Source organism: Tachypleus tridentatus, chromosome 12, assembly GCF_004210375.1.
Source record: "Tachypleus tridentatus isolate NWPU-2018 chromosome 12, ASM421037v1, whole genome shotgun sequence".
Lineage (NCBI taxonomy): Eukaryota > Metazoa > Arthropoda > Merostomata > Xiphosura > Limulidae > Tachypleus > Tachypleus tridentatus.
The window spans coordinates 35,311,978-35,555,839 of record NC_134836.1 but is presented as its reverse complement, the minus strand read 5'-3'; the positions used below and the strand labels follow the sequence as shown (position 1 = coordinate 35,555,839).

General features: G+C 32.9%; 6 protein-coding genes across 27 annotated transcripts; 4 read left to right on the top strand and 2 right to left on the bottom strand.

The window, feature by feature from the left end:
• Positions 1-29,379: 29,379 nt before the first annotated feature.
• On the bottom strand, positions 29,380-37,340 carry LOC143235827 (MICOS complex subunit Mic10-like). The gene is made up of 4 exons (XM_076474045.1): positions 37,177-37,340; positions 31,366-31,413; positions 30,557-30,666; positions 29,380-29,595 (listed from the first exon to the last, which is right to left on the bottom strand). The coding sequence occupies exons 1-4, from the start codon at positions 37,256-37,258 to the stop codon at positions 29,548-29,550; spliced, it is 288 nt and encodes a 95-aa protein (XP_076330160.1). The 5' UTR covers positions 37,259-37,340; the 3' UTR covers positions 29,380-29,547.
• Positions 37,341-39,769: 2,429 nt separating this feature from the next.
• Positions 39,770-59,982, top strand: LOC143235826 (dnaJ homolog subfamily C member 28). Of its 2 annotated transcripts, none has more exons than XM_076474044.1 (6): positions 39,770-40,303; positions 51,221-51,445; positions 55,988-56,193; positions 57,816-57,960; positions 58,726-58,884; positions 59,223-59,982. In XM_076474044.1, exons 1-6 carry the CDS (start codon positions 40,133-40,135, stop codon positions 59,388-59,390), a joined length of 1,074 nt encoding a protein of 357 aa, XP_076330159.1. In that variant the 5' UTR covers positions 39,770-40,132; the 3' UTR covers positions 59,391-59,982. The 2 variants fall into 2 exon arrangements, with proteins under 2 accessions (XP_076330159.1, XP_076330158.1); XM_076474043.1 differs by having other exon boundaries at positions 39,806-40,303; positions 58,642-58,884.
• Positions 59,983-104,550: 44,568 nt separating this feature from the next.
• Positions 104,551-113,747, top strand: LOC143235825 (uncharacterized). 7 transcript variants are annotated; one of them, XR_013019379.1, is made up of 5 exons: positions 104,551-104,592; positions 105,467-106,215; positions 108,820-108,968; positions 109,656-109,821; positions 112,422-113,747. XR_013019379.1 is itself a non-coding variant. In XM_076474039.1 (4 exons), the coding sequence occupies exons 2-4, from the start codon at positions 105,476-105,478 to the stop codon at positions 112,565-112,567; spliced, it is 1,035 nt and encodes a 344-aa protein (XP_076330154.1). In that variant the 5' UTR covers positions 104,551-104,592; positions 105,467-105,475; the 3' UTR covers positions 112,568-113,747. The 7 variants fall into 7 exon arrangements, 5 of the variants coding, with proteins under 5 accessions (XP_076330154.1, XP_076330153.1, XP_076330155.1 ...); XR_013019378.1 differs by lacking the exon at positions 104,551-104,592 and adding an exon at positions 104,630-104,733; XM_076474039.1 differs by lacking the exon at positions 109,656-109,821.
• A 6,166-nt stretch (positions 113,748-119,913) lies between these two features.
• Positions 119,914-202,654, top strand: LOC143235823 (cellular tumor antigen p53-like). Of its 10 annotated transcripts, none has more exons than XM_076474032.1 (19): positions 119,914-120,220; positions 124,708-124,804; positions 154,394-154,525; positions 155,875-155,995; positions 166,652-166,708; positions 168,026-168,132; positions 168,810-168,888; positions 174,089-174,278; positions 176,373-176,483; positions 177,448-177,556; positions 178,233-178,366; positions 182,206-182,303; positions 184,785-184,888; positions 194,399-194,512; positions 194,941-195,036; positions 196,254-196,358; positions 196,736-196,829; positions 198,164-198,268; positions 201,212-202,654. In XM_076474032.1, the coding sequence occupies exons 3-19, from the start codon at positions 154,407-154,409 to the stop codon at positions 201,371-201,373; spliced, it is 1,905 nt and encodes a 634-aa protein (XP_076330147.1). In that variant the 5' UTR covers positions 119,914-120,220; positions 124,708-124,804; positions 154,394-154,406; the 3' UTR covers positions 201,374-202,654. The 10 variants fall into 10 exon arrangements, with proteins under 10 accessions (XP_076330147.1, XP_076330143.1, XP_076330148.1 ...); XM_076474028.1 differs by having other exon boundaries at positions 194,938-195,036; XM_076474033.1 differs by lacking the exon at positions 124,708-124,804 and having other exon boundaries at positions 120,087-120,220.
• A 10,296-nt stretch (positions 202,655-212,950) lies between these two features.
• LOC143235820 (uncharacterized) lies at positions 212,951-243,659 on the top strand. Of its 6 annotated transcripts, none has more exons than XM_076474018.1 (3): positions 212,951-213,064; positions 226,243-227,611; positions 242,403-243,659. In XM_076474018.1, exons 2-3 carry the CDS (start codon positions 226,315-226,317, stop codon positions 242,450-242,452), a joined length of 1,347 nt encoding a protein of 448 aa, XP_076330133.1. In that variant the 5' UTR covers positions 212,951-213,064; positions 226,243-226,314; the 3' UTR covers positions 242,453-243,659. The 6 variants fall into 6 exon arrangements, with proteins under 6 accessions (XP_076330133.1, XP_076330138.1, XP_076330135.1 ...); XM_076474023.1 differs by lacking the exon at positions 242,403-243,659 and adding an exon at positions 229,952-234,875; XM_076474020.1 differs by lacking the exon at positions 212,951-213,064 and adding an exon at positions 213,126-213,683.
• On the bottom strand, positions 235,254-236,385 carry LOC143235822 (THAP domain-containing protein 2-like). Its single transcript, XM_076474024.1, has 2 exons — positions 236,086-236,385; positions 235,254-235,639 (listed from the first exon to the last, which is right to left on the bottom strand). Exons 1-2 carry the CDS (start codon positions 236,261-236,263, stop codon positions 235,473-235,475), a joined length of 345 nt encoding a protein of 114 aa, XP_076330139.1. The 5' UTR covers positions 236,264-236,385; the 3' UTR covers positions 235,254-235,472.
• Positions 243,660-243,862: the final 203 nt, after the last annotated feature.

Below are 243,862 nucleotides of genomic sequence, written 5' to 3'. Positions count from 1 at the left end.
GTATCAACCCATATTGATTGACCTTCGACATTTCATACGAGCGTGTTGGCTTATTTTGTACATCTTCTATAACTAATGGATTTGATGGCTTTTCGAATTCACACAAATACTTTGGAAAAAAATATTGGCATTGCCTTTATGTGTCTACATGTGTGGTTGTTTCATTACTTTTCTGCTAAATAAAGTAATTTATCTATAAATTTTAAACATGATTTATCAGTTATCCTTATATGTTGTATTGAGTTCTGTTCAGATGTTTTTCGGTAAATGAGTTGTTACTATATTCTTTATAGACGTTGAGTGTCATCTGTTTTTTGTAGTTCAGGCTATTAGGTCACTTACTATATAGCATTGCAATGACCAGTATCTTACTGAAACATTTAAAGATAATTACCAATTAGTTACTATTCGATTACTAATTATTTTGTCTAAATCTATTGTTGTAACAGTTAATCTACTGTGATCCAAAGGTATTTATCTGAACTTTTGGGTTTCCTCGATCATAGATTCACCCTCTTCAACAACGGGAAATGAGAGCCTCATAAAAAATGCTATGAAAAATGAAGAAACACTCATCAGTACGACACATTTTGACAATGAACAACCTTATTTCGATGAAACACATTTCTGATACTCTCATTGGCAACTCATGCCCTGAATTTGAAGAAAGTTACAGAAAAACAGCTACATCTCATAAATCGGAGGTTTCTCTGGACAAATATTCAGAGGATACGTAAACAAAATAAAGTCAGAACAGTAGTGAGAAGCCGTAACATGATATGGTCAGAGTTAGTAAGCACGAAACCACTTAAAGATTGAACAGAACTAAAAAAGAAAAAAAAAATACAAAATTCACGACATACCTTGTGAAAGCGGACATTAATACACTAGAGAAATAAAAGTCAGACTTCAGAATTATAAGAAAACGTAAATGCTAAGTACATACGAGAAAAACTAAAATAAAAGAAAGGTTTTACATCTAACCATCGGCCAACTAGAAAAAAACGTCAGTTAAAACTAGTTGTCCGTCTTGAAACTATTAAAGTAGTTAGTCGATTGAAGTCCCAGCAAAATAATAGACCGGGAGTGTGGATGATATCATATTACGTTTTTTAAGAAAAAGTTCCAAGATCGATTTATTTGTTTGTTTTATAACAAGAGTCACATTAAGCTTCTGTTGTTTCCACCACTGACCACCAGGGGAACTTCAGAATCAAATCCGATCTCTCGCCACCAAAAGTTACTCTTCATAACTTCTCTGAATACGGCAGCAGATCATGAGCCGAAACATATATAATATAAAACTAGTTATTATATAATAATAAGAATAAAAAATAGTAAATAACTAGTTATTAAGCTCAGCTGATCATACAAACTACTGGTACTTTATTATAGTACATTATTTTATTTTACGTTTGCAATAGTCACATGGCTTTTTTCGATGTATTTACATAATTTTATCAGTTTGCAGCAGCTGAATTAAAACGCTATTATCTCCCCCAAGAACCCAGACGAAACACTATCTTTTCTGTACGTGGGTGTTTTTTTTTTTTTTTTTGTAGAATCAGTGGTATGTATATATGTATTTTCATCTAGTTGTTCATTAGTCCCGCAGCTTAAAACTTCTTTGGGTAGTTCAATAATCTCACCATTCTGAGCTCCCACACTCTAGCCTCATCCAAAAGCAGCTCCATAGTCTTGTCACCATCAGTTCCGTAACTATAAATTCTTCTTTGAGCAGCTTCATAACCTCGTTGTTGTAAGTTCTGTAATTATAGTCTCTTGCTTGAATAGCCTCATAACTTTACTGTCATAACTTCCGCAGTTGTAACCTCTTACTGGGGCATCTCCGTATACTCGGCACTGTGAATTTCGCACCTGTTACCTATTCTATGAGCATCACACTAACTTCGCCATCCTTAAACTCTTCACAGACAGAGATAATAAGTTCGCCATGATGAATTATGTAGCTGTTACCTTTTCTCAGAAAGATTCCATAAACTCGTCATTGTGAGTTCTGTTACTGCTGACTCTTCCTTGAGTCGATCCATAATCTCGCATTGGGGTACATTCACAGCAACCTCTTCCTTGGATAACTCCATAACTTTGCTCTTGTGAGTTCTGTAGCCGTAACCTTGTCGTAGAACAGTTTTATAGCCTTGCTATTTATTGTGAGTTCCGTAACTCTATACTCTGGATTGTGTGACTTCTTTTCCGAGCAATTCCACAACCTCGTCATTATGTATTCTGTAACTGTAACCTCTTCCCTGTAACTTGTTCCTCTCTAGAGAGTAAACTATTGGATTTTGTTGGATTTTCTGTGTGTTATGTAGTTTCTTACCTGGGAAACTCCATGTTTTATAACCTGGCCTAGTTAATTTCATAACTTGTAAATTTTCCATCACGTAGCGCTATAACTTGTTTGTTTTTGAATTTCGCGCAAAGCTACACGAGAGCTACCTTTGCTAGCCGTTCCTAATTTAGCTAGTCATCACCACCTGTTTGTTTCTTTTTTAATTTCGCGCAAAACTATTCAAGGGCTATCTGCGCTAGCCGTTCCTAATTTAGCAGTGTAAGACTAGAGGGAAGACAGCTAGTCATCACCACCCACCGCCAACTCTTGGGTTATTCTTTTATCAATGAATAGTGGGATTGACCGTCACATTATAACGCCCCCACGGCTGAAAGGCAGAGTATGTTTGGTGTGACGGGGATTCGAACCCTCGGATTACGAGTCGAGTGCCTTAATCATCTTACTATGCAGGACCCACTATAACTTCTAACGTTCTTTTCTTGTAGTTATCACTAATCTCTTGGCTGGGTGATTCCATATATCAATACTTGTGCTTATTCTATAATCGCTTAACTTTCTGCTGGTTAATACAATAATTTGTATCCTCTATTCTGAGCTGATCCAATAGTTATGTCTAATTTCTCAAGTATTAATGAACAAGTTTTAACATCTATGGATTTATTATCATTTTTATGATATTTCATGTTAAGAATTTCTTACAAAACGACATTATTATCGATTTTTTTGTGTTTGGATTAGAATATATATTATAATTAAGATTTAGCCCACTCTTAGACAGTTAGGTTTAACAGAAGTGGAATGAAGTAATTTTCAATCAACTTATTGCCTAAACTTTGTTTGTTTGTTTCAGAATTTCACGTAAAGCTTCACATGGCCAGTATGCACATAACTGTTTCTAATTTTGAAACTGATAGACAAGAAAAACCACAGTTAGTCAAACACCCACCACTAACTCTTGGGCTGTTCATATTCGATCAAATAGTGTGAAATGACCGCAACTCTTATAATGCATCCATGGCCCCAGAAATGCTCAAGGTTTGGACAAAAGTTTTTGAAAAAATGCCTATCATATTTAACATTATACTTCCACAAAATAACGTTTGTCTATCCAAAGTCTGTTTCGTTTTGCATTATTAACAATAACATAAAGTTCTCTAGCTTCAGATACTAAGAAACAAATTGTTAACTGAAAATGAAAGGTGGGATAATTATTATATAAGAATGTGGGTTAGAATTATTTGTTTGGTTACAATTAAAAATAAACCTACACATTGAGTTATTTATGTTCTTCACACTATCGGTATCGAAACCCGGTTTCTATTTCTAGCAATGTAAGTCCACAGACATACTGTTGTGCCACTATGGTGGGGAAGCATGACTATTGCATAAAAAATGTTATTTTTTTAACATACATCAGCACAAAGAACTAAATTTTATATAGATGTTTATATACACATAAGGTCCCCCAATGGCTTAGCGGTGAGCTTGATGGTTTGTAACGTTAAGATTCTAGATTTGATCTATAAGAGAGCCCCGCAACAGTCACACCTATGATCAGTTTTCTCCAAACAACAAGCAACTAAAATGATATATATATATATATATATATGAAGCCTAAACCAACATAATGATTGAATGTTTCATCTATTTTTGCTACTTACATCAATAATGTAAAGTTCTGATTGGTGTTCCTAGGTTTATCTGAAATTTCTCTTTCGATCAAAACATGATTCAGTTCATGGGCTTAGAAAATGGAAGATGTGATTTAAGTGTCATCTATTTATTTACTTAAAAGATTCCCTTGAAATATATTATCAGAGTATAATGAATCGTCCAAATGTTGTTTAGAGTAGTTAAGAAAACAAACAAATTTTACCAATTATCCTTTGGAGAAAATTATTATTACGAAGCTACCATTATTTTATGGGGTGGGGGTAAAACTATTAGAAACTTTTCTTGTTAATCATCAAAAGCTGTACAGAAAATTCATTAAGATAACACTATACATTACTGGTCCCGAGGTGAGAATAGAGGTTGATTACACAAACACTAATTCGTTTTTTTTTTCCTTTGAGCTTGTTTCTCTCCAGAGAGTAAACCATTGGATTTTATTGGATTTTTTTTGTTTCGTCAGTCCAATCTTTTCTGACGAAATCTTCGAAGAACCAGTAAGGATTTGTTTGTCTTTCACTTGAAAGTTCGGTTGTGATACCTAACTGCTTTAATCCAGGATTTTCAGTGAAAACTGAAAACAACAAGTATCGATCTTATCCACTCTAATGCTGGTGTTTGTAGAGATGTCACTAGTGAGATTAAAATGTGGTATACATAGTTCCCAATTATATATTTAAAAAAAAATCTCACTTTTACTGTGGGATTTTGGCCTCCAAAACTTGCGAGTTTATAACATGTGTCTCAGCAGAATCAACTTTATGTTCTTTACTTCCTCATAAGCCACGTCTGATGTCATGTTTCGTTTCATTTCTTTGTCTTATTTAATAGCTATTACAAAGTCTTAACCAGAATGTTTCCATATTTTGTAACAATTAAGATAATTATTATTAAGTTGAAATGCAAATACGCTTAGTGCTGTCACTCTAAGAAATATATGTTAAATTAAATATCTACATATATAATTTGAACATCTGTGGACAGCGTGAACCATTTACTAGAACAGTAAATAGTTTTACCATACGCATGCACAATGATGTGATCCAGCACTTGACCTTTCAAAACTGAACCTTACCCAAAGACATATGTAATGACAAAATGTTACAGCAAATTATTATAAACAACGTCTGTAACTTTATACAAGTTCATATTAAACATTCGGTACTTGATTGATCCTCCATGTACTCTAATAACCTCCGTAAGACATCGTAGCATGCTATCGATAACGTTATTAATGTAATGCATCGTGATTTCATCCCAATTTGTTATAGAAGGTGCTGCAACTCAGCTACGGTAACTGATTTATGGTCTTGGGTTGCAATTTTCCTGCTCAGTTCTGCCCAACAGTTCTCAATGGGATTATAATATGGATACTTTGCTGACCATAGCAATCTTAATTATATCCTCCTGGTCGAGATAATCCTCTATAATGTGCACATTGTGGGCAGGAGCATTGTCATTCTGGAACACAATGTTATTGTTAAATGGCAATATATCGTGTCCATGTGATGCTTGTTCCTGATGTCATTAATACTTCTCTCGAATATATGAAGAGCAGTTTTTACACAATGTTGAATAGCTGCTAAAACGTGTAATGCACCGTCTCCTATGTGTTACCTGTTGTCTAGGCAAACAACGAATATAAACCCTACCTAATCAGAAAAGATGACATGTGGCCAACGTTCTAATTGTAAGCTGTAAGTTAACATGATGTCTTGCCCAAGTCACACGACGATAATGGCGAATTCTGGTTAATATCGGTCTGCAGATAATCCTTATTGAAAAATAACTTTATTTAGTCAGTCTTCTATTCACTATTATTCTAGATATCCTGGAATGAATGTGTTCACATCTTTTCTGTCGTAAGTTGTTGCAAGACTTCTTTCGACCTTTGACATGTAAACTTGATTAAAACAGAGTAATCTCGGACAGTAGTTTGTTGGCACCTAATAGTAGCCTTTCTTGGAACAAAGTTTCCGGGCCCGGCATGACCAAGCGTGTTAAGGCGTGCGACTCGTAATCTGAGGGTTGCGGGTTCGCATCCCCGTCGCGCCAAGCATGCCCGCCCTTTCAGCCGTGGGGGCGTTATAATGTGACGGTCAATCCCACTATTCGTTGGTAGAAGAGTAGCCCAAGAGTTGGCGGTGGGTGGTGATGACTAGCTGCCTTCCCTCTAGTCTTACACTACTAAATTATGGACGGCTAGCACAGATAGCCCTCGAATAGCTTTGTGCGAAATTCCAAAAACAAACAAACAAGCAAAGTTTCTTTTAGTCTGATAACGGTTCAGTATTCAGGAACAGTACAATGGGGGTACTTCACTCTTCTGACGATATTCATTTGCTTAGTACAGTTCCTGGACAGCTTAATAATTTGACACCGTATCATTTCTACCACGTGATCAAGCATAAATTCACACCAAATACAGCGAAACTATATGAACAAAACATTGATCCGTTTCGTAAAAAGATTATACCAAAAGCACACCCTTTTAGACAGAACAATGTAGTGTGTTTTAAAAACAGATGTTAAAAACAACTTATGACATAGCAGAATAACAACTCGTGCATGTTTGTCTGATCAAACGCTACCTTCTCTGTTGCTATTCGGGTGTTTACTCAATAACTACGCGGTGCGTGTAGACAATAAAATCAATGTAGAACAGTAGACAAATATTTTGTCCAAGGCTGTACTTAAATATGACTGATATTTTCATTCTAACTTTGTGATTTTGCTGTGTTTAGATAGACTATAGATTTTTGTTGGGGTTTTTCCGCCATCCCAGTAGATTAGTGGTAAACCTCAGGACTTATAACACTGAAAATAAGGCTCGATACTTACGGTAGAGTTAGCACTGCTAACCCTTTGCTTAGTTTTGTGCTTAATAACAATTAAATTTTTGTTGCACATCAGAAAATTAATAAAGGAATGAAGATATTATTCTTTGAGACAACAAAATATTGATTTCTTCAGTTTCATATATTATATATATGTATGTGTGTAAGTAATCTATTTTTCAAAGTATTTAAAATAACGTATTTCGCTCTTTTAATCATGAGTACCTTTTTTCTCTCTTTTTCTTTTTTTGGAAATGATGAAACATTAATTTCAAGTTCATTGTCTGATAATAGCATGTGAGAGTTCAGGAATAGCTTATGTCTGTATCAGTTGAAGTAGTTCAGTTTGGCTTGTTTTGAATTTCGCGCAATGCTACACGAGGGCTATCTGCGCTACCCGTCCCTACTTTTGCAGTATAAGAAAAGGCAACTAGTCATCATCACCCACCGCCAACTATTAGGCTACTCTTTTACCAACGAACAATTGGATTGACCATCACATTATGACGCCCTCACGACTGAAAGGGCAAGCATGTTTGATGTGACGAGGATTCGAACCCGCGAACTTCGGAATACGAGTCGAGTGCCTAAACCACCTGGCCATGCCAGGGCCCAGTTGAAGTAGAGAAAGTTTTACTGAAAGCTAAAAAGAAAATTGAAAGTGGAACGAATATTTAAGAAATAAGATATGTGAGAAATGGCCGTATCGTGTTTTTATTCTTCTGGAAATAAAATATTTGATTAGGAATATTTTTCGACAGTTTTAATGTCTATTCAATAAATTTCCTTATTCTGAGTTTTAGTACATTCAACAAACAAAACATCAATTGTGTTGCTTGAAGATGGTACGTGCACCTTCCCAAGTGTTGCTGGCAGTATTTTTGGAATACCTCCTTTATTGTAATAAAAATTTAACCCGGACAACGCTACATAATAATCACAACACAGTACTCGCAAGGTCTACGTAATAGCCACGACGCCATAATAACAACCGCTACATAACAGTTACGACACAAAATCATGTTCACTATTAGGAGAAAATTGTGTTAATTACTTCACTAATTTCTGTAATAGGCAATTAAACTGTGGTGAAATATACTTAACTTGTCCTTATTCTATTTGATGCAGAGAGTTTATTTTATCAATTCTGTCAGAAGTAACCATTAACTATAGGTTAATTACGTTACAATGAAAGATTTAGTAGTTTTTGTTATTGGAAACGTTCAACAAATAAATCTATAGAAAGTAAATTTCAATTGCCCATGGAACACGATAAAAATATAAAACAGCACACTGTCTACTGGCCACCACTAGTACTTTGGTTTTATTTATTTGACAAAAAAAAGTGCTAAACTTATTATTACTTCGCACAAAAGAATGATTTCTAAACGACGTGGCGGTTAGTGTATCAGACTGGGTTCGAAACCTGATGCTACCAAAAACACTTTATTATTTCAGGAATCGAGCACTTCTGATTGGTTGCCACCACTGCTTTTCGTTTAAGAGTTTGGAAAGACTACACTTGAATTATAGAGGTCTCTGATGTAGCTGTTTAGGACTTAGGTTGCTTTAAGAGTCATTCAGGTGAACAGAGAAACCAGTTCGCAAGTTAACGTAAAATGCTTGAACAATTGTTTTGTTGCGGGTTATTAAGCACAAAGATTGTGTAATGGGTAGTCTCTACTTTGCCCACCACGGGTATCGAAACCTGGATTCTAGCGTTGTAAGTCCCCAGACATACCGCTGTTCCACTGAGGGGCTGCATAACTACTGAAAAACCTCTTACTTTCCAAATTACACTTGTACACGTCTTCGAGGTTGAAAATAAAAAACTGAAATTCAGAAACGTGAACAATTTAACAATGAAGAACAGATCTTGTTTGTCACTGTGCTTAATGGCCAGTAAAACAAACTTGTCTGTTCGTAGACTTTACATAACTACATCACTCTATTATTCTAAAAACAAGTACCATGAATATTAAAGTGACAATTTTCAATATGGTGATATACTTCTAGGTTTAGAGATCTCACCACAACCACACAGTGCTCCTTGATGTCTTTAGAGTTGCAAAAACAAACAATAAATAAATTTATCACTAAACAAAACACGCACGAGACTTGCTTGAAGACATGCACAAGAGTAATTCAAAAAGTGAAAGGTTTTTCAGCAGAAGGAGAAGTAAGACACGTTTTATAAGAAAGAGCTATGTTCATTTTATGTTTATAAATATGGAAATCCTTATCGTAATTTTTTTACGAACTAATTTAATGTAACAATGCATTTACTAGATACGCTTTTTATATATATCGAATTTCAAAAACATCATTTCACAAAGAAAAATAAATGTTTTTAAATTGAAAATGTTTTCAAAATGATATACGTCATGTAGAAAACAGTAGTCTTCTTGTTTCATAAAGGTATTGTTTGTAGATGAAACTATTGTTGTTGTTGTTGTTTGAATTAAGCACAAAGCTACTCAATGGGCTATCTGTGCTCTGCCCACCACGGGTATCGAAACCCGGTTTTAGCGTTATAAGTCCGCAGACATACCGCTGAGCCACTGGGGGGCAGATGAAACTAAACAAATCTCATGAATATATTTTATTCATAGAACAGTCACTTTGTCTTGGTTTGGTTCCTTTGGTTTGTTTTGAATTTCGCACAGAGCTACATGAGGGCTATCTGCGCTGTCCGTCCCTGATTTAGCAGTGTAAGACTAGAGGGAAAACAGATAGTCACCACCACCCACCGCCAAATCTTGAGCAAGTCCTTTACCAACGAATAGTGGGATTTAACGTCACATTATAACGCCTCCACGGCTGAAAGGGCAAGCATATTTGGTGTGACCGGGATTTGAACCCGCGACCCTCGTTTTACGAGTCAAATGCCTTAACCCACCTGGCTATGCCGGGCCTACTTTGTTTTGTCTTGTACATTAGGGACGACTAGCACAGATAGCCCTTGAGTAGCTTTGCGCGAAATTCAAAACAAAGAACAAAACATTTTTATGCCTCCTGAAATAGATGACGGAATCCTATTATATCGCCCCTGATACATATTACGTCAGTACCTTCTGCACATGTCGAATATTTGTTTACTTACGCATTTGAAATGTGGTTTACACTACTGCTTCTCAATCGTTTGCACCACGATCAGGATGGTTGTGAGACATGTTTGGGCTTGTTACTGCATCCACCAGAATGAGAATTTAGCAAAAAAAGTTGTGTGGTGTTACAAATGTAACATTTACATGGTGTAGAAAAAGTACATTTCCAGTTTATTTAACAATGAAAAATATATTTATGCAAATTATAAATTACAATATTAAAACAGTTCTTTTACACCCTATTCAATATTGAGTAATACAGTTAACCGATTATAAATCGGAAGTATAACATAATGTTCAGAAACGGTAACTTTACACCAAGGACCAATAATAGTTGCTTGTTTGTTTTTTAATTTTGCGCAAAGCTACACGAGGGCTTTTCTCTGCGATGTCTGTCCCTAATTTTTCAGTGTTAGACTAGAGGGAAGTCAGGTAATCATCACCACCCATCGCTAACTCTTGGGCTACTCTTTTGCCAACGAATAGTGGGTGGGATTGACCGTTACATTATAAAGCCCCCAAAGCTGAAAAGGTGAGCATGTTAGGTGCGACTTGGATTCAAACCCGCAACTCACGGATTACGAGACGAGCGTCTTAACAACCAGGCTCGACCAATAATGAGTGCTACCAACCAACTGCCTTCCCTGTAAGTTGTAGTTCAAAAGTACAGACAGTAAGGAATAATCTTAGAAGTTTGCCTATCTTAAAAACAAGGAAAAAATATACTTACTGCCTCTATGTCTGAATATGAGAAAGTTTTGTGGCAACTGGAACCGAATTTGAAGCCCTGAAATCATGAGGTCACTCCCCTCTCTTTAATATAGGTCATGTTGGTTCAAAGCTGAACAAACTTTATTAAAATATAATACTAATGAGAAGTCTTAATGGTAATATTTCGATGTTTTTGATTATTGTTTTGTGTTTTTCTTTATTTGTAAGCACAGTGCTTTACAAATGGCTATCTGTATTGTGCCGACCGCCAGTATCGAGGCCGTGTTTTAACGTTATAAACCTTTGTCTTAACCTTTTTCAGTGTTTGCACCCCTTTCAAATCAGTAATCATTTTTCGAACCACCTGGAAACTTAAATATAAAAATATAAAGCATACTCTTATGTAAAAATATAGATTTGGTTTAATTATTCATGGGCATCCTCGCACCCCCTAGGGGTGCGGGCACCCCTGGTTAAGAACCCCTGCTTTAGACCTATAGTGTGTGTGTTTTTCTTAGAACATAGCCACATCGGGCTATCTGCTGAGTCCACCCAGGGGAATCGAACTCCTAATTTTAGCGTTGTAAATCCGTAGACTTACCGCTGCAACAGCGGGGAACTAGACCCATGGCAGGGACAATTAGGGGGAGGCTGGATAATCGAAAATGATGAACCTTGAAAAACCTAATTTCGAATTTTTGGACAATTTAGTCAATAATAGTAATAGCTACTTCAAATGTGAAACGTACCACGAAAAGTATTGTTTCATCGTACTTATAAAATGTTTATCACAAATGAAGTGTTGCATAAAGAATTCGACAGCAAAGATATTTGATATAAGAATTACTTTCTACGTTTGCCATGATATAATGGTTCGTAATTATTTAAACAAACGAAGTGTTAGTACACCAGATATATTTGTAGTATTTATGCGTCCTATTATTAGTTTACCATATATTATTTAATTGTTAAAATGGACTAAAGAATGTTATTAAAAATATATATCAACGAATACATTGAAATGTGTATTTAAACCTAGTTGTTTAAAAGATTTCCTTGCTGTCAGCTAAGCTAAATCGCTTCTACTAAAATGAAATAAATAGCGCAAGAATAAGAAAACGCTAACATGAGATCCCTTACGAAGTCTAATAAAGTTCAACAAGTCATAAGATATATGACGTCGTTGTCCAATCCAATTTGTTTAATTTGCAAGTTAAAGCCTGAGATTAGCAATAAGGAACGGCTTCTATTTTCTGTTTTCCTACCAACATTTCGAATCGTTAGATTTGTGTCTTCAAGCTTCCTAGCTATACAGCGGTATATCTACGGACTTACAACGCCAGAATCCAGGCTTCGATACCCATGGTGGGCAAAGCACAGATACTCCTTTATGTAGCTTTGTGCTTAACTTCAAACAAACAAACTGTGTCATCAAAGCCGAGCCCTTCAGACAAATACGAAAGGCATATTATTTCTTGATCACGAGAAACCCACTTGAAATGAAAATGTATCTCAGAATGGCTGGTATGGGTAACACTTTTATTGATAAGGAGAGAACAACATTTTGACCTTCCTAGATCACCTTCAGATTAAGAAAGAGAAAGTTTGCAAGTGACTATTGCCGGACACACGTTTTAGGGACGAGAGTATAAACCTGAAGATGATCTAGGAAGGTCGAAACGTTGTTCTCTACTTTTGAATGAAAGTGTTAAAACCCATACCAGCCGTTCTGAGATAGAAAGACATATTATTATATTGACTAATTGTTGACATAAAGTGAGCCTATACTGGAACGCGTGTTTCTAAATCAATTGAAGTAAATGTTACAAGATTTAAAATTTCGTGTAATCCCTAAAAGAACAGAAAAAAAAGAGAGTTCGAAGAAAATCTGCGTGTTCTAACACAAACTGTATGAAATTTAAATGAAAAATTTTATTTGTTACGTTTGTCTTATATACACAAAACACAGGTTCAATTTTAGACATTTGTAATAGAAATGGAGATTTCTGATATATCCTAACTTTTTCCAGGCTTTATACGTAATTATATACGTGCGTTTTCAAAATTCGAAACCTATAAACATATTCAAAGCAAAATTAGGTTTAAATTATTACATTTCTTGGTTGGTAGCTCTTTCGCAGCCTTAACACCACTCTTCAGACAACAGTTTTTCTTTAATTCGTAATGACCCACTTGATGTTAAAATGTATCACAGGACGGCTGGTATGGGTATTAACATTTTAACAAAAAAAAGAAACAACATTTCGACCTTTTTAACCTGAAGATGACCAAAGAAGGTCGAATGGTTGTTTGGTTTGGGGTTTTTTGGCGCAAAGCAACAAGGCAATCTGTGCCAAACACCCAGTAAAAAGTTAAAATTAAAGTTATTAAAATTCATAAAAGGAAATTAAGGTAAAACAAAACGTTTAATTTTTGAATTAAAAATAAATAGCATTAAATTCAATTTTTACATGTAGTATACAGCGATGAGAGAAAAAATCTATAGCAATACAAGTTGTAAAGGACTTTCTGTAGCATAACTGTAATTATCATAACTAACCAAGATGACTAACGTGTAAGTTCAACAACCAGCGTTGGTCACCTGAAGTTGGCCTTTCCAGTCATGGTTTCGAGTTATTTGACGTTATGGCCGTTTATAGAAAGTAAAGTAATACAAGTTTTAAAAGACTTGTAGCAAAATTTTAATTATTGTAATTCGCCAGGATGACTAACGGGTAGTTCAAACAGTAGCGTTAGACACCTGAAGTTGGCTTTTCTGGTCCAGGTTTCGAGTTATTTGACGTCATAGCCATTACCTTATTTCAAACCGAACTTTATGTACTTTGATTTTTAAAATGGAATCATATTAAAAAAGGTCTAATGTATAAATTAAAAAAACTTAAATAGCATTAAAAAAATTAATGGCCTTTAAAAAATTAAAAACATTTCTAAGGTGGAGTGTCACTATCGCCAAATGCACCATCTAACCTTACGGATAAATACTGGGACAAAACATGTTTAAAATGGTGCCGTTGTTGAGAGTCGTAACGACGGCAAGACAGTAAAATGTGGCTTATTGTGACCTGGGTGTGACACAGACAACACATTGGTGCATCAGTCCCAGATAGAAATAGGTGTTAATGAGAAATGAGCCAGTCGGTTTCGAATATCGGCGAGAACACTGTGAAAACTAACATGAAGCGTGAACTAAGCGAGTACAATTTGAATACTGCTTAGTTTCTATGTGATTCAGGGCAAGAGAAATTGTGTACAGTTCAGCAGTGAACAACTGTAATTATCATAACTAACCAAGATGACTAACGTGTAAGCTCAACAACCAGCGTTGGTCACCTGAAGTTGGCCTTTCCAGTCATGGTTTCGAGTTATTTGACGTTATGGCCGTTTATAGAAAGTAAAGTAATACAAGTTTTAAAAGACTTGTAGCAAAATGTTAATTATTGTAATTCGCCAGGATGACTAACGGGTAGTTCAAACAGTAGCGTTAGACACCTGAAGTTGGCTTTTCTGGTCCAGGTTTCGAGTTATTTGACGTCATAGCCATTACCTTATTTCAAACCGAACTTTATGTACTTTGATTTTTAAAATGGAATCATATTAAAAAAGGTCTAATGTATAAATTAAAAAAACTTAAATAGCATTAAAAAAATTAATGGCCTTTAAAAAATTAAAAACATTTCTAAGGTGGACAGTGTCACCATCGCCAAATGCACCATCTAACCTTACGGATAAATACTGGGACAAAACATGTTTAAAATTGTGCCGTTGTTGAGAGTCGTAACGACGGCAAGACAGTAAAATGTGGCTTATTGTGACCTGGGTGTGACACAGACAACACATTGGTGCATCAGTCCCAGATAGAAATAGGTGTTAATGAGAAATGAGCCAGTCGGTTTCGAATATCGGCGAGAACACTGTGAAAACTAACATGAAGCGTGAACTAAGCGAGTACAATTTGAATACTGCTTAGTTTCTATGTGATTCAGGGCAAGAGAAATTGTGTACAGTTCAGCAGTGAACAACTGTAATTATCATAACTAACCAAGATGACTAACGTGTAAGCTCAACAACCAGCGTTGGTCACCTGAAGTTGGCCTTTCCAGTCATGGTTTCGAGTTATTTGACGTTATGGCCGTTTATAGAAAGTAAAGTAATACAAGTTTTAAAAGACTTGTAGCAAAATGTTAATTATTGTAATTCGCCAGGATGACTAACGGGTAGTTCAAACAGTAGCGTTAGACACCTGAAGTTGGCTTTTCTGGTCCAGGTTTCGAGTTATTTGACGTCATAGCCATTACCTTATTTCAAACCGAACTTTATGTACTTTGATTTTTAAAATGGAATCATATTAAAAAAGGTCTAATGTATAAATTAAAAAAACTTAAATAGCATTAAAAAAATTAATGGCCTTTAAAAAATTAAAAACATTTCTAAGGTGGACAGTGTCACCATCGCCAAATGCACCATCTAACCTTACGGATAAATACTGGGACAAAACATGTTTAAAATTGTGCCGTTGTTGAGAGTCGTAACGACGGCAAGACAGTAAAATGTGGCTTATTGTGACCTGGGTGTGACACAGACAACACATTGGTGCATCAGTCCCAGATAGAAATAGGTGTTAATGAGAAATGAGCCAGTCGGTTTCGAATATCGGCGAGAACACTGTGAAAACTAACATGAAGCGTGAACTAAGCGAGTACAATTTGAATACTGCTTAGTTTCTATGTGATTCAGGGCAAGAGAAATTGTGTACAGTTCAGCAGTGAACACAAAAGCTGTAGAGGAGATTCTGCGTGCAACCACCAAACTGCAACAAACCATGGCAGAGCCAACAGAGTCACTTGATTTCAAACCATCCATGTCAATAGGAATGGATGATTCGAAAGATGTTCAGCAAATAACAGAGTGTATTTCCAATCGGAAGTGTCTGCTTTTCTCAGATGGCTATAAGATAGATCACATTTGAGGACTGTAAGAAGACATGGTGGGATGGACTGACCAGTGGATATAGCAATGTTATCCAAGGACAGACACAATGGCAGATCGTCTGTTCTGAAAAAATATAGCCCTCCGAGGGAGGAAAATACAATCCCAGGTGGAATGCTTTGGTAAGGAACAAAGTTTCGAAGCATACAGTAAAGACAGTTACAAATGGAAGAGGTGCAGAGAAGGTTTATGAGACTCTGTGTATAAACTCTGAATTGGGGAAATGCAGAAAGCTCTGGTACAGAGCCGAAGTCTTTGATGATGAACAAGGCCCAACATTTCCAAGGCCGAGGACTTGGCAGAGCCATAGACCAGTGATTCATAGTCTAGTTTTGATCAAATAAGAGCACGATATATCTTTAGGATAGAAAATCGATCTGCATCTCAAGTGATGGAAGAGAGGACGTGGAGGATGTTCAGTGCTCTTGTACATTTGACCCGTAGCTGCTTGATGTGTCGTATAAAGGTGAGCTTAAGGTCAAAGATAAGCCCCAAGAACTTTGTCTCAGGAACCACAGGCAGCACAACTTCACTGATATGAAGTCCAGGACCAAGGTGAATACCACGTTGGCGGTAAAAGTGCATGCAAATGGTTTTAGAGACAAAGAATCTAAAACCATTTCCTGTGGTCCACTTCAATAAACGATTGAGGGCAGTCTGTAGCTGCCACTCAGTATACCTCATGTTTGACAACTGACATGATACACTGCTGGCCAAAATCTTAAGGCCAATGAACATAAGAAAAATATGCATTTTGCATTGTTAGACTCAATTATTTGAGTAGAGCTTCGAAAGATGAAAATAAGAAAAGGGAAAATAAAACTTTTTTAGCATCTAATAGGGAAAATGTGAAGACTATGAAATTAGCCTAAATACTAGCTGGTCAAAAGTTTAAGACCATACTGACACGAAGTATTAATTGGTAAACACGTAACGAAATTTCGTCATTCGTGTGCAAGCATTAGCATTGTCAACATCTCCCATGTTACATTGGGTAAAAACATGGCAAAGGCTAAAAAGTTGACAGAGTTTGAACGTGGCAGAATTATCGAGCTGCAAAAGCAAGGTCTCTCTCAACGTGCCATCGCTGGTGAGATTGGGCATACTAAAACTGTTGTTGCAAATTTCTTAAAAGACCCTGAAGGATACAGAACGAGAATTTCAAGTGGTCGGTTCAAATAAATTTTGCCAGCGTTGAGCAGGAAGATTCAACAGATTGTCTGGCAAGACACCAGCTGATCGTCAAACCAAATTAAGACCCTTATGGATGCAGAATGCAACTCAAGAACAATAAGACGGCATCTTCGAGAGAAGTTTTAAAAACTGTAAATGTCTTCAAAGGCCACGCCTCCTTCCACACCACTAAACAGCTCAGTTAAACTTTGCTGAGAAGCACCAAACATGGGACGTAGAAAAGTGGAAAGTTTTGTACTCTGATGAGAAACAATTTAACCTGGATGGTCCAGACGGCTTCCAACGTTACTGGATCGATAAGGATATTCCACCGGAGACATTTTCTACACGACACAGTGGAGTAGGTTCCATTATGATCAGGGGTGCTTTCTCCTTCCATGGAACAATGGAACTTTATGTTATAGAGGGGTGTCAAACAGCAGCTTGCTACATTGGCATGTTGGAGAGAGCATCCTTATTGACTGAAGGACCTCGCTTGTGTGGAAATGACTGGATCATTCAGCAGAACAATGCTGCAATCCACAATGCCCACAGGAGAAAGGGCTTTTTCATGGCAAATAACGTGATTCTTTTGGACCATTCAGCGTGTTCGCCCGAACCAAACCCCATTGAAAATGTTTGGGGTTGGATGGCAAGGGAAGTCTATAGAAATGGACGTAAATTCCAAACAGTGCATGATTTTCGTGAAGCCATTTTCACCACTTGGAATAATATTCCAGCCAGCCTTCTGCAAACGGTTATATGGAACATGCCAAAGTGAATGTTTGAAGTTATTCGCAATGACGGCCATGCAACTCACTACTGAGACCTTTTGTTGGGCATTTACTACCCTGTCCAGGACTTCTTTTTGGTTTGGTTTTAAACTTTTGACCAGTAAGTATTTAGGTTAATTTAATAGTGTTTACATTTTCCCTATTAAATGCTAAAAAAGTGTTTTTTTCTCTTTTCTTATTTTCATCTTTCGAAGCTCCACTCAAATAAGTGGTTAAGTCTAACTACGCAAAATGCATATTTTTTCTTTATGCTCATTGGCCTTAAGATTTTGGCCAGCAGTGTATGTGAAAATCATCACAATAGAGCCTGTTTGCAACAATAAGAAGAAGTTGTTCAGTGATGGCATTAGTCTTTATACTAAAAAGTGCGACACTCAAAAACAGCCTTGAGAGACACCAAGTTCCTGTAGAAAAGAACGGGAAAATGTCGAACCCACACGAACTTGGAATTGCCTGTCCATTAAAAAAAAATTTAATAAAGATGGGCAAAGGGCCACATAACCCATATAACTGGAGGTCTCACAAAATGCCATACCTCCATGTTGTATCATAAGACTTCTCAATATCAAAGAAAATTTATACAAGATGTCATTTGGGAAAGGCTTCTCTGATTGACGTTTCAAGTCAAATCAGGTGGTCATGGTGGAGTGCTGTCGTCGGAACCCACACTGGCGGTTAAAGGAGGTTGGTTGATTTGAGGAACCAAACAAGTCAAGCATTAACCATCCTCTCTACGATCGTACAAAAACAGTTTGTCAAATCAACTGGACAGTAGTTTGAAAGAATCTTAGGATTCTTCCCAGGCTTAGAAAAATGAAGAACAATAGTCTGGTGCCAGGCATCAGAAAAACATTTTCTGCAAGATCCAGTTAAAAACAATAAGAATAACAAGAGAAGGAGGAGATAGATTTCACAGCATTTCTTAGTATACATCATCAGGTTCGACTGATGTACTGCCAGACTGATGAAGAACCATCTTGAGTTTCACCAGGGAAGATTATAGCCATAGAGACAATTAGCTCGAATGGAAAGAGGTGATCGCTCTGCCCAAGTCTTGATGGCTACGTAGATGGAGGATGTAGCAGAAGTGCCAGATACCCGGCAAAAGCTTTTACCTAGAGTATAGGCAATGCTACAGGTGTCAGCTACTTCCTGGCCATCACAGAGAAAGATCAAGATGGGGCAAAATTATATTGCCCACTGACCTTTAGAATCTTGTCCCATATGACTTTGGAACTGGCGATAGAAGATATGCTAGTTGCAAACGTAATCCAATAGTCCTTCTGGCTTTGACATCTTACCAACCGAGCATATGCACGGGCCTGCAGGAAAGTGATGCAGTTCGAGAGTGTGGGACATCTAAGAAAAGTATTCCAGGCCCGTTTTTGAGCCTTCTTTGCCATGTGGCAGGCAGGATTCCACCACGGACGAGGATATCGTGGAAAACGTGTTTAGGTTTTAGGAATATATCAAGCAGCTGCCTGTATAATTTTCAGTTATTGCTGCCACACAGTCATCTACTGATGGCTTACAGACGATGGAAGGATCAAGTTATGCGAGAACAGTGAAAGAGGACCAGTTTGCTTGATCCAGCTTCCATCGGGACACGTGGGTCAGGTGGCATCGACCACTGCTGGTCTCTCTCAAGATGAAAAAAAAATGATCACTGCCTTTGGGGTTATTGTAAACCTTCCATGAAAAGTGGAGAATAGTGAAGGGAGCAAACTGAGAGATTGATAGCAGTAAAGGACTGACTAGATGCATAAAATTAAGTATAAGAACCACTATTGAAAAGAAAAAAGTTTGTGATCAAAGAGCATACACTCTACAGAACGACCCTTCCCATCAATATCAGCACTTCCCCAGAGGGGATGATGTTCATTAAAGTCCCCCAGGATTAAAATGGAGATGGCAACTGTTCAATGAGAGCGTCAAGGGCTGATTGATGACAGGTCTCCCCAGGTGACAGGTAGAGAAGAAACAGTGATGGTACAACCCAAAGAAACACAGATGGCTACAGCCTCCAAGGGTGTTTCGAGTGGCAAAGACATGGTTGGCACATGCTGATTAACCAACAGTGCCACCCCTCCATGTACTCGTCCATCGCACAGCATGACGTTTTTCTACAATGAAAATTGCCGAAAGGTGACTTATCGGCAGGTTTCAGAGATGTTTCCTGTAAGGAAAGACATTCTGGACAGTAGAAAGCAATCACTATTTTGGTGTCATCCAGATTAGAACTAAACCTCGACAGTTCCGTTGTGTCAAAATCATCATTTTTATTTATGCGTAGGCGAACTGGGTGGAGAGCCCTTCTGTTTATGACCACATCTTTCTTCTTTATTGTCTTTATTTGAGGTAGGTCTGTTGATCTCCATAGATCCTGCTCTGGGTCGATTGAGCAGGTCTTTGTTGCTGGAAAAGGACTCTAGCGACTGAGAATGTTAACGAATGATCGTTTTGCATCTTGGGGTGGAAGAAGATATACCCGAGGAAATGCCCGTACCCGGAATCAAAGGAAGTGGATCTTGGGATTTGCTGGAATGTATGTTCGGAACAGAGATGGACATTGAAGTTGATTCTTCAACTTTTAAACCATGTAAGTCAAAATACTTTACATTTGGATTGAGAACGATCCTTTTGGAGACGATACAGAGAGATTTGACTGCACTCCCATTGTTGTAGTGGAATGAAGTGCAGTGGCATCTGTCCGAGATGAAGTGTTCAACAGCAACTTTTGAGCCTCAGGGTAAATACTGTTTTGAATCGTTTTCAAATGCTGCACCTCTTTTTCTTCCAACCATTTAGGGCAAGAACGAAAGTAGGACAGTTGACAGCCATTGCAACTGATGCAATGAGGGTCCATTTTACACTTATAGGCATTGTGGTCCTTGCCACGCAAGGAGCACACGTCAAAGAACCAGATATGATGCCTTTTAGTGATCAAACTGCTGACATTGGAAATATGAGAGAGAGTTTAGAATGTATGACCACACCTTGCAATTTACATAACCTGCCTTGATGGTGGCAGGTGGACATGGTGATGTAAACGTCAGAATTAAGACACTGGCCGGCACCATAATTCCATCTTTATGAGTGGAGATATGCCTCACTGCAGAAACTCTTTTGCTGGAGACGCCAGCAAGAATCTCCAACTTGGGGATGTTCTTCAAATCCCTCTCAACAATAACTCCTCGTAACAAATTCAAAGTAGCATGAGGCGTAACCTCAATAGGTATATCCCCAATCACCTTTGAATGCAAGAGAAGTTCACTGTGGTGAGATGTGGATGTTTCCACCAGTATGTCACCAGGGTGAAGATTTTTGACTGACTTTAGAGAGCCAGCAAGTCCTTTCTGAATGAAAAAGGAAGACATATACCTTAAAGGTTTGTCTGAAAGAGAATGTAGTATAAAAAATGAAGTGAAATTGTTACAGATATTGAAGATTGCTACTCAGAGTCTTCAACACGTAATCATTTTCCTATGGACCATTTTTTTTCAATATTTTCAAGTTTTTATTTGGAGGATACATCATAAAAAATAATTTTTCGGTGCCCATTGACCCCACCCACCATGGAACCCTACGAGTGGATGCACTACAATGCTAAACAAAAACATTTCAGTAATGCCAGGGTTTCGTGAGCACTTACCCGAACACCAGTATTGGACATAATGCTCACAAACACCCGTTGAGAACATCCAACTGGGACTTGGTTGACATTAGCACAAGTGTACCAGCCAATTAATCCTAGGATGGCCACCCCAAGGCCGCCCGTCTTCAGAATTTAAGGCCAAAGTGGTATGTTAGGGCTGGACCCCTCAACCACCAGGATCCTCTCCTCCCCTTCACGGGTCACCATGCATGGCAAACACGTGGGTGGATGTTTAGATCCCAGAGGAGGTAAATTGAAAGAACAGAACCTTCCCTGGGAGGTCCCCTCACCACGTACAGGAGTCCCCAATGAGGGGAAGATGGCCAAAACGTTATTTTCTGCTTCATTAGTAAATGTGTTAGTACCCATACCAACCGTCCTAAGATACAGTTTGTCGTTCAGTATTAAATGTACAGAAGATACTCCAAGCCTTGGATTTTTTACATTAACCTGTAAGCTTGGGGTATGTCTAGTAATAACTGGTAACACTTCTTATTCATTTGAATATGCAATGATAACAAAGGAACAAATTGCCAAGCGTGAATCGCAATAAGAAACCTATCACACAGCCATCTATCGAAAATTCGAAAATAGTGTATACGTGTGTGTTTTCTTATAGCAAAGCCACGTCAAGTTATCTGCTGAGACCACCGAGGGGAATCAAACCCCTGATTTTAGCATTGTAAATCCGTAGACATACCGCTGTACTAGCGGGTGGCGAAAATAGTGACATTTTGAAGAGAATTGCAACATGGATTTGAGATGTGTTTTCGACAATCCTTCAGCTAAAATGATTGGGCGTTGCATGTGTAATATTGGTTGAATTAGAGGAAAAATAAATTCAATGCCATCTTTTATCTGTTGACGATATTCTCGTTATTTTCGACAAAATATCGTATCTCATCCTTTCTCGATTATCGTAATTCCCATAAAACTCACATGCGAGATTGAAGTTAACACACTACACCTTTTCTAGATGTTCTTAGGTATTCTTGACTCTTAACAACTTTTGTACTTATGTAACATAAAACAGAAGTTGTGGATGTCTCGTCGGTTGTTATGACAAAACATGGCCCGGCATGGTCAGGGTGCTAGACTTATAATCTGAGGGTTGCGGGTTCAAATCCACGTCACACCAAACACGCTCGCCCTTTCAGCCGTGTGGTCGTTATAATGTTTCGCTCATTCCCACTACTTGTTGGTAAAAGAGTAGCCCAAGAGTTGGTGGTAGGTGGTGATGACTAGCCGCCTTCCCTCTAATCTTGCACTGCTAAATTAGAGACAGCTAGCGCAGATAACCCTTCTATAGCTAGTTTTGCGCGAAATTCAAAAACAGTGATGAAACATAAAAATAGTAGAAGTTGTGTGTGTGTTCTTTTATAGCAAAGCCACATCGGGCTATCTGCTGAGTCCACTGAGGGGAATCGAACCCCTGATTTTAGCGTTGTAATTCCGTGTACGTACCGCTGTACCAGCGGGGAACAGGATTTATATCCTAACAAAATCAGAGAATAACCCATATATGAACATATCTCTGATCTACGGTTGTTCAGGCAATCGTAAGTAAAACTATACTTCGTACATTAAAGTTCATGACATTTATGTACAGATTGAGCATTTTATGCAGACGGCGGCGATACTAGACAGTCCTACAGGGCTACGCGTATCTACAGTTTAAATGTTAACACAAAAATATCAGCACAAATGTAATTAAACTGGCACATGAGTAAATCATGAAATATGCTCTAAATTTAGTCTAACTGTGACAAAATAGTAAGTATTAAAACACTTTGTTATTTAAATGAAATAATAGTTGACCATATTGCCTGAAATTCGAACAATCGCGAGATGTACCAGTGTAAATATAGTCATATACGTAAACCTTAAAATCAGTCTCTTGTGCATTATAATTAGTGATATATATGTACAGTTTGAACAAGGCATTTCAGTAAAATATTAGCCAGTAATTTTATGTATAGAATATATAGTTTTTAAGCTGTTTGCGACCATGAAAAACAGTTATCTTTATCATTTACAGAAGACACTGCCTTTTCAGCTCACCTGTGATAAACTTGAAAAACAGTTGTCTTTATCATCTGATAAACTTTACATGCTAATTGAAACTTGGACCACTAAAACATTAAGTATAGTCGTTTATGTCCCTTGTTACCAAAATATGTATCTCCCAACAAACCCCTGAAAATTAAAACACAGTATACATATATATATTATTAAATGATAACAAATCCTATAACCACTAGTTATATATCCCAGAAAAGAGAAATCAAAATATTTGTCTATTTGCATAACAACATGACCTTACGTGAAAAAAAGGTGCTACAGATTTAAAGCAATTATAACAACAAAAACATTTTAAAATCTTTTTCACTCTAGGATGTAACACAATATTTCTAGTAGGGGGTCAAAAGTAATAAAATCAATTTTCTACAATTTTTAGAAACGTAGGTGACAACACATATTTACCATAACGTTCGTAGCTAAGAACAGATCGCCTTTAGTCTTTCCAAGTTTAACACCCTGAACGTCACATAATATAGTTCACCTGTATTATTCTCAGGTGCACTGGTTTCCTCTAAGATTAATGAGGTACATTCTGCAGGATAACAGAAGTCGAACAGAAAATTCAACACAGAGGAAGTCTGAATTGTTTGAGTTTAAAAAGATGAAACATAGTGGATACAATAAAAAAAAATAATTTTTATTCACAATATAAAAATGAGTAAAAGTGTGCATTCATGAAAAGATGTGCCTTAACTGGAGAAATCTGTCTGTATATCTAGATCTACACATCTCTGAAACTGTATAATCCCGACTGAGAAAACATTGCATTAAACACAAGAAAACATAATGCTACCTTCTCGAAAGGACTGCGTTATCCAGGTGACTGTTGGCCATTTTAATCTAAAAATAAGTGAGGTAATATCCTCGAGGGATCACCTGACTTCCAATAGGAAACAGATCACTGGCTACTTTTACATAATACGTAAAAATGTATAGAAAGAAAGCACATGTAACACCTTAGTGAATAACTCAGAACAATAAGTAACTAGGGTAAAACAAAGTTACATCTCTGACCAAAGTTTTTATGAAACTCCATTTCCAACAATGAGGGCCACAAATACATATCACACCCTTCTAACTTTATAAAACATCATCTAGTACCAGTGAAATGTTTTGTAACAGGCTTATACATATCACACAAAGACCAGGAAGTGACCTATACATTCAAAAAAGAAATGGTTTAAAATGAGATACACTGGAAAACCTTCTGACAAAATATTTAAAAACTGAACAATTAAACCTACAAACCAGGCTTCTACTGAGAAAGAACCTGGTAAAATGTTGTGCAACAAGAGTTTTTACTAATATGTCAAGAGTGCAATGCCTTATAGGTAGGTCAAACAGGACGTTGCATGGAAACGAGAATTAAACAACATTCTAAAAATTGAAAATTGAGGAAAATGGATTCAATCTTTACATCCCACCTTATTGAAACTGATTCAGAAAAAAACTGCAAAATTTTATACAACTGTGAAACAGGTAAAAAAAACTAGATAGTCTGGAAATTTTAGAAATAAACAAAGTTTAAAAACAAAACTAGAAAGAGTTCTAAATGACTAAACCAGCTTAAGCACCTTCCTACTTTTCTGTAAGTGGCACCAGGATTCCTTCCTGGTTTTTGTTTAAACATGTATGTATATATTTTAACCCTGCCACTAAACATTTCAGCCTGTACCTGATGATGCGTTTACTGATGAAACTATGGTTGTGAAAAAATAATATATTTGTGAAACTACAGTTGTCTTTTCTTCCATTTTGTAATTATGGAGTTTCACTAAGTACCCACTGTTTCAAGTATCAATTATAGAAAATGTATTGTCTCAACATCTTGAATGATTTTAAAATAAATTATTATTTTCCTAGATAAGCAGTTTTTAAATTTTAGTAACCCCAAGGAACCCATCTAATTTAAACATTTTTCTGCACCTCCAAACTTATGATTTTTGCTTTGATAAAAAATAGTCTAATGAAAATTAGTATTCCAAAATTAAATATTGTAATTCACATAAATTTAATTTTTAAAACTTTTTATTTTATAAATCATATTCTTAAAAATATTTTTATGAAATTTTGTACATGACTTGCAAAACCTCTGGAGTTTCCTCAAGAATGCCTGGGGTTCTGTGGACCTCAGTTTGAGAAATACTTTTCTCAACCAATATTCACATTAATACATCACATACTGAGAGCAGTTTGTCAGCGATTAAATATTCTGGTATTATCATGTGAACACATCATATTATTAGTATTTCTTTGGCTATTTTGGAACAGTAACTCCCATTCAACTTCTTATTATAAATCATAAGATATAACTTATTCTACTGTTACAGGGCAAAATAGTTTTTCTTCCACTGTTGACAAAACAAGATATTTCTACTAGTAGCTGTCAAATAACTTGTAATTATTGTATTCCAAGTGAAACATATATAACAGCTTTTTCTTTACATTTTTCTGCCAAAAATGTTACTTGGAAATAAATATATATGGAAATAGCAATTATAATAAATATTGAAGTTAGTGAAATATTTTAATCTAATTCACATGAAAATAATTCAAACTTAAGTATCTCTCATACTTAATTATTTATCTCAAATATAACCTACAAAGAGAATGTTTTTAAACAAGCTTGTGTTTAGATTCTTTAAATTTCTATATTAAAAATGTTTATAAAAAGTAATATTCTTAATATTATTTGCTATCCTGCAGTGTAGGTGGACATTTTAAAACTAAATAATATTAGTTGTTTTCTACATATTATTTGATACAGACGTGTATTAAGTATGTATTATCTTTTCAACAACTTAGTTCAGAATATTTTGTAGAATTCTGTGTACTATAGCTGGTACCAACCTCCACTGTAGTTTATTTTTTTGGAAGATATTCTAAATATTATAAATTAATATTAACAATATTATATACATGTTCTAAAAACACGTAGGTCTAAGAAGTCTTAATAAAAAGTGAAATAAAACCCTATAACCCCAGCACTTTTGAAAAGGTGAACCTTTCTTCTTCAGGGGCAAACTGGGGTTCACAAAAAAGAAATCTGACAGATTCAGGAAGACAACTACTCATATCTATGGCATCATTGATTTTAGCTCTAGTGATGGATTTTAAGAGGATGTTGTGTCCAATAATAAAGGTTAAGTGTTCGTGTATGTACTTAAGCATTGAATCATTTATTATGCCTATGTTAGGAAATAAAAGAATATGCTTACCTGAATTGGTAAGCACAGTTTGCCCCTAAAGAAGAAAGGCCCACCTTTCAAAAGTGCTCAGGTTATAGGGTTTCTATTTAATTTTTAACAATATTATATATACAGGGTGTTCGAAAAGTCACTGTGCAGTTTTGTAATCATATACATATACAAGTGCACAGTGACTTTCCAAACACCCTGTATATATATATTAATTATTACTATCAATTTCTGTACCAACAACTCCATATTACCATACAAAATGCATGGAAACTGACACAACAGTTATTAACTTATTTTAAAATAACACTGGAGAACATTAATTTTGATTTCTGGTAAAATCCCAGAAGGGATTACATGTGTGACAGTACTAAAATTGCAAACTCAATATACAGACACACAAAGTGTGGTCTGTGGTTACAGCTGGCATTTGCTTACAATAAACTAATGGGTAAACAAACATCAGGGAATGTTCCTGGGCATATGGCAAAATCCTGTGTTTATAATAAAAATGAAGGTGGGATAATGAACTTACCAATGTTTACAACTACCTTTGAACATGTTGCATGCAACCATATAGCACACTTTGTATTATTCCCAGATGAAATGGAAGGTAAAAAAAGAGTGAAAATGACAACAGAGCAAAATTGAAAGACTATTGCCAAGTGTAAAGAAACTGGCATGACAAGAGATATATCTGCTGAAAAGTTGCAAGTAAGGCAACAGTTTCACAAGTGTGGCACAATCGTGAAGAAATGGAAACTTCTTTTCAAGACAGACAGACAAAAGGAATATGCAAGAGGGAGATCTGAAAGATTAACAGCTCTTTTGACTCAAATAAAAATGTGCTGAAGGTGTTCTTCCTAGCAGCGTGTTAATCAGACAAAGCAACTGAGCTGGCCGAGAAAATGAGCATCAACACATTCACCCTTAATGATGGCTTCACGGGGGGAAATGTAGGTTCCACTTATTAAAGTAAAACAAGGAGAGGCAAAGTCTGCAAATGTTAAGTGTCTGAAAAATGGATAAAACATAACTGCATACGACCCTTGCATTATATGTTTCTTCAATACTTATGAAACAAGTCTCATTTTACAAGTTACTGGATTAATAGAATGAAATCTACAAAGAAAAAAGGCTGTTAGCAACAAACATTAAAAGAGAGAATTCCTATACTACCATGCATTAACATAACTAGCACCAAAAAGTATCCCCTTCTTGTTGTCAGAGAATCAGAAAAGTCACGATGCTTCCCAAAAGATCTATCCAAGCTGTCTGTCGAAGAAAACAGTTTAATCAATGCATAGGACAACAAGTTCAGTTTTTGAATAATGGATTCACACATGGGACATGTAGTCTGAATGAAGAAAACCATAAATTTGTTCAGCCCATCAGTTTTAACTGTGTCTGAGAAACATCAAACTGGAATTTTTCCCTCCAAACACATCACTGATGCAGCCCTTTGATATGGACATTGTTTAAAATTTGAAAGCACACTACCACTCCATTTTACTCTGTCATATCATCAATACACTAGATGCAGACAATTCAGTTTCTATTGAAACCATAAAGAAAAAATATATATATACTTGATGCTTAGCAATTATTATTGAGGCTTGGAAGATGTTGAAAGAACTGAAGATCTAGAACTGTTCTTGCAAGGGTGGCTTCATTATGAAATTCAAGTGAAAGTTAAGGATGTTTAAGTTTGAATCCATTTAAAAATGTTGTCATTCCAAAAGAGATTACCATGAAGGTATTCCACAACCTCATAGTTATCAACTTGAAAGTAAATACATGTGTAAAGCACACTGACAATGAACTTATTGCTGAAACAATGTCTGTCAGGTTTCAATGAATGGAGCAGGAGAATGATAGCAACAACAATTTTGAAATGCTCACCCATAAAGAAGTACTGCAAGGTATCAATTCATTGGTTTTTAGCAGTCAAAGGCTTAGAAAATCATCACATACAGAAAGTACAATCATTCAATGACCAAAAAGTTACTGTCAATCACAAGCAAATATAAGTTAAACACTTCTTTTCTAAAGGTAAATAATTACTGTTTTTGTTTTTTATAGCAAGACCACATCATGCTATCTGCTGAACCCACTGAGGGGAATTGAACCCGATTTTACGTTGTAAATCCGGAGAATTACCGCTGTACTAGTTGGAGTGAATAATTATTGATAACTTCCAGCTGTAATGTATTGTCAATGTATCAGATAGTTATTGTACTGTTTTCTTATCAATAAATGTCTCTTGCTTTGAGATATTCATTAGGCTTTTGCAGTAGGAACATTGCATTGCTGAGCCAACTCAAGATATAGTAAACTTCTGATGGGAAATTGATCACTTTACTATAATTGTGATCAACTGTTTGTGTGTGTATTCTATAATTAGATTCAAGAAGCTGTACAAAACACACAAGTTCAGTATGTTCACACAATCTTAATCAACCCACAGCATTTCTTTTGTGCTATTTTCTACCACTGGTCCAGTCAAACATATTCTAACACTGAATAACAGTTTTTTTATAGGGTTATATTTAAACAAAAAAATTTAGCCCTGAAATGCTGTTTTATTAGATATTTATAACCTGAAATGAACAGCAGGCCAATTACAAATAATGTAACTGAAATATTTACAGTCATACATTATTTTATCAGATGTAACAGTAAATGTTCTGTATAATGGAAAAAATATATATTACAATAGTGTGAAACATCAAAAGTAATGTTAAAAGATACAATATATATTTTGTTCCATGTTCGTACTTTAACTGAAAGGTAAAAAAGAAGAGAAAAAATGCAATTTTGATTCATAATCACTGAAGAAAAATACAGCCAAAGCATATCTTAACTTTATTCATTTCATCTAAGCCAAAAAACTAGGTACTACTTAAAGAAATAGACAAATGTACCCACAAGTATATATTATGTATCTATTTAAAAAAGTAGGCAGTGGACTCATACTAATGAAACTACAATGATGTACTTCATACTCTCTGTTCTTCGGATGTAGGAGACAACTCTTTTTGTTTAACCTGAAAGTCAAATAGAGTTACAATGAAAAGATGATGTCATAAGTAAAAACATTTATAAATATTATAACCTTTACATAGTATAACATGAAATAAAATTATACTTAGGACTCAAAACTCAAATTAAGCTAGCATATTGCTTTTAAACATAACTTCAAAATTTAAAAAAACAAACTACTACTGGGGCTTAATGCCAATGTCAGATGTGATGTTAAAAACAAAGTTTTGGTCTTCACTGAAAATAGGATAAAATCATTATTAGACAGATATTACATTAAGAACAAATTTTTAGTCTTCACATGAAATTGGAATAAAGCTACTATTACACTGAAGTTAAAGTTTAAAGTACATCTCACATCAAAACTATCAGTTTTTATTACTTCTAATATTAGCAGCATACTAGTTTAACTTGCTAGAAAATAACTTACCAATAAGTACTAGAGGACTAGCCCTTTAGTTAGTAAAGCACTCACATGATATGTGAGAGGTCAAGTTATGAGGCCATCTTTTGACCCTGAAGTTAGACCCATGGACAACTCATGTTTGTAAGAAGGGGAAGATTGTAGTAGTTTGAGTTGTTAAAAGTGCTTTACCAGCAGGCTTGCCCTTTAGCTAAGTTATTAGAACACATACTTCATACACCAGAGGTCTCAAGTTCAAATTTGAGGTGAGAAAATGTACATTGTAATATAAAGTCATATTAGTCTGTTACTATTTTAATTAATATGTTATTGTTAAGTAACATTAAATCCATGTACTTTGAAGGCAAAAACCTCAGCTACTTCAATTATATTTAAATATAAAATAAAAGATAAAAGTTTAATACTTTTCCATTTTTCATTTAAATTAGATGTTTGAATATCGGTATATATTCAATCCCTAAACATACATATATATATATATATATATACACACACACACACAGGATATTGATACAATAATCAAACATAACTTTATCACCTACCTTTAGTTTTTGGACTCTAGCAAAGAAAGGTTCATTAAGAGAGTGTTGACAATTGGACATCCCAATACCTACACCAGTTCCAACTCCAAATACTAAAGGCCATGTTTTCCCTGTCAATATTGAACAGTGGAAAATATAAATCTAACATGTAACAACTGTTCAAGTTGTAAGAAAAAGAAGAAAAAAATATATGTATTCACACACACTTATGTATATACATATATCTTACACATGTTCTTTATATAATCAGTAAACTGAAAACAAAATTCTGAATGGTTTTCTACATTCTTTCTGAAAAAGTACAAAAGAAGCAATTACATCAGTCACAATTCAAAAGATAACATTAGTCATAAAAACAAGCATGAATCCAGAAAACATAAAAGTAAACCTACTGCAAGAGGGCTGAAATAAAAACATTTTGACAAGGTCATCTCTTTGTCTGATTGAATGTACATACATACATATTTCATAATGTTGTTATAGGATATTAAATATCTGAAGATGGTTTGATTTTAATAGTCTTTTTGAAAGGTAATCCTCTTTTTTTCAGGAAGTAGAAAATTCTGTAGCTATTTCTAAATATCTGAATGAATCTTAGTGGCAAATCTTCACAATGTTATACTTAGTTCATTAATTCAAACTAGTAAAAACAAAAGTACAGATAACTGGAACGGGTAAAACCCAATGAGTTGTCTAATAATGACAAAATTAAGATGACAATTTATATTTTCAAAAAATAAAATTATGCAAATACATTTTCTACAACAGAAATGATAAACATTAAATACTGAATAATAGTTGGCACTTACTCTTGAACATGAATACTGAAAATATGATCCCTATACCAAGACCAGCACCTAAAAAAAATATCACATTCAATTACACATTAGTTAAAATAATAGTTTGTTTAAAATCTAAAAATGGAAGGCATAGATTACAGAAGAAATTTGGTGGAAACAAACAAGGAAATTCTAATTCTCTTTCTCAGAAAGCCAAGTTGAAATTATTCAAGTTCCTGATCAACATTTTGTTTAGATTTCTACTATGAAATTAAACATCAATAGTACAGATAACTGGAACTGGTAAAACCCAATGAGTTGTCTAATAATAATAAAATTATGATGACAATGCATACATAATACATTTTTGTATTAATACATAAATATCAATTTGATTAATACATAATAACTGCCACTTGTGTGTTCATTCACAGAAAAATACTTATGGCTACTTCTCTCATCATAATCAAATCCACAGATATTTCAAATTATATATGCAATACACGACCCATGTAACAATAAGAGGTTAGAAGTTACTGAAGATATAGCTTTCACTGAATAATACAAGATGGAATTTTTAAATATTCCATTTGGCTTTCACAAAAGAACATTTTAGTATGGAGCAAGCAGGACAGTTGCCCTATGTATAAAGCCAAGAGGGGCAGAAAAGTTATTAAAATGGTTTACCATGGCATTCAAAACAGAGCACAAATATGATGGATTGCCCTTGGTAACAAACTGTTTCACTACATCTTTGTTTAAGTACTTGATTAATATTCTTGTTTGTGATCATGTATGTTAATTACAAGAAAATTAAGGTGATCTAATTAATAACATTGATAAATAATAATATTAGAATTAAAGTATTAAATCAAATGTTAGATTAGCCTTAACACGAGTAACAAAACTAGGAACAATTTAACTTACTGGCAAGTTTTAACACAGGCTAAATATATCGTATTACTACAAAAAAATTATCTAAAGGCTGACATCAGTACTTCTTAATTTGAAAATAGACATATTTACTAAAGTGAGAAGATAACATAGTGCAGTATATTTAACTCTATCACTATACTTAACAGTGTTGTCAGCAGGCTACTTGGATGAAGTGTTAAGTATTTTCAGGCTATAATAGCTAAGAAATGATAGTTGGTAAGCACTCACAGTTTATAAGCTGCAATACATGTAATGAGTGAGTTTTATTTGAGAATATGTGACAGGCATTCACTTTTAAGGATGCTAAGAATACATGCAATTTGTATGTAGAGTTTTCAGGGTAGAAAAAATATTTGGGGCTATCTTAATTAAATTACAAGCAATAAAGAGAAATTCAACTCAGAGCAATAGCAGCAGGACTTCACAAAAAACTTAAGTTTTTGTATACAGTGGCTAGTAGTAACTTTCAGGAAGTTGGAAATAGTACTAGTACGACTAGAAATAGTGGAGTTATATTGTAATAATCAGGTTCTGTTAAGAAACAGATCTTAGCTTTTAGCTCCTGCAAATAATGAATTAGGGGAGGGAAGAAAAAATAAATAAGACAAATAGGGATACAATAACCCGTGATGACGAGAAAACCCACTTGTAGTGAAAATTATATATGTAAATATGGATACAATGATCCGTGATGATGAGAAAACCCACTTGTAGAGAAAATTATATATGTAAATAGGGACACAATGATCCGTGATAACGAGAAAACCCATTTGTAGAAAAAATTATATATGTAAATATGGATACAATGATCCGTGATGATGAGAAAACCCATTTGTAAAGAAAATTACATATGTAAATATGGATACAATGATCCGTGATGATGAGAAAACCCATTTGTAAAGAAAATTACATATGTAAATAGGGATACAATGATCCGTGATGATGAGAAAACCCACTTATAGAGAAAATTATATATGTATATAGGGATACAATAAGTGATATATTGGGTGCTAACAGCGATACAGTTTTTCTAGTGCATATAGGAGCTAATGTTGTGGAGAAAGATAGGTCAAAGGAGCTAACTGACATGTCAAATAATATAGGCACTGCATCAAAAAAGGCCATAATAACTTAATTCTTTCAGAGCTACTGCCAAGATGTAACTGTGTAAAAAATCCTAGGTTTTAGGGCAAGTATTATGGGTGGCTGGGGGTTTTGGATCACTTAAATGAGAAATGAAAGTTTTTTGGAATAGATGGTTTACATTTAAATAGTATAAAGGGGTAGTTTCTTCTTATAAAGGCAATTTTAACATAGGGCTATAAAGGGATAAGAGTCAGAATAATGAAACAAAAAAAAAAAGAAATAGAGAAAATTAGCATTGCAACAATGCAAAGAAATAGTTTTCTGATAGGTTAAACTGATATTATTGCAATGCTAGATGTATAAAAAAAATGAAGAGTAGACATTGACTGAAATAGAAGGTTTTGATGTAATTGAACTAATTGAAACTGGGTTAAACGTAGACAAATTTAATGATGTGAATTCCTTTGAAAAAAGGGTTATATATTGTTTAATTGTGACAAAGTACCCAAAACAAGTGAGGAGTAAGTTTACATAAAATAATGAACAACTTATTCAAGTTTAGGGTATCAAAACTAATAGCAATGACATTAAGTCTATTTGGGTTTCTGTTGGAGTTTAATAAGAAACTATAGCATGATGAAGAATGCAGTTGTTAATAGGGTTAAAACTATGAGGATTTTAAGTTCAGGAATATCTATTAAAAAAATGAAGATGACAGGTTTTTTTCATCAATTGGTCAGGGAACCTAATATGAACAATGTTAATTGAAATTTATCAACTTGCAATACCAAAATTGTTGATAGGATGGAGATTGGAAACATCTGAGTGCAAGTTATCACTTCTCACCCATACTTGATGTTTTGCTGGATATTAAGATAAAGAATGATATTTTGATTCCAAATTTAAAAAAAAAAGGAAGATGTAAGATAAGAACTATGTGCTTTTAACTGGGTAACTGAATTAATTGTAGATACTGTTCAAACATGGAAAAATATTTTAAATAAATTCTTACATATTCAAGATAGGCATGTTCTTCACAAAAAAATATTAGGTGGCTACAAGTAAAAAACAAGGTTGGCATAAAAATTAACTAAAGGATAAAATTAAAGAAAAGCATTATAAATGTAAGAAGTTTAAATTTATTATGATGATGGGAGATTTGGAAAATTATATAAAGATCTTGTCAAAAATGAAATTAGAAAATATAAACTGCAAGGAAAAAAGGTTGAATGAAATTGTAAAAACACTAACTACAACAGTAAGAATTTATTTAATCATATTAAAAGTAACTATGATAATAAGAATAAGGCCTCTGAAGGATGATAAAGATGATTATGGGATGAACTGGTTGTGAAATTCTACTTTTCCTTCAATATTTACTTATGAATATTTAAACAACATCTTCTCCTGAACAACTGCTAAATGGAAACAAGATTGAAAAATATTATCACATTAACTTTGAGTTTTTTTAAAGAAAATACTGAGATGTCTAAAGAATGGGGCATATAATATCTACCCAAGGGTAGTGAAGAGTGTTAACTCTTTCCCTGTTTTAGGTGGTTTAATATTTTTTATGGAAATGCTTATCTGACTACTTATCCAACCAAGTTGGTGTAAAAGAAGCATATCCTTCCAGTATTATTAAAAGAGTGTAGCAGAGAGTTTTAGCTGCTGCAAATCCTAGATTTACATTTATTTGTAAGTGAAAGTTATTTTGCCTATCACAATTCACGTTTTGAGCACCATATGTGATGTTCATACGAAACTCTCTTCTAATCTCATATTAAACCAAAATAACCAGTTCTTATAGCCACTTTCATGAGCACCAGCTGCATGTTAGACTTGAGTCTTTGAAAGTCTAATAAAAGACTCATTGCAAAGTAATTTAACAAAGTTTAAAATTTTGTTAGTATTACTGATGAAAAATTCTGCCTTTCATGTGAATACCCCCACAAGTTGGCATGCTCTTAAAATGGGCAATAAAAAAAAAGTAAATCAAATAATCACTTATCATAATATGTGATTTACTATTAGGTAGTAAAACTAGGTTGCTGCAAAAGTAATCTGCCTATGTAAATAAAGGTATTGGTATAAACTTGGTGCATCCAGATTTTTAGGAAACATCTGACATGGTGCACGTAAAAGCCTATAAACAATGTGTGAATAGGAATCAATGAAAGGTTGACTCATGGATAGAAAACTGCTTGAATGAAAAAGAACATGCAATGGTTATACATGAAACTGAACCAAACTGAATTGTTGTCACAGGTGGAGTACTTCAGGGCTTAGTTTTAAAATCTTTGCTCTTCTTAATTTATATCAATGATACAAATAAAGAAATGGTCAATAAATTATTTAAATTTACCAATGATGTTAAAGTTTCTAGCACCACTGACTGCAAGATCATTTTGCTGTTTCACAAAAGAATTTGAATTATTTGAAGAGGTTGCTGAATAAATACTCCATGGAATTTAATCTTAATAAATGCAAAATAATGTATGCAGGAGATCACAGTTAAGAGTTAGAGGGTATAATCTTGATGGGAATAACCTTCACAATTTTATGGAAAAAACAAATTCCATACTAAGACTGAATCACCCACTCAACACTGCCCAAAAGCAGTCACTATCAGTTTAATTTTTATCAAGCATTTCCTCAAATGTAAAACATCTGAAGGCAACCCATTACAAAGGCCAACCTCCTTGTTGAGGAAATAACTGTTTTAATTCAAAATGTCTTCCAAACTGCCAAAACATATATTTCTATCCCTTTGTTCTAACATTTTCACAACCAAGTACCAAAACCAAAGAAAAATCAATGTTAGTAAATAATTCCAATAAGAATCTTAAATGCCTCAGTCACATCCCATGAAATACTTCATTTTTCAAGAGAAAACAGTATAAAAGATCTTAATCTGTCTCGGTATGACAGCCTGACTTCCTTTTTCATCTCACTACTCACAACTTTCCTGAATTATTAAAAATTTCCTTTCACTTCAATAGTGAGGCTTACTAAAAGCTCTAAACATGCGAGTGACTCAATAATCACATTAACAATCTTCTCAACCTGCTATTAGTCTAATTTAGCTACTCAGTATCTCGCACACTACAGAGTGACCTGTAAGTCCCTACCCATCCATGTTATTATAATACCAATGAGTTGAAGGCAGCTGTCACTGCAGCATTTGGAACAATAGCCCCTACTATGTTGAGGAAAATATTATGCAGCAAGAATGAGGGACAGCACACAGATACACTGGATACATAAGATATATGGTTGGGTGGAAGCTTACGGGCCACCCTGTACATCAAAATTTACTATCATTCAATTAATGACTAAATCTTAATATTTTGAGTGGGACAAAAAGATTCCTACTGTTTTTCATGAAGATTTAAAATCGAAATAACTGTCTAAAATTATACTGTATGGTATGAAAGCTTTTTCATACAAGGTAACAGCCTTTTAGCCCTAATTTAAACCATTTCCAATATCTTAATGTCTCTCTTAAGTTAAGGAGCCCAAACCGAACATGATACTCCAATCGAATCTGAATGTGGTTAAACTACTGAGCTACACAATAAAATTATAACTCATTCAACATTTCTGTAGATACAACCGAAAATACTTGGCTTATTTTTCCCGCCATTTCTTATCTATCCTGAAAACAAAAATAAAATATCCGCAACCGGGCTTAATAGTAACAGAGCGCATATTCTCCCTTCACCCACAAACTATTGGTATTACATACCTCAGTGACTTAAACAAATTACTGCCTGTAACGTGCTTTACCGTACCAAGGAAACAGTTCATGATATTTACCCGTTTTGATTAATGTATCAGCAAAACAATTTTCCCACTTTTCCCCATATTCATCTTCCGATTTTCGACTCACTGTAGCCATATTTATTTTATCGGGTAAGGACCAAACTCTACTTAACAAAGAGACACCTTGTGCTATTATTTAATCGTATGCCACTAATTGTATTTGACTAAAGTTCACTTTGGATTTAGCTATTTTCATTTCAATTAATAAAGTTAGTGCCATATTACTAAGCCTTTCATTAAAAAATATGGGACAGAAACATAGGATAAAAAAATTCAGAGTGGCAGGTATTCTTGAAGTAAATCAAAGCAAATAGAACTATCACATGAGTTGGGGAATAAAGTTGTGTTTCAGAGGAAAATGTAACTGTTTCTTGGACACCATATAGGCCCGGCATGGCCAAGCGCGTTAAGGCGTGCGACTCGTAATGTGAGGGTCGCGGGTTCGCATCCGCGTCGCGCCAAACATGCTCGCCCTCCCATCCGTGGGGGCGTTATAAAGGTACGGTCAATCCCACTATTCGTTGGTAAAAGAGTAGTCCAAGAGTTGGCGGTGGGTGGTGATGACTAGCTGCCTTCCCTCTAGTTTTACACTGCTAAATTAGGGACGGCTAGCACAGATAGCCCTCGAGTAGCTTTGTGCGAAATTCCAAAACAAACAAGTGGACACCATAACAAATTTTAATTTTCAAATAATGTTTCAAAACATTATTCGTTTTGAACTTTGTATTCAAACAATTAAGAAGTTTTTACGTATTTTATACTTTTGACAATATTTGCATACTAATTAGTATATTGTAAAATATATTTAGAATGTAAAAAATATATAATTGTGTACTATTTAATGCAAAACATTTGCATATAAAATATAATAAATTTATTCAATAGTTAATATAAATATATATTTATATTTTATGCACATAAATAAGTTTTATATACCACAAAAAATACAACCCGGCATGGCCAGGTGGGTTAAGGCGCTCGATGTGTAATCTGAGGGTCGCGGGTTCGAATCTCCATCGCACCAAACATGCTCGCCCTTTCAGCCGTGGGGGCGTTATAAGTTACGGTCATTCTCACTATTCGTTGGTGAAAAAGTAGCCCAAGAGTTGGCGGTGGGTGGTGATGCCTAGCTGCCTTCCCTCTAGTCTTACACTGCTAAATTAGAGACGGCTAGCGCAGATAGCCCTCGTGTAGCTTTGGGCGAAATTCAAAAACAAACAAAGCAAATACTGTAGAAGTTGATGTCCAGGTGTATATTGAAGACATTACAAATGGTTAGGTTAATTTCGTCACTGGACAAAGTTGTGGGAAGGTCTTGCCAAGATGATTGATCTGGTGGTTTTTGTGAGGGCGAGCACACATGTCATACCAAATTATCTTAAAAATACATTGCAAAAGAGAATTCATATTTATTCTCCTCTCATTACCTCATAAAGTCACCCTAGGAACTGAATTTTAACTTGATCCCCTTCTAAGTATTAACTTGTGAAACTGGTTTGTGTTATTTCGAGTTTCATTTTTACGTGCGACTGTAAGACTGAGCCATGACGTATCCCACTTGTGACATCAATCTAGTTTGACTTAGCTCCATTTGTAACACACCTTTGCTATCTTCCATCTAGCTACTCTTCTATCCAATTTGCTAACTTATCCCCAACATCTAGAGACAATTATTTTACAAACCTTTACGTTGGAATTTGTCAAATGATTTTTGAAAATCCAGATATATGAAATCTATAATTTTACCCTCATATACATAAATAGTAATCTTTTGAATGTGCCTCCCGCTAGTACAGCGGTATGTCTCCGGATTTACAACGCTAAAATCAGGGGTTTGATTCCCCTCGGTGGGCTGAGCAGATAGCCCTTTGTGGCTTTGCTATATGAAAAACACCCACAAACACCCATCTTTTGAATGAATGTCAAAAGCTTTGTAATGCAAGATTTTCTTTCAGTGAAACTATACTAACTATCCAATAAAATTTGAAACTTTGTTAAACCACTACCAAGCATCTTTTATCAGATTTTAAAAAAAATTCCATAACTGATGTAAGACTAACAGGTCTATAATTTCTGAGACAGATTTGTTGCAGTCCCTTAAAAAAAAAGAAAAAAAAAACAACATTATGTAACATCCAATTTTCTGGCACTTGACTACTACTCCAGGACTGACGAGAAAAAAATCGTAAGTGGCAAACATATCCAATCTTCAATCTCCTTTAAAATCCTTGGAGAAATACTAGGAGCCTTATCGTTTCTTAAACATTCCAATTTTATTTGACTAGATCAGGATAATACATTCATAATATTTGACCTCGTTTCTATTTATCACATATTTAAGATGTGGAATACTGCTCATATCTTCATCAGTAAAAACCGAATGAAAAAGCAAGATTTAATAACCCAACCATCTCATAATCATCAGCTAATACTGCCCTCCTTTCATCATTCCTCAAGGGTTCTATCCTCATTTTGTTAGTTTGTTTACCTTTAATGGATTTAAAGAAAACCTTACTGTTAGTTTTACACTTTTAGCTAACCTTTTGTCCTACATTCTTTTTGATATTCTAATTTCCTGTTCACAAGATTTCTTAATATTCTAAGTCTCCCGACATACCAGTCAATTTAAATTTCTTAAATTTATTATGGCTTTCTTAAATTTTATTTCTTTTTGAGTGGCGTTTATTTAAGTCGCCATCTTTTTGCCGTTTGTTGTAGTGTCCGTATTATCATTTATTTATTATTATTATACTGTATGATGTTAGTTGTTTAGAAAGTTGAGTTGGTGACTTTTCCAATTAAGGAATAACTTAAATATTTTGACTGTTGGAACAAATACCCATAAAATTGTAATTCAAAGAGTATCAAATTCATAACCGTAGTCTGAGTGAAAGCGACCAGCTAATTTTTTTGCATTAACCCGAGTTTGAATTCAAGGCTTATTTTACTTATGTCCAAAATCTCTTCCCCAGCAGCTTTACTAGCCCTAAGATACAACTTTAGGTTATGTACATATAAAATATATATCCAAGTTTCTAATGAAACATATCGAGAAAGTAGAAAAAAATTTTACACCAGAAGCTATCACGGAAATAAGACCAAAGACATTAGAGAAATAAAGGTAGGCACAAGGTCAAAATAATAATAATTTTATTTGTGAGTAATATTGATTACCTTATTATAATTATAAATGTATGTGAGTTTAGTAAGGTAACATTGCAAGTGAAGAAAAGGATACTGATGATGTGGGACGCAAGTTACTTCAGCCATTGAAACATTAATGCTGCTGGCAAAGCCCATAGATTTTTAAGCTGTAGACGGATCATTTTATTTTTATCTTTAGGCATCTGAAGCCCTTTATATGCATCACATTAGTGAGATACTTAACAGGAAATTAAGATTTCAGCTGTTAGTAAGGTCATAATTATAAAAAAATGTAGATATCAGTCGTTTTGATTGGGAAATATTAATAGTAAAACTATAAGGAAAACAGATTTTTATAAACCAGTATGGTTTTCTTCTCCAATTGATCAAAGAACCTAGTATGAATAATATCATTTTAATATTATTAATTTCCAATGGCAAAATTGTTGAGAAAACAGAGTTTGGAAAACAGTGTAAATTATCATTCCTTATTTAGATTTGTTACTTGGCTACATATGGAAAACAGGAATAATGAAATTTTGATTACAGATTTAAAAAATCAATTCTGAAATGATGCAACAGAAATTATTTATTGGGAATTGATCAGTTTTGTTAATTGGCTATATTAATCAAGTGTTAACAGATTTTGAGAATAAAATTCTAAACATTTAAGATATACAGAAAAAAGAAAGGTTGGCTAAATGAGGAATACCTGGTTGGCTCGCAAAAAATATCAGGGGATAAAATTACAGGAAAATGTTATAAATTTAGGATTTTTAACATGAGATTTGGAGGATTATAGATTATGAAAATGTTATCATAAAAAACTAAGATCTGTGGAATTGTTTTCCCTTGCAAAAAGTCGAATTAAGAGGAATTTGATTGATGTTTTAAGATTGTTAAGAGAAGAGATAATATTGATACATCATATGTTTTCTACGATAGTGATATCTGTAACTTGTTTAGGTATTCTAAAATGTAATTATTTTTATTTCTACTTGCTTATGGAACTTACTTCATTGCAAATACTTTTTATTTATATCTGCTAGCTCACGTGTTTTGTTATTCATTTTGCATTAAGAATTCTACACTACCACTTTGAAAGCTATATGTTCTGTCAGCACATTTACATGGATATGAGATAGCAGTACTTTGTGGGTAAATTTTTGACTTTAGTTCATCAGGAGATTGATTTAGTGAGCTGACCTTTGATGGGCTTTGACTCGAGTTTAGGGGCCTGCACATTTTGACATAGAGTCCATTGACTTTGGAAATATAAGAAGTTATACTTTTGAAATTTTGTTAATAACTTTATTTTTAGTGTTATTATTATTTATAGTCATTTGGCTTCCATAACATGAGTTTTGTTAGATTGGTCAACATTCATATTCAAGTTCAGGTTAGCAATTAGTCTCAGTTTTATCTTTACTCTTTTACTGTTTGCTTAGGTTTAGTGTGGTCTTTGTTAGTTTAGGATTACCTATAATTCATTGTACTTGTATATCAGTCATGTTGGTTTTTTTCTGTACATCACTTTTTGTATGTTATTGTTACTACATACTTATTTAATTTTATGCAGTTGCATCTATTTCAATTTTGTTATTATTTGACCTTTATCCTTCTTCCTATTGACCTTGCTTGTGTCAAACCCTTTAGCCATTGTCTGCACAAACTTCTCCCATTATTGTATGTACGTATTGTTAGGTTAAGTCTTTTATTTTAATACTTAGTGATATCATTTGTTATGTACTGTTCAGTTAGGCTTAATAAGTGTTTGTTATCTTCAGTTTTGCTGTAGTTTTGCTTTCAGGTTAATTAATATTTAGATTATGTATTTTGTTCAACTACGCTTAACAAGTATGTTATTTTCAGTACATGAGTGGTTCTGTTTATGGTTTAAATACTCATTAGGTTAAATATCTTTTGTTCAACACATACCACATGTTGATTTCCCTACACAATTTTTTTTAACGTTTCCATTATATTGAGTATTTTACTTTTGTCTACTTTTATAGTTTATACTTAATTTTTTTAATTTTGTTTATATTTCTTACCACTAATTTTGTTTGGGAGGGGCACCAAGAGGTTAGGGTCCACCCTACTTTCTCCTATAATGGTTGAACACATTTTCAGACAGCATAGATTTTGTCAGTTTTCCTGCATCTTATCATGGATTGTCTTTCATACATTTACTGCAGAATCTGCTAGGTCTATTTCAGTTTGTTTTTTTAGACATGTTTCACAGTATATTCCCCTGCTCATAATATTGAGTCATGATTATCTGTTTGTTTGTCTTTTGAGAGTGGATACTTGTACACTTTGTCCTATACAGGCTTTAGTTATTTTTTACATTAGCGTATCTGATTTTGTGTAATTTACGTCTTTCTTAATAATCTCCATTTTATTACCTATCTAGTTTTTTAGCTTCTTTTTTCATTTCCTTTCTTCAGTGTTCTATTTATATTTAGGAATTTTTGTGGAATATCTCTGCCTCCTTCCATCCATATTGGTGTGTTTGCCCTCTTCAGTTCTTTTTCTCCACTGGTACATTTTTTAAAACTAGTTCTGTACATTTTGTTTAGCATCACATGGGGCACCTGCAATGCTGTATTCAATTTATTTATTTTTTAATTTTATCCTTTGATATTATTATCTTGATTCATTTTATGTGTTTGGCTACTTCTGGTCCTTCATCTGTCTTACTTACAGGTTTTGTTTGTCATGTATATGCTCAGTGCTGATTGGAGTTCTGAATCAGTTGGTCTCATTCAATCTGTTCTTAGATCATTCCAATATTAATTTGTTGTCTGATCACATATGGGTGAGCTGTTTCTGCATAAATATGAATGACCATGGTAAATGACCTTCAGTCTTTTCACCATAAGATTTGATGCTAGTTTCATACCTTTACCTTTTGACTTGTTTTGGTTCCATGTGTTTTATGGGGTAGTCTACAATTTACACAACTTTCACATTTTCCTGGATGTTACCTGCAACATTTGTCAAATGTTTAGCTTTGGTTAGCTCCTTCCAAACAAAGGTTGTCTTAACAGACTTATTTACCCCTTCCACAGTCAGCTCAGGTAGTTAGATTTTCCAGTTGGAATTTTTTTTCCTGTTACACATCTCATGTTCTAGTCTTTTTGGGGTGTGTATTTTTTAACACGCCTCCATCAGAACTATTCATTTTTCTCCTCCTTGAAAACAACTGAAGGAGTTTTTGTTATCTGTGTCTTTACTTTTGTTTTTCCTTTTTTTCATCCTTCCCTATTTGTCAATGTGCATTAATAATTGAACATATTTCTCATGATGTCAGATTAATGCTTCCTCCTCCTCTTCTGAATTATTTCTTTTTCTTGATGCTTATTTTTAAATATGGGGTTGTGATTTGATCAGAAGGAAACTTCAAGACAGTGGTCTACAGACTGGAAATATTTTCTGCTTCACACCTGAGCACTTTCACCAGTAAAAGGTGTTTTAGTTTACTCTCTTCTTCTTGTTTAAATTAGACTAATGCTATTTCATTTTAACTTTTTGATGGTAATGGCTTATATCACTTGCCAAGGGGACACTCATTCTTGTTCTCTTTACTACAAACAGTAGATTTTCTTTTTTGAACCCACACACTTGACATGTGTCTGCTGGAGGGTTGTGTTCCAGGTCCTTTATTTTCATTATTAATTGACTTTCCAGACATAATTTCTCCCTAGGAGTGACCTCTCAATCCTTCTAATTTTTGGTGGCTTTGCCTCCTTTTGGATGCTCCTCCACTTGTGCAAAATTCAGAACAAACCAAAATCAGTCTTCCACATTTCTTCTTGGTGAGATCCAGATGACTTTCTATTTTCAGTACTTGCTGTGAGTTGTTTCATTGTTTACACAGATTCCTTTTATTGAATCCATTTCTCACAGGTTCATTCTCTTACTCCACTTCTTTGTCTGTTTTTTTCCCCATTTCTCCTTTACCCATTGGGTTTAGATTGTGATTTGATTAGCTTTTTATTCCATGTCATCACTGGAGTCATGCATCTTCCCTTTTCTCTGCATGCCTACCCTGTTGTTCATTGAAGGTATTTCGAAAATCTGTTGAGCACTAGGAATAGATCTTCCATTTTCTGTTTTGGGTAGCTGTTTCTTCCATTTCAGGTTATATCATCCACCTGTTGCCATTCTTCACTCTTTAGTGAGATTGTGACTGTGTAAGTTACATTTTAGTGTAAATATCTCTTATTTTTAATGGGTGTGCTTTTTTCTTTTTTTAAAACAAACACTGCTGAGATGTGATGTTCCACAAGATTTCTTATAGGTTTATACTTGTGATATGTCTGCTTCATTAATTTGCCCATTCTGGACTGTACTCACCTATGGACCATATGGTAAAGCAAAAAGGGATTGCTGCCCATCTGTGCCATTACTTGTATTGAATAAAACAGTATGGTCTGCTTTTTAAAACAGGATTCCATGGTTACCCATTGTACTGTCTCGAGAATTGTCATTCCTCTGCACTCTCCATTGCACATTTTTTATCCTTTTCTTCTAGTGAAATATGAGAGTCCTTACCACTTTCCAGTTCCAAGGCTCTGGAGTGATGGACCATGGAGGCATCCTTCTGAATTTTTTTAGTGAAATAAAAATAATGTGTTTATATTATATGTATATATAAACACACACACACACACACGCAAACTGGTGAAGTTGGTATGATCCTCTTTCCTAACCACACCAGATGGCTGAGTTCTAGATTGCAGTTGAATTGCCTCTGGTATGATTCTCCTTTTCTGCCTCCACACAGATTTCAGGTTTAGGTGGCCTGGATTTTAGTTTGTAGTCATCTTATGATGGTATTATCCTCATCCTACTCCCACATGGATGTTGATAGATTTTGAATTTAGTGGCTTTCCAGTTATGGTCAGACATGCCCTAGCCACTCTAGACCTAGGGAAATGTCATTTTCATCTTATTCACTTTTATGTTTGCATCTAGGATTGAGTTTAATAAATATTGTATGGTACTTATCCCTATCCTGCCATAGTTCTCTCCCACTTGGATGTACTCCTCCATCTTTCTCCCCATATATGCAACATCTTTCCACAATGGGCAGAGATTATGCCTGGTACAGAAGTGATGCAGTCTGTCATATATAATGTTTGACTATAAGGATCTACTCTTTGTGGTTGCCCTTCAGATATTTTCAAAGGTTGCACCTTACTTTCCTTCACATAGGTTCCTCCATCTCTTTAATTTGGGATTCAAGTTACTTGTGTGAGTGAAGGTAATATGCTGTACTGGAAGCTACAATTTTTTGATATTTGAAATATATTTCTGATCCCTAATTATTTCTTTTCACACTCCACACCCATCCTTTCCATTGGAAACCATTGCACTTCCCATATTTCTTCTCTACTGAAAACCAGTACTTCCATTTTCTGCCAAAATGCAAAGTGATAGATCTGTAGAGTTGAAGAGAGAAAGTTGTGCATCAAGAGTGTGTGTTACAGTCTTATTAGTAGAGGATTATCACATGTGAGATGGATCTGAATCAACCAATTCAAAAATGGGTGAGAGATTCAAGGTTTATAGCATATGAAAAATTGAACAACTGAATGAGCATAAATGGCTATTTATATAAGTGGAAGTAAGTAACTACTGGAAATAAATTTTCACCATATAAAAATTATAATATTCATTGTTAATGTATTTAATTTAATCCACCAAGAGTATTTCAGATTTTTTAAATAATGAGAATGCATCACAAACACTGTAGAGGTAATAATTGTCCAATATTCAGTCACAGGTCTGCCATTATCAGTTTTAGTGTGAAATTTTAAAATGGTTAACAGCTGAGTACAAAGGTCATGGTGAAAAGAGGTAATTATTTGCTTTACTTCTTGGTTTATTATTCTATATTTTAAGAAAAATAAGTTTAATAATTTACTTCTAAATAGTAATAATATGTGTACATATTAAGGCAAATATCATAGTGTTTACATTTTCCCTGTTAAATGCTAAAATAGTTTTTTATTTTTATATTCCCTTTTCTTATTTTCATCTTTTAAAGCTCTACTCAAATAAGTGGTTGAGTCTAACAATGCAAAATGCATATTTTTTCTTTATGTTCATTGGCCTTAAGATTTTGGCCAGCCTTGTATATGTATATAATGTATAATAATTGAAATGTGACTGTATATTACAAAATTATACTCCACTAAAATGTATCCAAGAGAAGGAAGACTAAATATCAGTTTTGTATTACTGGATATGTAACATGGGTACACATGTACCACGTCAATACAAGTTATATAATGGAAGCTGGACATGACTGGAAGGTCAATGTAATAAAAAAATAATGAATATATATGTAAATATATAGTATGATGAGACTTAAGCTACTTAAACTAAACATTTGTATTTTAATGTTATAATATGTAGTAATTTATGTTTATTTCCTAATTTGTTGTAATTATAGTTGTAAGGTTGGTCATGTGACAGACTCCATATAGTTAGAGTATAGAATATAACATAAAATGTAATGTCCTACTGAAAACAAATGACTGAAATGTATTTAGGAGGTTCTAGAGATTATGCAAATAATATTGAATTTGGAGGTGGAGAATAGATTTTGTTTAATCATAACATGAAATCACTTTGCACTTGTAATGAAAAATACTGTTTTCACAAACAAATCTTCAGTGAAAAAACTTCATTAAAAATCTGATTTTTTATATAAAAATATTGTAATATTTACTAAAGTCTACCAAATTTTGTAAAGATACACATGCTGTATCAAAAGTTATATTATAAATGCATAATGTGCAAATGTGTAGATGAACTTGTGTATATTATACCAAGCCTGTAGTAAATAGGTTAATTTTAGGTAATTGTAGGTTCATTAGTTTTACATCAGTTGTAGGAAAAGTTGTGGAAAGTGTGTTAAAAGTTGATTTGTAGTTATTTAACAGGTTTAGAATTTGATTATCAACATAGTTTCATAAAGGGAAAACCTTGCCTTGTAGAATTTTTTGACATCATTTCAAAATGTTACTGCTATGATGATGAGGGTTAGGGTGTGGATTTGATTTATCTGGATTTTCAAAAAGCATTTAACAAAGGTACCACTACATGGTTTGTAAAAAAAAAAAATAAATTCTGTAGGCATGGGGGATAAGTTAGTAAATTTGACAGAAGAGTGGCTTGATACGAGATAGCAGAGTGTTGTTACTAAGGTAGTATAGTCAAAGTGGATTATGTTATGAGTGGGATATCTCAGGGCTCAGTCTTATGACCTTTACTCCTTTTGATTTACAGCAGTGGCAGATGAAGGAATGGTTAATAAATTACTTATATTTATAGATGATATTAAGGTATTGTGTGTTGATAGCTGTGAAGAGGATGCTGCTGATTCACAAAAGGATTTAGATTATTTATTGAGTTGGATAAATAAATGGCACATGCAGTTTATTTATAATTAATACATGTGTGTTATCATGATTTGAATTATAAATATAATTTGGATGGGAATAACCTTAACATTGTCATAAAAGAAAAGGATATTGGTGTAATGGTTAATCAGCTTTTTAATCCATCCAAGCAGTGTTGTTGTTAGTGGTAAGGCAAATAGTATTTTAGGTTGTATCTTTAGAAATGTTGAATATAAATCTAAAGAAGTTATAATTTCATCATATAGGTTGATGTTTAGGCCACATTTGGAGTATATGTTCAGTCTTGTACTTCTTACAATAGGAAGGATGTTGAATCGTTGGAAAGGGTTCAGAGAGTGGTTATTAGAATGGTGCCTAGGATAGAGGGGGTTGTTATATGAGCAAAGGATAATATCTTTTATATTGTTTTTCTTGCAAAAAGAAGAGTTAGAGAGGATATGATTAAGGTGTTTAAGATTGTAAAGGGAATTGACAGTGCTAATTACTTGTATTTTTTGGTACTTAATAGTCAGAATAAGAGGACAAAGAAAGACAAATATAAATTTTGGAAGTAGAAGTAGTTCTATTACCAGGCAGCTGGCTTCTGAAATGGATTGCCATCAGATGTTGTACAAGCAGTAAATTTAAATGAGCTAAAGAGAAAGCTTGATAAGTATATGAATGATAAGGGCTAATTTTAAGAATTTTTTTTTATAATAGGTTTAGTTTAGGTCAGAGGATGGAACAGCCAAAATGGACCAATAGGTAACATCCCCAAACATTATGTTATTATCTGGTGAAAATAATACATTTTTTTGTGCATGTAACAATAACAAATTAGTTTATTTCTTCCTTAAGGTTTACTGCAGCTGCTTTTACTTATATTTCTAGGCCTGTGTGTGTATGAACAATGCTTCAACAGAAATTCCAAGACCATATTAAGTACTAACTCACAAATAAATTTACTAACAAAATGTCCTTACTAAATAAGGATAAATCAAACTTTTAATATTTAACTGTGAAAAACATTTCTGGGAATGAACTCGTAAAGTCAGTGAATACTCACAAATTTCTCATTCATTACTCACTACTCATCACGAACTGGATGTCCAGGATTGTAAAAAAAATACCATTGTCTTTAGATACTGCCTCAAATTACTAGATTCTTGATATCATTTTAATGACAAGCTCCTACTAGCATGCAACTAAATTATAACATCCACACAAGATTCAATGTCTTTATGTGTCATGTAAGTTTCTAAACAGCTGGACTTGCCAATTTCAAAATGGTGCCAAGTGAAACATTTTGGCCCCCAAGGTTTTCACAAATGTAAAACTTCTCACTCAGAACTTATGGAATCTGAAAACTTTTATGAAGATTCCCCAAAAGTAGACCAAATTTTGCATTGATTTGCATTACAGCATATAATTAAATAGGCCTATTAATTATTGTTTGTAACTTAAAGAAATTAAATTTGCATTATAGTGACCCTGTAAGTGTAGACCTTAGACCCACAGGTTTGCTAGTTAAAAGTATAACTTACAACAGTGGCAGATTTAAGTTGTAGGGTTAGTTTTTCCTTTTGCTGATCTCACTTTGGTCTGGCTCCCTCTTTCCAAAGATGATGTACTCCATTTCAAGGTTATACCTCTTATATGCTCTCTTTTTTTCTTTCTTTCGTATGAAAAAAAATGGTTTATCAAAATGTCACATGCACATTCCAGTAACTTGAGTTGCATTTATACTTGATATTTATGACAAAATATTGGCTATCCAGGCAGTCTACCAATGCATATCAATTAAATTACTCAAGCAATATCACATTATAAAACCTGTAAATGAAAGTATTTGTTTTTTTCTTGGGTACCCTCTATGTGTAGCAATTGTGAGGTTTTGAGTGATGACCTCAGGATAATGTTACATGGTATCAATGGCAGTGGTCATTATGGAATAGGAAGATTAAGAATTGAAAAATTAAATTGTAGTCAAGCAGACTTAACTTTCAAAGAGAGTAAAAAGATCTATAGTTGAACCTTTCATGTAAATACATTTACATATGGACAAAGCCAATTAAATTACTCTCCTGTGAATGACACTATACTAGCTTTCAGGTCTAATGTGTAGTGTTTTGTTTTGTTTTTTTTACAGAGTTACAGTGGCTCTTGCAATACCAACTGCCCTTCCATTCCACCTCCTTCATATTTATTCTGGATCCACAAATGACAACAGTATTAAACTTTATTCAAAACATTAAGCCAGTTGGAAAGTGCTTTAGTGTGATAAAAATTTTTCATGCAAAAATTTTTAATATTTGTGGAAACATTTTACTTCAAGAGGTTTTCAAACTTTTACAACTCATAATCTATCCACCTGAGTAGTCAAGCAATTTTCTGGAACATGGGGAGGGAATCACTGTTTTAATATATGTGAGTAAAGTTTGGTAGTATTCTTACAAATTTTAAAATATGCTTGTGTTTTATTGCCTTGTCCTGTGACCCACCTAAATACCTTGTAATGCTTTATAGTAATTTTTTTAAATGTCTGCATCTATAAAAAGTGAATTTTTAAATACTTGTGTAGAGCTCTACTAGGTAACATTTTTACCAGTGATCCTGTTGTACTGATCAAAGCTGAAATCTGTGAAACTTGTACCTATTTGTTTATGACATAGGTTCCATGCAGTAGAAAAGAAAGAATTTGGGATTTGTTTTCTTAAATTTTAGAGAATAGAAGAAGTAATGGTGAATGATTCAAATATTTAAAGATTTCTGAAATTAAATATTTTTGTTAAGAGTGATCTGTTTGAGTAGTGAAATTTAGAGGTTGAAAATACAAACTACACAACCAATGGGTAATAAGTTTAATTTTTGGAAGTTTAGATCCAAAGCTACTCTTTGGCAAAACTATTACTGTGTTGATTGTCTAACAGTGTGGTTGGCCTTTGGTATAGGTTACCTTCAGATTTGGTAGGTATGCTAAATTCAAGAAAGTTTAAGGATTAATTAATATTTGAATGATAAGCTAACTGTGTTGTTTTTTAGAGTATTTTAGTCCAGTTAATGAATTAGCCTCAGTGGACTAGTTGATCCCTTGTGCTTAAATTTTTATACGGTTATAGTGTTGTGTATGCTGTTATTTCAAACAATTTTTTACTTATTGAATATGATTTGGATAAAAAGGGCTATGTCTAATCCTAGATTTGATAAATATTTTTAGTGAGTTAAAGAATGACCATATCATGCAAAATTATTTCTTTGTTATATTGTCTTTTTCCATATACTCTTATTTTAATTTTCACATTATGATCAGTATAATCAGAAGATTATAAAAAGTAAGTGCTAAGACTATCAAACACTTTTTAAAAGGCAAGTGTTTATGAAATGCATCAGACAATGTCTGTGTGATGTGCATATTGTTTAGGTTTAAGTTATTTTAATATTCTTCTTGTGTTAGAATATATAATTCTTTTTAACAGGAATGTCAGAAGCTTCTTGGAGTAACAGACAATTGTAATGAAGAACAGTTAAAAAATGCTTTTCTCAGCCTTGCCAAACAGTACCATCCAGACTCCAGAAACCAAACAGCAGATTCACAAAAGTTTGCTCTTATTCAATCAGCATATAGGAAGCTGCAAGAATACATGGGCAGCTTATCTGAAGATAACACAAATGAAGTCTTTGAAAATAATTTTGGAATAAAGGTAAGTAATTTGATAATTATATAAGTGAAGCACATTATTTAAAATAATGATCCTTGTTAATTATCAAACTGGAACCTAAAGGAAGTGTTGCATTATTAATATTCTTTTCTTATGATGTTACTTGTTATCCAAATAATTGAAAGGGTGCATATTTCAATGTACTTATTGATGAGATGCCACAGAAAAGATTAGCTAAAAAAAAAAAATCACTCCAATATAGTTTAGGGAAAGGTCAGTTACGTGGATAGAAGAAAACAACATATATTGATAAGATCCAATCAAGTTATACTCTTATTACTAAAATAGTACTCAGGGTTCTGTGCTTAGACCTTTCAACTTTGATTTACATTAGATATTGATATGGGTACAATTGGTAAATTAGAAACATTTGCCAATGACTAAACTATATTGAGGATGTAAAGTTGAAACAGTTGATAAGTTTGCAAATGATTTTTAAATATAATTATTGTTCAATGAAAAGTAATGTATTTGAGTTATCATTTGGTTTCCCAGCTGAATATATGTTGGCATCAGCTCATAGTATGACTGAAGAAAAGTGTCTTTGCTCAGTAGTGGATAAGTTATGCAAGTTGCAAAAGCACTGCTTCATTGTTGGTATTAAAGATAACAGAATTTTAGAGTTTATTTATAGACATATTGATTGCAAGTCAAAAGAGGTAATTATATATACAAATAACTTGTTAGACTTCAATTGAAATGCAAAGCTTTTGTGTAAACTTTCTGCTCTACTGACAATTATATAAGGTTTTTGGGCCATGACAATAAAACTTAAAATATAGTGTTATTAAATCTATTTCTTTTAACATATACCAGTACGATATACTAGCTTTTTTCTATATTCTTAAGACAATGCATGGGGTACCATGACAGTTATTTCAGACTAAATTTGAACAGTGTGCTTATTCAGACAGAACCCTTATTGCATGCACTTGGGAATTCAAAAACCTTGTTATCTACTAACATTGTAGCTGCATATTTTTTAGTATCAAAGATTTCTACTCTTTGCCCATCTGAGCAGTGACAACACTTCAAGTCTTTTATATCTGACTGAAATGTTTTTGGCAAATTTTAATTTGCAAATTTCTCCCTCATCTTCAATGTGCCTTTGTCTAGGTACTGTGTTTAAGCAACTCCTAATAATGTAATCACTTTTTCTCAAAAAAGCATTCAGAGTGTTATGATTGTTTACTGTTTACATTGTGCATTTGAAAGTGAGCAGCATTTCTACAGTTATCTTTTCATTTATAATTATACATTATTTAACAACATAACAAAACATACTGACGAGTTTAAATTCCTGAGTTAATGTTTCTGCTATAGAGTCAACCAAATCTTTCCTCTTTCACTTCTGCTACCTAGTATTTGTCAACAGCAGATGAAAGAAATACGTGCAAGTAGGTGACTGTTTAATAGCTTGTGAAGTGTCTACTTGTAAACTGGACATGAAAAAGCTACCTGGAATATTGCATTTATATGAAGAAAACTTATAAATCCTCATGTTTTTAAGTCTAAGAGAAGTTCTCCAATGCTGATTCAAGAACCAACTGGATTTAATAAGGTGTTTAAAATTGTTAAGGGAATTGATAGTGTTGTTAATTTATTTTTTTCCTTTATTTAATGTCAAGAATGGAAGAACTAGGAGACACAAATACATATTTTGATAAGATAAAAATCATTTCCACAAAGGTAAGAATAAAAGCACAGAGCACAACTCTCATGAAAATAAAAAATTTAGCCATTGCAGAACACACCATATCAACTTGACACAAACTGGGATAAAACTAGAATCATCAACTCAGACAAATTGTGGAAGATGATTAAAATTAAAGAACCTTACTGCATCAATGTAATATAAACTTCACTAAACAGATATTCAAGATTAAATGTGAAGAACCTATGGTTACCATTGGTTGAAGCTACATGCAGCTATTCCACTAATCAAAACCAGGGGTAAACAGTCAATCACAACACATCCTCTACAATTCACCAGGGTTCTATAAAAGACTTGCAACAGCTTACATGCAATGACCAAAGCTGTGTTCCACCCATTCATATTCGTTGTAGGTGTCATGCATTGTCAGCAATAAGTTCTACATTGTATAATGTATTTGTAAATGATATACCCTTTTGCCCATTAGCTCACACGTTAACCTTCCAATATTCAGACAATATAGCCACTTGGAGTACATCCTAGAATGCTCAGAGGGCAATTTCCAGCATTCAAGCCTCTCTGAACACAGTATCAAAATGTGTAAGAAACTGTAAGTTGTACTTAATCCTATCAAGACACAAGCAATCATTTTTTATAATAAAAATTAACAAGTCCATGAGAAAGATGAACAATTTGAAATTAAAGCTTACCAATACAACCATAAAATTCATGAACCATATTAAATTTCTGAATTTAATCTTCACTTTGAATGTAAATTTGCTTTAAACACCCTAATAAGATTATCAATAAAATAAGTACCAGAATCAACTACCTAAGGTATATTAGCAGAAGTAACAAAACATGCTCCCCAAAAACAATTATCACATTCTACAAGGCTTTCATAAGGTATGAAAATGCAGTAGTATGCAATGTAACAGACAAAGAATACAGCACGTTAAAAGTTCTTCAGACAACCCCCCACCTGAATACATCCAATCACAAACTGAACTCCCCTTCTTAAGAGAACACATTAATAACCTCACATTTTGATATTGCAAAGGCTTGACATAAAGGAATGCACAAACAAAAAAATTTCACCCAACTTGCACATACTCCCATCACATGGCCAAGATACATATCACCACTGAACATGATTAATATCTCAATTTAAGCCTAATCAATGTGTTAATGTATGTAATAACTAAATATGTATTTTCAGCTATGTTCACTAGACAGAATATTTGGCTCCTGTCCAGTGAAAGTGTTTTTTTCTTCAGTACTCCAGTTTCCTCCACACCAAAATTTTTGGTTATTGGATCTTTTAGATTCCAGGCATGGTGAAGGCCCATGTCACATGTTTCTCTTCCCTAATTTTTAATTTTTAGCTCTCTGATTGTCCCTTTAAATGTTAACTTCAAATAATTTAGTTGCCAAATGGACATACATACTGCATGATGCATCCTCTTGTTCTCACAGCCGACTTGGACAGCCCACGGTGTATAATACCACCACACGTGCAAACAAATGCACATGCAAGTCACATGCTCCACTGCATAATGCCTAACCATTAACTTGTCAAGTAGAAACTTCATGTAATCCCCTTCTCCTCTCCTCTTTCATTTCTTCAGCAGAGTCTTTCAACAGCTTTTCTTGTATGCTAGTCAAGCTATTCAGGTAGCTAATAATTATAAACATGTATAACCTCCAAACCTTAGCAAATTTAATTGTCAAGAGCAACAGCTCATCAGTCTAAGTATCAGTAAGTACTATATCCCACTGTTTTAGCTAAAGCTGTAATGTTGTGAGGAAGGGCTGAAAAAAAACAATAGTTTCCAAGTGCTCTTGGTTGTTTCTTAAGCCCCTTTGAAAACCAGAATTATTGTCTAGTTCACACACTAACCTGAGACAAAAGATGGAAGACTTTTGAAATGTGTTTTTTCTACAATGGGCAGATGCCACCCATTTTAATGTACTTGTCATTAAGACATTATTTTTATTACAGGATAGTTGGCTGTTAGAATAGATTGGCTTCAGATATGGTTATTGCAGTAAATTTATGGTAGTTTTAAGGGAAAATTTATTGTTCCTCTTTACATTTTATGTTATGGTATGATGAACCAAAAAGACCTATGATGTCCTAAGTTTTATGCTATGCAAATTTAAGATTTGTGAAAGACAAATTAGACTCCACTTAAGACAGTTCTGCTTTTTTAACAGGGTGATTGGCTTATGAAATTAGTTGCTGCTTGCAGTAACAGAGGTTGGAATTATCTAAGAATTTAGAGGAGATTTGATGGTTACATGAAAATAAATTGTGTATTTAAATTTTTACTTTTTTTATTGATGGATGTGCAAGAACTACCATGAAGGATCAACTGGTCCCTTGTTAGTATCTTAGTTTAGTTGTCAGGGAAAAAGACATTGTCTGAAATAAAGCCTAGCAAGTCTTCTCAATTTATTTCTGATATTCTTTATAAGGTTTAGTTTAGAAATATATGTTTACACAGCATATGATTTGCTATTTGAAAGTAACATCCTGTAATGCACACTTTTAGACAGCTGTTTTTTTATTATCGTTTTTAGAAGTTAGATATCATATAGCAGGACTTTGATTTAAAACAGAAGTTTCTTGTGTGTGCCTGTCTTTTTGTATGGTAATCAATAACAAAATATCTTAATAGTAAACTTCATGTGTTTTAAATTATTAACAGCACAAGAAATGTTTGATGAAGATGGTTTATTGATGTACACCATTTCTGTGTTTTATAAAAATAAGTTCCATTAACAAAAATGTTATGTCTGTTATCAACACTGTTTTTGTATGCAAACACAGCAAAGATGTTGGATATAAAAATATTATTATGTTGCAGCACACTGTCCCACAGCACAGACAGTTTTTAAATTATGAAGGAGTAGGATGTGGCACTCTAAGCCAAAGGGAACAGCAATACCAAAAGCACAAGATGACTCGAGCTGTAGAAAAGGTACACGATTATCAGTATCAGAAGTTAACAAGCAAACATGGAACCTCATTAGTATTAAAAGATGCATCTTTAGCAAGACAATTCAAAACAAGGTAATAGCTAATGCACAGAAATTATTTTTTTAATATTGTTAGCTTTCAGTAGTGAAGTTTAAATGTTAGAACTTTATTGTCAGTTATGATATTTATCCCTGTCAGTAAAAACTTGGTCAGTTTGACTCAGCTTGGAATTACATTATAACCATGAAACTATAAATTCTATAACTTTAATGTACTAAGTATATCTTCATGGAATTTGGCAAATGTTGGAAGTCTGCTGTACACTAAAAAATAAAATTTTGTAATGAATTATTTTGCTTTTGTTGATTTCAACATAGCTGAATATCTTAATATATTGCATTAAAAGTGCTGTTTGTGTTTTGAATTTCAGTCTGTGAGTTAATTCTTTATTCTAACTGTAAACTTCATCAAGTTAGTGACTTGTGTACTCAATTTGTGACTTTAAACCTGGATTTTAAATAAATCTATTAACTGTGTTAAGTCAAACACTGAACAACTATTCCACATGGCAGTTTTGTCTTTAAGCTCTGTGCCTTCTTGATGCTATTTATATATGTATACCCTTGTTTCCTACTTTTTTATTATTTCACTTCACTTTTCCATTATCCTGGCCAGTCTTTCTTTCCTTCTTATTTATTTGGTAGGGATGGTAATCATTCCTCCCATATATTGGACATCTAACAGCTTTTATGCAAGTTCTTAGTTGGTCAAGTACCTATTCTGCCCATCCTTGCAGCATCTTTCAGGCTTCTCACCTCTTCCTGGCCTTCACTTTGGTGAAGAGTATACTTTGGATGACATGAGATGCAGTCTCCTATGTGTGGGCTTCATAGAAGAGTGTTATGCCCAATGGGCTTCCTTTTGGAGTTCTTGAAAGGTAGCTTATTCAAGTATTGTCTGTACCAGTCCTCCACCATCTGTATAGAATTCCAGCTAATCTGTGTACAGTGGTAGGTGAATGATCATACTGGAAGTTATTTTTCTATTTGAAAATGTATTTTCAGTAGATACTCACCCATGTTCATGCTCCCATTCTTTTTTCCCATTTGTGCACTTTTATCGATTGCATCATCTAAGAATGAGGATTTGTTTGTAAGTATGGAGAGAGCGTATTTGCAAGGAGGTGTATCTCATTCCTTTTGATTGATAGTTTTGCTGCATATCTAATCACACAGTCGTGAAATTTCATGTGAATTTTAGTTAGGAGTTTCCCAGTACTAATGGCATAGAAATCTATCAGACAGAAATGTGTGACTTCATATGGAAAATAGTTAATGCATATGGAGGTGCCTATTGAAAATAAATTTTCAAGTGAGGCAAATATTAACTTTATTGTCTTTTAAGATTCAAGTGTAACATTTGGTATTGTTGCATGAAGGTTATTATATATCTTAATACCATCAATAATTATGTAAACATTGGTTCTCCTTTTATTGACAACATTTATTAATAGCTGTTTTTTTCTTCCTGCTCACATACCTCAGTTATCTCAATGCTGTGAAATTGATTTCCATAATACTGAATGAATTATAGAAATTGAGAACATTGTTATATAATTTTTGTTTGAGTACCTGATATCAAGTTTATTATATTCACTAACAATATTATTTTATATGAAAGTATTTTATTGAAAATCATCTATCATGTTTTAACAGTCAAGCAATGGAGAGAATAGTTGAAGATCTCATACAGGAAGCAATGTCAAAAGGTCAATTTAAAAATCTTCCTGGAAGTGGTAAACCTTTGAAATATGTCCCTGAAAATCCATATGTAGATAGAATGACTCATAAACTCAATCAGGTTAGTGTATTTTTTACAAGTTCTAAGTGCCCTTCATAGTTTATTTCAATGGTCTGATAGGTTTAGAATGCTAATTGTGTGTGTTTTATTGGTATGTGCATCTAGTGTATATTTATTTTTCTTCAATTTAAAAACTTAAATTCTATGAAATTTTAGATTTGAAAATTTTAAATGGTGAATAGTGTGTTGAACTTATAATTAAATTTACATGATAATAAGACGTGAAAATAGAAATAGTTTTTTAATCTTAAATTTTCATATGTCGTAAATGAAATGTAAGAATGCATTTCATTTTTAAACAAATAGATGGCCTTGCCAGGAGGTCTCAACTGCTAATCCATAGCTCCTTAATTTGCAAGACAGCTGTAAAATGTGTATTTTAAAATAGGGCTATCAAAGTGTGATGTTTTACAAAGTAAATTAAAGTTACTTCAAAAAGTTAAAGTTGCACAAAGTGATCCAGAAAATTTTGGAATTAGAATTAATTGGTTCTCAATTTCAGTAGCAAAGGGCTGGAAAGCACTGGCTTATCCAATAAAATAATATATTAACTTTAGCATAAGAACAATAGGTATATTATTATTAGAGAGAATATTTTTACATGGTACATGAGGTATCAGTTATTGTTCTGTAGTGTTTTACTTTTGTTTCTGTAATAGATTCAACTTTTTTTTAATGCAGATCCTTATTAATAATGGATTTACTCCAGAATGGATAATTTTAGAAAAAGAAATTAGAGAAGATAAAGAAAAACTTTTCCAACAGATGGCAGTAGAGAGGGCAAACCTTGGACCTTTACCTTTGGGCAAAAAAGAAGAGTATCACTGGCAAACAATTTTGGATAAACTAAAACAAAAAGAGAAAGACCTTAATATCAAAATTGATAAATTTAATATAATAGTTCCAGCCCTCAAAAAACAACAGGTATATTGTTCATTTAAAGTAATTATTTGTATTTTATATAGTGTTGAACTATAAACCATATTATCTATTTAATAAATGAATAAGTTGCAATACATACAGTGTTTACACTTTTTTATTTCATTTTCCAAGTGTATTACCATTACTTAGTTATTAACTTTTCAAAATGTGTTATATGGAAAACAATTTAATTATCATGTACTTTTTAAGTTGAGCACACAAAAAACTTGAACGTTTTGTGAAATTTATTTTGAGTTATTAGATAATTTCTGTATAACTTAAATATGTTCCCATTCTCCTCAATAAATGTTATCAACAATGATATTTTTACTCTGTTACAGTTGAGAATTAAGCTAACTAAAATGGCACAAGAGGTTTTAGAGAATGGAAAAACGAAACTAGATAAGCAGACAAAAACGCAGGTTTCAACAGTGAAAAGTGGTGATGGTTTTCCTGGCAATGATGGGGGACTCATTGGGTTAATTTGGAATATATTTCAAGCAAAATAGCATAGATGTTAACGTCTACTTTTAAAACTAGTTAACTATTAAAGAGAAAAGTGTTTTTAAAATATAACTTTATTTTGTTCATAAACAGAGTTGTATATAGTGTAATATACATATAAGTTGTAGTTGTAAAAGAGTAAGAAGTGCAATTATTTCAGTATAGCTGACTGATTTTCTAGAAGTTTTTTGTATGTTAAAACCACTAAACAGTTTGAAACATTTTCATTATTGTAAAGATACATTTTTTATATTAACAATTATAAAGTATTTTATGATGATATTTTAATGGATAAAAATATTTAAAGTAATACTTTATTCCAAAATAAAATATACAGCATGCAGAATGTAGGTGTAAAATTATAAATATGTGATGAATATTTTCTTATTTATGTTTGGTAAACTATTATAAAAGTTTCAAATCTGTAACACTGAAAGTTGAAACAATTCTTCAAACAAAAATGTAAGCACAAGTTGTTGTGACAATAAATGCACAGTTAAAGATATTTTTAACTAAGAAATTCTTTTGTTTGAAGGCTTTTGTTGGAATTATTGTACTTGGTGAATGATAATAATAAACAAAGAATACAAGCCTCAATTATTTTTTCTTGTTAATTGATCTAAAAGAAGTTTTCTGTTGTATTTGTTTCCTTTTTTCAGTGGGAGAGGGTCTACCATAGACCAATGACTAGTGTGCCAAGATGTGCAACTGAAGTTTTGTGATTCATATCCCATCAGTGCAAAAATAAAAATTATGCCTTGCACTTTTAGATTTTGCTGCATTATAAGAGTGAAGATTAAATCCAACTGTTTGGTCTGACAGCAGTTGGCAGTGTTATCTAATTGCTCTACATCTTATCTCTAAGCTCAAAGAAGGGTATCACAGATAGCCATGATTTGGTTTTTATGGAAAATAAAATAGTTATTTTTATTTTCATGTACACTCTTGAATATTTAAAAGAAAAACATCTTATTTTTTAATATTTTAGTTGCAGAAAATAATTGTAATAAGCTTTGAAATAACTAATGAAAAATTACAAAGAAAATGTGCATGCTCGTGTGTTCTAGTACAAATACTGCATATCTCAATTGTTCTTTTCAATTTGAGTTATATTGTGAGAAATTAAATATTCTCCCTATTTAATGTGTCAAGTAAGGTGTCAATGATTTTGTTCTAATTTTTGGATTTTCACCAAGAGTTTGTCTAGTGTGCAGAACTTTTCTGTTCAAGAGAAAAATATAGTTTTCATTGGTGATGTGTGTGTGTGTGTTTTCTTATAGCAAAGCCACATTGGGCTATCTGCTGAGCCCACCAAGGGGAATCGAACCCCTGATTTTAGCGATGTCAATCTGTAGACATACTGCTGTACTGGCAGGGAGCACCATTGGTGATCCTCTTAGTTATAATATCTTTTAAATGTATTAAAAATATACAGCTGTTTTTTCACCTGCTTTCATGTACATTTGACTTTAACTGGTAGACATTGCACATAGTTTATTACCAGTAATAGTAGTGATTAATGCCTAGAGTAAAAATAAATATTTGGTCCTTGTTTCTGTATTTTAATTTCTGGAAGATAACAGTTTAAATACTACGAGGTATAAATGCAGTAGACCATGTCAGTGAAATATCAATTCACAATACAAACAAAAGATTCTTAAAATTAATTTCAATGTTTCCACATTTAAACTGGAGAAAAAAAAAAGTTTCCATGTCTGGAAGATATTAGTAATAGTCAATAATATATACATTAAATAAAATGTAATAAACTAGAAGTTTTGTTGATTCTGAAATCTAGAATATTTACTTACTGTTTTCTCATGATAGGTCTATGGTAAGTTTGTGAACTTGTAATGCTAAAATTTGTTGTTTGATTCTCTGTGGTAGACTAAGTTAAAGATAGACTATTGTGTGACTTTGCACTAAAATCATTTACTGCTTTAAAATGCAAATAGTACTGAATTGGTATTGTGTATAATAACTAAACTATTGAAGTGTGACTTATCTGAAGCTAATAGATATGTTATTACATACCAGGGATGCCCCTTACTGGAAACCTGTATTGGACAACACCTTATGCAGATATGGGCTAAACAATCAGGTCCCATACACTAAAAGGTTCGAGGCATAGTTGGACATAATTTAGAGGGAGGGTAGTCAGTGAACTTACAGGGCAGTACTTTATTTTTATAATGCACTTACAGGTGAAAATGTTCAGTGTATTCAGCGTTATATATGTCGGGCTCAAACCTTGAACCTCCCCAAATTGAATTTTACCATGCAAACCGCAACACGACACCCAACCTATCTGTATATTGTCAAAAACGTGTTTGTGGCAAGATAAAATTTCAAAGAACTAAAGACAACACAAGTTTAAAATTAATGCATTGTACGTATGTATAATTATATCTTATTGCTAAATATAAATATATAGTATTAACACTTGAACTGTCATGTGTCCAACCAGTGAATCACAAACGACTGTTTCAAAACTAAATTTATTTTTTGGCATACGAGTTTTGAACACTGTGACTGCTCTTTGGCACCTCTTGAATGTTTCAATTTATGTATAGGAATTGATTATATTTCAAGAGTTAGAAAACGAACATAAATTGACTAAATGGTCCAAAGATAACTTTAAATTACTCAATAAAATAATTCTGTTTCCCAAAATTTTTAACATGTAAGCTCATACTGTTCCAGGAATAAGTACTGCTCATCTTCAGGTCGAAACGTTGTTCTCTGTTAATACTATTCGATCTGATGTACATTTTTGTTTTAAGTGGGTTTTTCGTCATCAAGGATGTATTCCTAAACTTTAGGGCGGAAGTGCAATTGTAACTAGTTCAATTAAGACTATTCAGGTTTTCAAAGAAAGACAATTTAAAATGCATTTCTCATAAAGAGGTGGTAACAAGTTTTCCAAAATTAAATAATAGTTGAACAATCGCTTAGTCATTTATATTTTTATATTTAAAAAAAGGATAACGTTTTGAGCTAGCGCTCTTCGTCAGATCGTACAGTTTACAGCAACGGCGCATGCGCAGAATTAAAAATTTGCATGCATAATATTTTTAATGCTAAGTGTGAAAATTCTAAGCAAATTTACATCTATTACATAAAAATTACAAATCACGAAAAGATAAAACAGATAGAAATTAGAATTTAAACAAAAAAATGAAAAATAGAAATATACAGGTAAGAAAAGCGTTAAGTTAAATCGATTGTAGGGTCCCAAATTTATCAGTGTAAGATTAGAGGGAAGGCAGCTAGTCATCACCATACACCGCCAACTCTTGGGCTACTATTTACCAACGAATAGTAGGCTTGACCGTCACATTATAAAGCCCCCACGGCTTGAAAGGGCGAGCATGTTTGGGGTGACCGGGATTCGAACACGTGACCCTCGGATTACGAGTCGAACGCCTTAACACTCTTGGCCATGTTTAAATGAACGAAAATGTGTGGCACAACTATATATTTTTGTATATCTGTTTAGTTTTTCAAAAGGTAACAGAGATATGCCCAAAAGGCACTACGTCATATCTCACAGAAGAGAAACTTTTTAAACCAAAATCTCGCAACCAAGAAATTGTATTAAAAATCTTAGATGATACCTCTTCAAACACTTGCATATTTGATAACACTTTGAAAGCTTAAAGAAGCCTAACATTAGTCTTCATTTTATTATTACATTACATTGGGGAGGAAGGTGTAGGATTTAAGTTGTGAGGACTGTCGAAAGTCTAATAAAGAGATATCTGTGTGTTTAGCATCAGAGCATCATTTATGAGGGTAGAGATAGATCTTGATAACGGCCTCGAGCATTTAAAAAATGCCACTCGTATAACCCTTGGTGACCATGGTGTATTAAAAAATCTTCTGAATAATTAGTGCACCATGTATTAATATAATAAAGATGTCGACTACCTGTAATAAATTTGTCAAATGTGAAATTAGGTACTCAGGTTAACTCGGGTGGAATTAAGAACTTTTGTGTTTCTCCAAAAGACCAATCAAACAAGGACATGGAGTAAAATAATTCATGGAGTTGTGTTTTTTATGAATAAAGAGTAATGAGTGATATAGATAGGAGAGATTTCGATACCCATTTTCTTTGCTCTTTTACAGTTAAAGAATCCAAGTATGAAAACTCCAGAACACTGATATGGTTGGTTGCATGTTGAAACTAATTTTGTACCTACAGCATTTCTATGGGTCCGGCATGACAAGGTGGGTTAAGGCGTTCGACTCGTAATCTGAGGGTCGTGGATTGGAATCCCGGTCTCACCAAATATACTCGCCTTTTTAGCCGTGGGGGCGTTATAATGTGACGGTCAATCCCACTATTCGTTGGTAAAAGAGTAGTCCAAGAGTTGGCGGTGGGTGGTGTTGACTAGCTGCCTTCCCTCTAGTCTTACACTACTAAATTAGGGACGGCTAGCGCAGATAGCCCTTGAGTAGCTTTGTGGCAAATTAGAAAACAAACAAACAAAGCATTTCTATGTTGGAAACTTCATGGTTTGATACACATGAAGTGTATCTTTTATCACAGCTCTCGTGAATTTGGAGCAACATGAAAGATATTTGCTTTCAGAAGCTATAAGATTATATTAATTCCAGCCAATTAAAGATTGAAATAAAGATGAGTAGTCGCCATTATTTGCTCAATCATTCTGAATGTAATTACAGAGATGACCGTTTGAAATGCAGTTGGTATCTTTTCACTCCCCATAGTTAGATCTTATAAAGTTTTTGCGTTACGAAGCCTCTGGATTTTTCCTTGGTGTATTTTACACAGCAATTTCTGTTCCACGCCATTGAAATATTCGCTGAACCAGTGACCTTTATATTTGATTAGTTGTTTTTGATGTTGACTCCATTGTCTTTATTCAGCAGTTTCACGTTTTTTTTGTGTTTTTTTTTTTTGCTTGATTCTTGACATATACAGACCGTGAGAAACTGGTGTAAATCTTTTCACATTACAAGCTCTGTGGTTTACTTACAATTGTAACAGATGTGGTGCTTTATACCGCTGCCTCGTGTAACTACTCTTACTATATGCCTTTTAGCGGACTATAATTTTGTAATATGCAGTCACATTTCAATTATTATACATTATATACATATATACTGCTGGCCAAAATCTTAAAGCCAATGAATATAAAGTAAAAAAAAAAAATGCATTTTACGTTGTTAGACTCAACTAATTTGTGTAGAGCTTCGAAAGATGAAAATAAGAAAAGGAAAAAATAAATTACAATTTAATAGGGAATATGTGAACACTATGAAATTAGCCTAAATACTAGCTGGCCAAAAGTTTGAGACCATACTGAAATGAAGCGTTAATCAGTAAGCATGTAACGAAATTTAGTCATTTGTGTTCAAGCATTAGCGTTGTCAACATCTTCCACTGACATCTCCTGTGTTACATTGGGTAAAAACATGGCAAAGGCTAAAAGGTTGACAGAGTTTGAACGTGGCAGAATTGTCGAGCTGCAAAAGCAAGGTCTCTTTCAATGTGCCATTGCTGGTGAGATTGGGCATTGTAAAACTGCTGTTGAAAATTTCTTAAAAGACCCTGAGGGATACGGAACGAGAATTTCAAGTAGTCGGCCCAAGAGAATTTCGCCAGCGTTGAGCAGGAGGATTCGACGGGTTGTCCGGTAAGACACTAGCCGATCGTCGAACCAGATTATGGCCCTTACTGACCCAAAATGCAGCTCAAGAGCAATAAGATAGCATCTACGAGAGAAAGGCTTTAAAAATCGTAAACCTCTTCAAAGGCCAGCCTCCTTCCACACCACGAAACAGCTCGGTTAAACTTTGCTGAGAAGTACCAAACATGGGACGTAAAAAAGTGGACGAAGGTTTTGTTCTCTGATGAGAAAAAATTTAACCTGGATGGTCCAGATGGCTTCCAACGTTACTGGCACAATAAGGAAATCCCACCGGAGACATTTCCTACACGACATAGTGGAGGAGTTCCATCATGATCTGGGGTGCTTTCTCCTTCCATGGAACAATGAAGCTTCAGGTTATACAGGGGCGTCAAATAGCAGCCCGCTACATTGGCATATTGGAGAGAGCATCCTTATTGACTGAAGGCCCTCGCTTATGTGGAACCGATTGTATCTTTCAGCAGGACAACGCTGCAATCCACAATGCCTGCAGGACAAAGAACTTTTTTATGGCGAATAACGTGATTATTTTGGACCATCCAGCGTGTTCGCCCGAACTAAACCCCATTGAAAAGTTTTGGGGGTGGATGACAAAGGAAGTCTATAGAAATGGACGTCAATTACAAACAGTGCATGATCTTCGTGAAGCCATCTTCACCACTTGTAATAACATTCCAGCCAGTTTTCTGCAAACGCTTATATCGACCATGCCAAAGCGAATGTTTGAAGTTATTTGCAATGACAGCTGTGCAACTCACTACTGAGACCTCTTGTTGGGCATTTCCTACCCTGTGTAGGACTTCTTTTTGGTATGGTCTTAAAGTTTTGACCAGCTAGTATTTAGGCTAATTTCATAGTGTTCACATTTTCTTTATTAAATCCTAAAAAAGGGTTTTATTTTTATTTTCCCCCTTTCTTATTTTCATCTTTCGAAGCTCTACTCAAATAAGTGGTTGAGTCTAGCAACGCAAAATGCATATTGTTTCTTTATGTTCATTGGCCTTAAGATTTTGGTCAGCAGTGTAGTTAGGAAAAAATCACAGTACATTCCTATGTTAACGGGCCCGGCATGGCCAGGTGGATAAGGCACTCGACTCGTAATCTGAGGGTCACGGGTTCTGATCCCCGTCACACCAAACATGTTTGCCCTTTCAGCCGTGGGGGCGTTATTATGTGTCCATCAGTCCCACTATTCGTTGGTAAAAGAGTAGCCCAAGAGTTGGCGGTGGGTGGTGATGACTAGCTGCCCTCCATTTTGTCTTTCCCTGCTAAATTATGGACGGTTAGAGCAGATAGCCCTCGAGTAGCTTTGTGCGAACTTCGAAATAAACTAAAACAAACGACTCTGAGCGACGTTGTTTGGCGCAGGTAGCCTCGTTACTTTGCACCATAAACCACCAATTGTGCGAAATTTAAAACAAACCAAAGCAAAAACCTATGTTAATTTTACACTAACTATAACCGTAAAAAAAGTTGATAGGTCACTTACTGCTATTAATTTCTTGTTACCCAAAACATTTACTTTCTTTTCACCAGTTGTTGTTATCAATGCCAGATCAAGACGTCTATCAGCTGTACAACTTAAACCAAAAGTTAGATAAATTAGAGATATATAAATTATAAATTCTGGTTTCAAATTTCGTTGGCACTGACTGCGCCTGTTGCGTTTACTAAATAATACGGCTCTTGTTGTTATGAAAGGTATTTTCTATAAAACTGATGAGCTCCCCGCTAGTACAGCGGTATGTCTCCGTATTTACAACGCTAAAATCAGGAGTTCGATTCACCTCGTTGGGCTGAGTAGATAGCCCTTTGTGGCTTTGCTATACGAAAAACACACACACATAAAACTGATGAATTGATAGATATTCTGATGCAGTAATTTCTAAATAATTTACAATATGAGGTAATAATTAGAATAAATAAAAACATTAATTACATATCGAAATAAATGTTTAAATAAATAAATACCTCTTATTCTTTGTATTTATTGATTCATTTAGTTCGCATAGGTGTATAAATTTATTGTTTATAAAGAAAGTACGTTTTTAATTTATTATTTCAAATTTTGTTTTTAATATATATTCATTTATGTGCCAGTTATTTGTTATAATATTGAAAGTTTGAGTTGAGTTACAAAATATTAGGCCCGGCATAGCCAAGCGTGTTAAGGCGTTCGACGCGTAATCTGAAGGTCGCGGGTTGGAATCTCTGTCGCACCAAACATGCTCACCCTCCCAGCCGTGGGAGCGTTATAATGTTACGATCAATCCCACTATTCGTTGGTAAAAGTGTAGCCCAAGAGTTGGCGGTGGGTGGTGTTGACTAGCGCCTTTCCTCTGGTCTTACAGATCGCCCTCGAATAGCTTGGTGCGAAATTCAAAACAAACACTCATTTAAACATTTTAAGACATTCTATTTACTTAGCTTATTCAAAACAGGGATACAAAACATTGGAAAAAAAGTTATTTTGATCTTATTGTAAAAGCATTAATAAGCAATTAACAGCTTCATAACAGCCACATTTAGACTCAGCACATCCACATTGTTATGGTAAAATTAACAAAATATTAACATTTTGTAAATAACAGTTGTTGCCAGTTGTTAATAAAAAAAATGTTATCGGAATAGGTAATATGTATTAGTAAATGCTGACGTCATTTTTATTTGCAATGTTGCGGGTAAAAGAGCTAAAATTTACTTTAGTAATGAGCAAATTTTACTAAGCAGGTCCAAATTATGTTTAAAGCAGTTGTTATTGGCTTTTAACTGTCTACAGTAAATTAGGCCTAACACTGTAGGAATGATACCCAAAGTGTTTGTGTGTGTGTGTTTTGTTTTTGTGTAAAGTTATACAGTAGACTATTTGCTCTTTATCCAAATCAACGAAGACCGTAAACTTGCCTCTAGGGCCGAGTAAATATTAGTAGAGTGTTGTTTCTTGACAATAATGTAAAACTTTGCTCTCATTCTATTTTATGCAATATATGTAAATAATTTCAAAAGTGGTAGATATCATTATGAATTGGGTGGAATCCCTTGAAGCGATTTTAAGCTTTTTGGAAATGTTTTTCAAAAAACTGAAAGTGAATATCAGAGCATCGGTGGTGTGTCTACCTGGGAGAACACGACTATATTTTGGTGTGGGGGCTGTTTAAGAAGCGTTAGGAAGACGTTTCGTCTTTCTTAGTTGTGAAGCTAAATATTTTGTTGCCATTATTGGCTAAAATATATTTATTGCGGTACATATGAGTTGTGAGTTGTTGTTGTTGTTTTTTTTTTTTAGAGGGATCAGAGAAGAAAAGATGTGGCGCGATCTGAAACGTTTCCGAAACACTATATTAGACCAGTGAAATCATTAAATCAAAATATGATTTAATAGTGCCATAAGAATGTGGAATGACATTACTAAGAAATGTACGGATAGCCAAAATGTTCATTTTATTATGTTATATAAATTAAAATCGTTATGATATGTACAGCTTTTACAAGTAGACAAAGAATGATTTCAATTACATTTGTCGTAAAACATTAATATTAGCCCTAATATGTTTTAAACTATATTCCTAGTCTAGTACCTTAGGAATTTTCACTAATAAGAAGAGTTAATAATAATATTGATATTCCAACCGCACAACAACTAATGTCGTTACTACCGTCTTATGACAGGTTAAAATTACTGCATCGTCTAATTGTAAAATCAATCTATCCCAGCATACATTGCAAATTAAAAAATAAAGAATGGTCAGATGAATGATGATAGGTATTGAGTAAAATTTTGACTAACTTAAATTGATATCGTAAGTCCGTCCATATTCAAAAATTGCTTACGTTAATATGTTCAGTTTTCATAAATAAATATAATGTCAAAATGAAATTATTTTGCCTCAAAAGAAGTTGTCTTGCATAATAAAGACAGTGATTTATGGGTATCATTTCTTGGAAAAATTTATAATTTAACACCGTTATTAAAAGAGAAAAAAGGTGAGGACTAGGACTACTAGTAGTTGTAATTGTAAAGAAGTACAATCGATTTATTTATAAACGTATTAAAACTGTGAATAAAAGAAACGACAGAGATTTCTTCAAATGTTTTTATTTGCTTCACGTTTCGCCTTGACGTCTACATCAGGAGCGTGAAAATTTTGTAATAACTTTATTAGTCAATTTATGATCGTTTTAATTTGAGTGGTGTAATAGTTTGATATTAATAAAAACAAAGCCGAGAAAAAAGAGAAAAATAATAAAACTGTTTCAAGGTCTAACGCGCTAGCTGTAAGCCTAACTTTTGAATAATACCATCTTTATTGTATTTATAGCGTACATGTCCGGTTATGGCGCACGGCTCGTAATATGGAGGCGATATAAGTACAATCAATCTCAATACAGGTTAATTAAGAGTTGCCAGTTTAACCAGGTGCCTTCCCTCTAGTCTATTACTTGTACTTCTTTTTTCGTAATTAATTGTTAGACCTTCTGTTAGCATAGGTAGAAAGTTAACAATTCAACACGCGTAATTTTTTAAGTGGTCAGTGATACTGTAAATTTCGGCCAAAAGAAATGTGAGTTCTAACTGTCAATTTGTTCTCTACTTATGAATGAATTGGATCATTTCCTGCAAGTTGAAACTTTCATCACAAGGGGTAATCGACAAAATGTATTAAATCTTTTATTTCTCGTTTGAATCTATACCTTCAGTGATGAGAGAATGAATTATCTTAAGCATCATATTCACTGATCAATTTAAAAGTAGTAAATCAATATTATTATTAGTAAGTATTTCTTGAGTATCTGTATAACCATAGCTTTGCAGTGGTGAGTAAAGAACAACTTAAGACACCATATAAGTACAGCTCATTATTATTATAAAATGACCTGTATAGTACTATTTTAAGTACGCTGATTTCTTACTGCTAAGAACACAGTAATCGAAAGAATTAAAGGTTTGCAACAAATGTATTACAAAGTTAAACTGTATTCAGACCTGTCTGAAATTAAGAAAGAGGCTAGACACTTGTTTCCCAGTAAAATGAAAACACCATATATATTAGAATGAAAAGATATTCATAACTCAGTCAAGAATATTCACAGAGATGAAACAACCACACTTCTCTCAAGATGCTGAAAAGTTTATACTTTAGGCGTGAATCTGATCCGGAAGAAAATCTAATGAAACTAAGAAACTCATCCACTATTTATTTACTCGAATAATTTTAGTCTCCCAGAGTACATTTGCAACCTGGCTATCCCATTATTAAAAATAGAAAAAAAGTAGAACCTTAAGGTATTTCTGTACCTCTAAATGATTGGTGCTCCAAGAAAATAATCTGTTCACGTTTAAGAAATTCTTTAGTGACCTCTTCCTTTGGCAAGGTCACAAATATCAAAAAGGAAGTGATCTATAACAGTGTATGTGATTATTAAAAGAAAAACTACATTGCATTGCAAAATCAGTTATATGTATATTATATAAATTCAACTCGTGTGCTAATAAACGCAAGTACGAAATATTTTGAGCATTTGGTGAGAAAGGTTTACTTTTATAGTCAAACGGGAAACTAAATATACATCAGAAACCAATCAAATGTTAAAAAACAAAGAAAATATGAATCTGCTGTTCATGTATGATATTTTACCCTTTCACTGAATAAATATGCTTCAACAGCACAAAGCTGGCATGTAGGCAATCAAATATATTTTAACGAAAATTGATGCCAGCACGAAAATGAACTTTAATTTTGGTTCATATGAAAATAATATTGTACAATACAATAGAACATTTTAGTAGTTTTGCTTATATGAAAATTATGTACATGTTTAAAAGCAGGTTATTTAGGACACTTGTATGTTTTATTGAAAAGAAAAACTGACCTTTTGGTCATGTATTTATATCGTATCGTATAACACAATTCTCTTTACGGCCAAATCCTCATTGCCTAGCTTCTTTTGACTTAATATGGTAAGGCCTTCTATACATCTCACTGTGTAGGTTTGGTAGCAATTTCTAAGCTGCTTCGCTGTTGGTACTGTTATCAAATATGTAGGGTGTTGTTGAGGTGGTAATGGTTATAACAAAATGGAACTATCAGCTTTGGTAACACATGGAACTGACAGAATTGTCTTTAGATGTTATTAATAGTTTTTGTGATATGTTGAGACCTTTCCTCCTGTCTCTCTCTGATCTATTCTACATGGACCACACTAGTCGTAGCAGCACAGGCTGCTCAATAAATAGATTAGACTTGCAGGCTCATCTGATGGCTCTAGGCATTATTAAAAGTCCACTGCTGATCGTTAGCTGTTGTTTTCCAGTACTAAGCTGTCTGCAGTGTCCTAAGAACTGAGTGCCATATGTTTGTTGTTGAGTGCAAAGCTACATAATGAGCTATATATATAATCTTCTCAGTTTTAGTCTTATAAGTTTTTTCAAGTTTATTCAGCTTTGGTAATGTGGGGGTAGGTTGTCTTTACGGAAAAACTTCTAAGGCTATCTGCCACTGTCGCTAATTTTGAACTGCCAATCAGAGGGAAAGCAACTGGTAGCACCCGCCACCAGCTTTTGTTGCTTTTATTATCATGGTTCAAAAAACTATTGATCAAATTGTCAAATGTAATCAGTTAATGCAACTCTCAACTTATGAATTAAGAAATACCACTAATCACCCAATTCTACTTGAAGAAGTTTCCAAAAAATATTCAATCGCACATTTGGTCAATTAGATGAAAAATTAAGCAGTCCAAATAGTCAAGCATTTGATTTTGCATGGCATGTATCAGGTTCAAAAAATATTTACTCAACACAACTTTTATGTAACAAAATGACTGTTAGAATAAAGATTTAAAAAAAAGTAAAATAATGACTTAAGCTTCAGAAAGTGTTATTTTATCAATGTTAAAACTTGTATGGTTTTTTACGTAGAATATTTTATAGCAACACAACTGCTGTTAACAAGTCTTAGTTATATATTTTCATCAGAGCAGAGGTAAGATTTGTGAGTTAGGTGTTTTTTAGCTAAAACTTGATATTATCAGCTGTTTTGATGTGAAAGAAACCCTCTTTCAGAAAAAGGCATAAAACAAAATGGTCATAAAACCTATTTTGGAGCTAGAGTGTTTTTATTTGTAGAAACAACTTGATTTTAGATAGGTAAAAATTTCAGTTAGTAGTGCAAGGCTGAGAGCTGTAATTAAACAATTAATTCAAATTCTATGATGTAAGACGATTTTAGATATTGAGTGTTAAAAATAGCATTTGAGGTCAGATGCCATTTTCTGAAGGCATTCAAGCATACACATATACCGAGAAAATGTCTCCCAAGTACCTATGAATGTTCAGGTTCTATAGGTCTCAATTGGGACATACTCTTTATCAGAATCCTGCCAAGCTCTATATTGGGAATTTGTCTTGTGACAACCTCAAAATTCAGAATGATTACTACTCACAGGCAAATGGGTCTTCCATTATTGCCTGGGCCCGGCGTGGTCAGGTGGGTTAAGGCGTTTGACTCGTAATCTAAGGGTTGCAGGTTCGAATTCCCGTGGCACCAAACATACTCGCCCTTTCAGCCGTGGGGGCGTTATATGCTACGGTCAATACCACTATTAGGTGGTAGCCCAAGAGTTGGCGGTGGGTGGTGATGACTAGTTGCCTTCCCTCTAGTCTTACATTGCTAAATTATGGACGGCTAGTACAGATAGCCCTCGTGTAGCTTTGTGCGAAATTCAAAACAAACCAAACCAGACAATTATTGCATGGTTTATAAACGTAACATGGGTCCAGTGGAAGAGAAAAGCACGTAAAACTGCTTGTGTATTGTCTTGCAAAAGTAGCTGAAACCTGGCTATCCACTTAATATCCAATGTCACCATCTCTTTTACAAATGTGAAGTATGCCATGTTTTCTTTTGATGTAGCATGCTCTAGTAATCACAGTTATACTTCATATGCCAAATCGTAACATTTTAGTCAAAATCTCTTACTAATATCTGACGATTGTACTCTGTGTGTACTTTTTCTTGCTTGTTATAAAATATATATGAATAAATTCACATATGGTGTCGTAGTACCACACACATAACCATAAATGTGTGTCAACATTATTATTGTATACATCTATATTCCCTAAATGACTGCTAAATAGCCTAAATATTATAAACATATCAACCTACGTTAGCCCTACGTTTATTGTGCCTGACAAATATTCTACAATGGGCTAAATGATTCAGTGGTTAGTATGCCAAATTAAAGCACAATATTACAAAAAGTTATTCATCAATAAGGAGTTGTGGATGCATGGTAGAATGACAGCCGAATTTCAATATTCAGTTTGGCAAGTCTTGATGGTGTCGACTAGCTGTCTTATCTCTAAACTAACAATTCAAAGTTACGACTGTCTAACAAAGATAATGCTCATGATGTTTTGTGCAAAACCTAACAATGTGCTATCCATTACTGTACCACTATCTAGGAAACAATAAATTTGAACTTTGTTATCCAAAAATATTTCGTCACAAACCTTATCTAGTTACTAATGTACAATTAAAACAAACCTGAGCCATTCTATATATTCATGTGGACAATGTAGCACATATGCATTAGGAGGTTGGCCATGCGTCTTATCCATAAGAGTTATGTTTGTAGATCAAACATGAACAAGTTTGACAAGTAACCACTTTACTTTGCATTGTTACCAGTACTAGCTGAAGTACCCGCTGTGTAAATTCGTGATGAATGAAAGGTTATCTTAGGACACGAAAAGTTATTTCTCTTATATGTAATTGTAAAAAAACGCCCGTAAAAACAGCAAAACATAAAATGTGAGAACGCAACTTTACGTGTATATCTGCATGGACTAAACAAAAGTTCCTGCTAGATTTGGTGAAGATGTATATGCCCCCTCATGAATGTAATGAACCTTTATACCAACTTTAGTGAATATTTATTCACATCATGCGTACGTACAACAGACAGCACTGTTATATTTATTATCTCCACGCAAATGAACTAGATTCACATGTGACGTTTCAAGACGTCATATCTGTACTTTGAGAATGAAGAAAAATAAAATTCTTCGTGACGGGAAACGGAGGCGAAACAGGAAAATCGTGACCCCTATTGAAATCTACATACACACAGGAAAAAAAAAATTCGCAAAGTTGGATGTTGCACATCGCGTATAATAAAAACGTTTTACCAATACCATATAAGCAAGAGTTCCATTATAGTATGACGCTACCATGAATACAGCAGGCATTCATTCCAAGAAGATGATTGGAATTAGTTTAGCATTTTACCAGGAAAAAATACTTTAAAACTTTCGTATGGCTAACAGAAACAACAATGCGAACTCTAGTCTGTGGTCTAGATGTAGTAGATCCCAGTTTTAAAATCTTTTTTGTTATGAATTGATCTCTAGTATTTCATATTTACAGTTTCTACATCACAATATAGCATGCAGGCATATCTGGCTTTTTATATTTCTTGTTTTAATATAGAAATTTTCAAAAGTTTTATGTAGTATGAGTATGCAGTCTTTATACAAAACGTAGCTCAGATAAACATTAAGTTAACTTTGTTAATCTGTTGTTCTTTAAAGGTAGTACCTGGTATACTCACGAAAATATTACTGTGATGTTGCATTGTTGTTCAAGTAGGTCAATGGCAACAATGTCCATCTAAAGGTTACAACTTCTCATATTATGGATGCAAATGATCAGTCGATGTGTTTATCTGTAGTCACTGAATTTGACCAGGTGGAATGGTACTCCACGAATTAGAGACCCTATGTAGGGTCCATACAGGTGACCCAATTTATTGCCAACCAGAGTAACGCAGCCTCAGCTCTTTTGAATTTCTTGCAGAGCTACCCGCTTTAGTCATCCCTAATTTAGTAGTAGTATACTAAAAGGAAGGTTGTTAGTCAAAATCATTCACCTCTAACTATTGAACTACTCTTCCAACAGTGGGTAGGGGGATTGACCATATCATTTTAACACCCCCATGACTGAAAGAGTGAGCATATTTGGTGAGAGGGATTATAATCTGCGACTCTCAGATTGCAAGTCAAGTGCCCTAACAACCAGGCTGAGAGGTAGTAGGTAATATAGTAAGTTCAATTTCTGCAATATATTGTATAATTACCGTTAAACACTAGAACTAGGCCAGACACTGATTGTGAGATCATTCACTAAACGGAAGAAGTGATCCTTGCTTTTTAAGCTATGTAAGAAATGCACTAACAATAACGACCAATTATTGCTTGATTATTAGACAATTTGGATAATTTGTTGATCGATTTTGAAATTAAGCGGTTAAAAGGGCTTAGTTTTTGTCTTCCAAATTATAAATCTGAGTTTTACTAAAGTATAGATCTACTACACATGGGATAATAACTTCTTTATTTATTTCACAAGCTAGAACAATCATGTAACTAAAAAAAGCCATTGATTGAAAGTTACTGAATGGATGTTTTCTTGTAATATTTTGATAATTTTTCTTAAAATTCACTCTCTTATTACAGGCGAATGGCAACAGTGTTATGGGGTATGTCAAGTGGTATTTGATAGATTTTTCCCCCTTTATACTTGTAACAAATGCTACTTCTACATGTAGTGAGGGTGTTTTATTTCCTTTGGATAGAAGTTGATATACAGTAGTGACAGCAAAATAATTAAGTGTGACTGAATTTTAGTTAAAAAGTCTTAGTTTGTTTGAGTTCTTTCAGTGGTTATTTGAGATATCGCTTAGTAGGAAAATAATAAGTTTACAGATTTATAATGCCAAAATCTGGGATTTAATTCCGTACTGTAGATACAGCAGATAGTCCAATATGGCTTTACTGTAAAACAATCTGATGTCTGAAATGAAAAATGACTTTGACAGCTCTTAGGTGGCAGGAAGTTAGAGGTTTAGTGGTATTGAACAGCAGCTTTGGAAAGTGCTATAGAGTTCCAAGTAATCGTACATGTACGATTATTTATTTTCCGGTGCTTTTGTACCGTATAAGATATTTATTCGGGACTGTGTGATTATTCAGACAGGAAAATCTTCTGGTATTACTTACTCGAAAGAAATATTATCCACCTTGCTTCTCCAGCGAAATCGCAAGCCAGTATGACTCACGTTGGTCATTGCAAGTGATGCAAGTGTGGGCTAGGCCATCTTATTTTAGCATTCTGTGACCTGTCGAGAGCTATGTTGCAAAGCATTATATAAGCTTTGACCTACTCATAACTCAAAGGAAAAGAATTTCCATTGAATGTAGGGGAAATTAGCAGGTTACCAGTCCGTAACTAGCCAGTTTGCTTAGATGGTTGATAAAATTAACATTACAGTATGTTTATTTTATTATCAGCACAGATTTAATTTAAACTGTGCACACGTTTCTTACTCCCTTGCCTTTCGATAGCCAATGCTCGGAAGATCATGTGATACGAAGTATGGTGGGGGGGCTACATTTTCCACCCTGAGTAGGCTACTGAAATAATTCACTCAGAGTTAGAAGGAGTCTGTTATAAGTTATTGAAGTGTGTGACAATGTGTAAAGGTGGTATAGGTAGGTGAATAAATATATATTTGTGTTTTTGTACACACGAGTGAAATAATTACTCAAAAAACATGACAATTGGGAACATATGCACGAAGACAAAAATCTGATTGTGATGTTAAGACTATGATATCACATTAACTGACAATTTTATTGATACTACTAAGCCGGTGTTTCAAATTTGATATTAAAACATTTGACAGGAAGCGAATCTTCACAGAAGAAAAGGGGTAATAAGAAACTCACACTATGTTCGAGTTAAAACAGTTTCACCTCATAAAGATTAGTGCAAAATTTCATGTGTATTAAATTGGAGTATTTACCAATGGGTGAAATTACCAAAAGTAAATTAAATCCACAGACAGTAGTATAGATATATGAATAAAAATGGACTTTCTATACCTCGCTTTTTTGGTTGTGATAGAATATTTTAAAAAGTGAATCGAAATATTGCGGTAATAATACAGTTTTTCTGAATATTTTATTGAGTTGTGATGGAATAGCTGATGTGTGTCTAGAGAGAAGAATCAGACCAACCTAGTGAGCATTGGAGAGGGCAGCACTAGTAAAGGTATTGCTGTTTTGTAGATTAAGTGAAGCCTGGAGATTGGGAAGATCTCGCGCACTAACTATACATCTTTTATTGGTGATGCATGACGTGGCTACATCTGAAATGTGTTTGGCCAACATATATAATAGAGACAAAATGAGTAAAACAATTATAACCTAACAACTGCTGAAAGTATTTTAGAACTAATTGTGGTTGTAAGCAGATTGTTATGACATTTTTAACCTATGCATGTAGCAGAAATTTTTACTAACTTGAATTCACCTGATACTGTATTTCGGTCCAGCTGTACCATAAATATGGTGGTATTGAAGACTAGTTTCAGGAGTGAGACAGGAAGCTCCAATGAACACCACCTTATGATATTATGCATTTTGTTAGGATCGTGTAACTTGACTAGATACTTGTACCTGTAGTTGGTTGCTGAAACAAAGTTTACAACAGAGAAATTTAGCGTATATACATTTTTCATTTAATTTGAACATTTATCAAGTTATAAAAGCAGTTGAAGAAGGAATGGATGAGATAATAGCCACACACACTTTCAGGTTGCACGGTTTCAAAATGCACCAAAGTTTTGTAATTTTATCCTACCCATTCCTACCTTGTTTCCTTATTTTTTGTTTTTATCACTCCTACCTCCTAATATTTTTATTTAAAATATTTAAGCAATTGTGCTATTTACGATTAAGCTTTTAACTACACTCACCTCGTTTATTTTCAACTAGCAAGAGACACTTCTGCCTCGTTGCTGTTTTGTTATGGGAAGAAAACTGACTGGCTACATGACGGATAACCTTTTCAGTGATGACTAGTATGACCTGGACTTCTTCTACAGTGAAAAATATTATCAAGCTTAGGATTCTGACAGCCAGCTTGACTTGCCGAGCCAAGCCCAGGGATATGAATATGTTGCTGGCCAGCACACGAGACATGAGAGGGCTTATCTATATCTGTAATTGGGATGCCCCTTAGGTTTCCAGGAGCTAAACACCCCTCACCAGCACTAGTTGGTGATATGGAAATCAAGTCCTCTTTGAAAATACTGGTTACAGAGGGAATGGTATAAAGTGAATAAGCAGCTATCTACACTACCTCTGTTGACATCACTTAAGGAAGAGTTGAAACTGATCGAGAATAAGCAAGTTTTACACTAACGTCTAAAGTTCAAGTAATCGTAAACCAATCCTTAGTAAGGTGGGGGTACAACCCTCGCTACTACTGATATTAAAACCACCTTGTATATTCTTCTGTCATGGATACCATCACCATTTCAGTGGCAATGTAAATGATCCAGTTAGCTTGTATGTCCTCACTCCTGACATTATTATGCTGAGAGTGTCATTAATGGAGAGCATAAATATTCAGAAACATAGCAAGAGTTATACTATTATTTTAACTTAATATAAACATGTAATAATTAAAAAGAAAAAAAAAATATTAGTTTATCGTAACCATCGAGAAAATATGTTTAATAATCAGTGATTTTCATATATTTCTATCAAAATATTCATTAATTTAACATGTTGTTAAATTAATGTATCTACTTCAAGACCCCTTCTGGAACTTTTTAATGAGCATGTTAGTTTAAGAAAAATAAGGATATTTTAACGTTTAATTTTATTATATATTCCATAAGAAAGTAATAACGAAAACTTTAATAATTACATGATAGAATTAATTATGCGCTTGTACAATTTTGTAGTTTTAAAAAGAGACAAAAAGTATCAAATTTATTTCTGTAATAAAAAATTTCCTCACTAAAATAAATATAAATATTTTGTTACCTTTATTTTGGAATTAATATCTCATATATAATTATTATTTCCGCCAGTGGTATAGCGGTTATATCTGTCGAATAACATCGCTAGAAACCGAGTTTCGGTACCTGTTGTAGGCAAAGCACAGATAGCCCATTGTGTAACTTTATGATTAACTTCAAGCAAATATGTTTTTATAATAAAAGTTCTTGTATTCTGAATAATAAAAATAATTATACAATTAGTACTTATATTGGAACTAGAATATTGAATGAAATATGGTTAACAACTGAGCTGTAATTTTGAAAAACAAGTATACGCAAAAAATGAAAGAGCAATAATATATATGTGTGTATTCGACTTATGCATTCCAAACATACTTTTATTTCGAATTGAAGAATTAAATAGCTGTGTTGTTATACCAACTAATCACAATGGTCAGTCATTGAGTATCAGCAAATATCTAGGAATTTCGTCATGATACAATATCATTTTACCTTGCAATCCACATTTTTCAGTTATATGTTTTATGCATCTACTAAACAACTTTATAAATTGACCGAATTCAATGTTTTTACTTGACATTTAAAAATGGGCAAACATATTATCACAAAATTCCTTTTATCTTTTTTTCGTTCCACGTGAGGCATCACTAAGTATGTGGATGCCTCGCATGATTAATTGCAGCAATAAACAGAGAAAGATGCGGTACAAGTAAACATTTTTCAAAGTAATGATGTTTAGAAAATAACAACATTTGAAGGAAACACGTCTAGAAGCGTGTTGCCCTGAGAGTAATCTGATAGTGCGGTAAAGCGAACATATGTTTTTTTAAAGCAATATTGTTTATGGACAGAACAACGATATCTGAAGCAAACTCTGAGAAACATATCACAGTACAATTAACCTGTAACGAATAGCTGACGCTATCAAAGATCAAATAAATACAGAGACATCATAAAGAGCATTACTTCAGAGTAACACACCGAGGGACTTCAGTTATGTGTTTAGATTGAATAAATAGACGCTCTTGGAGTTATAGAAGATTACCGAAGTTATGAATTAAAATCGAGAAAATGTCTCGTGAATGTTGAACTAAATAAGCAGACGTCAGCGAGCTTGTAAGGAGATATATAAACTTAGATGTTGAACCTGAAGACGTCAATTAATAAGACGACGCTGTAATCGGACCATTGTTCTCGGATGGTGAAGCAAATGCTTTACATGTGTATAGAAGAGGACATATGATTAGTTAAATCAATCAAGCTCGTGCTAAAAAGAGGATTAGTAATTAACTTGAGAACGTAGGAGTTCGTAAACAAGACTTGACAGTTTAATTGTGTCGGTAAGTTTGTTTTTTTTATTCACGAACCAAACTCAGTGCTATAGTGAACAGGAAACTAGCTGTTTCTTTGAACAGGCCGATTATCACCCTTCTACTAATATAAAATGGCTTGGAAAATAAACCTAGGGAGTTAGTATGAAGATGTTTTCATACCCAAGCTCTTTGTAAGTATTATTAATGCCATTATTCCTTAACATCAGTCACCATGGTAATAGAAGTAACTAATTGTCTATAATAAACCTCAGCAAGTTAGACTGTATATATGTATGTAGTGTTAAATGTTTGAAAGTAGAAATAAAGTGTTTTATTGCACGTCTCGGGTTCGAGTCTCTTTTGTTTGAATTGTAAAGCCTTCGGTTAGTGCCTATAAGCTCTATTCGCCACGCTATCCACACTTTAAAAAATAAATTTTGCTCGTGACAGGGGGTAGTATTAGTGAAGTTCCAACGGCTAAAACGATTCAACCCAATCAGTCTGCACGATATTTCTCCTAGAATATTTAAAAATAGTTTTATAATAGTGTTGTCATGGTACACTTCATTCCAGTTCTGTTGGTGCTGTCATAAAAAGGACGTAATTATGCCAGCTTCCATGGAAACCTGGTGTTTTATCTAACACTAGAAAATAACTGAAATTAATAAAAATTACTAGAATGTATAGACCATTGATAAAAGATTGGATGGTTCGAACAAACAACAGCATTTTGGTAAGAAATAATTCAGTGTTAAGCTAAATATCTAAATTAAAGTGATAATGATAGACTGTCTTCCCGTTGTCAGTGTTGGATAAGGCAAGGTATTAGCATATGTCATCCTTGTGTTACTATGGGATACGGTCATCATGCAGACTAAATATCATCTTGGTTCTGCTATTGGGCTAGATCATCGTTGCATCGAGGTCATTTGCGTGTTACTTTGAACTAAATCACAACTCAATATTCTTTTTGGTGGCATCAACTTCTTCAAGGACCACGTATTTATTCTGAACTTGCACAGAAAGAGACTAAATGAAAAATGTAAGAAATACCTATATTTTGGTGGAAACATGATATTACCTCATATCACTATGTCACAGTTAGTGAGGCGGACAATAAATAAACAAATCTTAGCTTTGAAACAAAAGCAAAAAATAAACAAATAAAATGAGTTAAGTTGAAATATATGGTTTCTGAAACAGCGACTAGTGGAAGTTGTCATAGTGGACACCAAATTATTGTATACAATGTTTACCACACTCAGGAATAAGCCACCGTTACTTATAATTTATTTCAGATGAGTCTTCGATTTATCATGTTACTTATTTTAACGTACTGCTATTTCAAGTAACCGGAAATGGGTATTCGAATTTTGAAGTTAATTAAATGTTAACGTGTATCAAATTTATGGTATTTCCAAACAACGTTGATTAACGCTGTTTTCTTTTTTAACAGAACTATATTTTAATATGCAAACAAAAAATACAATTCATGATAATGATTACTACTTATGATGGTTTATATACAAGAGCTTTATAAACTTACAAACAATACCGATTCTTACATACGATCTAGAAATGAATATTTTATCGAAGATTCAAGTCCACGACGAGCGTATAAATTCTGAATTAATATTGTCAAACCTCGTTTAAGTTAGGTAACTTGACTGGTCTCACACCGCTTATAAGTTTACTTCTTACCGAAGAAGGTATTTACTATCCTCGTGGAAATAATAACGTCTGAAGTAATTCACAGAAATTGAAGGGTTTGTGGTGCTCGAAATCTATAAACGTTCCTGGTCAAATTCTATAGTTTTCCGATTAATAGGCGTTAATCACAGTTATAGCTTCTTCGGCTTATAGCACACTGACTATAGCTGACCAATAATATTCTTCTTCCACCGTATTTGGACTAGCCTCTTTTATACGAATTACGTAAATTTCTCAATGTTTCAAACAAATATTGTTGATTCTTCCTCTTAAGAATCTTTTACAAATTTCGAGAGCAGGCGCGAAATTTGTGCAACACATGTTCAACAAATGTATGTCACATGCATAGAAGAAAACTACAGTCAAACAAGTGTAGGTATTAAAATAAACGTATAAAGATAATCCCTTTACACTGCAACCATAGATTTTTTAATAGTTTCTTCTGACGATTTTTTGTTTGATTATCTTGATGTTATATCTAATTGAAACCTGTAGGAATATTCTTCTATTAGAAGTGATCAGATAAGGATGTTCGGGGTTAGTGAGTACAGTAAGCTTGGAGTTCTGCAATGGCAAACTTTTCAGATGATGTAAAAGATTTCTATTTGTGTGTATTATTATATTATATTATATTATATTATATTATATTATATTATATTATATTATATTATATTATATTATATTATATTATATTATATTATATTATATTATATAAGCCTAAGATATGAGTACAAGTTATGTTTCTACGAGTTAATGCTTTTAGAGTTCATCAATGATTTCTGGAATTTTTGTGGCTACAAAACTGCTTCAAGGGATAAAGATAAATAACAAATATAAATAATTTATCAATATAGAACAAATTATAATTCTGCCCAAACTTGTATTAGATGTGTGACATCATCATTAGACTACTTTTTACGATCATTATTTGTAAACTGAATACGCATATCATACTGAGTGAAAACATATAACGCAACCTTTATTAAATTAAGCATTAAAGGATAAAAACCGAAAAACAAGTAGATGCCATATATAAAAATTCCTAATATTAATTTCCTTTATTTATAATTGCGCTTTGACTCTTAAAATGCTTTCACATATTTTGTTATATCAACACGAATGACTTGAACAAAAGCTGATTTCAGTGTATATGAAGTAAATGCTAAGCCTTTTATAACGTGCATTTTAAACACACCGTATAACAGTAAAATGAACTTTATTGGTTGTTTTAATAACACATTCTTGTATGTTAATAACCTGCCCTATAAAAAATATCACCACTTTAACGTGTTTGTTAGGTTTTATGTATAGGCCAAATTCTTTACAGTAGGTGTCTGTGATTTGTCGATAAAATTCAATAATAAACGGACAGTAAACAATCGACTTGTTTTGAAATAATATATTAAAATAAGACAATTGTATATACAAATTTTCGATACGCTTTTGGTATCAGAGTTATGTCCTGTTTTAAATAATTGCCTCTTTTTTTTTTTCTCAAAGTCCTCACAAGTTGGTTCAATTATTTTAGAATACAATTAACAAGATAATTGAAAGTGGTGTTGATTTTATTTAAAGATACTGATTTGTTTTAAGAACAGCTCAGTATAGATGTATGAAAATACACTGGCCTTCAAATTTTGATTGTGTATGTATTGAAAATTAAGATTGTTTCACTGAGTGATAAACAATGCCCAGATTTTGCTGAAAATCCTCTAGTTATTTTGGAGCCCATATCTAATTACACACAAAGAAACAGAAGAACTTGAGAATACGACAATGTAATAATTTTATATACACTTCTGAATAGATAGTTTACCTACAAATAATTGTCTGGACCGTATTACACTACCCTAACAGTGTCTTCACGAGGTCTACAAAACATGAAATATTGCCGAAAATATGTAAAGAAAATGAAAACCAACGAAACGAAATTAGCTTCTAGGAGAATTTTGTTTGTTTCTTTTGAATTTCGCGCAAAACGACTCGAGGGCTATCTGCGCTAGCCGTCCCTAATTTAGCAGTGTAAGATGAAAAGGAAGGCAGCTAGTCATCACCACCTACCGCCAACTCTTAGGCTACTCTTTTACCAACGAATAGTGGGATTGACCGTACATTATAACGCCCCCACGGCTGAAAAGGGCGACCATGTTTAGTATGATGGGGATTCGAACTTGCAACCCTCAGATAACGAGTCGCATGCCTTAATCTACTTAGCCATGCCGGGCCTTTCTGGGAGAAAAGTCTTATTGGTAGGAACATAAAACCTTATGGAGGAATTCCTCATTTATAAGCAGCATGTTTTTTGAGTCTTTCGTGTATGAATGAATTAAAAAAATTCGTTATCTACAGACGTTGAATGGATGAAAATTGTTTTTTTTTAATTAGAAAATGTTACTAACTTTCTTATAAATTATTACCATATATCTTTCTGTTGTTTTTTCAATCGCAGCAAAGTTGCTAGTTATGCGACGTTAATCCTTGCTTATTACATCTTTACATCGAATGAATTTGTTTATAGTTGAAAATTGGAAGGGAAGGATGGTTACTTGAGAGGCATTTAAACTTTATCATGTATAAATATGTAAATATCTTGGCCACCTTACGGGATAGTCTTGAAACATAATACAATGTGATCAATACTTGTAAGAGCCAAGCGTGGCTTAGTAGTATATTGTATGCCCATAGTGTGAATTCGGGGTTTGTAGCTCGCGTTCCCTTGACGCAATAATGCGTTTTGTATTTTCAAGTAATAGTTGTGCTATACGAGTAACGGTCAAATCCGACTAGTATATCAGTTCGAAATTATGCACGATTATATGCAAATAAATGTGGTGTATCTTTTGACGAAAATTCTGAAAAAAACAACAACAATGTCTGATGGAAATTTTCATTAAAGTATTCAATATTTGCATGACATTTGGTACTGAAAGTTCCATTGACACAGCACTGAGCGTAATATACGTAATTTATGTGGTCAGGACACGTAGTAGGTTTTAAAAACCTATCTCTCACTTCTGTGCTAAGACTGGAAAACAAGGTGATACAAAACAACCTAAACACTCATAGAAGGATGTCAAACTTTTTGGCAGCGCTCATACTCTCAAGCATCTCTAGCGAAGTCAGATTAACAATTTATGCAAAAATAAAACCCGATGCTGGTAGAATGGTAATACTTATAAAACATGCAAGGGAAGGCATAGTTCGTGCGGTTAAGACATAACACAGAGCCTGTGTTCTCGACAAGCGATCGTAAAATGGAATGAATTATGCAGTAAGACAAATTTTACTTTTTTTTTTTATATATATAGTGAAGCATAGACCTACATAAAGGGCTCTCTGTTTACTGTCAAACACTGGGGAGTCTTTTACAAACATTTTCAGGACCACTGAGAGTTATTCCGGACCCGGGGGTAATCATGTACATATGGGACCCATGATATAAGTTAGGTATAAAATGCAACGTTTCGAGCCTTCTTCTTCATGTAAAGTTTTTAATGCACTCTGAAAGGTCAATTTGGCGAGCATTTGTGCTGGCTCCTTAAAGAACCGGGTCTGGGAGGTAATCTACCCGTGTCCATCCTAATCGGTGGTCATTAACATTATATTCTGGGATTTCCATGACCTTAATGTTTGTACAGAAACTAAAAATATAGCAAGATCAGTTATTTACAAGGATGACAACGCCTCACTCTATATAAAGTTATAGACTAAGGGAAAGCTTTTATGTTCAAATACATAACTAAAGTAACCATAGCGACAGGCTTAAGCTATGACAACCCTTATTTGAGTTATTTGTGGATATGGAAACCATCTTTATCTGGCATAAGATGTGTTGAAGAACCATAAATACAACTAAAGATGGAATTCCAGTCTCAAATCGTATAAAAATCTCCACGTTTTGTGTTGGAGAATTAAAGCTGCTGAGCAACAGGCAGTCTCCCTTGTTAAGTATTGTAATATAGTTTTCAACAATTAAATGTCAGTTTTATAGATCATAACTTCGACTAATCTCACTTTCAATTTGTTTACCAATTTATTACTAGATTATTTTTCTTAAGTTATTTTTTACAATGCTTTAAATGTAACTTTTATCTGTTTTTCTAAGTTTTAATACTGTATTATTACCACATCCATCTTTTAGGACTACAGATAATCTTCTGTGTAGGAAAATTTAGTTCGAAGATAAAACTGAAAATGCAGTAAATTGAACACTAAATTCAAAGAACAAACTAGTTATTACTTTTTTTCAGTTATAATATCATAAATTTTCAGTTTATGCACGAAAATCATTATTTTTGCTCAAAGCTAACAAGAAAACAATGGATAATTTATACTTTGTTCATCGAATCGAATACAAACCTGGATTTTACTGTTTTAAATTCGTAAACTTACTGCTGACCCACTGGACACCGTATAAAAAAAGACCACACTAACCTTTAAACTTAAACCAGAACTTAATGATCAGGGTTCAGCTACAAATACTTCAATAAGAATATAAATGATAATAGTGTTGTTGTTATATATCAGTACATTTACAAAAAATAAATAAAATAAAAACACGGTTCATCATTCAGTAAACTGAAACAACACACAAAGATTTTTTATTCCACAATACAGTTCTCCGTGTAAAAAAATAAAATGTTCACATATTACATCGAAAACCTTACTGAACGAAAAAAATAAGTTTATTATTCGTCCGAAATGTATTTTAAATATTTTAAAGAACTTTAAGTAACAGTGTAACAAATATAAAAAAAGTTAAGTACAGTGCTGTACAAAATGTTAGGACAACGTCAAAATTTGGATTTCAGGTTGCTTTTAAAGAACAGTGGAAGGTAAATTGCAGGTGAAACGTCAAAATATTTTAATCTTCACGTACTACAACCACCTGATCCTGTACGGCACTATATAGAGTCCATGTGCAAAGTGGTTTTCTTGTTAAAATTAAAAATACTCTTAAAATCTCAAATTTCATTTGTATAATCTGTAAAAACTCCTAAATACATTTCGAATATTTATTTTCAGTAAAATTTTATACAAGGGTGGTCGCTTTGTCCGATCTTGTTACCACCAAAAAACAACAACAAATAAATCAAAATATATCTAAGTTACATTTTTTCTTTCTAAAATGACTTCAAGTTGTAACGTGAAACTACATTCGTTTGTCATAAGTAGCTTTAAATTCATAACTGTATATATCTATTTGTGATTAAATTTTATTTTCCTTCTGATCGCCCTTGGAACCGTGTCTAACTACTATTTACGTCATTTATAATAATAAATAAATAATAAATATGAAAAACAAAAATTACGTTACTTTCTCAAGTATTCTCTTTTTTTTTTTTTTTTTGCTCTCGACTGTCAACGACACTTAACCCTAATTTGTATGTTAATGGCAGTAATGTACTAAAGAATTTTTATTTAATTAAATAATGCTAAAAAAAAACGTAAAATAATATGGACTCAGAAGATAGCTTGATGTGGCTTTGCTATAAGAAAACACGCATACATATAAATTAATAACCTACAAAAACAGACAATTTCCTCCAAGTATTACAATTTTTGTGTTTCTAATTATGCGACAAGAGCTATTACAAATTATTCCAAACTATTCATTACTTCACTCGTGGAAACGAAGCTCGTGCTAACAGAGAAATTGATAATTCTACATTCATAAAATAATGTAATATAGCACATCATTTGATAGAAAAATCTTGACTTCCTATTAGTTATAGATAATATAGAAGTAAACTTAAAACAGAAGTATTAACAAATCATGAACGAGAGGATGTGACAGGTAGGTGTAGTAAGACGGCTTTGATTTTATATTTGATGGCCATGTAACCAAACCAAATTGAAAGCTATAAAATTATGGTTTGTCTGAGCAATGACGATCTTATACTGTGAGTAATTTATGTTGAATTTCGTACTTATTGGAGAGGCAATTGGTGTGCTCACAAAACATTTGTCACACTAAGGGAAATTCAAGATTTTAAATAATATTTCCTTACAAAATCAAGAACTTAAAACTTGCATACTAATAAAATATGGATTGGATTATTAGCAATGATAATATGCTATAATAATTGGTATAAAGTAAACAAAAAGTAATTTAATGAGATTTTGAATATAAACCACAAAAATCTCATAATGGTTGTTTGATCGGTGGTTTATGACGCAAAACAATGAGGCTACCTGCGCCAAACAACTTTGCTCAGAGTCGTTTGTTTGTTTGTTTTGGAATTTCGCACAAAGCTACTCGAGGGCTATCTGTGCTAGCCGTCCCTAATTTAGCAGTGTAAGACTAGAGGGAAGGCAGCTAGTCATCACCACCCACCGCCAGTTCTTGGGCTACTCTTTTACCAAAGAATAGTGGGATTGACCATAACATTATAACGTCCCCACGGCTGAAAGGACGAGCATGTTTGATGTGACGGGGATTCGAACCAGCGACCCTCAGATTACGAGTCGGGTGCCTTAACCACCTGGCCATGCCGAGCCGCTCAGAGTCGTAATGACAGCACGACATTAAAATATAAGCTGTTGTGACTCGGTGTTACAAAGGCAACACATTGGTGGATTAGTCCCAAATAAAAGAAAACTGTAACCAATGGATAGGCTAGCCAGAACAACTTCTAATCGTCAGAAAAACAAAACAGTCAAATAGCAACAAAAGGTTACGTCTGAAAAACTTGTCATGACGTTGCTCACTCCATGTCAACTGCCAACTGGCACGAAGCCAAACACTTAATACAGGGCCATATTCCATATATGGAATAGGCACGACTGTTATGCCACCTGAGTAGACGGACTTAGTCATGGAGTCAGCGAGTTTGTTCTCACGAAAATCGACGTGGACAAGTATTCAGAAACACTGGATACAAATAGATGCATATTAAAAAGAAGAGGGTGAAAACGAATGTTAAACATTTCCAGGGCCAGAAGACAGCTAAGAGAGTCAATGTGAATAGTAAAATTGATGAATTGTATAGCTTCTGTGTGATCCAGGGCAAGAGGGATGGCATACAACTTGACAGTGAATACAGAGTCTGTAAAGGGCATCTTGTGAGCAACCATCAAGCCACAACAAACCATGGTTTCGAACCATTCATATAAATAGGAATACAAGAATGGTTCGAAAGATGTTTATCAAATATAATCTGATACTTCCATATGAGAATGTCAGTCTTTCTCAGACGACTCAAAGAAATGCCACTGGTTGAGATAGTAATAAGCCATGTTAGAATGGGCTGATCAGTGGAGACAACAACATCATTCAAGAATAGATTCGATTCAGTGAGCTGCACCTGAATATAAAGGCCAAAAGAAAGAATAACAAACCACCTATTCCAAAATTTGATATCACACTGAGGAAGGGAGACACAGCCCCAGGTGGAATGCTGTAGTAAGTATAAAAGTTAAAAGGCGTGCTGCAAAGGAAGTTGCAAATGGCGGAGGTTAAGAAGAGGCTCTTGGAACTCATTGTACAAACTCTGGAGTGAAGAAGTTGCAGAAAGCCTCTGTGCATAGCCAAAGCCTCAGATGATGAATGAGGTCCAGCATTTTATAAGCCGAAGCCCTGGCAGAACCATAGACCAGAGATCCGTAGTCCAGTTTAGAGTAAATGAGGGTACAATAGTTCTTGAGCATAGAACATTGATCTGCTCCCAAGAGGTGGAAGAGAAGGCACAGAGGATGTTGAGTGTCCTCGTCCACTTAAACCTCAGCTATTTTATGTGAGGAATGAAAGTAATTTTGTGGTCAAATAAAATCCCCAATAATTTTGCCTTAGAGACCACAGGAAGAACAACATCACAAAAGACAGAGCTCAAGGTCAGGGTGCATACCACGTTAGAGACAAAAGTACATGCAAACAGTTTTGGAGAAATAAATGTTAAAACTGTTTGGTTTGGTACACTTCAACAAGCGATTGAGAACAGTCTGATGCTGCTGCTCAATAAACCTCATGTTTGACAACCAATACGGCATGTGGAAGCTGTCAACATAGAGCTCATTTGCAACAGTAGGAAGAAGTTATGTAGTGATAGCATTTATCTTCATACTGAAAAGTATTATACTCAAGACACAGCTCTGTGGAAAATAACAGAAAAGTGTTGAACCCATACAGACTTGGAATTACCTGTCCAGTATAACATTCTGAACAAAAATGAGCAAATGGACATGCAACATATAGGAGTAGAGGTCCCGCAAAATTCCATTCATCCATATAGTGTCGTCAACCATCTCAAAGTCAAAGAACACGGAAACAAAATGTTTCCCTTTGAGAAAGACTTGATTGAAGTTTCAAGTCGAATTAAGTGTTCCATGGTAGAGTGCTGTTGATGGAACACACGCTGGGTTAGCTAGAGGTGGTTGTGTTATTCAAGGAACCAAACAAGACTAGCATTAACTATCTTCTATAAGACCTTACAGAGACAGCTAGTCAAAGGAATTTGATGATAGTTAGAAGGAATCTTGGGATTATTTCTTGGCTTAGAGAAAAAGAGGACAATAGCCCAGTACCAAACATCAGGAAAACATTCTCCTGCCAGATCCGGTTAAAAACAACCACAAGAATAACAAGAGGTGGAAGAGAGATGGCACAGCATTCATAGTGAACATATATTAGTCTTACTAATGTAGTGCCAAACCAATGAAGAGCAAGTTTGAGTTCCACCAATGTAAAGGGACCATTATAATCGTAGAGGAAAGAAGCGATTGCTGCACCCGAGACGTGATTGCCAAGAAGGCAGGGGAATACGTAAGAAAAGATCTCAGTGAGAGTTTTGTTAATGTTCTATACATCAGCAACTTCCTGGCCATTGGAAAGCAATATGAAAAGGAGATAGGCATAGCTCCCATTGACTTTTAAATCTCGTCCCAGATGATTTGGGAACAAATGGTAAAAGAGATGCTAGTTGAGACCTTAATCCAATATTCCTTTGGTTTTTATGCATGATCTGCTGAGAATGGGCACGGACCCACTGATAATAGATGTGTTTAGAAAAAAGGGGTACTGCTGGAAGGTATCACAGGCCCGTTTTTGAGCCTTCCCTACCTCATGGCAGGCAGGACTCCACCACAGACAAAGATACCATTGAAAACTTTCGAGTATTAGGAATAGATTCACTAACTGCCTGGATGATGTAGTCAGTCACTTCTCCCACACAGTAGTTTACCAATGGCACAAAGAATTCAGTAGGATCAAGTAACGAGAGAGCAGTGAAAAAGAGCTAGTTGGCCTCGTCCAATTTTTATTGATGCACAAGGGTCAGGTGGTATTGATCACAGTCAATCTCCCTCAAAATGACAGGAAAATTATCACTGCTCTTTGAGTTACTGTTAACTCTCCAAGAAACGTGAGTGAAAAGTGGAGAGAAGCAGAAAGAGCAGTAAAAGACTTATTAGATGCATGAAAATAAGTAAAAAATCCAGTATTAAAGCGAGAGAGGGGTTGTGATGTGAGAGCGTACGTTATTTGGTACAACTCCCTTCAATCAATATCAGCACTGCTCTAAAGGGGACTGTGTCCATTAAAGTACCCTAGGATTATTAGAGGAGATGCAGATGTTTAATGAGAGTATCAAGGTCTGATTTATCATAATTTTCACCAGGAGAGAACACATAGTGGTAGTATAACCCAAAGAAACATTCTGGCTGTGTATCTTTTCGACCAGCAGTTCGACCCTTCCATGCATTCGTTCATCATACAACATTTTTGAAACCTGCCAATGCAGTTCCCTTTCGGTAGTTTTCTTTATGCCAGAATGATAGGAACCATTTGAGGCCTTATTGTCATCCAGTTTAGAATGAAGACCTTGACCGTTACATTTTATCAAAGTGGCCATGTTTACTTAGGTAGAGGAGAAGAGAGCAGATAGCTCTTTGGTTTATGACCATGCCATTTTTCTTTAGTACAAGAAGGTCTGTCAATTTCCATGGGTCCTGTCCTTGATCAAGTGAGCAGGTCTCTGTCAGCAGATGCAGATTCCAGCGACTGATGACGCGAACAAATACAAATTCTACATCTCGAGGCCAAAAGGGTGGGCCTGAGCACGTGCCAGAATTTGGGGACAAAGGAAGTTGACCAGGGTAGTCACTGGAAGGATTGGTGGTCACAGAGACAGAAGTAGACTTTGACTTGTCAAATTGCTGATCTATAGAATGCAAAATAGTCTAAAAAATCTTTGATAATGACTCTGTTGGAGGCACAGAAAGATCTGTTTGCATTCCCACTGTAGAAGTGAAAAGAAGTGCAGCAGCATACATCCAAGATGGAGTTGGAGACAATAACTTCTGAACTTTGAGATAAGAAATGTTAACAGTTTGCAAACACTGTACCTCTTTCTTCTCCACCCACTTAAGGCAAGAGCAAAAGTAAAAGAAAAAGAGGGGTGTGAACCATTACAATTGACGCAGTGATAATACAATTCGCGTTGGTATCCGTCGTGGTCTTAGCCACCATAACAAGCACATGTTACAGAACAACGACAAGACGTCTTTAAATGACTGAATCACTGACACTGGAAATACTCGAGAAGGTTGGAAATATATGGCCATACCTTACAGTTCATATAACCCACCTTCACACTAGCGGGTGGACAAGGTGACGTAAACATTAAAATTAGAATATTAGTAGGTAGCATAATTCCATCTTTACGTGTGAAGATATGTCTTACTGCAGAAACTCCTTGGTTAAAAAAAGCTAGCGAGGATCTCCGATTCAGATCTCTCTCAATAATAACTACTTGTTAAGAATTCAAGGTAACATGAAAAGTAACCTTAATGGATATATACCCAATGGTGTTTGAATTCAAGAGGAATTCACTGTGTTTGGGGGTAGATGTATACAATAAGATGTCTCCAGAATGTAACATCTTGACTGACGTGGGAGAGCAGCAAACCTCTCTATTCCTTCCTGAATAAAAAGATAGACCATTTCCCCTATGACTTGCCAGGTGAAGAATGAAAGAATTAAATATCGAGGTACAAAATCTTGCAGTGGTGATTTTGTAACAGTGTCGTCTGTGTGTGGTCGTTTATCTGTAACCTGTTTTTTTTTCTGTTTTACTTTTTGAATGATTGAAAAATCCGTAATGAACAAAAAATGATTAAGTGCCCACATATCACACCCACATGGAAGTCCTAAGAGGGGATACACTACAATGCCAAACAAGAACACTGCAGCAATGTTAGGGTTTTGTGAGCACTATACCCAAACAACAGTATCAGACAAAATGTCCACAACACCTATTGAGAACGTATAACACTGCTACTCAGTTAACCCTAGCCCAACAGGCTCAGCCTACTGACTTTGGGAGATCACCACAAGGTCACCTATTTACAGAAAGTCAAGCCAAAACTGGTGTATTGAGGTTGGATCCTTCGACTACTAGGATCCTCTTCTCTCCTTCATAGGTTGCCATACATGGTGAACAGGTGGGTGGATGTTCAGCTCCCGAAGGAGGTAAGTTGAGAATACAGAACCTTCCCTAGGAAGTCCCCTCACTGCGTACAGATATCCATCTCGAGAGAAACCTCATGACACGCACAGTAAATGATGCCTCGGCAGATAGCGTTAAGAATTTGTAGTATCTATGGAGCTTCACTTAAATCAAGAATGTGTGTGTGTTTCTTATAGGAAAGCCACATCAGACTATCTGCTGAGTCCACCGAGGAGAATCGAACCCCTAATTTTGGTATCGTAAATCCGTAGACTTGCCGCTGTACCAGCGGAGAACTATCAAGGATGGATCTTATGTGAAAATGTGTAAAATTCTTCAAATAAAAGTCATAACAACAACTTTTCATCCGTTTTCAAATTGCATGGTGGAGAGATACAACTATACATTTTGTAATCAATTAACCATTTACGTGGCTGAACATCAGAAACACTGCATCCAAATCTTTACTACTACTAAATAGTAATGCACAAATCTATTCACAACACACCATCATCACTCATATTTGAGAAAGCATTTAAAGTGTTATTGGATCTTCTGTACTTGCATTCAGAGAATATATGTTCAACAGAGTACAGCATATACAGAGAGATTAAGGAACAACTTTGATATAATACATGATTTTACACATGAAAGATTTAATTTAGCTACTGATAAAGTAAAAAGTTGCTATGATGTTAAGACGTCAAGGTATCAATCCTTGATGCAAGAAAAGATAAGTTTCAAACCATATTTTGGAAATGATCATATGTTGTGCTGAAATGAATCAATGATAGGATATATAAAATCAAGAAGACCGTGTGTTTTAAATTAAAATTCATCTATTATGATTGTCTTTGTATGTATTTCAGCCAGATAATGATGAATTGGGTAATTTCAGAGAATAATTTGCTAGTGAAAAGTTAAACTCCCCAAAAAACCCTGACTCCCATCACCATTTTTATAAGACCATCATAAACAGAGCTATCTGTGGATTTGTTCAATTATTAGTCTAGAAAGAACTCCCCTACTGACATGACAGCAAGTACTGATAAGGGATGAGAGGTGATCTTACTTCCTACCCATAGAAGAAAGTAACTAAAATCATTGGATTAATCAGCAGTTTTGTGCTACTGTATTTGCTTAGGATTATTCAAAAGACTTTACAATTTAGGAAGGAGGCAGAGTTGTTGACTATATTTCTTAATATTTTAACTCAGTTATTTGTTTGTAAAGTGATGCACTACACATTATCTGAAAGTTTCAAGGAAATTAAAAATATAAACGCTTTGTGCACTACAGGGTCTAGTTCTGCTGAAGCATGCCAGCACACTGCTCTAACACTCAAAGTTAAAGTTCAGTTCTGACAATAAAATGTTTCAAAAACATATGTATAAAGTTTTTTAGTTTACATTCAAAATTAAATGTTTTCCATAACTAAACTTATTCACGGGTTGCCACACGCGGCAAACACGTGGGTGGACGTTCAGATCCCAGAGAATGTAAACTGAAAATATAGAACCTTCCCTGGGAGGTCCTCTCACCACATACAGGAATCCAACAAGACATCTTTAGAACGTAGCTTCTTGACTGACCTGGGAGAGCCAGCAAGCTCCTTTAATTCCTTCTGAATATAAAAAGGAGACGTATTCCCCAAGGATATATTATATAAAGAACGAAGATTTAAAAATTTGACAGTGATGGTGATTGCAAAACAGAGTCGTCTGTTTTCAGGTTCTTGTTTCTAAAACTGGAGTGAAGGGGCTAAAGGCACTATACATATGGTACATAGTTGTTTTCTTTGTTATTATTTTTTCCTTGCTGCTTAATTTAAAGGAAGTTCTGTGTTTAGTTTTGTAATATATGTGTATTCATCAAAATTTGTTAATGTAAGCAATCTCAAATAATTAGTGTTGTCAGTGTTTTTTTTTATATTTTAAATGGACTTGCAAAAATGAAAATTAGGTTTTGAATATTATATCTTTACTTTCATGATGATGTCACATATCTGACAAATTTTGGTATGGTTCTGGCATTATAAAATTTGCATTACACCACTTTCTTTTACGCAGAGATAAGAGTATCATGTAAACATCAGAACCAGTGAAACTCTCAGTTAATACGTTATTGTTTTTGTTACCTAGCACAAAGCTACACAATAAACTATCTGACCTCTATTTACTGCAGGGAATCAAGCAACGTATTCTAACATGTTAAGTCCATACACTTACTGTGTACTCACTTGGGGCAATGATTATTCAGTGATTTTATTAATTTGACGGCTTTCAGTGACTTAGAAAGTGAGAATTATTGCATCTATTTGTCTGCAGTTTAGTTCGCAGTGATTTAGTCAGTGTGTTAAACCAAGAAATTATGTAAAAAAGTTAGGCTTAAAAGTGAGTATATCCTGTGATATATATTTAGCAGTGATAGACTAGAGAGGAAACAGCTAGCCAGTACTTCCAAATATCAACTCTTAGGCTACTCTTTTACAAATGAATAGTGGGATTGATATCATCATATTATAATGCTTCCATGGTTTAAAGAGCGAGCATATTAGGTTATGGGAATTCGAACCAATGACCTCCAGACTGCAAGTTGCACAACTAACCACTAGGCCATGCCAGTCTGAAATGGTACTGAAACAATAAGTTAATTTGATGATTATGTGGACTAAACGTAGCATTATTTTCTCCAAATAATCCAAAAGAACCTCCCCAACAATGGAACTAGGAGTAGATTAAAGTAGCGGCTATTAGGCTGTAGTTCCAGACTCAGTCTTAATAAAGAATTGTTATAGAACAGACCCATTTTAATTGTTTAGGAAAATCCTTGATGAAAATATTTCAACTCAGTCAACTTTTTTAACAGAGAGAGGAGTAGCAAGAGTTTGTGTATGATGGGGTAGGCCTACTAAGCATTGTAAAGTTCAAAGGTTTGATTGTTACCTCTGAATAGTGTGATTAGGTGTAGCTCCGCTCCGACTTAGTGCATTTGTATACAATTTGCAATTCAAATGTGCTAGATTTAAGCATTAGAACCTAGTCACGCTTATAGAACGATATGCCTAGGCCAAACAAAATCTCTTCATTCAACACTTTTATGATGCTGTCATGGTTGCATCAAGCAGTAGGCCTAGACCAGGGATGGGAAACTTATTTTTAATAGTGGCTACAACTGTGGCTAATAAGAACAACGTTGGCCACACTATTAAAAAAAAAGTGAAAGATTTTAGTTTGATCAAAATAATTGCGTATTAACTAACCTTCAATGTGAAAATTGATGGGAGTTTTCATCAACAAGTTTCATGAAATTTGGTTTAATATCTATGCTCAATGAGCATCTTAGCGCTATATCTAAATTTGTCTGTAAGCCGAGATCTTATCTAGACTTGAGAAAATTTAGCGTAGAAAATGTTGACTCACACACCCACGTGGATCCAAACATGGAAAATAATTTTGAAATTTCTATATCTAAATTTGGAAGTCTCTCAATTATCAGAATAGTGAGCCACATCTCTCTGATAGAACATTTTTCTTTACATTTTTATGTGTTCTACACTTTGCAGTGTAAGTCTTTCGTCTTCAAATCCACATTTATCCAAAAACAAAAAAGATGTACTTTCCCTACTTAAATTTCCTAAATCAATTTAAAATGGATCATGCAAAAATTCAAATATCAATTTCAAATTCGAAGAAATGTGATTCAAATTTTGAAATAGATTTTTGATTCAGTTTACATAGAGATCATCTTTAAGATCAGAGAAATCATAGTCATTATTTTCTAGAAAACTATCCAACTTTGCAAAATCTATCAAATAATTCTTTTGTAATTGTTCCGCAAGGATGTTTAGCTTTAATTGAAATTTATGAATAGACTGCGATTGCTCGCTTATTATTTTACCTCTTCCCTGAAACTTCGTATTCAAATACTTTAAGTGAGCCATCATGTCGCATAAAAAGTGCAAATCACACTACCGTGACAAAGTTTCAATTTCAGGGAAATTTTCAATCTTATCTTTTTCACCAAGATACTCTTTTATTTGAGGAAATAAGGAAGTAAATCGTTCCAAGACTTATCCTCTACTTAACCATCTTACATTTGCAAAATCAGTAAGATCATCAAAAGTACAGTCACTGCTTTTCTTCAAAGACTCAACAAACTCTCGATGGATGAGAAAGCTTCCACTTCTAATATAATTCATAATTTTTACAACAAGGTCATCAAATTTTTAATTAATCAATGGAAAGATGGCAGGGTAGACTTCACATTATTTTCAATTAAATGCTGCTTCAAAAGAAAAACAAATTCTAATTTCGCCCCAGTCATGGTAAGAGCACCGTCTGTTGCGACAGAAACTAGTTTTTTTTAAATCCAGAGTGAATTTTTTTTTGACATTTCAAGAAATTTTTCAATGATTTCTTTTCCACATGTTCGATCTCGTAATCCACAAAGACCAAGCATTTCTTCCCTCACTTATGCCCCCCGCTAATACAGCGGTATGTCTACGGATTTACAACGCTAAAATCAGGTGTTCGATTCCCCTTGGTGGGCTAAGCAGATAACCCAATGTGGCTTTGCTGGAAGAAAAACACACAAACCCTCACTTAAAGATCTATGTCTTAAATTTTCTATGTCTTTTAGCTAACTCAAGCATTTTGCGGATAATTGTTCTTCGATTTAATTGCAAATTATTTACCTTTTGAAGTATATCATCTTTTATTTTTGAATTATAATTCTCCAACAGAGTTTCAATGACCACAATCAATATTTCTTTTACTAGTTCAGCATCAGAAAATTATTTCTTTTTTCAGCTAGAATCCAAGCTACTTTATAGCTAGCTAACGTAACTAGTTCTATCCATGATAAAAATCTTTTTAGGCGTCACTTTTGTTTATGTAGTTGTGCTTCCAGACGGCTTATTTCATTCTCATGATTTTTTACTATCCACTGGAAATTTTACATCAAATTCTTTTGTTACACAAAAGAAAATTATTTGTTAAACAAATTTCAACTCCCAACTTTCATTAAATTCTCGTTTCACGCTAGTCTTTCTCTTTTGGCAAGCCAGTTGTATACTATCCACTGTTTACATCAAATATTTGTGAAAATTGTTAAAGTGCTGCTTAAGGTTGTATACTTTATTATTCCTTTGTTACACAAAAGACACACTGGCTTATTATTTGTTTCATTCACTACAAATTTCAACTCCCAACTTTCATTAAATTCTCGTTTCACGTTTTTCTAGTCATGCGCCATTCTCTTTTTGGCAGTAATGCCAGAATTAATTAAATTGTCTTTATTTTCTTAGTGTTCACCAGCATCTGGATTATTTCGAATTATCCACTTATTTACATTATGGGATTAAAAACAAAATATATTTAAACACTTGAAAGTTCACAATAAAAATGTTAGCAAACGCATGTAAAACAACGCACACTCGATAACAAACATCTAAACCAGACTGACGTTTACAAAATGGGAGGTGTCTGTGGCAGTGATGAAGCGTGCAACATTAGCGATGACGTGAGTCAGTGCAGTTGCTAATTACCAAATTTGCGATAACAAAGTAAATGATAGAAAAAGATGATTCCTCCTGGATTCGAGCTGGCCACAATTGTGCTATCCACTAGCCACATGTAGCCAGTGGCCATGGAGTTGCCCACCCCTGGCCTAGACCATAAGTGAACTCAACTTGAAAGGCTAGATTGGACATATCTATATATTTCAATTCTTAATTCTCAAATGCTTTGAATTTTTTAAGCAAAGAGTTTATTCGTCACTAACAAGGTAAGTAACATTATTATAGCTTTTAGCATATGCTGTATTAATTGTTTGTGTTTTTTTAATAGAATCTACATTTGTTTTCTTGTAAGTAATCTACAATTACTTGTAGGTCTAAATTGTTCCACTTATCAACTATAAATAACTCGTAAACAATTTGGCAAGCATCATTACTTAGAGGAAACAGAACAGAAGTCATACAAGTATAATTTTTATTACTGAATTAAATAGAGAAAATTATGTGATCATTTGTTAGAAAACTATGTAAAAGCTTGTTCTGATCTCTCTCTCTCTCTCAAACACACACCAAAGTATTCTTACATGTGCACACACATATCATTCATTAAATTTTCATCTTATCTATTATATAGATATACGAACATGAGAAAAGTTGGGAAAACTAAATAAAAAGAAAAAATAGAGAAAGTAGAAACTAAAACTAGGAAGTTAAACGATTTATGAGATTCGTCCTTCAGAGATGAAACCCTCGTCAGCCAAGACAAATGAAACAACAGTGTGGACACTAAGTCTCTGGATGCTGATGACTGCTACCCTCATCACATCAAATCAAGCCCTTGCCCTTAATCTGAAAATGCCAAAACCGTAACTGCCAATCAAGACCGTGAAAATAATAATACAGAAACTATAACTCCCGATATTAATGTCCATCAACCTCATTAACTGAATCTAGCTCAAATCAACAGAAAAAATAGATTATTGTAATAGTGATGAAGATACTAACCCATCCTTTACATTCATCATTGGAAGATGAGAACAATTTTCTTTTGAGGTGAGATATTTTGTTTCTGCATCAGAGATTATTTCTTGACAGAGATGGATGTAGATTTCAGTGCATTTACAAAACCGATTCTGGGCAGCAAGTATAAATGCCAATGTTCAAAAACTGTTTCTTTTTAGCATGAGCATCGTTGAAGGGAAACGTCTTCTGCATTATATGCTAATTGTGTTAAACAGCAATGCAAACTTCTTTGCTAGCAACAACTGATTATTCTGAATAGAAATATGCTACAAGAGTTATTTGTTTTGTTCTTTTTTAATTTTGTACAAAGCTACACATGGACTATCTGTGCTAGCCATTCTAGCTTAACAATGATAGATTAGATGGAATGCACTAGTCAAAATCACCCCCAGCCAACTACTGGGGTACTATTTTACGAATTTACAGTAGAATTAGTTATACCATTATAACACCCTCATGGTTGAAAGGACGAGTATGTTCAACATGATGGACATTTGAACACGCGATCCGTGAGTTGCGTGTTGAGAACCCTAACCACTAGGCCATGTGCTACAATGTACTTGAGTTGGCACAAAAGAAGCTTGTTGCATCATCAAATTTATTACTCATAAAACCAAAGATTCAATAAGACTTCAAGAGACCAGTTGGTATATGAAACATACCAACATAAGAAACAAAGAAGTAGTTGTTTCAATGCATAATGGCAATTACATTGGAATATTGAAGCTATTGTATGAGCATGATACAGTTTGTGATAAATTCTATACAAAGAAATTTTGACTAGCATTATCCAGGAACACAAAACAACCGTTACTCAGTGTCTGTTTATTATACTCCAGATATATCCCACAGAAATCTACTGGTAATAATCTTCAGGCACACTCTAGATGATGGCCTTGTTGAGAGATCTGCCACATTCTCATTGGTAAGCAACCACACAAAAGCAGACATCCCTTTAATAGTCCTTGAAAAGAATGGCATAAGAATTCAAGATTCCCGTGGTCAGTCTTGCAGATATGTATCCAACATGATTGTCAAATATGTTAGACGTTGGCATGCAAGCTTGACCAAAGACAAGAGCCCTCTGGCAAATTATGCTTCCTCTGTTGTGCTCATTCGCTCAGTTTCGTTAAACAATGCTCTGTGGAGTATTGTGTTGAAACTATCTTGTTGTTTGCTTTTGCACAGACGCTCTGAGTATTTTTCTCAGTTTTAATCCACTTATAGAAGTGTATACATGATGTACTTGAAAACCTGAGTTTCTGATGACTCAAAAGTTAACAGACATAAGATTGGGCACCCATTCAAATGCAATATGAGTCTTAAAAGTGGGTTACAAAGCCGTAATACAAGTACTCTTTTCCATTACAGACAATACTTTGAAAAGCTTCAAGTGAGTTTGGAGTCAAGAAGCTTTATGCTTCAACTGGAACAATTAGAAACATTTATAATAACAAAGTTATGGAGCATTGTTCTGGAGAAGTTTCAAAAAGAAGTTGTTCATTGCAAAACTCCTAAGACGATGTCAGTTTAGCTTCTCCTGTCCTAAAATCACTCATGACATTCGTGCAGGAATTGCAAGATTAATTTCCCAAATATGCAGAAAAGGGTAAACAAATGTCTAAATGCGAGATATATAAAATCGAAAGCGACGAAAGGTCAAGAAAGAAGAAGAGACATGTGTGATGGGACGAAGATGATGCTATGGACAATGATTTTTTTGTTTGCCTTCTATTCAATATAAAGCTCAGACTTTCTTAGCAATAATGGAAAAACTGTCATTTGCACTAGACAAAGAAATAAAACGTTAAAAACGTATAAAACGTTAGTTACAAGTGTGGATTTCTACAAAATTAGAGCCTATGTCTAAGGACCTCCAAAATGCTAATTACTACGTATTTTGCAGAATTGAAGAGCTGCAAAGAGGAAACCATTGTTGAATTTGCTGTCTTCTGCAAGGCAGGATTCATTAAAATACCATTAGAATTAAAGGAACAAAGTATGCTTTGAATAATATGCGACCAATATCTGAAATCAACTTTACCAAGCATCCTGATAATATTAAGGATATACTTGTGCCTCATGTCAAGCAATTGCATAGAAGAAAGATCATTCCTGACACTAAAATATAATAATCTCCTAACAACAATGCGTCAAAAGAGGCTAAATACACACACATTTTTGCTTTTGCTGCAAAAAAGAGAAAGGAAGACATTATTTTCAAAAAGTGCAGATGACAAGATTTTCTGATACTAATATTATGTGAGTACTGGTGTGATCTAAACATGTATGTGTGTTAATACATTAGCTGTTGACTTTACGTGTATATTGTTTCTTTCTGTCTATATGTTTTGTTGTTCAAATACAAATTTTATCTGCAGTTTAGGTGTTAAGTTTGAGTACTGGTGTGATCTAAGCGAGCATATGTTTATGCATGAATACATGAATTGTTGAGTTTATGAGTATGTGATTTCTTTCTTTTTATATGCTTCATTTTTCGAATGCAAATTTTGTCTGTGTTAGAGCATCACTTTACTTATTCAAGAAAGGTCCGGCATGGCCAGGTGGTTAAAACACACGATTCGCAATCTGAGGGTCGGGGTTCGAATCCCTGTCTTATTAAGCATGATCGCCCTTTCAGCCGTGGGGGCATCAAAATGTGACGGTCAATCCCACTATTCGTTGGTAAGAGAGTAGCCCAAGAGTTGACGGTAGGTGGTGATGACTAGCTCCTTTCCCTCTAGTCTTACATGTTCTGCAGATAACTGGTAGCTTTTATTTTTGTATGTATAAGAGAATCAGTGTTGGACGAACCCGCGTTGTAGCAGGATTTATTCTATTTGAGTATTATTTCCACTAGCCACAATAAGCGAGAGATTTGAATTACTTTTCATGCCTTTCACTTTCAGTTTTTTATCCAATTATTTTCATGTATGGTATTGCAGGCAGTATGTGTTAGATTGATAAATCCTGGTCCCTATTAACAACTTTTACATAGTGAGAGAAACGAATTCACATAAACATAACTTTATTTAATAAAACTACATATATGTACATAGCTTTATTTGATAAAACTGCATGTAAACGAAACTATAAAGTATACTAATGGTCCTTATAATAATGCACAGAGTATGAAACGGTTGCAAAATTTAGTGTATGGAATATTTTTACGAGTTGAAACAAAGAAACTCACAAAAACGAAGAAAATACCCGTGCTAAAAAAAAAAAGTAGCTAAAAGGTGTTTATAGATGTCTATGAAATCAATTCCAGCTAAATTATTGGAAAGTAAAGTAAATGTGAAGTAGTAATGAGGATAAATTAGCTGAATATACAGAATCGTCTGAATATGTGTACACAAAGTAATAAGGAACTTCGCATACGTATGCTAGACGCAAATAAGTAAAGAAAACCAATTGCAATTGTATTTGGCGCAATGTTAGTTTTTTTACGAAACTACACGTGGATAGGTGTTGTTTGTGTGAAATAATTTGCAAATAAAAAGCCAAAGCTGAAATCGAAGCCAGTCGTCAGGTGGTGAAAACGCCATTGTGCCATCGTGTAGCATAGTCGTTGCATTAAAAAGTTTAGCAAAGCAAAAACTAAGCAAGGTGAGTCTAAATTGAAAAGCCAACCAGCAGTACAAAATCCTTTGACAAAGGCTCTTCTTACAATATAAGAGTTTTAGCGTTAGATCGAGAAATTTGCGAGAAAACTTCCTGACAGATAAAAGTAAGCGTATGATTTATATGGGTTGTCGCCAAAAGTAAAAACATATATTGAGGTTAAATTGTTGTTGTTTTTCCGTAGTCTTTAGTCTTTATATATATATATGTCTAGTCACAATCATAATAAACCTCTGGCTTGTCTGACCCTTAAAATTTGACCCAGTATGTAACAGATTAAAACAAAACGTTTTTTTAATGAAAGTAAATTAATAATCAACAATTAAACCATTGTTTAAAATAATCAGCTGGAGAATGAAGAATTGCTGTTGTTAAAGTAAGCAATCTGTGCTTCAAAGAATGGTAGTTATTAAAAAAAAAAAAGAAGGAATTGGTTTAACTGTATGACAATAAAATGTTACTTTTAAGAAGCCACCCAGTGGCTCAGCGATATGTCTGTAGACTTACAGCGCTAAAATCCTGGTTTCGATACTCAGGGTGGGCAGAGCACAGCTCACTCATTGTTTAGTTTTGTGCTTATTTCAAAACAACAACTTTTATGATTCGACTGTACGCATAACAAGCAATTTGTATTTATAATAACCAACTATATAATAATTATTACCTGTTATTTTAAAACAATGAAGCTACATAGCAATAATAAAAAAGAACGTATTAATCAAACAATGAGAAACAATGAAATCTACGTGCAGATGAACCTAAAGTATATTATGTTGATTAAAATGAAGATTGAGATATATCTTAAGCCATAAACTATATAGTAAGCGGTTTTACTTTTAAGTTAAATTACCTTGTTCATTGTATATCACGACTTTTCATATATTTTTATAACGAGCACTGGGTTTAGTTATTATTTTTTTTATAAGATCAACTGGCTGTTGTTTTGGTTTCGGTTTCGATTGTCACTCCGTTCGGGGAACTGAGCGCTTCGTTACTGAGTTATATCACTTGTGGTGGTACGTACAACCTTTCGTTAGAATATTCCAGAACTTAGAGTAATCGTATCGTCCGTGAAGTCAATTAAGATGTTAAGTTTACGTTAACATCGTAAATTGTATGCACCGAACAGATAGGCAACTTCAATTGTTATGGTTACTGTAACATATTTTATATTTATCTCTAATATAATGTTTTGATTGGACATTTATTACTGTTACTTCAGTTGATTGTATTTTAATTTTATATGTATGTGTGTTAAATTCATTTATTAACTTTGCAGTTTTCACATTTAAGAATATTATTTTTAGACTACGTTTATTCTACTTTTGTTGCTTTGTGTACATTATATATAAATATACGTATCGTATAAGGTGAGTAATTACGTTTGTCAAGAATTTAAATTTATTATATTGCAAAAATAAATAAGGTTAGGGTTAGAATTTGATAGAATGCCTTGGTTTACTGAAACATAAACATATATATAATAAAGTGATATTCTAAAATTTCATCAGCTTTGGGTGTATAAAAGATATATGTGGTGATTTGTTAGGATTCAGTAGTTTATCATGGCTTGCTATATACGAAGTGATATGTTAAAATGTTAGAGTTTATTATGGTTTACTCAAATATATATGAAGTGATTTGTAAAAAAAAAAAAAAAATCCAATCTCGTTTGATTAGTGTATTTATCACAAATAGCCACTGTACACCATAGTTTTTTCATATATTTCCATGTAAAACGTTTAATATAAAGATACTATGTAGGTGATTAGTACAGTAATAAGTCGTCTCACACACATCAGTCTTTCTACTTCTAGTTAGATACAGTTGTTTATTTAGGGAAGCATATTTGTAAATTTCGTGTTTAATATGTATAACAATTTTTTGCAGATTGGAAAGATGATAATCTTGTTTCTGCTTATGGCTTTTTTTGTTCATCATGGAAGATTTGGTTCTCCTTGCCCTAAAGAAGACATCTCTCCGTGGTTCTGTGTCAACACACCAACTTCTCTTCAAGAAATTTACACTACTTTTATCTGCAATAGACACAAGTGTAAAGGTCGTCTTGAGAAAGTAGCTGGGCATTACGTTATCGACAGGATTATGATTTCTGATGTGAAGAAAGGTAAAAGAAGTAAAGACCACGGTGTGGTCAGCCTTCCACCAAACTGGCTGTGGACATCCCGAGTTCGTGAATTGGACATTCGTAGTACTCCATTGTCAGGTTGTTTTTTATGCGATAGTCCATTGGGTGGACAGGAATATTACCTCAACAAAATTACTGTTTCTAACTGTTTTCTCAGTGGAAAGGTTTGTACTGATTGTAAGAAAAGTCAAGTTTTTGATCATGATCACACCACTGCAGTGGATATAACAGGTCTTACACACTTACGAAGTTTACGAGTGCTCGATTTTTCCTTCAATAAACTGAAAGAACTCTCCAATACATCTTTTCCTTCTGGTTTGGCCAGTTTGAAAACATTGGTGCTATCTCACAACATCATATTCGATATTTCAAGCAGAACTTTTACCCAACTTCCTTCCCTGGCTGAACTGGATCTTTCACACAACCAGATAAAGAATCTCAGCAGAGACATGTTTTCTAGTCCTAACTTTAATTTGAAAGTACTAAACGTAAGGTGAGTTTACCTATGCTTAGTTGAATTATACTTTTAGTTGCTTATCAAGTTGGACAGTTTTATATTGTGAAAATAGCATGTAATGACAGAAAGCACCTCAGTTCACTTCCGTTAGTTGGTTGTTATATCACGTGTTGATGAAAAGTCACTTCGAATGCTTGCGAGATCACTCTCAAAAATTAACGAAAAGCACAATATATGTCAATGTTATATGTATTTGAAAACATTTGAAATGACGTGTATTTCTCAATTGAATCTATTTTCAAAATAATGCATCACGATCACAAAAATAATACAAAGGAATTATTTCACAGATAACGAAGTAGTTAGGAAATAAGCTAATAAATCTAGCAACTATTTTAAAAATGATTAAATAAATTGATTATGAACTTGTAAAAAGTTTAATATAAGAGAAACAATAATTTAATGTATTTATTTCCCGCATTATGAAGACTAATTCTTTGTCTAGAAAATATGAAAAGTCCATTGAATTACATAATTTCGAAAGAGTGATAAAAGCATGTACAAATGCGATCCTTAGATAATGATATAAAATACCAAGCACGTTTTCAGATCTACGGAAGGCATTTGATACAGTATCACATCAAATAAAACAGAAGTCCTAGGAATACAAGTCATTGCATTGAAATGGCTTAGATCATATTCATATAAAGGTGTTTTGAATTGAGCACAAAGCTACAGAATGGGCTATCTGTGCTCTGCCCACCACAGGTATCGAAACCCGGTTTTTAGTGTTGTAAATCCACAGACATACCGCTGAGCCACTGGGGGGCACCTAATGGAAAACATACTGTAAAAATAAAAAATAGCTTTAGTGATGTGAATATATGTATGTTTATGTGCATAATTTATTGAGACAGGAACTTTTCTAAAGCTCAAAGAAAAGGTGTAGTAGTTCCAATATACATTACGTAAATTATAGATGTATTTCATTATTATCTGTATTTTGTAAAATATTAGCAAAAATTATGAAAAGCAAGTTGACTCGATTTGTAAATTAAAACATTTCTCTAAAAATGAGTATAAAATTAGGAAAAGTTTAAACACAGTAGAAAGATTCTTAAATATTTGTATTTGTGATTTTACAAGTTATTAAACTGATACAAACTATCGGTAGTATTTCTAGATCTAGAAAAAGCGTTTGATGAAGTTCATAGAGTGGAATCGATACTTGGATTTTAACGTTGTTAGTCTGTAATCTTACTGCTGCAACACCTGGAATAAAGAAACATTGTAGTAAAATAGTTTATATTATATAAACAAATACAATTATTAAAAATAAACCTAGTGATGTGAATACAACAAAACAAAACATGACTACCGACAAGATTCTGAATTTGACCTTCTTTTATGATATACATAAACGATTTAGTAATGTAAATTTAAATCGTAAAATCATTACGTTTCCATATGAAACATTAAAATATAAAGATTTTTTTTGTTTGCCGCTTTTCACGAAAAGTACACAACAGTTCCTCCGCTGGTACTGCGGTAAGTCTACGGATTTACGACGCTACAATCAGGGGCTCGATTCCCCTCGGTGGACTTAGCAGATAGCCCGATGTAGCTCTGCTATAATAAAACACGTACACATACACACACTACTTAACCTGCGATATATGTATCTAATTTTGAAATACCATATTGCACTTAATTAACACCCTATGGAGTCGTCGCAAACTGTAAAGAGGTGGGCTAATTATACTATTTGTGCAGTTCCGGATTCAGTTTTTCACATGTGATTTGTTGTTACTAAATATGTGTGTATGTATTTGTTTTCCATATCAAAATAACCGTAATAAAAATGGATTATGCGTTCGATTACTACTGCTGTCACACAAGGTAAGCCTTATAAAAATCAGTGACATTATAGATAATAGATTATATAAAGGTGTGATTTGTTGATTTCAGTGTTACTAAATGTGTGTGTGTGTATTTGTGTTTCAAATCAAAATAACGATAATAAAAATGGATTATGACACACAAGGTGAGCTTTACAAAAATCAGGGACATTTTAATAATAGACTATATAAAAGACAACTAATCAACATCACTCACTGTCTACTCTTGAGATACTCTTTACCAACAATTAGTGGAATTGAAAGTCGCATTGTCAAGGGTGAGCATGTTTGGAATGTTGTTTTGTTTTGTTTTTAATTTTGCGCAAAGCAATACGAGGTGTATCTGCGTTCTCTGTCCTTAATTTACCAGTATAAAACTGAAGAAGAGGCAGTTAATCTGAGGGTTGAGGGTTTTAATTCCCGTCACACCAAACATGCTTGCCCTTTCAGCCATGGGAGGGTTATAATGTTTCGATCAATCCCACTATTTGTTGGTAAAAGAGTAGCCTCATAGTTGGCAGTGGGTGGTGGTGATGATTAGCTGCCTTCCCTCTAGTCTTACACTGCTAAATTAGGGATGGTTAGCGCAGATAGCCCTCCTGTAGCTTTGCGCAAAATTCAAAACAAACCAACGTTTGGCCTTCCTGTAAGGTTGTCTATTAAGATACCTTTAAAGAGACTTAAATAACAGTTTTATGCACCAGTCTAATTCATTTTTAGTTATCTAAAATTTTTTTTTTAGTTGGAACAAACTGTCTTTATTACCGGAAAACATATTCTCGCTCATGTTTAGTCTACATGAAGTAGTTCTCAACAACAATTTACTTCAGTTTCTACCATCAACAACCTGGAACCATGCTCCGACTGGTATCCACAAGATTGATGTGACTGGTAAGTATCTTTTTCTGATTGTCAAAGGGCAATTTGTGAGGTCATTGTTCACTGGGGATCTCTTTCCGGACAAGGTTTTTGAATTGATTTATTATAATTTGTAATTTACAGTATTACTGAATCCTATAATTATGGTAACTGTGTAGAAGAAATAGGAGTTACCAACACTGATAAATTGTGGCTTTGAGTCTCGCTTAACCTTTCGTGAACAGAAAAGACGAATGGGTGCAGGTAATGAAGAGAAAGGGCTAAAATGAACGAATGTAGCATTCCCCTCTAGAGTGGTCTGCTAACTGGAAGTTCCCTTTAGAGTGGTCTACTTACTGGAGGCTCACGGATATTGAGTTAGAGAATGTGTTTCGAAACGTTAAAATAAAAACAGGAAATAATTGTATAAACTATAAAAACGTTTATTTCGTCCGCAAACACAATATAGTACAACAAACGTAATAAAACAATTAAGTGTTTCACGTGGATGTGTGTCGAACTGGTGAGTGATGTGTGAGCAACCGTCATTTGTTTCTTTATCAGTTCAAATGGAATCGTATACTTGTAAATGAAACTACGAACAAATAAATCTACAAAATCTAAGTACAAATATCACAGACAAATAAACTAAATGAACAAAACAAGGTCCGAGATAAATTTGGATTTCACTAAAGCTTGCTCAAATGTTTAACTTTCTAGCTAAGCCAAACGAATATTGAGGACTTTGAAAATCAGAGTCTGTGATGGCCCAGTATTGTGTTAAGATTCCACGAGAACCGTGAAAGTTCTCGAGACCTTCAAGTAAAAGTCAAAAATAAGATGCTAACCAAGAACGTGAAGTCTACTAACATCTGGAACTTTTGGGGTAAGCCTAACCTTATGTATAAAACAACACAAAATAAAGCGAAAGTTAACTCTGATCCATCTTTAATGAGTGGTCAGTGTGTTTATAGCGTGCATAGGGCATGACTCTCCGAACTGTTATCAGATTCTTTTGAAACTGTCCCAAATTTCGTTATAAGTTACTTTTTTCTTGAAATAACTCGATAACAGTTAATTAGGAACACATGTGAAAGTCTCTTGCGAAAGAGAAAACTGGGTAACTGATTAAAGTGTATTACTACATCCAAACTAAGGATAAGTTTTTCGGTATTAACTAAAAAAGTAGAGAACACACAGTACAGTCTCGTACTACAATTTTATACGTTGTACATGCTATCTGTAGAACGCACTACGATTGCCAGTTATTCTGATTTTTGCAAGTTAATTACATACAATGCTTCTGGAAGATTGTAGTGTAATCAATAAAATATCTTCCAGTATCTTATAAAGACTATGCCACCATGAATGTAAGCTATGGTTATGACGAAAGGTAGTTTTACTAGTAACTCGAAGTTAGAAGAGATTCTAATAATGTGGCCAGTCAACGCGCATCATCTTGTTAGATAGTACTGTATATACCGAACTGGATTACAAATATATATATATATATATATATATGATTCGATTTGATTGTTTAAACTATACTAAAGTAATTTTTCCCACTGTTTCGCTGCCTTGTGTTATACAAATATCATAAGCTAACCAACTCTATAACACAGTGTAAAAGGTATTTTTACTGATGTCCCGCAGTGAGTCAGCAATATATTTATGGACTTACAATACCAAAATATGGGATTCGATTATCCATGATGAACAGAGAACAGATAGCCTATTATGTATATTTTCGTTCAAACAACAGATTCAAATAAAATAAAAAAGATTTTATAACAATTGGCGGGCGACATAACATAACCAGATGGTTAAGGCACTTGACTCGTAATCCGAAGATCGCGAGTTTGAATCCCCCCTGCACCAAACATGCTCGCTCTTTTAACCGTAAAGTCGTTTTAATGTGACTGTCAATCCCACTTTTCTTTGGTAAAAGAGTAGCCCAAGAGTTGGTGGTGGGTGGTGATGACTAGCTGCCTTCCCTCTAGCCTTACACTGCTAAATCAGGGACGGCTAGTGCAGATAGCCCTTGTGTAGCTTTGCGCGAAATTCGAACCAAACTGATACAATTGGCACGTTTAGAGAAACATAAAAGGTTGACATATAAAAACGTCGAACCTAACTCGCACTAATCGTGTCTGTATTTCACAACTAGGCCCGGCATGGCCAAGCGTGGTAAGGCGTTCGGACTCGTAACCCGAGGGTTGCGGGTTCGAATCCTGGCCGCACCAAACATGATCGCCCTTTCAGTCGTGGGGGTGTTATAATGTGACGGTCAATCCCATTATTCGTTGGTAAAAGAGTAGCCCAATAGTTGGCGGTAAGTGGTGATGACTAGTTGCCTTCCCTCTAGTCTTACACTGTTAAATCAGGGACGGGTAGCACAGATAACCCTTGAGTAGCTTTGCGCGAAATTCAAAACAAACAAACAATTTCACAACATACCTGTTGGTTCAAGCTTGCACTTAGGATACAACCTTTACACATTGAAAGCACATTTTTCTATTTTAATTATAAATTTTAACCTGAACATGTCTATACTGAAATAAATGGAGGCAGGAAAACTATTTATTTAAAAAAATGTGTTCTCTAAATATATAAATATTAGAAGACAGACCCCTACAGTTACCGAAAACCTATGCAAAGTTTTAGGCTGTTCGAATGTGTTTACTGTATCATCTGTATGTTTATGTATTCTATGAAATATACGTTACCTGCAAGGAACCAAGTTTTAATACGATTAAGCGCCGCGGCATGTTTTTGTATAATTTACACATTATCTCATAATCATTTGTTTACTTTTTAATCATTGCATTAAAAAAATGCTTCAGTATAACCAGATTCGTACTTCTTGACTTTTTTTTTTTTTTGATTAATTGGCAAGTCGTATCAGCTGAGCCCATCAGCCTGAAAGCTTATGCCGTATTTTATAAAATAAATTGTTAAATTGATTTTGTCGGTGTAAGTGTATAAATTGTGTCGTATATCTACTTAAATCTTATTAAGTTATATTTTGCTTGAGGAAAGGGTTTATTTGTTTGCTTTTGAATTTCGCACAAAGCTGCACGAGGGCTGTCTGCACCAGCCGTCCCTAATTTAGCAGTGTAAGACTAGAGGGAAGGCAGCTAGTCATCACCACTCACCGCCAACTCTTGAGCTAGTCTTTTACCATGCAGGGACTTTTTTTTTTAGGAATGGATTACATAATTTTAATCGTTGTCGCATCACAATGTATACTTTTTAGTTTTCAGCGTAATTTTGCCTCTACAGTTCAGCAGTGAGCTTGAGGAGTTATAACGGTTAAAATCAGGTTTCGATGAGTATAGTTTTACGCTTGACAACAAACACACAAAGATGATTCTCAACAATCCTCGGATGCACAGTTTTAAATTTTGACAGCTAAATGTTAGGCACTGTTTCTGTGGCATTGTTCCTTGTCGTTGTGTTAATACCAGAATAACGTTTGTGTTTCAGGCAACTTCCTTATTTGCGACTGTCACATAAAGTGGATAAAAACAAATCTGACTTCGAGAACAAGGCTACATGGGTTATGCAGCGCCCCCTGGAATATGATAGACAAATACTTGAGACATGCAGCTGGAATCATGGTCTGTGAATGACAAAGAAGAGATAATTCTCTTTTAATTACAATATCCATAGTTTCGTTTTTATCAATAGCAGAAATTTTTAGTGGTTAGTGTTGTCGGAATATTTATATAAACGTTAGGAAATAGTTTTTTGTAGATACAAAGTTGTATTTATAGTGAGGTTTTCAATTCACGAAAGTGTTATATATGTTATATCTTCATTCTTTAATATTTTTTCCTTTAACCCAAAATTATACAACTGAAGAAAGTTTTAAAATCTTATTTCGTCACTGTTACGAACAAATACAACAAAAGAAAAATAACTATAACATGCTAAAACAAAAATGCAACCAAATGTTTCAACAGATGCAACAAAAGCTGAAACCTTACCAGAAGCAAAGTAACCAAATTTTTGCAAAAGAGAAGGTAAACGTTTAAAACTAATAAGCAGGAATATACAAAAAATTAATAAATAATGCAAGTAGCGTTTCAGAATAAGGTTATAGATGTGGCAAACTGAAAATACAATGCAAACTATATTTTGTAACAATTTGTAAACTGAAAAATAAAACAAAATATTTTTTGCAAACAAAGTTAAACCACCAGATCTTACAATATTCAAAACCGAACAACACGAAACTTTTAGAACAGATTATCCAACCTACAGAAAACGACTCTTTTTGTAATTTCTTTAACGTAGAAAACTGTAATCTGAAATCATAGATAATAAATTTGTGTATATAAAAATCAAGTAACTTGTGGCAAATACAAACATAAATATGAAATAATATTTTTTTACACACCTCTGATTTGAAGTATGTTGCGAGTAAGTTAAAAAGAATATGTGATCTCCTATCACGAATATTGATCCTGCTGAAGTCAGTTGTTCCAGTCACAACAAAATGATACACCGTTTTACACACATAACTATAAACGGGTATACGCAGTATTGAAATCCTAATGATTTTAATCAAAGCTAGCCAAAATAAATATTGTTTTGTAACTTTTTACTACTTAAAATGTTGCTATTTGCCTTACCCATATGTTAGTATTTTCACTTATTAAGTAACTTAAAATCTCATATTGCAACAATATTTCTTATATCACTTGTTTATTTTTATATATTTTGAGTAGTTGTTACGTTTATAGTTTGTTACTATTTGTTTTTCTTATGTAACCTAACTTACAACACTGAATAAAGAAGTTTCTAAAATAAGATTGTCTAGTCTGCATTTAGTTCGGTTAACATACCACTTGGAAATTTCTTTGTTTTCCTTGTTTAAATCGGAGTATGTTCGAAGCAACAGAACTCTTGTGATTGAGGTAAACGCAAAACAACTTAAGTACTTGTGCTAACGATAAAGCGTTAGAAATTTACGATTAATTAGAAGTTTATATGAGGTGCAAGAAAAATTAAATGTTGTTTAGTAGCTGGCAAAATCAGGAGGCGACAATTAGAGATAGGAAGTTAATTCGGGGCAGTATGGTAATATACTATAAGGAAGACAGCTAGTCAATATCACCTGCTATTTCCTCTTTAGATACTCTTTACCAACGATTAGTTGAATTGACAGTCACATTATAAAGAGCATCTTCGGGACTGGAATTGAATTAAAAATTACTTGTGAATAATAGGATATTAGTTTTTGAAGACAAATTACCCATAAATTTAACTGAAAGATATATATATTTAATTGTTTGGAATTGTGTGATCATGATAATGGGTACATAATTAATAATTGTGTTTTAACTTCAAAGGGTAAATATTGAAAAGGAACAGGTGAGATATAACTAAACGTTGATGTGAAGTGGATAACTTTATATTCCATAATTGCTTGAAAAAGTGCAAAACCGACCAGTTTAGTGATTGACTTCTTTTGATTAATTGACCAAAACAGTGAAATTAATTAACTAATAATATTTTTCAACTCATTAACGTAACATTTGGAGTAATTAACTTAATTTTTGTTACCAACTGCCCCAAAACTTGTTCGATTAATTTGTATACTTTGATTAATTAATCCAAAATTTGGAAGAATTAGCCCACTTTCTGTAAGTAATTTAGCCTATAGTTTTGGAAAACACTTATAGTGTTTAACTAATTCTATTTACATGGTACTAATTCATCTAACAGTTTCAAATAATTAACCAGGCATTTGCTGTTAAATAAACTAGTGTGTGAAACGTTTTAATATGGGAAATAAGTTACTTTTTTTTTTGTACAGATAATCGTTTTATGTGAAGAAAATGTGCTTTCAGTTGGCATTAAATGTGTTTGTAGTAGCACTGTAATAAGTAATATAAAATGTTATATTATGTTATAAAATGTGATATAAAATGTTAAGATATTAGTTTGTCTTCGACTATTTCGGATAAAATAACATGTGACACTTGTTTCAATCGTACGGTGGACATACGCCTAGTAGTTTGGTTCTTAATTGATGAGAACGTTCGGATAAACTTTGTTAGCATTCATACCTTCCCACCATTGAAAACGATTGCTGCTACAACACTTTCTTTAAGTTCAGAAGTAGCACGTGGAATTATTTCTTGGAAAGTAATTAAAGATGAATGTATGGTTGAGAGAAAGAAAAAAACATATACCGAGAAATAGACAAAGTTTCTGGTAATTATTCAAAATACAGTATTTACTTTACAGCGGAAAATAAATAATTCTCTTTGATAAAAGCTCCAGAGGTCTTAGGAGGACTTGTACAAATAACACTGGATTTAATTTACGTTTTCTTTTCTAATGTTCTTTATTCCTACAACTTTCATATGGTGTAATAATTATTGTCTACCCTATGAGTAAATCCTATTCATGTCAAAAAGAGAGAAACAGTGCATATATGTTTTCTCATTATGCAAATATGTAATATTTTTGTCACTTTAGGGGATAAAACTAAATACTAATAAATATCATGAAATATTTGAGTTATTGTGACAATCTTTTTTTTTTTCACGATAAATGTAAGCAATGGATATAAAATTTTGTTTACCTTTAATAAATTTAGTAAGGTTTGTTTTTCAATTTCGCGCAAAGCTATTCGAGGGTTATCTATGCTAGCCGTCCGTAATTTAGCAGTGTAAGGCTAGAGGGAAGGCAGCTAGTCATCACCACCCACCGCCAACTCTTGGGTTACTCTTTTACCAACGAATAGTGGGATTGACCGTAACATTCTAACGCCCCCACGGCTAAAAGGGCAAGCATGTTTGGTGCGACTGGGATTCGAACTCGCAACCGTCGAATTACGAGTCGAACGCCTTAACACATTTGGCCATGCCGGGCCGCAATTGAGTAAGGATTGCAGTCTGTTGTAGCACTGACTTTTCTCTTGTTTATCTCAGTATTATTTTAACTGAAATGTGGGCTTATGGGTAATAATATGGAAAACAGTCTCGTCACGTAGAGCAAAATGTTCTAGTTTTATCCACTGCTCGGCATCAAGTGATATCGTTGTGACTAGCTTCAACCAGCGAAAATAGAAGTTATTAATTTTTTACTCTTATTTTCATATTTAAATAGCACTTTCTAGTTCAGGCCTAAGTATGGCCAGGTGATTAGGGCTCTTGACTCGCAATTTTAGGGTTGCGGGTTCGAATCGCGTCTAACCAAACATGCTCGGCCCACTACAGCCGTTGATAAAAGAGTAGTCAAAGACTTGGCAGTGGATGATGATGATTAGTTGCTTTTTCTTGCCCTCGTGCAGCTTTTCGCCGAATTCAAACCAACTCCGTTGAGGCCAGGTTATTATGTCGACCGCAGCACCACCTGCAGTAACTATTTAACATCGTTTTTAAATACTGTTCTGTGCAAGAAAGTACTAGAAATGAAAAGAAATTATGAAAGACATACATTTCCAGGTATCAAAGAAGGGAGCAAAAAAAAGTTGTATATGAAATTACCTCTCTACCTTTTGTACTGAAATAAAATGTTTTACCATTTTCAAGCAAAATAACACTGTAAACTCGATAAACTTCAATATAACTAAAATATATTCTCAAGTAGATTTTCTTTGTTATCAATAACAAAACAAATTACGTGATAATAACATACATGTGCTATAAATACCGCATCTTCGTGTGTGCAAGCTGCGGGTAATACAAAGTCAGACAGTCATCATACAGCTAACAAAAATAAATAAACTACGAATATATGTTATGAATACAGCGAGTAAACTGTTTAACTTACAATAAGAAACGTTTCATTTCTGGTTCGTGGAACACGTTTAAAATAAATAAGCTTATTTTTTTCAGCTTCTTTGTGAAATCTAGATTATAACTTTCGTTTAAATCCTTCTCTATTAGAAAACACAAAAATCAAAAAAATCATTAAACCATTCGGAAATGTACACTTAGTTCATTCAGCACCTTTTAATGGTTTCTGCGAAAAACATCCGCTCCATTCAAGGAGACCTGGTCTTGATTGTTAGGACTTGCACTGTGTTAAAAAAACTGTAATTGGATAAAAAAATAATCATTTTGAAGATAATCAAAGGCAATGCTGCCATCGTTCTTGATAGAATAACTCACCATTAGAAAGTAATTGTAATACTGTCTGACTCCGTCGCACCAAACATGCTCGCCCTTTCAGCCATGGGGGAGTTATAATGTGACGGTCAAACCCACTATTCGTTGGTAAAAGAGTAGCCCAAGAGTTGGCGGTGGGTGGTGATGACTAGCTGCCTTCCCTCTAGTCTTACACTGCTAAATTAGGGACGGCTAGCACAGATAGCCCTCGAATAGCTTTGTGCGAAATTACAAAGAACAAGAGAATCAACTAAAATCTTACATTATGAAAGTAATACTGTTTTTATAAAAACCAAGGCTTTCATTGATAATATTTATAAATTCAAAAATCAACAAACGCCCAATCACACCACTGTATCAGTTTAAAGGTGGGTTTAACACAAATACACAATTACTCAAAGTATTCATATCGGTTTACTAAATGTTTGTGATGTTGACAAAAATCTATATCTAGGTCTTTCCATTTAATATTTATGGTATAACAAGAATACGAGTTAAAAATAGATAAGCCTGTAGCGATTACGGTATCTTTGATTGAGTTATTTTATATTAAAGCTAAAAATCTTGGAACTGAAGCCTCCCCCTTAGAGACCCTACATGGCCAGAGGGTTAAGGCACTCGACTCGTAATCCGAGGGTCGCAGATTCGAATCCCCGTCACACCAGACATGTTTAACATTTCAGCTATGGGGGCATTATAACGTTAGGTCAATCCCATTATTCGTTAGTAACAGAGTAGCGCAACATTTGAAGGTGGGTGGTGACGATTAGCTGCCTTTTCCATAGTCTTACACTGCTAAATTAGGAACGCCTAACGCAGATAACCCTCGTATAGCTTTGCGCGAAATTCAAAAAACAAACAAACCCCCTTTATATATACCTTTGCTTCATAATGCTGGAATGTCAGTAATATTACTGTTAGTTTAAATTGAAACATATGTTTGTTTTCTTTCAAATCATTGTATGATAGTCACCTGAGTTAAGTGCCGCGGTGAGCTAGCAGAAAGTTCACTGGATTGCAACGCTAAAATCTGGAGTTTGATTCAAGACCAACTTAGTGAAACGTACTTCTTAGTTAAAATAAACTATAAATTTATGCCATGTAAATTGTTAATTTGATTTTTAATATTTGATTGCCAGAATTACCTCAATAAATATAATATTAGAGAAAATATTAACAGGTCTGAATTTTCAACTATCACAAAAAGAGACAATCCGTTCTATTTTTACGGTTATCAAAAAATGCATAATTTTTGTTTTTTTTTATGCATAGCTATCACAGGTATGAAAGTTAAGCCTAAAATAAATATGGATATAAAACGCGTGCATGGCGTGGTTACATTTCACCCCTGTCTGTGTATTTGTCAGCAAGATTTCTCTAAAACGACGGAATGGATTTGGACAAAAATCGAGGATCGATTTTTTCATACTCTTTTTCCTTTATAGCGTAGTGAAAATGATTGTATTTTAACGCAACTTGGTGAACATATGTTGAATATTATTCCTTATTGTTCTGTCAAAAATTATTTGTGTCCATTTAAACGACAGACATACGGACACATTTTTTTCTATTTTAAAAGCTGGATATGATCAACGGTGCGTGGCAGAAGTATTCATTCTACTAAGTGCCCCTATAGTCCTTACTGTATTTAAAATTGTTTAAAAGGGGAGTGTGCTTGTTTATTTGTTTTTTTTCGAATTGAACACAAAGCTGCACAATGGGCTATCTGTGCTCTGCCCACCACGGTTGTCGAAACCCAGTTTCTATCGTTGTGGACACGGCATTGCCAGGTGCTTAATGCACCCGACTCGACACTGTGACTTTGTTGTAAAAATAAGCATTCATATCTCGATCAGTATGTGTTTTAAATGTTTTCTGTAGTTGGTGTTTGAATGATCACCACTAGATTTAGTTTGTTTTTAAATTTCGCGCAAAGCTACACGAGGGCTATCTGCGCTAGCCATACCTAATTTAGCAGTGTGAGATTAGAGGGAAAGCAGCTAGTCTTCACCACCAACTCTTGGACTACTCTTTTACCAACGAATAGTGGGATTGACCGTCACATTATAACGCCCCACGGCTGAAAGGGCGATCACGTTTGGTGCAACGGGTTTTCGAACCCGTGACCCTCAGATTACGAGTCGAAAGTCTTAACCCACCTGGCCATGTAGGGCCAGTTAGCCCTATGCTCTTCATCATGTATATAAACAATATGCCACTGAAAGATCCTAATCATGGATTCTCCTCACAGTTTGCTGATGATGTGGCAGTCTGGAAAAGTGCTCCAACACTAGCAATAGCAGCCATAAACATACAACCACAATTAAATATAATAACTGAATACTGTCAAAAATACAGAATAAAAATGAATACAGCAAAAACACAACTGGTCGTATTTACCAAGCTGACAAAGCACAAAAAAGTACAACCGAAAGCATATGACTAGAACTGGCAAGAACAGTGGAGCATCAATAGACAATATACTCAAAATTTACAAAATACGGATTGGACCAGTAATTGACCATGCAGCTCCAGCTTGGATTATTATAAGTGACGAAATAATCAAAACCAAGCTGCAAGCGTTCAATGTAGCTTGCTTCAAGAAACAAATAAATAAGGTAATACGTGATCGCTTTATTACTGTTAGATTTATATACCAAAAGCATGTGTAATTTTAAACTGGTTTTTGTAATTAACCAAACTGGAATTAATATATTTTAAATCTCCTTATTTTTGTTAATAATATTGCCAATTAACGTTGTGGTTACGTTTTGTCACGTGACTATTTCGCGCCGAATATGTTGGTTATTGGTTAGTCGGCAAATACATCCGCTTTATAAAGTAGGTGTATATTAAACATTAATAAAATCACAAAGTTTTCTTGTTTTGTACAACACAAATATGTTTTTGACATTTTAAACTCGTAAGGAAAAATACATCTTCATAAAATATCTTTTTATGGAATGAATTGGAAGACTTGATATAATGTTGAACCTATAACTCGGGTTTGGATTTGGTGTTGGGGAAAAAATAGTAAACGATAGTTGTTTATTGTTGGTGGACCTGGTGGTGTTTAGCGGAGTGGAATCTGTAGCCGGTGCGATTATAACTATTAATTGTCGAAAAGTGAATTTCCACAGGATTATAAAGAAGCAGGTAGGCTGTTCCTAAATATAACAGTTGTAAACGAGTTATTTTTATCTAAAATGGACTTAGGTTAATTTAACCATAACCTCAGTTTGCACACAGTATTGTCATTTCACTACTGCCATTGTCAATAATGAATACTCAGTAAGTCAATAGGCACTATTTCGAATGGGTAATACCTATGATGTATATGTAATTTAATTTTTAATATAGAATTAAATTGGCATAACAGCATACGACATATTTCCATTTCTCTGTTTCACTCGAATAGCGTACAGTTTTCATTTGAATATTTAGTACAAATTGTAATAAATTATTCTTAAGTTGGCAAACTTTACTATTTGTAGCAGTTAACTGGTAACAGTAGTCGGTTCTCGCCAGGATGTTATCAGTAATTAATAGCATTAATGATAATATTGTTAATAATATTTCATGAAAACGCCATATGGATTTACTGATACAATTCGAACTTTTTCTTATTTAGTTTCTGAAAATTACAAAGATAATCTCTTAGAGACTATCATGAACCATGAATCTCAAGTTTCCTGGTATGATTTAAAACTTTTTTTGAAATAAAGTAGAGAACAATGTTTTGACCTTCCTACCAGCTGCTTTGAGATACATTTTTACTACAAGTGGGTTTCTCATCATCACGAAGTATCAAGAACCATGATAGTGCTTCATAATAATAGAGATTATGTTTACGTATTTGTTCTTGTTTATTGTAATTTAATATTTTTTGCCTTCCTGGAGCAGAAATGGCTGTATGTTACTAAAACCCTGAGAAATATTACTCAATGCACCATTGTGCATTGATTTTAAATTTTAGCTGGGTTATAGTCCATCAGAAATTATGGTGCAGGTACTACACCCTCATCCCATAGGATACCCTAATCTCACATTTTATAGATAACTGAAATAAATTTTGCAAAATCAATCTTTCCAACAAACAGTCAGGAAAGCGTAACAAAAGCTTTCAAATGTTGCTGAGTTTCTATGTGAGCCAATCAAAACTGCAATAATTGATTAAATGAATTATTGGCATATTCATAAAACAGTGATTGTTAAAATTCAGATTAACAATTTCTAATATATAGAAATCATTTTGATTAGCAACAAAAGTGCAACTTAATATTGTTTTTAGTTTGTGTACTAGAAGTATAAATTTGATTATACACACAACTAAAGTAAAAAAAAAGTGTTAGAGGTTTGTGTTTTATTGAAAATATTGCTGATAAACAGATTTAATTTAGAAATGATTTAAGTTTAAAATTGAATTAGCATTTTTTACTTTCATGATAAATTTTATTCACTTAGCTCTAGGCTAGGTAATCCCACACCCATTTCACTAAAATTATAATGCACAGACAGTAATAAAGTTATTCCATCTACATAAATGGATTTTGGCATTTATGACTTTTATTTCAAGATATCATGCATGATGTAACATCCAATAGCATTTAAATAGGTTAGATTTGACAGCGTAATAAATAACAATGGTTGTATAACTGTTGATATCCAGTCATTTAAATCTAGTCTGTGGTTTATGTGGATCCTCATAATTTGCTATAAATGTGTAAAAAGCTGCATGAGGCTGCAGATGTAATTTAATATTTATATGACAGATATGGAACATGTGTCATATGAATTATTAACTTGTAACTGTATTGATGTTGTGAATCATTTATATACGTATATATAGGGTTCCTTTTGAACATGATATTGTTGGCAGTTGTACAGTTTGTTTTAACAAGTCATGATCAATTTTGAAAATATATAAACATTTAAATTATCTTTCACAACAGAAATCTTTGAGTCACAGTTTAAAAATAACACCAAGCTCAGTTTGAAGCACTGGATCAATAATCAGTGATGGCTGATGGTAGGTGCTGGATTACATTCAACAGTGTGATTGTGAATTTTGTAGATGCTGCAGATAGGAAACAGTAGCCATCCTTGAAGCTGACTATAATATAAAAGGAGTGGAAATAATTGTGCAAACAGGGAATGGCAACTGTAGGCAGAGTGGAGGTCATATATTCTGCTTGGAAAATATTTAGTTGCAGATAAAGTATGCAGCAATAAGGTTGTCATGGTGGAAGAGGGTCAAGGGTTGTAAAGTGCCACGATCCAAACTTTATTAGAAATAGAGGAAGGAAAGGTATATTAATATATCACTATGTAACACAAATTTTGTTCCTGGATATTATGTGGTATTTATTAATTGCTTATGTTGTAAAAGTACAGACAATGGCCATTATTCCCTTCGAACTTTGCTTTTGTGACATGGATAATGAAATTTCTATAGAAATTAACATATTTTCTATGTAAAAACGGGCAAATTTGCACATTTTCATTGCATAAGATTTGAATAAAACGTGAATCAAGATTTACATGTATTTATACTAAAGTTACACAAAAATGTTTGGGAGAAGTTTTTCTAGATTTGCGACTGTAATGTAAATCACTTTCACGTATCAACCCCTAAATATAGTCTTTTATTAGTCTCCCTTGGTAGTGGTGTTCAAAATCCAATATATCTTGGTGGAAGTGCTCACTTTACTCCTCTGAGTATGCTCCCGTGTTCTTGAATTTATCAAGATGAGCATGTTAGAATATGGACTTTCAGGGGCATCCTGCAGCCCTTTTTGATGTAGTTCTTCACCAGAACCTCAACCAGTTCCACATAATTTTTGGCCTCGTGATTGCCCAAGAAGCCCTGAACCACTGTGACAAAGCTGCCCCAAGCTTTTTTTCTTGTCTACTGAGCTTCTTAGGGAATTATGTGCACTCCAGGATCTTCTTTATTTGTGGTTTAACAAAGACACCAGCTTTGACCTTTGCCTCAGACAGTTTATGGAAGAAGTCTCAAAGGTATTTGAAGGCTGCAGACTCCTTATCAAGAGCTGTGACAAATTGTTTCATAAGGCCCAGTTTTATGTGTAATGGTGGGAACAACACCTTCAGATAGATCTATGTGTTCACTTAGGCAGCTAGAACAAAACTGAAGTGGTGAGCCCCTGTATGTATCAGAACTATGTAAAGTTCTAGAAAATTCTTGCAGGTTCAAAAAAATTCTCTATCAGCTACTCAGCACTGAATCTACCTAGAATGTTGTGGAGGATGGGTAAATTTGAAAATATCATTACCCAGGTCACAAAAGCAAAGTTTGAAGAGAAAAATAGGTCTTTTCTGTTCACTTCAGGCATAAGCAATTGGGAAATAACACTTTCTGTCCAGGAACAAGAAAAAGTAAAAATTTTGTTACATCATGTAATCAATTCATTATTGTTAACTTACATACTTTGAACCTCATAAAGTGAACAGAATGTCACTCTTAAGAGGGAATCTGGCTTGCTGCAGTAAAACTGTGACCAGCAGAGGATGAAGAAGGGGGCAAATATAATGGCTGTAAGAAATATTAAAAATACTTATTTGTATACATATGCTGTTATATTACAACTCATTGTTTTATATTTGCACATATATATGCATGTATCAATACAACTTAAATTCATATGGCTGTATGTATACAGTTTTACAACAAAAAAAACAATAAAACCTGCATGTGTGTGTGTGTGTGTGTAATACCAGCCAGCATGTGTTGCATGTGCAGGCCTGTAAAAATAAATCATGCAGTTATAAAATCTAGTCCATGAGTTAGTAGTCCTGCCATTTCTAACCTTTACAGACTCCCCATATGACTAAGTGCTATACCATGTACTATAGTAATCATACGTGCAGTACCATTATCAAGGATTACATTGTGGTAGTGATATTAGCAGTAGCCATCCACTCTGCATAAAGCCAGTCTATTGAAGTAACTTAAGGTGAAAATACAATTGCGAAAACCAAAGAAAGTGAATTTAAGAGACATTGTGTTGACATTATTGCCTCAAGCTTCAAATCCTTATATTGACTCCATGTCTTAAAGCTATAATACTTAGGAGAGTCAAACTAGGAATTTGTAACTTGAAAATAATGTCAGCAAAATGTTTTACACCTTTAGCTTCCCTCCTCTTCCCCTTTAAGTTCCATATTTGTCCCTTTTGAACATTTACCCTGATTCTGTTGTCTCCAGAATTCAGTAGATCCAAAGAAGAGGACTGCATTCTATCAGTCCCTTCATATAATTTTATAAATTTAATAAGATTGCCTCTTAATCTTCTACTTTTAAAGAGAAAATAAGTTCGTTTTTAACCTATGCCCGTGGGATAATATTTCAGGCTATAGAACCATCAAAGTAATGCTCCTGTGAATTTTTTTTTTCCTGGTAAGTTTATTTCATATTTTAGAAGATAAGGAGGCCAAAGATTATACACAAATTCCAAATGAGTTTTATTTAGTAATTTGTATAGAAAGGTAATTAATTTTTTAATATATTAGCTATACAAATAAGAACAAAAGTACCTCCTTTAACTTTGTAAGATATAAAAGGCTGTTTAGTGTAGTGTTATTAATTAATTTATTTTGTTTGCAATCTATTGATGTGGTAGCTGTGGAGATTTCTTGAAGGCCTAAGTAATAGACGTATAAATAGCTGAATCCAGATGAGCAGAGGGAGAGTAAAAGTTAAAGGCATGAGAAGAAAAGGTAAAGCTAACCTTTGAAGGAGTAAATAGCCTAACATTTGATTAAGAGTGAAACATTGAGAATAATTTGACTTGTCAAGTGGTGTTTAATTTAACCAATCTGTGTGGACTGTGACAAAAGACAGATGATTATTGGAAAAATTCAGGTTATAACTGTAAGTCATGACAGTGTAAGTGAATTATGCATGGATACTATTGTGATAGAAATAGATATTGTGGCTTGTCAGCTGAAGTAATTGAATGGACTTAAGTGAACTTTTGGCAACAAGAAAAAAACTTTAATAGTGTTTAAGATACAACTATCATCTCAATAGTGTGAAGAATTTTTGTGTATACATTTAACTTGTTTTGAATATATATAATTTTGAAAACAAGTGGAGTACGTGATGTTCATTTGTTGTTGAAGTTATTGCCGACAAATCACAGGCACGTATTGTAGAAGAATTCTTGGCCCAACACACCCTCATTTACGTTACTAACCTACTATATGCAGTGTTAAAAAGTAAGTTTCTGACATTTAGTGAACCAGCCAGTGGTTGACAGCTGTAGAATATGTTAATGACAGCAGAAATCAGTAGGCCTATACATACAACTATAGTAGCAATGCAAATAGTATGGAGATTATAGTCCCACCATGTAAGTGTCAAATTCTGATAACTGGATAGAAAGTGGAGAGTCTCTTGGGTTACAAGATGGTGAACTAAGAGTTTAACAAGAAGAGATGAGAGGAAAGACAGAAGAAAGGAATGAGACCTAAAAGAAGAAAATGAGATAAAGAAAAGACTAAAAATAGAGAGAATGAGAACACAAAGATTGCAAAACTCACTCAACCAAAGGAAGAAGGACCCAAGAATAACAATGGAATCAGAACTACCTCACCTAAGCTGCACAAATTTTATGAACATAAAGGTGACTAACAGTCTGTCTCAGCCCTCTTCTCACAGGAAAAGGCTTACAAGTATATGCAGCCATGATGTCAGAAAATGCCATTGTCTATGTCAAATTAAAATGATATGAACTTATTAAAGAGGTTTTCCTCAGAAGTTCAGAGAAGTTGAACCCAACACCGGAGAAACAGTATTTCAGTTTGTGGCACATTTGTAGTGACACTTTACCATGTAGACTGATGTGTTCAAGTGTGAAAACGTTTAGAGGGACTGTTAAGATATATTAATATGAAAACAATTCATCACCATATGCTCAAATGATGTCTCAGTTCTTTATGGAGAATGCACCAAAAGATGCACACATTAGGTATTTGCACTATAAAGTTTGATGCAGCATGTGTATATTCACAAAATATGGTAGACTTTTAGTAAAGATTACAAGTATTTTGTATACAAAAAATCAATTTTTTAATAAATATTTTTATTAAAGATTTGTTTGCAAAAATAAATTGTTCCGTTATTAGTCTGAGTGCAAAGTGATTTCATGTTATGAATAAAATACTATTCTTCATCTTGAAAATTTGAAATATTATTTGCATGATCTCTTTAAACCTCCTAAATACATTTTAAGTGTTTGAGTAAAACTTTATATTTTAGGTTGTTTTCTATATTTAACTATGTGGGGTCTGTCAATCAACCTTGTAACCATTGTAAAAGAGGGGGATAAATATAGATTTTCCTTTTTTTTTGTGCTAGAATGACTATACGTGAAAATGGAAATGTTTGATCTAAGTAGCTTAAGTCTCATAAAGCTATACATTTACATATATATTTATTTTTATTAAACTGGCCTTCCAGTCATGCTGAACTAACATTGTGTAACTTGCATTGACATGATGCATGTGCACTCAGTAAATATTCTGTAATGTGAAACTGACCTTCAGTCTTCCCTATTTTGCTGTGTTTTAGTGGACTAGTATTTTGTAATATACACTTAGATTTCAAGTATTATACATGCTTCTTGTATATGGATTATTACTATTTAGAAATAAGTTATGAACCTTATTTTACTAAAATATTGAATAATAAATAAAGCAAGCAGTTATCTCTTCTAGCTATGATCTTTGTACTTGGTTGCTAAGTCTTTCAAAATTTTACACATGGAGTATATCAAACAATTTTTTTAAGGATTTATATATACAGCTGAATAACAAAAAAAAATCATAACTATACTGATACTATAGAATTATGTCCTGCATGGCCAGATAGTTAGGGCATTCAACTAGTAATTTAAGGGTTGTGAGTTTGAATCCCTGTCACACCAGACATGCTCACCCTTACAGCTGTGGAGGCATTATAAAGTAACAATCAGCCCTAGTATTGGTAAAATAGTAGCCTATGAACCAATGGTGGGTGGTAATGGCTGTATGCTAAATTAGGGATGGTTAGCACAGATAGCCTTGTGTGAAATTCAAAACAAAAGGAAAAAAAAAATCCCATAGAATTCTACAATACTTTATTATGTTTAGTCGCTAAAATGTATTTAGATTCTAAAAAAAAATATGAAATTTTGAGCACTCTAAAGGCACAACCTACCTTCTTGACATCTTGGTTTGAAAGAATGTGGTGGCCTTTTCACAGATTAAAATAACTGAAAAAAAATCACTAGGAGGACATTCTAAGCTGTCAATTGGTTATTTCTATGTCATATATTGAAGTAAGTGTATTATAAGGGACCATTTCCAAAAATAGAATGAAGTGAACAAATTTTAGTATTTTACATTAGTTGTTTTCTTAATTTAAATGCGTATGTTAAGTGCTTTAACTTTTATTTTTTTTGTGTCATATGGTATGTTGAATGCAGCAATAGTTCAAATTCGATGATTTTATGTCAAAATATAAAATCTATAATTTTGTACAAACTAGAAACTCAAATTCTTGATATTGACAAGTTAGAATATAAAATAATATACTTTATTTTATTTGCTGAGATGCTGCTCATACTGAACCAGACATATTGGCCCCATTCACCTCTTTTCATTTGTGGAAATGGTCCCTTACATTTCTAAATATGATATGTGGATAACCAGCTGAAAGCTCAATGTCCTGTCACTAGTTTTCTCAGCCATTTTAAAGTGTCACTTTGTGATCTTCTTTTGAAACAATATTTCAAGAAGGTAGGTTGAGGCATTAGTGAGCTGAATTTCATGCATTTTTTAGACTGAAATACAGGTTCATTACTAAACAGAAATCACAGTAAAATTCTATGGTATGGATATAGTTATTTCAAATGTACATGTGAAACAACTTTTTTTAAGGTTTATATCTTTCATGGAAAATTTGAAAAGAGTTGGGAACCTATGGTAAGCAAGAAACATGAACAAAGATTGTCAAACTAGAATAGTAGAAAATATAATGATTTTTTAATATTCTACTTTTTAAGAAAAACAAGTTTAAGAATTAGTTTGTAAATAGTAATGATTGTATGTGTGTGTGTGTATACACTGACTGTATTTCATAAAATACTGTTACTAGTTCGCTAAAACACAGCGAAGACAGGTCAGTTTTGTATCCTTGGTTATGGTTACATCAGTGCACATGCACTGTGTCAGTGTATCTTCTTTAATGTTAGCAGTGGCTGAATAGTCTTTATCATAAAAGTAATAACTTTTATAAATATATAATGTTAGAGATTTAAGCTATTTAGTCTGAACCTTTTTGTTTTCGTGTTTTAAGCTGTGGTCATTATATAACAAAAAAAAAAGTATAATTTATATTAATTTCTTAATTCTTTTTATGGTGGTTATGAGATGAGTCAAAGATTTCATGTATGGCATTTGAAAACTTTCCGATGTATTTTTAATCTTAAAATGCAAAATTACTCTGCATGTTGAATTATCAACATTCTGAAAGAAAAAATTTATAAGGAAATATTTAAATAAAAAAATTATAATACGTAATTCAAATACCTAACATATATACAAAAGCCTTGTAATCTATATCAATAACCTGTTTAATTTTGTAAACATTCATAAATTATCCAAAATCATAATACAGCTACTGTCGTGGTTACTAGCTGGGTAGATTTTACCAAACTCATAATGGAAGAGTTAAGAGGAGCGAAAGTGATGATCTGAAAAGTAAAGGGTGGGTTTAAGTTTTTACTTTTCTCAAGTGTGAATGTACAGGTTTTGCATTGAAAAGTGATCTCTTCTTAACCATAGGTTATGTTACTCTTACTTTGATCTTAATTTTGTGCAGTAGTACTTCCAACCAGCTTCATTAGCCAGTTACAGTTAACAATATCCAAGCTGATCAGTATTAGGTAAAAATCTCAGCACATTTGTATCTGTAAATAAAAATTTTGTTTACTTGTTCTTTTCTTTTATCTGTGTTCATTTTATTGTCTGCATAATATTTCCAGAATTTGATGTTTTGGGGATTCTTAAAACCTTGTCAGGTGTCAGTGTATCTTGATTATTATATGAATAAATACAACAAATGACATATTATGCAACACAGTCTACATGGCCTGGCCAGAAACCTCAGGATTTAGGTGTAGCCATCTTTAATTTAGAAGTTTTTTATATTTATTCAGTTAAATTCTATAATGATGATATCCAACATAAAGTATCCCATGTTTAAGATATGTTTAAAATAATTCTTACAAGTTTTAACTGATTTATAGTTTAGGGATCATGTCTATGATAAACAATACATTCCACTACAACTATTATGAACAACATAATATTTAAGGCAAACAAGGACTCTGTTAGTCAATCAAGATGCCCCATCCATTTAACTAAACTAAAATTTAAAAATAATAAATATAATAATATAAATACTTCAAACAAGCCCTTATCAAGTAAATATTTATCAAACATCCTACCACATCTTAAAGCAATTCTCAGAAAAAATCAGACCCAAGCATTCACTTCTGAGGCACTCCACATGTAATGAGTTCACTTTCATTGTTCTTTTTTATCCAAGTACCCTACAAATCCAACTTCCTAATTGTTTTTATTAATCATAACAGATTTGATTTTCTTAGACAATGCTTTATTTGATTTCTTATTTAAAAAAAAAAAAAACTTTTTCAAAGTACACCAAATCCACACTCTCCCTCATTTAAGTCAAGTAACATCCATGAAAAGAAACAATAGATGAGTACAAAAAATTTCTCCTCTAATGAATTTATCATTACTTTCATTTATGAACTATATTTAAAGAGTTTTGTGAAACTTCTCTCTGACTTGAGAATTTTCCCCATTACATAGACAAAAACTCATCATCCCTTTCTTCCTTTTAGAAATAAGAACAACTTAAATAGCTCTTCAATTCCCATGCACATGCTAACTCTGTTGTACATCTAAAAATGAAGGAGCAAGACTTGCTTGTCTGACCTTTGACCTCTTGTAAAACTCTAGACAAAACCCATTATATGGCTGAAGTGCTTGATCTGCTTGTAATCCCTTAGTTTCAGTTTTTCTTATTACCACCAAGAGATTAATATGTGCTTGATTTGATTTCATTCCAGTATTTTTCATAAAATGCACAGTATCAAGAATATTTCTAATATGTTCTCTTGGGAAAATATAACATTTAAAACTTAAGCTGTCTCATAGACTTCAACAAAAACCTTGTTATCAAAATCTTTTTTTTAAAGGCTGAATCACAATTCTAACTTTTGTTTTTTTTACAGTTAATATGTGAAACAAAATCATAATATTTAACCTTGTCATCTTAGATTTTATAATATATATTCAGCCGTATTTTTAGTATTTTTAAAATTCTGTAAATTGTCCAGTCTAAGTCATTGATATGAATTTTGTAATGTATCCCTGATATTTCCTTTGTCTCTAGTAAATTTAAGTTTAATCATCTATGCTTTCATATTCTTCTTTTTAGTAACATATCTTTGATTTTCAGGTAATTTAAAAAAAAAAATTAAGTTCTATGTTTCATCACTTTTTAATTTACTGTCCCAGTTCACTAATGGTAAACCTTGCCTTAGGGCCTAAAAGCTAGCTTTCTGAAAACTAAGAACTAAATCTACATTTTTCATTACAGTATGTAGAAAAAAAATCAAATTTAATTATGCAAAGATCAGTCTTTTTCATGTATTCTTCCACTTTATCACTTATAACTGTATCCTCTTTAGTAGTTAAAAGTAAATCTAAAATGGCATTCGTCCTAAATAGCTCTTTGAACATGTAATGTAGAGAACCAAACTGAATCACAGAAATAACCTTTTCCTTTGCTATTTCACTCCACACAATACCAATTAATGTGTTTAAGATTTATGTCTTTATTTTTATATTAGTATTCTTGTTAACTGTAACCTTGATCTCATTATACAAGTTTTCTATCCAATCATCTGTTCTGTAACAATTTTCAATTAAAAATGTTCTACTCTTGAAAATCCTGATTGTAAACTGTATAGATTTAACCTCATAGGTATCATTTTTAATTACTTCACTCATAAAGAGACACTCCCATTCTATCTTTTAAAGACTATCAACATTAAATAACGTGGAATTTTAAAATAATTACGATTATTAGTATTTCCCAAATTTAAATACAATTCAGTAGTTTCCTCTTTATTTTTCTTTTCTTTTTTAACTAGCTGTTTATTGTCCTGATCATTTTGTTCAAACCCAGTTTCCAAAACTACTTACCACTGTGTAAGTATAGTTTAAACTATTGTCAAAGAATATCTTTGGAAGTTCTCCAAACTTTATACTACCTATCTTGTGTAAGTAAAGCCCATCTCAAGCATATAATTCACCATTAGCTGAAAAATTATCTTACAGATCCAATCTACCCACCTGTTTTTCTAAACACATCCTTGATAACCCTTCATTTTAAGCCAAGAACCTTCTTATGTAATGTATTCCCACAGAATGCCCAAGAGAGCATATCCAAAGAGACCAAATGTACATTTCCATCCCTAAACCTCTGATAAGAGTTGATTAATGAGCATAACAAACTCCTATGATTTGTTATAGCTTTATTTACTCTTTGTTATCAGAATTTAAACTAGTAAACTATAAGGTACTGCACCCTAGTACCTGGAGAGCAAACTGTAGTCATATTTGTATGATTTCTTTTTCTAACAATAAATACTAGCTGAACCTCTCTCTCTCTTTCTCTCTTTTGCTTTAAAGTTTTTACTACTTTTCTTGTATATCTAGTAATCTTAACATGATTCTCCCACAAAGTAACATGTACCCTAATTCTATCCAGTTCTTATTTTGCTTCCTTACTTTATGCTACAAACTTGTCATAGTGCAGTGTGGTAAATATACCACAAATTATTTCCATTTGAAAATTGTGGGCATTCTGTGTATTTCTAAGCCTCCTAAAACTCACAACAGAGCCCACAATTTTCAAATGCAACATTTCTAACACCTGTCACACCCTATAAATTCCACACCTCTTACCCTTGATTTTACTTCTAACTCTATTGAAGTTACATGTTTACTCTTCTTATTCCGTGCATTTAATAATTGTATATTTTAATTTCCCTAGCTTCTTCATTACTGTGTAAGTCCAGTTTAGTCCATCTTTAAAGAATGTACAGTTTCCTGAAATATCCTAGTCATAGTGTATCCCACAATTCTTAGATTGTATATCACCAGTCACTTCTATTACAAATTTCAAGGAAGATAAATATGTACTGACTTGTAAAAGTTTGTACCATTCCTCAAAATGTGTATGACCTCATTTCAAGAGAGTATGATCCAGAAATTCTTCAATTATATAATAACGTCTTGAAGAAAAGTTGCTAAAATTCTTGAATTACAATTTAAAATAAATTAATATTGAGTAACAAGCTACAAAAAGCTGCTGTGATTACTATACCTTAGGTGACTAGCTTAACTTTGCTGCTGGCAATGTTTGTCCTTAATTTGACCAGTCTGTACCACATCTGTCACATTTGGCCTAAACTTCATAGTGGTCAACCTGTAAAACCCATAAATCAGTTAAAAAAAACAAACATGTAGCAAAGTCTTGGGGTCCAGCAAATACCCCACACACACACAAATTTAGCTTTTCAGCAAAAAAAAAGAAGTGAAAGTAGGTTTGTTTACACACCTACAAGACTTGTATTTTTTACATTAAACAATTATAATTATTTTAACAAAATGTTGAAAGTGATAACTCTTTTCATTGGTTATTAGGTGAACAAAAAATCAGTCATTCGATGTGATACACACAAGGCAGTTATACTGGTCATATCTTAGCTACCCATAGAGAAACATTTCAAGTAAAGGACTAAACCATTCTGACAACATTACAAAGAAAATTGTGTTTAATATGACGTGATGAAAATGAAAAATTAAATGCCAATAATCATGAGATTTTAGCAGTCGCATTGAGAGAGCATGTTAAAAATACATGAGAGTTGACAGGTATGATAATTATTAGCACATAGGAAATTTAATGTGCATTAAATCTAGTTAATACTGTAAATAATTTGCTAACAGTGATTGCTAACAGATGAAATGGTGGGCTCATTAATTGATAAGTATTGCTAGCTTTACAGAGGTTGTTAACCATTTCATTACTCTAACAGTTTATTAATTTCTCTTTTCATTCACAATTTGTTTTATAAAGATAATTTGGGCATTTCCTGCTTGGGGAATGAATTGCTTATGTTACCTAAATGGCACCACACAGTTTCCACTGTTGGTTTTAAAAGCAATTAGTTATTCTACACTGATCTTCTGTAATCATAATATTTTTCAGTTGTCTACCATACTTCTTGAACAGTGAACATAATAGATTTGATTACGGTTTTATGTATTGAACAATAATAAAATATGTTTACAAACATTACATTTCAATAAATACCTCAGTACATCTTTTGAAAAGTGTAAAATGACATAGTTTTAAACAACTAAATATCAATAAGATTTCTAATTTTGAGCAGTATGCAGTTAAACTTCTAATGAAATTTCTATTGTTACTCATTTAACCTGTTTTTAAATTGTATCAGCTTGCTTTATCCTGTTATCTTATTGTTGTGTCATTGAAAAAAAATCTCTAGGTCCCAAAAATATATAATTTAACACACATGCTTTCACACCTCCCTAAATGACAGAACTGAAAGGATATTTACTATTACATCATGGTGTAATTCTTTCTCTGTCTAATTAAATTTATAGTTTATTTATAGCTTTTTCAAAGCTATGTTTTGTTAGTAAATAAACCACTGATGTGCACTGTAAAAAGGTTTCAACTGAAGGCTTTAAGAAAACTTAAAGGAAATGTTTGAAAAATCAAGAAATGGATTGTATATTCTTAAGGGATTGTAGCATCTTAGCAGAAATAACTTTATGCATTGGGATAGGAAGAAATTTTTTTTTAAATTGACAAATTAGTTGCTTTGTTTACGGGTAAAGATTATTTTCAGCTGAACAGAAATGAAAATATGAACTTTTCCCTTTGCGAATTACACTAAATAAGTCTTGGAAAATGACAAAATATTGATTCTGAGATTTTTTTGAGCTAAAGTTTTAATATATAGTTAGAATCAGATGATACAGTTGACTTCAAATTTTTTCTCAAAAATTGTTATAAAGTATAAAAAGATATATGAAAAGCCAGAGGAATCACTGTTTTCAGATTTGAAGTATAATAATAATAACATAATAATTAGGGACAACAATGAACTTGTTAGTCTATTTAAGCTGTATCATTCACCAGAGTAAAATGATTAAAACAACTCAGTCAACCCTGATAATTCATATATTTAGTAAGTCTTCCTGTAATCTCTTAAATTTTTTGTATCTGCTACATTAAAAAACAACCCACTTGTTAAAACAAATTAAACTTAGCTGAAAATTACTTCCACCCTACCAAAATTTATACTTTTGCCCTACCATTCCTCATTATTAAGTATGAAAAGAGATGATACATCAACACTCAATTCCATTAACAATCTAAAACATCTGTCAGATCCTCTCTAACTTGTTTTTTTGAGACTAAACAGTTTTGGAGGTCTTAACCTCTCCTTGTATTGTAACCTTTCATTCCACTTAGAATTAAGTTACTTTTTAACTGTAAACTTGGTACATAAAAGTGTATTGTACCCAGAATGCGATTGTTTTGTATAACATTAAGAAATAATAAAATATTCATGGGTCAGTTACTTGCTGTAACATTACTGTTTTCACTTTTCTAGAAAATTTTAGTGTTCATAACAATGTTGGACCCATAAGCATTTTATCTATATCTTCACAATTAATCAAATGCTTTGCAACTAATCAAAAGAAGGTATAATCATAATTAATTTTATATTTTAAAGAAACCTGAATGTAAAGTCAAGTAACACAGAAATTAGAATGATATATTTTTTTAAATAAAAGCTCAGATATTTTTTATACAAGTTGTGTTTTTTTAACTGTTGTAATTTATTTGTTGCCCAGAGAGAGCTGTGAGTCATAATGATGAATTAAGTATATTTTTAGTGCAGTTAAAGGTAGCTTGTAAATAAAAGATAGTTATAAAGTGTAAAAGGTAATTTCAAGGTAGAGTTGAATCACTCATTGCAAGTTATTTTCACCAGATAATTTAAAAGAACTTGCCAATAAAAGACTGTTTGAACAGTTATATCAGGATTGGGATATTATTTAGTTAAAAGTAAAATGGAACTTTGACTAAAGTATAACTGTTATTCAAGATTACCATAACAGCACAGACTAAGCTAAACCTTCTGGGCATGATAAAACAATCAAAAGAAGAACAGAAGGTGAGAGAGTATTTCAAGAAGAAAGGAGAGAAAAACTAACAAACAGTCCAAGAGGAAATAAAAAAGTTAAATGTGGTAGAAATTTAAGAGGAGTTAAAAGTGAGAAGTAATGTTTAAGAAGAATTAAAATACAAAATTAAGGTGATAAAGTTGTTAAAATGTACAAAGGATTTACAAGTTTGAAGAAATGCAGAAGGATATTGATAAAGTCAAAAGTGAAATCAGGAAAGTCATCAATGAGGGAAAAAAAAAACATGATATAATAGGACATCTGGGAAATTATTAAATGTGAAGATTATATCAGCCACACATTTTTTTGCATCAGCTCAAGAGTTTCAACTGAAGTCACCATCTACTACCAGATAAAAGTAGATTTTATTTTGTCTATACCTCCTACCACTACTGTTGTGCTACCTGTTGCTGAAGGGTCTTCATGGACTGCTCTGGCCAAAATACTGCCAAGTACAGATCTAGAATTTAGCTGGTCAAGTTGAGAAACTAGTAGACTATGATGGGAAGGTATCATGGAAATCAAACCAAACTTGTTTTGAAATTATTTCTTATATGAACAGGTAAAATAGTCCACAACAAATTATTCATCTTACTACATGTATAAAAAGACCAGCTTCAAACAACTTAAAGTAACCCTCCAACTTAGAGTAGTAACAGCTATTGGGCACTGACAACTACTTTATCTAACAGGTTTGGGGTGTCGTACCAGAAAGAAGTGTCTAGAGCAACGTTCTGGAACAAGTTTCAGATGGAAAAAGAGAGACCTTATTCAAACTCGCAAAAGATTTGGATGTGACCAATTTATAGATACTGGCAATACAGATTAAGGTATGGGCTTACTGGGTTGAAGCCCAGGGCCTTAGACTATGATTATAAATGTATTGCATGCAGAGATTCCGTCTCTGCAAGTTAAAAAAAGTCGAGGGCCAATAAAACCTTAATCCGGTCTTGGATACTATATTAGATATGAAAAAAAACACACACACACACTACAGCAGAGCAGATGTACATGTTTAAAGGAGGCTCTGTCGTTGGTGATGTAACTGGAATCTATAAATATTGCATATAAACAACTAAAGATGCTATCTTGAAGCTATGGGATTATCAGATTTTGTAATATTGAAACATCAGCTTAATGTTGATTCCATAAAAGAACTGGAAGTATTAAATGGCTTATTAAACAGAACAAAGGAAATCAATTATAAGACAATAGATGTTTTGAGTGTAACATGAAGAAACATTTATTGAATCTGCAAACAAAAGTTGGTATGGAATAAGAGCTCATATGAAAGGATGACAGAAATAGATAATTGTTACAGATATGAAGAACTGAGCCATTATAACAGACTGAGGAATTAATAGTTGTTATTGAGTCACAGAAATGAGGCCCAACCTGATCAAAGATACAACACAACTAACAAACATCAATAATACAGAAATTAGTCAGGTTTTTGAGGCAAAATTCATTTGGGAATACGAATAAAAGAAGTTCTTTATTGAAAGTAAATCATTCACAAGTTCCTGGGCTTAGTGATGGAAATTTGCTAAGTTTGCTGATTGATAGTGGCTTTGCAACTACAATAGTTTGTCCTGGTATGTTATTGAAAGAAAGGAGGTTGCTTCCAAAGATGAAGAAAGAAAAAGGATTGTTACAAACATTAGGTGTACACAAGTTTAAGCAAAAATGAAGTTGGAAATCATTCTTACTGTAAGAAACTTTCTGTGTCTTGTGATGTTGATTTGACATCATAAAAATAGTATATTTTAGGAACTGATTACATGCTAAGATACAGGTACCATTCAAGCTAGTCTCAAAAATAGATTTATCAGGAAGGTCCTATGAATCACATGACTATTTAAACTACAGGTTGAACTTTTCAGTGGAAACAAGAATAGTGGCCATGGCACCAACAAGAAGTAAAATACTAGACCAGGGTTATTAACAATAGTTCTTTATATAGCTATGGGCATAGTGGAGCCAAATATTTGGGTTTGTTTTGTAGAATTGATGGTTACAAGTGGCCTTGTTGATGTGAAGAATAAATATTTTTTATATGACATTACACAGGGAAGACTTAAGTCAGCTTGAGATAAAACTGGATTTCATCAAAGTGATATTGTATAGCTGAACATCTTATCACATTAGAGGACAAACATCAAAGTTAATTAGGTTTAGGGAAGGTAGGTAATCCAAACTGAAGGTTATCAGCTGTGATCACCTTTCATGGTATATTAATGAGAGAACAGTCTATGAAGTAACTCTAGAAAATAACATATCACCAGAACAGCATTGCAGAGGAGATGGGAATTCCTGATCAGTCTACTCCCAAAGGACCATCAAGGATGGAGCTGCTAGTGAATTCACTTGACTACCTACCCAGGAAGAATTCAGGACAGCATGGGGAAAGAGACTTTACAATCCAGGAAAGGAATATTGTTATAGACTATATATTTTATGTTCTATTTTGTTAACTTCAAGTAGACCAAGATGGCTCTAAGATTTGACATAGTTTTTTGTTTGTTTTATAGTACATTTAAATTTATATTATAAGCAAGCAATACCTGTGAAATTTGTAGAGTTTTTCCAAATAGATGTATCAGTCATTCTGTTTTGGTGTATATTTGCTTAGTGTTTACTAATGTACTTATTGAATTTGTTCGTACAAGTTAACTTGCATTAGTCCTTGTATTGTTAGAGAGTTTGGAATATTATTTTTATTAGAAACCTACAACACATTTGGACACATGCTAAAGAAGGAAATAAAGTAACTTGTTCTTGTTATCATTTTTCTAAACTGAAAATATATCACCAATAATACTTACCTTTGTCGACACTCTCCTACCTTTCCTCTCCACTAAAAGCTGGTGTTATTGACTGGGATAATATCAGTCTCAGAAAAGTGATAAAATTATTTGAATGAGGAGTTTATATTCAGTATCAGGATGGAGGGCACATTGACATAGATAAAGAGTATCACTAGACATATTCCCAAGAGAAGTTGAGCACAATATAAAAGACTAGCAAGCAAGAAACAAATCAGACCAATGCTTAACTGGGCAAAGTTGAAACCCTAGCAGTCAAATTATAGCTGTAAGTGAAAGCAGAGTTAAGTATTATTTGAAACACATTTCAGTTTAGGAAAATCTGAAGTTTTGGTTATTTGATTATTTTTGTGAAGGTGATTGTTTAATTAGTATATGGAATATTAATTAATGTAATTACTACTCATATGTAATCAGTTATTTTGATTAAATCATCCATCTCTATAGCTAACTGAAAGTACATGTTGAATTATTTAAATTTAATGTTGCATATCTAGTTTACAATGATGTCAGTAACTGAAAGTAGAACACTTGCACAAACATTGCCTCATCTCATGGTCTTTCTAGACTTGAACTTAAAACTGAACATAATACAAAGTTTTTGGTTAACAAACAAGGTTATACATAACTTTCTGTACTCACTCTTTTAAACATACAATGCTATTTTAAATTTTTTTAATGTAGGCATGAAAAGTATGGCCATAATGGACCAAAGGATAACTGTTAAAAGAATACATTCTTATATTTTTATGATAAAACTTTCATTTTATTTTGAGATAACTAAATGTTGTATGATCAGATTTAAGGTATTTCTATCCCACTGTTTTCATGTTTCATCCTCTTTTTGAAAAATAAATATTTGCTACTTTAAAATATTAACTTTCAGTTTCTGCTGTACATTTTATCAAAATGTCCCTTTGTATCTGTTAAAAATGGTATTTAAGATCATCCTGAATTGAAAACTAAAATCTTTTCATAACGACTATAGCAATAGAATTATGGCTTTTCAAGACTTCTTTGATGGTAATTTTCTTCATTGTTTTGATACAAACTCCATGTATAATAAAGTGGCTGGTCTTGAAAAAAACTGTATCAGTGTTAAACAGTATGTTAACTTCACCGTGAAGAGTGTTTAACCCCATATTATACTTGTCTAGCTACTATATCCACTACTTTGTCTTTTGCAAGTTAAATCCCTCACTGTAAGGTTTTATTTATTGCCAGAAAGTTTAAAAGTTGGATGAATTTTCCTTTTATTCTGTACTGAAAGTTTTTCAATGACAAATAGAAAGAATATCAGAAGAAGAAAATTTATGTTCCTTGTGAACTAACGCATTGAAAAACCAATGCCTAAATATTGCAGAACTGAGGGGCATGAGATCAATATTGTTAACGTATCAGTGAAACCTTGAAGTGAAGGCAACTTTCATTTTTAATCTTGTTTTTCTGTGTTCCAGCTTTTTACCTATCTGACAAAACTAAGTTAATTAAAAATATGAATAGAAATTAGCACAAAATAACGTTTGAGGCAAACTAAACATATCGCTATATTAAATGAAATCAAGATAAAAAAATGTATATAAAACTAAAATAAAGTCACAAGGAAATATTTAATATCAAAATTGTTGTATCATAAAATAAAAATTATAAGTAAAATAAAATTCCACACTAAAACAAAGTAGGTAACTAAAATTGCCAGTCAACTGCAAAACAGAATTAAAATACTTTGCAAAAGTTTAATATATCTGTATATAAAACATAATACAAATTGGAATAAAATTGAGAAATCAAATTATAAAAACTAGTAATCTTAAAGGAATGTTGCTTAAACTCAAGTAAATTAAATAAAGTACAAAACTAAAATTGCAAAATAAACACAATGTATTATTAAGATAACTGTATTTCTTTCTTTCTCAGTTACATATATCTAATCAATATTAATTTACAAACTATGTCATAGGAGATACCTCTAGATGGGCTTAAGAGCTTTTATTGACATTTTCCACTGTCTAAAGATTCTTGAAGAGCTTCTTTAGCATGTGCATTTTCCTTTCTGAGCTGTCAAATTTTGCTCTCATTTTGCTAGTTTTCTTTTCATTGCTAGAAGGCCCATACCTCTATCTAGCTGGCTTTTTGAGCCTAACGCCCCCCACTAGTACAGCAGTTAGTTTATGAATTTACAATGCTAAAATTAGGGGTTCAATTCCCTTTGGTGAGCTCAACAGGTAGCCTGATATAGCTTTACTGTAATAAAACACACATACTCTAAACCTGACATGAAGGTAGCAATGGTTCAGTGATTAAACTTTGACTGAAAATATTTTGAGTTTGTGTTTAGCAGTTCATTCATTTTAGAAATAGTGGTTGTACCTTCTGTTCATTCTTGTAGTTGGTGTGGCACTGTTGTGATCCTTTAGCTTTAGGTACTTCTTAATTGTCTTAAAGTGCTGAAACAGTCTAGTTCAAAATGAGAAGAATCTACCATTCTTCTAGATTTTTCTTATTTTGGACTTGTACTATTTGTGATTGTTTTTTCATAATGGGCTAGAGCTCAACTCATGCTCTAACATTTTGAGAAGAATGATATGGGTCTACCATATAATCAGGCTAAATTTTGCATGGTGCAACACAAAATCAATTTGACTGATAAGCAAGATTGCTGTAGTACATGATATTTTCAAAATTTTCTGTCATCATTGAAGTTCAAAACCAACTTTCAGTTTCCTTTAAATCCTATGACAATTTCATCTATCTTAGCTGCTTATCAATTGCATAGTTTACCCTATAGAAGTGCTATAGAACTTGTATAGATTAGGTGATTATTAGGAGAGTATGGGCCAATGTCTTGTTACAAAATATTGCATTATAATTTGGAAAGTCAGATTCACAACTGTTTTTTTCATCTTTACAATAATTTTATTTCATTCAGTTTATTATAACTGCTGGTATGCAGTCATTTTCAGCTAAAATGGGTAAGTCATTGATAATGGCATCTTGTCCAATCACAAGAGCAAAGAGGATATTCCTTCACTAGCATATTTTCATCTAACTCCAGATTGATATGTATTACCAGCAAATTATTTTTCATTAGTGGAGCCTAGATTGCATAACACTGCTTTCTTCAGAGACATCTTGTTCTTCTACCTCTGATCTTTGGATGACCAGGTTATTAGAGAATCATTGGTGATGCAGTTTTAAGATTTTCAAATAGTTTACTTTAGTGAATTGTCAAGAGAAAAGGTGAAAACCAGTACATCTAAAACAAAATTACTTGTACAGTTATGTACAATAGCCAATCCTAGTCACCAGGTCTGTTTTTTCTTCTGTTTTATCATAGCATTTCTCTTAATGTATGGCTACTTGAACATTTGCTGATGGGTAAATTCATCAGTACCTCCTCTTTAAAAACTTACTCCATTTATTTCTGTGGATACAGCAGTATGTCCAAACTGTGAGAAGGACAGGGTATAATGGCATATGGAAGTGCTCATTCTGTCAGCTTAGCATTTCCAGATGTGGAAAGTATACAGTTAACAAGTACATGTTTTCATTTACTAAATTATAACATAAAAAAACAAGTGGTTATTGAAGTTGGATCTGTGGCTATTATAGATTGTTCTTGGAGTAACAAAACATGATGCACTGTTCAGCTAGCACATCTATCATTCAAGAGAAGTTTTGACTCATTTGGTGAAGTAATTGGGATTGAATAATACATTTGAAGTATCTCACTTAATTTTGGTTTAAGGTTTGTCTATATTTAGAGTGATTATGTTAACCCTCTACCAGTACAGTATTAATAGGTTTTCCTTCTGGACAACAAATTTATTACAATGTTTACGTCATTGCTCAGTACATTTATGTAAATTTAGTCCTAAAAACCCCTGCTATCCTTCAGTCCTTCTACTATGCAAAGTCCTAAATATCTTATCTTAGAGATCAGGGGATTATTATTTGTAACACAGGTTGAGTACCATATCATGGTGGTTCATAACAGTGGAAGAAAAAAAACCCCTTCTACTTGCAATTGTGATTTTTGACTGACCCAGTAAGCCATCTGGGGCCATAAACATGTCAGAAGCATCCTTAATCTCAGATTGTTAGTCCAGTTTTCAACTGTATATTTCAATTGCTCTGAAGTCTAGTTACTTCTTTGTCTATGTCACAACTGCCTCTGTTACTGTGCAAAGGATCCTTCTAATTTGGAGCATAATAAAAAAAATATTCATGGTGTTCTAGCAGATGCACATTAATCAATACAAACAAACAGTTTTGTGCATCAGTTTTGTTACTGCAGTAAATGGTGACAGTGCACTTGACTGTGCCAATAATATGTCACTACAATATTACTACCTCATTCTTGAAATCTAAGCACTTAGTACACTCTTTTTGAAACTAGTTAACTCTTTTTGTTTTGCACCAAGAACTAATTATCTTTCACTTACTACATAATAAAACTGGCTAATACTTTATAGACTGGTGGTTATTTCAAGCCATTGGTTTGAGTACTTATCACTGAACATGCTCATCCTTTCAGCCTTGGGGACATTATGATGTGATGTTCAATCCCACTATTAGTTGGTAAGAGTATAGTTCAAGAGTTGGTTGTAAGTGATGTTGACTAGCTGCCTTCTCTCTATCTTATCACTGGAAAATCAGGGACAGAAAGTCCTCTTGTAGATTTCCATGAAATTCCAAACAAATTGGTAGTTTATATTGTAGGACAATCTTTAATATACCAATGTCATATCTCATGCCAGAGAAAGAGAGCACTACTTTTCTTCAGGAGGTCATCTGGGCAAGAAAATTTGGAAATGCATCTCAGTGCTAATATGTAGTTTTTCACCATTTTGCTAAATTAAAGATTTAGCTAACTGGTAAGTGACGACTACTGTCTCTATACGTGATATATTTGAATAAGATTATGGCAACATCAGTAACCATTAGATACTGTTGGATATACAAGACAGTGTAGTGTAGGTATTATTATTTAATTTCTTTTGTAATTTCATATTTAATGGTTGTTTAGTTTTATAACAAGAGTTAAAAGTAATAATTTTAAAGATAATATTTATGGCAAGTTCAGGTGCATGAGTTGGTAAAAGATATGTAGTATGTATGTGTATGTGGTTTAACTGTTGATGCCAAGTTTATCAGATCTTTGGTGTTTTATTTGTTACCTTAAAATGAGATATATTGGTGCATCATTTGGGGAGTGTATCAATATAGGTGACAAGCAGGAGTAACTCAAGTGTGAATTACAGTTCAGTCAGAGAAATAGTTAAAGAAAAGTTAGCAGTGTGTGCTTGATTAGTCTTAACACGTGATATTTTAAATTGAGTTTCACCATCTAACAAAAATAAAGAGAATAATTTGCCTTGTCAAAGGATGTTCTAAAGTAATTGAACCCATTTGTGTGGATTTTGATGAAAAGAAAGCAATTATTTACAGTTTGAGATACAGCTGTGGTAACCCACAGGGTAGCATAAGTGAATCTATCACAGATTGTACAGTAAAAAAAACAAAGTAGAGAAAATTGTTCATCTTGTCAGTTGTATTCTAAAGTAATTAAACCTGTGTGGATTTTGACAAATGGACGTAATTTAAATTTGAGATACATTTGTGATCACTTTAAAAGGTGGTGTATGTGAATTTATTGTCGATTGTATAGTAAAAAACTGAATAGAGAAAAATAATGTTCTATCAATTGGATTCTAAAGTAATTGAAGCAGTCTATGCGAACTTTTGACAAAAAAAAAGAGAATTATTAAGAGTTTTAAATACAACTGATATTCCATAGTGTAAAGAACTTTTGTAAATACGTTTGACTTGTATTGAATATATTTTTCTAAAACACAGTGGTTGTGAGCCATTCATTTATTGTTCAAGTTTATTGCTAACAAGTCACTGACACCTACTGTAGAAGAATTCTTACTTCACATGTATGTAAAATGCTGACAAATACCCTGCTGCATATATGTATTATTATTGGCATATACCATGTGAAGATATCAGTCAGAAGAGTGCTTGTTCCAAGTAATAGTTCTGTCTTGCAATAAGATATGCTCTTGACATCTTCAGAAACTAGTTTCTGTTGCAATGTTGTTACAACTGTTACATTTGCCTAAAAAATCGTGTTTTCTTCTATGTAATGATGTTTGTTGTAAATGCTCCAGTGAAGTATAAGGACTGTTATGGATCTCACATGTTGCTTCAGAACAAAGTGTAAAGCTGCATTTACTACTGCTGTGGGTTTTTTCTTTGTCTACTCCATTGTATTATTTGATTGTTTTGAATTGTACTCATTAGCAGAAATGGTTTCTGTCAGAGGTAAGTTATCCATGAGACCTATATGGGTTCATTTGAAAGTGCAGAAAATGTAATCTGATATATCTTCCTTTAGAACCTCTTTAGAATTTCTGCTGCATAAATACATTTTCATAAGAACTGCTATAGAATTGAATTAATATTGTAACTTTTTGGCTATAGTGTCTCAACTGCCAAGTTGATTTTTATTTCAAGGTTCTAGGAGTTTTTAGTGCAGATTCATGTAGACTCAGCATCAGACTTTTGCACTTCTAGCAGCAACATATTCAAGGAAACAGTCTAAATCTAACTTTGCTAATACTTTTAACAGGATTGGGTTCATTTGTTTCACTTATCACAATAATTAAGTGATGTGCATATAAGTACCTGTTACTAACTTTTCTATTACTATGTAGTTGAGATACTCTCAAGTTTTCAAGGGTGGCCCTCGTAGATTTGATCAGAAGTGGTCAGTGGTTTTTACTGTAAAAATTTGCTCTAACCACCTATTGACTTCTTGGAGATGAGGCTGAATTAAGAACATGAATATGACTCTTACCATGGCTGACAAAATCTCTTTCCAAGATATTGTCTCTTTTGGATCTTTGCTAGATTCTCAGACTGCTTCTACCTCAACTGCAACTTTCTCTTTTCTATTGCAAATCCTCTGGTTTTAAAAAGTACCCTCACATGATCTCCATTTATTTATTTTACAGTACCATATAGTTAAAATGTTTAATAAAACTCCACTCTAAATAATCTTCTGGTCACAGCAACAGATGTAATAAATAAACCTAGTATTCCAAAAATTGTTTAATTTTGAAGTATGAGTTCAAGGGAGGTCCATTCAGTCTGCATTTTTATCAGCATGTTTTATTGAGTAATTCCACTGTTCATCAGTAACCCTGAACACAAGTTAACTAAAGAGAGATAAGCTAGACCTGTATTATAATGTGAACATGCTTTGTATTAACTGTGAGGAAAACCTGTAACTTAACTTTGTCTGTGGTCTTCATGTACATTGATTATAAATAGAAAGTTGTCACAATAGGTTTCAGAAAGGTTGTGCAAACAAGAATGAAATGGCTAAAAACAGCAGAAACAGACAGTAAGGAAAGGCAAATATCAGTGAGAAACTGAATGCAGTTTTATTCTCAGATAAGTACTAGCTTGCTTCAATATTTTGTGCTAACTGCAGCCAACTATTGGAGCAAGACAATAAGAAATAACGAAATATAAAGACAGTATATCACATATAGATTAAAAAATCTTTGCAGTATTTCACAATGATGAAGTTACCTATATAAATGTTGCTAACATAAATGAATATGAAGTCATCCTAGGAAGGCATAATACAGAAACTGCCAAACCAAGTGCAAGTTCTATTAAAGTATGGTTGTGGTATACAACCTTTGCCAAAGCCAGTGGATAAGTGCAAATTAATAACTTTAGTACATCCGGTCTACAAGGATATCATTAACTACATGCAGAACAATGCCTGCTCAGTGCTTCTTTCTGTACTGCTAAAGCGAGTTAGTGACTCAGCTGACCTTCAGGGAATTAAAGTAATAAATTATTTTCATTAATTTGTAATTGCCATTTAAGCTGTTGTGTGATGAAAGGGGGATGTTTTAAACTTCACAAAGATGTTTGAGTTCATCAAAGATTTAAAAAGTTCAAGTCCAAGGATTCTCGACAGTTTTTTTTGTAATTTATGTTTTTATCTTAAATGTGTCAGCTGGTTCGACAACGTTGGTTTTAAACGCCTTGTCTGTTGTGATTCGTTGCTGTATCATTCTACGTTTTTGTTCTTGAATTTAATAAAATGAATTAAGAAAGATTTGATGTACAAGTACGAGACTTTTCAGTTCCCTATTGAAACAGAATAAAAGCAACAACAAATATATTTTAAGTATTATATTAGATTATGCTGTAAGTGGATGTTAACTATAAGAGATGATAGCACAAGTGGGAAGTAAACCAGAAATCTAGTATTGAACAGTTAAAACTAAGTTTTATTATTATTGTTTTCCAGGATATGATTGGAGGCCTTACGATAATCGTGATAAAAAAATTTGTTGATAAACTTACACTATACGTTCTTCACCAGCTTGAACATTTTTATCATTTTATATATACTTTAAAAGCCATTAGCAAATGTTACATTATAAAAAATATAAGAAAAAATATTTTGTTGAATCTCGCTGTTCATCCTTGGCTTGTAGTTTTATCATATACATGTTGTAGAATATTATTTATTATAACATTATTCACAGGTTTAATTAATTTCAAATCAATATTGCTATGTATTTAGAAAAATTGCAATTACATTTATTTTATTCATAATCTACATAATGCAAATAATGTTTGACAAGCCCCGATTGATCATGAAAGTATCCATAATTAACAACACGTTCTTTTTTCGTAATTTTTCTGGATTTTCTTCTACTTCAGTCTTGTCTTTGGTAACTCAACAGTAAACGTGTTGGTGTATAACGCTAAAAACTGGATTACGATACCTGCTATGGGTACAGCACAGATATCTCATCGTGCATCCTATTATCCAATTACCCCACGGTCTTTCAAAATAAGCTCACATGAAGCACTTGCTTATTTAAGCCACATTTTGGAACTCGTGAATGTTGCGAAATACGACGATCTTATTTGTATCATTTTACAACTTCTATTGTATTTTACGGATATTTCTCTCGCTCTCTCTCTCTTGTGTAAATGTTGATTTCCAGTTGAAGCATAAATGAAGCTATACAAACACTGGTGTGTGTGTGTATTTTCGAAACTGTCGAGTTTCAAGAGTTAGTAAAACTGAGAGTAACAAATATTTTAATTTCTTGCTTTTGAGTTACATTTGTCATGTGGTGATGTAGCCTACAAAGTGCATCATTCTTCTCGTGATTCATATGGCATATGCAGTTATCGTTGACGCCTCAATATTGCAAATTGTAGAAGCATCTCTGATGTAATGTCATTTTAGTATCTACCAACAGACAACACACTACTATGTTTTGGTGCAAGTGATATAAATTGCAGCTTCAAGTATAGGATTTTAATTGAGTTGGGATTTGTGATTATGTAAAATGTAAACGTCTTATAATTGGAAAATAAAAAAAAAAGTAACAGAGTTGAATTCTTTCCAGATCATTTATGTCTCCTGTGGTCATCACTCGCTTTGGAAAATGCTGGCTTATATTGCCTTTGGTAAAAACTATGTTTCTGAAATTATACGGTCATTGTTTCTCAGTATATTTTTCTTTATGTGAACAGCTGAGGTTGTTTGAAGTATCAGCAAATACATTACTAAAAGAAAAATTTGTCTTTACTCAAGACCAATGTAAGAAGTTGATCCCCGGTGTAACAGCCGTCTATGGACCACATTATTATCAATACTGTAAGAATTTTACTCCCAGTGTAACAATCATAGACCACATCATTCTTGATAATATCAGAACTTGATTCCAAATATAACAAAGTCAAGTATAGATTACATCATTATCAAGAATGCAAGAATTCGACTCTCAGTATGGCTGAATCAAGTATAGACAACGCCATTATAAAAAAAAAACACATTTTGCAGTTTTTCAGGTAACATTTTATGCCCTCTTGTTGAGTCGCATATATATATATATATATATTTTTTTTATTTTCCCCATTGTTACCATCAATTTGTGAAGTTATAATTTTATTTTTTATTATTCTTATTTACAATGACATTGAGTTTATTTTAACAACTGGCAGTTTTCAGAAAAAGTGAGGCAAGATATGTTTAAATCTAAAAGCAAGTTTTCTTTAAGTCGAAATGAGACTCATGGATGTATCAACTTTGAGCACTTTAGCTTTTGTAGTACTAATAATGTCCAACATTTAAAATTAAAAGTTGTCAGAATCAAACGATTTTATTCAAGTTCTTCATTGGAACTCTTGTTGCCTGAGGGTTTTATAGTTCCTGGATATTAGTTTATCATAAGGGTACTAACTGCCTGGATGTTTTATAGTTCCTGGATATTAGTTTATCATAAGGGTACTAACTGCCTGGATGTTTTATAGTTCCTGGAAATTAGTTCACCGTAAGAGTACTGACTGCTTGGATTTTTTATTGTTCCTGGATATTAGTTAGTCATAAAGATGTCTGTTAGGAATGGCTTATAGTATTGAAAATTAATATTAATTTTTCTGCCTGAAAGGTTTTGTAGTTCCTGTATATTACAGTTCTCCACAGGATATGTACTGCCTAGAAGATCTTATAGTTTATGGATATATATCAGTTCTCGAAAAGGATATTTACTGCCTGGAGGATTTTATAATTCTTTGCTCTTGCAGTTCTCCTTGCATACACTTATTACTTGAAGGGTCTTATAGTTCCTTGTGATCAAAGAAAACAAGACCAAGAGGTGTCTGTTAGGAATGGCTTATAGTATTCGAAAATTAATATTAATTTTTTCTTATTTTTACGTTTTTGGCTATCGAGGCAATTAGATATAAATATATGATACTCCTTTGTTCTTTGTATTTTGGTAATCACGTAAATTTTTTAGAAAACATTTAAAAAGTTTAATCTATTTGTGATCCTGAGGCGATGCATTTAATAATTAACCATAGACGTAGTTAGGTTCTTTTAGTTTAAGGACATTTTCAATCAGATACTAAAAATAAATTAAAAAAATGGTAAATTTTTTCATGTTTGAATTTTTTTATATTTTTTGCTCGTAATATAGTTTACCGTCTGAAAATATTTTTAAGTAAGTATCAGGTAAAAGAAATGTGTGTTTGAGGTCGGAGAGAAAATATTACAAATATACCAGCTGTAGGTTTCCAGTTGTAACCTACTAGTTTAGCAGTTGTGTGTGCAGTGGTAGTACAGAAGTTTTAATAACGGTTGTTTACAAAGTTTGAGACTTGCCTGTAATTTATTATCTATATTACTAACATTGTTTTATTTAAATAAAGTACTTCACACTTCTTTTTCAACTTCTCAGGTTTGGTCAACAAAATGGCAATTGGCAAAAGAAATGAAGTTAATATTTGTATATGTATTTTGTTATTTACAACTGTACTGAATACACGTGGCCTTTTATTGTTATTATTATTTTAGCAGACATTCTTGTACCAACTGGCCTTATTTAAACAAAAACAACTAAAAGGACGATATAATTATGTAGCATTTATTACTTTCTTTAATAAATGTCAAATGCGTTGTATTTAACTTATATAGATACAATAAAAAATTTTAAACGACATCAATGAGGTTTGTTTCATAAAGATGATTTTTTAATAATAATCTTTGATACAAGTTTCATGTACGGGTGTTTTATACAAAGAAATAAAAATGAAAAAAAGAGGCACTGATAAGAAAGACTAAGCATAAATATGGTACTTCTGAAACAAAATATCAGCAAAAAGTCTAGAAAACAAGTTTGACACTTCAGTTCTACAGTCTTCATGATTTTTGTTTATAACCTGTTGACTGCCAAGTATTTCAGGTGCTACAATACAACTCTAATGCTTCTTTATTTTGTAACTTTTTTTCGTGACGCCATTTGGGATCTAAAGTGAAACAATTTGTAAGTAGGTCAAATGCATGTATGGTGCTAACATCTCGCGTTGAAGTTAGGTATTATTGGGAAAGAATTAACTCGCCTGTAGCACCGTTACCGATCGGCTTGGACGAATTATTTCGTCTACGGCACTGAACAGGTTAAAGTGTACTTTATGCTAATATGATATCATTGTTGATTATGTATGAACTTGGGTAAATGTCACATTCTAATAAAAGCGTAATAACATATCACAGTGAGATAGGTTTATGGCCCCTTAAATTTAAATCGAGCATTTACATCACAGTTCTTATTTGGGGTTTGGGTTTGTTTTGAATTCTTCGCAAAGCTACACGAGGGCTATCTACGATAGCCGTCCCTAATTTTGAAGTGTAAGATTAGATAGAAGGCAGTTAGTCATCACCATCCACCACCAGGTCTTGGGATACTCTTTTACCAACGAATAGTGGGATTGACCGTCACATTATAACGCCCCCACAGCTGAAAGAGCGAGCGTGTTTGATATAACGGGAATTCGAACCAGCAACCCTTAGAATACGAGTCGAGTGTCTTAACCACCTGACCATGCCGAGCCTATTTGGGAATAGTAGAAAACCTGTACGGAATTTACGTCTAAAATATTTTAGTATTAGAAAAACAACGTTTCGAACTTTATTTAAACACCTCCTGGACACGTATCTACCTTTGTTGTACTCTACCAATTAATTTGGGAAGTATGACAGACTTTTTATGTACTTCAAGTTGTTTGGAAGCTTTTTTTTTTCCCCCAAAAGGTTGTTTAACACTTACGCAATAATGACACATTATTAGTGACAAAAGAAACATTGGTATTTGCTGCTTTTTTTTTTTTTTCGTTCTCGTCTACAGTTCACTACATCTATTTATGACTATGGTAAATCACTGTTATACTGTGTATATTAACCTTTATTCCAAATATACAATACATAAAATTTACAACTTAATCATAAAATGAAATTATTGTGTGAGTGATATTAAAGGCTTTCGATTACAAACCTAAGAGACCACAAAATATAATTTGTATTCACCGTAAGAAAGAAACAAAACAATCGGCCATTCATTGTTAACTTAGATTTTGGATCGTTTTTTAACTATAAAATTGACTGATGTGTGAGTTTCCTTATAGCAAAGTCACATTAGGCTATCTGCTGAGTCCACCGGTGGGAATCGAACCCCTCATCTTAGCGTTGTAAATCCAAAGACTTGCCGCTGTACTAGAGATTGAGAGAGACTTATCATACAAGCTATTGATCAGGTAACAACATCAATTGATGATGGCCGCCGTTCCTGTTCATTATTTCCAAAGACAAGTTTTTTTTTCGTTGTTGCCTCCACTGAACAGGGCACAAAAAGCCCATTGTGTGGTCAGTGATGTCGAGAAAACCCACTAGTAGAGAAATATATTTTACATAGAAGAGCGAACAACGTTTCGACCTTCTTCGGTCATCGTCAGGTTCACAAAGAAAGAAAGATATAACTGACCGGAAGCTGACCACGTGTTTGGAAGGGGTTGTGTAACTGAGTGTCGGAATGTAGAGGGCGGTGTTAGATGTTTGAATATATAATTTTATTTATTTTATTATATTAATATAGGTATAAAGGCGTTCCTTTATATTGGTTTATTTTGGGTTTAAGTTGTTGTATAAGTAAGGCTTCTTTAATTTTGCGTTTGTTTATGTTTGTTTTTTATTTAGTATTTGAGTGTTTTCTATGGGTATGTTGTGTTTATTTGACTTGCAGTGTTCAAAAACGTGTGATTTTTTATGTTCTTTGAATCTGGTTTCCATTTTTCTACTTGTTTCTCCAATATAGAAGTCGTGGCAGTTATCGCATTGTATTTTATAAATAATGTTGGTGTGGTGGTTGTCAGTGTAGTTTTTACATAATATAGACCTCAGATTTGTGCCTGGTTTTTGAATAAATTTGGTATTAACTGGAATGTCATATTTTGTTACTAGTTTTTGCCAAATGTTAGTTATTTTTCTACTGATGTTGGGAATATATGGTATGCAGCAGTATATGGTTTCGTGATTTTTTTTTATTCGTGAGATATATTAACTTTTGTTGGTTGATTTTGCTTTCTGTCTAGGTGTGTGCGTATAATGTTTTCTACGGTTTGTGGAGGAAACTTATTGATGTTGATGAAGTATTGTTTTATTTTGTGTAATTCATCGTTAATTTTATCTGATGAGCAACAACTTAAACCCAAAATAAATCAATATAAAGGAACGCCTTTATACCTATATTAATATAATAAAATAAATAAAATTATATATTCAAACATCTAACACCGCCCTCTACATTCCGACACTCAGTTTCACAACCCCTTCCAAACATGTGGTCAGCTTCCGGTCAGTTACATCTTTCTTTCTTTGTGAACCTGACGATGACCGAAGAAGGTCAAAACGTTGTTCGTTCTTCTTTGTAAAATATTTTCTCAACCCAAACGAGCCGTTCTTGCATATATATAGCCCATTGTGTAGCTTTGTGCTTGATTCCAAAATCAATCAATCAATCAATTTTAAAATGTTCATGCTCACCTTTTCAGCTGTGGGGATATTATTATGTTAGTCAATCCCACTATTTCTTGGTGAAAGATTAGCCTAAGAGGTCACAGTGGGTGGTGATGACTAGATGGTTTCTCTCTGATATTTTACTGCTAAGTTAGGTACGGTTAGCGCAGATAGCCCTCGCGTAGCTTTACGCGAAATTCAAAACAAATCATTTAAAGAGCGCCAGTGCATTCCAAGAGCTCATCCTGTGTTGTTAACAAACAAGTGTTACGCTGAACTGTTATTACCCATGTGGTGTGACAGGTCCTATCATTGAGCTGTGCATGCGCAGAAATCACGTGGAAAGATTAGTAAAGCAGCATGGCTTGAAGTCGGAAGACGCCATTTGGTGTATCAATAATTTGAACGAATAATATATCGTTCAAAGTCGAGGTTTAACCTCACTTAGGTAGAGTTGTGTTGGAATTATTATAAGTAGTTTTTTGTTTTTTTTTGTATAAAAACATTTAGTAATTCGACGAATATAACTACTCATGACTAATAGAGGGTGAGTCATTTTTGTTTGTAAACTGTAAGATCTCGTAAACTTCTAGTTTACGGCTTCTTTGTTAAAAAACCAGTCTTGAGAAAAGTTTCCCAATGACAGTTTAAAGAAAAAATACTTTCATTAAACTTACCATCTATTGGGAAGTTTGGAATGATTCTAGTTTTTCAAGTAAATTTCACTTACTATGGAATACAGTTTTTCTTTTAAAACGTGTTACTTTAAATAATTCGTTTAATATAAATTGAAATGTGTAATTTACTTTTTGAGCAAACAGCAAGTATTTTTACTAATATTACAATATATTATTTTTACTTTCATGTTGAAAGCCAGAACGTAAACACGATACATTAATTCAGTATAGAATGTTACTGATTACTACACTTTTTTACATACTAGCCCAAGCTGTTATGTAAATAATATTAAATTTCATATCAGGTTTCAACATTTACTTAAAAATGCGTCTTGCAACAGCTGATATGGGTATTAACACTTTTACTGATGAGCAGAGAACAACTTTTCGACCTTCCTAGGTCATCTTCAAGTTAACAAGCCATTCTGAGATACATTTTTATTTCAAGTGGGTTTCTTGTCATCAAAAATTTACTTGAAAAGTTTTTAAGTGCATTTTATATCTCATTCTCAGGTCTCTAAATATAGTCTTAATTTTTCCTTCAGAACCTATTTTTGTAGCATAGTAGCTATAAATATCCCTATTTAATCAATTTTAATGTGAAAGTCAATAATAATAATAGTAACACAAGTTTTTGTAGCACTGTATGTAGTCTCAGAAAAACACTGTCAAATCAACAATTTTAACACTAGTTTGATATCAGTTAAGGGCATTAGGGCTGATTTAAATCTTACTAACAGTAAAACTAGTAATAGAACTTTTAGTTACAACTTACATATGCAAAATTCTAATATTGACTCTAACAGAAGTGGCTGAAGAATTTTTGGCAACACCATGAGTAAGGTTCTATTAAGATTGTTTTCCATTATCAGAAAAACTTGTTAGAAAACATAGAATAACACTAATTGCACAGCTGTGTAAAATTTACCAGAGATATAATATAGAAAAAGTAGTCTAATTTAAAATTTGAAAATATGTATATCTGTGGGCCACAGTACTGTTAATACTATGAATTTATATATTTTAGAACATCACATGAAATGGAGGAAGAACAAGATCCTGCTACAATGACTGCAAGCTTTTCAGACTTAGACCTTCAGTTATCCCAAGAAACAATGAAACAAATGTGGGAAGAATTGGAGAAACTGTCTCCAAATGGGCAAGTGTTGTTTCCTAGATAATAATTTTACAGTTGTGTTGTTTTTACTTAGTGAAAATTAAGATTGAATTTCAGAAATTGTATTCCTTTTTTATGTGAATTAACTTGTTCTTATGCAGAAACAGTAATTGTTATAGTTTTAAGTATTTCATTAATTTAAGAGTTAATGTAAAAAGATATTTATACATGAGATTTTGGTTTAGTTAAAATTTTTGAATTTGGTAAACTTATTAATCTGAATCAGCTCCTATCAGTTGTTGTATGAGAAGAATATAACAGAAAATATATTTAAAAAAATCTACATAAAATTTTAAAAATGCTTGTTTCAAACTATGTTTCTATTTCTTTTCTGTTTAAATATTTTTCAGTGCAACATTTATACTCTTTGAAGAAAATGCAAGTTGGTGCATTTAATTATAAGACTAATTTTGGAATATATTAAGTTATTGTTCATTAGGTTGTACTTCTAAAATTTCTACAACTGAACCACTTAAAATTGGCACTTGTGCCAATAATTGAATTCTAAAGTAAATAAGCCAGTTGGCATAGTTCAGGTGTTCTCCCAACCTCTCTCTATCTTTCTGAAGAATTAAAAACTGGAAATAAATTTGGCTCAAGTATTTACCCATTTAGTAGAATTGCATGATAGAAACTTGCATAGTCTGTTTTCTGTTGTTTATATAACTGCTTTTAGTTTACACTGCATCAGTGTAAACTTACATTGGTTTGTAGTTAATTATGATTAAACTTCCATGCATTTATAAACAGGGTAAGATATTTACTCCTGTGCTATTTATGTATTAGTGCCTTTTGTCAATTCACATAATTTGTTAGGTTTTGAATACTAAGAATACAATATTGAAAATGTTCTTTTAGTTACAAGTAACTTGTGTTTAAAAAATAGATAATACTACTGTCAGCTAGTTGTGTGATGCTGTTCTTGGTTTTATCATATGTCTCAGTAACATTGGTATTAAATTGTATTTAAAATAAAACTTTTTACTTAAACTGGATAAGATTGAGTAGTTATACAAAGGAAATTTGAGGGTTTTTTCAAGTATTATAAAAACTTCTGTTTAGTTATTTGTCTTGTTAATATCTTATAATAAGAAACTCCTTACATCATGAAACCAATTATTGCAAACATTGTTGAAACTTCAAAAATTTTGCAAGGTATGAGAACATATCAGTAGTCTCATAATATTTCACACTTTTTGTATGTTGAAGATGTGCAAAATATTAGAAACATTCCCAAAATATGTATAATACATATAATATGTGATTCTGGGCAGTAAATTGTTTTATTCCTCATTATCCATTATGAATGAGAAATGTTTTGTATGTTTTAGGTCCTTCACAGTGGTTGACCAAACTACCATAGGAAGTGGAGATCCTGAGAATGAGGCACTTGTTGAATGTGATAAGTTTGTTATAGATCAGCACATTTATGCTCACCAAGTAAACAGTATGGTAAGTTTTGGTTTTGAAATGTGGTTATTGCCCTCATGGTCTCCTTAATCAACACACTTCTGTTTTTTTAAATATATGAAGAAACACAAGGCATTCACAGTGTAGAAAAATATTCTTAATTTGCCCCTCACTTTTATTTGTTTTGTTAACCCCATATTGAAAAGCTTTCTTTGTGATTTGATTTATCTGAGAGTAAATTTGAAGATCATAAATAATTCAAGGATGTTGATTATGTTTAAATTGGGTTTTTACTATTTTCTGACTGAAGTGAATACACAAATATACTGTTCTGTTAAATATCTTAGATTTGTGAAACTTTGTGTTTGATTACTTGTTAATATAATCTTTGTTTGTGCCTCTATTATATTGTTATAATGGGGACATTTTATTATTAGTTTTCTAAGTAACTTGGGGTGCTGTGTGATACTGTTATACTATGCATGTGACCCATGATACACAGCCTGTCACATTTGACAGGCACTATAACACTAACACTTGTAAGCACTTGTAAAGTGGGTTTTGCAATAGTTTATTAGTCCCCATCAAGTCTTTCATAACACTTACTGTTCAGGCAATCAGCTGTTTTTTACACAGGCTTTTATGACTTTGGTATTTTAATTTTAATTGGTGTAGACTAGACTAGTACACATGCACACACACTAATATACTTTCTAATTATATTGTTGGGTTATATAGACATTCAGTATATGTAATTAATAAATTAATTCAATATGTTAAAAAGTAGGAAGGAGATCTTTAACAAATTTGATTGTAATCTAAATTACATTTTAATTGCATTGATTTTTCTGCATGATACAAGGCTGCAGGAGTTGATCAGAAATTGTTCTTAGTTGTGGTTTCACTTTCAGTTATAAACATGGCTCACTTTAGTCTGCAAAACTGTTTCATTGTGAAAAGTTAGTACAACCAATTTCAACTTTTTATAATAACAATAGGGCAAAAGAATTTATTAATGCTGTTGCATGGACCTATATGTAACAATGTTTTATGTTTATCAGTAACTTAGTGATGGAAAGTGAGGCAGGAAGGACTGGCTCTGAAAAAGAACAAATTTTCATTAGGGCAGTCAAGCAAGTTTTGACTATTTAACTATTGTCATAGGTTCTTTCAGCTGTAATTAAAACTTGTTTACAATAGTTTGCTAACAAAATGAAAATTTTCAATTGGCTTTTAAGTATTAAATGCATTTTCCTTTGAGTTGAAATGGCATTGAAAGATAATATATGTGAATAACTTGCCCATATAAAAGACTGTGTGCATGTGTGATAAATGAAAAAGTGTGACAAATATATATATCTTATTCACTGATATGAAAAATTCAAAAAGCAGTTCCAGACAAGTGGCACACTTAGTATGCAGTATTTTAATTTTTCCAAAGTGTATGAAACTCAATCTATTGCACACATAAGATATAATGCAAATCATTTGCTGAGTAATTGGGTAATTCTTCCTTGAACAATAAAGAATCTCTTGCCAGTTTCAAGGAGATAATAGTATTGGCTAAATTTCATGGACTCTTAATGAAGATGGACTTTTATGTCAGAAGGTTGTTTGCACAAGGACATATTTGATACATGTTCTGTGTTTTTGTATGGAGTTTAAAAAAGAAAACATTTTAGTCCTTCAGTTACTTCCTGTGGTATACACTACTGTCAGTGTCAACTACAAATTAATATAAACAGTCTAGACTGTGGTGAGAAAAACTAGTGATAAACTAAGTATTATAGTCATTACAGATATACAGGTTTGTCTCATTTCAGAGTATCTTCTGGATAGATTCAATAAATTGGGGTCACACCATCAGGGAAATTCATTGTTTTAGTTTACACAGATAGTAGTTTTATGAAAAAAAACAGCGAGTCATGATAAAACTAAAGTTAGCTCAGAATGGAAAGAATTTGAGAGAATGGTTAAGTACAGGTATACCTGCTACAACAAGTAGAATGTGTTTTTAAAAAAAACAAACACGTGTTATACAATTGCTTATTGTAACATGAAGATTTTCCCATAGGAATAATTCTGTGAATCAGGATGCATTTCTGCAAGATTATTTCTTATATAGTCAATTTTATTAATGATATAAACCACTGTAACAATGTATAGTGATAGATATTAATACAAAGGAACAAATATTACAATCAGACATTTAATTTGAGACAAACAAGTACAAAAATGTTTTGAAACTTGTTTATAAAATTTTTTTTTTTTTTTACCACAACACCTTCTGACTTTCTTGCTTCTTAAAGAAGGGGTCCAATGTTGCTTGTTTAGCATTTGTGTTGAAGCTTTTTCTGGTTCTACCTACAAAACTTTCTCATAATATCTACATGTTTATTTTGTGGAGTACTTGTATGTTTGTTTCTCATTTTTTTCACATTTAAAATCCATATAATTTCAAATTGTGCAGTACATTATAACATTTATTTGTTAAAAATACATCTCATAACTCCGAGTCTGCATTATAAAATATTGCATTATACCAGATATACCTGTAGTGCATGAATGAGGTCAAAACTAAAGATCTCTTGGAGCATGTGTTTGTGTACAGAAATATAAGAATGTAAGTTGGTGGAAATAGTGCTCTGTATAGGGCTCAGTAATAGTGTAATTCAGGTAGAGTTTAGTCACCTTACCCCCTTACTTACGGACTTAGTTTAAAACATGTAACATCTTAGAATCTTCTGATGAGCTAAACAAATTATTTTGTATAGACACATAAGGAAAAGTAACAAATATTGAAAGCAGTCTTTTAGATGTTAATGGTAAAAAAGGAGAAAAAATTGATACAGATTCTTCTAACAAGTCTATATAATGTTCAACAAGTAAAATGAAGTTGATTCTGTCATACCAGTACTGATAATTTTAAAGTTAGCAGCATGTTTTTAAGGTACCTTATGTTCTCTCATTTGATTTTTTTTAGGTCTGGGTCCTCTGATAATTCTCTTAAATCAACTTGTACACAAGGTCTGGTATTGTAGATTAGTATCAAAGAATTTCAAGTGCTGAATTTCTTAGATTCCCCCTTGTTACCATTGCATTCTTCTTCTTCATGTGTCAAATCTGCGGCAGACATTGACAACCATGGCATGCCAGACTTCTCTGTTGTCAATCCTCCTTATCAACTCGATGTTGCTCATTGAGTTCTTGGTGACATAGTTATTGAGGCTGTCGATATATTTAGTTTTTTGACACCCTTTGCTTTTCCTCCCTTCTATTTTTCTACATAGCATCTGTTTCTCTATCCCATTCTTCCTACAGATGTGTCCTAGAAATTCCATTTGTCTCTTACTTATAGTTTTCATGAGGGACCTTTTGTATCATGCCAGTTCCATGACTTCCATTAAATGTGTGTAATATCATCAGCAAGTTTGTGATAGCAAAACTGATGGTTATTTTATTAGTCAAGACATTTTTGTCTGTTAGTAATGTTCTTTTGTTAAAACTAACAAATTAACTTTTAAGTTGTGTGATAGTACTTTAAATTTTATTTGTGATTACATAAATTTACTTGTATATTTTATCTATAAGCAATGAAAGTAGGTCTTGCTAAACCTTTCTAAAATAACTACAGAAGAAAAAATTTCAATGATTAAGTTTCACAAGCCTTTTTTTGTTGTTGTTGTTAAAACATATTTTTGAAGGAAATTATGCTATGCATGAAAGAAATATGGCAAATCACTAAATATACCTCTAAGTCATTTTGCTGTATCATAGCAGGGGCCTCAAACTTAATACCCATATGTACATATTATGCCCTACAGTCTGTTATGCATTGAATATAGATGTAATGCATCCTAGGGAAAAAAAACTTGTTTCCAGTTTTATAATGTATTTTGTAAATCAATCTGACAGAAGTGATATGACTATAATGTATTTTGTAGAAGGTCAATCTTCTATGTAAAATATTTTCAGAAGTGGGTTTTTCGACATCACTGATATGACTCCTGCATATCCTAAGCAGGATAACATGTTTTAACAGAAGTTCTGTGAAGATGTTGGGGCTTTTGAAATATGCTATAAAATAATGTCTTTATTAAAGAATAAATTAACAATGACTGTTTGGTGAAAAAGAAATACAGAAATAACAAATATTAACCAGTTTCAGATGTTAGAATGTAGTATTTCCTTTAAATAGTATGTGTATAGCTGTTTGCAAAGCATTTAAGTCTTTTGTGCTCCATGGTTAAAAGAGTTGACAAGTCTACGTCTACTCTCATCCCTGTTTCTGCCCTTTCTTCTGGTGGCTCCTGTGTCCACTACCTTTGGCTCTGGTTCATGCCCTAATTTGTTGAAATATTTGTTCACATACAGAGACCTTCCCACTCAACCCAGGGTAGGATCCATGGAGGTCTATTGGCCTCCTAGAAAAAAAATGTGATTGAAAACAGAAAGGCTCTCTGTCCAATGCTCCTCCATCTAAATAAATATGGCCACTTTGATATACTGGTTTTCCTCCAAATATAGATGACATTAATTATTTGATTGATTCTTATCATCCTGTTTGTCTCTCCTTCCAGGAAACATTTCTGAAACCTGCCAATGCTGTCATCTTTTGGCAGTTTTTTTGTGTGTGTGTGTGCAGAAATGACAAACTGTGTGATAGACGAGTGCATTACTCTGGCAATGCTGGTTATTTAACATATGCCTGCCCTGTCTTTGCTACTCAATACACCCTTGGAGGCCAAAGCCATCCTGTTTCCTTGGGTCATAACATCGCTGTTTGTTCTCTTTACCTGTCTGCTGGATAAATCTATGATTAATCAGACCTTGGTGCTCTCATTGAATAGTTACTGTCTTCTCTTTTAATTGTGGGTAATTTTAATGAACATAATCTCCTCTAGGTTGGTGCTGATAATGATGGAAGGGGTTGTTCCATAGAGCGTATGTTCTTGGATCACATTTCTCTTTTCAATACTGGTTTTTATACTTATTTTCATGCACCTAGTCATTCTTTTACTAATATTGATCTCTATCTGCTCCCTTTCATTTTTCTCCTACTTGTTTGGAGAGTTGACAGTGATTCATGGGGCAGTGATCATTTTCCTATCATTTTAGAGAGACTGGCCCTCTTTCACAGCTCTCTCAGAACTTGATTCTGCCATTTTCTGTAAGCCATTGATAGATGACTGCATGGCAGCAGTGACTGGCTGTCCAGGCTCAGTGTATCCTAAAACCTCGACACGTTTTCCACAGTATTCTCATCCATGGTGAAATCCTGTCTGCTACATGACACAGAATGCTCAAAAACAAGTCTGGTATTCTTTTTGCAGTTATCCGACACTTTTAAACCACATGACTTTTCAGCATACTAGCCCATGTACGTTTAGCAAGTAAGATGTCAAAACCAGAAGGAATCTTGACCTAAGTACTCAACTAACATCTCTTCTACCACCAATTCTAATGCCTTATAGGATAAGATTCAGATAGTCAGCGGGCAGTATATTTTTCTCAAGCATCTAGCACTTCTGCTTCTTCCCCAACCTTCTTTGTCATCAAGACTAGTGATTACCCCCCTTTTTTGGGTTGATTGTCTCTGACTATTCCAGCACTCACAGGAATGAGCTTGCTGACACCATAGCTAAGTCTTTGTGATCTGGTGTTATTACTTACTTACCTGTTCCATAGATGGACTGTGGTCCTCTATTCAGAGCTCAGCTCTGTGCCAGTTGATTTGGAGTGAACAACATGATAACAAGCTTTTCCAGTTAAAACCTTCTGTTAGACTTTGGCCGTCTTGTTTTCATAAGAATCGTAAAGAAAAAATTATCCTGACTTAACTATGCATTGGTCACAGGTTTTTAACTTAGTTTTCTTTTATCTGGGATTGATGCACCAATTAGTGAGCTTTGTGATAGTCGGGTCACAATAAGCCACATTTTACTGTCTTGCCATCGTTACCACCATGGGTTCATCCCTAACATTGGACTGTATCATTGATGATGGTGACACTGTCTACCTTATCTTTTTAAGGGCCATTGGCCTTTTTAATTATACTTGAGATTTTATTCGACATGAGGCCACTGTTTTTGTTTTAACTTAATTTCATGTTACACTTTATAATACTTTTAGTGTTTTGTTTGTTTTTAGTCTAGTTGCTTTGTGCCTTAAAACACCAAACAACAATGACATTCATTAACAGCAAGTCACAGCAAGCCTATTGTAAAGAATCTGGCCCACAAAATCTGACAGTAGCAATACGGCTTCAACTTCCAATTTCAGAGTGTTAACAGAAGTCACTCTTGCAACTAATTTATGCCACAAAATGCAAATACTTCACCAGAAGAATGTAGCTGTGCTGTAATTACATAAGTAATATCACAGGTTCGGCACAAATCCCACCTGTGGGATGTGCTATTGTGATTTTTTATTTTTGTTTTATTTCACTGAGATTAGCTACAGTTATTTAAATTGGCTGCAGTAAGGTGCTCCTGTTATTCAAATTTACTGTGTATCTATCTACACACACACACACACACACACACACACACACACACACACACACACACACACACATGCATCAACTATGTACAGAAACAGTTTACATGCTGAAAAAATATATAGTTAATACTTTTAAATAATGTATTTGTAAACTAGATTTATTTCATTTATATGCATTACCTGTAAAAAAAAAAACTTCAATAAAACACAAACTAGTTGTCATAGTCACAGTAAATTACTAGAATTATTATTGTTGAAGGTCTGTATCTAAGCTTCATTACAACATAAAGGAAATTCTCGTATCTTTTAAAATACAACACAGTTACATCTTGTAAACATCTTATTAGTAAAATAATTTTCATCAAGATTGATCTGGTAACCACCAAGTACTGAGTTGAACCCATGCATGAATAATTACTGTAAGGTTGATAATTATTATTGTGTGAATATTTCACTCAACTGAAAGAGAAATGAGACAAAGGTTAACCATGAGGCAGATCTTTGGATTCCCCAACTAGTGAGTTTGATTCAAATCATTGCGATACGAACAAAATATTTATGCATGTGGTGTTAGTGTGGCAGTTAATCTCTTAGTGTGGATGGTGGGTAGTAGTGTGCTATTGATTTGGGGGTGCCTTCCTTTTGGTCAGTAGTTTAAAATTATGGATAACACCAAAATGGGAAAGAAAAATTGAAATAAAAATAATTTAACAATCATATAAAGGTAAGGTAATTAAATTGAAAGAAGAATTAATAACAAAGACAAATCTGGTATGGAAACCACCCAGTGGTGTAGAAGGGCAACCTTGTTTTAGGATTTTTGTCAGATGAGGGTGATAACACACAGTGAAATAGGTTAAATTTCTAACTTTTAAAACTTTGGCTTCAGACTGAAGGAGACACAAGTTCTTAATCAGTTAAATGAAGCAATTATTTCCTTCCACAGAGCAGGTTATTCAGGTAGAGCATCTGATGGAAAGGAGAACATCTAACATTTAACAGTTTTTACTTCCTTAACAAATTACTTCACCTAATCTTCATGAAATAGAAAACAGTTTATTATATTTTGGTATTACATTGTGATTCATATTTAAATGCAAGTAACTCTGAATAAGCTGAAGCACCATTATAGATTTTTAAAATATAACACCAATGCCTCACATTTGTAACTGATTTTGTGTGGGAACAGTTGGGAATAGTTATATTTTAAGAGTGATTTACAGGTAGTATAATGTTATGCCTATAATACTAAATATAAAACATCTACTGTAACACCAACAAAGTATGACTTGAAACTTGAGAACAGTAGAATGATTTACTACTTACTTAAATCTACCAGGGTTTGGGGAGAAAAAAGGGACAGTATGTCACCAAAATATTTTTATATGGTCCACTTTTTTTTTTTTAAGACATCTTGAAAGTTTGTTTGTTTGTTTCAAAGTGAGAACTTCTGTCAGGAACATTACTTCAAAATAGTGTTTGTTTCCAAGTGAGAATCTAATTAAGTAGGTAATTTGGTAGTTATAGCTTTTATTTTTCAAGATGAGAAATTATATATTGCAAAAAAATTTGAGTTTGTTGTATAAAATCGGCATCTCATGAGAAAGAAATGGTTCTATTTCGATAAAACAATTGTCAAAAACATTTTTCACTCAAATATAAGAGTGAAAATTTTCAAAAAATGATTTGGAAATTTGGAAAAGACATACGAAACATTTTTGTCTCAATACAAAACAAAAATATTATGACTCATTTCATGTAAAGGAAACTTTAAAGCAATTGAAAATCGGTCAAAAACTTATTGAATATTTATAAAACTTACAGAAATTTTGGTAGTCGACTTCATTTGATTCCCACATTCAAGACTTACATTTATAATTTTTCACAAAGTATGAATCTTATGCTTTATCAAAGTAGCGCCAAGTTTTTGTATAACTTTGTATTAATGAATAGTACTGCAACGTCAAAAGTTTGTTTTAAATCGAGTGTCAGTAATGTTGGAGGTGAAACGTCCTGGAACCATAAATCTAAACATGCAACTTGTCATTATTTTTCCGAGGAAAAAAATTTTCTATAATGAACTGCTAACGTGTCAAATTGTTTCTTTTGTTACTGATGTAATTTTATCGGAAAGAAACGCTTATTTGTCGACGATAATGTATTAGCACGTTTTTTAGTTTAGATCGGATAATTATATTGTCATGATTTCGTTCAGATTTGTTACAAATTGAAGGCAAGTCTCCGATCTACACAGTCTCGTTGGTTTAAGCGCTAAAATTTAGTATTTTTGATGTATACAAAAATCGGTGGTTTGATAAATAGTTCTTTTGTGGTGTACCTTTTAACTTTGAAGTTTTTAAGTGATCTATCCAAAGATTAAAGTTTGCTGTAATAGGTACTATTTGTTCTTATTAATCTAACTTTCATAATATTGATCGAGTGTTCGATGTCGTCTATTAACATTGTTTCATGCGAAATGGGGGGAAAAAAAAGCAGTGTAGTTGTATGTTATAGAATCGGTTTTAATCTTATTACAGTAAGACAAGCAATGAAGTATTGTTTTCAAAGCATGTCTAATATGCTGATAATATAAATACAGATACTTTTTATATTTGTGCATACAGTAGTAACTTGAAAGGCGTAAAAATTGCGTATCGAGAGTTGATAGTGTTCTCTGTTACACCTAATAATAACTTGTCTGGACTTGCTAATCGTACACCAAACGTCATCGGACTCGCTTCGTGGGTGGTTGGTGAAGAAAGAAAGGGGATTATGAAATACTCTACACTAATCTTTCTGACGTAAAAGGCCTAAAGATGTGGGAGGATGAATAATACAGTTGATATTGGCGGGGTGAAACGAGTTCTCGCACGTGACATTACGTGATAGCGGTTATTTAAACTGATGATGTTGACAGCTAACTTATTTTGACGTTCAGAGGTTTTATGTATGATTGTTAGTTGTATACGATTCAGTGCGATCATAGCGAATGGTTTAAGTTTGTATTTGGTTGATATTTAGGAAAAAATCGTGTTATAGTCATAAAAATGACAAATTGTAACAAAAAACGAGTGAGTTTTCATCTTCCCAGGCGTAGATCAGTTAATCCTACTCAGGTAGGCCTATTTTTTAAGTTGTTAGATCGAAGTATTTAGTGGAAACTGTTAGATACGAACTAACATAATTTCTTCCATTTATTTCGATTATTGACGTTTTTGTAATGATCTGATAGAAACGAATGAAAAGTATTTACTGAGTTTAAGGTTTTATTCAGTAAATAATTTTGATTATAAAGTTCTGTGTAGTTGTCACTGACTACAATTTATCCTGTTTAAAAGTATTTTCAATAATCGATATTTTCTTCATTTCTCCTATGCAGTTAGGACATGAAGTTTGGATTTGACTTTTAATTTATGTATTACCACAAAATATTTCCTGCAATTTAGGTTGTGATTGCATTATAAGTGATACCAAACCCTTTTCACAGGTGATAGGATGCTGATGATTGGTTGTAGGCTATCTGATCAGTAATTTCAAATTAGATATGGCAACAGACTTGTTTTACCCAAATACAATTGCATTGTAGTGCCCTTACAGCCCTGCAATTTACAACTAAATATAGTGGTTGTCTGACTCTGTTGTTATTCTGTTAAAACAAAAGTGTAGATTTCTGTGCCCTTTTACTCTTTTGGGTCTGTTATAAATGGAGACCTGTTCAATAATAATAATAAAATAAAGCCTATTGGATCTGTAAGATCAAACACTTCAGGCATTGAAATTACTATAGAGAAAAGATGAGGTGACAGTTTAATACAGTTAGTATTACATGACTTAACTTTTTCAGACAATATTTTTGTGGTCTGTCAGCATTAGATCTAAACTAAGTAAGTTACTAAATATGTAGATAAAAACAAGTACAATAAAGGTAGCAGATTAAAATATAAGTGTGTAAGTTTAGTTTTTAGCAGTGTTTACTGGTGACTAGTGGTAGATATTTTTTCCCCAGAAAAATACTTCACATGTATTCAAATAAAGCTAAAGATGTTTTCAGTGATACATATTTTCTATCTAACTTGTATAGTTGTTTGAAGTAATCTTCTGACTTCTGGAGAAAAAAAAATAAAAGGTGAATTTCTGTTTCCAATTATTTGTTTAATATATAATTAAAGCATAGTATGCAAAATTTACTTTCTGTAGGTTTCACCAAATGACATTAATCCATCTACATCAGTTGCTACTCGCACAGATTTTTCGGTGAGTTGTTCTTTTGAAGGATGCATATAAAACTAATTGTTGGTTTAGTTTAAAATATTTACCTTGAGAGGCTATGTACATTTCTTTTTTCTGCTCCACATCAATGTTGTAACTGATACATAACAAAAGTATAAATACCTATATGCAAATTGTTTATCTGTTTTCATTTTTGTTACTGATATAAGCTATTTCAAGAGTTAAGATTGTTACATGGGTATTCATAACCAAATAAAATGTGTATTCTTAATGTTATCTTGTGGTATGTAGCATTAAGTAATTTAAATACAATATACTGTGATGCATCATGCTTAGACTTACCTTTATTGAGGCAAGTCGACATTCACTTAAGTCACTGTGAAAGTTTCTTTGGAAATTAAATTTTCAAGTACATGTATGAAGATCATAGCTTGTCTGTAAACTAAAATTAGGAAACCTGTTCATATCCTAACATTTGAACAGTCGTAAATCATTTTGTAATTAAGAGAAGATGTCCTGGTTATGAAAACTTGAGAGACAGTGCAGCAAAGTTTAGTAAAACTTTAGATCTTCTAGTTTTAATATTGGCACATGATTTATCTGTATAAAGTACTTTGAGAAAGTATAGCTAAAAATTGAGAATGCTGCATAATTTACAGAATTGTTTTAAGGAACATTCATTTTTATAGCCAGTAGTATTTATACATTTACTGTAAAATTCTTGTTTTTTTAATGGGTCTTCTGGAGTCTTATTATTATCGTTAGTTCTTTCTGTATAAAAGGAAATTGCATTGCTCAAATTATTGACTTTCTTGTAAATTTAATTGTTTATTTAAAAGAGTTCTATTTTTAACTTTGCTAACTAGCTCTTGGCAATATAAAACTTGCTGTGAATGTGTTTTGTAAGTGAAATGTATGAAATATTCAACAGCTGACTCTTAATGGTTTTTACAGAAACACCTTAAATATTTAACAGCTAGCTTCAAACAGATCTTGCAGAAATACACTTCTGACCATGAAAGCCTCTTTACAGAAATATAAAATATTATTTAACACTTCTGATAAGAGTTAACACATACCATCACATATAAAAGATGCAATTGATTTTGAAAAATATCCACAACTTGAGAACTTTTGAGTTGCTAACAATTCCTCATGAAAAGAATAATGAGCTATTTGAAAATGTTCACATTTTGGGTCTTTTTTTAAATTCATTGAAATGTTCAATAGTTCTGAACGGTCTTTTCTTTTGGCATTATCATACTCATTATTCATGCTACTAATTGTTATAATTAGTATTGATATATTGTGTCTGAAACCTAACCTGGATTTATGTTATAGAATGGAATAATTCATATGGACTTCCCAAATATTTCTAACTTGCAACCTGTCATTACTCAGCAAGAGCAGTTCCAGCAGACACCTGCCTCTTGTGCTCTGCCTGCTACGTAAGTATCCATATTAGTTCATAAAGAAAACTGATATTAAATGGGAAAAATTGCTAATGAAATCAATCCATTATACAGACTTGAAAAATCTTAAATTTTGTATTTTCAGGGGTCTTAAAGTTGTAGATATGATGGTGAGGGTCATAAAAAGTCTTAACCTAACCACAGCCCAAAATGAAATGTTTATGCTCACACTAGACATATATATATGTTAGAGTAACATGCTAGTAGGAGAGAAATGTGCATTAGTATTCATTGTAGGTGCATTAATTGTTGAGTAATTAACAAAGAATATTTGAATGAATATTTATGATTTAGTGTTATTATTTTGGTCAATTTTCTATGTAAGTAATTCTTCATATTTTCTAAATATTGGTCTTAATATTGTATAGTTGATAGTCCAGGAACTACGTGAAGCTCATTCCTTAAAGTGTTGTTATATTAGTAGTTTATGAAAACCTTAAAGAACTATGTACGTACGTTTTATTAAAAAAAAGTTACTTCATTATTGTGTCAGTGGAACATACTCAGTTGTTTAAACTTTCCTTTGGTATTTGAGCAGCTAATGGTACCATTTTCAAGTAGAAGAATACCCATTGTTGTTGTTTTTTTAAAAAGAAAGATGAACATACTACAAGTTTCTGTTCTAACAGTAAATTATAATTGTATCTCTTCAGGGATAACTGGCTGGGACAGTATGGTTTTTCTGTGTCTTTTGGTCCCCAAGAAAGACCAACAAAAAGTACAACCTGGACAGTAAGTTTTTTGTATATTGTCTTGTTTTTATTTTATTATTATTATTGGTCAAAAGAACATCTGAATCTAATTGACTAGAAATGCTTTATTAATCAGTGCATATGAAGAGATGTGGAGATAAGTGAAGATATATCACTGGAGTGATAGTGGAGAAAGTTGTTAATTGCTTATCCAATAGAAAGATATTAGATGAGAGGTGGCTTGGCATTTAACCTTATCAATGCTAGTCAAAAGCCATGTCATTGTTTGTTGACTGACATTCAAAATTTTAATGAACTACTATGTTATGAATGTATGGCAATAAGTTTAGTATTACATTGTAGATTATAATTCAAATTTTAGCATTATGCATCAGTTAATTTCTTAATTTGAAAATATTAAAAAATACCTAAATATTGATTTCTATGTGCATTACTTGGTATGTTGATTGAATCAGCAGTTCAAGTTGATGTTTGTGATGTCCAAATACAAATTCTTTAGTTTCTTATAAATTAGGTATTCAAATTACTGATATTGACAGACTAGATTGTTAAATAAGAGCCTCTTACTATTTTCCAAGATATTATTTTCATTGAATCAACTAAGGTGGCTTTATCCACATCTTCAGTTTTGGAAAATATCTGCTTGTATACACCTACTTCACCCAGTGAAGTATGTGTAACCAACCAAAAACTTGGAATGGTCACCCCTGCTGGTTTTCTCAGCCTCTTTTGATGTATTTGTACAGCAGACTTTCTTTTTCTTGCTAGATTCCAAGAAGTTAGGGAGTTTTAAATTGCATGTTTGTTACCTGTATACAGCTTGATAAATTATAGTGGAATTCTGTGGTATGGATACAGTAATTTATATTAGGTTATTTCCAAATGTATATGTATGTAAAACCTGAAAAAAAGGCAAAGTTTGTAACTAGAAAATATGATTGTTTGCTTCACTTTATTTACTGTTCTATGTTTTAAGAAAAGCTCTTAAAGTTGTTTGTAAATAGTAATAACATGTATACATGTATAATATTCTGTAACTGAAATGTGACTGCATTTTACAAAATACTTGTCCATTAAAACACAACCAAAACCAGGTCACTTTGTAAAGGCCAAATTTATATGCTTGGATATGGTAACATGAGTGTATTGTGTCACATCATTGCAACTTCTGTAATGTTAGCATGGCATGGCTGAAAGGTCAGTATAATAAAAGTAATAAATATATGTAAATGTATAATAGTATGAGACTTAAACTATTTGGATTAAACATTTGTTTTTTGGAGTTATCATCTGTAGTCATTCTAGGATGAAAAAACAACAACATTTATTTCCTAATTTTGTATAGTGATTATGAGGTTGGCCAAATTTAACCAACCCATACAGAGATACATTAGTGAAAGTAACAGATATAATACATTTCTTTTTCTAGAAGAATGTTTGATAATTATCTGAAGGTTATAAAAATTTCACACGTGAAGTTTGAAATATTTCTAATGCATAAACATATTTTTAATCTTAAAAACAAAATTACTTTGCATGTTGAATATTTGACATTCTAAATTTAGAAAGGCATGAAAAACATTACTTAAGAAATCTTAAAACTTGATTTAAAAAATCATCTTGCATTCAAAATTCTTGTAATGTTTACAGATAATAGGCAATATGTTATAAAGTTAGAACAATGAAACTATAACAAGCACAAAGTTGTTACAAGGTCAGTCCATGCTGAAAGAGCTAATCTTTTAACATGGATTTAAAGAATAAGACTTGTTATTTTTGGTTTTTCCTTTATTTTTGAACAAACGTGTATTTCTATGTATGACTGTTTTAACTCATTACTGAGCTGCATTCAACTAAAAATAAATATGTTTAAACAGGAATGTTGTGCGAAAAAAAGACTGGAGGTCACATAAAAAGGTCAGTTGTTTTACCCATGTTAACTCTTTCAGCATGGACTCAGTTGATTTGACTGACCATAACTTCTTTGTAGTCATTTGAAGTTTTTATAAATTTGATTCTAAACTGTTGATATATCATATATATCTTCATGAATGTGATGGTCTTTTGGTAAAAATTGTCTTTCACATTCGACAAATGTTTGTTGAAGTACTTTTTAATAAACTAAAAGAAAAGAATCAGCTTCAAATTGTAGCAAGAAACTACATTAATTTATCCTAAGTAGCTTTAAACATATAACGATATGGACTATTCATAATTACATGTTATTGTTTTATTGTTCTTTGAATGTGTCTTAACTTCTGTTCATGCCGTTATAAGTTTGAATTCACTTGGGGAACATGCAACTCGCATGCAATTGAATTACATTACCCTTGAGCTGCTCACATGCATGCTTCTTTAAAAGTTTTATTATTTATTTCACCTTAAATAACTTAAGAGATCCCTATTTTATAATAATAGATAAATAAGCATGAAAAATAAATACTTTCCTATTGTGTTTGCTATTGACTGTTGATGATCCTTACATTTATTTATTTTTTTGTACTAATGGTTGTAATGTGCTAAATTTTTATTTAATTGAATAATTCCCCAAAAACACAGAATAATGACTTCCAAAAAAGCAGTTTCTTCCAAATATCATAATTTTCCTAGCTTTCTAGCTATGCTATAAAGTATTGTTACAAATTCATCCAAGATAGACATTACCTTTCCCATGGGAATGAAGCTTGTAGTAACAGAGAAATTAACAATTCTCAGTTGAGAAAACAATACAATACATCATTTGAGAAAAGAAAATCTTGGCTTTCTGTTTCTTATACATAATAAAGAATTGGACATGAGAGGACAATTAACAAGTCTTGAAAGAGAGAATTTAAAAGAAGGTGTCGCAATAGGAGTTTGATTTTCTGTTTGGTAACTATGTAACCAAACAAAATTTAAAGTTATAGAACTTATGGTTTGTCTGAGCAATGATAATTTTATAGTAATTTACATATAATTTCATCATTACAAGAAGAGGGATGAAAAGACCTAGAGGAAATTTGTGATTTTTTGGATATCCTATAAAAAAGAGAGCTAAAGAACTTTCAAAATAATGCCCAGTTTGAGTCCTAAAATGTTTTGAAAAAATTAAAGTACATCAGTTGTAGTTTGAGCTGAGAACTTTATCCTTTTGTGATGAGCTTGGAATAATATAAACAAGTTCATATAAAATATTTATATAAAGTATTTATACTATAACTTTTGATGCAGTGCGTGTCTTCAAACAATTTGTAGACTTTTAGTAAAGATTGTAGATGTTTTATATACACAAAATCAGATTTTTTTAACAAATTTTTTTCCAAAGATTTTTGTAAAAATAGTGTTTCATTACTAGTCTGAATGCAAAGGAATTTTCAATTTATGTCCAAAATGTAAAATATAACTTGTGTAATCTCTTAAATACATTTTAAATATTTGTTTTCAGTAATACTTTATATTTTGCTGTTATTCCTTTACCCTGCCTATATGAGGTTTGTAAATTTGACTAACCTGATAACCACCATGAATAAAAATGGAAAGTAAATATAAATTATGTTTTCAGTGTTCCAGAATTACTGCAGATGACTACTCAAGAACATAAATGTTGTCTGAATAGCTTAAATATGATAATGCTATACATTTATATATATTAATTGACCTTCCAGTCATGCCTGGCTAACATTACAGAACTTGCATTGACGAGGTGTGCATGCATTCGTGTTCTGTATCTCTTAACATTAAACTAATCTTTAGATCTTGGAAAGTGACCCTGTCTAGGCTTTGCTTTAATAGATTAGTATTTTGTAATATATAGTCACATTTCAATTATTACACATGATATATTCCTATATAGATTGTTACTGTTTAAAAATAAGTTACAGAACTTATGTTCTTAAAATAGTGAACAATAAATAATGCGAACAATTCTCTTTCAGCTACAGCCTTTGAACTCAGTTGCTGTTGGACATAGGTTGCTAAGCCTTTTAAAATTTTGCACATGGAGAATGACAAACAAAATGTTTTTTTAAGTTTTATATATACAGTTGTATAACCTAAGAACTAAAAATAGCTATACTGATACCATAGAATTCCACAATAAATATATAATTTATTAAGCTCCGTAACTAAACTGCATTTGGGTCTAAAAAATATATGAAACCTTGAGCAGACTACAACCTACTTTCTTGAAATCTAGGTCCAATAGAATGGGATAGGTTTTTTTTACAGATTAAAATGACTGAAAAACCACTAGGGGGACATTCTGACTCATTGATTGGTTATTCATGCCATGTATTGCAGTAGGATTACATAAGGGACCATTTCTAAAAATGGAAAGAGGTGGATAAGACTGCTGTGTTTGATTGAGTGCATAAGCCATATCTTAGCAAAATAAAAATATATAGGGTTCTTATTTTATATACTAGCTTGTCGGTATTGCCTATTTGAGTTCCTGATTTGTAAGAAACTATAGGCTTAGTATTTTGACATCACATACATCTAATTTTAACCAGTGCTGCATTCAAAATACCATGTGACTCACTAAAATCTCTAGTTGGTTCTTTTAATATTTACTTTTAAATTAAGAAATTAATTCATATATAATACTGAAGTTTCAATTATAATCTACAATATGAATTCAAATTCATAAAATAATGAATGCATGTTGACAAACATGATGACATAGCCTTTGACCTATAGTGAAAGGGTTAATAAGTTTGTGGTACATTAATCAATGTCATTGCTGCTTATAAGTGATTGGTTATATCAAATTGCTTGGCTCTAGTTAAGAGTCATTGAACTATTTTTTATTAATATTTGATAATCTGCTTTTATTGCTATATAGGGCTTTTTACACAAAAGTAATATAAATCTGAAGGTGGATCTTCTTTTAACTTGGGAGAATAGTCACCTTCTCACAACTGTCTCCAGGCAGTGATGGGTGATATAGATGTTGGATGTTGTGGGCTTGAGCACCCACATCTTGCTCCCCTAATTTCTCAATTTCTGATCTTATGTGAGACTAGCAAATTGGAGGTTAAGACTGATAGTGTATCCCCACTGCAATGTGGGTCCTACTTCTTCAGTCACCTTCAAAACCTAGGATACGTTTTATAATCCAGCATTGTAGTTTGTACCATAGGATCTTTTTAAAAATACACAGCTTATTTTGTTTAATTTTAATGTATTGTGTTTATGGCTTAAAAATTTATGGTTATTATTATGTGTGTTATTTTAACTAGTACTCTGAACTGAAGGACAAACTGTATGTAAACATGGGAAGTGCTTGCCCGGTGAGATTTCATACTTACCATCCTACTCAACCTGGTACTATTCTTAGAGCTATGGCTGTATTCACCAAACCAGAGTATGTTACAGAAGTAGTTAAACGCTGCTTGAATCATTCAAGTCCAGGAGACACAACCAATGAAAGTAAGGATAGTTTTGTCAGTAATAAAAAAAATGTGAATCAGTATGGTATTTCTGTTAAACATTGTTTAATACATCTAAAATTATGCAGTAAGAATTTTTCATATTAAAGACATTATTATGCATTTTCTAGTGTTTTTTTATTAATCAAATTTTGTTGTCTTCTCACTCAATGATTATTACATTCATAAAGATAAGATTTTATATATGATTGAAGCATCATGTTATCTCTTTAAAACATAAAATTGTGTTTGTTAATGAGCTATTACTACTACTATAAGATTGCATTAGCAAACTGTGCAGTTTATAAGACAGTTCATTGTTTGAAATACATTTTAATTATACATAAGAAGAGTTGTAAAATGTTAAATGGTGATTACAGAATTAGAAGTTACTTAAAGTACATCCTAATATTTTTTTTGAAAGGGATCATAAGAGGTAGAAAGCCTTTGAACAAATTTGGTGAGCTTTTAATATCAAAGTAAAGACCAACTTTCTACAGAGAAAAAAGCATGGACAATAGGTATTTTTATACAAATAGCAACTAAAATATTTATATCAGAATGCAGTCAATTCAATCGGTATTATTATTTACATAGTTAAAATGCTTTTGCATACAAAGTATGACTGGTTTACAGTTTTTATTTATATTTTTTGGTTTCATAAATGATAATACAAGTATGAGTTGCCTGTCATTTGAATGCTTTTTTGTATAATGTGTGTTAGTTTTTGTAGTTAGCAATTTTAAACTATATAATCAATCAATAATGTTGGTTGCCTTGGTTGCATTCTGACATATATTCTTTTAGTTGCTATTTGTGTAAGAATTTTTTTTTCAGCCAAACTGTTTTTGTTTTAGATATCGTACCTTTTTTCGAAAACTACAATTTATCTTGCACTGTACATCAAATAAATTCACCATTAACCATCTACCTAGATATTTTTTTAAATAATAATATTAAACAGTCAACTTGCATGCAACACCTTTTAGCCTTTGCTAGTTGTTAAATGGCACATTGCAGTATAGTGTAAACTAGGGTTAAGTTTGTATGTATACCTTTAATATACAAGTATTTAAGAATAAAAAAATTCCTGCTATTGTTAGCACTAGTCATACACAACAAGTTCATACTACACTTCAGTAGTAACGGTTAAGATTGGATAGTTCTTGCCAAAATCTGTCAATCAGCCAAAACCTTTATTAAACTTTTATACTTTTAGGTATGTGTGAATAAATTATGGACAGTAAACACACATTACTCATGTAGTGACTAATACTGGAAAACAAGTCCTAAGGTTATATGGCTAGCATGAGCTACAGTGTGCATAAGTATATAGGCTTATGTGTATGAAAATATAAACTTATAAATTAAATCTACAAACAAATCTGTTTGTTTGGACAAAGAAATAATGGTGTTAACAAATTGTTAAAACTTGCAGCTCGTGTGTACCCAAAAAGCCAGTCTAAAACCCCTGGCAAAAAACTGGCAATTAACAATTTTACAAGCACCTTACAAAAAAACTACTTGCCAGAATTCTACAAAATGTTGCCCCAAACAAAAGTTATGGTATTATTACTACTAGACTATTACTAGTAAGTTGAACATAAAAAAGTAGTGATATTAATTTCAAAACAATCTGCCAAAGATTAAGATTGTGGCTGAAGTTTGGAAATTAAACTTACTTACCATGTAAAGAACGCATGTATGCAGAGACGAACAGTATGGTTACATTTAGCGAGTTGTATCTTAGCAATGGTTCCCAGGATTTGTTTCATGTTTGAAGTGATAATGGTTCACAATGTTGAATAACTGAACTGCAGCTGTTACAAGGGGATGAGTATCAGACGAGACAATTTCATACACAATCATGTCATGTAAAAAGACTTTCTTAGTTGCTGCATGTTTTGGATCGTGCGTACTTGCTTTTTTCTTTGCTCCATGATTCCTAATGTTGATGTGGAAGTTAAAGCCAATATTTTATCTTGTTAGAAAGAAATAAGTTAGGTGTACTGTTTGTGTAGTTTGACAAAATTAGCATGTTGAATCCTGTTGTAATTCAATGGTTACTATTGAAATCCTTCCTTTTCTGCTCTAGATCATCCTGCCCCTGAACACCTGATTCGATGTGATAGTCCACAGTCATGTTACTTTATTGATGTCAACACTAAAAGGCATTCAGTCACAATACCTTTTGAAAACCCGCAAGGTATGTTGAAACTAAAACTTAAGGTAAATTAGTAAAGTTTACAAGTGGTGGAGACAGAATTTTAGAAAATCAAATTTCTTATAAATACTGACTTGAAACTAAAAACTTGTAGCTTGCTAATTAAGAAACTAATAGCTAAGTCATAAGGTGACATATCTCTAAAAAAACAGTGGTGTTAAATGAAATAGCTTGCAATTGTATTTCTACATTGTCATCACAGTGAAGTTGCTATTCAAAAATATTTTATCACAATTGTTTATTTTTTAAATTTCTATCATGGAATGTTTTATGCAATTCATTTGTATCACAGTGGTGTTCTATGGTGTATACCCTTGGAAAAATACTTGTCCACTTAAGTGAATGTTGCAGCACAGTAATGTTCTGTAGTGTACACCTGTTATAAAATGCTGATTTTTATAACTAAATATTGCATCACATTAGTACTCTGTGGTGTACACAAAGAAATATTGCAGAATTTCTAAAAACAAAATAATTATGGAGATTGTTGATCAAGCTTAATACATGATATTTTGCATGTTTTTGTTGTATTTGGTTGTCATTTACAGCACATCCTGTTATATTTACATGTTATTGTTTTGAATATAATTTCATTTAGGTATTGTACCTTAGTTCATTGTATTTTGTAAATTGTTCTTGATTTTATTTAAATGAAGGACTAACAGTGAAGATGCGGAGACAAAATTCAAGGATTCGTCATTTGTGACTAGTTGTTATAAGAATGCACTCCTCACTTTAGGGTTGTGAATGTGGTTATGTGATGACGAAAGGTTAATGGCAGATACTTTTGATTAGCGGTCTTTCCTCAAAATTATAATAGCTATGTGAAGATAGCTGTGTATGTAACTTTGTAAAAACAATTGCACAATTAAGTCCAATTTCATTGTCTCACTTTAACTAATTCAAAATATTGTGTTTTATGTTCTTGTTGTGATTCTGGTTTCAGCTGGAATGTCTTACACAACTTACCTTTTCAAATTCATGTGCCTCGGAAGCTGTGTGGGTGGGCTAAATCGACGACCAATAAAGGTCATCTTTACTCTGGAGAATGAACAGTGAGTGTGAACTTCATAACTTTTATCAATTTGTATCAAGAGTTTTTTGTATGTTTATTTATTTTCGTTGATGACTATGAACCATGCTTTGTTCCTTTATGCACCTATACTAGTAGCTATGAATTTTATGGTGATAAACAAACGTATACTATGTTACGTTTGAAATGTTTAATTTTTTGTCAAAAATTCAGTAATGATAAAACTTGCTACATTTTTTTTATGTGGGCAGTCTTGAAGAAAACACATGCAAGAAAGTAGACTTGATACACTAGATAGTTTTGAAAGAAATACTAGAATGAAAGTAAACTGATTGTTTGACCATGGTGTAACATATTTTACTGTGTTACAGTTGTTCTTATAAACAATCTACGTGTGATGTGATTTTACTGTAATGTTTTATTCTGTTTCCTCCTTGACTAGTATTTGATCTCATTGGCATTTTCTTCCATTCATATTACAAATGCTGAAATCTATAATTTTGCAGGTACTTTTGAAAAATTGGTTTTTTAATTGGAATTTTTAAAACAAGTTCCAAAGTTTTGTCAGAATTGATCACTTATAAACATCTTTTTTTGATTATATATTATATTAGAAAATACAAGATCAATGAAAAACGACTATTTGAATGCACTGTCACTACTTTGTTAAAATGTATTTAAATCTTTTCATTACACAGTGGCTTATGTATGGGTCGTAGATCACTGGAAGTAAGGATTTGTGCTTGTCCTGTAAGAGATCGCAGAACTGAAGAAAAGCACCTTGAACAGCAAAGAGAAGCACACTCCCAAAGTGTTGGGGAAGCTGTTAAACGTCAGTTTTAATTATTGTTTGTAATATATATAAAGAAAGTTGTATAGATTATTCAGTGACTAACAATTATTAAGAAGTTAACATCAATGTTCTCTATTTTTTGCAAAATGTTGGGATATAGTAGTTTCAGCAAAATTAGTTTAAATCAATTAATCATGTAATGTTACATTTGCAGATAAAACTATGAAGTAATTAATTTTTAATATATTTTTTCAAATGTTGTAAGGGTTTAGAAACAGAATGAATTATCAGTGTTTCAGTTAACCCTCTCACACCAGATATCCTTTACTGCTTATGACACAACGTTTTAGTGTCTTACATTCCAAATTTCATAAAGCTACTATTTCTATATTATACTAATTAGTATAGCATAACATTTTAGCTAATGATTGATGTTTTAATAGTATATACATTTTAAATTATTATTTCTACAATATTTAATAAAACTTGAATTTTCATAGTGACACATTTTTCTCTAGGCATCTTCTCTCTTTTTTTTCATCCACCACTCTTTCTAAAAGTACAGAACTAAATGTAAATTACACACTACAAATTTTCATTTTAAGACAAACTGTAATTTTTATTCCTTTAAAACTTATTTGGTTACAGAACTATTGAGTGGAAAATCAGAACCCTCTTGCTACACACCCACCTGTCACATCTTTCAGGATGTATTAATAGTTCTCTCTTACATTTGAAAGTAAATATTTTAATTTATCATAAGATGTGTTATGTTATGTTCTGAATAGGTAAGTACAAATTTAAAATATAACTATTTCCCACAGGAATCACAGTGGCTAGCTTGGATTAATTTGTAATGGCTCTTGTTCCATAGTTTAGAAAGCCAAAAAAAACTAATTGTTAGAGGAAATTGTCTGTTTTTTGTACATTATTAGTCTATATTCTTTGGTGCATATTTTAATTAAATAAAAGTTTAATGCATTACTACCATTAGTGTAAAAATAGTCTTAAGTTTCAGTGCTAGTTGATAGCAAGAAAAGAAAAGTTTGAGTAAGTATTTCTTGTTTTTCATGTTTATTCTTTATTATTATAAAAGTAAATAAAATGTAAAAATAGGTGTCTTTTTAAGTTAGTTAAAATTAGATTAAATAATATAATAAAAAATGTTTCATGAGGCATATATGCAGTTTGTAGTAGATTGTTGGTAGTGTAATTCAGTATCGTAACATGATCTGCATGTGTCCTGAATGATTTACAACTTATGTATATATAATGATACAAATGGTAATTGGACATGGTTCAAAGGGCAATAAATAATAATTGTAAATTGACCTATACTATTACAAGTTTAAACCTACTAAGGATAAATGTATGTAGTTTCATGTTACAAGTTGAAGTCATTCTTGAAAAACGTTTTTCATGGATTCAAGGTTGTTTTGTGTGTGTGAATACAAGGTTGATCAAATTGACCAATTGTGTTTTCATCTGAGGTTGGGAAAATAACAGATATAATATAACAGTTTACTGAAAAAGAAATGTTTGAAATATATCTTAGAGGTTTTAGGAATTACATGAGGAAAGTTAGAATTTTGTGATATGAGGAAAAATATTTGTAATGTTAACATGGAAATTACTTTGCACATTGGGTTGTTCAAAACAAATACACAATGTTAAAAATAAATCATTCTTTTTCTTTTGCTTATTAATAATAGCTCACTAAAGATAGGATTTTTGTGCGCAAAAGACTTGTAATGTTAATTGAAAGACTAGCAAGTTTTGTAAAGATGTACACACTATTTTGAAGGTTAGATATATTAAATCTGTAAAGATTTTAAATCAGTATAAAGAGCTTAGTCACAACTACATGAACACTTTATAATCATTTAGTCATTACAGTTTTGATAATACTAACTTTTAACTTTTCTATACCTTCTTTGCATATGACATACTGTTGGTAAACATGTATACAAAAATGAGATTTTTTAATTAAAAATTTTTAACAACCTAAAAAAATTGTCTGTGGATATATCTTTTCTTTTTGCTAATCCAAATGCAAAGTTATATTAAGATTAAGAATATTTTTCTAAATCTCAAATTTCATTTGCATAATCTTCAAAATCTCTTAAATACACTTCAAATGTTTTTTTTTCTTAATAAATCTGTATTATTTGTTATTTCCTCCATCCTAACTATGCAAATTTCAATTTGACCAACCTTGTAACCATAAACAAATTGAAATAAATGTAAATTACCTTTTTTTTCTTTTTAGAATGACTTCAGGTAGTAACATGAAACTAGATTTGTTTGTCACAAGTAGTTTTAAACTTGCACCAGTGTACCTGTATTTATACTTAATGTGCATATTACTTGTGCTATTGAATTACATTACCCATGAGCTGCTCTTATGTATGCCTTGTGAAAAATCATTTATTTTTCCTAATATAACTTTAACTGATGTATAGTTTCCTATTTCTTGTTTTAGTTACTTTTATAGTAAAAAATACACATGAAAAACAAAACTAAGCACTGTTTCTGTTGACTGTTGATGACACATAGCCTTACTTTTTTTATTTAATTAATTAATACAACAAAGATCATAGAATAATAACATACAAAAAGCAGACAATTTCCTCCAACTCACAATTTTCTTGGCTTTCTAAATATATGACAGGAGCCATTACAAATTCATCGAGGCTAGTTGTTACATTTCTCATGGTAACAAAGATTATCCTAAAAGAGAAGGCCCAGCATGACCAGGTGGGTTAAGGTGTTTGACTCTTAATCTGAGGGTCACGGGTTTGAATCCCCATCGCACCAAACATGCTCGCCCTTTCAGCTGTGGGGGCATTGTAATGTGACGATCAAGCCCACTATTTGTTGGTAAAAGAGTAGCCCAAGAGTTGGCAGTTGGTGGTGATGACTAACTGCCTTCCCTCTAGTCTTACACTGTTAAATTAGGGACGACTAGTGCTGATAGCCTTTGTGTAGCTTTGCACAAAATTCAAAAACAAACCTAAAGGAGAAATTGACAATCATGTATATTATTAAATGTAAGACAGAACTATTCACAAATCCTGAAAGAGATGTGACAAATGGACAAGACAGGATGTGTCTAATTGTATGTGATGGAGGGGTGGTGAATAAATTAGAAAGGAGGGAATGTCTAGAGAAAAATGTCATTTGGGGAATTTCAATATTTTTAAAAAGATTGCCTCATACAATTAATAACTTGTATTCTATTAAGATATTGATTATTAGATATGATTTTGTGCTATACTAATTGGTGTAATATAGTAGTTTAGTAATTGAATTTTAAACGTGAGTTGCTAAAAACCTCATAATATGCAGTAAAGGATATCCATATATAGAGGGTTAAGGTGTAATGTGCTGATTATGATAAAATGCATTTTCTTGTTATATTTTCCTAAATATCTTACAGTTTAAGATTTAAACCTTATTAATAAATTTTTATTTATTAAACAGTATAAACCTTCACATAAAACTTGTTAATTTCTGTAGAATGTTGATAAAATATTTTATAGAACTTGAAAAAATTTCCAAACAATACTGTGAGGGTTAGATCTGACTTACAAAATGATCTTATGTTAACAAACAAGTATGGGATGATCACCTTAGATACCTGTTGATTATATAAAATTAGAACTCTACACAAATACAGTTATACAAGCATCTTGAGCTACAAATATTTCTAGATGTGTTAGCATGCGTGAATGATATTTGATTTGTATATTGCTTATGTTTTCTGAGCATGCAGTATATGTGCAGATAGTTTTTCATTTAAATTATTTTTATGTGATTTGCATACAGATACGAGTATTGGGAAACTATAACATTGTGACCAAATGGTAACATTTCAGGTACAACTGCAAAGATACGTCATGAATTAATGACTGTAGCTCCTGCTCCAAAGAAACTCAAGCCAAACGGTGAAGATGATGAAATCTTTAATATTAAGGTAATTTTGTACAAGTGTTTAACTCTCACTATAAGTAGGTCAAAGCATACAGCTCAAGATCTTTTTTATACAGCTATATTCAAAATTTAAACTGTTTTTTTAATCAGTGTATGCAAATACTTGTCATTAATACATGTGTAACAAATCAAATTGTAAAAGGAAATATTGATCTTGATCTTTTTGTGTATTGTGATGTTTGTTCACCAAGATGTGCCCATCCTCTATTTATCACATCCCTTTCTCACTTCCTGAATTTAACACAAGTTATTCATTATAATATAGATATTACCAAATAGTATTTTATTTTTTATAGCCATCTACCTTCTTTGTTTAGCTTACCAGTGGCTCATTGATAAGTCTAAGAGCCAACATAGCTTAATATTGGGTTTTTATACTAATAAACTTGTATCAGGCACAACACAGATAGCCTGTTGTATAGCTTTATGCTTAGCAACAAACAGACGTTTTTGTTTATAGAGATAAGGAAAAAGGTAAGAACCACCTGCCACACCCATATATGACACTCCTTTCATAAATTAATACTAATTCTACCTAAAATTTTCTATTATGTACTTTATATCCAGTAGAAAGATTTTTAATATACAAAGAGTATAGTGTACTTTTTTCCCAGTGGAGACATTTAGTTATTTTACCTGCAGATTGAAAGTTGTTATTGCCGAGTTTAGATGGAGAAGATAAGGCACGTATACCTTAATTAGACAGCAAGTTAACCGTTTCACAGCAAGACTGTGTAAAATACATAATCTCATGTGGAAGCAATATATCCTAACTTTGAAATTTCTTTAAAGTATTTTCATACAGAATGACATTTTAATTCTTTCTAATAAAAATGTGTTATTTTCTATTGCACTTCTTTGCATGCAATGGCCCTGGTAGTTGAGAGACCTAAAGGTCAAATAACTATCTAGTAGCATTGCAAAATGGCCTAATGATTCAGTTGGATTCATGGCTTAAAAATACCCCCTTCCTGTTGTTCAAGATTTAGTTTGAATCTATGAAAACTATTGTAGGAGAGTTAAATTATAAAAGTGATGGGACAATTTTTGTTGTTGTTGTTTTTACTTTCCCTTCTTAACTAGGTACATAGAATTAGTCAAAATTTAATGCAATAGTTCCGTCATTGCAAAAGAAGTATTGGCTTATGTTTCATATGCGAGTTAACAGAAAACAAGAGCAAACATAAATACTTTTTTAATGTATATTTTGTTCATAGTTAAAAAAGTAGCTAATATGGTAAATAAATTAGAGAAGATGGAAGACTTGGAGAACAAATGTCATAATTCACATAAAAAGGGAAATGTATTTTTTAAAAATTCCATTATAAAATTAAGAAATTGAAACTTGTATTAAAATTTAATTTGTTTATTGTTTTTACACCAATTTCATTTATTTACTATTATAATAAAAGAAGTTTAATTAAATTTTGAATTTATCTCTAAAAAGTTGTAACATGCACACAGATCTACCAATTAGGTTTTACTGTACAGTAAATTAAACCAGAACTATTGCATATGTGTTATGCAAATGAAATTTGGAAACTGAGAAATGAATAAATTAATATTAATTGTAACAGAAAAACCATCTTGTATTTGGTCTAGTCAAGCATCCTGGCTCCATCTTTCCATTAACAAACTTTTAGTAAAAAAATCTGATGCTTAGTGTATATGACTTCTAAAGTTTAGTAAAAGCTTGATGCATTTCCTGAAGATGTGCTTACCACATTAAAGGTTATAGTGATGATGCTTTTGTAGTTACTTGGTGGTTACAAAGTCAGTCAAACTGTGCTCATATGAGGAAAATATGTAATTGACTCCTTTATTTAACTTAGCCTCAGCTGATTGTACTCTTCAGTCAAACTGTATACATTGTTTTTGTTTTTATTTTGTAATAAACTGACATGTAGGTGGTGTTTAGAATGACTGTTTGGCAAATTGATGTTTGTTAACATCACTGTATAAAATGGTATTTGATATTGTTTGGTGATATTATTTATGGAATTATGGTGTTTAGCATCATATTTATAGAATGACTGTTTAGAAATCGTGCTGTTCATAGAGTGGAAGTTTGAAAGCAACACTGAAGAATGTTTTGGTATAGCACACTGTTTATAGAATGACAACATTCGGATACATCACATTATTTATTGAATGGTGTTTGGCAATACAACTATTTAGAGTGACAATATTTTGAAACACTAGAATTATAGTGTTTGCAACAGTGTCATGTGAAGCTTATGGAGTAGTAGTATTGTCAGAGTTGAGTAGTTTGAGAATGATTGGGTTAGAAACTACTATTTTTAAAAACACCATAAATCTGTTTTATGCAAGAATAAAAAAGTGTAACACATAGCTGTTTTAGATACTTTTGTGTAAAGTTATAGCAGCTTTAAAGCATAGTTAGATTGTTCTTATGACAGGATAGTTTAGTACATCTTGACTTCAAAACTGTTTAATGTTTCAGGTCAGAGGACGAAGGAATTACGAACTTCTCTGTACGATGCGAGATGCATTGGAAAGACAAAGGTATCTCACTCCTGAGCAAATTAGAGCATACCAACAAGAAAAGTAAGTTTCATTTTTGTTTGTTACTAAAAGTCTATTGTGTTAAAAGTAATGATCATATAAATTCTTCCAAATTGGCACTAGAGGTCACTTACTATTCAAAATTAGCAGATAACTTATTGATCCATAGAGTTAAAAGAGCCAGTTTTTGTTGTCTATTATAAAATTAGGTTCCTTATAATATTGAACAAGTGTGTAAGTTGGTTAAAGCTTGTAGAGAGAAAAGAAAACTGAAGGTATTAAGGATAAGCTACATTTTTTCAGTTATGTATAATTAATCATCACAGGATGTAGCCAAAGATTAGACATGGAAGTTTAATAATAATAAAAACTAATTATACAAGAATTAGTTTTGAAGAACCAGTAGGATTAAGTTGCCAAAGGATGTGAAGATGCTTTTCTCAATCTCCTCTCATCACAGATTTTTATTACAAAAAGGAACTGATTATATGATTTAAAATAATAACAAAAATGTTTTCAATAGAGGAAGAAAATGTTTTTGTTATTTTATTGGGGACAAGAATATATATATTTTTTACTACATAGGTACCTCTAGTGGTTATGAAAACTTAATTTTTGGTAACTATTAGACAAAATCAAGCCTGAATGTGTCCTGATGTTTCTGTTAAAGTTTAAAATGAGTGTATAATTAGGACTTGCTAGTGTGCAGAAAGTTATCACATCATTGTGGTCTTTTGCTAGTAACAGACTACTGTTAATAACAAGCATTGGTGTTTGAAGTAAGTGTGTGTGTGTGTGTGTGTGTCTGTAATATAAGAATAGCTTGTAGATATAATTTATAAGACAATACATAATGACAGTCTAATCTAATGTTAGCAGTTGTAAAAATTAACATTAATTACTAACAGTGATATCGGTTTGTCGTCAGTGTACTTTATGTGTTGTATTAACAATATTTTGGGGTTGCTCTTGTCCATTCCTTTGCAAACAATGTTTTTTTTTGTAAATGCATTGAAATATTTTTCCATAAAAACTGCTAGTTTTTATAGTATTGTTTGTGTAATTGAAAAAACAAACCAACTGAAAACTTTTTTTTTTTATGTCTGCAGGGGGTTGTACATGAGCAAACCCAAAAAGAAAAACACTAGGATTTCTTCTGGAGAAGAAACAGAGTAGACTGTAGCTAAGACGACACACTAGATGACTCTGAATGAAAGAAAATATACTTGAATGTTTCTGCATTAAATATTTTGATGATATACTTGGTACCTCAGTCAGAAGTAATTCATAACAATATTTTGAATTGATGTATTGTGTTGAGCTTTATGCAGTACAATTTGAATTTCATATATGATGCATGTCTGTTTTATGAATGTGGCTGATTTGCTGGAAGTCATGTTTTTTTTTTTTTTTTTCAATCTATATATTTTTGTTTGCTTGCTATTCTTTATGAATAATAAGACTATATTATTGTATAAATGCAGCATTATATTTTAAATGCTTTTTATTTGTTGACATGAGGTCCATGTGGTGCATGCACCTTCATTTAATAATAGAACAATAATGGATGAATGTACAGTTCGTAATTCCCTATTACTATTTTACTAGTAATTGGGAAAAATGGACATCTCATTTCACAGCATTAACATAGTACCAACTTTGTAGCAACATGTTTTTCTTTTTAACAACTTGTTTAGGTTCCAGTAATGTGTGAAAAGCTGTCTTAATGGTTATTAACATTGTTGGGTCAGTTACAAATAATATTAATTTAATCTGTAAAAATCTGGTTTTCATATATTCTTTGTTTAAACTGTAGAACTGAAAGTACATATATTTAAATATCTAAAACAAAATATATCTATCTTTTGTTCACTTATTTCTTAACTTTGTGCTGATGATGACTTAAGTTATTTTCTGTTTGATCTAAAAAGTATTTGTAATAACTACATTATCTTAGCTTGTTTCTGTAACCTGCAGAAAGTTTTGATACAATTAATCATAAATAGAAACTATTATTAAAAAGGTGAATCTACCTTCTTGGTGTTAGAGATCACACACGTTTTTTTTTTTACATTGAATCTAAAGTAATTAATGGTACTTGAGTATCTTTTGATTTATTCATTGTATCCAGGTGACAGCTTTTCTCACATATTTCCAACAAGAAGGGGAAAAAAAAATTATTCAAAGCCATGACAAATTGGCCTTTGAATGTTTTTTGTTACTTCCTGACTGGTAAGAACCAGTAATATTAATCAAACATTACCCTTGTTGAAAGTGTTCAGTATTTAAGTTATTTTTGTGTTAGTTGGCTGTGATTTTGATGGAGAAATAATGATAGGGAAGTGGACAAAATATTTTAATGAAAATTCAGAACTTTCTATGTTTGCCTACATGTATGCCATGCTAAACAAAACTTTTGTTCTTATAGTAATATAAGTTCACAAATAGAGGAAACATCACCTTGAATTTGCTTCCATTACCATTTGTTAGTTGTTTTTGGTATTATACAGAAAAGATGCTTTCTGGTTTGTTTCATGGCATTCAGAGATATAACTGTAAAATGTAGCAAAGACAAACTACAAGATTGTTATGTAGTTACTATAATAATAATTCTTGCAACTAAGTGCATACACTCTAATACACAAGTTTGTGTGTATTTTCTGTATTTAACAGTGTATGTACATTATAAATAACTTGTGCTTTATTCAGATCTAAGCTGCAAGTTTCTTTTAAGTGCCATACAGGAAAACTGATAACAAAAAATGTTTACTTTCAACAGAAAAGAATTCCTTTGGCATTTTAAACTTTGTATTTTTTTGAGCTAAAATTAGCATCTAGGTGGTATTTAATTAGGAAAAGGTCACTTTGTAGAAAAATATTCTCCACCTTTTAAGGGTTTATATTAAATTTGTAGTAAAATGTGCCATTTTATTTAGGTTCTCTTCAGTTTTTAAATGTTAATTCAGTATTAGAAAATATCCAAGCAATTATCTGTGATCTAAACATATTTTTAAAAGGTTATGTAGTTTGGCTGTTTTAAAAATGTGTGTAAATATAAAGTTTTCACATACTAAATGTTTTTGGAAAAAAAAAACAGTTAAAACATTTTTAGTTCTTGTGCAGCACATAAAATGATGAAATTCAGTTTTTGGAGTTTTGTAGGGAGAAAATATTTTGATACATAACTTCTTAAAAAGCTTATGTAGTTAAATCATTTCAGAAATGTGTACTTTTTAAATTGAAATATAAGGTAACATTCCACTTTTGAGTTGTCCAATCCCAGCTAATATGTTTGTCAAAAACAAGTGTATATTTTTATACACACTACAGTGTTAGAAATTTTTTGTGCCTTGTACTTTAGGTGTTTCTGTCTGATATGCGACTTTTGTCAACAAGTTGTTTTTGTCATTGAAGAGCAGTGACAGTTTTTTTTATTAATGAATACAGTTTGTTGTCTTTAAATTTTGATAAATAATGTTTAATACATTTTGTAAACAAAATATAAATGAAATAAAATAATTCATTTTATTTTTTTGGTTATAATTCATGAAAGAAAAAGTGTTAGCAGGTTGGAAAGCATTAGTATGAAGTAACTGTTTTATTGTATAAAATGTGAGGCTACTCTTATAATATATTTATTAAATTCTAATTCTGCTAATATTTGCATGAATTTAAAAGTTCAGTTGTGGTATTTAAATTATCACATTATTTGCTATAATATTGACATCAACATTACTCGGCCTAATTACAACATCCATATTACAAATTTTATATTAACAGTGATTTCACAGCAATTCTAGACCTAATTATGGCATCCATATCACCACTAGATTTTGTACGATTTGACCATGCTTTAGAAAAACCTGGAAATTTGTATGTTCAGCTTTCCTCTTTGAAAGTCCTTGAAAAACAAACATTCTGCAATAATAAAATGTTGTAATATATTTATATTCAGAACTTTTAACACATAAAACACATTTTAGTCTGTTTTAAATATTTTCTGTCACAATTCATGGTCAACTTTCCCAATTCAGAACACCAGTTTGAATATTAAAAGACAACTGTAACTATGTCCTCAACCTTGAATGTAGGAATCAGTTACAGAATGACTTGATATAATGAGTTGTGTGTTACAATGATCATCTTTTCTTTGATAATTAAAGGTTTAAATATAAACCAATTTTTCTAATATATTCATGCTAATCAAATTAGCAGTGTGTCTGTGGGCTATTAGCCTTTGAAGTTAATCATCATATTATCTTAAGTTTGAAGAAAAGTGGCACTCATATTGTTAAGCTTAAATTTTTCTGTGGCATTTGAGTTTCAGCTTTTATCTTGTAGAGTTAATGAAAGTTGTGTAGATGTAAGGATGCAATGGTTCAGATCCAATTGTTCAGAGGCCACTGAAATAGTATTGAATAGTAATGAAAAGTGTGAATAAAAGAAAAGTAAAATACAATGTAATAACTTGTATAAAGTGTTAAAGAAGAGACTGATTGGCACAGCTAAGAAAAACTGGTATGCTGCATGGCTTTATTTGTGTTACATTTTAATTTGATAAAATTGTTACGAGTCAAGTCAGTGCTAAGACCAAGAGAAATAATGTATAGGGACAACAAGGTTCCTCTAGACTAAATTAAAAATATTAAATAAAAATAAAAATGGTTGGCCCTTATCATGCACATGTGGTGAACCATGGTGTCTGTCTAAGCATTTGTCTATCTTATGTTTGAAAAGCCATGCAGAAAAGTTAAGCTAAACATTCATTTTTAAAATGACTGGAGAACAGACAGGATATTCTACACTATCATTCACATTTCAAAATGGGACATAAAGAATAAAAATTAGTTTTACCATATGTTATTGTTGGTGGATCTTAACATAACTGAACTGCTCAACAATTACTTTATTGTGATGGGTGGTATAATGAGCTCAGAGCTTTGTCTTAGTGAAGCAAGAGTGCAACACATACCTTTTACAATAAACCAAGTAATTTAAATTGATATATTAACTTAAACTCTTCCCATCACTGGAAATGGGTACTTTTGTTTGTCGTTAATATAGTTATCAAGCTTTCTCTTAAACTCACTTAAATTTACTGCTTTCACAACATCCAAAGGCAACTATCTTAACTGAAGATGATTTATATCCTACCAGTATTTATCCTTGTTTTTCATAGTTTTACCATTCTCATCATTAAGTGTGAAAAAGATGATGCATCAGTGCAATTAATTCCCTTAATCTTCAGTTTCTCAGTTACGTCTTCTCTCTCTCTCTCTTTTTTTTTTCTTTTAAGAGGAAACCTTTTCAGAAATATTAACCAGGTAGTTCTCCTCTAGGCCCTTTCCAAAAACTAATTTTCCTTCACAAGGTAAGGAGCCAAAGATTGAATGTGACTTAATCAATAACCTTTAAAATAGAATTATAACATAACTATTTTTATAGATATAACTTTTACTCCTATGTGTGCTTCCACTAGCAAGAGTACACTGCTTGAATGACATGCGAGACTTGTGACTATAATACCAAGATCACTCTTTTCCATAACAATATTGAGGTTGTTCTCATTAAGATTATAAGTTATGTGCAGTATTGTTTTTATTATAATTAAAACCCATCTGCCATATATACACCTAACTCACTAAATTATCCAAATCCTCCTCACAGTCAGTGGCAACCATGGCCTTTATATTATCAACGAATTTAAACAATGTATTGGTCACTCCATATATGTTAGTGATGTAAAACAAAAGAGCAAAAGTCCTAAGACTAAGCCATAGTCTACCTCACTAGTGGCATTAATCCAGTTTGACTGAACTCCATTTTCGACAGCCCTCTGTTTTCACCTAACCAGCAAATCTTCTGTCCAATTTTGCTAACTTATCCCCAAAATCTACAGAGATAATTTGTATTACATTCCTTTTATATGGCACCTTGTCAAATGCTTTCTTAAAGTTCGGATATATCACATATACACCCTTACTTTTATCTACGTAAAAAATAACCTTTTTAAAGAATGTCAAAAATTTGTAAGGCAAGATTTTTCTTAGTGAAACAGCATTAACTATCCCATAAAATCTTAAATATTGTTAAATGATTTTAAAAAACATCTTTTTATCAGACTTTCTGAAGCTTTTTCTACAATTGACTTAAGACAAATGGGTCTATACTTTGTGGGACAATTAACTTCCAATCCTCTGGTACCTGCTCACTATTCTTTACTATACTACAAATATATGTAGTGGGGTAATATTAATGGTCATACAGGTGTTCTACGTTGTAGCTAAGTACACGTATAAACCAAATGTCTGTACCTTGAAAACATACTGTTAAAATATTTTTCTTAAGTAAGGTTGCATATAACTTTGGCTGTGTCATAAAAGCTTGTATACTTGTACTAGTTTTGCCCTATTTCTGTGTTCTGTTCTTGGGATAGGACATGTTCTTTGAAGGGTTTAATGTAGATACTTTTACAAGTTTTTATGAGTTGAATTTCTTCCCTTTATAAATTTCATTTGGAATAGTCGCTCACATAGATAGTCTGTGAGTTACAGGATATTGCACTGAAATTAATGATTGCTGGCATTCTCCTGAACAGATGTTATTTAAGATCTTCATAACTCTTGCAATCACTTGAAGTTGTTACAGTAAATAGAAACTTGCCAGTTGGTAACTAACACAAACATTTTGGTGAATATGAATATTGTTGGTTTGTTCACTTGTGTGCCCCCACTCCACATTCTCAATGTTACATCTATTTTGTATGTAATATTTCTTGAACCTATACTTTTATACAAACCTTTTGCTGTGTGAGTTATGTCAGTGTATCTTTTATTTACGTAAGATTGGCCATTGGGAGGTGACCATATGAAAATAGGAAAAATATTTTGTAATGTTCAGTAAATAGCAAGTACAGCAATTCAACTTCTGCTTTAATTTGTGGGTATAGCTTTACAGTTCAAAACATCAGTTGTAATAGTTACCTTGTTTATATTACCTAGCAGCATTGTAAGAAGTGATTGTCTTTGGGTTTCATAATGACTGTATGTTTATCAGTTTTAATGCTATTAATGAAAAATTTAAAATAATTAACTCATTATAATGGTTGAATTTTATAATCATCAAATTAAGTAAGTTTTAATAAATGTTTGGTAAATCAGACTGTAAGATCAAATTTTAAATGATTATATTTTAAGGTCTTGGAAACATACAGTTCCATTCTAGTAAGACCTAGAATATTATTCTTGAGCACATCAGTTGTGAACTGATATTAACATGTAAAAGAGGTGGATTTCAAGTTACAGTCATGACATCTTCACTATAATTATATATTTAAAAACGGCTGGTATGGGTAGAGAAAGCACTATAATATTGCTAGTTCTAATACTGACATGCAGAATAACATTAAAGTGTAATTTTGACATTAATACTGAAATATTACAAAATCTAGCTAGACATTAGCATAACCAAATCACTAATTTAATATTGACACAAATACTACAACATACCAAAAATTAATCATAACATATGTTTTATTATACCCAACAATTACATCAATTTTTTTTTCAAATTTAATACTAATATAAATTGCTAAACATTTTTTAATTATTAGGAACTGAAAAATACCACTTTTTTTACATTGAATTAATATCAGTATGACAAGCATTGCAAATTAGCAAGTTTTAATTTTAGTTTTATGCTGGTTCCCTCTACTAAATTACTGGATGGTTTCCACTACAGAAAGCTGAGTAGGATATATAAAAACTATTTTGGAGCCTGCACATGTAGTTCATTCAAAATCATCTTTGTTACTTTATGAGTAGGAATTGAGATGTTTCTTTGTATTCAGTTAAGTTGGTCTCCATTACAGTTTTACTTTACTTTGGGGCTCGGCATGGCCAAGAGTGTTAAGGCGTTCGACTCAGAATCCAAGGGTCGCGGGTTTGAATCCTGGTCGCACCAAACATGCTCGCCCTCCCAGCCGTGGGGACGTTATAATTTGACGGTCAATCCCACTATTTGTTGGTAAAAGGAGTAGCCAAAGAGATGGCAGTGGGTGGTGATGACTAGCTGCCTTCCCTCTAGTCTTACACTGCTAAAATAGGGATGGCTAGTGCAGATAGCCCTTGAGTAGCTATGCACAAAATTCAAAAAACAAGCAAACAAACAAAAACTTTACTTTGGAGTAATTTATCTTTGTTTTGTTTCATGAACTGCTTTAAATACCTTTGTTATTTGTTTCTTTTGTACGGGTTTTATTCTTCATTTTTGTGAGTTTCTTTGTTTTAACTCGAAAAACTGTGTCATGCACTGAAGGCTCCTGTTTCATACCTTTACTATTCTATGCTGTTTACTTTATGTGTAGTTTTATTAAATAAAGTTATGTTTGTGTGAGTTTGTCTGACCTTAGTATATCAGGGTTTATTGATCTAACACATAATGACTGCATGGTAGCCACACTTAAATAGCATGATAGAATAAGGAAAATTCAAGCATAGGGCATTAAAACTGCCACAAATGTTTTGAGGGTTGTGGCTTATATTAACATAATGTATACTCAACTTTCTGTAAAACTTTCACTAACTTCCAGTTGGACTTTCATAGCTGATATGTAATATGTTTAGATAAACACTGATTTCTTCTAAGAGTGATAAAATAGGCCCACAGAAACTTAGCTTGAGAAATCAAGATAGACTAAACACAAATGTGTAATCAAAATAATCTTTATTCAAACAAACATGGCCAAGATATATTTGCCATAATGAACTTCATTATGGCAAATCCACCTTTACTGGACGGTTAGATTTGAAATATTTTGTAAGTTGCCTAAGAGATTGTACTGACAAACTGTTTAGATTCTATTCCAGAAATTAATAAATCTTGCATTACACACTTAAATCGTCAAACTAACCTGAAGCAACTAGCATTATCTGTGTGACTGGTTTTTCCTAATGAAAAAACATGAGAGAGGTCATTACCTCAATAGATTACTTAAGTGGTGGTAGAAAATATAACTGTCTAACCTCAGATACTTTGGTGACTTTGCAACTATATTTACTACAGGAGAAAAAAAAGGTGCTATTCTAGATGAATAATATTTAACGATAGATAGCCACAGCAAATAGAACTTGATAACTTTTTTGACCATCATATGTGGGAACTGAACAAATAAATTGTGAAAATTTTCTAAATTGCTTTAAAGAAGAAAATGCATAGTAAGCTTACATATCACACTTGTACTAGAATACTCTCTGATGACTTTTTTTCTTCAGAACTTTAGTTTCTGGTTGCTAGTAGAAGTTTTTCTAATGACTGACAGTACTGAGTTGATTACAAAATTCCTATATTATGTGCCAGAATTTACAAAATCCTCGCTATCTTTTTAAAAATACTAATGGATAGAAGACTCTTTCACACAAGCATAAGACCATTTTTTTAATGCTATACTACTAGTCTGCTCTTTAATATCAGTTTGATTAGATATAGAAAGAGGAAGTTAATATAAAAAGGTTATGATATTTATTCTTATTTTTTAAGTTCATAAATTTTCAGAATTACCATATTGAACAGTCAAAACTCTCAACCAGAGGCAGAGGAAGTGACTTCTTCAACAACAGCTGATCATGTAACACAGACAGCTTTAGCTAAACATTGTCTTAACACAAGGTAAGAAACTAGGCCTTATTTTAACTTTAAATTTTCTTTGTTTTTAAAACTCCAGATTAAAAAGTTTACCACTCAGATGTTTTCTAAATAAGATGGCAAGAATTTCCATGGATTCACACTTATTGTTGACTTTTTTATTGTGAAGCTATTTTTATTTTAAATAAGGTGACAAAAATGCCACAAAACAGTATTTTACATGTTGATGTAAGAAGCTCAGATATATTTGTAACTGTGCTGATGTAAAGAATTTTGTATTAGATGTTGTAATCGGTCTTATGAATTTTTAAACAATTTTTTTTTTCATTCCTACCAGAGCATAATTATTTTAGTTTATAGTAATTATGGACACTTTAATGAATCTTCATACAAAGCTTTTCTATGTAAATTGCATCATTTCAAAATATTACATACGTTTATATTCTTAGCAGAAATGAAAGTTTAAGTCTTTATCATGACACCTCTATTCCTATTGGACAAGAATGTTTGGTATCTGAGGGAGGGGTGATTAATTACTCGAAAGAAAGGTAAGTAACAGTTCTGGAGTTGGTTGTATAATGTCATGATTAAATGTTTATAATGTAAGTAAAAGTATCATTGTGGGGTATATTTTTATATTTTGTTCACTACAGGAAGATTTGTGCATGATATATATATGTAACTAATGTAATATTGAATTACTAGATTGAATGAGTTAGGCTCAAATAATAAAGTTCAATGTCAGTTGAAGAGCTTTAGAGTCAGTCAGTGAGAATTAGTGAGTATTTGCCATTGATCCAGTGAGTTGGTCATTGTGGTTATCAACAAAGAAAGTTTTGCACATATGTTAATTTCCAAATTTGTGTTAAAGTTTTGTCTATGAAGTTAATTTCACTGTTGATTGTAATGTATAGCATGTATAAAATGTTTTTGAATAAATAAATGAACAAGTTATTGATAAGCAAACTAGGTTTTTGCATTAATTTTACCTAATGATTCAGAAGAAACTGTCCAAATGTTTGTCTTCATACAATAGTATGAAGACTGGAAGATTTTTATTGGAAAGTACTGCATGTGTAGTATGAATGTAGGTAAATGCATGAAGACTGAAATATTTGTTATGGAAACTGTTGGTACAAGTATAGCCTAAATGTACGACAGAAGAGAGACTGAACTTTGAAACAATTGCAGTCTAAATCATAGGCAGAAGTTCAAAACCTAAGAAGAATATATTGTAATTAGAAATTGAAATGTTGTGTTTTTATTATGGTCAAAAATGAAAATTTTAATCTTGAAATATAGGTATACATTAAAAAATAAGCATTCTGTAAACTGTAGGTATAAGTTTAAACACAAAATTTATTGCATTAAGTTGTAAACATTTGATGATTGTAGTTAGTATATATTTTTAAAAAAATGTTTGTAATTGTTACAAATATTAAGACCTGGATCATGTGTTAGTAATTATAGTTATGAGAGATTTTGTTGCAGAGGAAAATTGAATTTTGTGGTTGTTAAACAATGAATGATACTGACAAAAAATTGGATAGTGTTATATATTAAATGTTTACATTTCATGTAGCTCAACATTTAGATGCATGTCAATAGGTTTTTTTTAATTATGTGGTGCAAAAGAAAACTGATTTATATATTGTGTAAACCTGCAGTAAAAAGGTATGAAATATTCAGATCATATCACATAAAAATAAGAAAAAAATTTTGCACTTTTTACTTCATGCAGAATTTGCTGTTTTATAATTTTTAGATTAGATGAAATTATTGCTCCAGACAGCTCCACAACCATTAAGTCTGAAAAACAACAAAGCAGCGATAATGATAAAAACTTGGCTAAAGATGAAACGGTGGCTAGGTAAATTCCTTTTTTTTTTTAAGATAATTAAGTTTTAAAAACTAGAATTATAAAATTTGCCTCAATTTGAAACAGTAACTAGTGAAGTACTGTATACTTTCAAGACATTTATATTACACAATATTAGCATTGTTGAAAATATCATTAAGGATGAAAAGATAATTTTGATTATGAACTTGAGTTTGTTTAGGAAATAACTTGTATTTTTCTAGAATGATAACCTGAGCTTTTGGTCTGTAAGTTATTAGAGATTGAATAAAAAAAAAATTTTTTTATTTGCTAAAGCATGCCCAGTTGATGTTGTTGTCATTCACTTTGAAGTAGAATATTCATTTGGACATTAAATGTGTAATAATATTTATTTGTTCCACATTCAGCTGGTTATGGTCCTTAGGTCTGGTAGCATATCTAGACAGATTTACCGAGAGAAACTTACATACAATGAAACAATTACAGCAATTGACATATGAGGTAAAATATGTATTTTTGCTTATTAGATTAAACTTGGGAGAACAATATCTATAATCTTATATTTTATTAATTGTAAAAGTCAAATAACCAAATATCAGTTTTTTCTGCACTCTTAAATTTACAGTAACATATTTGTTTATTGAGTTAAAGAATAGTAATGGGTGCACAAAACAAAATAGAAATTGTAATTACATAAACACTGCTGTCCAACTGAAGTTAATGTGTGAAAATGTTATATTTATGTTAAGCTGAATGAAACTTCTCATAGTTTGTAACACCTGAGCTGTTTTTTATGAACTTTTAAGTTTTTACAGCATAAAGAAATTTTAAGTTGTCACCATAACCTTGATATGTTATTTGGTGTTTGTTGATAAAAAAAATGATGGAATTCTAGCACAGAGTATAAAACAGTTATTTTGCTAAGTTCTTATAGGATTGACACAAGATCCTCATCATGATGAAAAAATTATAAATTGCAGGTTATATATAAGAATTACAAACAGTTCTATTATTATTAAACACGCATTTTCTTAGCAGTCTCTAAATAAAATACATTGGTAGGTCGAGTTCAGTTTCTCTTGAGTCTGTTGCAACATACTCATAACTGGAAGTTATTCATACTTACATAAAGATAATTGTATAGAATAAAACTGTTTGCATGTTATAAATTGCTGAAACTTCTGGTATGTTAAACTTACAGTTTACTCAGTAAAACATTTAAATAACTGATTCCACTTAGAACAACCTTTCAAGGTTTAAGTCAACAGTGTCTTTAACCTAAATTTACAAAGAAGCTATAAATAAATAATGTTCTTTAGTAGAAATTGCTTGATAAATTGTGTATTAAATTAGATTTATAAACTAAGGAAAACTACATAAAAACAATATTATACATCAAGCAAACTATTAATATAATTCTAAAAAAAGTACCATTCACACACACACACACACACACACACATTTTAAAAGGATTTTTGTAAACACTCGTTTAGAAGTAATTATTAATTACGTGTTTAGGAATATACTAATAAGTGCAATGAATACATTTCATCATAAGGTAGTAATTATTTACTTATATTTAAGGATATAACAATATAATTAAACCTAACAGAAATATTCAAATTCATAGAAAGAATTGACTTGTGAATTTGTAAAAGGTAATTAAGATCTTTAGACATTGTATTCTTCATAGCAGAAGGGTACACATACACCCAGAAGTACACAGTTCATGAAATCAACCCAAAAAGCATAAATATTTTACTTTTTATTAAACTTGTATATCATATTACCCTTCCATAATGTTCTGTTAGTTGAAGTGATTATTTTTATCTTAGGAATTGAAACAATTGCACATTGGAGAAGCCCATCAAGAAAAGATTTGGCAAGCACTGAGCTTATGGAAACAATCAATCAGTAGTGCAGAAAGTAGTGATAGACAGGTGTGGTTTTATTAAGCTGTCCAGGGCATTTTCAGTTTTTTGTGCAAATCTTTGTTTTTACTTTAGATGATTCTAAAACAGTAGAGAATTGTCTATCAGTGTTTTTTTAATGTTAGATACTGTTACTTTTAATGTTTTTAGTCAAATACAGCTTTAAATATTTCTTGTGTAGCAGTGTTATAGAATATTTTATCAGTACCAGTGCTTAAGTTTTTACGTGCCATATTTAATTTTCAGTAATGCTTAAGGGGAGACTTTACATGGAATATTTCTCCATAGATTGGATTTGTTACAGGAATGGATTATATTTTAATAATCATCTAGTGAATGTTACTTGGAATAACATCCTTGTAAAATACTTTTGTTATGTGAAGTGGTAACATTTTAGTATTGCTTAAGAGAGAGTGTTATTGCAAATTATTTATTTGTACGATACTTAAACTTACACAAAATGGTTACATTTTAATGATGCTTAAACTGACATTACTTAGAATATTTATTTGCAGTTATGTTTGAGTTGTTATATGAAGCAGCTGCATTGTAATAATACATGAAAGAATCTTCTATACAAGTTTTTTCTGTAGTTAAAGTTGTTATAAGTGTTACTTATTAGCAATTCTCAAGTGTATGTTCTATTTGGGATGTTTCTGTGTAGGAATTTTTATGTTGTTGCATAGAACTGTTTTCTCTACCAACACTTGTATTATTACATACAATTTCTGTTTTTTGATTTTCGTTTTTCATAATGAAGTTTTGGCCTGGCAATTCCAGGTGGTTGGGATGCCCAATTAACAATCTACAGGTCACAGGTTCGAGTCTCTATCCCTTCAAACATATTTTCCCTTTAAGTCATTGGGGCATTATTATTTGATGATCAATCCCACTATTCATTGGTAAAGGAGTAGCCCCAGAAATGTCAGTTGTCTTTCACTGCTAAATTAAGGCTAACTAGTGTAGATAGCCCTTGTATAACTTTGTGCAAAATTCAAAACAAAACAAACTCAATAAAGTTTAAGTTGTATTTGGAATGTTATCTTTTGAAATAATGTCTCAATGTGTTGTGTAAAATATTTTTAGTTTGAAATAGTAATGAATTTATTCTTTTTTTCTCAATATAGTAATGTTATGTTCTGGTTGTATGTCATATTGCTTATTTCTACTTTGGAGACTTTTTTTAAATTGTTACATGCAGAGTACAAAGCTTTTGTTGCACAAAGACTGCTTGAGTTTTAAAACAATGTAAATTGTTGCCACAGTTATTTTTGATGCTGTGGTGGAATTTTTTTCTGAGTGATATTTATATGTAGGTGTAATATTTCTGTAGAATTTTAAGCAAAGATTTATTTTTGAGTTATTTTTTCAATTTTTAATTTCTTAATTGTATTATTAGTCAAAAACATTCATTGAAAATTATGTGAAATCTGCTTAAAACATTATAGAAGATAATACTTTACACTTTTGGAAAGTTTGATATAAATATGACTATGTAAACATAATATAGGGAAAAATTATTTTAAGTGTAGGGACGTTAGATACATATGCATTTTAATTGTGGGAAAAACTAAGTATCAACTATTTTAAGATTGGTAAAGTAGATGAAAACTGAATTACTTGAAATATAGTGGATGCTCTTTGAACTTGTGGTTAACTAGATAAGTACATGTCAATTATTGGAAAGATAACTTTGAGTAACTGGAAACTAGGTGTAAGCTATAAGAACTGTTGGAAACTGAGTGAAAACCTTCTGAGTTAGTGAAAACTAGATAAATACATTTCATTTATTGGAAAGCTGGGTAAATGTTTCTAATTTTTTAGACAGATAAATAAAAACTCTTTCAGTAATTAAATAAGTTGAAAACTGAGTATAAATGAATTGAACTGTGAAACCTGTGTAAAGACTATTGAATTGTAAACCAGATAATTGCAGTCCAATTGCTGGAGAACTAGGCAAAGTATTTAATATGTTGTAAACTTGTAGAAAATCTTAAATTGTTGAAAATTTGAAAAAATAGGTAGAGATTGAGTGAGGAAATAATATTTTATATTTTATTCAATGTTTTTTTTTCATTGCTCTAGTTTCTGTTATTATAATTCATTTATTGGATTGTTTTTCACATGTGCATACAGCCATTTTTTTTCTCTAATTTTTTTGTTTGCTGAGTTTAATTGTTTAGATATAACTGTTTAAGAATTAAAATGTTTAAAACATTTAATCAGCTTAAAATTTGTACATTTGCACAAAATTGACAATAGCCTGAAAATCCCCTAAATTATGTGTTTACAGACATTGTTTAATGAAATCCATCTAGTAGATTTGGCTGAAATTATCAGAGAAATTTCAAGTAATGTTTATGTACTAATTTTTCATAAACCTTTTCAATTTGTGCTCAAAATATTAAATCTCATTTGAACTAATTATTTGAATTTTACAAAATTGTCCAAAAAGCAGTGCTCAAATTAAGGGGTAATGGAAACAAATACTGTTACTGTTATTAAATGTCAGTTTCCTCCCTTGTGTTAACAAAAGCATGCATACATAGGAACGTTTTAAGAGTGAAACTTTACTGACTGATGTAGCCTGTAAGCTTAGTGATTCTCCTCATGCCACCTATATCTATTAATCATTATTAAGGTTGTTCTTTTAGTTTGTTTCTGCAAAGTTATTATCAGATCTTAATTTTCATGTAATTGGTGACTGAATAGTGAAATAATTAAATTCATGATATATTTATCTATGCATAAAAGTATCAGCATAAAGCATAATTTTATTTCATTACATTTATAGAATTCCAATTTTTCAGAAACTAAAATTCAAGCACTCTCATAAAGATAATTTTATTGTTAATATTGATCGTGTTATTTGACTTGTAGTTTAAACCTCCAGAATAGATAACTAATATTTAAAATAGGTTTTTAACTTAAGATTTTACCCTCTACCTGTAGAAAACTGACTTAGACAGATGTGGCAGTTCTACCACAAGTCTCTCTGCTTCTCAGACTGCCACCAAAACTCATAAACGATATGAGGTGATGCGTATCAGACTTGTACAAAACATAGCTGTGAAAAATGAGCACAATTACTTCAGTGGAGCTCCAGCAGACTGAGATAAGAATGAGGGGGAGTCACTCTTGTGAATATGTGAATTTTAAATGTAAACAGGTATATAATGAATGTTTGCAAATACGCACACTTATTGTTTTACTTAATAATATGGTCAGAGTATCATTCTTTGTTAACAGACTTTTTTTAAAAAATTAGAAATACTTTAAACTATTAATTTATTTACACACTAAATTATGAGTTTAAATGAATACATTAAAAGGAAATTTCTAAAGAATTAACTACTAAAGGTTTTCTTCAGAATTTAATTAGAATATTTTCATAAATCACTTTCATTTCTACAAGTAAGAAATATGGAAAAGCTATTTTTTTACTCTATTTGGAATTGAGACAAAATTAAAATTATATTCTAATTTGGTTGTTATACTAACATAGGTTTTAATTTGTTTAATTGGAAATTTGTATATATGTTTGAATCAATAAGTTGTGTTTTTTTTGCATATTACAGCATAGATAAAATGTTCATATAACAATAATTTTTTTTCATGAATTTAAGTGTTTTTTGTATAAATAATTATTATTTTTGCTCATAGATCAGACACTGTATTTAATGAATTAGGCATGTTTTATTGCAAAGGAATAATTTTTTATCTGTAGATCAACCATCATCTGTCATGATTTAATATACTTCTGTATATTAAATTTTCTTGTAAGTTATTCAGTTTTTTTTATGAATTAGGTATCTTTCTCATTAGAAATGAGACTTTTTCAGAAAGTTCTATCATGTGAAAACCAAAATGTTACACTGATGTCAGTATTAAGCAGTGTAATAGCTTTTTGTAAGAATTGAGACTCTATCAGAAAGCTTTGTCATCTGAAAACTGAAATGATGTACTGATTTCAATGTGTTTTAAGATACAAAATCCAAGGTAACACAATATTTAGACCATATTTAAATCACTGTAATCACCTCTAACCTTTACTTAAAAGCAGCATCCAAATCACATTCTTCACAAGTGATATTAATCTATAAATTGTATTCAAGCAGAAATAATGTCTGATACATAACTGCAAATAAAAATTGAACTTTTTACATTTAAACTAGAATTGATATATCCTCTTTAACCTGAAAAATAAGTTATCTTAATTGTCTTTTTAAAATTTGTTTTCAAAAGTAAATTTTGAATATTGCTCAAGAAAAACATGTAATATCCAAAGTTCATGTTGAACAATCTAGCTTTAGCTATCATTCAGGAATTTTTCTCAAACTAATAAACACTTTAGTACACACACACACACACACACACACACACACACACACACACTGAACAATCGAGCTTAAACTCTTTGAACTTGTTGCTAGGAAAGAGAAACAAAAAACAAAACGATTTTCACTGTAGTGAAAGCTAAGACACAAATATACCTAATAAATATGATATTTGGAATGTGTATTCAGAAGTAAAAGTATAAAGAAAATTCTGAAACTGTGATTGTCCTAATCAATTAAGGAGAGTTCCATTTCAAAATCAGAGTGAACAAGTTTAGCAATTAATATTTTTGATTTAGCAAGAATATCCAGCTGTTTAAGAAATTTGAAAATCATAGGTATTTGTAATATTTATTCATGTTATCTGCATTATAAAATGTTTAATATGTTTAATAACCAGTCTTACCAGTGTAGGTTATTTATTTAATTGCTGGTTGATATTTTCTTGAGTTTTCAAATAGTTTCTTAATGTTGAATATTTTATAACTATCTTAAACTTGATTAACATGTTATCAAAAACATCTAAAACCACTTATATATATATAAAGAACTTATTCATTTAAATAGCTGAGGTTTAATATTTTATTCAGTTAAAACTATTATAAAGATGTTAAATTTAAATTTCTTTTTTGAAACATTGCTGTTAAAGTTTTTGTAATTTCAATTTTTGTTGGTAATGTTGCCTTTTTTTTTTATAAAGAAAGATCTTACACTTTATTCCTATAAAGTTGCAATGACTTCTCTTATTTTTTGGACAGAGTTGTAAAGTTAATGATTAATTGCTGGAAAAAAATTGTTTTTACTGATTGTTTTAAAAGCCTTCCAGTTTTATAATTCTTGTCAATTAAGTAGATTTTAGTAAAATTATGCAAAGAACTTGCAAGACAAAAAGTTCTTTTTTCCTGTAATTGTCACAAGTTTCCATATTATGTGATAGTTAAACATTTTGTATTTAACTTCACATTTTTTGTATTGGATTATGTTTCACAAAGCAGTGTTGATGGAAAAGGTTTTTCATTAGCCTTGTAGAACTGCAGTGTAATTCTAATAAAGTTTGCTTTTGAAAAAAAACAAAGCAAAAAACTGTCTTTTATTAATAATTTTGACATCCTAGTACACACAATTGTTATATAGTGTTACAAAATATAAGCCTAGCACAATTAATTATAACAAATATAATTATTCAAAATACATACTTCTTTATACAGTAAAAATATAGCTGATAAAAATATATAATAATGAATATTATAAAGACAATGTGCAGAATGGTGTCCATGGTCTTAGTTTTTCTAGTGATTATATAAAATACCTTTACTTTTTTCATGACATTTTGAAACATGTAGTAGATGTATTTGTTTCCTTAATTTTTTTTTTTTTTTTGGAAAGTCATGATTCTTCATCCAGTAGTCATAGCCTTATTTTCAGGCTTCCCTTGTTCTGCAATAAATAGCATCATTGAAAACTTTAATTATTTTAATCAAGTAATTACCTTGTTCTTACATAAAGCACATCATTGAAAAGAGTGGTTTTTTTCATCTAGTAAATACACGTCTCTTCTGGAGCACCTCGATTTTAGATAAAAGCATAACAAAAGTGATTTTTTTTTTACTAAATTACACAGTATTCAGAGGTATAGCTATGTGTAAGTTCGAGTTATGCATGGGGGGGGGCTTTTTCTCTCGTGCTGATTGGGGTATTTTAAGGAAAACTAAACCAAAAGTGGCAAATTCTGGTGACTTTTTTTGCACATTTAATCTGTAAAAGATTATCTATACAAGCGATATTGGAAACATTTATATTAACATTTTATGCCGTGAAAATTCGTATCTTAAAATTTCAATATTATGTACGTGCGTTTGCCTGGCTATGCCCCTGATATCTTTTGAGACATTGTTCATAAGTTAAGAGCTTCGCACTGTCTCCTAATAATAATAAAAAAAATCGTGCCAGGTATTTAGTTTTTAAAGGAAAGAATTTACACTTTCCTAAATTGGAGTTTTCAAGGATAATATGAAACCCCTTCACTCCACACAAGTAAATCTTAAGTCCTTCAAAAGATGGGGGTTTAATAAATATAATTTTGGCAATTATTGTTATTTGTTAACGAAGGAACTCTGCGAATGTTTAGTGGATATAGAAGAAAAGAGAAGACCAAGGTCAGTGGTGAGGACAGCGTTGATGGAAGCAAGTCGACTGTTCGAATAAAGCATGTAGTTGATACTGGGTAGGTATTTGGGTTAGCTTATTATTTCGTTCCACGAAGGGGAACGAAAAATAATCCGGAGCGGTCAGAAACTATTGTTTCTCTTCACCCCACACGAGACTAGAGTAAATTAGTCACCTGATTTCGAAACTTGATAACTAAACTAGAGTGGCACGTTGTTAGTTAATCTAGAGTGATAGTCTAAAATAACCCTGTAGAGTTAACAGTTGTGTGTATCTAGTTAAGGAGCGTCGGAAACAGCTGCGAAGTGGGCCGACGAGCCTGAGAAAGAGCGGGGAAAGGATCAGCACACCATTTACAAGCGCCCAAAGAATTCTCTGGCGTAAATATGGTCGAAGTGAAAGGAGCAGAGAGGTGCAAGCACAGTACATCAACACAGTTAAAACCCATGATATTGGCTAACCAGAATTTTGATACTATAGATATGATACTTACTTGTTGTGATTATGATGCGTTCAAACTGGGCTCTTTTCATGGCTGGGATCTATAGATCCTATGAAACGAAACTTTTGCTGTGGGGGGAAACGGGAATACCCCTAGAAAACCCACTCACGGCCAGGGCGCCGAATAAAAAGGCCCTGACCGTGCCCGGAAGAAGAGTTGTAAGGAAATAAAAAATACAAAGATTAATTGATAAAGACATAAGGTAACAATAACAAAGAGATGTGCAAAGGATAATAATAAACATCAGCTTAACTAGGGTGCGAAATAAACAAGACAAGAAGACGAATATTAGAAAAGACGTGACGGATCTGCTGGGATGCATGGGTCTGATTCCAGCTCGGGTGGAGGAGGAGTGTCGGTGGTATTTTTCCAAGACGAAAAGAGAATATTTCTCCTGAATACAATTGGGCGCTGGAGGAAAGGCTCGGGATCCATGGGTGTCTTGGCTGAAGGAGTAGGCTGGATTTCTTGTAGTAACTTAGAGGAGGCTCTCGTGAGACGCACGTTTCCTGTTGTCTGGGTTCTTTGGTGATTCACAGCTATATCAGTTTGAGTATCTTCGTCTACAGTTTGGAAATGATTGGTAGAAGATGAGGCTTCACGAGTTTTGGTTTCCTGGATAGTAGTCTGAATTATCTGTGTTTTTTGCTACAGGAATCTGTTTGGGTGCACTTGTCGGATAATCGATTTATAAGTTGTGGGTGTCAATGGACGGATTAGATGATACGTTAGGTTGTGAGACCTGTTCAGATTGCTTGGGTGGCCTTGGTTTGGTAGAGCGAAGCCGGGGGCGTTCGGCACTAAAGTGAAAAATGTGATAGTAGCATCCATTATGTAGAATGGTATCGGCGATATGTTTGGAGGTTGTTACTATTTTCAAGAAGTCAGTAGCTTGCTTGGTGGATTTTGAGAAGATTCGATGCACGGCGTATACCTCGGACTTTGTCTGGCTTTCGCTTGGGTGTATGGAAAGGTGTATTCCTCTCAGAAAAACAGAGAAAAGGTTGTTGGGCTTTGGATGGTGAGCATCTGATATTAATTTGAGTGTTTCACGATTCGCAAAAGTATGAAAGGTCAGCAGGAGTTGACAGCTGGAAGAGAATACTTCCTCGGTGAAGAATCCCTGTTCTAGATGGGTCTATGGAAGCGCCAGGCTTAGCTTGGGCGATAAACGTAGCTATTTGTAGAGGCAAAAAGTGGGGTGGTAGACCGTTGACGATTACCGGCGGGACAGGAGGCGTGATTGGCACGGTGGGTCCGGGTAATGAGAACGTCATGCTGGCAAGGCAGAGGGAGAACACACGTCTTACTTGCTCGGCGTCAAGAAGGTAAACCCAGTCACTTCAAAGTATGCCGCACCGGAGGCCCTTTTAACAGAGTCACTTTGTGGTTGGGATCAGAGAATCCAAGATTGCCAGGAAATCTGCAGAAAGGGAAAACGGGAGATCCCCGAGAAAACCCACTTTCACGGGACAGGCGCTGAATAATCTATCTGGCCTATCCCCAGACCTGAAAAAGAAACGACATGAATGGATTAGTAGTACCTTTGAAGTGTCTTTAGGTTTCTTTCGTGGCTAGGTATGTATTGTATGGGGATATTGGTTTGTACAATACACTCTTCATTGTGTGAGGGCGTAGTTGGGAGTTTTCTTTTTTTCTGGTTCATTATAGTATTTAAGTACAAGGGATGTTAGCCTTTCATTTATTGTTTGAATGTTACATTTTTTGTGTGTGTAAATAACTTGGGATAAATTTTGAAAGTATTAAAGCTAATTTGAGAACTCCATTCTGTTGTAACTGTAATTCGTTTTTTATTCTACTTGACAAGTGGAAGGTGACTTGACATTCATATTCTATTAGGGGACGCATGTAGGCTGATGAGATTTTTATCAGTGTTTCTTGTTTCTGGTATTTATTAACCCTAAATCTGAAATACGTTCGCTGATGGATTTGTGTATGTGCTTGAAATGTTTAGCCTGTGTAAGACGGCTATCGAAATTTATACCTAGAAACTTGGCTGTGGGACGTATTTTTATTGCAGTATTGTTTAGTTTGATTTTAACTTTTTTGACATTCTTGAAATGTTTGTTGAGGCTACACCGAAATATGATTCCTGTTGTTTTAAGTGAATCGAGAGTTATTCTCTAATTATTACGCCTTCTGATTTTGGCTCTCGGGATTTTTTGTTATTACTGGCAGCTATAAGGGAGTTTCACGAGGTTCTTCAAACACCAATATCATCAGTATATTGTGAGAATAATGTGTACATTTAAATCCAGAAAGGGGATGTTATTAACAAGGATTCCGTACAGGAGTGGTGAGAGGACAGAACCGTGTAGAACTCCAGCTGTAATGTTGAAAGGTTGAGAAATAGTGTTATTAACTTTGACATATACTGTTAGGTCACTGAGGAAGTTGGATGTCCATTTGAGGTTTGTGTCATTTGCTTTCATCTTGTGCAATCGGTATCTAAGGGCAATGTGCCACACAGATTCGAAGGCTTTCTTTACATTGAGGAATACGACCACAGGGGCTTGGTTGTCATTAAATATTCTGTGAATAGATTCTGTGACTTTGATTAGGTGATCTACTGTTTGAATGCTATGGATCAGACTGTTGTTTTCACAATGTATAAGAAGTCAGTTTGATATAATACGTTCAAGAGGTTTACCCAGGCAGCCAAGGAGACTGACCGGTTTGAAGTTTTCATGATTTGAATTGTTGGTGTGTGATTTAGAAATTACTGTAACTATTGCTCTCTTTTCTTTTTTTTCTCAGGAATCTGAGTAATAGCCTGAGGGAAAAGATAAATTCATGTTGAGTTGGTGTGATAGTAGTTTGATTGGTGCATCTTTAAACATAATGTTGCGGATACAATCGTGGTCGGAAGCAGTTTTTTGGTGTTCTAATGTTTATTTTAAGTTCGCCAGCAGTGATTTTTTCTGTTAAAAGTCATGGCAGTCACGTGATAATTGTGCATCAATGGAAGTTGAAAATTTCAGAGTAAATAGGTCAGGTTGGGAGGTTATATGGTTATCAACTTGTTTAAGTGGTAGATTAAACTAGAGAGAATCGGTATTGGAAAAATAATTTTTTATTAACACTTAGCTAACAAATCGGTTTTGTCTTTCACTGCTAAATCAGAGACGGCTGGTGCAGATTGTGCGAAATCCAAAGAACAAACAAACAAACTCGCGTTTTACTGATAAGTAATTCAAAATAATATGTTTTACCAATCAGTAAACTGTTTTTTGCCTATCAGATCTGTGTCTTGATATTTTCCAACGTTTTCTCCTTTGAACATTTTGTTGTAGTGAAGTTAGAAGTTGACAAGAAACTTTCGGAATACAGTATTTTGTTTGAACATGCCACTGGTGTTTATCATGTGGTGTCACAGAGCACGATCCACGCTTTTAGCTGTAAGCGCGTGATAAAGGTGACCGTCATTCATGTTAATTTGTTCAAAAAGCCAACGAACTACTTCTTGCGGCGAACAGGGCTGATTGACTGCTCCTCCCTCTGGTCAGTTGTTCAAAACTAAGGACGGTCATACCTGAGTCCTAAGGATATCTGATTTGACAGTTCAGTCAAATGTGCATAAAGAGTGCTTGCTGTTCAGGTTTAAAATTTAAAATTTCATTAGAAACAATTAGCTCTATTTATGTAATTGACGCAAATACGGATATCTTTAAGTCATTTCGTACATTAATAAACAAGAAATTACAATAGTCGCATAAATAGTGAATATGGTCGCATAAAAATAATCACATTTACGCGCTTAATTTAACGCATTATGAGAAAAATCACAAATATGAAAAATGTATGTATTAAGTATATAATTATAAAAATAATTTCTGACTAACAGACATCTGTTTTTGATATTTTATATATTTTGAAGTGTTTTTGATTTGTTTACGAGTATTTTTAATGTTTAAAGTTCAAATCCACACAACAGGCTACCACTTTTATCGAACCCCTATTTTAGCTTATAAATGATATTATACAACAATGTCGTTTACTCCTTTGTGCAAAAGAGACATTAGTAATGTGCTTTTCTATAAGGATAAAAATATATTTTAAAGCATTACGTTATAAAGTAGAATTTTTATCCCCATGCCTTCACTTATACTACATCTACCAATGTCCCTCGCTGGGAGAACGGCAAGTCTATGGATTTACAACACTATAATCAGGGGTCCAATTCCCCTCGGCAGACAAAGCGGATGATTAGATGTATCTTTGCTATAAGACAAAAACCACACACACATCTCCTTTTTATATACTAACACAGACTGAGTTAATAATAAATGATGTGTATTTATATTTTCGTTTTTAAAATATCGCTTTTCTGGTAAAGATTTGTTTGTTTGTTTTGGAATTTCGCACAAAGCTACTCGAGGGCTATCTGTGCTAGCCGTCCCTAATTTAGCAGTGTAAGGCTAGAGGGAAGGCAGCTAGTCATCACCACCCTCAGCCAACTCTTGGGCTACTTTTTTACCAACGAATAGTGGGATTGACCGTAACATTATACGCCCCCACGGCTGGGAGGGCGAGCATGTTTAGCGCGACGCGGGCGCGAACTTCTGGTAAAGAAGTAATAGATATAATGTAAACCTATAAACTTTACAAAATTATGCGGATTAATAACACAGGCCTGCAATGGTTTAATATTCTTGGAATGTTCACACGTTCTACACTAAATCCTGTACACTGAATCCAAAAATGATATAAATTTTTCAACATCACGTACAGATTTTTCACAAAACGTCATGTGTCCTTTTACATAAGTAAATCATTATTACTGAAACAGGTCACGATTTGTTAAGCTTAAGCTATCGAAAACTACAAGCTATAGATTTCTGTAAATCAACCGTGGCGTGAGAGTCTTATCGATTGTTCTGGAACACGCGGGAAACGCGTTTGTATATAAACGGTTAGCAGTCCGCTTGACATGTAACTTCTGGAGAGTATTAGTTTGTGCATGCACTTTAACAGTACTTTTTTCTTTTCAATATTACCTAGTTGTCGCTATGGCACATTATGTTATATTTGCGGTAACTTTGTTGAACTTCTTCTTAATAACGTCAAATACAAAGGATATGATTGGATACTTTACGAAGACTTAATAGTCCTTTGTATATTGTTGGGTTGATAATTCGTATTTTTCGTGTGCATGGGACAGCAGAGCATCGAAATAAGCACTGACTGAAAAATCAGTGACAATCACAGTCAGCCTGATACTAGAATCCATAAACATTGAACATGAAAGTTTGGTTGACACAAAGAAAATCCTTTTACCTCCACTTCGCACAAAACTGGGCTTCGTGAAACAGTTTGTAAAGGCTTTAGACAAAGATGGCGTTTGTTTCAAGTATTTATGTGGGTAATTCCCAGCTCTTTCAAAAGTGAAACATAAAGAAGAATTTTTTTAGGCCTCAAATTAGGAAAATGACTTTGGATGAACAGTTCGAAAGAACAATGAGGAAAGTTGAAAAAGTTTCTTAATTGCAAGTGTGTTAATCACTTAACCCAAGACACTGAACCATGATTTACAAGATGTCTTTCTTTTTCTGTGTATCAAAGACACAGATGTCAGATTCGGCAAATTGTAACTAACAGCTTATGTTCAGCTTTTCGATGGTTCCAGGGATGCCAAGTGGAAACAAGAAAAATGATTATTGTACCATTAAGAAACGAGATATTCATATTAAGACTTAATAACAGTAATTCTTCAGCTAGTGCCTAAAATATACTTGAACCTTATATTTTTGCCTGTCATGAGAGATTGATCATTAAAACAACTCTTGTGGATTTCAATAATAAAGTTATTGCAGAGGAATCTACTCAAGAAAGACTTAAACTGGCTTATGATAAAGTAAAAACTAACTATGTTGTACGTACTAATAAAACTAATTTACATCAAGTTTATATGGTATAATTGAATAGTTCTCTTCCTGGAAAAGGAAGAATAGCTAACTGGGTTAATTCAGAGAAGTATATGTTAGCAGAATTTCAACCTGAAGAGAAGACACGAATTCCTGTGAAGGCTACTTTTAGAGGATCATTAAGGTTTATGCAGCTAATAGGTTCATCCAACTACCCCCACAAGAAGAATTCCCTAAGCAACAGGACCGTCAATGTCATCCTATCCATTGCATGTATGCCTTAGAAGAGAAAAACATAAAAAAAATTTGGGGAATGGATAACTTGGCATAATGTTTTATATTAGGATTATTCAAGAGAATTAATAATTGAGGAATGGGGCAATGTTGTAGTTATACTTTTAATGTTGTAATTTAAACGGTAGCTTGAGAGAGTTGTGTCATTTGTAACGTAGGCCTACAGCAACGTATGGCAGTGTACAATTGTTCAAGCTTGAAAAGTAACGAGCTGGACGTTGAATTATTTTTACCTCATAATTAGAAAATGTGTTTGTTTGAAGTTACGCATAAAGCAACATAATGGGCTTTTTGTTCTCCACCCAAAACTGTTTCTAGCATTGAAAGTCAGCCGACTTATTACTGTGCCATTGGGAAGGGGCATTTTAAAATATATTGTCAATAAAATAGAAACATTATAACACCGGTAAAGAAACCACAAGTCGATCTGATAATGAGTTTAGCTAATTAAATATCATTTCCATATATTCTTACTTGATAATTCATCGTTTCCTCAGTTTGATACTCTGGTTGATAACTATATATTTGGCTGAAATTGTTCAGATCATAGAGTTTAAAAGTTATAGACTCAACAAATTTCTCAAATGATTTTAGCCTAGTTTGGAAAATGTGATAAAATATTGCCTTCAAGTGCAACTCTTTTCTTCTTTATTCAACTCTCAGGTTAACTTGAGTTTTTAAAAATGCATGCTTTGTTATTTATATTAATTAGTTTTAGTTCAGTTGTTAATTTTTTGTTGGATAAAAGATTCATGAGAAGGCGAAAGATTACTATTAATCATGATTTAATTTAGTAAAAATATTGGACTGGCATAGCCAGATGGTTAAGGAACTCGACTCGTAATCTGAGGGCCACGGGTTCGAATCCCCGTCATACCAAATATGCTCGCCTTTTCAGCCATGGAGACGTTATAATGTGATATTCAATCTCACTATTTGTTGGTAAAAAAAGTAGCTCAAGAGTTGTGGTGATGACTAGCTGCCTTCCCTCTAGTCTTACACTGCAAACTTGAGGGACGGCAAACGCAGATAACCCTTGTGTAGCTTTGCGCAAAATTCAAAAGAACAAGTAAAAGTATTATTAGGTCTTGAGTGGAGTAAGAGGTCTTGTGCACCTGACCCTCCTGGGTATCTAAAAATTCCAAATACCCACAAAGAAGAAGCGAAGGTCTTGAGTTACGGTTAATGTGCAAAACATGAAAAGGTTTGTCTGTTTGTTTATAATAAAGCACAAAGCTACACAATGGGCTATCTGTGCTTTGCCCACCACGGGTATTGAAACCACGTTTCTAGCGGTGCGAGTCAGTGCCACTAAAGAAAAAAAGGTTTGGCCCCAAATCATAACAATAACAGCCGATTCGCTAAAAATAACAGTGAAGATGGTATTGTTAATATACAGATACATTTTATACGTAAGACAATTTAAACACAACGTTATCTTTGTGCATATATTATAAAATTGTGAATATTGTAAATTGTAGAACTAAAGTATATTGAAAGTTATATAATTAAACACTGCGTGTGAATTGACATTCAGAGAAAACTTTGTAAACGTCACCCTTTGTACTTGTGCGCCACCACAACCGTTATTAAAACTATTTTTGTATACTGGGTATAAAAGGTAAGCGTAAAGAAACTTTATTGTATACTTTTCTTTTTAAGGTTACTTGTTAACGTTAACTGACAATTTAGGGAGGCTTAGTCTTTATAATATTAATTACAATACATATAATATTAATAGTTTAAAGTTGGAGTCAAAGTCAAACAGTGAGAGTAACTTAAGCTTGAGGGAAACTTAACATTTCTCATAATCATACCTTAAGTTATACTATTATAGTTACAACTATAATTTATGTATATGCATGTGTCTGTTATTCATAACGTTACTAGTGAATAGTTAGTCACTATTGTGACCATAGTTTAAATTTAACCTAACAAAGATTACTCAACACTGTTTATAAATAAACAGTGGCAACTGATCGCATGTAGTTTGACCTAATATAAATAAGGTACATAAACTAAATTGTGGCTTCTATTTTGAAGTGAAGTTAGAAAAACAATTTTTTTCATTTGCTAACTACAATAATATAATATATGGACAAGAGATCATTTGATCTTTCAACCTGATGAAAACTGCCTTTGGAGCCAACTTAGTGAACCCCTGGGCCCTCTCCAAAACCCAGAAAATTAGTGTCCCTTAGATACACAGTATTTCACGTGAGGCCTGGTTAATGACTTGTGTAAAGAAATAATTACCTTGTTGTAGTTGTAACCAGTATGTATGCAGTATAAATACATACTGAAATTCAATTAGTTTTAACAACAGAGCACCATTTCAGTGGTTTAAGTTATTTATACACCAATGTGTTAAGATCCTTTTCTTCAGTTATACTGTAGAGTAGGTTCCTATCTCTCTTATTAAATAAGTTATTTAAATATAGAAACATGGTTTAGTGACTCCAGTTAAGTTATAAGAATGTTTAACTAAATCTAGAGTATTGTCACATTTTTTTTTTATGTTTTTGAACAAATCTAAGCATTGTGATTTCACAATATCTAAACACAGCAATTTCATATCTGTTTAAATTCATTAAGAGAAATAAACACTTTAAAAGTGGTTATTGTTCTTTTTTTTTTGTTGTTGAAGAGGCAAAACAAATACTAAACAAAGGAAAATAATTGGTATGAAACAAAATTCCTTTGGTAGATATTAATCTGAACTAGGGTTTGACAACAGCAACACATGTATTAATATTTTTTTCATAATCTTAATGCTGAATTACTCCTCACACTTCTAAGATTAAAACTGATGGCATAATGGCCAATGGACATGTGGCAAATGTAAAAGTAGAGAATGATATGTTGATCTATGATGCTGCATTTGTATTTACGACTTTCCTTTATAACTTTAAATTGTATTTTGATTGGAATCTTACTGTTAATTCATTTTAAAAATAAACAGAAAATGCTATTTGATCGTAATACTTTTAATGTCAAAATAGCTGAATTAGAATAAAAGGGTTAGCCATTCAGAGATGTAATATTTAAAATAAATTGTTATATGAAGAACAAATACTGTAAAGATGTAGCGTAAAAGAAGGTAAGTTAAATTAGAACAAAACTGAAGACACTTTAGCCCCCACTTTATGTTACTGCTTGTTCCAGCTGTAGGGTGGCCTGTTTTCCATAATTTTGTTTTAGTGTAACTTATCCACTTTTGCATTAAATCTTCATAGGCTTTCTCCTTTGTAAAGTTTGGTGCTTTTTTGTATTACACACTCCCCCCACACACACACATATGCCTGGGAGCTGCAAGTTCAAATCCCATTGCTTAATTTGGCTACCCTTTTAGCTATAGGACACTATAATGTGACAATCAATCCCATCTCTCATAGGTAAAAGAGTAGCCCAAGAGTTGACATTGGGTGGTGTTGACTAACTACTTTCCATCTAGTCTGTCACTTCTGAATTTGAGACTGTTAGTGCAGATAGCCCTAAAATAGCTTTGTGTGAAATTGAAAAATAACTGAACAAAACATATATTTATATGGCTGATGTGTTCATTCCAATTTGGCTGTTTTTGTACAGTTACATTACCTTGAATTTATTATAATTAAAAATCATTATTCAGTACATCAACGTCCTCAGCATAACAACAAGTGGCCAAGAATTTAAAGTCATTAGCAAACATTACTAATCTACTACTTTTGCACTTATATGGTTATTCAAATTATCTTATATAATACTTGGTGTGGCACTTGATCAAAACTTTATTGAAAATCAAAGAACACATCCACACCCTTTCCAGATAAGTGACATCCTTGCAAAAGATAATTGGTTTTTAAGGCAAGATTCACCTTACAAGAGTCTCTAGAATTTGTTTCACTTTAACAAGTTTTTTATTCTACACTAAGAATAATTAAAATTTATATATGTACATAAAAATTATTTAAAAATATTCAATGTTAAATGGAATGTACTCATAACTGAAATTCAAACTTGTAAACCCTTCAGTGTGGATTCTTGTGCATGGTGAGGGGACCTCCCAGAGAAGGTTCTGTTCTTTCAGTTTACCTCGTCTAGGATCTAAACATCCATTCATGTGTTTGCCATGTTGGTGACCTGTGAGGGGAGGAGAGGATCCTGGTGGTTGAGGGGTCCAATCTTGACATACTACTTTGGCCTTGAATTCCTGTAGATGGGTGGCTTTGAGGTGGTCCCTACAGGGTCATTTGGCTGGTCCACTTGGGTTAGGGTCAATTGAGTACTAGTGTTGGACTTTCTCAGCTGGTATTATCTGATGTTGGTGTTTGGATATAGTGCTTATGAAACCTTGGCATTGCTGCAGTGTCCTTGTTTTATATTGTAGTGCATCCCCTCAGAAGATTCCATTGTGTGTGTGTGGGGGTCAGTGAGCACCAAAAAATTCTTTCTTTATCATGGGTTCTCCAAATAAAAGTAAAATAATGAAAAAACCAGACCATAGGTAAATGACCCCATTTTGAAGATTCTGAATGGCAATCTTCAAATTCTTCAACACCTGTACTTCATTTTCTAATATTACATTCTTTATCAGACAAATCTTTATGGCAAATGTCTCCCCTTTTTTTACTCAGAAGGGACTAGAGGGGCTTACTTACTCTCCTAATTTAGTCAAAAAGCTATGTTTTTGGGACATCTTGGTGGAAACATCTGCTCCAAAACACAGCAAACCCCTCTTGCATTTGAAGGCCATTGGGGATGTACCCACTGAGTTACTCCATATGCTATTTTGAATTTGTCATGAGGAGTTATTGTTAAGAGGTATTTGAATAATATCCCCAAGTCAGAGATCCTTGCTGGTTTCTTCAACCAAGGAGTTTTTGCAGTGAGGCATATCTCCACTCGTAAAGATGGAATTATGATGCTGACTAGTGTCCTAGTTTTGACATTTACATCAACATGTCCAACTGCCACCATTAAGGCAAGTTATCTAAATTGCATAAAAGTAAGTCTGTATAATCTGAACCCCCCCAGTTGTTTCCATTTACATCAACATGTCCAACTGCCACCATTAAGGCAAGTTATCTAAATTGCATAAAAGTAAGTCTGTATAATCTGAGTTGTCCATTGGCTTAGTCATCTAAATTGCATAAAAGTAAGTCAAATTTCCAATGTCACATCATACATCATATTGTGGTTCATCGATGTGTGCTCATTGTGGTGACAAGGACCATGATGCCTACAAATGCAACTGGACCCTTGTTGTGTTAATAGTGGTGGGTCTCACCCATCTTACTCTTGTTCATGTCATAGGTGGGTGGAGGAAGAAAAGGTACTGCATTTGAAAATAGTTCACAACATTTCTTACCCTGAGGTTCAAAAGTTACTGTCCACTGCTCCATCTTAGATGTATGTTGCTGCACTTTGGGGTTAAGAGAGTTGATGAGTCAACATCAACACCTATCTCTATCCCAAGTATTCCTTCCAGTGGCTTCCCAGATCCACTTCTTTTGGCTCTGGTATTTCCTAGGGTTCATTTTCTTCTTCAGCCCTAGAATGTGGAACGATTATTTATTCATGCCCTCAGTCACTGGAATCTTCATCTACAGACAGAAACATGCCCATTTGACCCAGGACAGGATTGATGGAGGTTGATAGACCTCTTTTTATTGAAGAGAATAAAGAGAAAAGATGTGGTTGAAAACAGAAGAGCTCTTTGCCCAGTTCTCTTCCACATAACTAAAAATGGCCACATTGATACAGTGGAGCTGTTAAGGTTTCTATTTTAATTTATTTGACATCAAGACACTGATTGATTCTTATCATCGTTTGTGTCTTTCCTTACAGGAAATGTTTTTGAAACTTGCTGTTACAGTCATTTTTTGGCAGTTTTCTTTATACAACAATGATAGGTTGTGTTATGGACAAGTGCATGGAGGTTTGACTTTGCTTGATTTGCCAGCACATGCCTGCTCTATCTTTGCCACTTGATACAATATTGGAGGTTGTAGCCATCTGTGTTTCTTTGAGTCATACCATCACTGTCTGTTCTCTCTACCTGTCTCCTCGAGAGACCTATGATCAATTGGACTTTAATGCTCTTATTGAACAGTTGCCATCTCCTTTTTTATTTGTGGGAGACTTTAGTGAACATAATCCCCTTTGGGGAGGTGCTGATGTTGATGGGGGGGTACTCTGTAAAGCGTATGCCCTCTGATCACAATCTTTTCTCTTCAGTATTGGTGTTTATACTTATTTTCATGCACCTAGGCAGTCTTTTACTGCTGTTAATTACTCTGTTTGCTACCCTTCACTTTTCCATCAGTTTTCTTGGAGGTTTGACAGTGACCCACAGGGCAGTAATCTTGCTCCTATCATTTTGAGAGAGACTGGCTGTGGTCGATGCCACTTGACTTACCTCCTTCGGTGCAAGCTGGACCAGGCCAAGTGGCCTTCTTTCACTACTCTCCTGCCGTCAGTTGAAGCCATTGATAGATGACAATGCTGCAGCAGTAAGCGAATGTATTGTTCAAGCAGCTATTCAATCTATTTCTAAAACCTTAACTCGTTTTCCATGGCAGAATCTTACCTTCCACATCGCCAGCCCATACATGTAATGCAGGTGAGACATCAAAGCCAGGAGGAATCTTGGATTAAGTATACAACTAGCATCTTGTCTACCACTAGTTCCAAAGTCATGTGGGACAAAATTTGGAAGGTCAAGGGGCAGTATATTCCTCCCCTTCTGTGATGGTTTGAAAGCTGCTGATGCCCATAGCATTGCTAATACTTTTGGCAAAAGCTTTTTTTTTAGCATCTAGCACTTCTGATTCATTGCCAATCTTTTTAGTCATTAAGACTTAGGCAGAGCAATTGCCTCTTTCCTTTTGGGTTGTTTGCCTCTATGACTATTATTTTTATCTGGGACTGAAGTACTGATGTGTGGTCTGTGTGACACTCAAATCACAGTAACCTGCATTTTACTGTTGTGCTGTCCTCATGACCGTGAGTAATGGCAGCATTTTACACATTATTTTAACATCGTTTCACCACTGACGTTGGACAGTGTCATTGGTGATGGTGACACCATCCACCTTACTTATGTTTTTAAATGTTTAAAAGCCATTGGCGTTTTTTAACTCTTTAATTTTTACCAGCGGTTTAAGGTTTATTTATTTTTACATTAATTCATTTTTACATTTTATAATGATTTTACTTTTAGTTTTAACCAATTGTTTGGTGCACACAGCCTATTAGCTTTGTGCTAATGAACACCAACCAACTAACCAAACTTGTAACTTAACAATATGTAAGAAATTAATTTAAATAATGAGAAGAAAAAGTCTAACTTTGAAAATCACCACCAAATCTTAATAACACAACACTTTCATGGTCTAACCAAGATTCAAGCAACATCCATAAAGTTTATATTGTTAAACATCTGACCTATCAGTCTTCAGTTTTCTCTTATTTGTTTTCAGAACAAGTTTAAATTTCAATGTGGATCAGTTACTGGCTATTGACAAAACATGTGATCATCTTATTTATAGACTGGTTTACACATTACATACTACTCTGATCATATAGATGATTTTTATTGTAATATTTAATGCAATAATATAATTAAAGCTATTAGAAATATATATGTTGTATTGTTTTTAGCCAAACTGTTTAGATACATAGAGAGTGAAAGATTATGTGATTGGACATAGCTGTTTTAATCTGTGAATGATGTCTTATAAATGACCTGATGCTAGTTGATTCAAAAAATTGATATGGTGTGACAAAATTACAGTTCAGGCTCTGAATTACATACACAGCTGAAATATTTCAGAGCAAGTGGATAGTCTGAATATTGGTGTATGGATAAACCTTAACCTTTTGCTTGAAAGTTTAAAAATGGTATGTTAGTATAAGAATAATATTTAACTGACATTATTAACATTGACGATATTAAGTATTTCCTTAGGCCAAGGCACTATATCACAAGCATGTAGTGATGTTTGCAGATGTGTGTTTATATATACATATATATATATATATATAAACATCATGTTCTTAGCACAAGGAGAATGTAATTGTGGAAAGAGAATTCAATGAGTTGAATGCTGTACTAGCAATCTTAACATTAATGTCATGGATGTTTCCAATATGGTACATTATCTTTATTCATGTAAATAGTTATTCTCATTCATTGTTGCCCACTACGTGCAGACATTTTTTTTTTTTTTCCCACTTGCAACTAGCCTTGAGCTCCTGCATTCTTTACAGGCAACTGGTTCAAATGTGTCTTATGTGCAAATCTTCATGTGACAACCCTCCACCAATAAGAGTGCAACACACTCTCCTGATGCATGTGACTATCTCTTCAATTCTACTGAAATATCACTTTTCACTTTGCTGTACTTTTATAAAGATTTTTTTTGCTTTTTGATTTTAATTAACTCTTAATTTTTTTGTTTTTAATTATTCTGAAATGGATTTTTTCATTAACAGTTAATGGCTTTTTAGATAACTTATTTTCCCAGTTTTAATTTTTAATTATAGCCTCTTTTCTTCAGCAATATGGTTTTAGTAATATTCCTGTGGAATCCTATGTAGATTCAGTGAGACAGCACACTACTCTTTCATCTTTGGTAAATTGTTTGTTGGATTCTGAGCCTAGATATGCCCATGTTTCTGTTTCATGCAAAGCTCTTTCTTAGCTTTACCTGTTTCTCTTTCCAAGGGTTTCTCATTCTGTCATTTTATTTTGTCATGTCACCAACAGTACTGGTAACTATCCAGTAGGTTCTGGTACAGTGAGAACTCATTTATTCAATTTTATTTCCCTTTGATGACTTTTACCACATATCTGTGGGTTATTTAGGTTTTGTTTGAGGGACTTGTCATCTAATTTTTTTTTTTCTTTCCTCTACTTCTTCACCTCAGATACTAATTTCCACTGCCCTGGGATCATATCACCAGACAATGTCTATCCAAGGTGGTACATGGTCTTCTTTCTCAGCAGGCCATCAAACCTGTCAATCATCCTTCACCAGGTTTTCATTCCAGGCTGTTTGTAGTACCCAAGAAAACCAAAGACTGGCAGCCTGTGATTGATTTAACCTGCATCAATCAATTTTTGGTTCTACCCTGATTTACCATGGAGTCTTTTCTTGCCCTCAAACAGGCTTTTTCCCAGATTTGTGGATGGCCAAGGTGATGCTGCAAATGCTTATTTGCAGATCCTGATATCTTATCAATTGAGACATTATCTTTGGTTTGTTTATCATGAAGTAGCTTATCAATTTCACACTGTGCCCTTCAGGCCTTGCTTCTGCCTCTCATGTCTTTTGTTGGATGGTCAAGATATTTTGTCAGCATTTGCTTCTCAAGGGTTGTGCTTCCATCATTACATGGACAGCTGGTTTCTGTTAGCTCATTCTGTATAGGAATTAGCCCGTTATACTAACTGACTGCTCCTGGAAGCAGATGGTTTGGGCTGGTTAATGAAAGTGGAAAAAATCATTCCTTATACCTACCAAATATCTTGTCCATTTGGGTGTTTTTCAACTCTTATCTCAGTTCAACCTTCTCTTTTTTAACTTTGTTCAATGGAGTTTTCAACTCTTCAAGCACTTACTGTTCCTTCTCTTACAGCTTGTGGAGCTTTTTATCTTTTGGAGATGTGGTCTTCTTTGGAAACCCTTATCCCATTGGGTCATGCAAATATGTGGTCTCTTCTGTAGACTCTGCATGGTCAGTGGAATCTTGCATGGGGTCCATTGTAGGTTTATATATCCCTTTCTCCTTCCCTTGTAGATGTCTTGCATCAGTGGTTAGACAAAGCTAACATGTTGGTGGGTGTTGTGCTTTCTTCTCCTTGTCCAGATTTACATATTTTCACAGACACTTCTCTTCAGGACTGGAGTGTGTGGGATGATCAGTAGGAAGTTTCAGGTTAGTGGTCTCTGTCCATATAAAAATCCAGGAGCTTGTGTCTGTATGTTATGCCTTGAATCATTTTCTTCATCTGTCAGGGAATGTCTGGTCATGATCCAAGGTGGTATTCATTTTTGTTCCCTTTGTGGTCAGACCTTCATTTTTGGGCATATGCATTTAGTATTTGTATTCTTGTGTGTCATGACCCAAGTGCATTAAATCTTGTTATAGATTGGCTTTTCCATCCAGACAAATTTTATCAGATGGAGTGGTTTCTGTATGTCTTCAGTGGGGAACTCCTCATCTCAATATATTTACCACATTTTTCAGTACCAAATTACTTCTGTTTTAATTTCAGGTTTCTCATCCTTTTGCTGTGGTTGTTGATGCTTTCAGTCAAAATTGGGCCAGAAATACCTGTGTGTTTATCCTCCCATCTGTTTTCTTCACATGAACTCATTCATGTATGCTATTCATGTTAAGTTCTACTGATTGCTCATTACTTGCTGGTACAGTCATGGTTCCTGTGCCTACATCAGATCTGGTCTGCTTCTCCATTACCTCTTCCTCATGATTCATTTTTTCTACATCAACCTCAATCACTGGCATGTCATCCAACCCTTCTTTTCCTTTACCGTTATGCTTGGTTTATACCTGGTCTCTGATGAGGAGATCCATTTTGTCTTGAAGGTTATTTTTCTGTTTTGTTTTTTTTTAGGCTGTTCTATTTTCCTTTCTTCTAGAGATATTTATCAACATAAGTGGAAGGTTTTCAGTGTTGGTTTTCACCCACTAGACCTATGGTTCTTCATATTAAAAATTTCCTCACATGGTTTTTGATAAGGTTTTTTTTGTCTCCTCAGTCATAGGTTATTTGGCTGTCTTATCCCACACTTTTTGTTTTTCCAGCATTGTAAGGTTTTTTGCTATACAACCTTTTCTCTCTCCTTGTGTATCTTCTGGATTAGTCATTGAACTTGGTATGCTGTCTTTCATGATTGAGATATTAATGTGGCTCTTCAATGCCTCACTTTGTCTCCATTTAATCAGATTTCCTTGTGCTAGATTTTTCTGTTTTCCCTTAAGACTTATTTCCTTCTCTTAGCCTGTGGACATCATAGGCTGTACTTTCTTGCCATTGATCTTTCATATACTCTGTATCATTCTACCTATATTCTCCTTATTCAGATTAACTCCCTCCAGACTTCAGCAGCTTGGGAGAGTAATTCCTCCTTTTCATTGTTCTTCCACCTTTATTCTTGGTGAGATCCAAATAGGCTACTATGCTCTGTTTGTGCTTTTCATTTTTGTGTTGCCAGCAGGGATCCCTTCAGTGGTGTCTATTCTTGTCCATTCATTCTTTGGTAGACATTCTCTGTTTGCAACTTTTCTTCTTTCACTCTGACCAATTGGATTTGGCTTATTCTTTCTTATTGTCCTCTTCCTGTATTTTGTTTCAGGTATCTTCTCATTAGATCAGGCATCTTACCATTTCCCTGGTGTCTCATCTCTATCATCCCTTGGAAAAAATTGTTTATTTGGGCATATAGACCATTTTATGTATGTTCACATGTCACTGTCTGCATTTGATTGCTGTATCTTCAGTTTCAGGTTCTCATAACCATTTTTCAGACTTCTATGAAGCTGAGATTGAGTAAGTTATCTTTTATATCTATATTTCTTCTTTTTCAGGGGCTTTTCCTTTTTTTTATGCTGTTCCATCCTGACCAAGTATAATTAAAAATAGTCAAATTCACACTGTTAGGCCATGATGAACTAACAGTTATAATTTCCATTGTAATTATGATATATTTACTTCATTAATATGACCATTCTAGACTGTACTCATCCATGGACTTCATTGATAAAGTAGAAGGGTAAAGCTGCCCATTCCTGCAATGCCTTAGATTGAATTAATCAGGTGTGATCTGCTTTTCAAAATAGAATTATGTCACATTGCTTCAGTTGTTGTCATTCCTTCAGACTATCTGCCATAATTTCTCCCCTCATTTCTTCCAGTAGAGCATTGAAGTTCTTTCCAGTTCTGAGCCACTGAGGTGTTGGACCATGGAGGAATCCTCCTGAATGTGATAATTGCAAAATTTACATATGAGAAAACCATTCATTTGAGAGTAGGCTGTGGTATCATGCTATTGTAAAGGACAAGATGCTCTCTACTATATATAGTTAGAGTAAGTTGTCAAAATTGCAGTTTACACATTTGATTTGCATCCTCATCCTACCACCATGTGGATGTTTGTTCCAAGTGGCTGTGCTTTCAATTTTAGATTTAGAGCTGAACCAATCAACATAAGTTCTCACAAATGTATTATAGTTGTTTGTATTTCTTCACTCATTTATACTCTCGTTCTTCCACCTGTATTGTTGGTCATGATACAGATACTTGCAGATCAACATGGTTCTTCCTTTTATGCTATCTTTTGACGATTTTATTTTTTTGGAGGATATTATTGCACTAGAAGTTCTCACATTGCTATCATGTGTCCCATTCATAGCTGAAACTGTGCAAGATTCTCTCCTGCCTGATGAACTTGAAGTGAAGATGGTATGACTTTCTTTCCTACCCCTACCAGATGGCTGGGTTTTGGATTGTAGTTGGATTGCTACCAGTATGATTCTTTTTCCTACCTGCACACTGATGTTGGTTTCTGGTGGTTAGGTTTTGGATTGTAGCTGACTTGCTGACAGTATGATTCTCATCCTATTCCTGCATAGATGTCGGTTTCCAGAAACCTGGGTTTTGGATGTATTTCACTTATCATGTACACTGTTGAACCCCAGCTACTTTACATCTGTAGGCACATCTTTTTACTCACACCCATTTTGATGTACTGTTATGGGATGAGATTCCACTGTTGTGTGTTTTAAATCCCTATCTAGCCATTGTTCCCTCCATTTTGGATGTACATTTCCTAGTTTCTACCCATGTCTACAATACCTCTTTTTCATACTGGGCTAAGAGTATATCTGGTACAGAAGTGGTGCAGTCTCCCATGTATGTTCCTCTACTGTGAGGATCTACTTGTTTAGGATGTCCTTCAGACAGTTTCTTTACCTTGCACTGGTCTCTTGACCAATTCAGTGTAGGATTCTAGCTATTTATGTGAGTAATGTACCATATTGGAAGTTATAATTTACCTGTACTGAAAATGTATTGCATACTCTCTCTTTTTCAACCTGAAGATGATGTAGGAAGGTCAAAATGTTATTCTCTGCTTTATTAGTAAAAGTGTTAATATCTATACCAGCTGCCCTGAGATACAGTTTTTCTTCATCACAAACAGTTATAATTTGTAACAGGTCAGCTGATTTATGGAATATGTTGCTTTTGGCAGTAGTGGATACTAGCACATTACATTATAACAGAATAAATGGGTTCCTAAAAAGTAAATGGTGGTTTTAAACTTTCTTTAAGGGTGGATATGGAAGGACAGTTTTGGAAGACTTAATGATCTGTTTTTGACCACTGATTTTTATAAATATAAAATTATTGAACAGAATCTTGACTTTCAAAACGTTTTTAGTAAGTTGAAGCATAAAAGATTTATTAAAAAGTTGAAAATGTATTTATTATGTATAAAAGTTAAGAAGTAAATAGAAATTTGGCTTGATGTTAGAGAGCTTGATAAATGTGATTTTTCTTATTGAGAGAATGTGATTTGTAAACCCTTTAAGTGTGTTTTGAAACATATTTTTTTATTTTGATTAATACCTTGGATAGTTTTTTTTTAACAATTAGATTTCTGAATTTGTTAGTTACTGTGATTTCTTTCCCTTTTACTTAATGAAATTGGAAAAGAAAGGAACATATATATCAACTTGGACACCAAGATTATCCAGAAGAATACCTGCTTCACCCTATACTCCAGCTACAGTAAGCAAAGTGTGATGTTTTGTAATAAACAAGAAGCTGAGAACACAAAGGGCACAAGCAAAACCGTCCACATGCTCAAGGCAACAGTGTGCAATATTATAAAGAATGATTTCTATCTAAAATGTTGACAAAAGTTACTTCTACAAACCAGAAAACAAAGACTATTCTGTGTAAAACAATAACTATCCAGAGACAAATGACAGTATGTAATGACATTTGAAGATGCATATGTGTAGCCTGATAACTGTAACAAGTCAGGAGTGAAGAGGATGGTAACTGTTGAAACACGAGAGTGGTTTTCACAAGGACCCTGGGTCAATCTCAACAAAAAACATTTATGTGTAAAGTAAAATATTGTCTGTGTTATATGTTGATTTTAATGCTTTTGAATCATAAATGTAGACTTGTTCTTCAACAGTCTTTTCCAGTTTCAGTTACAAACATAAAAAATTATATGCCTATTCATGTGTTGTGTACAGTTTAAGTTCATTTAAGCTTTCATTGGTTTGATATATGGATGTGAATGGCTACATGAAAACTTGCTTTGATAGTTTGAATGGTTTTTGTTCTTACTGGGAAATGATCTACATAGGCCAGTGTCCTGTTACCTTTTTTGCTGTCATTAACTTCTAGTTTTTGTATTCATTGATAGCTTTGTTGTTAAAATTGTGAAAGAGGTATTGGCTTAAGTGAAGTTAATGGCTTTTCACGTTTTAGCTTTTATGTTCAGTTTTAAATGTTTGATGCACAAAAAGTATGTTTAGCTGCTTACAGGAGAGAGACTGTTAGCAAAAACTGATAATTAGAAATCTTAGTTTTTTTGTTTGAAATTTATTTAATTCTTGACTTTGTGCATTTTGATAATCTGGATTCTAGGATCTCTTAGAAACATTCTTTCAGTGACTTAGTAACACAAAAGCGGTAAATAATGAAATATTTATCTGTAATTTTTAGCAAAGTATGGAAAAGTTAATCTTCTTTTCTTTTTTTTAAAACAGGTTTGGAAAGCACCCAAGTAATGTTGACATCCAGTGCTTTTTACAATGCTGTTTTTGTAGATCTAAAATGTTATGGCCAAACAAAAAATAATGTCATCACTGGGAGTACTTACGTTAAACCAAGTTCCAATGTTTTTGCAACAACCTGGCACATTTTTCAATATTGCAGGTCAAGCTCAGACCATTTTTACTGTTCCAGTAAATAGTCAACTGTCCAATCATGTAAGGACACTTCTACTACCGAGTCAGCCAGTTCAAGAAACAGCTCTTCTTTCTATTGTTCCCAGTGAATCTGGAGGACATGGTCCTGCTCCAGCATTTAATATTGGACCTCTGTCACATAATCAGTATCATGTTATGGCTCCTGATATCCAAACTGTCATGCCAATCCCAGTAAATAGAGATCATGCTCAACCTATACTCTTTCCTGCTGTTAGCTCATCAGTGGACCCCAGGGGACAACTTCAGACTATTCTTTTGTCTAACAATAACATAGTATTGGGCCCTAGGAAACAAGTACAGACTCTGCTGGTTCCCAATAGTGGTGGTGGGAATAGCATCCAACAGCTTCAGACAGCTTTGTTGTCTGAAAATACAATGATATTTGACCCTAGGAAGCAAGTCCACACCCTCTTGGTTCCTAGCAGCATTGGAGGGAATGCTGTTCAACAGTTTCAACCAGTTCTGTTGCCAGTTAATAGCAGTATTGCAAAGTCTGGTCAACAGGTACAAACAATAATTGTTCCTACCAACAGAGCTCTTCCTGGCCAAGGAACTGTTTTTCAGACAGTTATAGTGCCATCTACAGATGTAGAAGCTCAGCCCAATCACTCTGCACATGCTTTTGTTTTACCTGATATAAACACTCTAAGTCATATCCAGGCTGTTTCTCCTAATGCAGCATCTGTAACAGATTCTAGCTGCCAGTTTCAAGTGTTGTTGACTCCATCTGCTACAGAATCCCCAGAACTGATCCAGCAACAAAGAAACATTGTAGCAATCCCAGTGTCAGAAGTGATGATTCCTGATGAACCCAGTTCTAATACTGCTTCACAAGCATTACCTTTGTTGGCTGACTCCCAGTCTATTTCAAATAACCTAGTGTTTTATTTACCCCAGGAAGGATTGGTTGTAGAAGTGCCTAATGCCCAGAATGAAGAACAAGCACGTCAGTGGTATCAGGATTCAGAATTAGTTTGTCGAGGACTTGCAGCATTGAGACAAGTGTTACCACAGTTGCTTAGTTTTGAAAATATAACCTTGAATAGCCCAACAGGGACCTCACCACAACAGACTTTCCAAATTAGTCCTATAGATATGGCATATCAAGAAGAACCAGCAGTAGCAGATGAAGACATCCAGAATGTTGGTTAGTTTTGAATGTGAAGCTTATGCTTACATTAAGAATGTGTTAGTCTTTCTGTGTGAGTACCAAATACATGTGTGTAAAGAGAGAAAAAATTAGTTTTTTTGTAAGAAGAGAACTTGTTCTTCACTAAATAACTGGGACATTGTGTAATGACACTAATGCATAAATTAAGCTATGGAAAACAACTTAAAGAGTATTTTTGTATCATTATAAATATATCTATGTATGTGAATAATCATGGTTGTTTTTTTTAAACCATACATATGCAAATAAGAATTTTCTTAATAATGCATATAAAGGTAGTAGTTGATATATACTTGTAAATAAACCTATTATGTTCTTGAAAATTTTTGCAGATTTAATTTAATACTACATACTTTACTGATTTCAGAAAACAAAACAGTTAATGATACATACTTAGTTGATATTCTAATTATATTGTTGTAGTTTGTGCAGATTTAACTTAATACCACATATTATATTTTATTGATTTCGGAAAACAAATAGTTAATTTTACGTACATGGTTGATGTTCTACTTATATTTTGCAAATTTAAATTAATGTCACATAGTATATTTTATTGATTTCAAAAAATAGTCATTAATGATATATTTAGTTGGTGTTCTTTCCTAAAAGTGCACCTATATAATAAAGAGTTTAAAAAATCCCTGTGATGGTTTCCAATAATGATATTTTTTATGTTGCATCAATTTCTTTTGTCTTACAATAACAATGTTTGACACTAGGAAACAAGTACAAACTCTGCTGGTTCCCAATAGTGGTGGTAGGAATAGTATCCAACAGCTTTGATGTCTGAAAGCACAATAATATTTTGACCTTAGGAAGTTCATATCCTCTTGGTTCCTAGCAGCATTAGAGGAAATAGTATTTGACAATTCCAACTAGTTCTATTGTCAGTTAATAGCAGTATTGTAAAGTCTGGTCAATGGGTACAAACAATAATTTTTACTACCAATAGAGCTCTTCCTGGCCAAGGAACTGTTTTTCAGACAGTTATAGTGACATCTACAGATGTTGAGGCTGAGCCTAGTCACTCTGCACGCGCTTTTGTTTTACCCGATATAAACACCCTAAGTTACATCTAGGCTGTTTCTCCTAATGTAGCATCTATGACAGCCTCTAGCTGCCAGTTTCAAGTGTTGCTGACTCCATCTGCTACAAATACAGACCCTCTTCATTTCTAGCAGCATTGGAGGAAATAGTAATTGATAATTTCAACCAGTTCTGTTGCTAGTTAATAGCAGTTACTAACTATATTATATCAAGGGATGCTTCCTAATAGCTGGATATGCTACTATCATGAAAAGTCATGTCTTTGTTGATGGTTTGCTATGGAGAAATATCCTATGTATATATAGGTTTGCTAGGCTATGTTGAGATGTCAAGAATATCAGTGGTGATATTTTGTGAGAAAATGTGACAAAATTATAGTTTTTCTATTTCGTGATCTTGTATATAAATACTTTTATGCAAAAGATCTTATATGCAAAACTACATGTACTAATACTCATTAGTTCAATGTTAATAACCAGTTGGAAATTACATTTTACTTTTCTTTGTGGGAAGTCTGAGACTAGTACCACATTAATAATAGTCATAGGCCACTCACTGTACTCATTTTGACTTTGCATGAAAACTTCACCCTGAAATCTTTTTGCTGACATGCCAGTGAAGTGAATGCTTCAAAGGTGTTTGTTGTTGACTTATGGTAAGTCTTACTGTTACTTAAGAAGGCAAATGGTCCATATGTATGTATGTATGTATATATCCTATGTTGTAAGCATTTTTCCATGCATAGTTTTTATTTCCCCTATAAGACCATTTGTGCCAGGCCATAAGTTAAACCAATTACACATAATAGTATAGCACCATACCATAGTTGCATATTAGTTGCACATGCCTTTGTGCTCTTACTGTATAAGATATTTACACCTTAAACTAGAATTTTTAAAAAATTTTTAGATGCACTATTGAGTGACCATATCTAATCAACCAAGAAGGCAAGTTTTTAAGGAGAATGTGATAATTAGCCAAGATAGAAATGGCAATGAGAATGTTTTTGGTGCATCAGATCTACAAAAGATGTGCATGCTGGTCATTGTCTAATTTGTGAGATAGATATAGATGGGAAAACACAGGGTTGCGATGCATTGCAATGACACCCAGAAAATAAATCAAATTTATCAGGTGCTTAAAGCTATCATGACAAAAACAAAAAATTTTAAACATCTGAAAACTTCTAAGATTAATATTGTGAACTCTTATACTCATGCACAGGCTGACAAAAGTAATGATGCGATACTATCTCTTTCTGAACAGATCACCACTGCTGAAGCATCGTGGTACACAGCAGTTGCAGTGTGTCATCTGCTTGTCAGTGTTTGTGATAAAGTTGTTCCATCTTTTCCAGTAATGTTTCCAGATTCAAAACATTCTGCTGGTATATAGTGTAGGATTTGTTATGATGGACTTTGACTCCATTTTCAAAATATTATCAAAAGTTAGATTTCCTCTGTTTAAACACATCTGTACTGTAAGAATGACAATAAAATCACACTATTTTATCAGACAGTGGTAACCCAAAACATGTGGAGAGTGCTATTTAAATAGGTGCCATCCTTTTTAGTCATTTAATTCAAAATTATTATTTGCAGGTACCCTTGTGTAAATTTTTGCAAGCATTTTAAAAAGAGAATCAAAAACAATTTATTTATGATAGGAATATCATACAATATTTTAGTGTTGAGTCTTCAGTCAACAGTTTGTTAACAATTAAAGTTTAAAATTGCTTTGTAAAAGTTCTGATATAAAGCAGTTTTTAAGACAGTGAAGTTTATTAGTTAATCAGTACAGTATATAAAAGTACTTGTACTATTCAATATGACTATGAACTGCCCCAGAGTCCAGTCACTTGTTTGAGAGTTTACACTGTTTAGCTGTCATTCAGCCAATTTGTGCCACACTAGTATATTGCTTACAGAAGTAGTAATGTGATAACTACATTCTAGTCTCCCAAGATAGAGATGTCACATGATAAACATATAAATAGTACAGAATTTGAATTTTTGGCTGGTTGAAAGTATTCCATGTGGTAAGATGAGGAAACATTTTTTCATGGGAAGTACATGAAACTTTGAAGGTGGCCCATCATACTGTTACTATTGATCATAAGCGTAGTTAAGGAATGAGGCTGATACTTTTAAAAATGTTAAGTACAGTCTTTATGTGACCCACAACAATCCAGTAAGATTTTTCTAGTGATATAGCTTTAAGTACAGGTCTGAATACTATTTACAGAAGGGTAAGATAATCTGAACAGAAGTACATTACTACTTAAGAGAGATATCAAAAAGGCTGAAATGGACAACATACTTTAAACATTGAGAATGAGGAGAGTGCAGGTTAGAGATAAATTCAAATTGTTTGACAAAATTCAACCAAAGTGTGTTTGAGACCAGTCAGAATACATCTACAGTGAAGCATATTGGAGGATCAGTACAAATATAGACTGCATCTCAGTCAAGGGTGATAGAGATTGCATAAAACTGATGACATCCTGACAAATGACATGTGTAAACACACACTCATCCATCATATCATTATCTATCAAACAATACCTGCTGAACAAAGATACATCTGCTAGCAATACAGTGACCCAAACATAGAGTTAATGTAGTGAAATGATACCTAGTAGTAAAAAAAAAGTGATTGAATGCTAACTGTTATGGCTTGGTCTACACAGTCACAGTATGAATATTCTAACTTAAATAAATTGTTGGGTATAGTACAGTACCTTTAGAACAATATTTTACAGTCACACCATTAAACTTATTGAAGCATAAAAGTAATGTATACTGCTCTGTTTTAAGGAAGTACTAGTTCATTCTGTAATTTAGTTTTTTTATTTTCATTTTCTGCATTGTTGTGTATTGTGGTATATTCAGTTAGCCAGATAACTGACACTTACAAAACAGACAGGTTTTCAATAAGATACAAGCTATGAGAAAATAAGAAGTGATAGAACTGAGTACTAGTTCTTGGGCATACAATATTGTAATTGTGAAAAAGAAGAAGGATTCATAAAGTTCTTCTTGGACCATTCAGAAGGTTAATGAAGCCACAAAAAAGAATGCTTTCCTATGGCCAAGGAGTCACTACTTTGGTTGTTTTGTCTAGATGAAAGTGGTTTTCAGCATTGGATTTTAAAAGTGGATATTAGCAAGTGCAACTTCACAAAGCAAGTAGAAGAAAGACAGCCTTTTTGCAAGAAATGAATTGTGATAGTTTGTTGTATTATCATTTGGAATATGTAATGCATATCATACCTTTCAATAACCCATGGAGTGTGCTCTCTGTGAACTACAGTGGAATATCATATTTATCTACTTGGATGATATAATCACACATGATAGTTATAATTAGCTCCAAAAGTTCTGAAATGGGTTGGGGAATGAAAACTTTAGCTGAATCCTAAGAATTGTGTACTGTTCTTTCAAAAGGTTAGTTTCCTAAGAGACATAGTAAGCAGGGAGTGTCAAAGGACCCATCAAAGATAAACACTGTCCAGAATTGGCCAACACCAAAGAAACTGCATAATGTAAAAGGATTTTCAATGCTGTCTTTTTTTGTGTGTGTAAAATCACAATCTGACATAGCCTGTTTGCTGCACATATAACTTGAAACATTAAATAAATTTTGTTGGACTGCTGATGGTGAACATGCATTTAATAAGCTGAAGTAATGAATGAATTCTGAAGAATTGGGTATGCCAATACAGATGCTTGTGATTTTGCACTAATAAGTGTTGATGAAGTAAAACAGAAAATTGCCTCCTATAGCAAGGCAGTGAATGCTGTAGAAAGGAGATAGAGAGCATTTTAAACAAGATTTACTAAGTATTGTTCAAGTCCTAAATCATTTCAATCATAATCTATCTGTACAGAAATTTACATTTCAGGCAGATTATGCAGTACTGAAGTTGTTGGTTAATTTTTGCAATCCAGGAGGCCAGAGAGCAAGATCAGTGGAAGATTTAAGGTTGTATGGGCCCAGGGGCTAATGCTTTTTATGGGCCTTACATCCCATGTAATTTTGCATAGAATAAAATTATCAATGGGCCACAATTAAGACTATAGGCCCTGGGGCTGAACTCATTCTAGCAAGATGGCTCCAAAAACTCTTAATTAAGAGCATAAATTTAATATTGTACATCAGTCTGGTCAGAATGTTGGAAATGTTAGTGGATTATTGTGAAGCCATGTATTAATGAAGTATGTATACACTATAAAAAAAGAGGAAAACATCATAATAATAAAGATGTAGAATCTTTAGTACAACAGAGTATATCCAAGAAGTGGTATCTGTAAGTGATGATGAACTAATGTGATCCGATAGGCAACTTAAAAATACTTAAGAAATAAATACAAGTTTTAAACCAATTATTCAGTAGATCAAGAATAGTGCAGAAAACCCTCCTAGCAAACAGTCACCTCATAAAGCCCAAAGAAACAAGATGTAGTGGGTACAGCTGGATTTGTTATGCCTACAACCATGCTTGTTATATCAGAAATAGGAAGATACCAGTAGACTTAAATTACTACAATTTGTACTTCCACATTCTTTCCTTTCCACACCCTTCAGTAATAACCTCAACTTTTGAAAGAAAAGGTTAGAGGCACTGGAAAGAGTAAGAAAACTTGTATTGGGTTGGGCAACAGAGATCTCTAGAGAACTGGTGTAAATTGTGTGAGAAGGTTAATGAAATAAACAGTATAGACCACTATAGCAGTAGTGTGTTAGAAAACCCACCACTTGAAATAGTTGCTGTTGATATTCTTAGCCCTTTTTCACAAATGACCAGAAACATATGTTGTTTCTAACCAGAAAGAAACAAGATAAGTAGGCAATTAATTCATTTATATATTTTATTCACTAACAAAACTTCATTGAGATCATGAATGGAACTTTGAGTCAACAATGTTTATAGAAATGTCACGTCTATGGCAGCCCTTCATCCAACTTCTGACAGCATGCTGAAGAGAGACAACTATACAGTGTTAAATCAGTTAGCCATTTATGTAGAAAGACATCAGAACTCATGAGGTCAATATTTTCTACTGCTACTTATGAAGTATCATACAGCAGTATATGAAGCTACAGGTAACAACATTATCATTGATGTTTGGGAGAGAACTTGAACTTCCACTGAATCTTTTGTTCAAAAAATATTTTCTTGGCATTGTTACACAGAATGTACAGAGAGATCAAAGAATACCATCAATGTCATACATTATTTTTCTTATAAAAAAAACTTAAATCAGTTTGTGATAAAAAATGGACAGTCACTATAGTGTTAATACTGATAAGACTGGATTACACCAACGTGACAGGGTATGGGTATACAATCCTTGCCACAAGTAAGGACAAACTCCAAGGTTAAGAAGGGCTGTATACTGTACTTGAAGGAATCAATAATGTAGTTTACAGAAGACCAAACAGGCAGTCCAAACTGATCATCTTTGGGTACATCAGTGAGAGAACAACTATTTGGATAACTCAAAAAAGAATTTGTAAGTGGAAAGTCAAGCTTACTTTCAGAAGATCTTCAAGCATGGAACTTCCAATGAATTCACTTGATCACCTATTTTGGAAGAATTCTCACAAACACAGGATAGCCAATGATGATAAAGGACAAAAGGTAATAGCATATTCATGTCATGGGCCTCAGAGGAGAAAAAAAACCAAACAAATTAGGTGAATGGACAGTTTAGAGTATGGTTTTGTTCATATGTTAGGATTGTTCAAGGGACTTCACAGCTCAGAAAAGGGGAAATGATATAAGCTATATTTTTTCTGTTTTAATTTAGTGTTTGCTAGAGGGAGCTAATAATATAATGTTAATGCTAAATTTACAAAGTTTATAAAAGTAGTCCCAGAACATCTAGAATGTTAATGATCAAGAGACCTTGCAAAGTATTTAGAAACAAGGATAGATATAAAAATACAAGAATCAAAGAAGCATAAAGTTGAATTCAGTTCATTTATTGAAGTGTTCAAATCAGTGTTAGTTGTTGTGCACATTCAGTTACTTTATCAGTCATGAAATTGTACAAGGAAGTTTTTAGTTATATCATTAGTGAGGAATTTCCATTGAAATACTGTTTGTGAAATTAGGTATACAAATTGTGTGAGAGTGAATGTAGCTTCTAGAAATGTGATAAAATAAACTAATTTATTATTGTTATGTAGATTGTACTTGCATTATTTTAAGAAAGTAATCTCAAAGAACTAACCAAAACACAGAAATGATAGAGGATATTACAACAACTTTCTTTAATTCATGCTATAGAGGTTTTGCGTGAACCTATTAGTGTTATGTGACCACAACGAGATTTGTAAACATATCACCATATTGGGTGGCAAGTGTCCCGCATGACTGAACGAGTTAACAACTGCTGTATTCAGTACTATTCACATGTAAATGGCTGCTGCTGGCTTTTCATCACTTGTAGCACACCTGACAGGTGCTGATAAGGCCAGGTATGAGGAAAAAATGAAGGAACTGGGTGTAGGAGACCCATATATGCTCCCACCACGTGTATTTACGCCAGTAATATCCAGCCAAGACAACGTTGTTCAGAGTCAGACTGTTTCCGGAGTAGATCTGCCAAATATTACATATGGTTACATTTATATATATATGATAAACAGGACTTCCACCTATACAAATGAAAGTCTAAAAGGTTACAAAAAACTCAGTAAAAAGAAACAATAATCACATCAGGTTGTCACTATTTCGTTATTGGCTTTTGTGTAAATTTTAAATTCTATGAAAGCAAGGTCAAGCAGCTTCATGTCTCTTTTGTTGTTCTTTTCTCCTTTTGGTCACTTCTTTCCTGTTTTCATATTTACACAATTCAGCAGCTTTCCTTCTCTTCAGGGGAGAACGTGTAAAATGAAATATGGAAGGTACATAGTCAGGTGATAGGGGATCATCACTCTTCGTCCCTGAAACAGAGTACAATAATTTAGTTAAGATATAGATCTACAGGCATCATCAGATAATATTTATATATATAACAGATACAATGTACACTTTTTAACTGTATATATATATAACTGAATGTGCTGAACATTGTTTAACAACTGAATGTACAGCCAACAAAGTAATTATTTGCACACTTTTTAATCTTGTACTAGTTGTGGTTTTCTGATGAATCACTTAAGTTGGTCCTTTAAGAGATATTAACATTTTGTCTTAATGTACAAATGGCTATATAACCTATTCATCATGAATGATATTGTTCCTTCAGTAAATTTACTATTCAGTTATTTAAAAGTAAAAGAAAAGTGTGCAAAAAAATTTCTTTGGTGCTGCAGTGTGTTCTGCTATACATATATCATGCATGTAAGTTTCAATTTATTCAGCCTGGCTATAGATGAATTATACATACCTGACACAAAATGTTTACTACAAAGTCTGGTGTGTTCTGTGGGTGTCCAGTTTTTCATATTGACAGCTGCAATCCATCGTCTTCTTTGGTCGGGATCTTTAGGAAATCTGTAGTATGACACATTTTCCACCTGTCCATGTCGATTTGAACAGTTAAATGCACAACACGAGTGTACCATCGCCTTTTATTTTTAAATCTATTGTTAGATTTTACAATTTATATATATTTATAAATTTTAAGAATTAAAAGATGCTGCTTAAAAAATAAATTCTTTGTTGGTCCAAAACCCAATAAGATGCTCATGTTTGCATTGTATAGGCACTGATAAGTCTATTGGCTTGTCATTGGAAATTCCAGCACTGAAGTCATGAGTTTCAACCTCAGTGAAGAAAGAATAATAATGTTTGTGTGGAAGAGAAGATAATTTGGTGTTAGATTGGTTTTTCTCAGAGTAACTGCATTCTCCTATGATCAGATTGGTACAGGAACCCTTATACAACTTGACATGTGAAACACTAGATAAAAAATACTAAATAAGTAGTTTTGGAGGCACAGCTGTACTGTGACACAGCATATCCACAGCTGGTAAATGATGGAATGACCTTCAGTGCATGTTAAGTGATAAATAAACAGGGTATAGCACTAATGAATAAGCAGTTGTGGATAAAAACAACAGCACCAGCAGGATGTAAAATCCCCAACATCAGAGTAGGCGGAAGAAGATGTCAGAATCTTATCAGCTGTGAAGGCAAATAAAGGCTAGAGTAGAGTGAGACAACCAATCATCATTGGTCTCTTTAGCATTAGATTACTGTCTCATTATGTCAAGAATCTTGTAGAAGTTGGTGTACAATGGCTTTTGTGTGATTAAAAAGCCATGCATAGGAGTTTTCCATGAAAACATCTTTCAAGCCCTTTGATAATCAGCTAGTGAAGACAGGAACTGGAATGTGAGTTTTAGAAGCTTCTGGTCATGAATTTATATGAAGGTAGTACTTTTTTTTGCAGCTCTAACTATGACTGTTCAGTCCTCTTCAACATTTGTTCTGCTTACGAGATACAAAGAAGGTTATAAAAGGTGACCTAAACATAGTCTGTATAATTTTCTTCTGAGTAGATAATCACATGTAATAGAACCATACTTACTACAGTTTAACTTAATCAGTTTTGTAACTTGGAACATTGGGATCCTCATAACAGTGAATGCACAGAGTGCCACACTGTAACTGAAAAATAAAATGATATGAGAAAGATTTGGCAAATATGAAAGAGACAACTAATGGAACAACGACAAAGGTAAACCTTCTTCTAGAAGAACAAAGAGGAAGAAGAATATTAACTTCTTTATGTTGGCTTTGTCATAAAAAATAAAGCCATAAATACACTAAATGAGTTTCCAATTAGAATAAATCTGCACCTTATGACATTCCATTTCAAACTAGCAAGGAGCTGATATGCTGCTATTATTAGCATATATACCTCATTTATTGATACAAACAATGAAATTAAGGAGTAATGTTATTTCAACTTTAACCAATTCGTTTTTGGTGTTACAGAGAGATACATACATATTCTTCTCAGGGACTTTGTATTTCTGTAATGGAACCATTGGCAAGGAAGGCACAATTATAGTGACAACCTCCTCGTGCCCCAATGCATGGAACTTGGATTTAGGACTTTCCGTGAACAACAACTTGTGTTATCAGGAAAACAAGTGTATACCATTATGACACATCCAGTCTAAGCATTGACACTTGAATAACTAATTGTTTGTGTTCAGGATCACAGAGATTGTTTTGCATAACCAAGGATATGTAAGAAACTGACAACTACTGAACCTATTGCCAACTCACCTGCCCTGTCATGCCTATCAAACCACCTTCCAAATGATAATTACAGCAGAAGAAATGTTGATTAAAAATCAATGTTGAGGAATTCAAGAATCCAATCAAACAATACCTCTTTTCCCAGCACCACAACAAAAAACTGATGAATTCCAACCAACAATAGTGGAAGTGTGCCAGAAGTGTTTTTTAAGTACACCATTATAAGTGCCTGTGAAAAGACATTTCTACTCTCTACCAGGAAACATCAGGACTGGTGTGATGAGAATAATCAGGAGATTAAAAAAAAGTTGATCAACTAAAAGTGCAAAGCCTTTTGTGCTTGGCAGAAATACATCAACTCCAAGTAAAAGTGAATCACTTTATAATAAGCAAAGGTAAAGATCCAAAGGAGGAGCTGTGATATGAAGAACAGATGTTGGAAAGATAAAGCAAAGGAGATACAGCATCTCACTGCTATACACAATATGCACAGCTTTTTCAGTGCCACCAAATCCATCTAAAGTTCAAGCACTCTAGGCCTAACCCCTTTGAGACTTAAGGATAGAGGAGATCTGATAAAGATGAGGGAAGCTGTAACACTTATTAGAAGAAGCATTTTAAAGACTTCTTCAACTGAGACTATGCTATCAATGAAAGTGCCATCAACTCCATTCTAAAATATTCAATCACAGATGAGCTTGGAAACTGCAACCATTGATGATGTGAAGAAGGCCATTAATCAGATGAGAAATAAGGTATCTGGTGCTGATGAAATGTTTTAAGTCTTTGAGGAGGGGGAGGGAATAGAGCTCATAACACAACTCCACACTTCTTTCATAAGTATTTGAAATGATGAGGAAATCTCAGACAACTTCAGGAATTTTATGATCATGCCAGTAGACAAGTCAGACTGTGGAGATTACAAAGGAATCAACTTTCTTTCCATGACAAGAAAGATCATTGTGAAATCTCTTTTGAACCATCTTATTCTAGTTGCTGAAGAACTCTTTCCAGAATCTCAGCTCATAAAGAAGCACAAATGACATTATCTTTCATAGTTCATCTGTTGCAGATAAAATATGGATGACCCCCAAAACTGGTCCTATTTTTCACCTGCTTTGTGATGACATGCAAGTACATTCTCAGTAATGGATCCACAACAAACCATTTGAAGTGAAGATGAAGTAAAGTAACACTGAATCAAAGGAAAGGCATTTCAATCACCAGCACTCTTAAAACTCATGTGAAGGGATTTACTGTCATTCACATGCACTCAAAGCTTAATGTGGTATTGTATCACACAATTTGAACTTTGTTTACCAGCTTCACAATCCAGAGCTCTACCAGAGGACCAAACTGTTTCTGCCAGAGACAGAAAGAAGTATAATACTCAACATTTTCGGAACAAAAGAGTCCAGGTGCAATATCCCATAACACAAAACTGTATATTTCACTAACCATTCCAAATAACGTATATAATATGTAATTACAGACACAGGAGCAAAGTGATACACATGTATTCACAACCTTTTTAACATTTTTAGCAAAAATATCATGAACAGATGCAGCAAGCCTGCATGACATTTTTAAAAAATCACCCAAGTTAAGATATATTTTAGACTAGTTACTGAAGAGTAAATTAGGATATTTCAGCTCTGGCATTTTAAAGTTGTAGAAGTATTACATACTCTGTACTGTAGATGAAAAAGTATTGTGTATTCTACACTGTAGTTGTGTTTAAAGTAGTGAGAAGCACTACATATTATACACTGGTTGTGTTTAAAGTAGTGAGCAGCACTACATATTGTACACTGTATTTGAGTTTTAAAGTAGTGAGAAGAGCAATACATATTCTTTACTGTAGTCATGTTTGAAATAGTCAGAAATACCACATATTTTTCACTGGAGTTGTGAGAAGCACTGCATATTCTACATATGGTTCTGAACTGCTGGTTTGTGGACCAATGCTAGTCCATAAAAACATCCACAAAGCTTTATCAACAAATCATATATATAGAGAGAGGTTTAAACTACACAATTACATGCAATTCAATACTCTAAAAATCAAATCAATCCGTAATAAAAAAAACAACTCATAAGAAATCAAATATAAACCCATCATCATAAAATTATACTTAATAAAGTTCAATATTATTAAGCATAATACCCACGATCTTCTGGGTGCCCTTGTATGTATAAATAATTATTAGAATTAAAAATACTTTTGGTTCATTCTGCATAAATATTTACATTAATAAAATTCTAAACCCTTTCCAACTTATTTTTATAACCCTGTGTATAACATTTATATCTGTGTCCTTTCTGTTTATAGGTTGTATACTATGGCTTATTCTCTTGATTTTTAAAATTTTTTTGCAGGTCTCTTTGTGTGTTTTTTTAAATCAATTTCAAAAAGTGCTGCATTAAAGATAAAAGATACTGACATCAATTTCATAAATAATTTATGCAATAAATATAAATTTATTTCAGAAACTACAGAAAGTAAAAATGTTTTATAACACTACATCAACAAGTTTTAAGCAACGCCAAGTTGTCACACTTAGGAAAAGACCATCATTTCTACAATATTTCATTGAGTATATCAGAGCAAACTAACTTCTTACACTTAGAGTGAATGTTAGTCTGTAAGAGTGAGGAACAGTTCCATAGGCAAAGTTTAAAAGTTATAGTGTGGCTACAATAATTTATTAAAACTTATACAGGGTTCTACTAACTTGTATATGTTCATAGCTTAGTAATGGTTATTGGCAGATATGAGCTCTAAAATGAAAACATTTTAAAAAACTAATTTAACCATTCTTTCTAATTACCTAACTGTCAAATTTCTGTTTTTGTTTGTTTTTGTGTAATACTCTGATCACCAAACAGAGGAAGAAACTACACTATACAAATTCTAAACATAAAACACAAACATTTAATCATACTCTTCTGTAAACACAAAAGGGATCTGTGTAAGCCATCACGTAAGAATGGTCTACATAAACTACAATAACAAACACATGCTATACTATCAAAACAAGATCCCTAGGAGAGTGTTACCTAAAATATTTTACAAGAATGTGAACCACAATATAATGAACAATAAAAGAACAACAAAGTTAAGAGTTAAAGAACTACTATACTAGTTTATGTAATAATATATTTAAAATAGCCTTTCAGACCAAATATCACATAATAACATAAATACATAAATCTATAATAAGATAAAATGGCACACCACATATAACAATCCAAATACAGAAACAATAAAAATTTTGGTATCCCTCTTGTGATCACTAAAACACTCAAAACCATCAAGCCAGACCAGAGAATACTACATCTGCTTTTTGATTAAAAAAAGTTAAGTTAAAATACTGTATCTGACACACTGAAAACTCTTTACCTCAGAGTTCCCATTAAAATAACATTCAAAATCATGGATGCTAATAATTACATGGTAATTTTAAAATACGAGAATTTGCATGTATAGGCTATTAATCATGGTAATGACTACCTCAGATTTCTTACTGACTTTATATTGTAACTGAATAACAAAAAACACAGTAGTAACATTTTAAGTTTCAATTTGTAAGTTATTCATTCACTCTTTTTACAGAAATGTTATATGACAAACTGGATTACTACCACAAGTGAAGTACTTCAGGGCTCACTCTTATGTCCTTTGCTCATTTCAATTTACTTCAGTGACATAGATGAAGGAATGATCAACAAATTACTTGCACAATACACATGTAAAAATATATATTACATGCATTAATCTGAAATGTAGATATTAAAATGTATATAACATTAAATTTGTTACAATATATACATGACAAAAAATAATAAATAATGAGCATTTTTGTTATCACGAATCTTCTCATTTATTCAACATATTAACTTTTAAGAGTAAGTTCTATAGTTTATGGTGCAGTTTCTTTTGAATGTTACAACATTTAACCTGATTATCTCATATTACTTCCACTACAGCATTACAGTGTATTACTATGGATATATACTGAGAACTAATTACAAAAGAGAATGTTGTTAAAATGACTTATTTATTTTTCCAAGATGTATCATTAAGTCAAAATTTTTGGTACCAAAGTTACTATCAACACTGCTAGTAAAATTTTCTTTCTAATTTTTCAAATAACATTCAATTTATTAAAAAAATATAATTTAACAAAAGGTTTTGACATAAGAAAATAGTGATAGATTTCATAGAATATTTTTCTCTCACTATATAACATGTAAAACTTTGGAAGATTGCATTAGAAATTGTCATGAACTGCAAAACCAAAAACACATTTCTTCCTTCATAATACTTGTAGATAACAAGTTTTATATTTCAGTATTCTTTACAGGTATTTTAATACCTTGTTATTTAAGATCATTAAAAGTAACTGGATGTTAGTTTTGTGTTTTTTTCACAGTGCCTATTGATATCTTGAGTAAATTCAAATTATCATACTCTACATTCAAATTTAGTTTCCTGTGCCTGCTTCATCAGGACACAAGTATCTTGTGGTGGCGGCTGATCACAAAAGCTGTTGTTTTCTTGGTAATGTCTACACTACTAAAAGGGCTGCATGTTGAATCAACCAAGAATGGAAGAATGGAATTTAGCCAGTGTTTTCTTGTAACACTCTTTAGCACTGCCATCATCATCAAAGGTATTTAAAGTTCCACTGAAAGCTACAATAAAACTCCAGGGCACGACGGAGCCGTAGAAGTGTTCTTTCTCCAGATAGATATTTAGGATTCCTCAAAAGGTTGTTGAAATTTTCATATGTAATCATGGCCTGAAAGGCTGTGTAACATTTATACAATTCAGAATTTAGATTAATTTTAAAAATGGCAGTTTTGTTAATAACATTAGATGCAACAAATGAAAACACAGAATCTAAAAACCATGGAATAAAAACATTAACAATGGTAAGTGCACTGTTATCATAGGATAATACAGACCATATTAATTTTCAAGTTCAAATATATGTATTGTCAAAAACACTAAAATTTTTAGTTTTGGATTAAATCGTGCAAAGTGTTACTTAACCTAAATTGGAGGGGGAAAGATATTTCCAGTAGAGATACAAGAGGCATTTCAATAGTTCTATCACTGTCTGTAGTGGTAAGTGTTAGTCACTGGGTGAGATATCAAAATCTAATTCCGACAGAAGCAAGGCAAATCAAAGGTAATGTGAAAAATGTTCTGGCTATCATAAATTTGCACTTACCTACTGTATTTGTGTCCAAACCAAGTAGTTAACTCGATGAATAATGAATGTAAAAAAATTATACACATTGTTTTTGCACCTGAGGTTGCCAATTCTTATGTGACAAAACATTTCTTTCAGTACATCGTTTTTAAGTTGAAAAACAATAAAAACATACACCTATATGGATATGTTCTGTATTCCATAAACTGCCATAATGCTTCAAATATCAATCACACCTACTTAGTGGAACATATTGTTTTAATACTGTGGATACTTTCAGTCACTTTATTTACAAAAGAGGTATGTATTAAAACAGTAAAGTATAATAATGTTTACCTAATCTTGGGCAATTGCTAGAAAAGTTAACATCTTACTTTTTTGTTTAAATCTATTTTCTGCCAATAATAGTGATGCTCTGGGAAAGAACAAATACATTTGTACAATTCAATGTGTTTTAATGGCTACAAGACAGCTGATCTACAAACACTGTTAAAAAGAAAGGTAATAATAAATCTCTGTAAACAAATTTGTAATTACTTGATGTTATTATCAGCATTTTCATTTTGTTAGATTAGTGTAGCATTACCATGGTTTTATCAGGTTAAACTGATTTCCTCAAAAGAAATTAGGCATAGATCCAGAATAAATCTTAAAAGTTAACATCTTCCTTACCTGAAAATGCAGTTCCAATAGATACTTAACTCTCAGTGAGCAGCAGCTATTCCTTGC

What these genes read in the sequence shown, in the direction of transcription:
- LOC143235827 (XM_076474045.1), bottom strand. Translation starts at nt 37,258, where the DNA reads ATGGCTACAGTGAGTCGAAAATCGGAAGATGAATATGGGGAAAAGTGG. An exon ending in TTCAGTATTCATGTTCAAGA is followed by an intron (nt 30,667 to 31,365) that starts GTAAGTGCCAAC and finishes CAATATTGACAG; the next exon opens with GGAAAACATGGCCTTTAGTA. An exon ending in CTAGAGTCCAAAAACTAAAG is followed by an intron (nt 29,596 to 30,556) that starts GTAGGTGATAAA and finishes TTTGACTTTCAG; the next exon opens with GTTAAACAAAAAGAGTTGTC.
- LOC143235826 (XM_076474043.1), top strand. Translation starts at nt 40,133, where the DNA reads ATGTCCAAAATCTCTTCCCCAGCAGCTTTACTAGCCCTAAGATACAAC. An exon ending in AAGACATTAGAGAAATAAAG is followed by an intron (nt 40,304 to 51,220) that starts GTAGGCACAAGG and finishes TCTTTTTAACAG; the next exon opens with GAATGTCAGAAGCTTCTTGG. An exon ending in CAGCCCTCAAAAAACAACAG is followed by an intron (nt 58,885 to 59,222) that starts GTATATTGTTCA and finishes ACTCTGTTACAG; the next exon opens with TTGAGAATTAAGCTAACTAA.
- LOC143235825 (XM_076474037.1), top strand. An exon ending in TTGAAAGTACTAAACGTAAG is followed by an intron (nt 106,216 to 108,819) that starts GTGAGTTTACCT and finishes TTTTTTTTTTAG; the next exon opens with TTGGAACAAACTGTCTTTAT. An exon ending in CCACAAGATTGATGTGACTG is followed by an intron (nt 108,969 to 112,421) that starts GTAAGTATCTTT and finishes TTTGTGTTTCAG; the next exon opens with GCAACTTCCTTATTTGCGAC.
- LOC143235823 (XM_076474026.1), top strand. An exon ending in AAACATTGTCTTAACACAAG is followed by an intron (nt 194,513 to 194,937) that starts GTAAGAAACTAG and finishes TTATATTCTTAG; the next exon opens with CAGAAATGAAAGTTTAAGTC. An exon ending in AAAGATGAAACGGTGGCTAG is followed by an intron (nt 196,359 to 196,735) that starts GTAAATTCCTTT and finishes TTCCACATTCAG; the next exon opens with CTGGTTATGGTCCTTAGGTC.
- LOC143235820 (XM_076474018.1), top strand. Translation starts at nt 226,315, where the DNA reads ATGGCCAAACAAAAAATAATGTCATCACTGGGAGTACTTACGTTAAAC. An exon ending in TGAAGACATCCAGAATGTTG is followed by an intron (nt 227,612 to 242,402) that starts GTTAGTTTTGAA and finishes ATTCAAATTTAG; the next exon opens with TTTCCTGTGCCTGCTTCATC.
- LOC143235822 (XM_076474024.1), bottom strand. Translation starts at nt 236,263, where the DNA reads ATGGTACACTCGTGTTGTGCATTTAACTGTTCAAATCGACATGGACAG. An exon ending in TAGTAAACATTTTGTGTCAG is followed by an intron (nt 235,640 to 236,085) that starts GTATGTATAATT and finishes ACTCTGTTTCAG; the next exon opens with GGACGAAGAGTGATGATCCC.